Source organism: Amblyomma mixtum, chromosome 3 (assembly GCF_055824585.1).
Source record: "Amblyomma mixtum isolate Tamu chromosome 3, ASM5582458v1, whole genome shotgun sequence".
Lineage (NCBI taxonomy): Eukaryota > Metazoa > Arthropoda > Arachnida > Ixodida > Ixodidae > Amblyomma > Amblyomma mixtum.
In genome coordinates, this window is record NC_143014.1 from 149,614,554 (window position 1) to 149,864,553 (window position 250,000).

The following is a 250,000-nucleotide window of genomic DNA, read 5'->3' on the forward strand; positions in this document are numbered from 1 at the left end:
ACCAGATTTTTGAGGCAGGGAACATGCGAGCACCGGGGTGAAGAAAGAACAATGCCTGGAACAACTCTCGGAGGCGGCGAAGCATCTTCTTGGGTGTGCCTGTTCGTACCACGAACACATTGCTGTGCGACGTGTCAGCGCGCTGCTTGCGACCAGTCGCGAGACGTCCACAGCCCACAAAGCGTGTCTTGGACAAATATGGGCCCGCCCTCAATGAGCGCAGCGGCAGTATAGCCGTCAGCAACGCCAGCCTGGAGTCAGCCGTTGCGGACAACATCAGTCGGCGTCGTACTGGAGAGCCGTCCGCTTATTTTTCGCCCTTGCATGTGGTCGACGCAAAACACCTCGTCGTGGGTTTTTTTTTCACGCGACCTTATTAGTGCCTTCGAGTATTATTGCTTGACTCCTTGACATAAACATATTATTCTATATGAACTTACCGATGACGAAGTCTTTGTCGGCGCCACGGAATGAGGCGTGGCACGCAGGGCCTCACAACGGTCGCCGCGAAAGGCACGCACTCTTTTCAAGCGTGATTTCTGGAAGAAGCAGAACGGGCAGCTACATACATTTTCAGGCAGGCATTCTGCGTTGAAAGGCTTCGTTGCTGCAGTAGCCGCCTCTAAAGCCCGTTTATATTTTTTATTTTTATTTTTTCTGTTCAAGTAATCGCTTGCACTGAACGAACCTAAAGGACGCGTCGCGGACGCGTCATCTTTTCCAAACAAGGCTTAAATCAGAGCGTTGAATAACGCCCAGAACAATGTATACCGCATGTCAGACAAAGCTGCTTTCATCATATTTATTCACCGAAGACGACCCATAACGAGGCTAAAGACAAGTGTTTGGCAACATCAGTGCTCACTTTCAAAGTCTTGTCTTCGTGGCTTCGTAACATATCTATTATTTCTTTTTCTTTTTCATAGTGGCATGAAATGTAACTGTTTCGCGCTTAAGCTGCAGCAGAATTCATCCTCTGCAGGTGCTCTGAGCGTCAGCGTGAATGTAATCTTGTCATGGCGAATAGGATAAGAGACGGCTTGAGATACCTGGAGCGATTCGGCCTGGACTTATTCTCTCCCCTCTTCTTTTCAAAGTGTGCAAGAAATTTAAAACACGACGCTCAAAGGCTTCGGCTGCGACGCAGCATTAAACACTCCTTCGCGCAGCCTTGTTTCGCGTGGCGAACCGTTGCGAAAGACTGTCGCTGCACGCGAAGCTTGGATTATTTCCATGGAAAAGTGACAGGAAGAAAGTGAAACCGCGCTAGAACGGATTTCCGCCGTGGCTCGCTGCGACGAGTTCTGTCTCAGCTAAAGTGTTTTTGTTTTTTTCTTTCCAGCAACTCGTGCCGTCCTTATAGCGTGATCGGAAGCGGAACTGAGCGAATCGTTCCTGAGAACGATTGCACCCTTGCTCAGAAACTCTCATTCGCCAGTGTCAGAAGCTGCTCCTCCGTGGTGCGTCTGTTGCGTTTCCCCTATATGTGGGCAGGATCTATTCGCTTTGGATTCGTTGCTGTCGTCGGCGGCGGCATTATCATCATCATCATCATCATCACTATCATCTAAGTGAAGTTTGCAGCCAGACAAGAGCTTCTCCCAGCTAACGCCAACCATTCATATTTCGCGCTTTCGGCGGCCACGTTATTCAAGCCAATTTTCCTAAGCTTGTCCTTCCTCCTAACTCAACCGCCTTCGATGGCGTTTTCCTTGTCTTGGTGTCCATACCCGCGGTACTTATGTGGAGTGGGGAGTCCTCTCCTACCGGGCTCACCTACTATTTGTCTTGGTGTTCACTCTGACACACTAATAATAGGCCGCCAGCTGTCAGCTACGTGCATTACACACGTCCTGCCCATATCGATTTCTTCTTTTTATTTTGCGCTAAAAAATGATAACCATGCCACATTTGGTCTGTAATTCCCGCTGCCAATCGTTCGTCATATTTATTTATTTATTTATTTATTTATTTATTTATTTATTTATTTATTTATTTATTTATTTATTTATTTATTTATTTATTTATTTATTTATTTATTTATTTATTTATTTATTTATTTATTTATTTATTTATTTATTTGTAAAAATGGTTCACATACAAGTCGGTGCAGCACCTAGCTACAAGGACTTTGTAATTATGACCGATGCGGGAAGGGATGCAAGAAGGTGCAGAAATAAAAGTTCGTGATTTAGCTCGGAATTACTATAATAAGTTTAGTTTATGAGGGTGAAATGTCCCAAAGAGACTCAGGCTATGAGGGACTTTCTGCAGCTCTCGAAAGCCTTCAGTGCATCTAATATTCTCGCCTTAGCGAAGAAAAAACTTGAACTGACACTAATATGATAGCACAATGAGCAATGGAAAGAAAAAGATGTAACATTAAAAAAAACAGCGGCTTTTATTACAGAACTAATGTGCATAAATAATACATTAGCAAAACTAAATTGAGGGTTGGTTTGGTTTATGGGGGTTTAACGTCCCAAAGCGACTCAGGCGATGAGGGATGCCGTAGTGAAGGCCTCCGGAAATTTCGGCCACCTGGGATTCTTTAACATGCACTGACATCACACAGAACATGGGCCTCTAGAATTTCGCCTCCATCGAAATGCCACCGCCGCGGCCGGAATCGAGCCCGCGTCTTTTGGGTCAGCAGCCGAGCGCGATAACCACTGAGCAACCGCTTACAGTAAAATTTTGTATGGAAAAGTAGATCCGTGATATTATGTACATAGTCCTATGTCCGTCAGACGTGAGAAAAAGTTCGCTTTGTCAGCGTTAATGAAAACATATTTCTCAGGTCTGAATGTTCTCACGAACGTACTTACACAAACATTTTTCAGCCGTAGGTCCACCAGCTCTTTCTCTATGGCCTTTCACCACGCTCGGCAGTTCAGGACTCTATGTCTTCAGAAGCATACCACAACGTCATATGACGCATATTCAGCTGAATATACACACTCTCCAAATGCACATTTGAATCAAAATTGAAAATAATCTAATAACTGTTAAGAGACTTGCCAGTTCTTTGAGGTTTGATGTTTATTAGCAATTAAATGCACGTTGCATTGGTAATAAGCAGTACATAAGTCATATTAGAATCAGTCATATCGCCTACTTATCGCCTCTCAAGCCGTATTAATCACCATAAGGACGTCTACTCCCCCACCGCAAGAACTACCGCTCATTCTCGATCTTTTTTCGTCACGTCATCCCGGGACTGGAATGATCTACCGCAGGACGCCGTGCATCACATCAACGCCATCCATTTTAAGAACGCCATCAAGACCATTGTCGTTTAACTGTCATGCCCATCCCTCTTGTAATGCCCCATATCAGGGGCCTTTGAGGTATCAAATAAAAAAAAAATTTAAAAATAAGGAGGTCCCGAAGTTAGACTATCAAAGGGACCACCTGTTACAAAGCAGATAAGAACAAATTTATATGCTAGACAGCATGGTAATAATATAGTTAAAGCACGAAAAAACATAAGTTTACATGAAAAAAAAAAGCAAGGCGATTATACAAATTCAGGCGGAAAAACACATCAAGCGCGTTACAGTCAAAGAGCAAGCATCCTACCAAGAAGATAGTGAGAAAATGAAATAGGGAAAGAAAAAAAAACAACGAAGTTCATGAGGCACGCCGCGTAGCAATAATGTCAATGCAAAAAATTAAGAAGTACTAGAAACAAATAATTGCAGCAAGTAAAGAAAGGAAAGAACACAGAAATCTGATGGGAGCAACCAGCTTGGACTGCTGCTCAGAGCCGCCTTATGGACACACAGCTATTGAAGGTGTGACTATGTCGGAGAACAGCTAGTGCTCTCTGACTTCCAAAGGCCCTTAGGCTGCAGAAGTGATCGGTATTTTAACAATCCCGTAAGACAAATGTGCGCATTATAATGCACGCGGGGTCTGAAGAGGACACGCACACACGCACGCAGACACGCACGCACGCACACGCGCGCCGCGCGCACGCGCACGCGCACGCACAACCTCCTTCAGGTGCCTTCTGCGGCGCATTATTTTCCTTCTTGTTTACTTGGCCTCTCGGAAGCTCACGTCTTTTGAGAATAGCACTGACAACCCGCAAGAAGAGTAGTCTGGTTTCCTTTCAGTTTTGAGATATCGGACGTGCGGAAATGATCGGCATAGCTTTAGACACATACGCACCAGCACCGTGATGGAGGCAAATGCAACCGCTATTACCATACGTGCACGAGTTGCTCAAACAAACCTGTTGAAGTCAAACCACTGAGTGCACTGCAAAACAGGAACTGAGTAAGGGATACTAAATATGCTGCGCACAAAAAAAAGACGTTAAAAGGGCGTACGGCGCAGTGAAACAAAACGAAAACCATAGCGGCTTATTTCCAGGCTATTTTGATGTTTGCGGCATATGCTTCGTGAAATCAGACGACCTTCAGCATTGCCCAGACGCTTGGCTTACCGTCAAAAGGCAATTTTTAGTGTGCTAGGACTACAGATGGGTCACTAGCGAAAAAGCCGTTATGTCCAGGTGAATCTCGGAGTAACTCAGGTAAGCTCGGGGAACCTCGGAGGAGTGTCGCGCCAGCTGCAGCCAAGTGGAGACAGGGTGTGCAGATGAAGAGCGAGAAACGGGGTGGCGTGCATGCCAGAAAGAAGAGGCGAAGGATTATGTCGCTGGAGGAACGTGGAGTACAGCAAACGCTAAATCATGGACGGAGCTGATACTTCTACAGATACCGACGCCGAATGACGTGCACTGCGAGGTGAACATGCAAAAGAAGAGAGCGTGAGTCAACCGATCCAGTGGATATAGCAAGACGGCAAGCCGAAGCAGAGCGGCGAAGACAGTTTAACCTTGCTAAACGGGTTGCGGAAAAAGATGAAGAGCGAGAAAGAAGAGGCGAACGGTGAAGTCGCCGGAGGAGCGTGGAGTAGAGAGGCGCGTACAAGTGGCCTCAGAGACCGCGCAGCAGACGCATCGACGACTCAGATCGCAACGAGCAGCTCAGGCGACTTATCGTAAGCTGCAGGAGCAGTTGGGTTCAAATCGAGTTTTGAAGTTTATAAAAAGCTAAACAAAGATAAACAAAGCACAACAAGGGCCAATGTGCTAGCGCACATAAGTCGCATTTATCTTAACCAGGTAAATCGGAGCCCAGTTTTTTTAGTTGTAAACTTTCCTTGCGCCGCAAATAATGCACTGCTCGCGTGGCTTATACAATACTCATGTGGAAGGGAAGAGAACCGATCATGAAAACATCTCAATTATTGAAATTATAATTTCTCTTTAGAGTCACTTTATAAAAAAAAAGTTTAATTTGAGGCGCGGTAATTGACACTTACGTGGGCTGTTACACTGTTATAATAAACGCTACCAACACACCAAAAAAGTAGTCCAGGGCAGCAGAAAATCGGGTGGAGTAAAGAGGTTAAGAGATTTGTTAGGATATGGCGGGGCCGCCACTTGCTCAGGAGAGGGTCGACCAGAAATCACTGAGGGAGGAAAGCCTGCTTTGCTGTGAGCTCGACTTAGTCGATAACGATGATTATGAAGACGACATATATATTCTGTTGGCATCCAGGAAGTCCTACAGGGTGGCGGGATGCGAGTCATGTGTCCACGGATGGTAAAGTTCGAAGAACGGCTGGGGTGCAAGCACTCGTGAGCCAAATCTTTGAAAAAAAAACGGTTTAAATACGTTTCCAAAAGAAACCCATGGCAACGCCGTATCAGGAACGCATCTTCCAGAGACCGATATTTCATGCCGACTGTTTACGGGTAACATGTCCGCTTCTTTTCGTCTAGCAATGCGTTTATACTGAGAGGACGCGGTCACGGTTTATCTTTAAATCCTGGCGTAGTTAAACTGCTCGCAACTCATGGGAGATAACGCGGTAGCCAGTTCTTGCGCCGGCGGCTGCGTTTGAGGCACCGGCGCCGTCTGGCCTCTCGCCGGCAGCTCCGACATCAAAGCAGCTGGCAGAGAGACCGCCTGCCTAAGGCCAGCAGGGTGCAGGCGTTCTCCTGTATACTAACCTCAACATCCCAAGACGAGAAAAGCACGTTACCGCTGGCCGGCGTGGATCCTGTCGCTCTCTGAAACCCGCGCACGCCTATGAGCGGCAAAAAAAAAAAAAACGAAAAGAGGACCCAGACGGTTTGCTTCCACGCGCCTGCTTTTCCAGCTGTCGGCGTCTCTGTAGTTCGCTGTTTCCTGAAGAAAAAAGGGAAAGGACCGGCAACTTTCACAGGTGGCGCTAAGGCTTCCCTCTTGCGGTTGCCGTGGTGGCAACGCGTGGTTATTAGCGGTGTGCAAGTGGTATTAAGAAGAACAGAAAGCTGGGCGAGTTGGTGGTTATCCATTTTTTAACAGCGCGAAAAGACGACGACGTTTACACACACAACAACACGAGCGCTCGTGTTGTTGTGTGTGCAAACGTCGCCGTCTTTTCGCGCTGTTAAAAAGTGCAAGTGGCAAAAGCGTCGGCGGAAGCATCACAAATATATTCCATAAGAAAAGAACACTTTCAGCTGAAAATAACTATTGTCGGATGCAACTCAAGAACCAAACGGAAAATACCCCTCGAGCCAATAATGTAGACCAGTTCTCATTACGCCATGGTTTATCCTCTTGTAAATGGTAGCGTGACATCTCAGGGCGCTGAAAAGTGCTAGGGGATTAACCATGCATTAACTGCGATGTCCTGACAATCGCTAGGCGCCATTGGCTCGAGGACCTCTCTTGAGGAGCATTTGCCGCTTCGTTGTGGAGTTGTGTACGACTATAATCAATAACTGGAAAGCAAAGCTGATGAGCCTATAGAGGGCTTTTACATAGGTCGGCACAGTCACTCATACTCATTTCCCCTCACTCACGCACTCACATATGTGTTTCTGAGAGCGGACGTGAGTGTGGCTGTGAGTGTAAGTGGACGCTACAGTGTGAGTGAGCGGATGCGAGCGTGAGTGGATGTGAGAGTGAGTGAGTACATGTGAGTGGGGAGCGGATGTGAGTATTGATTGGTCGTGACCTTCTGCAGCCAACGATGACTGCAGCAATTAGAAAATAATGATAACGACGGTAGTTTTTAATCGCAAAAGGGCAGCTTGGCCAAAGAACGTCATGGCACAAGGGGTTTCGTATGTACAAGCATGGGGTCGAATAACCTTTGTTTCCAAGCATTTCGCCCCAGAGGGAACCATTCACCAGGTCAGGGGAAAACTTGTGAGCATAGGGGGCAGATGCTCAGATCACAAGGGCTACCGCTGCTTTCTCGAATACGATGGGGCTTTGTTTAACTTTCCAGCTGCTAAATAGCGCATACATATTCGCAACAACCCGAAATGTTGGAGTCGCTGTGTAGTTATGGCGCTTTCACGTGGGGCTTAGCTAGAACACCTGCTGTCAAACCCTGCGCGCAAGGTATCATTCGACAGAGAAAAAAAGAAGCTTAGCTCTCTGCCGTGGTCGCAGCATATCAACCAAGGCATAGCTTGCTGACAATTCCAGAAGCGTATGTAGTTTAGGAAGCGCGTCTACGGCGCTGAAATGAATGGGAGCTTAAGGCGGGTACAGTGGATTCCAGGTAATGCTGGAAACCATCGTGGTCTGTACCGACGCAATCATCAGCGCGACGGTGATCATCATCCCTCATTGTGTGTGTCCCGGTTCACCGTACACTGCAGAGCGGCTATTGTCACGACATCGGCTCGACTCTGCGTCGCCGCCACTCATTAGACTCCCCAGGATATGGAGGCGCGGTTGGAAATGGAGAGGGGTTGCCACGGGAACCATCCGGAAGGTGGTTACCGTGGCAGGAAAATGGAGAGTATGACGAGAGCGGGGGAATGTGGCACGCCCCGTACGTGGTGACTGCTGCGAAACGCGCTGACCGAGAAGAAGTTCAGCGACGGTGGCGCCGTGGCCCTGGAGCGGCGGACTGGAAAGGAGTGGTAGCGGAAGAACGAGTATGAATGGAAATCTAAAAGCGCTCTACAACTATACATATATGCATGTCACTCTCAAATTCTTCACCTCAGTATATCGCGAAATAAAAATACATCAGTAGATGTTGTATCACGCGTTACACGGTGGTAACCTTCCGGTGAGATTCTAGTTGATTTTAAGAATTTTCCTTTGAACGCATACCCTTAATGGCTTCAGGATCAACGCCAGAGTTACGGGTACATTTGGTTTCTTTGCGCGAAGCAAGTACTGCCTTTCGTACTTCGCATGCGGGTGCGATTGGCTGTGTGGAGGACTCTGGGGTAAATTCCACTTCGGGGCTTTGGACGTGGCATCCCCACACCCGGCGTTTTTCCATTTCGTCTCCATCCATATATCGCCACCCATTCGAAAACACGAACGCGTTCTCAGAGTCCGAACGGCATAACCACCGAGCAAACGTGGTGGACAAGAACATGCGGTACTGATTATTTAAAATTTGGAGGTGCTGTAGAACCATTTAATACACACCGCCTCGGTCAGAAGTACTTACCAAATGATAATGACTGCTGTGTCGTGCAGTGCGGCTGGCATTCCTCCTCCCGCGCTCCGAATCACTGGCGAGTGAGAACAGCTAGCCCTTTCATACGTCCGGAGCATCACAGTTTTTATGGGTGCCCCATTACATGGCTCACGAGCAGGTCCGATGGCCTGGGGACTTAGACGTATATTGCGACCTACAGCGCTCTAGCCTACAGTTTCAGTAATAAATGCTGAGGCGTGTGATGCGCTGCATAAGTCGGGCTAAACTAAGGTTGTAGAGGTTAAGTCATCCCCTGAACGCCGTTAAAAGCTGCTAGGCAACAGCGAAAAGAATAAACACTAAAACAGCGCCACAAAACGGTACGAGGCATAGAACGTACACACAAGGGCGCTGACTAGCAATTGAAGGCACTAATTTCGGCAGCCATTATTATTTTTCTTATAAATGAAATGAAATTTAGGCGCACACGAAAAACGCACACAAGAGGAGGATACACATAGGACAGGCGCTAGTCCTGTGTGTATCCTCCTCTTGTGTGCGTTTTTCGTGTGCGCTTAAATTTCATTTCATTTACAAGCTATGCACCATCTAGCCCAAACAGAAGTTTTGTTAAATTATTTTTCTTTTAAGCTTTTTTTCATTCACAATGAACTGGAGAGTCCGCAATTCTCCCAGCAACGTACATTAATGCAGTTCATTTCTTTTTTTCCCCAAAGGCAAGTCGCTCAGCTGCAGGAGCGTGTGACATACTCACGCATGTCGCTCACTTTCGGGGGCGCCACAAAAGCGCTAACGCTAGCGCTGTGTGTGTGTGTGCGTGTGCGCGTGTGCGCGTGTGTGCGTGTGCGTGTGTGCGTGTGTGCGTGTGCGTGTGCGCGTGTGTGTGTGTGTGTGTGTGTGTGTGTGTGTGTGTGTGTGTGTGTGTGTGTGTGTGTGTGTGTGTGTGTGTGTGTGTGTGTGTGTGTGTGTGTGTGTGTGTGAGCGCGCGCGCGCGCGCGTGCGTGCGTGCGTGCCAGTTCGCCCCCGAAATGGGGCGTTTTCTAACAAGGATTTCCGAGAGGAAATAGGGGGACAGTGGCTTGAACGTGCGGGCAGTCCCGGAGTGTAGGAATGCCATCAGGGTATTCCCCGAATTATTTTCGGCTGGGTTGGCCGGGATTGTGCCAGATAGGGTACATACAGTGGACGGGGAGGAGCGGGTGAGCCTCAGCGCCTCGCCAGTAATCGAGTTGCCCTGGCGCTACAGCGGACTGCGGAAAACCTGTTGTTGTTGAGCCGTCGCTATCTGTCTGAGGATGGCCTTTCTATGAATTTGTGCATTCTAGGGTCATATTCGTGAGCCACTGGAAGGATGGACTCGGTATACTGCTGTTGGTGAAGGCTTGCCCCAATCTATTCCGTTAAACCGTAGATTTACCTGCAGTCCGCTGGACGGTGGCCCTAAGCTGTGGATGAGTTTGTAAATGACGTTTGAGTGTTCCGAGCAGGCAGTAGGGAAGTGAATGGCTCTGCAAGTGTAGCCACATGCTAAACGGTAGTCGTCGTTTTGTCCCAGTCTACAGCTAGAGCGCACTTTGAGTTCGATTAAATCTCGCTGCGCACTCTCTTTGTAACAGCGCTACGGAAGCGAGCGATCTTTGCCGGAACAGTAGGAAATTGCACGCCCGCATCGGCACGGGGGCAGTGGCACCCGATCGCTGCGGGGCGCGGCCGCAGTGCCGCTTATAAGTACTTCGCGGCGCCCTACATTCACAGACCCGTGCAGCGCTCGCTCCACTTTCGTATTCGAAGAGGGAGAGTCTCGCGATCTGCGGACCGCATCGAGCGATCTCCATCGGCCCCCGGCCACGTTGAAGACGATATATATATATATATATATATATATATATATATATATATATATATATATATATAGCCGCCGCGGTGGCTCAGCGGTTATGGTGCTCGGCTGCTGACCCAAAAGACGCGGGTTCGATCCCGGCCGCGGAGGCTAGAATTTCTTTGGAGGAGAAATTCTAGAGGCCCGTGTACTGTGCGATGTCGGTGCACGTTATATATATATATATATATATATATATATATATATATATATATATATATATATATATATAGCCGCCGCGGTGGCTCAGCGGTTATGGTGCTCGGCTGCTGACCCAAAAGACGCGGGTTCGATCCCGGCCGCGGAGGCTAGAATTTCTTTGGAGGAGAAATTCTAGAGGCCCGTGTACTGTGCGATGTCGGTGCACGTTAAAGAACCCCAGGTGGTCGAAATTTCCGGAGCCCTCCACTACGGCGTCTCTCATAGCCTTAGTCGCTTTGGGACGTTAAACCCCATAAACCAAACCAAACCATATATATATATATATATATATATATATATATATATATATATATATATATATATATATATACACGCAAAAAATATATGAAGGCGTTGTAGCTTAGACCACTTTAATGACGTTTCAGCCCCGAGACCGGCCTTCGTCGGAAAAAAAGCGCCAATGCTTAAGAGCGTCATATATATAGGCTGGCGATATCAACATGACATGAAAACAACAAAAACAGAAATATGTAGTCCGAAAAAGGCACGTGACGAAGCAGTAACATGAAACTGCAATGGTGTAATCAAGATGTGATTACATATCGTGATTCCAGGTTAGGCGCGCTTCAAAAAGTGATCAGAGAATGCGAAATGCATGTGGCGAAATGCAAACGTAACGCACTGCTATACAGAGTATGCGGTGGTTATATAAAAGGCAAAAAATGCATTTACGAGAATGATGCACAGTAATGAAAAAAAAATTATTATATTACTGGGAAATTAACCAATAAAATAAAAACAGCGCATATCACAAGTTTCAACGTTTGCGTGGTTTAAATACAGGACACCAGTCACGACCCCAGTGACATTTGCAAGGTCGTCGAACGAGACGAATTACGTCAGGCAGGTTAATTTTAAACGCATTCGTTCATGCCTGACGAGGCAGCTTTAAATTTAAGAATTAGGGACGATTCCCTGACTTCTCGATCGTGGTGTGATCTAAATCCTGATTCCAAAGTTGTAGCCTTTAGTTTATCAAATGAGTGACCCTGAATGCTTACATGCTTGGATAATGGCAAATTAGGAAGACTGGTGCTATGAGCTTTGTGGTTATTAAAACGCAACCGAGATGATGTCGCAGTTTGCCCAATATACTGAAGTCGGCAGATAGAACACTCAAGCAGATAGAGAACATTTTCGGTGTCGCATGTGTAATTGACTTTTATCTTTACCTTGTAATTAGAAGCGGTGCTGACGGCTACTTGTGACGTGGTCATTTGGAAACAAACTTTACACCGGGGTTTTTTGCAAGGTGAACAGCCGTTAAAAACTGGAGTGGTTATTTTGGAAGAACTTAAGAGGTCACGTAAGTTTTTAGCACGTCAGTAGACTGCTCTAAGTGGTTCTTCAATGGTATCGTTCAAACGCTCGCTCTGCTTAAGATATTGTGATGCCTTTTCAGAATGCGCGTTACATTAGGCACTGATGCTGAGTAAGTTAGCACAAGGATAGTTCGCGGTTGTGGCGCAGCTTCTTTAGGTCTGCCAATAAGGGCCCTACGGTCAAGTTCGTCCGCTCGTTGAATGGCATCATTAATCATCTTTGGGGGATATTTTTGTTTGGTTAGCTCTTCTCGAAGTTTTTCACGGTTTCGGTTATAGTCTTAGGGTTCGGAGCATATTCTTTTGAAGCGGGCTGCCTGACTGTAAGGAATGCTCGTCTTGCAATGCTTTTTATGGCTACTATTAAAGTGGAGGTACTGATGGCAGTCCGTAAGCTTCCCATAAAGGCTGGTAATTAGTTCACCGTTACGCACTGACACTGACACATCAAGAAGATTAATATTTGAAGCTGAGTAAGAGTGCGAAAGGGAGATTGATGGATGGTAAAGGTTAAATTCTGCAATTAATGTGCCTAGTTCTGCTTCCCCTTGATCTCAGACAAGAAAGATGTCATCAAAAAATCTTCTATAGAAGAAAGGTTTTAAGCTCTGGCTCTCTAGGAACGCGGTTTCAAGGCAACCCATAAAAAATATTAGCATAATTAGGGCCTATTTTCTTACCCCTAGAAGTTCCACTAACCAGAACATAATGTACATCGTTAAACTCAAAGTTGTTAAACTCAAGTATCAGTCGTAGGAGAGTGCCTAAAGTGGAACTATCAACTGGCCTGTCTGGGCAGTGTTGGTTATACGCTTTCATTACGGACAGGATGCCATGCTTATGTGGTATATTCGTGTAAAGCGAAATTACATCTAGAGTGACAAGCAGGGAATCGGTAGGGATTGTGAGGTCTTTTGTATCGCTGAAGAAGTGAGTGGTATCCTTTACAAATGAAGGAAACATGGCAGGAATATTATTGATGAGCGAGTCGACGTAACTTGAGAGCATTTCCGTAACAGTACCAACACCAGAGACGATGGGTCGGCCAGGGGTGTTTTGTTTATGTATCTTATGCAATAAGTAAAACCTACCAGCGACTGGGCTAAGAGGGACTAGTGATTGGAATATTTTTTCAGTTGTTTCGCCAGCTTTCATGAGGCTGGTCAGAATACTGCTGATTTCGGATTTGTATTCTATTGTCGGATCATAATCGAGACGTCGATAAAATGTTTTGTCTTCAAGCTGCCTGAGGGCCTCGCGTACGTAGTCGGACATATCTAGAATAACTATGGCACCGCCTTTGTCTGCCGGCTTAATTATGATATCTGAAGACGTCGCCAGTTTTTTTATTGCCTCGGATTCTTCATTTGATATGTTACTCCGGAAAGGCACTGGTTTCTTGTAGGCTTCTAAAACATCATGTTGTACCGCTTTGGTATACATATCGAGATACTTGTCGCGCTGGCAAGGCGGCGTCCAGTGTATGAGGAAAGGCAATCTGCTTTCTACGTCAGTGGTGCTGGGGCGACGGTGGAAATACTTTCTGAGCCTAAGGTTACGCGCGAAGTTATCGAGGTCTTTTATCAAAGAAAATTCAACGTATCTGCCAGTGGCAGGACAAAAATTGAGGCCGTGTGAAAGGACGCTTATTTCGGCACTAGAAAGGCTAATGCTGGATAAGTTTACAGTGCTAGTAGATAGTAATGGGCTAGGTTTGGTCCTTGTACAAGCCTTGAATGGAACGTCGTAGCCCACTTGTTTTAGAGCCGCCGGGGGATCAACGCAGTCACGTTCAAATTTTTTCATCTTTAGTTTTGTGATTTCGACTGTCTTTTTGAATTCGTATTTATTTTACATATCTAATTCTTGTTCATTAGGTACGCATGACCAAAATATGGTTGCAGGCGCCTCGACGCCCGTTGCTCGTCCTTCGCAGAATTAGGCTGGCATAGATTCGTTTAATCTCTGGAAGTGCTTTGGCGATGAATTCAATTAGGCTGCGGTATTTCTGGAAAGTTGTGAGACCTGTGCTGAAAGTAAGGTCATTAGTCCCAACGTGCAAAATTAGAGTCTTCGTCGTAGGGGGCACAAAGTTCAGGAGGGCTCGGACATCGCTGATGTGGGCTCCGTACTGGGACACAAAAGCCGATGTATCGATTTCTTGAGGGTTAAAGTACTCATGCAAAAGCTTGGTCTGCGAGTCACCTAGGACAACGGTGGTAGCTGACGCGCTGGGGAATTTAAGGTCGATGTTCCTGACAGACGTCTTTCCGGAGCCGATCGTACCAATATTTTGAGAAAACTTGCTTGGGCTTGGTTAGAAATATACGCAAAAAATATATCAAGACGTTTGTAGCTTAGAGCAATTTAATGACGTTTCGGCCGCGGGACCGCACTTAAGGGCGTCATATATATATATAGGTTGGCGATATCAACATGGCATGAAAACAACAAAAACAGAAATCTGTAGTCCGAAAAAGCCACGTGGCGAGGCAGTAACATGAAACTGCAATGGCGTAAACAAGATGTGATTACATATCGTGATTCCAGGTTAGGGCCGCTTAAAAAAGTAATCACAGAAGGCAAAATGCATGTGGCTATATGCAAACGTAACGCACTGCGGTACAGAGCATGCGGTGGTTATATAAAAGGCACAAAATGCATGTACGATAATGCCTTAGGAAGCATAAGAGAGTTCGCACACAGCTACTACCCTCGCCGTTCGATGACGTTCCACGTCACACCAGCGGTAACTCAGGACGTACTACGTCCGCCGCTTATGAACGTAGGTGGCGATGGTGAATACTCTCAAGGTTAAATCACCTGTAAACATAAATACCCCCGAAAGCAGATCAGACAGCCGTCGCCGTAGCTCAGTTGTAGACCCCCGGAGCGTAATTCGGAGGTCGTGGGTTCGGTTCCCACCGGCGGCATGTGGTTGTTTTTTCTTTTGCTTTTCTAATCAGTTATATTTAAACAATACATATTCTTTAATATTTTCGATTGATCAACACCACAGAGAAGATAAATATAAAAAAATCACCTGTGTTCCCTTGGTTTCTGTGGCTTTTGGCTTCTCTCATATGTACAACGAGCCCCTCATTCCCCTTCCCTTGTCTGCGTATATATATATATATATATATATATATATATATATATATATATACATATATATATATATATATATATATATATATATATATATATATATATATATATATATATATATATATACACACACACAGGGTGTTTCACCTAAGACTTTCTGCAATTTTTAAAAGTAAGCTATTTGAATTAGATGCGCGCTTTTTCTGGCATAGCATTGTCAGTGGTGTAGTACATCATAATGCAGCTAAGCCGTGCTAACTAGCAGGCTTGTTAACCAATATTTAATAGTTAACTTTTAAACTATCACCGTTGGGCTCCTTAATTATTGAGAGGCATGTAGCCCACCGTAAGTGATGTGCATATCCGTTTTTAGAATTTCGAGAACGCGATTATCCTAGGCGCTGTGGCCCAACAAATTTTGGCTATTTCGACGAGTTACGTGCACTGGAGAGGTTGCTTTGCCTGCAAGCTTCTCAAACCACATGTATTTTGGCGCGATGTAGGCGAAATTTGTTGGGCCACAGCGCCGAGGATAATCGCGTTCTCGAAATTCTAAAAACTGATATGGACATTACTTACGGTGGGCTGCATGCCTCTTATTAATTAAGGAGCCTAACGGTAATAGTTTAAAAGTTAACTATTAAATATTGGTTAACAAGCCTGCTAGTTAGCACGTCTTAGGTGCATTATGATGTACTACACCACTGGCAATGCTATGCCAGAAAAAGCGCGCATCTAATTCAAATAGCTTATTTTTAAAAATTGCAGAAAGTCTTAGGTGAAACACCCCGTATATATATATATATATATATATATATATATATATATATATATATATATATATATATATATATATATATAAGCGTGACTATGCATGACTATGCGTTAAATCCAACACAGCGAGGATCGCTCTTCAGAAGCGCATTCTTGCCAGCTTGTTGCAACGCTGAAAGACACCGCGAACTTGCGTACGCGCTCCTGAGAAGACCGTGTAAGGCTATATCTCGACTTTCGGCCAAACTCGCAGCAAAGGAAAGGCGCGCGCACGCACGCACATTATATATATATATATATATATATATATATATATATATATATATATATATATATATATATATATATATATATATAAAGCGATCCTCGCTGTGTTGGATTTAACGCATAGTCACGCTTAAATGCATGGAGCGCTTAAAACCCAGCTAAACTGCGATTCCTCTTACATGCATCCCGAAGTCAGAGTTTTTTGCTACTTGTCTGCGACTATACAGCTGCGTCATAGAGGTTTGGACAGTCTTGCATACAGTAGAAAGAAAGCCAGCCTCTCGTAATACGGTGCGGTCTACAAAACCCTTTGGTTTGGTTTATGGGGTTTAACGTCTCAAAGCGACTAAGGCTATGAGAGACGCCGTAGTGGAGGGCTCCGGAAATTTGGACCACCTGGGGTTCTTTAACGTGCACTGACATCGCACAGTACACGGGCCTCTAGAATTTCTCCTCCAAAGAAATTCTAGCCGCCGCGGCCGGGATCGAACCCGCGTCTTTCGGGACAGCAGCCGAGCACCGTAACCGCTGAGCCACCGCGGCGGCCACAAAACCCTTTCTCTGAGACAAAGCCAAATGCAACTTGGCGCATAAAAGAATTCTTTGAATCTATCGAGTAAAAAACGAGTTGGCTTGGACGAAGCGACCGATTCGGTCATATCAGACCCGCACTGGGTGCAGCTTATTTCATCACCGCCCACGGACGCGAGAACAGTTTCCTTAGTATACCTCCGATAGAGGCCGGATATCGCGTTTGGCAGACACAAGTGAATAGGTGCGGGCTGGTGCCGCTACAACTTCGCAGTTACGTCGGCCCGACGAACTGGTCTACGCTGCCTCCTGAAGGCTCCTTGTTCCGTTGTGCTGTCTGTCTTCTCAAGTAGACTCCCCTCTTCACCTCATTCCTTCCTGCAAGGACAGCACATCCCTGACAGCGGCCAGCCACAGCCGTACAGCCCTATATGGGTCTCCTCTAGACAATTCTCGTCAGCAGATTTGAACTTACTTGTTCGAAAAAAAAAGAAAAAAAAACCCTTCGTCTTAGTATTGAAGAAATTGCAGTGCCGCTCAGATGGAATACAACGATGTAGAGAAGACAGGACAGGTTTGCTATTCATATTGAATAATTAACGAACAGGCCAAGTAACATGTTCCGCCCCTCTCAGCGTCATAGTCTCACAGCCTGTTGAAATAGAAATAACACTACACTTGCGTTCTTTAACAGCGTGGTGAAATTTAGTTTGTCTTAACGGCACAAGATAGACACAAAGTATGGCAGAATCGCGTATACTGTCGAGCCGGAATGCTGGATGTAAACCGGTTGAAGTCTATGACGTTAATCTCTTTTGAGAACGGTTACACTTACCTATAGTCGTGAGCCTACAGTATAACAGATAAGATAAATTCATTCTAATTCCTCTAGAAAGAGAAAAAAAAAGTGAAGTTTTCTCTATGGGTGCACACCAAACGTGAGGACTGCTGCTTCTGGTGGCGCGGACGAAAAGAAAATAAATGCATGGAAGAAATTAAAAATAAGGCGAGCAAGATACATGTCACTAAACCGGATGTGCAGAGAAAAAAAGGATTGGTTCACTAATGACAAAAATAAAAATCAGTCCGAGAAAAAAAACAAAACGCTTATCAAAACGAGCACAGCAGTACGTACAAGGAACAACTATATAAATTTCATCTTTCTTCTTGGGCGGCCACTGCAAGAACAAAAAATTAGCGGGAGCACTTAAGGAACTAGCGTGCGAGAAATGCGAAACCACTCAAATTCTACTCCAATTCTAGAGTAATTTTATTTCAAATCTTATGGTTTGGTTTATGGGGGTTTAACGTCCCAAAGCTACTCAGGCTAAGTGAGCCGTAGTGAAGGGCTCCGGAAATTTCGACCAGTTCGATTTAATGTGCACTGACATCGCACTGTACACGGGCCTCTAGAATTTCGCCTCCACCGAAATTCGACCGCCGCGGCCGGGATCGAACCCGCTACTTTCGGTTCAGCAGCCGAACGCGGTAACCACTGAGCCACCGCGGCGGCTTATTTCAATTCTATTCTTATCCTCTTCATTTGAAGTTGGTGCAGTTGTAAGTACTAGTACACAGTATTACTGGTCAACATTTCGTATTTTCCCTCTATTGGTGACGTCATACCATTTCGACTAACAATCGAGAGTTTTGTAACACAGCCACTTTTTACGCGATAGCGTTAAGGCTCCTGTTGTGCAGAAAATCCGGCGTCTTCGGTGTCGTCGTCGGCGTTGTGAGCCAAAAATCCCGGTGAAGCATCTTAGGTGGGCCACTTAGGTCACGTGACCTTGTGGTGTCATCACAGCCTGCCCATCGGATTGTGAGAAAACTGATCACCATAACAGGCAGCAGCTAAATTAATCATTGGTCGGGAGAGGTTGCTCGAGAAGAGCAACCTGGGTCGCAGAAGCCCCATGTGGCAACACATGCCACTGCAGGGAAGTGGCGCATCGCTTTTACCGCTGCCCCACTGCCCCACTGCGCCACGAGTGGTATGAGGACCCCAGGAATCTATGAATGTAAAGTCGAGAAGTACTTTGGTTTGGGCCAGTTGGTTCTTAGCTAATCTTGATTCTGGAGACAGCGCAAAAGGGTTAAAGACAAGGAAGACACAAGAAAACAGCGGGACAGGTGCCAACTTGCAACTTTTTGATGCCAAGGGACACTTTATGGATGTAAAGAATGACCTGTACATGTTTTTTTTCGTACTTCCGGATTTCTGTTATCATGAGGTCGCTTCACCTTCTGCGCAACATTTCAGAAACAACCAAAATTAATGGGGTCGGGTACTCTGCTTCTTTCAGCTTCTGAATATGGGCGCGAAAACTCACAGCCATCATGTGATACATCATAGAGCGTTCTGAAGGGAACTGGCAATTATCGCTCTTTTGACGAGCTTCGAATGGGCACTGCCAAATGGCAACAATCCTTTGTTAGATCTGCATGGGGTTGTACGCCCAGCATAGACGATCCTCCATGAAAACCAGCTTTAAGTATATGAACAGCAGTACGCTATCAACAGGTACCTCCCATGTAAACATGAGGCCCTGGCTGTGATTGGTGAAAGCGGATGGCGCCCTTGTTACAGCCGCAGCTAAATCAGAGTCTGGAACTTCCTTGTAAATAATCAAAAAATCATCCATATATCTAAAAACGGAAACAACGTGCGGGTCATTTAGCTGACTTTTGATTTCATTCCCAACGGCTGACAGGAAAATGGCCCAAAGTATAGGTACCGCAGAAGAACTATACAAACACCTCTTCTCTGAACAGCTGCCGCAGTGGCTCAGTGGTTATGGCGCTCGGCTGCTGGCCCGAAGGTCGCGGGTTCGATCCCGGCCACAGCGGTCGAATTTCGATGGAGGAGAAATTCTAGAGGCCCGAGTACTGTGCGATGTCAGTGCACTTTAAAGAACCCCAGGTGGTCAAAATTTCCAGACCCCTATACTACGGCGTCCCTCATAGCCGCAGTAGCTTCGGGACGTTAAACCTCCATAAAACAAAACTCACAAACAATCTTGTCTGCACAAAGAAGCTTCGTTCAAAAGAAATGGTGGTCGAGTTCAAGTAGAATTCTAGCAAGGCTACAAAGCGGCCGCTGCTAATTCCAGTTGCGTTTTGAAAGTGAACTGCACCTGTTGTCATGATCTTGTCTCTGACCGCACTAAGGAGTTCGTGGGGAATAGAATAATATAATTCTTCAATTCCGATGAAGAAACCATTGTGTTCCACAGGAGGCAGAGACTCAAGTTGCTGTACGACGTTCGAAGAACTGCGCACGAGGAAGGGATCATCGCTCACCAATGTACCAAGGTGTTTCTGAAGGTAGCAACTGACGACGTGTTGCGATGTTCCTCTTTCCAAAACAATGGTGTGTAGCGGCATTCCAGGCTTGTGGGTTTTAACCGTGAAGAATATTTCAAGGAAGCCTCTCTCTTCATCTTTTGCTCCTTCTTGATGGCATCCAAATGCAAGTTACCCAGGATTGTAAGTACTTCTCGTTTTCTAGTACGTGCGTTAAACTTGACCCGTTTGAAGTTCTTGTTGATGGCCACTGAAGCCTTTTATTTGAACAAACTCCGTCGGCAGGGCAGCAAAACCACCTTCTTTGTCAGCTTGAAGCGCTAGAAGACAATTTTCCTTGAAAGCCTTTGACACTTTTTCAAGAGGTGGGTTTCTCTTGAAGTTAGCCCTTTTCTTTCTTTTTTTTCGCTCTTCTTCTAACAATAACCACCAATTTTTGACGCTTGGCGCGTGGTAGGAAGCTGAATTTTGGTCATTTTTTCCAAAACTTCCTTTGCTTTCTCTGGCAAAACTGCCTCTCCAAAAAGAGGCTGAAAGAAGCAGGGTACCCACCTCTATTGATTTTGGCTGTGACTACTGTGACTGGGGGAGCGCTAGGTTCTAGACAAGGGGACAACACCACAAAGGAACACCACGAGACACGAGCGCAAACTTTCGACTCTAGCGCTCCCCAGTCACAGTATGCACGACCAACTAGCCCCCTACAAAGCTTTATTGATTTTGGCTGTTTCTGAAATGTTACTACAGAAAGTGACGCGACTTAATGATAACAGAAGTCCGGCAGTACAAAAGAAACCTGTTCAGGTCATTCCTTACATCCATAAAGTATCACCACAGAGCGTCAAAAAAGCTACAAGTTGGTGCCTGTCCCGCTGTTTTCTTGTGCCTTCCTTCCCTATTGAAAATACTGAACGTGGATTCTGCGTGCCTATCTTTGCGTGTTTATTGCCACGCACATTGTGACGATTGAGCGAGGTCGCAGAACGCGAGACATATTTCACACAATTTGCGCAAGCCGAGCAAGCTCGCAAATGCGAGACATCTGTCACATAAAGTGCGCAAGCCGCGTAAGGCTCGTACAGCAGGAGACATCCTCGTGTGATATGCGCAAGCCGGGTGGGGCTTCCAGAATGTCCGAGAGCCAAGGGTGAGTCCCAGAATGTTCAAGAGCCTTGTCTGGCTCACAGAGCACTAGACAGTGTCAAATGGAGTTACCATCATGATACCGATAATACCTTGCATGGCTGCAAGGCTCCTACATCACTGCTCAACACGTTACGCCAATGCCCTACCTAAAGGCCTCCTCACCTGTCTGTCACTGCCTCATTCAGCATGCATGTTGTGAGATAACAAGCTTTGCAGCAATGGTGCTTCGTGGGATGGCTCTCATGTGTGTAGCATGCTTGCAAAAGGACATAGATAAGGTCACCTTAACTGGCTTTATTAATGCCACATCCCTCATGACAGGTGCCACACAGTGGCTAAACAATTTCTTCAGCTTCTCCAAGTCCAGCAGGTTGGCGTCTTGATCCAGGTTCTCACTATGCAGCACCTGCAAAAAGGTAGCAGTATATGCAAAAAAATTCAGTTAATTTGTTTTCTGGAAATTCCAGAAAAGGGCACAAGTAGTTCTTCCATTAATGAACTAATGATGATTTCGAAGAGTATCAGGTTTGAAATACAGACATTGGAAAACCCGACTCAAGCACGCAGGCTGCTCAGCATCAAACCTGCACAAAATCTAATAACCGTGTCACACAGGCATTTTGAAGGCTTTCAAATGGCCATCAACTCAGTGGCACTTGAATGCAGCTAAATGGGCATTTCCAATAGCCACAGAGTCCCTAGAACAGTGTGGACATCTATCAAGATTTTGAAGGCTTTTCAGTGGTAGAAATTTGCACTCAGACATGGAGCACTCGCAACTTACACTAAGGAATAAAATCAAAGCAATTTAATCGCTGAAAGAATACTCAACATGAAATGTACAACTTATTTCACTGAAAAAAAAGAAGGCTGGCCACAAAACACTGCAGCAAGCGTATTATCACTGTTGCCAATAGCACAAAAACAATGAATACCACCTTTTCAAAACTGCGTGAGTGCTACAACAGCTTCCCAGCAAAATTATCAACTGTGACAGTGGCTCCACAGCAGTTTGGTGCGAGATGATGAAATATCTCTACGGCGATCAAGTATTCTGTGTAGCAGCGGCATAACTCCCGAGTTGAAGTGCAAATCTCAAAGCTCAATCTCCCACCTTAACTGTTATCTTTAAATACATATATATATATTCATTGCAGCATGCTGCAGAAGTATGTGGTCAGATCATTCGAGAGGATACCTGCAAGCTATCTCAGGAGACGAAAGATCTGATGAAGAAACGCCAAAGCATCAGGACGTCTAACTTCAGAGATAGAATAGGACTAGGAGAGCTATCGAAGTTAATTATAAGTGCAAGGTAGCCAACATAAGAAAGTTTAACATGGAGAAAACCTAGCATGCTCTAAAGCATGGAGGTAGCCTAAAATCAGTGAAGAGAAAACTAATCACTGGTAAAAACCAGATGTATGCGCTAAAAGACAAAGAGGGCAATGTCATAAGCAATATGGATAAGATAGTTAAAGTAGCCGAAGAGTTCTACACAAATCTCTACAGTAGTGAATGTAATCAGAACGTTACAGAGAGAGGCAGTAGAGCACAGCAATGGGACACCCGCCAGTAACGAGGGAGGAAGTAAAGAAAGCCTCAGGAGCAATGCAAAGGGGTAAAGCAGCTGGTGAGGATCAGGTAACAGCAGATTTGTTGAAGGATGGAGGAGAGATTATGCTAGAGAAACTAGCCACCCTGCATACGCTTGCCTCGTGACCACGAGCGTACCAGGAGCTTGAAAGAATGCGAACATTATTTTAATTCATAAGAAAGAAGATGTCAAGGACTTGAAGATTTACAGACCGATCAGCTTACTATCCATTGTCTACAAGGTATTTACTAAGGTAATCACTAATAGACTCAGGACAACCTTCGAATTCAATCAATCAAATGATCAGGCAGGCTTTCATAAAGGATACTCAACAAGAGACCACATTCATGCAATCAATCAGGTGATAGAGAAATGGGCAGAATACAACCAACCCCAATATATAGCCTTCATTGACTACCAGACAGCAATTGACTCGGTGGAACCACAGCTGTCATGCAGGCATTGTGGAATCAGGGTGTAGAAGAGGGAGACACGATTTCACCAATGCTATTCACTGCCTGTTTACAGGAGGTATTCCGGGGCCTGAAATGGGAACAGTTGGGGAGAAGAGTTACTGGAGAATACCTAAGTAATTTGAGATTCCCTGATGGCATTGCCTGGCTAAGCCACTCAGGATATGAACTGCAAAGCATGATGAATGAGTTAGACAGGCAGAGCAGAATTGTGGGGCTAGAAATGAACACGCAGAAAACCAAAGTAATGCTCAACAGCCTAGCAAGGGAACAGCAGTTCACAATTGGTAGCGAGGTGCTAGAAGTAGTAAGAGGATATGTATACTTAGTGCAGGTAGTGACCGCTGATCCGGATCATGAGAGGGAAATAACTAGAAGAATAAGAACGGGGTGGAGCGCATATGGCAGGTTCTCTCAGATCGTGAAAGCCAGTTGCCAATATCCCCCAAGAGAAAAGTCTAACACAGCTGTATCTTACTGGTACTCACCTATGGGGCAGAAATGTGGAGGCTAACAATGAGGGTTCAGCTTAATTCAAGGACAACGCAGCGAGCTATGGAAAGAAAAATGATAGGTGTAACGTTAAGAGACCGGAAGCGGGCGGAGTGGGTGAGGGAAAAAACGCGGGTTAATGAAATCCTATTTGAAATCAAAAGGAAGAAATGGGCTCGGGCAGGGAATGTAAGGCGAAGGCAAGACAACCGCTGGTCCTTGAGGGTAACAGAGTGGATTCCATGAGAAGGTAAATGTAGCAGGGGGCGGCAGAAAATTAGGTGGGCGGATGAGATTAAGAAGTTTGCGGGGATACGGTGGCCACAATTGGCAGAGGACAGGGTTAATTGGAGAGACATGGGAGAGGTTTTGCCCTGCAGTGCGTGTAGTCAGGCTGCTGCTGCTGATGATGACAGCCTGAGCACACCTACAAAGTAAAACTGTGAACTCGACCCAGCAGCACTTTACTGTGTTGAAAGAGAACAGGTACAATTGAATTACTGCATTACTTTGTTATTATCATTAAAAAGTACAGGGCTCTAAGGACTTCCTAATTTACATCGAAACGAATGGTTTACAGTGAACTTTCACGGATTACACTAACAGGCACTGAAAATCCAACACAGCTGCCCAAGAGAATATTAGGCAGCCGCGCTAGCCTTCTTTTGCGCTATGCTACCTGATACCAGATTAAAATTCGAGAGCAATTTACTCATACTCTAGCACTGGGATACGTTATGCCCCAGACTGATGCAGCTGTCTTACTAAAGGCAGAGAAGCTTTCAGTGTGGGTCATGTGTGCTGTGGCGTGAACACATGCACAGGATCGCCTGCTACCATTCAAGTCCTCTGTGTACACAAATGCAGGTGCAATAGAAAACCCACATCACAAATTTGGCTAGTCTGGTCGGCCAAGCATGGGCCAGCTGATAGCACGAAGCAGCAGGTGCGACACATACCATCATCATCAGCCTGACTAGGCCCACTGCAGGGCAAAGGACTCACCCATGTCTCCACATTAACCCTGTCCTTTGCTAGGTGTGGTCACCATATCCCCGTACACTTCTTAACCTCATCTGCCCATCTATGTTTCTGCCGCCCCCTGCTATGCTTGCATTCTTTTGGAATCCACTCCATTACCCTTAAGGACCAGCGGTTATTTTGGCACGTGTTTTTTTCTTTGTAATAAGGCATAAAGTATTATACATGAATTACCACATGGCATCCTCCTATGACAGCTAAATAATTTATAATCAAATTTCTTTCTCCTGCTGTATTTGTTTCGGTTTCGACAGCTGAATGATGGCTGTGACGTCAAAGCGAGGTTATTGGTCACGTGAGGCATGAAAAACTGCAATACAATTGGTACTTCTGGCTCTTAAGGAATGCTGGTGTCAGCGCTGTAGCGAATTAAAATGATGAAGCAGCGATTATAAGTGCAGTTTTTCCACGCCTCACGTGACCTATAACCTCTCTTTGATGTCATAGCCATAGTCAAATTGTTCACCGAAACAGGATGGCAGAAAAAGTTGATTATAAATTATTTAGCGGTCTCACGCGAATACCAGATGGTGATTCATGCATAGTAGTGTCTTCCGCAGCATTATAGAGAAGAAAACATGCCACCAAGATTAGGTGTCTATACTCTTTTAAGCTGAACTCTTTTAATTAGCCTCCACATTTCTGTCCCAAAAGTGAGAAACATGCAGGCTAAAGAAAAGATTTCAGCTTAAGTACCAAAGTGGCTCTAATCACACGATGAAGCGGAAAAACTCTCGACACTTGAACAGAGAACAAATAGGAATTCCAACAAAATTTTAGATTCTTGTAAGGCTATCAAGCATTTCTGAATATTGTAAACTGCACTTTCACACATACAGTACGCATGTATGCCAAGCTCACATTCAGTAGCCCTGTTTGCCGGCTGTAATTATCACGGTCTGAGCTCAGTAACAGATTTAAAACCAGCCAAAAGATGCAACACAGGAAAAGAGAAGAAAACAGGTTGGACTATCAATTGAATTTTTTGTGAAGGAAAAGAAGGCTCGCATGAAGATGCGCCACACATGACCCACACCAGCGAAAGGCAGGACAACAAATAACTGTCACTGATATACAAGCACGTCATCTAAAAGAGAAAATTCTTTCCGTTGAAGATTGACTAATGGCTTCGCTACTCATACAGCCGTTGCCTTGGAGATATGCATCAAATACCTTACAGATTTGTTTACCACTTCTATACACCACTGAAGTGTCACAGAAATCAGGCGTACACACTGATGGGTCATCTTATGATTTACACTCACGACATTGGCACTGTAGTGCCAGATTAGAAGCTGCCTTCCCCCTAACGAGTTAGTGCTCACTCAGGAACACATTAAAGACACCTGCACATATCCCTGAAGTAGTTTCTTGCACAAGCTAGCGGAATGTGATAAACCACTTCCTGCAAGTCCTGAACCTAGTTTTATGGGATACCATACTGCTATCCCGGGTTTTAACAGCAGCGCAAAGGCCATCAACACAATGATTGGCGCAAAAATTACATTTAAAAATTTTCCCGACACTCGATTTGAACTCATGAAGTCTACACAAAGGACTCCATGATAACTGTTCTGAGGTGAATGGCAGTTCAGCCTAGCCTCTGGAATCTGTGCCAAAAAAAAAACGGAGTCAGCGCATCGCAATTTATTTCCGATATCAGCCGGTGCTGATGACAATTGTATGTTTTGCTTTCTCTGGCTTATAAAGCTCCACTTTCAGAAAAAGTGTCGTCTTTGTGGTTAGGATGCGGAACTTCATCATCACAGGTCAACTTCAGCTTGCCATCAGTGTCCCTTTAATGGCTCAAAGTTGAACAATAGCTCCATTCATAGAGGAGGGCTGTGCATAAATTTCGACCACCAAAGATTCTTTAACATGCACTGACATTGCATAACACACGAGCAAATATGCATTTCGCCTTGTCGAAACGAAGCCACCACAATTCAATCCCGCGTCTTTGGGCTCAGTAGCCGAACACCAATGCAGTAGGCCACAGCAGCAGGTGAAAAACAAAACAGAGCCTTTAATAGGCAACCTAACTTGCCAAAATCAACATAACGAGGGGTCACACAAGTAGCAGTGGACTAGGAAAATAAAAGCTACTTGTGTCGGAAGATGTCTTCAGTGCTTACCTCAAAAGCCTGCTTGCTTGCTGGGCATCCTAGCACCAAGTGAAAGGCTGGCACAGCTATACTGGAGAGCTTGGAAGAGGCATTGCTGGTAAAGCTATGTGGAGATTGCTGCAAGGTAAAAAGACACATTTAACAGCAGCACAGTGCAAAAAATGGACTAGAATCAAGCATGTAAGGCAAAATGCAAGGCACAAAAAGGAGCCGGTCGCAGAATGGAACACGACTGTTTAACCACATTTCGAAGTGGGCCAGGCAACAAGAAATTCATAACCACGGCAGTCATTCACAAGCTAGCCTCAGACGAGACATCACTTGCATATCGATATCCAGCATCGTTTCTACAATACATGCCACCATTCAAAAGAACAGACCACAGCAGAACGATATTTTCAGTAGAAGGCTGGTTTGCTTCAAATTCTGCATGCGTCCCTCAATTTGAAATCTGGCATGATTAGCACTGATTTCACATTCTCACAGGTATGATGAATTAATAGTGCCAATTGCAGAAAAACCACACTTTTTCCTTTAACATCAAATAAGGTATTGGAGAGGTACCTCAGCATATTTAAGTCAAAGTCAGATTTATTTGCGCCATTGGTTATAATCATGAAACAATTAAGTTTATTCTTCGTACATATTAAAGGCTCAATTACCCTTAAATTTCACTGCAACTTCGGGATTTAGGCCAAATGGAGCTAGGGCACCTGTGTGCATTTTGCAGTTGTTTGTACCATTTCAGCTCCGAGCCAAAGTATGAAAAAGCGAATGCCAAAATAGAGGCGAAAAACTTCAGAGCAATTTGTTTTTATCTCACCGTTCTGCTATTCAAGGCTCGACTACACTGGCTCGGCTATAAGTACGAACGCAGCTGGATCATACGGAGCTTCGTACCTTAAATACACAATTTATAAAAGTACAAGTGAAATACAAGTGAAAGAGGAGGAAGCTCAATCCTAACGCATACAGCTGAATCGCAGTCTACGTAGTTATACTGCTCGAGCGCTGTTACTTCAATTACAGCGTAACATGCGGCGAGAATGTAAAGCCCGGGCCGAAGATCTATTCGCGGGCACATATTCCATTCTCGGCGAGAGATGAATGGCAGTACGGCGGCAGTACGGCGGCAGTACGGCGCCGATATCGTGCACCCCGCGATCGGATCAGCTGTGCATATTTGCATGGCATACTGACCATGACCGTGTGACCACTGACACTACACGCGCATTCATGCCCGTGTGCCGCCAGCAAACAACCTTTCAGCGCTGCGTGCTGCCGCGATAGGCACTGCGTCTTCGCGTCTCTGTACTAGCTGTGTTGACGTGGCCAGTTGTGCGCAAAGGCTTTGAAATAATGAACAGGTTCGAAGAAAATTAACTTACCCCCAAGATGCGAGATGTCACCCGGGTAGTGGTCTCCCACCAGCTGCTCCGACATGGAGGAAATGAGCCCCGCCGTCAGCATAGCGTTTCCAGTGAAGGCGCGCAAAGGACGACGCGCTATCCGTCGAGCCCGCTGACGCACGCTATAAACACAGGTTTACTCAGCACCTTACCACGTTTTCGTACATCGCACCAGCGAATTTCACTGCTGTCGGCACATCACATATCGGAAGAGTGACAAATGCTCATGCCAGCGATGGTTCACGCCCTCGGCACCACAAAGGAGGACCACGACAAGACGACAAACGTAGCAACGCTGTCCGCCATGCTGTCCCTCCCCAGACGCTGCGTTCGTTGGCTAGCGCTTCGGCCAGTTCCGGCTTCCTTCGGCCCGTTTAGAAAGGCATCGCCTCCAGGCATTCCTCCAGGTCGTCTCTTTCGGGCTCTATGCTTTTGGGCAGTGCGATAGCAAAGGATTAAAACCAAATGAAACTTTCGTTACAAAAATAATTAAGTTCTTGTGCACATATTAGCATTAAAAACTTGAGAAATTTGTGACGCGTGGACGCATGAATATGCGTGTCGGTACATGCGTGCGTGCGTGTGTGCGTGCGTGAGTGGGCGTGGTCTAGCGCGTCAAATCCAAAGCCTATCCGACATGCTGCATGGTTTCTGAGATCACTGCCGTGAGCTTCGCTTGTTTTCTCGTGCTGCTGCTGGGCGGTCTTGTGCGCCGCTGTTACTGTGCTGGAATCGCAAAAGAAGAAGGATTACCGGTGTGTGCTGCCGGTGGGCGCGCTCTCATCCAAGAGTAGTAGCAGCTCCCAATTAAGCGATCCGTCGGGGCATATGTGTTATGGATGTCTGGTCGACAACGATAATGAGGTCAGCAGTGCGGTGCCGTCGTTTGATGAGTCGAACCTTTCGGCCTATTGCTCTGCTAACTTCGTTGCAAAAATGCCTGGCTCATAAGCAGCGACAGTGGCCATTGTTTCTGTGGTGTGTTTCGATTACAAGACGGCGCCCTTCTACAGTGTGGCTTCCTTGGAAACTTAGTCGGCGGTGTGCCTGCAACGCCTGTCGCTGTCAGCTCAAACTGCCCGCCTGCGAGCGCTGCCTTCTTTTGCGATGTGAACGGTGACGGGACACTTACTGCCTGTGGCCGGAGCTTATAGCAAAAGCGAAGAGTGTTTTCTGTGAAGGTTTGACGAAGTGCGTGTGTCAGTCTGGACCCTTAGCAAGTCATACGAGATGCGACATGCAAAAGTGGTCCACCAGTCGCTTCAGCAGAAAGGAGTGCGGATGTTTTTTACGTTACTTCAATCGAGAACTGCCCATGCAAATATTTCAACTCGTCTCTTGCCTAAACAGCATAGTAAAGAAGCTAAAGCAACAAAACTGCTGTTTCCATGCTGTATATTGATTCCGCACTCGTGCTAGAGGTGGGAAATATGTAGCAGTTATTGGCGGAGTTACAGCCTATGAAGCACGTGCAGCTTCATGTAATTGCAGGTTAGGATATGCGCCTTACTTGGTATTGACTTTGTGACCAGACATAGCCATCTGTCAACTAAAAGAAATTTTCTTGCTATAGGATTCTGCAGCATTATGTATGCTTCTGGACACTGAATACCGGGTGCGTCACCTCTCTTGAAAGCACTCAGATTTGTGTACTTATCAGTACGCTTGAGATGAGAAAATTTTACCAGCTTCTTTTCTTTATTTTATAATTAGCTACACAGCATGTTGCAAAAAAAAATGTTTTAAGGAAAAGTATTTCAGTTTAGAGTAGAACAGTTCAACAAAGTTGTTTTGGGCATTCTGGTAACTTCAAGATGGTATCTGATGGTTGCATACAGACGCGCAAGTCAAACCTCAAAGGGCATCAAACTTAACAGTACCGCTGAGCTTATCCTTTCGTGCTCTTTATGTGTGTGTAGATCACCTGGGGAAGTTCAGTATTGGATGTTGGATTTCATAGTTCTGCTACAACTTTTATCTTCCTTTCTACACATGAAACATGACTGAACTTGATTACATTCCCCAAGCAAATACCTGACGCCTTACAAGCGTTCCTAACTGTGCACAGTTGTCCCAGTGCATTATATCCACTCATGTGCAGCACACTGTTGTGTTGCTCTTGGTCTCCAAATGTGACTCTCAGCAATATGATGGAATCATAGTCCATCCAGATGGTCTTTGTGGTAGTGCAAATTTCAAAACAGATTGAAGAAGAATGAAGAGTGTGATACTTCGTCATGCATCATGCAATGCTGGTGCTAATCAGGCAACATGTGTGGTATATATACTTCGCACATTTGAGATTCATTGGATTTGTTCTGGAGCCATACTGGGAATTAATTAATCGATCTGTGATTTGTCACTGAAATTGAGAGAGGGCACTAATTTCTGAACTTTTGACACCAACTGTGAATTCAAAACTGTCTTTTCATGTAGGCTTACATGGCTTTTTTACGTGTATGTAAATTTATGCTAATGACTTTGGAAATTGCTTTGGAAATGGTTTTAGAAATTGCCTCGTAACATTCCTGTTACAGCTCACAATTCGCTTTCTGCACGTCATGTTTGATTGAACCTGATTATATCCCCAAGCTTGTTTGTTGCACCTAACAAACACTGTTGCCCTTTCAGAGTTATTCCATTGATTGACTCCTTTCGAGTGCAAGCAACAAATGGTTGTGCTGCTTCTGATTTCGAAATATGGCTGTCTGCATGACGGGCGACAACATAAATGCTCTGGATGGCTTTCATCATTCATCTATAAGATATCTGTAACTTTCAGAATTGGTTAAAGGAAGAACTGAAGGATGCTGTAAGAGTCATTAGAAGCTTGTTTTTTACATTATTTTACAATGAACTTGCAATGTTGACAAGTTCTTGCTCAGTGTGCATGTTGTCATGTACAGGTCCCTGCAGTATCGAAGGGAACCATTTTGCACTAAAAGATAATTTTTTGGTTATTTGTTTGCTGAAGTTGAAAATGATTAATGGGTACTTACGCCAAGACGAAAATTATAAAACAGCAAAACGTGAGCTTATTGCTCATTATTGAGAAGTAATCATTAACTGAATGCTCGAACTTTGTTTGCTTTCACCCTAAATGGGCCTTTACAGTCTCGACAAGTTGCTACTAAGCAAGCAAACGCACACATGGCCACACGCAGCCTCACTGAGCTTGCTCAGTATGCACATAAGCACGCACAGCTTCGGCAAGCCCCCTCTCAGCACGCAGATGTCCACGCACAGAGAGTTGTCCACGAGAGTCCACGATTTTTTACACACAAAGACTGTGCGTGTACGTCTTTCAGCTCACAGGACGCGATCATGTACACACAGGACGCACAGAATGCGTACAGGTAACGCACAATTTCTGCGCATTCGTGTGCAAAATGAACGTGATCGTACAAAAATCACTGTTCTCGTGCAAACTCACGCAGAGTTTTTTCAATAGGGTTGTCCTTGTCCTTTTTGCGCCGTCTTCAGGATCAACCTTAGCAAAGTCGAAAATGTCCAATTTCGTACACATGGGCGGTAACCTATTACCGCTATCGCGTCATACCCTTAAGGCCGTACTCAAGTGTTTTCGTGTCGATGCACCATCTAATGTTTTCGTATTAATAAAGACGTCCAGGAGGCTGCTAGTAGAAATAGCCTCTGTCTCTCGCAGTATTATTTATTATTTTATTATTTATTGTTTCCTCAAGGGTCCACAGGGGACATTACATGAGGGGTGGGCAAACAAAAGAGTTAATATGAACACAGATGGTCGTCGATGGCGGTTTTGAATGGAACAGGATTGATGATGGCCGCCACTTCGGATGGAAGGTCATTCCAGTCATTGGCTATTCGAAGAAAAAATGACTTTTTATATGTTTCGGTGCGGGCCCGTTCAGGGTAGACGGCGTTAGGGTGACTATTACGAGAAAAGCGATGAGCGTGTGTTATCGGGGCAGTTTCATGATCGGAAGTGTGATAAAATTTATGATGCAGCGAAAGACGGGCGATTTTACGCCGACAGGCCAGTGTTGGGAGATTAAGCTGAGATTTTAGTGCTGTAACGCTAGTATAATGAGAGTAGTCTGAGCAAATGAATCTGGCGGCGCGGTTTTGGACTGCTTCGAGCGTGGTGATTAGGTTAGTATAGTGGGGATCATATGCAGCACATGTGTAATCAAGTTTAGGACGTATGAAAGTTATGTAAGCAGGAAGCTTAATGGAAGGGGGAGCTAAGGATAGGTTACGGCGCAAATACTCTAGAACTTGATTAGCTGAATTGGTGACGTGGTACGTCACCAATGACGTGGTGATACTTGTATGAGTCAACAGACGAAATAGGATTGTTGAGAATTGTATAAGTATTTGCACGGTGGTTGCGCCGGCGATGGAAAGAAATAAGTGACGTTTTACTGCTATTTAGGGACATGAGCCAGGTACTACCATTCTTCGACGTGTGCAAGATCTTCTTGAAGAATGGTGGCGTCGGAGGAATTATGTATTGGGCGGTAGATAACGCAATCATCCGCAGAGTCGGACATTAGATCTGATGTTAAAGGGTAAATCATTTATGTAGATAAGGAAGAGAAGGGGGCCTAAAACGGTCCCCTGAGGGACGCCAGACAAGACAGGGGAGAGGGATGACGAGTGTGAGTTAGCAAGAACAAATTGATAACGATCAGTAAGGAAGGCTCGAATCCAATCCAGAACTAGGGGATGAAGGTTTAGGCGTGACAGTTTAAGAATTAGGCGCGCGTGTGGGACTTTATCAAATGCTTTTTCGAAATCCAGAAATATTGCATCCGTGGGAATGTTACGATCTAGGCATGCGTGTATATCATGAAGAAAAAGAACAAGTTGCGTGTCACAGGAATGGTCTTTACGAAAGCCGTGTTGGTTAGAATGAAAAAAGTTACGAGATGATAAAAACTTGGCAGTATGATAATATATGATATGTTCCATAATTTTACAACAAACACAGGTTAATGAGATTGGCCTATAGTTAAGTGGTGAAGATCTGTTACCTTTCTTGTAGACTGGAATGACCTTCCCAATGCGCCAGTCCCGTGGTAATGAGCATGAAGGAAATGACTGCTGAAAAATCAGAGACAATATGATACTGCAGAGGTCTTTGGTGTTTTTGAGGATTTTGGCATTGATGCCGTCAATACCGGCGGATGAAGAATTTTTTAGTTTATCGATGGCCTTGGCGATGCCGCGCGGTTCAAATGCAATGTTATCCATAGGCGAGTGAAGAAAACTGGGTGCATCAGGGAGGTTATTAAGTGGTTCGTTTGTGAATCTAGAACAAAATGCGTCATTTAGAATATTTGGAACCTCTGATTCGGAAGAGGAAACACCAGAATTATCAGTCAGAGAAATTATACTAGAAGTGGAGGGGCCAATAGTTTTCCACAAACGCTCCGGGTTTTCATGCAGCATGTTAGGCAAGGTGGATGAGTAGAAGTTATTCTTAGTTTTGATGACCTCGGTATCGTAATTAGCAGCGGCAGTGTAATATTTCTCCCAGGCGGTAGCCGTGCCTGTAGTTTTAGCTGCACGAAATAATCGCTTTTTTTTGTTATTTAATCTTTTAAGTGTTTTGTTATACCATGGGGAACCAGGACGTTCTGATACGTTTTTGTTACAGTGGGCATGTCAGCAGCAGACACGGCAACATGCTAAGCAATCCCTTTTGCTTTGCACTTCAGGTCTTTCTCGGAGCCCTGCTAGCGCCGCGTGAGTGGTATCAAGCGACACGTGCGAACCATGTTCAAGGATTCGATGCCGTATCAGCAGTACTGCTTTCCGACGGAGTCATCACTGAACCAGACCAACCTTGGCTATCAGCTTCTACACCTTTGACGACATCGGGGACGTCATGTCACGTACCGCCGGAGCTTTTCTTCGCCAGTGGGCATGTCAGCAGCAGACACGGCAACATGCTAAGCAATCCCTTTTGCTTTGCACTTCAGGTTGGTAATCTCAAATATGAACATTGTTATCGAAGTGACGATCGTTTTTAGTGCTGCTGCCCTGCCCACTGAGCGTTCAGTGCTTTCTGTCTTGTGTTATTACATTATCGAAAGATCTGTTGTCTTGTGGCGATATTGAAGCAAATCCTGGTCCAACTGGAAAAGAGATGCTATTGGAGTTACTAGCAGGCCAGGGTAAGATTACTTCAACAATGGAGGGCCTGCAGGCATCACAGAACAAGATAGAAGACAAGCTTTCCTCTTTAACTGAGCGGATTGACGGTATTGAGAGACAGTTATCCGGCCTAAATGTCTTAGCCACGAAGGTGAAAGATATGGCATCTACCATATCAGAACTTCAGGGGCAGCTTACTTTAGTTAGAAACCAAATGGATGACTTAGAAAACAGAGGTAGAAGAAATAACCGTATCATTTACGGTATAGAGGAGGACAGCATTGAGTCTAACCATGAACTGGAAAAGAAAGTAACAAACGACGTTTTTCAGGAAAAGCTGGGTTTAACGGTAAGTGGCGTCGAAAGATGCAATAGAATGGGTAAAAAGGAAGCAAGCAAGGTGCGACCTGTCATTTTAAAACTCCTCGACTTCCGTGAAAAAATGTCAATATTGCAATCATGTCATAAGCTCAAAGACTCCGGCATATCAATAGCTGAGGATTATTCAAAACGAGTTCGGGAAATACGTAAAAAATTATGGAAAAGCTGTGAAGAAGAGAGAGACGAAGGAGCCAAAGCAAAGTTATTATTCGATAAACTAAGCGTTGATAACGTCCTATTTGGTTGGGACGAAGCGAAAGGTTCTCGCTTCAGGCTTAAAAAGAAATCAAACTGACTTCTCACCAATGAACCTCGGACCCTGAAAATATTAAATGTTAATTGTAGGAGTATTCTAAACAAGACTGCTGAGTTGGAGGCTCTTCTGCTTTTGCACGATCCAGAAATTGCGGTTTTGACTGAGACTTGGCTTAACGACACAGTATTTGACAGTGAGTTTGTACCCACTGGCTACAGTTCATACATAAAAGACCGTGATGGTAGAGGTGGAGGCGTTAGCATACTCTTTAAGTCAACCTTGAGAATTTTTCCAATGTCTGATATACCCAATGTAGAGTGTATTTTTTGTAAAGCATACTATGGAAATGTTAGATATGTTATTGCAGCAATGTACAGGCCCCCTAGTTCTACCGTTTCCCTTCAAGACGATCTCAAACAATATTTGTACACGAATGTCAAACTTCGTGATCGTATTATATTCTCAGGTGATTTTAATTTACCTAATATAGACTGGTCGACGTTCTCACTTGAAAAACATGACGCTTTAGGTGAAGCAATGTTGGACATCGCTTTTTCCTTTGATTTATTGCAAATTGTGGAACAAACAACAAGAATTCAGGGCAGTTCTCAGTCAGTCCTTGGCCTACTTTTTGTCAGCGGATCAATAGGTGCAAATATAAATTACGAAATAGTACCTGGAATTTCGGACCACGAAGCTGCCCTACTCACCATTGCTGATGCCGTCTTGGATAGCAAGCCTAAATATCCATCTTACCCAAACTTTTCTCGCGCCGATGATGTATCAATCATTGACATACTTTCGCTTAACTTCGATGACTTTTCAGATAGCATGGATGATGTGCATTCGCTTTGGTGCAGGTTTAAAAAATTAGTAAAAGAGTGCATTGACCGTTTTGTCCCGCTGATAACTAAAAAGAAAAACGGCAGGAACCCCTGGATCTCCCGTGAGACGTTATGACTCCAAAGGCAATTGAAACGTCTTAAGAAAAGATTAAAAATCCATGCTGCACAGGCGGTCAAAAAAAAGATTGACGAAATTTCCTCCCGCCTTAAAAATCAAGTATATGCCGATAAACAACGCTACTATGGTGAATCACTGACCAGTTTCATAACCATAGCTCCAGGAAAGTTTTGGTGTTCTATTTCTCCGACTTCCAAGGAATGTGATGTATTTCATGTTGATGGTAAAGATGTGTGCGATGGCAAGGAAATAGCAAATGCATTTAATAAACATTTTAAGTCCGTCTTTACTAAAGATAATGGCGTAATGCCGTCTTTCGAATTACCTACGTCACCTATACCCGATGTTAAAATAAGTGAAACAGGAATACTAAACATGCTTTTAAATTTGGACATTAAAAAGTCTTGCGGCCCGGACAACATTCCAAACACATTTTTAAAGCGGTATGCAGAATGGACCTCAGAATACCTGCACGTTCTGTTCACAAGATCATTGTGCGAGGGACAAGTGCCGAGCGACTGGAGGACTGCCAGAGTGAAGCCACTACATAAGGCAGGAAAAAAGCAGTGCATTCAAAATTACCGCCCAATTCCTTTAACATCTACGGTATGTAAACTTTTGGAACACATAATTCATAATCATATCTCAGAATTCTTGGAGAAATATAATATACTTACGAAGCATCAACATGGTTTCCGAAAAGACTACTCTACAAATACCCAATTGGTTCTAACAGTGCATGACTTTGCTAAAGCAATTAACAATGGGAAACAAATAGACGCTGTTTTTATGGATTTTTCAAAGGCTTTCGACAAGGTGTCTCATAAAAAGTTACTTCACAAATTAGGCGCAATACTGAAAAATTCTCAACTAATTAACTGGCTTACAGCTTATCTTGAGAACAGAGAACAATTTGTTGTTTTTAATGACCACCATTCAGAACGACTTTCAGTTGGCTCTGGCGTCCCGCAGGGCTCGGTGCTTGGGCCTCTTTTGTTTCTTTTGTTTATTAATGATGTACTGCATGGTATTCCCGTTAAGGTTAAGCTTTATGCTGACGACTGTGTGTTGTACTCGAAAATAGAGAACGCCGCTGACCAGGAACTGCTGAACAATGCCTTCGGACAAGTTGTTTCCTGGTGCAAAGCTTGGCAAATGTCAATTAATTTTCAAAAAACTGTTTTTATGACCATTACACGCAAGAAGCACAAGCTTAAATATCCCTATGCTACTAACGACATATTTCTCTCCGAAGTAACACACTACAAGTATCTAGGACTCTGGATCACTAATGATCTCACTTGGACTAAGCACCTTGAATACGTAGTAGCTAATGCTAACCGCAAATTATTCTTCTTGAGGAGGGCTTTGAGACTTTCCACCCCTTCTGTCCGTCTGCTCGCATACAAAAGTGTAATTCTGCCGATACCAGACTATGCATGTGTAATTTGGGACCCTTTCACCAAGACTAACGTCACCAAGATGGAAATGGTGCAAAGAAAAGCAGTTCGCTTCATATATAATAGCTTTGGACGTACATCAGTAACCGAACTACTAATGAAAGCAAACCTGCCACCATTAACGCAAAGAAACCGTGTATCACGACTAAAATTCTTCTTTCAACTTATTAACGGTCATTATAAAACCGACCTCACGGGAATAATTAGTTTTTCATCTGGGTATTCTACAAGGCAGAGACACAGTCGCACAATAACCGCCTTTAGCACCCATAATAACTGTTTTAAGTATTCTTTCTTTCCCCGAACAGTAACTGAATGGAATCTTCTAACCAATGATCAAATTTCAAAATCATCACTATCGGCATTTGTTTTAGTTATTGTTTAGAAACGTGTTGTCTTTAACTGTTTATACGTTCCATGGATCTAATTTGTATTATATGCTTTGTCTGTGTTATTGTTTTCATTATGTATTCATTGTATCCCACCCTGCTAAAATCCCCAGAGGGGATTGCAGTATTGATAAATAAATAAATAAATAAATAAATAAATAAATAAATAAATAAATAAATAAATAAATAAATAAATAAATAAATATTGGTCGGAATATGTAAATTTATTAGGTGTTGCATTTCGGACTTGAAGAGTAACCAGTTAGGTTCAAGAGAGCGTAGAGAAAAACCAGACGAAAAGTTATCAAGGAAAGCAGCAAGATCGCGATTAAAGCCAACGTAGTTACCTTTATTAGCGTTTTCTTGATCTTTTTTGCGTCTCGCGTTTCGCGTTTAGCTTGGCCCGTTTGCTTTAGACCCCGCTGGTGGCCAGGGTATGCGCAGCTTCGTGCCTAAGCTGGCACTGTGCACTGCTGTTTGATTAAAAGCGACAGGGTTTTGAGAATGTGCGTAACCAGCCGCAGGCGGCGGTTTTCGCATTACTGAACGACTTCATGGTATAGTTCCGTAATAACACCACTTTTCATCACTGCGCGCGCTTATTGTAATAACACAACGGAAGCTCTCCTACTGTACCCTGCGTATATATAATGAACCATGACGTTAGGAGAGTAGTATTTTCGGAGAGGAGGAAAGCGTCGATGCCATCTTTGCTCCAAAATTGTTGGAGCGCTACCCAGCACTCACTGCATATTTTATTTTTTGTTCCGTTATTAAGCATAAGGAACTGGTGTTGATTGCCTTTTCGACGAGAGGAATACAAGTATAGCGATGAAAGTTTCGGTCCTCAGTTTTGACGAGAAGGGTTCTTCACAGTGCCTAATATCGCTGTTGCTCAAGTATGTTCAGAAGAATTCTGCATTGTAGGTTGACGACTGCGCGTTGCAAAAGCCTTCCACGCACTCCTTTTCTTTATACTACCTCACTTCTTTTCCCTCTTTTCCTTTTAACGATGCGCAAAATGACAGACGGTGTTCAGCGTTACGGCGTTGCTTTCCTTTCGGTTTTCCGATACTTGAAAGAGCGGCAGTGTGGGTTTCTTCGATCTTTAGCCTCCGCCACTGCACCATTTCGACGCACCTGTGTGTCCTTTCAAAACCCTCCCATTTCTGGTTGTTGTTAGAGCAGCTGCGCTTTTATTTCTCAACTGAAGTGCCGGAACAGCCCCGAGCGATGACTCGCACAAGCAACGCGCAAGGCGCCAGAAGGACGAAAGCGCCCCTTCCTGACGTTATTGGATATGTTGCCCCACTTTCGCCGCGAGTCCTGACTTCTGATATTACTTTGGGCGCAGAGTTGAAGACAAGGGCGCTGGAATTGTCGCTGAAGGACGCAGGGGCGAATTCTCACAGTAGCGTGTAATGCGCCAATAAGGCAGTGGCGTGGCGTGGCAAAGTTATTGCAACCTTTGACGCAGTCGGTATACTTTGAAAATGAGCTGATGTGGTTTCGCCGTGCACATAAACAGTCAAGGTTTAATGCAGTCCATTATGTGTGGCTTTCCAAGGCATTGCGAGTTGTTGGATTAACTTTCCTTTATTTTATTAACTTTTTTTATTCTAATGGCAAAGTGTCCATCTTCGTAAGAAACGAAGCTCTTATAAGCTAGAGAAGATCGGAAGATGACTGACAGATGATGCCACCATCGCCTGTTTTCACAAGTAGGCTGCTGTGTCGTGAAGCAATTTTTGTAAACCCAAGAACGAAGCGGCAGATTCCTCTCAAAGGAGGCCCTCCAGCCAATGGCGTCCAGAGATTGTTATGACGTCGGGGTTAATCTGTTGTCAATCCCCTTTCACCTGCCGGCCCCCCGCGATGCCACGCTAGCAAGTGCAAGAGGATTACCCACGACGTCATAGCAACTGGTCTACACAACTCACTGGAGGACCTCCTTAGAGAGGCATTGGCAGCTTCGTTCTTGAGTTGTATCAGACAATAGATCACGTTTATTCACAAAGAAGATGAAAACAAAAACCAAACGCTGAAAATTAAAATATGTAAACTCTCGACACTTCGACGTTAAACCAACGTCACGAATTTGAATCGACAGAGCTGGGGAAAATATCAAACTTTAATTCCTAATTCCTCAACAATGAAAGTGCCTTTTGCTGCCTAACAAACGCCAACTGAGTCATGAGACCCGGTCATCGAATTTTATCCTCGATGTCTTTTGAAAGATCATGTAGTATTTACAGAAAAGGCCACAAGTCACCAGAACAAACTCAGAAGCCATCATCAGGGAACAAAACAGAGTTTTTGCATTGTGTAGACGAACCAGCGAAAGCGTATGGTGGACCAGCTGGGCGTCTACTGCACATACGCAGTGACAGGTTTGCTTTCTCACCTGATTACTGCACATGAGCAGTAAGCACCCAGGTGGTCCGCTGCACGTCGACATTAGAACGTCTCCACTATGCAAAAACTCTCTCTTGAATCCTAAAGAACGACCAATGCACGCCCACTGGTATTCACGATTCCTGAAGGAAGGCTGGCACTAAGAAACCTCTTTTGATTTTTCAGATAGGCAGGACGAACCAGCCGGCGGTGAGCGGCTAGCCTCTTGTAGGACTTATGCGTTCCAAAAAAAGAGACTCACAATTACTCGCTCATACGTACAGAGGGCAAAACTCATGTCTAGAACGACCGAACTGCGAGTTCCGCAGATCCCAAAGCCGCTGCGACCAGGAAAGCAAAAAATGAAGATAAAATCCTATGAGTTTAGCTGCACATGCTTACATCCAGACCCTTGTTAACCAAATGGTATTGATAGATATCGCGTTATCAGACTGAAACACGCCTAGAGCGTGTTCTAGACAAGCGTTCTGCCCTCTTTACGTATAAGAGAAGCACCAGATATTCCCTGGAAAAAGAATTCGGAGCTCCAATACCATGAAAATCCGGACGGGAATCTAAGTCCACGTGTGTGCATTGTTGAAGTAAAATGAGCGAGGTTGTCTGGAAATGCAAATAAAGGAAAGAGAGAGCTATGGGCAATTTCTCAAGATAGCCTCAGATGAAAGATCGCCAAAAACAGGGAATTAGGGTACACAAACACAGCGTGCTTATGAAGTATAGTGTGTAAACTTCGAAATCCGACCGCGGTCCCTGGATCACGTGATAAATTCTGGACGATGTCTAATCCAGATAAGTAATCCAGTGGTGCGGACCGGCCACCCTACAATTTTGCATCAGCACTCAGCGCGACGCATTGCGTGAAGAAACTGAGAAACCAGGTACATTGTCAATGGGCATGTCCGGTGTTCATGTGCTTGTATACAAACGAAGCAGTATTGGTCTTGCCAAGGGCATAAAAATAAGTTTGAAGGGAATTAATACAGAGCCACTTCGGCAAAAACTGAAAAACAAGATTGAAGTATGCTGTCATCGAGAAGATACGATGTGCGCTGCTGACATGCAAAGCCAAACTGCAAGCATGTCATGCGTACTGAGACAGAGAGCTTCAACATCGTCGGAACTCAAGAGAAGGGAAGAGTTAGTAATCCCGAGATTACGAAACTGACAGCCAAAGCGAAAGAACTAACTGCAGAAACTGCAAAGTACTGCGATGCTAATTAATTCAACAGCGACTCGCATCGCTGGGTCAGTACATTGTAATGTGAAAACAAGGTTTTTCTCGCAATCTTTCAGCAACGCCTCATAGGATGGCGACGTAAAAATAAGAAAAAAGTGCGCTCGGTAGACTCAATGCAAATCGCAAGAATTTGTATTTGCTATATATACTGCACTAATTAATAATGAGCTAGCTATATTTGGAGAGCGCGTACCTCCGAGGAGGCTTACTGATCAAATAGCACGACAGGTACTATAATGGCATGTCGATACATAATTTCTGCAACTAATTTGACGGACGGAAGTAGGAAAAAGTCATTACCACGTGTAGGATCGTTCCCTGCACGTGACATTCAGAATGCCCAGAAGAAAAGAGCGCCCTGCTGGCGCATGAAGCACTGGACATGAATCCTTGGCGCTCGCAGGAGCGAGTTGGGGCTCGAACACGGCCTAACTCGTGTTTTTTTTTTTTCGCCTCGAAGTTTGAAAAAAATAATTCAGGGGCCACTTTGGCTCTCTAAAGTGCTGCAAGGCGAAAGCGTTTCCTGGCGCACTGTTTGTTTTTATTTACTTTTTTATTTTTCATATTCTTTTTATTTTTGCTCCTACCTTGTTTTTATTGTTTTTTATTTTTATTTTCATATCTTATTTTATTTTGTTTTTATTTTTGCTTCTTTTCTTATTTTTATTTTCTTTTTCTTGACGTTATTCCTTTCATTTTATTTATGAAACCTATGCATTCACTAGATGCGCCTTTATTCATGCTGGGAACCTTGAGCCTTCGTGGCGGAGTGGTAGCGTCTCCTCTTCAAATGCCAAAGGCCCTGGTTCGATTCCCACCCTCGGCGCAGTTTCTTTTTAAGCAGTGACGCCGAAAGGCGGACAAATCTGCCGATGCGTCTGCCGACATTCCTGCCGACGCGTCCGTCGACACTCCTGCCGACGCGTCGGTCGACACGGCTGCCGACGCGTCTGTCGACATTCCTGCCGACGCGTCTGTCGACATTCCTGCCGACGCGTCCGTCGACACGGCTGCCAACGCGTCTGTCGACACTCCTGCCGACGCGTCTGTCGACACGGCTGCCGACGTGTCTGCTAACGACAGTATGAGGCATTAAAGGGGCTGCGAAATACTGCTTGGGGGGATACCGGCTATACTTCAGGTGGGTTCTTTATGTCACACGGATGCTGACTTAAAAAGAATTACAGGAATCGATTCATAGGAACGGGAGTTATTCAGTGAAGAAATTTCAAAATACAAGCAAACAAAACGCTGCCCTCAACTCGATTTTGGCAGGGCTTCCCACTCCTATTTCGCTCTCCCAATGACGGCACCTGGCGCAACCAATCAAAACAGCCAGCCAGAGCACGTCGCGGAAGTTTGTACTCCATGGATGCCTGCTCTTTGTAACTCGTTCTTGCTGAGACGGGCAGCGTCGTTTCCATGCCAGAGCCACAGAGCGCCCCTGGTAGTGTTTTTTTTATTTTACTTGCTTTGCAGGGCTTTTATCTAAGACAAACAAGTTGTTTTTGTTGATCTAATATAAAACGCAGACAGGTGACAAAATGTGTCTCTATTTATTCACACAATTTGCAGTATATTTACTGTTTGTCGGATAATCAAGCTCGCGCCAGGTGATGTCATATCTGCTGCTAAAAACCCGCCACTGTGTGGCGACACCATCAGAGCCATGAAGTTGTTTTTGGGAGGACATTAAAATATTAAAAAACGGAATATACTCGGCATTACCGACGCTAATAGCACCATTATAACTCACCGTATGCAATCAACAGGCAAAACAGTTAACTAAGATTGTGTTTCTGGGCCCCTTTAAAGGCTTTCGCCTTAAAAACTAGCGGTGGTAGCGCCTGCGTGAGCGAACGGCGGCTGCATGCATGCCCTGTGTGACCCTTGAACATTGCGTCTCTGCTATAGCCGCCATGCGCAAACTGCGGCTCAGCCGTATGCCGCGCCGTCACAGGCGACTGCATGCGTCTGACCCCGAAATGAAAACTCAGATGCCTTTCGCGGCGTCTATAGTGCCTGCTGCATAGTATACCCGTCTAGGCGTCACGATGCGGTGCGCACACCTCGTCGTCCACGCACGCAGCCCGCGTTGCGACAGCTTGAGATGCCGTGGCATGCATGAGCCGGGTCGAAAGTAAACGGAACTTGCTGTTGCCGACCTACCTGCGGTGACTTGTGCCACGAGGAAAATATCTCTTCTTGCAGTATTATAACCGAGAGACATCGGCATTGAAACGCACGTTCACGCGCACACTATCCCTGCCAAATTCCCCGACGCAACGCGACAGGGGAGTTGAATCTCGGGACACTATTTAGTTTATTTTATGTTCTGCGCCTTCGCGTGCGTATATTTTTTCCAGCGGCAGACGTTAGCCTCACGCCGGGCAGAAATCGGCAGCCGGGAACTATCTGGAGTCATTATTTACGGCCCTTGGCCCCCTCCCAGGTATCACCGAAACATTTCACCAAGACATGTGAGATACATGTGGGCACCGTAAAGAAGAAGCTTTCAAAGCCAGGTGCGTCGTCTGGAGTAAGCCGGATATCCAGCGCATCTCCTAATTGCTGTTGCAGAGGGCATACTTAAACAATCGCGAAATGGGCCCACCACAAATGAACGTCGAAGAAAGGCAGCTGTGATACCATGCCTACATGCGGTATCACACAAACTGAAAAGGATAGGAAACAGAGCGGGGGTTGATATTTTCTTCTCGGCCCCGAAGAAACTGCATCAGTTGTGCAAGGGAGTAAATTCTGACACCGAACGTGAGCCCGACTGCGTCACGAGGCACCGTCCACGTCTCGTCGATTGCGAAAAAGATGTGGTATATTCAATTCCCCTGTCGTGCGGCAACATCTATATAGGCCAAACAGGGAGATGCCTGAACACAAGGCTACAAGAGCACAAAAGGAATCTAAGGGACCCAAACTCAGGGGAACTCGCCTTACACTGTAGCCAGTGCGAGGGCTGCACCCCTGCCCTTGAAAGAACAGTTATTCTTCGCAAGTGTCGGAACACCACCACAAGGTTGATAGCAGAAGCTCTGGCGATATCAAAATGCGCAGATAAGTGTGTCAGCAACCCCTCTGTGCGCCTTAGTGAAAAAGAAATGTCATTTCTGAACGCCAGTGATGGGACGAAAGATTGGAGGAACGGGAGACAATTCCGATAATCGTGCCACGAATGCGTGAGGTGATGTGTTGGTTTCTGTTTTGTTATTTTGTACCTAGTTCTTATATAAGCTGGCTCAGAGCAATAAAATACAGTTAGTCAGCGCTTGTGTTTGCGTCCTTCTCGTCTCGTCCTTGTTACTGCTGCGCTGCAATTTTCCTGTATTTCACCAACATTTACTTTTTTTTTTGTTTTGGACGAACTTTAGTATATTATGCCTTTCTTTCGAACATTTAAATAAACCTCGGAATAACCTTGCCCTAGCCTTAAATAAACGTTTCAACAACTAAAACAACGTTGTCTGAAAATGTAATCTTGCAAGAGCATGCAGGTTCTTCAGTTGTGAACAGGTTAACGGTTTACAACGACCAACAACGAAGGCGACACCTCAGTTGTACAATACACCGCAGCCAACACACGCAACTCACTCACCTCCGAACGGATACCATGTAGACAAGCTTACGCAGCCATTATTGAAAGGTATCCCATGAGTGATAGCTGTGAATGGGTTATAAGCAAAGTTTTCTAAGAAAATAGTATGGTTGTGCGTGCAATCTATGGTAGACGCAATCTAAAGCCTTTATTGAGAGAGCTCCTCGTTGAAGAATATCTTTACTGCAGTAAGAGTGGGAAAAGTTCTTAGACAGAGTGCTTGAAAAAATTCACGGGGACTATTGCGATTCAGGTATAGCGTAGTTGGGCCGAAGGAGGGACGAGGAAGCTGGAGAGGAGGTTATGATGAGGAGACGAGAAAACCTTCTGCAAACTATTGACATGATGTTACATGATGGTCAGATTATACGCCAAAATGAGAGGATAGAGATGGGGGAGGCAAGAGAGTCCCGAGAAAAACTCAACAGGAACTGCTTGGCACACACAACGCAGCTCTTTTTAAAGCCTGTCTTATCCCTAGGTCCCTAGATGGGGACAACAGTTTCTTCAAAAACGTTCAATAGGCTGGACGCACGTGATGTCTGGGAGGGGCCGCCCACAGCGGGATGCGACATCGTTGCCCTCTCGGAGTGCTCGCAGCAGTTCCAGTGACGGTAGCCATGTGGGCACCATCATGCAGCACTTCTGGCTGCGATAGAAATTCATTACCACTTCAAGTGGCCCCTTAGGAATCGGACGATTACACGGAGCAGCTACCTGTCTCTGAGGATGCCGTCGTGTTCTGTCTGCAGCGGCGTGTGGGAAAGGATCCCTTCCTCCCCTGCTTCCGCCGGTGCAAGAACAGGGAATACGAAGGCCTTAGCCTTCCCCCCGGCATCGTCTGGCTGGCGCAGTCGACGCGCAATTGTCGAGCTCCGCTGAAGGGGCTTGCCGGGCTTCCCGTAACAAAAAGGGAGTCACCGCCGCAGCCGCTTTCCTGTTATATTTTGCCGTGCTACTAGCGTGTTTCACCAGGCATCGGGTCCAGGGACACCGCCGCTGTGCCGATGGAGGAAGGAACGTGGGCCGGAGACGGGGAGTAGAGGAAACAAAGGAAAACTATATTCACATATTTACGACATAAGTTACAAGCAGAGACAAAGTAAAAGCTGAGAAGAGCCTCAGGAAATCGCTGTTCGATGAACATGTCGGGCGCTTTAAATAGCCCCTCCCGTCGTCTTCCCGCCTTTTTCGTCCAATCACTGGGACTCCGCCTTGGGCACCGCCTTTGGATGAAGCCAACGACGCTCTTTGGCTGGCTTTGCCATTTCGTCGAAATCGGGCACTTATTAATGGCGCTCCCCTCTCCAGCGTCTTCCTCGGCTGAGTCACTACCGAAGGGGTCCTTTCCTCAGGTTACCTCCTCACCCACAATTGGACGCGCAGTTAACCAAACGCAGCCGTCAGCCGATGAGCCTACAGGTAGCCGCCCAGGGTCCCATGCCTTTGTTCAAGGAGACGCCCGAAGGCGAACACTTGCAGCGGCGCCACCCGCGCCGTCGACAAAAGAGCGGTAGCGCCGATGATTGAGAGCCGCGGCAGGCGTTGACTGCTGTCTTCCTGGCGGTGGTGCATACCTGGTCGCAGGGTCATTGCCGCTCCGTGTCGGGCGCCACTGTTCTTTGCAGGTGTCGCATGGGAGCGCCTACTGGGAGAAGCACGACTGCAGCACAACCGCGCACTGCCTCTGGGAATGGCTTAAGTGAAGACGACTGTGGCGGGAACACACAAGGGGGGGTAGAGTCACAACACCTCTGTCTGGAAGTGGCGTCGCGCCGTATCCTTGGTTGGCAGCACTGTTGTCAGCACACGAGTCTCCCGTGTGCTGGCTGGCGTTACTCGGAGGGCGATCCAGGAGCTCTGGCATAACAGGGCACCTGATCTCATTATGGGCCGGTAGGGCGATAGCATTAGCAGCTGTTGATGAAGGAACGTCACTTCCGCTCTGATGACGTCACTTTCTTCCAGCCAATACGTGTGAAGTTCATGACTGATGACACATTTTGGCCCCATGGGGCTTCTAATGCTTTCGCGCTGATATATTTCCATTAATTTTACGGTTATGTTTTCAACATTATAAGATTTCGAACACAATATAGCAATGTTATGTTCGAACATTAAACTAATGTTTATGACACAACATGTAATGTTATTTGATAATTGCTAACATTAAAATTACGTCACAACGTAACATGTAATGTTTCTGTAGCTTATATAACAATTTTATAGAACGATTTTAATCCTCGGTGCTAGCTGAACTTGGCCCAGTTCCTCGTGCGCAAGCAAGCTACACTAACGGCCATGACAGACTGTCTATAGGGTAGCTGTTCCACACAGTAGAGTGACGAAGTAGAGCAAGGCGAACCTTTTCTTGAAGATTTGGGATTCATATCGTGGACTTTTGTCTTTTGTGATTTTTTCTTCCCCAAGTCGGCCAATCCTTTTAGCAGAGAGCAGCTATAATTACATGAGTAGCTTGGCTCATATAGTTACACCTGAGTGCGGGTAAAGATGCCGCGGTTCTAAGGACTGCGAAGTAAAGAAACAACTATTTAAAAAAAGCTTACTTTGGAATATACAGAACCCCTTTGTTTGGATGTTCAGTTAATTTGCGATGGCGACAGCTACGGTGTTGATCATTAGACACGTGCGGGTTAACATGGTTGCACGTTTCCTCCGATTTCAATTTAGTGAACGCGCCGTAGGGAGCTCGTCGTTTCAGGTGGGCGTTGGGAGCTGTTCGTAAACTTTCCCACTTTATCTCATCAAGCTGTTTTGTGCAATACATTAAACATATGGAAAGCGCAAATTCTCACTCTTTCGAAACTGCCCCTACCATAGAAAGCCACGACACGGCGAAGCAAAAATTCCGCCCACAGAGAACGATTTGCAAGCAGACCGGTTTCGCCATCTAGCGAGGGTTAGAGAGAGCACCGGCGCTTGCAGAAGCTACGTATGGCTTCGCGGCACTGTGGCGCACGATAGCGCGGTACTGAAATTTTGGGTAGGAAGTGCAGCATTTGTTTCTTTTATATTATCTACCAAGAGATCGTGTTCGTCCGACCTGTCGCCCTGTCTAGCCATAGCAAATCTCCTCTCCTACATTCCCGGACAAAAATTTTGAAAATTTGAAAAATGTACAATTGTAAAATATTGAAGGTAATTGTCCGTTATTCTGATACGTAGCAAAATCCTTCTTTTAAAGCGTTTCCATCGATCGCATCAAACAGTTAACACTGCCATAGAAAACCTATGGAGGACGCTTTTGACGATAGCAAAAAAGTTGATTAATAAAAAAAATGCAAGACGGCTGTCTAATGATAGGTGGATGTATTGACTGTTATAGCAAAATCTTACATTATATAAGAAATGGCGTTCTTCGACAGTTTTCCGTTCAAAAATGCTTTTGTCCAGAATTGTTGGGTATATGTGCGCTCAATGACAAGGATTTTTTTTTATCAGCCTCTATATAATGGCATGAGCAGTGTACGTATTGTGAAGAGGAGATTAGCCAATGGTCCTTTTGGGTAGCGGAATGAATTCCAAGAAAAGGCACATGTAGCAGTGGGAGACCGACAGGTGAGCGGATGCGATTATGAAGTTTTCGGGGATAACCGAGGTCGCAGCTTTCACTGGATCAGTGTTGATTAGAGGTCGGACTTTGTACTGCAGTAGGTGTAGTTAGGCTGCTGATGATGATCTAATGACAGCTGATAATGAGGCAACGCAGCTCTACCAACCTCCATCTCTTACTCCATCAGTGACGGGGGGATGTCTAGCGGGTTTAGTGTGCTCATTGTTGTGTGCGTAACACAGGCAAACGTACGCAGATCTGCTGTCTACATAGTAGCTGCCTTGGAATGATGCTGGTGTGTACACTATCAAGCATCACTGGGCTGATGCCGGAAAGAAAATGAATGGGGAGCGGTAGAAAACGAGCACACGTTATTTTTCTTTCCTTTCTTTAGTCCCAACATATAATTTTTGTCCCCGGGCGAGTCGGCGCTGGGAAGCGCTTCATGGGAATATGAAACTGAGCTTACGCGGTCCAATATAGGAACTTTGGCGTTTTCGGCAAAGATGAAACCAGAGATAGACAGTAAATCTTTACACAGTTGAGTTGAGTTGAGTTTAATGGCGCATAAGCGACTCAGGCTATCATGCGCCAAGCTCACTTTACACAGTTGAAGATCGGATACCAGGCGCACTATATCTGGAACCGAAAAAAGCTGCAGGAGACACTTAAGCTCCGCCATAAGGGTATGACGCGATAGCGTTAAAGGATTATAGTGTCCACATATGCGGAATGGGTCATTCTCTGCTTTACATTCATAGATATCTGGGAGTCCTCAAACCACTGGCATAGTGGCGCAGCAGTTAAGCGACGCGCCACCGCCCTGCAATGACAGGTTCTGCCCCCGGTGGGGCTTGCGAGACTCATGCTGCGCTTCCCGAGCAACCTCTCGCGACCAATCATTAATTTAAATGCCACCTCCTGCCACGGTGGTCAAAAAATCCGGTGGGCAGGTTGTGATGACGCCACAAGGTCATGTGACCTAGGTGGCCCACCTAGGTTGCCGGAGCGGCCGGTTGCTTCGGCTGAGAATCTTCAAACGGTCCGCCAACGCCGACGACGGACAATTTTTTCTCATAGGGGGGTACTGACACTCTCGCGTTAAATCTGGCAAAATGTAAATACGGAATGTGAGAACAGTAACCGGCTGGCGGCGTAAGCTTATCTCGTATAGCCTGCACGCTACAAACCACAACGGGGATCGAAATAAGAAAAAGTTTTTTACAGACCCGGTGAGATCTACACTAAAGCATTTGGAGCAGCGTCTAACTCGTTCTCGCATGAAAAAGCATGATAAAGATACGCAGGACAGCAGACGCAATGTTATCATGAGCACCTATAGCTGTGAAGCTTCGCAAGTGTCATAGATGTACGAGTGTGCTGAAACATAGTTAAGAGGAATAAATGAAGGAATGAATTGAGAAGGTAGGGTGAAGAAACATGACAGCTGTAGGAACCTTTCGCGGCGTTCCACCGTAACTTGAAGTCGGCGAGTGTTGTATACATGGTCTGTTTTCTCCCTTGTCACTACGTATGTCTCCAAACGTAGACGAAGTCTCGCGTGTCAGCTGCCGTAAACATTCCAAAAGAGAACGGCACAGCTAGGCGCAGCGTCATGGAACGTTGTTTTTAGTAGAAGACAGAAACATGGTTTTCAAGCACGGTTTTTCAACCTGCCTCGCATTCTAAAAACTTACTGTGAGCAAGACGTCACCCGACAGCTGCACTCGTATACGTCTTTCGCGCACAGCATAGTGAAGCACAAGCGCAGACGCTCGCTTATGCTGGCACCTCGACAGTGGCTGCCTCGCTCTCTGTTTATGTTCAGGCCTCACTGTGCTCCCCGGACGAGCCTCTGCGCGTTAGGGATGAAGTGACGTTTCCTGGTTAAGGGGGAAAGACAAAAGAGGAACGCGAAATCTCGGCGCTACTCTGGAGAGGATTTCAGCAAGACACCTCCGCTTTCTCCCCCGTGTTATGTCCGCTGCTCCGCTACGAGCAAGCAAATAAGCCAAGCGCAAGCTCACGAACGGAGCGAGTACATCCTTCGACGATGCACCCATGCATGCGGATGTCCTCCTCTCCATTCGCCCCTAGGAGATGCTCCAGGCGCTTTGAGACGGTGCACTTTTGCTGTGAATAGCATTGTTGAAGCCACCTGTCATTATAATAACGGTATTTTTTCTTTGGCTCGTTCAACTGTTTGTTGAACCGTTTCTCTCTCTCTCTCTCTTTTTCGCCGTTTAAAGTCCAAATTCACGTTTACAATAAGCGGAGTTTCACTGCATGCGAACTCATATGAATGCGGTTCTGCTGTATTCGTTCATTGTGAATGTGCATGCATATATGTGACGGTGCCCGCTGTTGCTCGCCATATCGAGAACTCCCGCACAGATTCGGCTTCTTCAGCACATATAGCTTATAAAGGTGTGGCTAGAAATTTACCTTCATTAACCACGCTTTCATTTTTTTTATTGTATGCTTCATCGTACAGCTAATTTGACTGCAACTACACGTGTGTGGCGCATTTCTCGTCTACGGCTAGAAAAATACTAGAATATTGCGACGTGCTTTCACAAAACTTGACGAAAGCACTTTACCCTGTGGTGTTTAAAAGCAGGTCTGAAGGAGTCAATATTAAAATTAGTTTCCAGAGTGCCGCATTTTCCGGTCAATCCATGCATACTTTTCAGTGACGTCTCATGAGTAAAATAGCTACTATAGTATATAATATGAAATGTGGGATTAGTGATACGGAACGTAAGTTAAATTAGCAGCGAACGTTTAAGCTCCGGCTAGCCGGTGAATAGTTTGCACATGAACAAACATCAAGATGAAGGTTTTAAATGCGCGATGTGGCACCGTTTAGAATCCTTTACTGTGGATGGTGGATGTTTAATATACCTTGCCGTAAAGTAAATAGCTTGTGTAAACGAAAAAGCCTGTTTTCTAGCATGTGGAGCTTAACTGAGGAACAAATAAACGCCCAGAGAACAAAGGTACCAGCGCGTGGTGGCGGCTTCCATATAGGTTCTTGTTCTCATACTCGCGAACCGACCACAGAAGTCTCAAAGCCGTCGCCTCACGCTAGTAACATTCACTGCACTGTCACTGAGTTGTCTGACAGAGGCACGTTGTCTAAGCAAGCCGGAGCAATTAGCAGGAAATGGTTATCTTAAATGTAATCAGGGTCACCAACTTTGCAACGAATGAAGGTAGTAGGAGGAGGGGGGGGGGGGGGGGGTGAAATTCTCAGTTACATATAAAACAAGAAAAACAAAACCTCACTGGGCGATTATGATACGGTAATACGAATTTTAAGTGCAGTTGCTGAGGTATTTCGATTTTGCGATATATTGAGGCAAAGAATTTGAGAGAGACATGAATATACGTACAGTTATAGACCACACTTTTTGTTTTCTACACATATTCGTTCTTCGACTAGCACTCCTCTCCGTCCACCCCTCCAAGCGCGGCGCGTACGCCGCTGAGCATCTCCACGGGCTGCGCGTTTCGAGCAGCCGCCTCAGATGGAGCGTGCCGCATTCATCCACTCTCACCGTATCCTGCTCCTTCACTCCGGGTGGTACCGTGGTAATCACTCTACAGCGCTAGCTCTGCCGGTTACGCCAACAGCCCCGACGCTCAGCCCAAGAAACGGAGCTGTAAAAATAACAGGACGAAAGCACAACAAAGGCATATGGTATGTGGATTGCGGAGCTGCACATGGGCTGTGAGGAGGACAACAAAACGTTTATTTCTCTGGATCCTAAGTTCAGGGCGCTCAGTGGTGGGTTGATGGGGCTGGTGGTGCGGGAACGAGATGAGCCCTGAGGGCTTCTTGTCGTCGTTTGATGCGGTTGATTTGGGCTTCAATACAACAGATGCGTTGTTCAGTGGCGATACATAGGGTGAGAGGGCCACTCCTGCCAGGAAGTGGGGAAGTGAGAGAGGGAAAAAGTACTGCAGATGGTTGAACAGCAGGGCAGGACAAGTACAAATGTAGGAGTGTTTGTCGTAGAGGTAGTCGGGAGATTTGCAGGTTCGTGAAGGGGGTAGAGGGAAGAGTGTGTTTGCGCGCGGAGAAGAGTGGTGACTTGTTCGCAAGCGAGGGAGGTGGGGGACAAGTAAGATGTTCATCTGTCTGTCGAAGGCTACGGAGAATGGACGTGCATGAGGAGTAGGGTTGTAGGGAGGGAGAATTAGCGTATGAGAGCGAGTTCTGCCCGTTCGTTGCCCGTGATCTGATTGTCACCAGGAATCTAACCAAGATGAAAGTATAGATGGGGAAGATAGATATATATTTAAGTATTGTGCGGCCGCGAGTAAAGTGTAACTGTTCTTTGAGATGTCTGGGAAAATGGCTGAAGTTTCGCCTCAAGAAACCTAAGAAACCAGCAGCATTCTTCACAGTGTATTCAACGTGTTTTGACCACCTGCATGAGGTCAGCAGTAGGATAAACGCCTAACTACTTAAAATTTTGCGCTTTCTTCAAGGCCACATGGTTGATAGTACATGTGTAAGACGGGTAAGAGCCCTTCCTCGAAAAGGTGATGCGTACACATTTTTTTTTGCATTTAAATCCCGCCCAATTAACACTAGACAGCTATCTTATATCTAAATCATCTCGAAGGCTTTGCATATCGTGTGTACTGTCTATAATTCTAAATCACACAGTCGACTGCGGACATTCTGAATGAGGAAGTAACGTGAACTTTAACATTAACATAATCTATATAGAGTCAAAAATGGATCGGCCCAAGAACAAAACCCTGATCCCGGGACGCCAAATGTGACAGGACCATAGTTCGAGGACTGACCATCAACAACTACACACTGCTGTCCTATAGGGAGAGGTACTCAAAAATCAAAACGATAACACTATTATTCAAACTGTAAGCGTGTAATTTAGGGTCAAGAAGATCATGAGCAAAAACATAAAATGCCTTCTGAAAGGACGTTTTTAAGAACAGTGGGGCTGAGCTAGTTTGCTTCATAGCCAGCCGTAAATCATTTCATTTCAGAAACCTAAAGTAATCCTGTCCCAACAGAAGCCGTTCACTGACTGACCTTTGTTCATGAGCATGGTTAGCAGAACTGAAACAGAGTGTGCGCAAACATTTCTAATGTAGTCGATCACAGTAACATTCACACCTTGTCGTATGGGTGCAGCGGCCAACCTTGTGCGAGTTTTTGCACCCGTCAGTGTGGTGATTTTTTTACAGTGCATGAAATTCGTTCTGATTTCTGCGGTTAAAACAATATTTCTCTTTCTGCTCAAATTCCCAGGAAAGTGACTTGCAAACTGGTATTTCATGACTTTACTGAACTGGCTAAAGGTCCTCGTAGCCTGAGTAGAGTACTCATTATAGCCACAGTCAGTCATCAGACTCATCACGGCGGATGCAGCCATCCGTGGTGCTCGGGTCTCGTTCGTGCGACAAGCTCGCGCACTGCGTGGCGACTCATAACCTTCTGCGCTTGCAGGTGCGCATTCCTTCGTATTCCCGTGGCGCCATTCTGGGAGAATTGGATCGAGGCTCTCCGGGTGAATCTTCCCATACACGAGAAGTTCCCGATCGGACTTGGTCAGCATGCGGCGCCGGCTGTTGTTCTCCTTGCGCTCTTTCAAGATCGTCGGTCCAGAGTGCCGGTATAATTCCCCGGCTCTCCTGTGGCGCGGGAGCCCCGCGTGACAGCGCTAAGATTTTCGCTAAGCAGACTTTCCAGTTCTGCTTCCCGCGCCTACGTCCGGTCGAAGCACGTCGCCGGCTTGTTGATAAGATGGAGGAACCACTTATCAACACAGCTGCTTGGGTCTCTCCGTTCTATTGCCTACCTGGGGAAAGCGCGCTGCGCTGCATTCAGTCCGGCCGTGCCTGGGGAAGATGTAAGTACCTCGGCGCGTTCGTCATCCGCTCCCCCCAAGAAAATGAGGAATGACGTGTTTTGTGAAAGCAACGCCAAGCCACAGGAGTTATACTCGTATAGATAGCAAAGCTGCTTCACGCTGTGGCAGGCAGGGCGGAAGACGGAGCTGTAGTTCATTGTCCAGAAAATGGAGGCATGAGTTGAATAACCGGCCCGAGTTCTATGAGACGATCGTGAACTTACGCTACACGTCGAAGCCTACCCGCTGCTTCAACCTTCGTTGTGGGCAGCACGGACGGCTTTGTAGGCGCAGGGGTTTCCTGTGATGTCCAACGTTCACTGAAGCCGTTGCCGCTCTTCGTGTCTTTTTGCCAATTTAAACCCGTTTCTAGACCACCGTCTCCCGTGTGGAACCTGCATCAACCCTGGGGGCTCATTTCTATACCCCTTCATCAGGAGGACACTATAGCAGGTTCTATAAGGGAGACAACAGTCTGGATGCGGGTGTAAATTGGCAAAAAGACGCGAAGAGCGGCGACGACTTCAGTCACCGTTGTACGTGGCCTATAGATGTAGGAAGGCAATTGTGAGATGGTGCGGGGGAAGCCGAGTCAGCTATATGCTGTCACGGTCTCAACCGCAATGTATGCAGCGGTGGGATGCTCCCGGGCTATAATAATGGTTGCAGCCGTAGCGCTACATTACGGCAAGCCACATCTGAAGGATTTTGCGTTTGCGCTCTTAGAGGGCTGAATGTGTTTGTTCCTAAGTACAGGGAGGTTGTACCACAGGATGCCCAGAATAATGCGCAGTGTAATTGTAGCATCAACCGGACTTATGCGCCCCACGACTACCCACAGGATGGAAATAATGGGGAAAATCGCGCACAGGCCCTGTTTTTTGCACATGGCGATGAGCTGGCATCACGAATGTCGTTCTTAGCAGAGAATCTATGCTTACTTCGTTCATCGGCTTTAAAAAGTCCTTTGATTGATTTTTACTCAGATTGGAAAAGTGCCCCGAGTGATTGGTATTCCATCACTAGTCAGCTCTCCACAAAAATTGTAAAGCTAGCTTCACTAACACCGAAGATATCAGTGATTAAAAATGATTCTCCTCCTCTTGCTTCTGAATTCAGGCAAGCCGACGCGCCAGAAAAAAATAAAGAAGACGAGTCGTGACTACACCTTGCCGCGCCCCATGCTAATTTTAATTTATTTGTTATTATTTTTTTCTATTTATTTTTATTTTTCTGAATTTCAAAAATTTATTCCATTTTTTTCTTGCTCTTTCAGTCAGTGCAAAACTGAACCGTTACATGCATTGCATTCGAATTTGTACAAAAAGCCATCGCCCCGTCTTCGATCTCCCAGCTCACAGGTCCCCTGTCGTTGCGTCGTCCAATCTGTCAGCCTAAACCCTATTACTACTCCCTTTCCTCTATAAATGCTCCTCTTTCCAGCAGTTCACTGCCTGTGTCTTGGCCACTAAATTAAAATTAAATTGGTTTTTGAGGAAAGGAAATGGCGCAGTATCTGTCTCACATATCTCGGCGGACACCTGAACCGCGCCGCCCCGTAGTGGGCATGTGCCATTTTATTTGAGGCCAGCCAACCAACCATCCCGCCCACGTCACTTGGGCCCGCCCAATCAGAAGTCTTGCCCAGACTACCCACTTTACGTCGCCGGGGTAGCAGCGGCTAAGAACGAGCAGTGAAGTGTTGCCCGAATTAGCTGCAAGCTACCGCGAAGACCCCTTGTTAAAAGCCATTTGTAAATTATAGGGCTCATGCAGATCTTTTAAAAATTGACTCCAATACTAAAAAAAGACCACCTCTACAGATTTGTTGCACAGAACCATCAAAATAATTTCAGGGTCCCTTTAAAAGGTACATGAAATGATATTTACTGGGGTTAGGAAAAGTGCACTAGCGATCGGTATTCTATCACTCGCCACCGCGCCGCAAAAATTTTTAAGCTTGCGTCATTAACAGAGAATATATCTGCGATTAAAATGATGCTCCTCCTCGCCCACCTCTTCCCATACACACCAATGCGCCAGAAAAAAAAAACAAGTCGGGACGGTACTAGACCGCACCCCTCAGCGTCCCATCTAGCCCGGTCCCGCCCACGCCACCAGGGGACGCCCACAGAGAAAGCTCGCCCAGATTGCCCACTGACGTCATCGGGGTAAGGGCGGCTAAAACACGCGGTCAGGTGTCGCCCTAATCGGTTGCGAGCTACTGAGGCAGCAATTAAAAAAAAATTGTAAATGATAGCATGGTGATAATAGGGTCTACGCAGGTCTTTATAAGGGACCACTGACTAAAACATGTCACGAGATTATGGCGTAAATGAAAAGATCGTGCCTCATATTGCAAGAATTGAGCACTGCAATATCAAAGAAACGAAGATTTATAAGTTTAGTTTGGCATTGAAAGTCGCATAAAAGACATCTTGCGGTGAAACCCGCCATTATCCGTGTGGCCCACCACGTGACCACATCTCTGTAAAATATCGCCTATTTGTTTTAAGTGTACAGTGCTTTTTTTTAGAAGTGTTTGTCATGTTTTATTATGGCTTACACTCTCTCCAGAGCGCCATTCGATGAAAACCAGCGCTCCCTTCACATCGTCGACCAAGCGCTTTTAGCTTTGGTAACTAGTTACGCAAAAGGTTTTGAATTTTTTGGATGGAGCGGAAACCACGGTCAACTAAAACCATGACTAAAACAATTTCGTTGACCAGGCGCACATCACTCTGCCGTAACATCTTTGGGTGGGAAACTAAAATGGATGCTACTCTATACTAAAATTATCTTATTATAGTGTACTTGAACTTATTTTACTGTCGGGGCGGGTGGGCTTCATACCAGTTTCTGGTACAGCCCTGATGCTGCACACTGGTGATGTTGGTACAGTTTTTGGTACCGACGTGCAATCGCCATCGCGCTTGCTGATCATGGTATCCAGAACCTGGATACACAAAAATGGGCGCCTGCAGCGATTTAAAAATTCTCGGTGAAAATTTTCTACAGCGTGTCCAACAAAACCGTTGCGGAATCGTGAACCTTACACAGCAAGCTTTCCGTAGTGCCGAAAAAAATTGGGTCCTTAAAATTCAGTGTTGGTCCCTTAAAATTTGAACACTGACAAAAACCACCTCTACTCATTTCAGGGTCCCATAAAGCCGCCGCGGTGGCTCAGTGGTTACGGTGCTCGGCTGCTGACCCGAAAGACGCGGCTTCGATCCTGGCCGCGGCGGTCTCATTTCGATGGAGGCGAAATGCCAGAGGCTCGTGTACTGTGCAATGTCAGTGCACATTCAAGAGGCCAAGGTGGTCGAAATTTCCGGTGCCCTTCACTACGGCGTCCCTCATAGCCTGAGTCGCTTTGGGACGTCAAACTCCATAAACCAGGGTCCCGCGTTCAGCGGCTTAGCTCATCGACAGTACTCTCCGATCGACTCTTCGAAAAACGATCGACTTTCTGGGCTCTCCATCTGGCTGGAAGCGAATTTGTAGCCTCGGATTACGCACAAGATTAGATAAGGCCTAGCCTTTCCCGCACATACTGAGCGCTGTCTCGAGAAGTTGGAAAATGAGATCAGCCCTGGCTTCTCCATTTGCAGAGGCATGGCCGGTTGATAAGCGACACACAGAGGTCACTTTTCATGCGATGGGAAGTGTGCTGCTGTCGGTCGCTTGAACTCGCGCCCTCTTTCTGAGGAGACTCTCTGGGATGCCTCGGCGTGTATCGGTCAAACCAGGATCGTAGCGAAAGCGGTACTCTTTTGAGTGAAAACGGCCCGAATGCACACGTGCGAAGCAGCGAGCAGCGACGATGCGCTAGTCAACATGATGTCAATCCGAATCCAACACTTTCCGTTCTCCGTGGTGGCTGAGCGATCGTAGCGCCACTTTTCCCCCTACGTAATTGCATGAAACTCTATGGTTATTTAGGTCGTCTTTCTATCTATTTCTCTTTCATTGCACTGTCAGCTTTCTGGTTTTGACCAGTTTCAGGTCTGGCTCCTCTGGCGCTGCCGACGCTGCGTGTGGCGCTTTGCAACGGTTGTTCGTTAGCGTGAGGGGCGCAGCTGATCCCGGTGCCGATCCAGTTACGCGATCTGCCGGCTGCATTGCCCAAAATCTACCGTTCACGCAGAGGAGTGCATTCGTGCGCGATGAGTACGGCCGGGACGAAGTGTATCGCCAGCGAGCGTTGGGATTGAACGGCTGCGCGATCGCCCGTTAGGAAGGCATGCAGGACTCATCGTTGCACAGCCAAAATCTTCAGGGCCGTCTTGAAGGATGGCTTTACGTTTGCGGTGCGTATCCAGTGTTCATTAAAATGAGCTGGTATGTCTGTAAACGTCCACGATTCACCTCTTGTCTCAGTTCTCTTGGAAATGTGCGCTCCTGGGGATATCACTCTCAGGCGCTCCCGCGTGCAGTAAGCTTGGTGAAACTTTTCCGCGAGCGCGCGCAGATGTGTTGGGAGGAGGAAAAAAAAAAATGTTTTGAGATGTGAGCCAGCACTGCAGGATTAAAGATCGATACAGTGAGGAGTAGACAACGAAGAATGCTTATATGCAGATCCATTTATTTCTGTGGAGCGTTCATACGTTCCTTGCGGGAGAGAATCTCGAGGTGGAGATGAGATCACCGCGTTTAAATTGGGAAGACCGTTGCTTCTGGAAGCGATTCTTTGCTGCTGTGTTAAAACATTGTGCTTTAATGAGTTTTTTCTCTGTCCTTGTATTTTTTTCGGCTAACCCTTCAACCGCGCCCTGTTTTGAGGATTTCACCACTGAGAATAGCTTCGTTGACGTGCGGTCGTAAATGTTTTGCTTTTACCGATTTAGTGGTGCAAGAGGCAACGCCTTGCCCAAGATAGCTTTGTTCAAGATACCAGCCCTCGGTAATCGCTCCTATCTTCGTTCATTCGACATCTCAAGTGGGAACCTGACCTATGATATTACGAGGGCGAAGTGTTTAACGTTAAGTTGGTCGGCTGAACAAGAACCTGGACATTTCGTACACTCTACAGGCAGAGTTTCGTGACACTTTGTTGTTTCAGTGTTGTTTCAGTGATCACAAAGTTCTTTTTCTCTTATTTCCAGTCATATTTGTCAGTGAAAGTTAGTCCCTTTTCTACGTTTGAGATTTGCAGCAAATGTGCCTCGTTTTGCGGCCGATCACTGCATGAGTACTGTTGATATGTTATGTGCTTCGATATCAAAACTGTTTAATTGCCGCATTATGTAATCGATGGCTACATAGTACAGCATGTTATGACAGATTCCAAATTGCGTTAGCTTTTCTGGAGGCCAGCTTATTTTGTGCTTTATAGCTATGCCGGGGCAGTCAATGGGAGGTCTCTTTTTGGCGGACAGATGGGTTGTAGTTGTGCTGTTTTGGCCAAATGCTTGCATATGAAGAATCCAGCACATTTTGTTCTCTCGTATCAATGTATAGTTTCTTCCTATTTTTGCCTCTGGAGGAGAAGGTTGTGGATTACATTGCTGAGCTAGGAAAAAGATTTGGAAATTATATGCTATGGTTCTGCTGCATGCTGTATGATTGCAGTACCTGGGAAACAGTAATGCTTGATTTTTTCACCGTAATGAGCTAAGATTGTAGGATTAGCCACACCCACATATCTTGTATGTATTTTTTTTCCTTATTCCAGACTTGCTTAACTTGCCAGTGATGTGGCATGCAGCTTCTATTTTCATGGCCATCACTGCTGAACTTTATAGAAAATGTATTGTCTGCTGCTGGGCCCAGCAAAAAGAAAGAAATGTTTGTGATGTCACAGTGATGTAGCATATGCATATGTGTTAGGGTTTTGCAGAGGCTCATATTAAACTCTTTTGATGCATCTACCAAAAACTGTGGAAGCCATTTGTGGAAAAGGGCAGACACTGGGCTGTAATGCTTTGTATAGACACTGGCTATGTGAACCATTGGACGTCACCTTGCTAGTGTATTGTAAACATGGCATGCACTGTCCATGGTTACTCACTTTGTCTTGAAAATGCTGGAAAACTTAAACTTTCTGAATTCGTTCACCCTTTATGAGAGGAGAATGCAGTTTTCACTGTGGCTTATGCACCGTGGTAGCTAAATGGCTGCTAAATATCCTCAGCAAGTTCTTTGTGGTACTGTTTTCCTGTCACATCATTTATATAATGACATATAATAGTACTTTTTTTTGGTGCTGACTTAGGTATTTTTTGCCTAATACACTCAGCACAAAAGCACTGTGCTATAGCAACTCCACGTACTCTGGCATCTGTAGTAACCTGCTTTGATTACTGTGCAGATGAGCTCTTTTTACCCCTCTCTTTCCCTTTCCTCTCACCCACTCATGTTTTTCACACTTACCACTTACTCACTCACACGGACAAGGTGATGTCCCTGTGAGAGACTGTTACTTCACCTCATTTCTTTGTACAAAAAAAAAGGAGAATAAGCCATAATACATTGATGTACAGTTGGAAATTTGTAGCGGTTTGAAACAAACTATATGCCTGCTACTATTGCTAGAGCTGCTATTACTGCAGTTATCTTATGTTTGAACTTTCTTACTATGGTTGTAACCATCCATGTCTTATTATATATCTATTGATGCTTGTATTGATCCATTCTTTCAATTTTTTATAAAATTTTTTGGACGTGAATAGCACTCTGCAGGTAACAGGCAAGAAACAACAAACCAGTGACCTTGAAAATAAATTTAGCTCTTGTTAATGTGTTGCATTTAACCAAGAGCTAAATTTATTTCCAAGGTCACTGATTTGTTGTTTCTTGTTTGTTACCTGCAGAGCGCTATTCACCTCCACAAAATTTTATAAAATGTTGAAAGAATAGATCAATACAAGTATCAATACTACAGCAGTGCACAGTGGACTTGCTAATACTGACTTGTGAACACTGACCATAAATTTCTGTCTGCAGTCACGTGTTTCCTCAGTGCTCACCAAAAGTTAAGATCTCTTAGTATTTGCTATCACATCATTTCTACCTGTCTTTTATTCTAATCGCCTTCTTCTCACTGTTAAGATCACCTTGAATTACGTTACTGTTGTCACATGCCCTAACTATTGGTGACTGTATGAGGCAGAAAAGTTAAGTCTGGGAAAACTTGCTGCTTTGGCTCAGTGACTGTGACATTGTGGTTCTGAGTATGAGAGTGTGGGTTTGGACCCAGCCAGAGTGGCTGCTTTTCGATGGGGTAGTGGTGAAATGAGAAGATGCATGTGTGTCAAGATCTCTTTTTGTGTGTTAAAAAGCTTCAGGGGGTTGAAATTAATCTGGAGCACATCACTACGTCATGTCTCATAGCCCACAGCACAGCTTTGAGACATCAAATTTCATTAATCTCAACCCTGCAATAACATCCATCAAACTGTGGTGAGCTGGGCTCGAGTTGCCACACACCCAATAAGCTTGGAGCCAGCTTATAAGAGCTGTTATGCTGAAATTTTCCATGCCAGCTGCTTCAATTTTTTCCTTAAATGTCTTCATGTCCTGGGTTGCCTCTCATGTCACTAATACTACAGGTGTTTGTCATGGATAAAGGCAAGAGTGGGTTATGCAAATTGATAATTCTCTGTTTTCAAAACTATTTATGTGAAGGAATTACTTGGTTAATTGTAATACTATCAGGACGCTGCATTTTTGTATCCAGGCATGGAGCCTTGATACTTGCGGTGATCCTGAATGACTTTATTGTACAGCTTTTCCTGGTAGAGAATTCTGAATACATGAAGGGTCCTTGGTTAATTGTTTCACTTTTTGTCTTTGTGCTTGCATTAAGTATCAAGTTTGTATCTGCACACACATGTACAAATGTCACAAAAAATTGATTTTTAATATTTACATATGTGGTAGTGCTTACTCCTGAGCCTTATTACTTGCAGACTTCATTGCCTTGTGAAGCATAGAACTAACATCTTTAGCATGGTTTGTATGATTAGTGTAGCTGTACATTTTGTTCATTGTGCAGAAGCTAAATTTCACTTTACAGTTATTCAAGGGAATCAGTATAGCTCATATTAGTTAGTGTGTTTGCTTTGTCCTTAATGTCCTCGTTTGAGTCACGTAGTTTATGTTACATTAGCAAAAATAAAATGCCATTATTGGCAAGTGTTTTTTGCTGAAGAAGGGGAGCACATTGATGAGGCAAGGAAAAAAAAAACAAGCTGTAATGCCTAGCTCATTGATGCATGGTTATTCAATGATTGCATGCATTGCCTGTGCTGTGCAGAGCCTTCCCCTGCAGCTTCCAACATATATAGCAGTGTTGAGAGGAGAGGGAAAGCCTTGGACGCAAAGGAACTGCGCTGTCAACAAATGTTGTTTCAGGGCCTCTTGAAGCATATTAATCTCTTGCCAACACTGTTAGTTTATCTTACCTGGCTTCTGAAGTTGACATTCTGTTCAAGGATGCTATTGCTGATTGCCATGGAATTGCTTTCAAATCTAAAAATTCAGTACACAAAATATTTTAAGGTGGTAGACTCTGTACTATGTAGGACAGAAGCGCTCAAGGCATGCAATCATCAGCTCGAATGCATCGCTTTGTCACCCAGGAGCCTGGGACTCTGTCGTTGCAATTGCACACCATGTGTCCATTTAACCGCTTTGGGATACTAGACTACATACATCTGTTTTGCTTCCTTTGAGCTTGGTGTGAGAAATGGTCTTCACAGTGAGTCAGCAAGCAGGAACTTCTGGCATACCCCTGGCAGCATGTTGCTGCCATGTGCCATGCGAATTGACATGCCATGTGCAGTTTCAGCAGCAGAGTGCCGAGCTGCCAGGGTACACAGCAATATATTTTAGTGGGTGCTCGTATCCTGGGCAGTTTTGTCCCTGATAATACACATAATGTTTGTAGTTACTCCTCGGTTCCCATCCGGTCATACTCGTCAGTGTTAAATACCTATCATGCACTCTTTTTTACATAAAGATAGTTTCTATGGCAGTAAAAGTCTAGATCAGTGGTATAAAAACTATATAATTTGTATCTCTAAGCCAGTTCTGAAGGTTTGAATTATGTATCAATTGCAAAAAGTAATATGCATCAGTGTATTTATGCTGAATATTCGAGTATCAGTGTACTTCTGCTGAATATTCGAGTTAGCCGCTGTGGTGGCTCAGTGGTTATGGTGCTCGGCTGCTGACCCGAAAGACGCAGGTTCCATCCCGGCCGCGGCAACTGAATTTCGTTGGAGACGAAATTTTAGAGGCTCGTGTGCTGTGCGATGTGCCTTATAGCCTGAGTTGTTTTGGGGCGTTAAACCCCTATAAACCTAAACGAATATTCGAGTTAAGTGTTACATTAAAAGGGCTGGGTTATGACCTTTTGATCAAGTGATGAAATTGAATGCATTAAAATAAATGTTTGGACTGCCCTTTTTTCCATGAGCATACCCCTTTCTGGTACGTACCCACCAGCGGATGTGCACTTCCACCACCGATGGCTTAACATTTGCATGGTGTCATAGGACACAGCCCATGAGGTCACAGCCCAGACCTCATGCAATTGGTCTTATGGTTATTTTCCAAAATGAAGGAACACATGAAGGTCGCATGCTTTGCACCCTGCTAAGAGGTCACCTATATAATGCAGCATTGGTGTCAACAACAGCTGCCCTTATTTTACAGCAACTTACAGAGAGTAGTGCACCAGTGGTGGAAGTGAATCACTACTGGTGGGCACAACATGGAAAAGTGGTGTGCTCCTGGGAAAGAGGACATTCCAGATTTTCATTTGAGTAAAACATCTTTCATTTCCGTAACATGATAAAAAACATTACGGCCCAGGAGGCAGAATTTTTCAGGCACCCCTTATGTTGGCTTATTTATCACTTAATATTGAAAATACATGCTGAGGAGGTCAACAGTCACTGAAGTCAAGGAAAGTGTAGCGGAGTGTGAGGTTCTTTATTTTGTTGTTGATTGGAATGGAGATTAGTTGTGTGATCGTTTCGGATAGAAGGTAATTTCATAGAAAATAGACGAAAAGACAGCCATATGCCGCCATTGGGATCCAAACCGAGAACCTCCACTTGTCGTGTGCAGTGGTCATGGCGGTAGCTTTCTCCCTTCTACATTCGAGTGTATTTGAGTTACATGTAGCTGAACCTTGAGTGATTGCCAGTGCTGCCCCTAACTATACCGGCGGTCATGGAACATTGTTGTACCGCAGGAGCCATGTAGAATGTTTGGTTTGGTTAATGGGGTTTAACGTCCCAAAGCGACTAAGGCTATGAGAGACGCCGTAGTGGAGGGCTCCGGAAATTTCGACCACCTGGGGTTCTTTAACGTGCACTGACATCGCACAGTACACGGGCCTCTAGAATTTCTCCTCCAAAGATATTCCAGCCGCCGCGGCCGGGATCGAACCCGCGTCTTTTGGGTCAGCAGCCGAGCACCATAGCCACTGAGCCACCGCGGCGGCCCCATGTAGAATGTGATCGAACGGGAAGGGAGCTGTGCAAGAGCCCTTTTATGCTACCTGTTGCATCAAGACTGCCAGAACTTAGGCCCTTATTACACTAATAAGCAAGCAATATCGAAAAAGCGTTTCGACATTTCAGGCTGTTTTTGTAGGACCTTCCTTTTCCTTAAAAGGAATGAGTGCTTTTTTTTTCTGCTTTTACATTGTACTACCTGGACTGTCATGCGTCTTAAAAGGGCAGTTGACTGTCCATGCTTTGAACTTATTTGTTTATCATTTTCACTCACCTGCATGTATATCTGTGTGCAAAACTGACAAGAATTCAAAAATATTTCTTGTCTGATGTGAAATGGGTGCAGTCTTACCTATGGGCTGTACTTGTATGCCGACTTAAGCACGAGTTTTCATCGGTCATGCAGAGCTGGAAGCAGGGCCAGAACCCAGGGCACCAGCTCTTAAGCGTGCCCGCCACCAGGGGCGCTGTTGGCAGCAGCGGTTTTGTGTGCTGCTTCCCGATAAGAAGACATTGACACATTTCCCAAGTGAAGACATAGCAAGGCGTTGCCTGCACGTAAGTCCTTGACCCGTTGTCAAAGAGCGTACTACACAGGAGTTAAGAATTCTTTATTAGAGGCTTTCACGTGTATAAAAATGCTCATTCTTACAGGAACCTTATCTGTGTTGCTTAGTTTTTAAAGCACCCGTGTAAAAGTAGTTTTTGCTGATGTGAACGTCAGTCCTTCACTTTTTCTGGTTTTCTTAAGAGCACTTTTTGTTTCTTTTTAGTTCTGAGATACACACTAGATGCAGCACTGGACATGCAGCCCTTAGATACCTAGCTATTAGTGTCATTAGTGTCCAAAAGGAGTGATTCACTGGCTTCCAGGGCTTCTGGTAATTAAGTCATTTTTAACTGTTGCTTGTAAATGGTGTGTGAATGCTCTTTAATGTTCTACAGTTATTTGGTTCCTGTTACATTACTTGGACCTTGTGCTTAGTGCTGTTGCTTGTGGAGTGTCCTGAACGGTTTCCAGTTCCTCAGGCTTTTTTTTATATCTGATAATACTGTGTCATGAAGAAGTAGAAGTTCTTCAATTGATAGGTGATGGTGGTGGTACTGATGGTGAAGGCAGTGTATGTCTGCACAGAAAAGTATGTGAAGAATGCTGTTCTTTCGAGGAAGATTTCCAGATGGAAGTTTTTTTTCTGTGGAAACCGTAAGCAGAATATATTTTGGTAGCTTCTACAGTAGGTAGTATTATTGAGTTTTTTATAACTCCATCTGCACCAGTCAAGCAAGAAAGAGGCTTCAAACATTGCAGTTAGAATTGCTTTTACAGACTCTGTTCAAGTATGTTGAGTCATGTTATAATGTGCAAACTAATTGGAAAAGAATGTGCACAATCTCTTTTCAGTCATCTGCATATTCCAAACATCCATTTGTAATTTTGGCTGCAAATTTTTAATAGAAAGCCTAATATCTTTTATCTGTTGCAAATTTCACTTCAGACAAACTTCCTCTGAAGCTTTCTAATAACAGCTCTTTAATAAAGCTAGAGACCAGTAATCAAATGGAAATTTTTCATGCAGAAGGCTCAAATATGTTTTGCCGCAATAGAAATGAATACAGTTTTACAATTGTAAAGTGTGATGGCGTAGTAACAGCTTTGCATAACTGCATAGTTGCTTACAGCTGTGCATTTCTTGTAGCAAAAAACCCACAACATTATCTCAGAGTTGCAATGGAGTGAAGTTTCTTTAATGGAGTCATTTCTACAAGTGTGTTTCATGTATTTTGCACAGGGTTCTGTGAAGTGCTCAAGTATTATAGGAACTAGTAAGAATTCTAGAGGCAAAAGTTGGGCTAGTTTGAGCTTGTTGAATAGCTCCGAAACTGTGGCATGTAAACACAAAGGACGAGGAAAATGGCTTTCACAAGACAATGCTAAACATCAACTGAAGTTTATTGAACACAGAGAAGTAGTGCACCACAACATCCCAGAAACGCTTTCTCTATAAGCTTTTTTTTTTCTCCTCTTTTTTTATACAGCATAGCAAGCAATCACAAAGCCTTGATGCGCATATTTTTGTCAATATATGATATCTCCTTCCTTGTGAGGACTATGGACTGAATGTTTGCACACTTAGCTCCTGATTTTTCAGCACGAAACACCTCAAAAGTCTTCCTGGCAGCTTTCTTGCTGAGCCACTTGAGTACTAGAGTGCTGTCAAAAAGTGTGGTGGACTTTTTTTTATGCAAGTTCACTTGTCCAAGTGGCCAACCAAGAGGCCACCTTCTATCACTGCTTTGACTGCTGCATGATCACACAACTTATAATTTAAGCATTAGCCTGTCTAGCCTATGTGGCACTTGCCACAAGACAGTGAAATTAAATAAAACGCTGTGAAACTGCAGTTGACAAAGTGGTGTGGCATGCCTTTCTCCACAAGCTTCATTTTTCTTTGTGTTGTTGTCCATTCAACACATCTTTGAAAGGTGTTTGTGCGTTGTTGAGAAAACAACACGAATATCACACTTGCCCACTGCCCTTTTAGGGAGACGGATACAAGCAAGGCATGTAAAGTACTGACACTGGACGCACCTGGGGTCCATCATTGCCCCAGCGTGTAGTCTTGTACCCATACCTAACCTTTTTTATGAAGTTCAGAAGGGTTACAGATCATGCTAGTTGGTGCATACATGTCATTTTCAGAAGCGCTGCAATCAACACAGACACAGAGAGAGACAGATAAGGATGAGCACTTTCAGGATGAGGCTTTCAGCAAGACAACTGTAATGCCCGGGAAGCCAGCGCTATGCAGTTGGCAAAGCTGCTGTTCAACAGTCGATGTCACCTTGGGTTAATAAAATTTCTGAAGAGTGGCTTTTATGCAGCTAATAAATATCCCTGTGTTAACTATTTTCAAATGTGCCAAATTAGAACTAAGAATTGGCTTCTTAGATTCAGGGAAATGCATCCAACAAAAAGGGTCAGTCAAGCTAATGTAGAGAAGATATTGCAACCAACCCTCATCTCGGACCTCACAATTAAACTTCAGCCCCTTGGTGCATTCTTGACAAACACTGAAAACGCTCTTTATTAAATTACTTCAAACCTTTCGGCACATAATTTTTTCAATTAGACTTGTTATGCTGGATCAGTGACTTTGGCTGCTAATCCCAGAGTCATGGATTTAATCCCAGCCACGGTGGCAGCATTTCGACAAAGACGAGGTGCAAAATGCCCTTGTGCTCTGGGATGTCAACGGAGCCTTCTACTATGGTGTGTCTCATAGCCCATATGTCGCTGTGGGACCTTAAACCTCGCAATTTACATTTTGCAATCTTTTCAATTAAACAAGAAAATCATCTGCATATCTAAAGATTTTAGTAACAAAACCCTTGTCGGGGTGCGAAGAAATTTCTTAATCAATACGGGATCCCTGTCCCACAGGAGGCTGGCATGTGCCACCTGGATCTATGGTTCTGAAATCCTACTGCACATTGCCAAGGCTATTTACTCGTGCCGCCCATTTTCTAAGCTTTCATCCTGCCTTCCTCTCTCTGGGCGTGCTGAGAGGCCTTTGGTTCTGACTAAAGCAAGGCTTGTAATGGTGGTCCGTTCTGGCTGTTTCATAGGGCCGGCCTTGGGGTGCAGACTGGGACAGAGTCCTGCCCGAAGAAGATGAGGGTCCACTCTCGGAAACAGGCTCTCTACGCGATGACCGTCTGTTAGGCTGCTGTTCTCCGCCAGGTGACCACGCCTTAATTGCACCTTACAAGTGTTTCTGCTTGTGGATTTGATTTTTCTTCATGTAAGCACTAGGTGACAGTGCCAAAGTAAATGTGGCTGTATGATAGCCTGTGAAGAGACTGCCAAGGAAAGATTGAAGTATTAATAACTCACACTTTACATCCCTGTGCATCAGCAAACCTGTTATGACATATGAAACTGCTGCTGATGCAATCTGCTTCAAAATTTACGCTAGTAGTTCAAATATTGCGAGAAGAAAATGTTTAAAAATTTACAGAGAAGTCCTTATTTTTTTCTTTCATTCAAGAGTTGCAAAGCTGTACCATGTATCATGCGCTGGGGACTAACCAGTTGATTTCAGGGGCAGGGGGCTTACTTTGACGCATATATCTGATGTAAAAAACAAGACTGAAGCTACCTTTTTCTCCTGCTATACTCCTGCAATCCTTGAATGAGATATGTGCACGGCACAAGCACTTTCCATTTTGTCAGTCACTTCACTGTTGTCAGTTTACTGTCACTCCCTTGCAGTTTCATAGAAGGAACTGAACTACTCCTTCTATTTGCCTTTTCCTCCAAGGGGAAATTCATTACGTGATGGTATTCTTGTGAAGGTGAGAAAAGGGGGCATCATGACATGACATATGGCATGTCCTGCATATCTGGACAGTGCTGTTGTTTATGATATGTGTGAATCGTTACTATTTTCTTCCTTTGGCTGTAAATCTTTCTTGATTAGGCAATATATGGTTTCATAAAGCTGATGCAGCTTCTTACTTTACATGAGCTACCCTTACTTTGTCTTCATATGCTTCGTTATCCTTTGGTTGAAGTGCTGCAGTTATGCCTTGTGACAGTTTAGGCTAGGCAGGACCCTCTCCTCAACAAAAAGGCACAGAATTCCCTGTTTCACAGCATACAAATGACGTGCAGCAGGTGTGTGGACCCACTAGCATAGTGCACATTCAGTAAGAGTAGGTTTACTTCCTGACTGTTTTAAAGTATGAACAATATATACAAATTCCGTTGTCGTGGCTCATGGGCAAAACCTCTTGGGCAGGCTGCTAAACTGTGCTCAATAATAGATAAGGCTAGTCAGGTGGAACTCATGTGTCCTAGCTAAACATGTTACAAAGGTCTCTGCATCAAACCTTGTTAGAGGAAGTGTAGAAGAAGAGATTTTGATCAAGGGCTATTAGAGGGCTATTAGACCTTCTTTGGCAGTGTTTACTCATGAGGGGCGTCACTGAGGAACAGTGACATTGCAGGATAAGATGATGGCCCCCATGAACCGTGTTGAGCAGCTACTCCTTGCTGCATAAGTCTAGTAGAACTGGGCCTTATAAACCCTATGGACTCATATGAGTTTTTCTTTCTCAGCAGTCAACTGCTGTTCAATTGTGACTTGAAAGAAATTGACAATGTTTATGCTACGCTGCGTAATGCGGTAGCTGCCTGTCTTGCGGCACGTTTTTTCAGGTTCATGTGAGCCATGTTTTTATGCTCTCGATAATCCTCGTGGTGTTGTGCTATGGCTGCATGTGATACGATCCACCTCCATCCATACCAAATGATGACGAGAGCTGGTGCACTCGTGCTTTATTTAACGAATGTGATGTAGCATTCCCTGGCCTCCAATCAATGCACACCTCCTCTGATTGATTTGCTGTGACCCCACTCCTCCACCTTCTTCACCATGATTGTCTGCGTTGGAGATTGCACACTGTGCATGCACCCTCTTCCGTGCCATCCGCAGTGCTTCTTGCTCTGAGTGCATTGCACACTGTTGGTTGCTGTTGCACACTCGCCCTCCTCCTCTTCGTGTAGCTTCAGCAGTGCTTCTCTTCACTGTGGTGCAGACAGAACAGGGCAGCTTTGCAGATACAGCTATTACTGTAATACGACGCCTGTCACCGGTACTTGTATTGTTATATAGATGTAGCCAGCCGACAAACCTACCTCTGGTCCTTTCGTTCCCTTTTAACCCCCGCCTTTCTTTTTCTGTGCCTTGTGGCATACTTCAGAAAGAAAAAAAGTGTCACTTATGAGACTATGGTCTATAAATAAATGAAACCCTTTTTAGCCTTGTTAAAACATAGCCGGAAAAATGATTATAATTGCCTCCTGTATGCCCATTCCATTATTAAGTGTGCCTAAGGCCCCTAACTTTCTGTGGTGGAAAATATTAAATTTTGCGAATTGAGAACAAAGTTTCTGCGAACTTCCACGGGAGGCATCAAATAATACTTGAAAAGCACCTCACTCTATATTCTGAACCAAGGTACGAATGTAGGGCCAATAATTTTCTTTTTCTGAGTTTTTCAAGGTAGCTAAAGCAACCTTTGCCACTGGGCTTTGAAAGCCACCTGGGGAAGCCAGCTTTTTTAATGATCTTGGGGCGAAGCGTGCAGTGAACGAGTGCAAAGGGGAAGGTGGCTGTGGATATGGATATGGACAGAAGTCTTCATGGGTTGTTGAGAAAGAGAGAGCGCTGAAAGAGTTAAGTAGGGAAAGCGATAAAGGGCAAATGGACACAAGTCAAGGCAGCTCGAAACACCTGAGTCGCAGGGGCAGGGCGGTGATGGTGGCTGCTGCTGTGTGGGAGGCTGCGTGCCTTAAAGTATTGCAGACTGGTTCACTCTCTTTTGATGCACGCATCTGAAGCATTGCCTCGTAAATAACATCAATGTATCTGCCGCTTCTGTATCTTATTTTGCTGTTTGCGTTTCTTTGGCGGACACTTGGCGTAAATTGTTTGAGATTGCATTGTAACTGTGATAAAATTTTTCAAAATTCTCCTGAGTTCTCAAACTTCCATCTCGTGTTATATTCATATAAATAAGGTAAAGTAGTCATTTTCCCATCATTCGTATAAATAAGGTAAAATAATTTTTCCATCATACTGCTGTTCCTACTGATGTCCATAACAGCAATAGCATAAAAAAATGAGAATGTAACTGCTAACACACAATTCCGCCAAAAATGCTTAAATCCGCAATTTTTCGCATAATTGCGGGAAACTAGCAGCCTTAAGTATGCCTAAATGTTATGTTATGTGCTGCATTAATAGTGAGTAGCCACACCAGTGATAATTCTTCTGTTGCTTTTAGGCTGTGTGCTGATTGCAGTGGTAAAATTTTGCAAATTCATTCCAAAGATTAGTTGTGTTACTGAAGCACTGCAGCATTTTCAGATGTGAAGCAATGGCTTTAAAGAATGTTAGTTTCATGCCGTGGAAAAACTGTAGGCTGTCTATACGAAATTCAGGTGAGTGGGCACTGACAAATTAAAAACGTTGCATACTATTAGAAAACTGAAGGAGTCACTTATGTTGCTGCAACTTACATTCTCTAGTTTTTAATAGAAATGCCTGCAGAAATGCGAGCTGTTTTGATCGAATAGTGGAAAAGGTTGTCTCTTCTTTGATTCCTAACTGTGGAAAATTCTGTCCTCTCAGAAGCAAGACTAAATACTTCATGTGACGACCATTATCCACTGCACGCATTACATGTTTCAATTTATGATTCAAAACAACGCTGAAGAGGTAGGGTATACATACACAGCACTGCTACTTCTGTTTTGTACAATTTTTTTTACAGAACAGAAGTTTAGTAGAACCCCACTGTCTCATTCCCGGGTGCTATGTGTTTGTGAGCCAGTCCCAATTTAGCTCCCATAGGAACTCATGCAATACAAGCTCAAGCTCTTACATTGCATTTGTGGCAGCGTTCCTGAATGGTGCATTGCGATTGTTACCTTGTGGTAGTGCTTTCCCCATGCTGGCATTTTGATAGCATATGTTTAGCGTGTGCAGAAGAGCAGTGCATGCTAGCCATAGTGGGACTCTACACTTCAACGGCACTTGACTGCCATCGTTTTCGTCAGCTTTTGGTGCATTCCACTGATGCCATGCATGCTTACAGGTGGTGTGAATTTCATTGTGGCTGTTTGTACAGTTGCGTCGCCACTGCGGGCATGAGCACAAACAACCGAAGGTGCAAAAACGAAACTGTGCTGAGGGAGATGGTGCGGGAGCAGCGCTGTACGAGATGCAATGGCACGGGTTCACTCAGAGGCTTTTGTTTCTGCCATCGACTTTTTTCTTGTCACCTGCATCTTAAAAGACGCAATTTCTATTCTCCATTGGATGAGGACTGTGTAGGATGTGTGGCGGATGCAAAAGCAGTGTCTAATCCACCGACAGTCAGGCAGAGAGCCATTGCATGGTGTTTCAGACATTCTACATATGCATCACAAGAGCCATGAAGGCTTGCACATTCCAGAGAAGCATGCTGCGCTTAAAAGAAAATTTTTAAAAAGTGTTGAACAGTGATGTAGAATTTTTTCATGCTTTGTATTCGGCTACTCCATTTGCCCAACTGCTAGCTTTCCTGGCTGGTATGTTTTTTTTCTGCAGTACCATGAAAAAAACACCAGTGGGGCTGTACTGGAGTAGTGCTGTGTATGTAGTATACCCCTCCTCTTCCGCACTGATTTGTCGTGTAAAGAGATGCTCTTGTCCATACTAACTGTCATGCTTTGTGACCACTATACCTGAAACTTGGTGCTTTGTGATAATACTTAACAGTGATAGTTGTTATATGTTGTCTTGACATACATAATGCATCTTGGGGTGCCTCATAGAGAAGCAGCAGGTGCATAGGAGTGAATGGAGACACAGACATCCCGAAGGTGTTGAGCTAAGGCTTTGCAAAGGCTGGCTAACAGGGCTGAAGCTTTTCCTGAAATGCTGAAACCTTATCAACCTCAAATAAACAGGGCAGTCCCCTCCTCATCCAACCCCTCCCCCATGAACCTTTAGCAAATAGCATGTAGTTGTAGCAAATGCCATGTAGGCTGCAGCTCGTGTTAGCTGGAAAGGGGTGTCTGGGAGCCCAATCCGATTTGGTTTCCCTTTCTTATGCTTTTCATACTGCTTTTCATGCAGTGTCACGTGCACAGGGTTTGCACTTTTGCCTTGATGGTGCAGTCGCTGCTGTTACCACTGTTTTATGAAAAACTAACACAACAGATGCATGAGCAAAAGAATAAAATAAAAAGTAAGAACACACTTGACAGGCCCATTCGAATGCATCCTACAGAGACAAGATGTAATGTCTGCATTGTTAGTGCTGCTGTTCTTGCTGCCAGAGGTGCCATCCCTGGTCAGCTTTCGCTCCTGCCTCCTGTCATCACTACTTTGCATCACGTTCTTGTTGCTTCTACCTTTTGACTTTCTCTGTGCTGCTCTCGCATTCCACGGCACTCTGAGCTTCCCGCTGCTGCCGCTGCACTCTGTACTTGGCCACTTGCTCCTGTGTTTCCTGTACCTTTCTGGGCCTCTTACTCCTGTTGCTGCGTTTCAGCTGCTACCTCGGCCTCTTAGTGCCACTTTTCCTTTAACCCCTGTTTTACTCCTTCCTCTCTTCCCTCATTGCACTTTTCAGCACAAATTGTGTCTAGCTGGCAAGCTAGCTGGATGACTTTTTGCTTTTCACAGGTATGTGAGTGGGCTGTTAAACTTGTGCTATCGCATTCAAGAGCATAATTTGGAAGTTTCATTTATACAGTTGAAAATAGGTTGGTTCCAGTTGTGTTTATCTTTGCTTGGACGTACGGTTGAACATACTCTATAAATTGTTGTCTAGACCAGGGGGTGATGCTTGTATGTATGTGCTTCCAGTTGTTTGTAACCACATACAGTGGTTACAAACAGTACGTACAGTACAAACAGTGGTTACATACAGTAAAAGCTCGTTAATTCAACACTGACGGGACCGCGAAAAACTGTCGAATGATCCGAATGTCGAAATATCGAATGAACAACAAAAAACAATGTTTGCCGCAACAGGACATACCTTTATTTGGTTGGCAAAGAAATCTGTTATCGTCGTCTGCTTTTTCGGGCGAATTTGAGTGACTACGATAGCTCTAACAGCTGCCAGGTGCACCGCGGCACACGCACCGTCAGGGATTTATTCACAGAAGTCCTCCCGCACGGACAAGGTTTCTGCAGCTTCTTTCACCGTGCTCTTCGGCATTTGGGGCAACTGCTCACAATCGTCACCTTCTAATGAATCGTCATTGGCAGCGCCTGTCACTTCAATTATTTCATCATCAGTCAGCTGATAGGACACAAAGGCGAGGCACGCAGGCACTGCGCGCTACCCACTCGAGAGCAGCGCATTAAACACGCTGGCAAAGCGCACAATTACCAAGAAAGGCACCGCCTTATGGTTAAATAACCGCGATCGTAGCAGCAAGAACATGCGGAAACGACGACACACGCCAAAACGAGACTTGCTGTCGATAAGGTTAAGCGGACGACACCAACACGGCTGCTGCGACACAACATAGCACAAAGAAAGACGCCAGCTGCTTCGGCCGCCGCTAACCTCGCTTCTCTTGCCCTCTGGATTTGGATTGGATTTAGAGCTGATCCCTTTGTAACGGGCGGACATTGCACAAAAGTCCTAGCCAACTTTGTGACGCTACGGCAGAGTCTGTCCCGCCGTGTCATCTCCACCACCTAACGCTTCAGCCTGCTCCAAGTTTCAAGGCGGAGCTTTGTTGTTTCGACCGCCCTGGCCTTGGAAATGGCTTCGTGTTCATTCATTTCGCTGTCGCTCGCACTGCCCCCTGTCGGTTGACTTGCTTCAAAACCCAGCGCCTGCGGAAGGGTACATCCACTCGGTTGGCAGGGGTGGAGCGATCAACATGACAGCACCACATGTTCGATCGTCTCCTCTTCCTGCCCACACATCGTGCACAAGAAGTCCGAATTGTCCTGGCCGGCAATCCGGGCTTGCCACTTCTTCGTGCGCAGCACCCCCACCCGAGCCTCGAAGAGTAGGGCACTGCCAACGGAGTTGTCATAGAAGCGCTCCTGCGCAATCTCTCGCTTGTGCGCAGTGTACAATCTGAGAGCTGGCTTGGCCTCTGCGTTGGTCTTCCACAGCGCTGTCTCCGTCGCCACCACATGCTGTCGCACCTTCCCTTTTCTCCAGCAGGTGCCTTCGGTGTCAGTGATCGTAGGCAGTGGCACGCCGTATTTGCTCCCCAACGCTCGTACCCTCCTCTTCCAGCGCGTGCACATACCAGAGTACAGCAGACAACGCTGTACTTTATGGGCCCAGCGTTCTTCCCCAAGAGTCCACGAGCGCATCTCAAAATTGAGCTTCGCCGTCGCCTCCTGTGCCTCGAAGGTGGACCATCCCACGTCTCCCTGCACGACCTCGTTTGGGGACGTACGGTAGGCACCCAGAGCCCGCCGTCCCACCTCTCTCTGTCGTCGCTCCAGAAATTCACGGGTCCCCGACGAGACACACAGCACAGCATTCGCATAAGTCAGTCCTGGCACCATCACCGCCTTCCAAACGATGACCATACGGATGGCCTACCAGCCGTACAGTAGCGCCGCTCGTGGCAGTGTTTTTTTCTTTTTGCTCTCGGCGCACCAGCTTGGCGGGCTACGGAGTAAAGTCAAATTAACCGACGCACGGCTAAGTTTGTTCGAATTAACGAGAGTTTCGCCCCATAGACTCCTATGTATAATTGTAGGGACCTTGCGTGCGCGTCAAATTATCCGATTTTCCAAATTAACGGGGGTCGAATTAATGAGCTTTCACTGTAATGGGCTGTGCATGAAATGTGACCACTAAAATGGCAGAAATTTAGTTCTGTAGATCAAATCATTTAGCCAAGATTCTGTTGATACCACCAAATCAGGTTCATTTTCCAAAAAAGCACTTTAAAGGCATTTTATTTATAATATTGCAGTATAATACTGCATCCATTGAATTTGATAATAGCTAAGCTGTCAGAAACAAGCTCCAGCTTCTTACAGCATGCTCTAGTTTATTTGTCATTACACCATCTCCACAGCACTGTGGTAGTACTCTTGGTCATCCATGAAAAAGATATTGTTTACGATCTGTATTTACGCTCCACATAGCTTGTCATTTTCACACTTTCCTACAAGCACTTTTTGCTATGTTATATACGTTTCGAAAAGTTGTTGCTTTTAAAAGTTCTGCTTCCATAAAGCTTGCATAAAGCATATTTGATTCTTTTCCTTACTGTCAAGTACTCAAAACATTACTGGTTAGCTATGCCTTCTTCCAAAATAATGGATCCTTTCCAGCTTGTCTGATGACTTCTGTCACAGAGGAAAGCTTTTTTTTTTAAGTTTCCGGCAAAACATCTTGCATTTTTTATTTTTTCTTCTGGTAGACCTACACAATGATACTGTGGTGTTGGGGGGCTCACTAAATGTCATCCCTGTTCAAAAGGACTATCTTTCTTTTTTAGTCAGTCACAACCTTCTGCATTTTATCAAGTTTTTTTTATTAACTGATCTTCAAATTTCTTGATTGTGTTTCTGCTATTCTGTACTTCTTTTGTTACTTCTTAGTAGTAATAGTGCTAAATATCACACAGTCCTTATACAATCTTTCCATGTTTGAAAGATTTAATGACGTTTTTCTCCAGGGTTGGGGAAGGTCTTTATTCACCTCAGCACTTCCTCCTGTAGCAAGCTTGAGAGAAATACATCAAAGCACTGAATGATTAGTGTAAAAATTTTGTCATTCCTATGCTCAGCTACACACATTGGACAGATTTTCTCTTCAGACTAACCTATAAGGCAGAGTTTTTGCTTTCAAATTGGCCATACCATAGTGCATTCAGTGGCTCAGTGCAAAATTTTTTCTACTAATTGAGTTCAAGATGGCCACACCTAGAAAAAAAAATTAAAGTAGTCTCTTATCACTCTGTTTTCAGTGCTGACATTTGTTTAGGTTATTGCTGCAAGTGCTTTGTTGAGCTGCTGCTTGCCAGAGGTGGGATTCCTGCCTGCTATTGCTGTCTCTTCGTTAAGCGGCCATAGCCACCTTGCCAAGAGGTGTCCGCAGTCAGGGAGTGTCACAGTGCTTTCCTAATGGTCTTTTTGGCCATGTTGAAAGACCTGAGGCAGTTGGAAATTATCTAAGCCCACTGATGGGATGTTGCACCTATCTAACAGTTTTGCTGCGGGATCTAAAGCCTTGCTGGTTACTATTTGGTTTTAAATAAGAAAATATGATACAGTGATATAAGTGTGTTGGCATTGTATTGTCAAGCTAATGAAGCACTACTCAGATGTGACAGTTGACTACAATTCTCACTTTCAAAATAAAATTAAAATGTGTCGTAAAAAGATATGGATTTCAGACCATTATACATTTTGTCATTTCTTGACACCCTCATAGCTGACATGCTGTCGTATTTAATTTTTGTATTTTACATTGTATCTGGCATCATCATTTTTGAAATCTTTAAACTGTAGTTGTAATTACAAAACAGTATACTTGCTACTATGAGCGCTACTTAGGCTTTATTATCAGTTCATTGTGCAACACACCTACGTTAAAGAAATGTAGTGTGTTGAAGCCTCTCTTGCCATGAGACAGTAACTGAGTGATGTGCAGTGATTTATGTTTCATAAATTGTTTATATGGTTTGATTGGTTTCATCAATTTTTCATGAGCCAAAAAAGGCATAAATTTGAATGCTTATCTTTTGCATTATCACACTTTACCATGCATATTTCATTTTATATTATTGGGAAGTCATGATATAATGTCCCTTACTTATAGGATTCATGCAGTGGAGGCCTTTATGGGTCAACTTTCGTCGCATCTACCACTGTTGACGATGCTCATATTTTCAATAAAATAAGCAGTTTAAATAAGAGCAGTCACAGCAGGCAATATAAACCACCATTTAGCCCAAAATTTTTGCCCATCTCCCACTGTCATCTGTTAAGCCTGATGATCTATGCAGGAAAAGGCCTCGAAGCTGGTGCAACTTTTATATGTCTACAGCTGTTCAGACTATACCATCTGAGCATAGCAACCACCTTCAATTACAGAGCTCTGTGCCACTGTGGCACATCTCAAAGGCTTTCGCCACATCATGCGCTGTCAGCGGAGTAAGTTCCTCTATTTATTTTCTGTATGATTATAACTTAGCAGTTGCACGTGTGCACTGGCAGCACCAAAAATACCTGGCTCAAAGGATTTTTTGCTGTTACATGATTTTCAACAACTCTTGATCCCAACTTCACTTGCAGGGCAGCCTTTTGTGTTTAATGTAGAGTGCAGGAAAAACAGTAAAGATTCATGACAGAATCATAATTATTGAATGAAATGGTATAATATAGTGTAATAAGCTGCAGATCTTGTTACATTCACAAACATTCAGTTCAATTCATTTATTTTTCCAAGGTTATGCAAATGCCAGGATTCGGTACCTGGGCCAAAAGCTGCTTATGTGCAGTTTGACTATGCCCAGCTACAGTAACAGCAGCAGTTATAATGTCCCATCAAAAATCGAATAATCTTTGGGCACCAGCTGTTATTAATAGTCAGTAAACAAATACAAACCATCGTATGTAACTTGCAATGCAACTCGATACACGGATTCTTTTTTTCCAGGTGTGAAAATAAGCTGCGCAAAGAACATAACGGGATTACTAAAATCATACTTTGAAAACAAATATGAAGAAAACTTTACAATTTGCAGCATTGGTGACATAGTGTTGGCACTTGCCTGTGACAGATATCTACCCATAGTATTGCAAGCACAGAATTTAATGCGAACTACATTACTGTGAAGGGCAAAGTTTGTTATGCAAGCAAAAGGGAGAAAGCAACTGTAATAAACCCTCATTAACTCTAACTCGCATATCTCAAAGTAATGGTGCAGTCAAAAGTTTTTCAGGTCACATAATAAACTTCTATATGGGCTGTGTTTGTCACCACTTATCTTGATAGGCTTTGGGGCAAAATTTTGGGTGTCTCGAATTCTGGCTTGTGAAAACACGCACTTGGCCGCGGCAAGGGGCACACATTGCCACTCTGTGCTTCACGCAATTCCTGTGCTGGCTGTGCTGGCAAGGTGAAGACGGAGCCCATCTGGTAAGGCAAGGGTGGTCACATGTGGGAAGGAGTGGCGAGATGGTGGTGGCCTTTGTCATGTTATCAGTGTGACCACATGCGTTTCATTGTAATTAGGGCTAAATAAGTTCACAGTATGCATAGTGGAATTGGTATTTCGCAGTAAGAATTCATGGAAAAAGAAAGTGAAGGTAGAGTTTTTAAAATGCCTGATCAGTACACTCAGAATTTTAGTACATACTCTTATCTTGAAGCTCCATTTATCTCAACATTTTCCCCCATTTTTACGGCTTAAGATAACAAGGTTTACCTAGCAGTGAGCCTGGCAATCTACTCCAGGTGACAACCATCAAGTGTGATGCAAAAACACATGCATATAAGTGCAAACATAATTGTGATAAAATAGCAAAACCAAAGCTAGTGTTACAAGTTTACAGAATATTGTTTGAGTTGTCTGCAAGTGTCAGTGATGCGCTAGCTGTTGCTTCATCTCAAAGGAAGGGAATTTGTCTTGAAAAATTGGAGTGTAGGGTGTGGAAATTGTGCTTGCGACCCACTGTGGTACTATTGTGAATGATATTGGGAGTGATACTGGGAACATGAAAGGCATTTTTAGTGTGTGTTCATTATGACATGTTAGTAATGAACTGAGTAATCTTTATTTTTCCGATTAACCCTTCAATTTGCTTTGTACAGTAGTCCACAGACCTGTCTAGAGTGCCGAACTCTGTCCCACCTGCGCCCCGCAGCGCGCAGAGCGACCTCTAGCGGCAGCACCTGGTTCGAGATAGTGCATGTCTGATGCTCAGACCATACTTAGAGATGCGCTATCTCAAACCAGGTGCTGCCGCAATGTACACAGCGGTGTACATTGCAAACTCGTAGTCTTTTCTGTAAGTGTGCTCTAGTTAGCACTAATTCCTTCATTTCTGGCAAAGTTAGTGTCCTTCAGCTTGCAAATAGGGCGGTTTCTTATGCCAGCTAGACAGCGTTAAAAAAACCCCATTTTTTTCACAATACAGTGAGCTTGGTAGCATGTCTTTCGCTATTTTCTTGGGGACAGATTTTATCACCAGTACTAATGTGTTTTTCTTTTTTGTGAATTTCCTGCATCATGCGCAACTTTGAAACACAGAATAATTCCACGATCCCCAGGTTGTTGATTTCAAAAATCCTGGTGTTTCAATATTACAGTTTCCAACTATTTTGAAAATTTGTAAGAAACTGTATGTAAAATACAGTTTTACATACAATTTTGTCTGTGCATGTAAAAAATTTACAATTGCTGTTTTAGATTAGAAAATTCACGACTGGCTTTCTTGAGGCCTGGATGTGCTGTTTAGGCTGAAAAATGTTTACTCTTAATTGAAATGATTAATGGCACCTGAAAGAGTTAAGGAATCTTTTGTTTTTGGTTTCATGACTGCTACCAAGTCTAGCGTACTGTAGTTTATGTGCGATTCAACGCCATTATTATGCATGCACTAGATGAGAACAAGCTCTCTCCGGCTACGGCGACTGTGAAGAAAGTGCGAGGAGGGAAACGCAGGAGGGGGAACGGCGGCAGCGCAAAGAGCAGAGTAGCGCACTGGTCGCTCGACTGAGGCGCGAGGCTCATCGGCGTCGGAACCCTGTGCGCGCTGCCCAAGTCGAAATCCAGAGCCACCTCCGTTTGGCGCTTCGTATTCCGTACGCGGTCACCTACGGTTCGAGTATCACAGCAGCTGCGGAAAAAAATCACATTACCAAGAAGAGTAATCATCGGCAAATTTTTTTATGCTCTAAAAACAGAATGAGCCTGATAGTTTACACAAACATTAGCAGCACTCTCTTGCTGTTATAATTGCTTCACTTGTCATAATTTTTAAACCATTTGATGTCTTGTATCCCAGGAGCTTAAAGGGGCACTGAGGAGAAATTGAAGTTGACTTGCATCGACAGAATACCAGCTCCTGATTACAAAAACGCCACTCATACTGACGACAAAGCTCTTGTAACGTAGAAAAGAGCAAGAACCAAAATACAGGTATCGCCGCCACAGGCCAAACTCGCAAGTACAAGCGTGATGACGTCATAGGACAAGACAGTTTGCTAGAACCAATGGTTCTGGCAACTCTATAACCCGAGAAGTCACAAATCACTGAGGCGCAGCCAATGCATGCGCAAATCTCCTTGACGTCGCCAGATGGCGCCACGTGCCCGGCAGCTGCGCGCGCGCCTGAAGCATCGGGACCAATCAGCGCCTGCTCATCGGCATTAGGCGGGCTCCCGGTATTCCGCTAGCGGTAACAAGGTACACGGTATGCTAAAGGTGTCTATTTGCGAGAACTTCATTGACGACTTCGAGAACGAGATCCATCGTAACGCTGGCAAAACGCCAGTGCAAACGTAAGCGAAGCGAGATGCCTTCAACGTGCGGCCGGCGGTAGCTTTCTTTTCGGCTGCTGCTAGGCCGCACTGCTGGCCGCCAGAAATCACGGAGTCTGCGTCACGTCATGTTCATGTCATGTTTCACGTCACTTAGTCCTGTGTCGTCATAGGAGAATCCCAAGTTTGAATCAGAGCGGCGGGAAAAACTTTTTCAACTTCGAATCCAAATTTCTTAGAAATAAATGCATCTTTCGCTGCCGGCCAAGTGGCAACAAAGCCATGACATGCCGAACTATCGGATTTTGCTATAAAAAAATATAATAGTGCTCTCCTCAATGTCCCTTTAATGTTCCAGATGCAGTTTTCTCAAATGTTTTCCGAAGTATTCATGTGTGGTTGCTGCAGCAGCATTCTAGTGGACACAAAGTAGATTAGTGGTATTGTTTTGAAGTAGTGTGATTTTTAATGCGTTGTACACTATTGCATTGCGAGTGTTGTATCGTACTTAACCATGCATTCAAATTTGTGATCCCTAGTCTGCATATGGCCCCTTGATGTAATGAAGAGTGTGACTGGAGGGTCGAATAGTTATGTACCACTCATTGTGGTGGTGGTGCAGTGCAACTAAACAAACTTTCCGAAGTCAGTTTTGCTGCATATTACGAAAAAATGTGTTGCCAGATTTATTCACAACCGGATACATAAAAAAAAACACATTTTTGTGACTATTGCATTTCTAGGCTCTATGCATCAGCTAGCAGTGATTGCTGGTCATGACAACTGTGGAATAGAGGCAGAGTGCATTGATCAGTTCAAAGTGTTCCCATTGTTTCCGGTGTTTTCAGTGATCAAGTCCACTACAATCCTGACATCATATAGAACAGTGTCCACACATTTCTTTAAAGGAGTACAGACATCAAATTTCGGTCGCATGTTTTCTCTTTTGTAATGATGCGCAAGATATGCTATACATGGATCACCATGCTGCATTTGCCTGTGACCGCTAAATAATTTATAATCGACTTTCTTCTCTCACCTGTTTCAGTTTCGGTTTCAACAGCCAAGCGATGGCAATGATGTTAAAGTTTGGCATAGGTCACTTGAACCTTGAGAAAAATTGCGGCATAATTACTGCTTTGTCTTTAGTTCACTACAACACTAAATCCAACCTGTCTCAAGAGCCAGAACACGAGCGAAGAAGCAGCGATTGCAGTTTTTCTAATGCGTCATGTGTTCTATACGATCCTTTGACATTATAGCCATCACTCCGCTATTGAAACAGAAACAGGTGAAAATTATCAGCGGTCGCAAGCAAATGCCATGTGGTGATCTATGTAGTATCGTCTTATGCATGATTACAAAGAAGGAAACACGCATAGAAAAATTAGGTGTCGACACTCATTTGAAAGTTCTTAAATTTGAAAGCATCATTTTCAATGCTTAGAGGCTTTCAGATTTGTAAGATTACTTGCAAACCCTTGAGCAGCTGCCAGTTTTTGTGATAACTGTTTGTAAAAATAGTACTAGTTTTACTTTGCACGTATTGCAGAGTTTCAGTTCCTGTACTTTTGATGGAATGTTTCACTTTGTCTTTTTGTGAGCTGATTTAGTGTATGGTAGTTAAGTTGGAGGCATTCTAGTTCAAATGCGTCCCCTCTCGCAATTCCCAATTCTCCTTTATTAGTTTTCATTGCTCATTACTGTCAATAGCAGAGTGACTGATGTGACCGCTGTTATTTTCAGTATCATTTTCTGTAGTTATTTACTTATCCTTACCAACCACGTAGCCCTGCTTCCTTCATTGAAAGTACAAGTCCTAATGGCCATGTCTAGGGTTTGATGTTTATCACACACAAAGGTATGGGGTAGCAGGGAGGATCAGAATACTTTTTAATTACATACCGCTAGATTCAGGTTGCTTTGGAGGGTCTTTCTTGAGTGGAGTTCTGTTGACACAGTGCGGTGATTTATGCAATATTTTTTGTCTTAACCCATTTGCTTCTGCAGTCCATTTGTGACGGCACAGCGCGGCCTGGGTTGCTGGCAAGAATTAACAATAACTCGCGCTGAAAAGGTCGCATACGAGAAATTTTTATTTTATTCGGCTCTCATGACAATCACAAATTTCATCATCATCAGCCTGACTACGCCCACTGCAGGGCAAAGGCCTCTCCCATGGCTCTGCAATTAACCCTGTCCTTTGCCAGCTGTGGCCACCGTATCCCCACAAACTTCTTAATCTTATCCACCCATCTAACTTTCTGCCGCCCCCTGCTACGCTTGCCTTCCAAACTTAGGGCAAATAAAATTTGTTTTGTTTGTGAAAAATCTTAAAGCAGTCAAGTGCGTGAAGTGGGAAGTGGCACCTGTCGCACTCCTGATAGCTTTCGCCATTTTCTTCCTCAGCTTTGTACACTAAACATTTGCGCCATGCTTTCTGCTATACCGTCATTTGGAGGTGTTTGGCGATCAAAATGGTGCTATTGAAAAGCCTCTAGACTTACTTAGGATGGAGCTACGGCTGGTTTCCTGTGCTCTTGTATTGATGAAACACAGCCACATGAACAACCATTTCGACGACACAAAATTATCTCACGATGTAGCACATTCTTTTGCAGTCACTTTTGATGGAATATATAGCTGATGTAAACAGCCAAATACATGGCATTGGTAAATGTCTGCTTGCATGCATTTGGATTTCCAAGCCGGGGCTCAAGGTACATCTGAAGTTCCAGGCTCAGAGTCCGAGTAATAATCCTCATCTTGTAGATCAAGTCATACTCACTGCTTTCAAAATCATCTAAAAGTTTAGGGTACATGCAGTCTGCATCCCCCTTACTGCAAAAAAGCAGGGCATGAATTTCAGTGCCCTGGTAACTTCAGTCTTCCTGTGATTCCATGATTGTTCTCAAAAGAAGCGACGAGAAAATAATGTTTTTCTTGCGATGTATTTTCGAAACTAGTGAAGAGTTACCGTCATCTGTCGCGAAAACTCCATCCAAAAATTAATGGCCGAGCATGTGGCGCCGTTTGTTGATGAATATTTAAGCAAATATTTTGAAGCGAGGACAGTGAATCTCCCTCTTTGGAAGCAGTTGGGTTAACTCTTTCCTTACCACGGGAAAAACGACCATTTTTCACATGTCTCAGACAAAATTTTTTTTTAGAAAAGGTGGGATAGATAAAATTATATAAAATGCATAACAATAATTCAGATAGAATGCGCTTTATAATGAAATTTATTTGAACACATATTCTGCTTGAAATGCTGTGAAAAAAAATCAGTAAACACAACAAAAAGTAAAAAAGAAGAGAAGTTTTGTGTTTATATGACAATAACTTTCCAAACACTTGCACTAAAAAAATTCTAGAATATACAAAACAATTTCAATTCTTTCTAAAACATGGCATTAAAGTTTGAAAATTATAACTTGAATAGTTTTCGAGCTAGAATTTTTTTTCTTCATGCCTCTTGAAAAGGCTCGTTTGAGAGTGCCCTTTATATGATTTTTACAGTCCAACAAAAAAAAATTGGAAGTGTAATGTTATGCGCCAAACGAAAGCTTGGTAAGCGTGGTTTAAAAAATACAAATCAAAACTTATTTAATTTACGTCAAAAATTCAAAAAAAAATATAAAACACAATAAGTATAGGTGTGATATTGCGATATATAGTATGCGATAAGTATAGCTGCGGTGTAGCTGCAGAATCGAAATCCGACGTTACAACATCCTCGTCCGAGTCACTGCTGCTCGGAGGATCTTGAAAATCAGCTGCAGAGGCTGGAGAATCACGTGCAGCGGGACTCTTCCGAGCGCGCGAAGCGCCCGACCTCGACGCGACGTCATCCTCACCGCGTATTATGTCGCAATAAGCCTATGCTCCAAGGGCACTTCAAAAATGCATGACTGGCGGGGAAATTACGAACTAGGCCGAAAATGGAACTAACCGTCTGAACAACAAACCAGATGCGCCCGCACAAGCGGACAGGAAAAAGAAAGCGAAACTATCAGGCCAACGTTCCGGGATCGGTTTGCGCAGTTACAGCGTCTGAACCAAAATCCGACAATGCAACATCGTCACCAGAGACTCTGCTACTCGTAGCATAGATAATAATTGCAGTCAACGCAGTAGAATTGCGCGCAGCAAGGTTTTTCCGAGCGCGCGCCGTCTGTGCGCCCGACGCCATGCACGGAGCGTCCGCGCCGTACCCTCCGCTTCAAGGGCGTTTCAAAAATTCGCGCGTCGTGGGAAAATTGCTCTCTACGCAGAACCCGAAACTGTAGTCTCTGGAGAACAACTTAGATGGCGCCACATCACCGTAACGGCTATAATGAGGAGCTTCGGTTCGCACAAACAGACCGGAACGAGGAATCTGAACGCACAGGCGAGCGTTCTGGGCTCTCGTTGCCCAGTTTGGGCTTCGAAACAATACCTGACGATACAGCATCGTCGTCAGGGTCCGTGCTAATCCATACATCAAAAATATGTGGTGCAAACGCAGCGGAATTGAGTGGAACGGGGTTTATTCGAGCGAGCGCCATTCCCGATGATGACGGCTTGTTCGGAGCGCCCGACGCCGCACACCCAACTTCAAGCGCGTCTCAAAAATTGCCGCTTTTTGGCAAAAATATAAACTAAACAGGAAGTTGAAGTTTAATGTGTGAACAACAAACCGAATGACTCAGCAAGTCCGTAGCGGCCCCTGTCGCGCTGCCGTAGCGCTTCGAATTTTTCGATCGCCGGTGATCGAAGCACAGTGGCGTGGTAACGAAAGAGTTAAGGGCTGCCAAGTTAACTAGCAGAAATATGAGCAAAGCTGGCTCGTTTGTTTTTCTGCACAACTGTGACAAATTTTTGTTCGAAGCATTTGTGAGATTTCTGCTTTTCCTTAGCCATTACTGCCTGTTACAGCTTGGCATGCCTTTTGTGATTAGATAGTCGTGTGAAAGTATGTCGTGAAAATGTCATTGTGCCTTGAGCATTTAAAAGCCGTGCATTCATTGAATGTTATTGCAGGATTCTACTTTACGAATGCCTTGTCCAGAGAGACATAGCTTGCAGCAGTGTGTGCTCTGGCATTTAACGGTTGATTTACTGCATTACTGATTTACATCAGCACATGAAACTGAAATGTGTGACACTTTTGTACTACATATTTGCTAGGCTGCATCATATTCCATAGTTTGTGCACACGCACTTGCAGAGGCACATTTTCGAGAAAAATTATGATTAATTTGTTCTGTTAGACCTAGTCTTCACTTTTCGGTTGACTTCCTGTTGTGTCAATAATAAACGCAGCGGCTTTGCGTTGGCATTAGTAATGTTATGTTCCACATGTCACATCTGGGAGTGGCTTATAGGCCTCTTGCGCTGGAGTTTGAGGTAACGTGGCGGCGCCTGGTGGCAGCAAGGAAAAGCTGGCTGGGTAGTACCAGGTTGGGTAGTAGTGAGCGCTGGCTGTGGCGGCGTACCTTTCTAGCCTGCGTTTTGCTTGGATTCGCACGTTTTTCTGCTCTGTTGTGAGTGCGACAAGGCTCGTCACTTGTGACCAACCACGCCGCGGCCCGGCCGTGGCTTAGTTTTTAGAAAACCGACGCTCCGTGTGCCTTAGGACGAAATGCAGGCAGCAGAAGGAATCGGCGACGCCGATCCGCCCGAGAGGCCTCGCTCAGTCTCGAAAAAGCATCACCGTCGTTACTGCTGCGTCGTGGGCTGCCACGAGCAAGAAGGTCTGAATCCCAATATCGAATTCCACCGTTTTCCTTCAAGGACTCACGAAGCGGAGCGCCGGGCGCGCTGGATAGCTACAGTTCGACGCACTGAGTATGCGAACCTTCGCGTTGTGCTGGCTGCTTCGCCTCCCTTCATGTTTGTTTGGTTATCCGCGTTGCTGAAATTCATTCTTTTTGCACATGCAGTCCGGACGGCAAACCGTGGGATGCAGTGCCGAACACCAGCATATGCAAGCCACTTTGTGGGTAACGAGCAAAACAATACCAGTCATCCCTCATATGTACCTACAATCTTCCCCGCGGTCTACAGCCGGCCTCATCCTCCTTGTGTTCGTCTTCTTTTGGCGCTTACCTCTCTCAAAAAATGTATATTTAGCGAGCAGCCGCATATGCAGGCGTAGAATGAGAATTTATGCATTCTACAACACAACTTGTCTAGTACATCCCTATATAGGACCAAGCAAGCAGCAAAGCAGCAAAAAGTGTACCATGACAATCACCAAACAGTAGGGAATGCGCAACAGAGCAAGCAGCAAAAGGTGAGAAACGAACAGCATAATTCAGAGATCATATCAAGGGAATGCACAACACAGCAAAGAGCACAAAAAAAATGCATGGTATAATTATGTCTCAACATCTCACTTCAGATAATCACTATTAAGGCAAATCGGCATATCAGCAGGCATGCTGGTGGTTCACGACTAGAGACCCGCGGCCACTGAGACAATTGACGATTCGACCGGTGCAACGTGGTGAGGTGGCCAGGTGCGTGCAAATGACCACAAATGGGGGGGGGGGGGGGGGGCGAATTCGCTGCGCACTACGAGCAGCCCAGCGTCGAGAGTGAAATGTGCACATTGTCTACCTCAAACCAGCACGTATGTGGCAGCGCGGAATCACTGATAACAGCGAACGTGTTCGAGCGAGGTCGTTTTAAGGATGAAAAGCTACATCAAGAATCTTCAATAAACAGCGCGAACGAAGACGAGCACAAAAGACAAGAAAACGGACGACACAGCGCTTGTCTTTTGTGCTCGTCTTCGTTCGCGCTGTTTATTCAAGATGCTTAACCAACTAGCCCGGCAAAACGTGTTAATACAGCAAGAAAACGACATCAAGCGCGCAGCGCACGAGCTCGCGCTGCAGCGTTATTCGGCTGCGAGCTCATATATGCATTGCATCATGTTAGCATTTGCTGAAGGAACAGAAGGCGGCTACTACAAAACAGGCATGACTACTTGTTTAGCGAGATGCAGTCAGCAAAGACTGCAGGAGGCCCACAGTTTCGTGGCATGCTGAAAGACCGGTGCTGGCGCGGCGTGTACCGTCGTGCGATCGAGCAGTCCCGTATACATGTCTGTTTAGCGCTGCTGCGAATTCATATATTGCAAGTATTTCATCGCGTTGGTGCGCTTGAATGTCGAAGCGTGCAGACCTTACATGAAGGTTCAACTTCGTACGCGACTCTCTTCACTTGCGAATGACACCGCGCTGAAACTTCGCCGCTTATTTCTTGAACAGAGTACACGTACTTGGCGTTGCATAATTTCTTCCCTTTACACAGCGTGCCAGCCCTGAAAAAATCTTCGGCGCCCGATATTCGCTGTAGGCCATGGCAAAGCACAAGCGAAAGTCGCGGGTCCGTACTGCCAACGCGCTTTCCGAAGCAGACGCCTGAGCCCGGTACTACCCAGCCGAGGGCAGAGGGCGCTCTTTAGCACCATTTTCGCAGCGCCCCCTGGGCAATGCAAGAGGTCTATTGGCCTGTTAGCTGCGTCTGAACGAGCCTTGCTAGTGTTGTCATATCAACGTCTGATACCTTCAGATGCCTTCTTACATACTTCAGGTGACGTGCATTTATTGTATCAGACACAACGAAAATTTGTGTCACGTTGGCGTCCGCGCTTCGTCTGTAATCGCCGCAATTCTTTCGTCGTGCACTCGGTGCGAGCCAGAGTGTCGAGACCTCTATTTCTCTTGCGCCGGCACCGTTATCATGCCCTGTATCACGCCTTCTTTCGGGCAACCGATAACGTTGAGAAGTAGAAACGGGCGGCCGCATTCGCACCTGCCGCTAAACTTTGCGTGGAGGAAATAAGAAACCAAGAGAAGCGGACAAAAAGTTGCGAAACAAAAAGTAGGGCAGGCAACCAGCGCACCCCCTTCCCATGCCCCCTTCCTCTCTCCTCTCCCGGCAAAAATGGCGGCGTCTAGCTTTGGAAAGTAGATGGAGGTCGCCCGGACCGTCTCGTCGGCAGCCGCAGCTGGTTTTCGCTCTAGGGCATTGGGAGTGTAAACGGGATCCTCGAATAACCACCCCGTTGATGGCGCTCGACTGCCTCGCCTCTCCTGAACAAGGTGAAAGCATAACCTAGGGCGGTTTTGTCAGAGGCGTAGCCGCTCACTTCCGCTCGTCGTCTGCCAACGCGCTCGCGCTGCATCTGACGGTTCGCCCCCGCACGCGAACAAAAACAACGCTCTCCTCTCTAGTGTTGTGACATCTAGCTAATTGCAAATTAGCGAGCGGGGGAGGGCAGACCTATTGTTGGTGACGTTGTGTTACATGGGCAATCGCCGGATAACACGAGCGACTGTTCGCTGGTGTTTCTGCGTTTTTGCTTTTCCTTTGCGACGATCGCGGGCACGATGAGATTGCGCGACAAAGCCAACGAAGCGCGCTCGCTCGCTCATGACCTCCCTCGACCGACGCGCTCGGTCGGTCGCGCTGCGCCGTTTTCTGTTGCTTCTTTCCTCAAACCGAATATAGACGCCGCCGCCTACTCGGCTGACATCCCGTTTTCCGAGCCAACGCACTGCCGTCGGTTCTTGAAGAGGCTCCAGTGTGATATAGAAAGAAGGCGGGATTGTGTTTTGTGCGTGCGATTGTTGCAGAAAGGTTTTATACTCGCTGTTCAGTTTTAAGAGACCCCGCAAGTCTAGGCTTGCGGCCACTGGATGGTTTCGTCTCTGCTACCCTCTCATCGCTCCGAGTGGTCTTCATCACGCACGTATTTGGGCTTGTCGCTGCAACGTAGCGTTCCTTCTGATGGACGTAGTGAGGTCTTCGCGCCCTAACGGCACTCATCGGATACCTGCCACTGTTCACAACTGTGCTTTGAAGCGGCTGTTGGCACTTTCTGGACCTGTAGCAACTGTAGAAATCATCGCCATCGTCTTGCGCGCTGTAGATGAATGCGTGAGTGCAAGACCAGCTTTTCTCATTCATTGCTTCATCGCATTTACAATAGCATGATGCAGCGGATTAATGTCTTGGACACTAATCGAAGCCTGTTGAGCCACGGCGCAGTTTTTTTTTTTTGTCTCTCAACTTGTGCTTCTTGTATTTTGTTGCCACTCTGTATATTTTTTAATGTTCGCCAGCAAACTTTGATAGACCTCGTAAAGTATGTCATTTGATTTACACGGCCCAGCTGCTTGTTGCTGTTATTGGTAGTAATATTGTTAGACTTCCAAGCTGTTAATGGATCCCATCATGTGAAATGGGGCCTATAAATTATTGGTGTGGGCATTTGCTTTTGTTGAGTTTTATTCGTGAAAAAGTTTCATATTTATGCCTATGTTGCCATAGTACCTGCTTTATTGTTGGGGAAGGAATATCCTTAGGAAGTACTGTTAATAAGATGTTCGAAGCTCTGGATTTCTTGAGGGGCGCAATGTGAAGTGCACTGCATTGTTTTATGTGACAGCGTTCTGAATCGTAGCAGGGTTGCATTACACCTGTTCAAGTGCTGTTGTCGGTTTTTTGTGCAGCTAAAGAATGTCTAGCAGTCAAAGCTAAGTCATATGTGCGTGCTAGACGTTCTTTGGTTGACATGGTGCATTTAGATGTTCTCATGGTTATCAGAATACTACAAAAATGTTTTGGCAAGCTGTTCAGTTTTTAATAGATATGTAATTTAACATGTATAGTTGAGGGTTTGATAAAAGCTCATCCAGCAAGGAGGAAACATTATAGTAATGAAAACGGGCAGTTGCCTCAAGAGCAAAAAGGAAAACAAATCTGACATGGCGGTGATTCAGCAGCCGCAACACAAGAAGTAAGCATCCTTGCTGACATGTGGGCGAGATGCTAAAGTGGATATGTGTGGATTAGCAGTCTTGATTATTTGTGTAGAAGCTCAAGTAGTGGGGGTATCAGTGAGCATTCTTCACATTAGGTGTGGCCTCTCTTTACGTGCTGTTCAGGTAGCAGAATTCATGCTGCATTTTTCTTGGCTATGTTGTACTGATTTTGTCTCATTTGGTTACTGAGATTGCCATATTCACTGATGTAGGCATTGTCAGATTTTTATTTTTTGTGATTGCATGTATAAATTACTGCAAAAGGCAAGTTGTAATAGTTCAGTTTTCAGAGAACTACCTCTGACAGTACTTACTTTGTTTACCATTGTTAATACACTGCTCTGATTACTGCAGAAGACCAGTAGGCAGTCGCAAACCCTGTGGGGTGGTTTAGGAGCATAGTGCAACGGTTGTCTGAAAAAAATCTACAATGTGGCTGCAGCATGCGGTATGCTGTGTTCTTGCAGCTGTAGTGCTATGTTGTGACATAATCTTGACCCACAATTCTTTTCTTCGTCCTTCATTTAGATTGGTGTAAAATGATCAAAATCTGTATCCTGGATGTGCTGATTTTCTTCTTCGCTGTTGCTATTTGTTGGCTTTGCCAGTCGCTCTCTGGTGGGTCACACTGCACCCAAGAAAATTTAAGGGTGGCTCACAGGGATTAGGGCTCCGAAAAATGCTGCTGCAGTGAATATAATAAAATGTTTTTGGTTTGTTTTTGTGCGGTTTGGTTTTTGGGGGTTTAACGTCTGAAAGCGACTCAGGCTATGAGGGACGCCGTAGTGAAGGGCTCTAGAAATTTCAACCACGTGGGGTTCTTTAAAACATGCACTGACATTGCACAGTACACGGGCCTCTAAAACTTCGCCTCCATCAAAATTCGACTGCTGCGGGTTCACCCTCTAAGCTTTCAGTTTACTTATGCCATGATTACAGTTTAAGTACCAGTTCACCTTGGGTTTGTTCATTGTGCAGTCTTTTAAAGCTGACAAGTTATTTTATTGAAGTTATTGAAGTTGTAATGTCTATTAATGAGCAGTTGAAACATGACCTTTTGGGCGAATAGAGAGTAGTGAGGTAAAGCTTGCACACATCTCTTTATGCTTTTCTTGTATAGGGGGCATACTAGTGACAATTTTGGTGCAGCTAGAAAAAAAAAAAAGGTCGCCGTTAGTGGATACTTTCGCCACGTGTGTTGATTTTTTTTTCATTCTTTCTTCAGTAACCATAAAAAGGTTTGGTGGCATTAACTCTTACACACAGGAACATTTAATAGAGTTTCTTTTGTTAAGTGGAATAAAAAGAAATGTAAAATAAATTGTAGCACACAATTTATTGTGTATTTTCTTTTGTTGTTCACAGTCGTGGAGTATTGTGTTCTTGTCGTTTGAATGCCTCCGAACACCCAGGGTACTGCTATAGCAGCTAAGCAACCTGCTGCTGAGTATTTTAATGATTGCAAAATGAGGCATCTCTGCATGCTGAAATTATGTGCTACAAAGCTGTGGAAATGTGTAAACTGTTGCAGTATAGCCATTGTAATGTGTAACCATTCTTTTTTTTTTTTTTTCCAACCTATCAGCTTGGTATTGAAGTCACTTTTGATAAATATAATGGAACCCACGTGCCCCTATTCTAGCATTGTTGCCGGCATGTTGTTCGATTTGCACTCGCTAACAGTTTGATGGTGCTCACTCATTGTGCCTGAATTCCAAGAACACTCTTTATTTCTTTTTGCCTTTCAATTTTTTACAGCTCTATTAAAGAGTGATGATAATAGGCAAGTGGATGCTGCCTTTACTGGATGTAGGCTGAACAGGGCAAAAGACAAGGAGCTAGGGTTCACAGTTATGCAAATAATAAATCAGGATTTGTTAGTGATGGTGGTGATTGATGTCTTGAAGACTGAATTAATTAAATACCGGTGCAGTTTACAGAGCTTTACAAAAGTGCAATTGCTCTTTAGGTAATCATGAATTTATTCTCTTCTTTTTCCCACATGATCCGGGAACTGGGTGGGACGTCTCGCCTGCAGTATAATGTGAGGGACTGACAAGTTGTGACAGCACATGTTTGCAGTTGTGTACCTGCACTATGCCTCGGTCAGCTACGATTGCTGCTGACAGGTGCTCTGTCACTTGTGAAGGTTACCGGCATGTTGTCATCTGCCCTTGTTAGCGTGACAGCTTTATCACTAGGCCAACACACTGGCAGATATAAGTTAGTGAAGTGCACGCTGCCCATATGACAGTGCTGTTAAAGCATCTGTCTGCAATGTAAGCATGAGCTCATCACCCTGATGCGTTACTGTGGGTGGGAGTTCCCGCACTTTCTGAGCACCCATTATCAGAATCAGGTGGTAAAAAGTGAATTGATCTATGAATATCTCAAGATTTATTGCACTTTGGCAAGTTCTGTGAACTGCATTAGTCTCTAATTGGTGCGGTCTTTGAGATTGCTGCTTTAATTTAGAGGATTAGATACCATTACAGGCAAACTTAGTTTAAAAGCAGTGCCTTGCCACAAGATCTGGAGTAAGTTGTCAGGTTCAGTTGTGTTGGATGTCACCAGTTGTATATGCAAGCCCCCCCCACCACCACCTCCCCTGGCCTTCCCCATTTTTTTTTAATGTGGCATCCCCCCCTTCCACTGCTTGCACGAGACTGTAAGCTGTGTGCACTCCCTCTGTAATACTGTGACACATATTCTTTTTCGCTGCTGTCTTGGCTCATGTGTCCATGTGGCTGCTATCGCAGAGGCAGCCCAGGAGCGCGGCAGTGACGAGGTTCGGCAGGGGGGCAGCGCCACCAGCACCCCTGTCCTGGGGGGTCGGGTGCCGGATGCTACTGCCACACCATCACGCATAGTGGTGAGGGGCCCCTTAGTGTTCTCCTGAACTGGCACAAAACTGAGTCTAGACTTGCATTCACTCTATTACTCTCCGCATGTAATTAATCCCAGCTTTTATTTCCTGCGAAACAAAAATTATTGCTGACCAAATGTTTAGGGGAATCCCCCAAGGTGGAGAAGATTTGCAATAAGGGAGTAATTACTCATTGACGTCCACCTGAGCGCAGCCATACGGCTACAAAGGAAAGCTATACAGCTTTCTCGGAAACTTCGTAGTTAAAGAAAAATTCGTCCTGGTCCGGGGTTCGAACCCGGGACCACCGCTTCACCAGAGCAGTCGCTCTACCAATTGAGCTAACCGGGACAGCATTTCAGCATTTCACCCTAGAAGAGCCGAGCACCAGGCCAGGGGAAAACTTGTACCCATTAAAGAAACCGGTGGGTAACCGGCGGCACTGGGGATCGAACCCAGCACCTCCCGAATGCGAGGCGGATGCTCTACCACAAGGCCACGCTTCGGTTATAAAAGCTTGCCGTCCCGGTTAGCTCAATTGGTAGAGCGACTGCTCCGGTGAAGCGGTGGTCCCGGGTTCGAACCCCGGACCAGGACGAATTTTTCTTTAACTACGAAGTTTCTGAGAAAGCTGTATAGCTTTCCTTTGTAGCCGTATGGCTGCGCTCAGGTGGACGTCAATGAATAATTACTCCCTTATTAAAAATTATTGCTCATGTGTCATCCTTAAGTGGCCCATTCAGTAGCAGTCGCCAAAGAAAAAAGTATCTTACGAAGTTACTGTAAGAGTTATGTGCAATTAAAATTAGCCTGGCTGTTGTCATGTTACACTGTTACTGTGAACTTGACCTTCCCATTCAGCATATGTGTGTATGATGTATAGTATAATCAGTAGGGGTTTGTGAATGTAAAAATTTTAATGTACGAATAAAATATGAATACGAAGAAAAATGGCTTCAAATATCGATCTTCAAATAATTTGCCCAGATATTGTGGTTCTGCCACGGTCAAATTTATGAAAGTCGGCATGGTATTCTGTTGCTGGTGAATATTCAGAATTTCTCGAGTATCCATTTCTTGAATTGAATATGAACTGAATATAGAACATATTCGTATTTGAAATTTTGAATATTTGCACACCCCTAATAACCAGCTTAGTTTCTATCAAAATATGTGCTCCATATATTTACCGTATTGAGCAGGTTCATAAAGCATTGAAGGGATTCCAGGTGTATCGAGAATTTCTCCAGGACACATTCTAATAGCATGGAATGAAGCCCTTCACTTCACTGTGGAGGTAACTGGAGTAACTGTCTCTCTCTGGGGCCTCCCATGTTCCAGAGCTTCTTCTCCAAGCGGTCCCTGAAGCAGAACCCTCTGAAGCGCACAAAGAGTGTGAGCAAGCTGGAGCGGGCGCGACGAGCTGAGGCGCCTCAACCGCGGCTTCGTGGTTCGCGCTCGCACGAGTCACTGTTGCAGTCACCTGGTGGCCCCTGGGGCCTGGAGGGGGCCAGGCTGGGTCCTCTGCATCCTAGCCTCCGAAACCACCCCACACAGGGACAGGCTTGGGTAGGCTTTTCTCTCTTGTCTCTTCATGGGGATGCCCTTGGTGTGTTTCAATGAACTGGACCTTTTACTCTTTGTCATACTCAGTGCATAGGTGTCTGTTTTTGTTAGGGTGACAGTTTTGAAACTGTTGACAAACTTTGAAAAAGAGTTGAAATCTCGGTAAGTTGATGTGGGCTTATACTAAAAGGTGGTGTGTCAAGGAGCAAAGCACGGAAAGGAAGGAAGGGCCCTCTTTTCATTCTGTGCTTCATTCCATGGCACACTAGCCTTCATCTTTTGAAATTTTATAGCTATAACTGAACCAAACTACAGTGATTGCTTGCTAAGTGGCAGTGTTTCTATGCTCCATTTAGGCAGAAGTGCCTGAAGTAGAAATGTAGAAATACCACACTACAGAATGTGAAGGGTGGAACAGGCACGTGTTCCTGCGTGTACTACTCTCATCTTTCATAGTACTGTATTTCTGGGCTTCAGAAGAATGACGAAGTAACTAGCCCTGCCACTTATCTTATTGTACCAGAGGTAGTGTGTCTGAAGCACATTCAGTAGTTTATTCACAGAGGAGGTGCAGACCTGCCAAGGTAGTGTTTCTCTGAAGGGCATTCGCTATTTCACTCGTGTAGGAGGTGCAGACCTGCCTCGGTGGCTTAGTGGCTGTGACGTTCAGCTGTTGAGCCCAAGGTCATGGGATTGAATCCTGGCCATGCGGCCACATTTTGATGAAAGCAAAATGCAGAAGCACTTGTGTGCTGTGTGATGCCTGGGCTCGAGTAAAGAGTACCAGGAGCTGAAATTAATCCTAAACGCTAATCTGCGGTGCCTTATGTAACCCATGAGCTGTAGCTTAGGGATGTTAAGGCCCATGATCTATACCACACCATTTATGAGGGTTTTCTTTTTGTGCTGCAATTTTTTTTGTGTTCTCAATTATGCAGGGCCCTGCTCCACGGGGTGCTGGTGAACATTGGTTTGAGTTGGCACCCCGAGATGGCCCCGCCTGTGTGTATGCCTGCCGGTCACGACAGCAGTGCCTGCACTGGTTGGCCCGGTTGCGACAAGCTGCACAGCCGCAGCGGGACGCTGTTCGGCGCACCGAGAATGGTCTCCGCCTTTGGGTTCTTGAGGCCAAAGGCTTGGCACCCAAGAAGCGGTACTACTGTGAACTGCGTTTGGATGGTACGCTCTATGCTCGCACCTCAGCCAAGCTCAAGGCTCAACTCTGCTTCTGGGGGGAGCACTTTGAATTCAGGTGGGTTGTGCCGGCCCATTTACTTTGTGGCGAAGTAGACTGAGAGTTCAGTTTCTGTCGTGTAATCTCACGGATACTAGTTACCTTTTAATTCCATGTCTCTAGTCTAGTTATGAGGCACAACAAAATAAATGTACAAAATTCCAGATTGCAGATAAGGTTTGGCCTGAACCATAGCAGTATTTTATTTTGACAGTTGCTTTCAGTAAAATGGTGTTTCACTTTTCGTGTGTGTCATGTTTGGTACTGGTGTTTATTTGTTCAGTTTGGCAGACTGCTTTGAATGTAAAGAGGCCCAGCCTACTATTTTGGCAGCAAAGCCCAACTAGAAGGCTCAGTCAATTTTCTGCTTATCTATTCATTGTCACTATGAGGGAAAGAAAGTGTGCAGAGCATTATTAGCATTTATTCCACAGAGAATTACGTTAGTCATTTTATCAGCAGAACATTATTTGCATTTATTATCATAACAGTAAAGACTTTCACATCGTACTGGGGCCTTCATTAGAGGCACTTCATTACTTGTTGATTCCATATCTGTCATTGGTCGAAACCTGTATCGGGGGGACAGCATGCAGATTGTTTGTTGTTCACACATGAGCAGGCTCTGCTATCATGAGGCGAGCGCAATGCTATTGTTATATTTTTGCTATCATCAATTGTTGACCGTATTGGTACACACAGAGTATTATGCTGCAAGCTGTTCCTTTTAGTGTGGCTGCCTGCATGCAGTGAACGCTGTCTTAGCTTGGTGGTTGAGCCTGTTTCATGTGTCCCTTTTGCCAGCTGCAGTGGTTGTTGGGCATGTGGATTATGGAGTAAGTGTAAAGCTACTCTGTGATAGTTAGCAGGCACCAATCTTCCTTTGTGCACCTGCCTCGAACTCAACCGCAGTGCCAAGTGGTTGTTTTGGAGAACCCTTGTAAAGCGCACCTTTATGTGAGTGCTTGCTTGTCCAGCGGGAGGGATGAGGAATGTTGTGCATTGTGCCGCAGCCACCTGCCTGCAGTGGGCTCCCTTACGGTGACAGTGTTTCGGGAGGCTGACAGGCGCAAGCGGCGGGACAAGAGCACGGCACTGGGAATGGTGACAGTTCCTCTGGTGCCAGCACGTGCGCACCACGTGACGGAGAAGTGGTACCCTCTGGTGCCTGAGCTGAAGGGGCCACCAACACCAGGGGCCAAAGAGAGCACGCCTCCCTCAGTTCGGCTCAAATGGCGCTATCAGTCACTGGAGGTGCAGCCCTTGGCCTCCTACCAGCCTTTTCTTCAGGTACCATGCTCCTCTTGCCTCTACTGCTGGGGATTCACCAAAGTAACAAAAAAAATTCTGCTGTAGGTTCGTCTGGTTCTCCTTCTGGTTAGAGTTCTTTTGTGCACTTTGTAAGCAGTTTCACTTCTTAGTGTTAGTGCTATGTGCTCAAGTTACGGATGAGAAAATGCATTGCTGTCATTCAACTTGTTTTATTTTTGACATTTTCTTTATGAAAATCTTGCAGTTTATGCTTTGGCTGTTAAACCATTTATATTTTGGTCCAAATGTTGAATCATCATTGTGCCCCCCCCCCCCCCCCCCCCCCCTTTTGTCTTTTTCCCTCTTTATCCTCCTTCAGTTTTTGTGTGAAACTGTATCAAGAGCATAATGGAATGTCTCAGAAAAACATAGTCTTAAGGGGGGAAGCAGCTCTTGAAATCGCAAAAAATCGCCGGAAAGTAGATTCTTCAAAAAAAAAAAAGATTCTCCGTACTAAACATACTTCAGATTATATCTACTGTATATACCATGATGAAATCAATTCCTAAGTAGAGAAAAAAATTAATATTTTGAGAGTCATGCGGCTGAAAAACAAAGCACAAGCTTCGAAATGATGTTCCACTTCACGTGATCAGAATTCCGAAACCACTCCCCAACCACCACCATTTTGCTACTGTTTGAAAGCTTGTAAGGTGGTGACATCGAAACAGCACAGCCCGTGGCTTGATTTTCGCGACTCAATAAGTGCACACAGATTTAAAGTCTCATCGTCTTTGTTTGTAATTTTACAAATACAAAAGAACCCCGCTGTAGTAAACTGGGGGGGGAGGTGCAGTGAATAAAATCAGAAGCCTTTCCGAAAAAACATGGGTCCAAATTTTTAGCCAGGGGCTGTATCTGCTACACTGTCTTGCGACAGTCACCAGCATCATGAGCAAGTTTCCCCACATGCGCAACCTGAGCTGGGAGGGAAGCAGCAGTGAGCTGGATATGCTTGCATCTCTTGGGGGACATGATGCACGAGCTGCACTCATCAGACCGGTAGTGGTGGCAGATGCCCCATTGAAATATGTGTGGCCAGCAATAGTGGTGAAGCAGTGGTTTCACCCACACTGTTGCTTCATTTTGTTGTCTGACAAGGCTTGTGGCACTATGGAAAGTGCATTTTAATTTCAGCGGCCACTCATTTTCATTTCACTGGCATTTGCGTCCACTGTTAAATTGAGAAGTGCAGCTTGCACGTCATATGCAGGGTGTTTCATGTACCTTGAACCAAGGATTTCAAAAAAAAAACAAAAAAACTATGCACTGTAGCTAAGTGAAGCCAACAACATATTGTTTCCCACGATGTGGCGCTCCTTAGATTATTTTTTAAATTCAGCTTAATTGGTTAATTAGCTAAGGCTAGTTATGCAAAAATTTAATATTCGCTCTACAGTCAAGCATAGTTTGTTAAGTAGTGGGAGGGGGGGGGGGGGGGTTAAGAAACAACTGATCTCATCCTTTCTACCATTGTATCTCATACGTGGTTCTTTTTTCCATTTTCCAGCATTTAAAAAGAAAGCCCGCAAAATGTGAAAAAAAAACCCACGTAACTGCACTCTTGCATGAACGCACTGTAGCGTTGCCAAAGTGCTTCAAATGAACGAAGCTTGCGCGCTGACCATCTCGCCGCTGTCAGCATAATCTTGAAAGTGCTTCAGCACATTTTTCCAGAACATGAAAAGTGCGTGCAGTGTTCTGTGATATGCGATTGTAAGGCCACCGACAACCAATTCAGACAGAGCCTTTATTGAGCAATCACACTGACAAAACAAAAAGGAAGGGAAAGCAGTGAAGTGGCGTAGTTCAAAGTAGTCTCCGTTTCTGTGCAGCCCATCGAACAGAGCGGCAGCCACTCACTTGGGCACAGTCAGTGCATACGTTTCGTTCGTTTAAAACGCGGTTGGGGGTGCTGCAACATCGTAGCGTGTGAGCGCAGGGATGTGGAATTTTTTCATATTTCGCCGACTTCCATTTAATGCCGGAAAAGAAGGAACACTCAGTAGGTACGTTAGTAGGAAAAATTGGATCGGTTGTTTTCTACCTCCTCTGTAACATATTGAAACACATTTGGCTCTTAAGTGTATATTAAAAATTTTGCATAATTCATCTTAATTAATTAGCTAATGAAGCGTGATATAAAAAATTATCTGGGGAGTGCCAAATGACCGCCAACAATATGTAGTTGGTTTCACCCAGGTGTGGTTTCCTTCTTTTTTTTATATCCTTGGTCCAAGCTACGTGAAACACCTGTATAGTGCAGAGAAGCACGTATGTCTTGTCGCTACTGCCCAGCTGTAACTATGCTTGTGGGTAATGTTGCCAAGAGCACCAGTGTCTCCCACAACACAGTACTGTAGATATTGTTGACTGTGTGCATGCATCTCTCATAGTTTGGTGCCCTGCACTTGCCAGCCACATGGAAAGAGCACCCAGTATACAAATTTTGTCATTGTTTGCTGCTTATTTCCTTCGAGGCACGTTTTATCTTCATGGAAGTGAAACTCGCTTCACAGGAGCTGTGAAATTTCCTGATGTGCTGTCCAATCAGCAGGTTCTACTTTGACTCTTAATTCGGGCTGGAAAGGGCACCTTCAAGCTGAATGCTCAAGGCATTTTCTGGATGTCATGCAACATGAGCAGGACCTCACCAGAAGCCTTTAGTTCACAGCTGTCTGTGGTAGTGTTTGATGCATTTTGTTTGGACTATGACCCATCTTGTAAACATGCATTCAGACACTATTACAGTGCAGTTGTTAGCAGTGTGCATCATTTGACTTGCAAGTGCAACTTTCATGGCTGCTATTGTATTGTTTTTCATTGCTACACCTTCATTGTTTTTGTTACTACAAGCCAAGTAAACGCACTGTACTTTCAACTTGACTGCATGGATTTCGTAGTGTTTACGTGAGAACACATGAATTGCGAGTGTGAGCATGTCGTGTGGACGCATCCGCAGTGACAGAAGCAGGGCCGTGACAATGCTAAGCCTTTTGCGTAATGTGCAGCAGTGATAGCATTTGTCAATGCTATCATTGCTGCACACATAATGAAGAAACGCAGCAAACTTCTGGCACAGTTGCAAAACTTTTGGTAACAAGCTTGGCATGAAATTCCAGCTCAGGTGAAGTCCACAGTATACTCCGTTTCATACATAGCTGTCAACGCTGCCAAAGGTACGAAAGTAGTCCGCTGCAAAAAACAAGCAAAATGTATCCGTCCGCCTCGCGTCGTGGCTGAGTGGTATGAAGCGCGCGCCTATGAGTTCATTTTACAAGATGCCAAGGTTCGACTCCCGGCTTGGCTGGTTTTTTTTTTCATTTCTTTTTTTATTTTTATTAAAATCATCATTAGGTAGAAAGTCGAAACTGTCAAACTCTAATGCCTACCTTGAAAAACACAGCGCTCTTTACTTGCTTCGAAGGGAAAAGGCAGTGTAGTCTATTGGCGACGGACGTGATTGCGAAGTGCTTTTCTCGGGCAATGAGCGACTTTTTAGCATGCGGCACACAAGGTGATCTTATTCCAGTAGAGATACCTTCTTTCTTGAACCTCGCAACTGTCCGAGGGCTCACCCCGGTCACCTCGCCCACAGTTTCGAGAACTTCACGCGCAGTCTTCTCCGGGAAGCGCTTCCTTACGCTACAGTAAACGTTGACAATCACCTGCTTGCAGTCTCTCGAAATTTTCGGAGGCTTCAGCTTGGAGAATATGCGAGCAGGAGATGTTTTTAAAGCCGCAGTGGGCGAAGAAAACAAGCGAGTAGGAGATAGCGGTGCCATTTTCGCATACTCTGAAACCGAAAGACGAAAGCAGACGACATCGCCGGCCGGCCTAGCTGCGAAAACCTGATACAGGAGGAGCCGAAAAAAAAACCCAGAAAACTAAGGCACTCTGTTTTGAAGAACATTAAAGAAAAAGCAATCTTTTTGCAAAATAAAACACCATTATCATTATACTGCAATATTAACCAACAATAACTTTAATATTGAGTTCATTACTCTTTTCACTTTCGACGCACTACATTACGATGCGGACGAGGAGCGCGAACAGGCGCCGTAGCCTTGGCTGCGTTGACAGCTATGTATAAAACGGAGTATAGGAGTGCGGCAAATATTTCAAAATTTTTTAATATTTGCAGCTATTGAATACCACGTGCAGTTTCATAAATCCGACTTTTATCTTTCTATTATGTGCTACAAACCTACCACCCACACTCATGGCATTTGACTGTCAACTCAAATTCTAACGTGAGCTCTGCCACGTGGTTTTGTTCAGCTATGATATGCGGGAAAACCCGATTGCGGAATTTCGCATGGGGCTTATAGATTGGGGTCGAGTAGGCATGTGCGAATAGTGAAATTTCAGTTTGAAGTGAATATGAAGCGAATAGTTATCTTGTTCGAATAGTTTTGAAGCGAAGCGAGTATTTTGAAGTTCTGAATTCGTCCTTTGGATAATTGTACCTTTAGTCCGAATTAATGAGATTTTACTACCCATCATGTTATCTGTAGCTGCCAGCCATGTGACATTCATGGATTTCATTTTGTTACTCATTTTTCGTGACTGCAGTACAGGTTGCATACTGTTATGCTGTGTAATCAAATACTTAGTATACATTTCTGTGCACTCCATTCTTTTTTTTTTTTTTTTTGATGCTGAGTCAGTCTAGGCCTGTTTATTTTGATTGCAATAATAGGGTACACTATTTTGAAAAAAAAAAAAAAGGACATTTGCCTATTCATCTTTTTTTGAGAATTTTTTTTGTACTGAACAGATATTCGATTCAGTATTTAAGGCTTTTTTTTTTCATATTCGTATATGATTCGTATTCAAAAATTTTAGTATTCGCACATCCCTAGTGCACAGACTTGAGGTAGCCCGTGGCCAGCTGTTCTTTAAAAGGAATGCGCTTCAAAAGAACTGCAGACAATACCAGATATATTGAACCCAGGTGTATCGAATTAGTATTGTTGATATCGAACATTCGGAACATCCTCTTGAAAATATGTGCAGAAGTGTAGCACTGTTGATCATGTTTATCGAACTCACATTCATCAGTACATTGAGTATACAGTAGCCAACTAATTTTTCACACTTCACTAATTCGGACCTGCTCGAAGTCTTCGACTTTATTTAGGAACTGTTGCGCATGTCAGAGGTACATGCACGTATTCACAACCAATGTTTCGGACTCTGTAGAGCCCAAAAGTTAGATTTTTAGACCAAAATAGTTGGCAGCTATTCTGCGGAGATCGTTTTTCGACTAAAAACTTGGTTATTTCGACCTAACATAGACACAAGTGGGCATCGCTGTCACAACCAACTTGCTCTTTGCTGCCGTATTGAAGTTTGTGTGACATGAAACAACGGTTTAGAGATATGCCAGTTTGAGTTAACAGGGTTAACTATAGGTCGTGGGTTCGGATCCCACCGGCGGCATGTGGTTGTTTTTTCTTCTGCTTTTCTAATCAATTAGCTTTAAGCGATGACATATTCTAAATTGATCAACACCACAAAATAAATAAATAAATTAAAAAAAAAAATCCCCTGTGCCCCTTGGTTTCTGTGGCTGTTGGCTTCTGTCATATTTACAACGAGCCCCTCATTCCCCTTCCTTGTTTGCTTAATTGCTTAGCGAGGGCCTCGATTCTGGCAGCCTTGATGCCATAGGAAGCATAAGAGGGATCTCACACAGCTTCCACCCTCTCCGTTCGATGACGTGCTACGTCACACCTGCGGTAACTCAGGACGTTCTACGTCCGCCGCTTATGAACGCGGGTGGCGCTGATGAACACTCTCAAGGTTAGGTTATTTGTAAACATAAATACCCCCGAAAGCAGAAGGTTTGACAGCCATCGCCGTAGCTTAGAGGTAGAGCACCGGACGCGTAATTCGGAGGTCGTGGGTTCGGATCCCACCGGCGGCATGTGGTTGTTTTTTCTTCTGCTTTTCTAATCAATTAGCTTTAAGCGATGACATATTCTAAATTGATCAACACCACAAAATAAATAAATTAATTTAAAAAAAAAAATCCCCTGTGCCCCTTGGTTTCTGTGGCTGTTGGCTTCTGTCATATTTACAACGAGCCCCTCATTCCCCTTCCTTGTTTGCTTAATTGCTTAGCGAGGGCCTCGATTCTGGCAGCCTTGATGCCATAGGAAGCATAAGAGGGATCTCACACAGCTTCCACCCTCTCCGTTCGATGACGTGCTACGTCACACCTGCGGTAACTCAGGACGTTCTACGTCCGCCGCTTATGAACGCGGGTGGCGCTGATGAACACTCTCAAGGTTAGGTTATTTGTAAACATAAATACCCCCGAAAGCAGAAGGTTTGACAGCCGTCGCCGTAGCTCAGAGGTAGAGCACCGGACGCGTAATTCGGAGGTCGTGGGTTCGGATCCCACCGGCGGCATGTGGTTGTTTTTTCTTCTGCTTTTCTAATCAATTAGCTTAAAGCGATGACATATTCTAAATTGATCAACACCACAAAATAAATAAATTAATTTAAAAAAAAAATCCCCTGTGCCCCTTGGTTTCTGTGGCTGTTGGCTTCTGTCATATTTACAACGAGCCCCTCATTCCCCTTCCTTGTTTGCTTAATTGCTTAGCGAGGGCCTCGATTCTGGCAGCCTTGATGCCATAGGAAGCATAAGAGGGATCTCACACAGCTTCCACCCTCTCCGTTCGATGACGTGCTACGTCACACCTGCGGTAACTCAGGACGTTCTACGTCCGCCGCTTATGAACGCGGGTGGCGCTGATGAACACTCTCAAGGTTAGGTTATTTGTAAACATAAATACCCCCGAAAGCAGAAGGTTTGACAGCCGTCGCCGTAGCTCAGAGGTAGAGCACCGGACGCGTAATTCGGAGGTCGTGGGTTCGGATCCCACCGGCGGCATGTGGTTGTTTTTTCTTCTGCTTTTCTAATCAATTAGCTTTAAGCGATGACATATTCTAAATTGATCAACACCACAAAATAAATAAATTAATTTAAAAAAAAAAATCCCCTGTGCCCCTTGGTTTCTGTGGCTGTTGGCTTCTGTCATATTTACAACGAGCCCCTCATTCCCCTTCCTTGTTTGCTTAATTGCTTAGCGAGGGCCTCGATTCTGGCAGCCTTGATGCCATAGGAAGCATAAGAGGGATCTCACACAGCTTCCACCCTCTCCGTTCGATGACGTGCTACGTCACACCTGCGGTAACTCAGGACGTTCTACATCCGCCGCTTATGAACGCGGGTGGCGCTGATGAACACTCTCAAGGTTAGGTTATTTGTAAACATAAATACCCCCGAAAGCAGAAGGTTTGACAGCCGTCGCCGTAGCTCAGAGGTAGAGCACCGGACGCGTAATTCGGAGGTCGTGGGTTCGGATCCCACCGGCGGCATGTGGTTGTTTTTTCTTCTGCTTTTCTAATCAATTAGCTTTAAGCGATGACATATTCTAAATTGATCAACACCACAAAATAAATAAATTAATTTAAAAAAAAAAAATCCCCTGTGCCCCTTGGTTTCTGTGGCTGTTGGCTTCTGTCATATTTACAACGAGCCCCTCATTCCCCTTCCTTGTTTGCTTAATTGCTTAGCGAGGGCCTCGATTCTGGCAGCCTTGATGCCATAGGAAGCATAAGAGGGATCTCACACAGCTTCCACCCTCTCCGTTCGATGACGTGCTACGTCACACCTGCGGTAACTCAGGACGTTCTACGTCCGCCGCTTATGAACGCGGGTGGCGCTGATGAACACTCTCAAGGTTGGGTTATTTGTAAACATAAATACCCCCGAAAGCAGAAGGTTTGACAGCCGTCGCCGTAGCTCAGAGGTAGAGCACCGGACGCGTAATTCGGAGGTCGTGGGTTCGGATCCCACCGGCGGCATGTGGTTGTTTTTTCTTCTGCTTTTCTAATCAATTAGCTTTAAGCGATGACATATTCTAAATTGATCAACACCACAAAATAAATAAATTAATTTAAAAAAAAAAATCCCCTGTGCCCCTTGGTTTCTGTGGCTGTTGGCTTCTGTCATATTTACAACGAGCCCCTCATTCCCCTTCCTTGTTTGCTTAATATTTGGGCCTGTGCAGTTAGACTGGTAGAGCTACAATTTGCCTCATAGCCAAATCTTATTGTACTTGTGTTTTTCTGTGTGTACATTTTCTTTGCTGTGATTCACGCAGTACCTGAAGCGTGATTATGGGCCCTTGTGCCGACTTCTGGAGCCTGTACTGGGAGTACGACTTAAGGTGGGTAGCTTCAGTTCCTCCCCCTGTTTTCGTTAGCGAGTGGCATCTTTGTATAATATGCTGCATGTTTTCCTGCTTCTGTTACAGGAAGAGATAGCAACTGGCCTGGTGAGCATAATGCACCAAGAGGAGATGGCCCAAGAGTTCCTTACTCAACTTGTCATGGCTGATCTTCAAGACATAGGTGAGCCATTTTTGCCTTTCTTTTTTTTAATGATTGTCTAGCCTTGCTGCACAATGGTTCTGAATAGTATAATACCTCAAATTGCAACTGGCTGTCAACACTTTTTATCATGTTTACTGTTAGTGTTTCTTTTTGCCATCACAGTGTGTGTTAATGTTAATGGAAAGGAGTTGTGTTTCTCTAGAGAGCACATACAGATGTAAGTTGTGTGTTATCTTAGGCAGGGTTACTTGACTGCAAGGGCAGACTGACAGCATAATTGGCAGAGGTTTCTTTTTTGTTGTATTCACAGTTGCATGTGATTGTAATAGTGTGGCTGTGCAGCAGTCAGTTTTCTTCCACAACGCTAGCCAAAATTGCATTGTTGTGTGCATTGTGCTCACTGTGTGTCTTGTGCCTTTGCGTAGGAGACCAGCATCTTACGTTTCGGGGCAACTCTTTAGCAACGAAGGCAACAGAAGCATATCTGAAGCTTCTTGGGGATGGGTACCTACAGGAAACCCTTGGACCCTTTATAAGAGATGTTCTGGCATCGAATTTGGACTGTGAGGTAAGAGCGAGTTTCAGGCTCATTTGAGTGGCAAGTGTTTAGGCCAGAGTGAATTCAAGATAGATGAAATTTTTTGATAAATGTGGCTGTGTCTCAGGGGGTGGGACACGCCATCTTATTTACATCCACGCGATTGAGAGCTTGTTCAAATAAGGTTGAGCTGAAATATGAGGGAGTCCTTTTGGAGGTGTAAGTGGGGTGAAGGCTTACTTTTTCATTGCTGAACACAACTGCTGCTTCATGCATGCATAGTTTTTTGTTAGGCATCGTTTCTCATTTGCAGCTGTGTGATGTGGAGGAGTAGTAAAAAGGGTAGGAACACCAAACTTTTGTATTGCAGCATGATTGCTTGCTGGTCTAGTTGGTTCATTGTAACTTGCGTAACGGTGCGAATAAAGAAAGGAAGGGACGACGACAGTGACAAAGTGAATGGAATGCTGACGTCCAGCTTTTTATTCTGCTGAAGATGCACGCATATCTACAAATAGGAAATGTCAGCAGGAAGGGGAAAGAAAGAAAAAGGGGAAAAAAAAAAGAAAAACCAACAGTGTGAATGGTACAGGGTGATAGCACCAAGGTGCTGATTAGCAACCATTTAAAAAACCTTAGCTCTTTCTTGTCTGTTTTTGACGGGTCCCAAACAGAATTTTTTGCCGCAAAATATGTGAGGTGTAAAGAAAAACGCAAAATGCATGAAAATTATGGCAGTAGAATGTGCTTTTGAAAGCATTTATTTCAGCACAAAATGCTTGATGTGAATATATTGCAAAAAAAAAAAAATATTGAGAAGATACGTATGTATCACGTATGTATCACAAATGTATGTACGTATGTATTTCTCGGAGAAAAATATTATAAACATTTTGGAACATACAAAATGTTTCAAATTTGTCATAAACTAGCCACTAAATGTTAGAAATTATATAACTCAAAAACTTTTTGAGCTAGTAAACTTTTTCTGCCACTGTATCAAAAAGTGGCCGTTTTCAGTGTGTCCTTATATAAATATTTCACTCCGAACGCATAATTTTTAAAGTAAAATGTTAGGTATCAAAATATAGCTTGATAAATGGACTTTTCAGCGTTATCAGTTGGAGCTAAGATTGCTTTTGAAGAAGCAAAAAAAAATTCCATGATGGAGTGCTTGACCACATCCATCATGCACCCCATTTTCTGTTTCATGCAATCTTTGTCATCGGGCACGGTCATGAGAAGTCTGTAACACTTCAAAGTGCCTCTCAGACGCTGCATGTTGAGCCATGCTGCGGGTCCAACATACGTATCGTGCACTTGGGACGCCGGCCACAGACGCGCTGCCCGATAACATCCACAAATCTGTGCTCGTACATTTAGTAGAATGGATAGTCCTGCTTGTTCTGAGTGGCTGCTGAAAGTTCAGATTAACTACAGCATGTCTTAGTTCTTTGCCTTAGTTCTTTGTTTTCTGAGCCCCCCCCCCTTGGTTGTTTTTACGTGTGGTATCATGTTCACACTGTAATTTTTTTAGAAAATAACATTATGGCATCATGAAATTAAAGCATTGTTGGCAGTAGTCATTTCAATCATTTAGAGTTTTTTTTTTCCAATAAATGAGGTAAAATATGATTAATATTTCAACTACTGAAGATGCAGTAAAGTTTATCCATCGAGTTTCAGAGCACTTGATGTGAAAATTTCGTGTGTGGCGGCACGTCCTTCTGGCTGTTGTCATCTCACACCCAGGTTCTAGCCAGTGTCTAGCAGAGGCACTGCCATCGAGGCACCCTCCACCCCTAGTAGCGTCATTCTTGCTCAGTGCCCGCGATGGGTTGACTGTGCTCCGTGTGGCCTGCGCTGTTTCAGTTGTGTAATGTGCTGTAGATTTAGCTTACCAGCGTCTCTGATTACTAAGACCCCTAGCTGTGTATGGCGGAAAATTGTAAATTCCGCGAATTGAGAACAAAGAATCTTGATGTTCGGCGGGAAGTATCCTGCGCGCTAAAGCATGCAGCCTTTCGCACAGCAGCGCCCACATGCTTTGCCCCAGTGGTCAGGTTCATCGAGCAGTTGGCTTTTCATAGCACGTCACAAGCCTGGTGAGGGAGCTTGCTATGGGTATTCAAAGAACGGCGAAAGCAGATTTGAGCCATATTCTTAATTTCATTCTGCATGTAACTCGAAGTGCTTTTTGAGGCAGATGATTTGAGGAAAAAACTCTAATTACATTTGTGCAACTACGTCAGTATTTCTTTTGACCAGTACCAGTATCATGGCTCATCCCGTAGAAGAGTATGGGCACGTTGCTATCAAAACTGTAGCTCTTGACGTGCCGGCTTGCTTTAAAAGGTGGGTGAGCAAGCATGTCAGGGCATCTGCACAACTTCGTTCATTACAAGATCCTACATTTCAGGAGAGTTCGGACTAATAAAATAATCAAATTCCCATCACTACATCACATCATCTTAAACATGATATCAAAAATAAAGAGAATGTGGCTGCTAGCACATTCTGGGAAGAATGCTGAAATCTGCTATTTTTCATAAAATCACGCAAGAGAAGCTCTGAGCCTTATTAATGCGAAAGTATTTCTAGGTTATATCGGCGAGGTCATGTCCGCAAAACATGTCTGCAGCAGTTGTGACGTTCTCAGAAGAGGTAGCATCAAATGAATGGTTGTATTCGAAAGAGGATGATGTGAGGATGCTGCGCAAAAAAGAATTATATTGATAGGATTATTAGTTAATTAATTAGAGCCAAAAATGACTCAAAAAACGTTGAAATAGCGTGGACATCGATGTAGTGAATGGATGGGAAAACAGCTGTGAACGGCAAAATAGTGGGAAAATAGGCAATGGAGTGAAAGTGAGGTATGAAATAAATTGAAATGTATTTGATGAGTGATAAATAATTAAAGATTCATTGACATAGATTAATTAGTTAATTATGAGTGGAAACCATTGGATGGTTGAATAGGCTGGACGGGGATATAGTAAGTTGATGGGAAAGCAACCACGGCGGCAAATTTGAAAAACCAAAATAGTTGATTGAGATAAAATAAGGTATAATCAGAGTTAATATATTGATCTTTAATTAAAGCATAAGCTAATTATGCTAATTCAGTAGTTAAATTAGTTGACACACAAAAAGAAAATGATAAAGAGAGGCGACGAGTGCCAAGGAGGCGTCAATGCTTTTGCATTCTCCCACTGCGGGTTGCCGCAGTGGTCTATAATTTTTGGGTACTTTAATTACAAAGTTTCTCCAGTGAATGTAGCGCATTCTCACAACAAAATTTTTTGCCCATGTCCCATTATTTTGTGCAGTCCACGGTTAGTAATTCAGATATTTTTAGCGGTCCCAATGACTTCAGATTAACGATGTTTTAACTGCACTTTTGGTCAGTTTTGATCATGTGTAGCCCAGTTTGCCTCAGGAATCAGACCAAACTTTTATAGTGGCCATCCTTTTGAATTATTTTTCTAGGTTGACCCAGCCAAAGTGAGCGGTGGCAGTGGAGCTTTGCAACGACAACAGAGTTTGCTACGACGGAGGGTCCAGCAGGCTTGGCAGCGCATCACACAGTCTGCGCATTCGTTTCCTAAGTAAGCCATTGTTAGTTTCATAGCTTGCAATTTTATGGTAAACAGAGCGAGTGAAAGCAAACAATACCCGTTTCTTTGTGAAGGGACCTCCGCATGCTATTTCATGGCTACCGGCAACGACTTGGAGGAAACGCTCATGAAGAGGAACTTTGTGACAACCTCATCAGTGGTTCCATCTTCCTGCGGTGCCTCTGTCCGGCTATTCTGTCACCGAGTCTCTTCGGCCTTGCACCAGGTCAGCTGCACAAGATCAGTGCTGTCACCAGCAACCAGAGAACACCCATTTACCATACTTGAGTGTGCATACTATTTTTGCCGAGGGCACTTGGTGGCCAACTTCTTTGGTGCCAACTACGGGCGTGCAAATGTTTGAAATTTTGAACAAGAATAGTGTTTGCTATTGAGTTCATATTGGATCGTGATGTAGTGATGTACCAAGCATATGGATTTAATCATGGTGTAGCACCCAAAACTCCTCGCATGCGGGTTTCCACAATGAAATCATGGGTGACCATACTATACTCCGTTTCATACATAGCAGGCAATGCTGCCAAAGCTAGCATGCCTGTTCGCACTAGCTAAGTCTCCGCTCGAAAAGTAGTTCGCCATGCAACCAAAGTGAACGCAGACATATTTCATTTCAACACGTATCAAGTACCGTGACTGGCAACCTCCTGCGCTTCGTGTCACCTCTTGCCACATTTTCGTCCCGCGACTTATCAAGACTTTGAGAAGTAAGAATGGCATGTAGCAGTATGATACACTGCTGGCAGGGCCTTACAGCAACGACCGTGATTTTAAATGCTCGCTCTTCATTTTATGCCTCTTTTTCTTCGTCCAAACATTCGCCAAGGCTTCGAGAGGATGAATAGTACAAGCCAGAGCAATGTGATGATGATGATAGTGATATTTTATGGCACAAGGGCATCTGCGGCCAGAAAGCACCATGGCACACGGTATTTTCGTTTGCTCAAGGTGGGGTCGAAGACCCATTTCCCAAGCATTTCACCCTGAACAAGCCTAGCACCAGGCCAGGGGAAAGCGTATACCCACTGCATCACCGGTGGGTACCCGGCGGCACTGGCGGAGTAATATGGTTTGGCGAGCACACTACTTCCACAGCCTCCGCTGTGTTGCCTGCTGTGTATGAAACAGAGAATAGTTACATTAAGAGCACAGGGAATCCTGTCTCATTTAGATGCCCCTCTTGTGAAAAAATGCCTTTAAATGCCCATGAAATGCAGAAATCATGGCCTAAAGATCCTGAACTCATGTTGCTGGAAGCAATGTGGTGATATATGAAATCATCTTTTGTGACCTTTTTAACTCTTACATGAGCAAAAGTTTTATATGCTAGGTATCCCAGCTTAATGTAATCAATGTTTTAAGGTGGGACACTGGTCTTGAAAAAAAATTTTTTATTAATGAAGTCACAGTTACGAAATCTTCAGGGCATATGTATTTTTGTGTGCTGATTCTAAATATGTCATTTAATTTCATGTAAAACAATTCCTTGAGCACTTATGCACTTTTTATGCTAGTAATTTGCGGAGAGTTTTGAAGAAAATTTGCTGTGGGAAACTCCCTGAAATGTATGCCATTGGGTTCTCTTGACACCAAGGAATACAATAAGGGTGAAATTGTCTTCCTGCCTATCATAGAACTTATGTTATAGAGTTTTGAAGTTGTCGCTTCAGAAATGAGAAGGAAAATGTGTACTCCCGTGTGTGAAGTTGCAGCTTCAGTACCCTATTACTCAAGTTCTATGAGAGCCAGGATGATAATTTTACCCTTATTGTATTCCTTGGTGTCAAGAGAACCCAATGGCATACATTTCAGCGAGTTTCCTGCAGCAAATTTTCTTCAAAACTCTCCGCAAAATACTTGCATAAAAAGTGCATAAGTGCTCAAGGAATTGTTTTACATGAAATTAAATGACATATCTAGAATCAGCGCACAAAAATACATGTGCCCTGAAAATTTCATAACTGTAACTAAATTAATAAAATTTTCTTTTCAAGACCAGTGTCCCCCCTTAAGAAGATGGAGCCCTATTAAACCAACTTAGGGTTGTTCAGAATTGCGTGGCCTAGTCTGCAGTATTTTTTTCGTTCCTGAAAACTAATTCATTTGTAAGGACTAATTAGCTGACTTTTTTATTATTGGCATCAGAAAAAAAAAAGTGTGAAAACAGAAGTTGTAGATTGTCCTGAAAAACAGCTAGCAGCGCTGTTTCCATTAAGGCATGATTTACGTCGCTTTATTTATTGTCCTTTAAGGAAAACTATCGCGTGATCAGCTGCTGGGTCACATCTCTGCCTCAGTGCACATGCAAAGCCTCATCGGGGAGAGCATTCCAGAAAAAAGCAGATTTTGTTCTCTGAGATGTGTCTCTGGATGTTGAAGTGGCACTGTTGTCACATGGAAGTTTTTTAACGCGATAGCATTTAGGTTGTCATCTTGCAAAGGCCACCAGATTTCTCCCTAACAGAATTTCCTGATTGGTCGAGAGGGTCGTGACGTCATCAGCATCGCCAAATTTGAAAATCCGAGAAGTAAAATGTTTCAGCACCAGAATGTTCCAGCAGAGCGCATACCGCACACCCTTATAGCTCTGTTTGCAGCTGCTAACATTTTAGCTAAAACACCCGATAGCAGTAGCCAGAATGGTCGTATCCAAGTGTTACAATTTCTTTTTTTATCTTGTATGTTACAGAGTATCCAGATGAACGGGCTGCTCGTAGCCTGACGTTGATAGCCAAGACAATCCAGACCCTGGCAAACTTCACGAGGTAAAATTTTTCTTTTGGGGTAGTTTAGAACAGGGGAGAGGCAGGCTAGTGCTCCCAGTTGGGAGAACTTCATAGAACACACATATGTACTAATTGCAGGAGCTAATATTTAAGCTATTTTTCCTTTTTCAAGCTTTTCCACAATTACTCCTGCTTGCTTTGTTCTTTAAGGCTAACGCATAGCATTCTGGGGATGTAGAACAGGTGTGGCTGTCATCGGTGCATATTTCTGTACTCTTAGATATCCTGTTTTTAACTTTCTTGCTTGAGCTCATCATCACACTTGTCAAAAGTTGTTTCACTGAAAAATGACCTATCTCTTTATTTCCCTGGGCATGTTGTGCTCCTTCTTTTTGGCATCACAACCACATGGCAAAAATGTGTGTCATCACCCTGAGCTGAATGCTTGTTCATGGCCTCTGAAGAAGCATGGCTGCTCAGCTGGATTTTACCCTCTTGCCTGTTGCTGAACCTGAACCTTTTGTTCAGGCTGAACCTTTTCTATACTTGCAAGCAAATGCCGCTGGTGCAGTCATCAGTGTCAATGCTAAGATTGCTGCTGCTACGTGCCACAATGAACAGTGTTTTGTCTATGCTGCATACTGTAGAACTTCATCGGCTTGCAGCTTCTGGGGAACATCGAAACACTGTCATACAACCATTTTCATTGCCACTGCTCCAACGCTGTGCTGGTATTGGTGGGACATAGCCATATGACCAATAGCGCTCAGCCACTCTGACATCTAGGCTGATGGTGCTCCAAGACAGAGGAGAGCACTTGGAAAGAACCAGCCAAATGCGTCAGTGGCGCCCTATTTTGACTGGTCGAGTACAGTGCTACTTGCAAGATTGCTTTAAAGCGTTCTCAAATGGCCAGTCAAAGATGCCGTTAATGTTTTTTATCTTGTGTGCTGAAGTTCACCTGGGCTGGGAGGCATGCCGTGGGAAGGGCCTTGAATCAATTCTACCTTTTGAGATCTATTTTTACTGTATCCTCAGTTGGCCGAAGCATCGTAGCAGGGAGTTGGGCTGAAGCAGAGAATGTGCATGCAAGAAAAGTGGGTGTATACAGTAAAGCATTGATAATTCGAACTCAGTTAATTCAAAATCCCGAATAATTTGAAGAATTTCGGGGTCCCGTAATTTCTAATGTAAATATGACTGGATAATTTGAAGCAGCGGTGTGCACCAACCATGTTAATTCGAAGATCTTGGGTGCTATACTAAGATGTTCTATCCCAATTTTGCCGCAAACCGGGGAAGCGACGATGGTCAGTGTATGACGGCAACAGCTCTGTGCTCCATGCACAGTCCTCGCATAAGTGGTCATGAAGTGCAATGGCGTATATGCTGTTGAGGATGTTTTGCAATACCTTTTGTAACACAACTAGCGTGCAAATTAATGTTGATGTGTGTGTGGTGAAATACGTTCTAATGCAGTTCCAAGTAGTTGTTCATCCTGCAGCTGACTACTCTCTTGGGTATTGTGGGGCTTCTTCATTAACTCAGCTCCCTCAGTAACTGCTTTGAGCACTTCTCACCCCATCGCTGTCATCACTTCCTCTGAAAAGCTAGGTGATCTAGCATCAATACCAGTAAAAGCTAAAGTAAAAGCGCTGGGGCAAAAAGTCTGACAAGGCAGACCGAAATTTCTGTGGTAAGTGTCAGACTAAAACACAGAGAACGAAGTGCAGCAAGAATGTGTCTTGTTTTGAATGTAGCTGTTGATGTGTCTGTCATTGGAAGTGTATACTTGTGTCCAAATGGTTTTTTTCTTCTTTGAGTCTTTTACACAGTGGTTGTTTGGCATAGACTTTGGCAAAACAGTGTATTAGCAATTCTGTCAAATACTGCTGAGGTACATGAACTTCACTGTTTATACCTAACTGCAGTCAGATTTGGAGTGATGCTAGTCTCCTTATCCTTTTTTTGCTAGTTTCACTTGTAGATGTCTTTTGAGATGGCAGTTCTGACAATGGTATTACCATGTTCTGCACAGGTTTGGTGGCAAAGAAAGCTTTATGGAGTTTATGAATGACTTTGTGGAGAAAGAATGGAGCACCATGAAGACCTTTCTCAAGGTTATTTCGGTGAGTGTACCGGCTGATAACGCGGGAAAGTTCACTCTTATGCAATAAAGAATTTCAATTGAACCTTGGTGCAGTCTGGTGGTGTCTACATCAGATGTGGTCACAAGACACAGACAGCAACAGTGTCCTGATCTCTGAATTGCTGTTTGCAGAGTCCGGTGAGCCCCGAGACCAATTCATCAGGATCAGAGGCTGGCATTGAGGTTCCCTGTGTTGTGGACCTGGGTCTAGAGCTGGCTCAGCTGCAGATGATGCTCAGGGAGTGCCTACCACAGCTGGAGGGCAAGGTGCTACTCTTAGCCTACCCTTCCATTCTGTCAAGCCTTGCTCTTGTTGGCTTTTTTGGCTGGTAGAGTGCTGAGATTGCCACGTTTATGTATAGTGACGGTCAGTGTAGCACAAGGAGAGCCGCAAGCAATAAATTTTTGTCATTGTCTAAATGGATGCCAAAGGCAACTCTTGAACTGTAAAGCTTTCATAATCTCATGGCATAGCATTGGACCTCTTATTGCTTTCGGTCATTTGACATTGGCATACACTTCACCGGTGGGACACGCTCCCATAAGGGCTCACATGCCTGTTACGGCTCAGGCCCACCTCTGTAATATTCTATTTGGCCATCAGGAAAATGGAGGATTTTTTGATTACAACTTAGCTAAGGCATCTGATTTCTGCTGCTGCTTCGTGCTGCAGATTTCGTGCTGCGACTCAAATTGAGATCAGAGAATTTGCAATAATTCTGTGGAAAGCCTTGTAACACAAGTGGCGTTTCACGCACCAGTGGACACCATGCTGTTGCTTTTTACCTTCGTGCTACACAGCTCTGTGTACTCACGCTCTTCCCTTGCCTACTCCTCGTGGCTCTTACGCTGCCTTCTGTCTCTCAGCGGCCCGTGCAACCTTCTTCCCACGTTTGTAACAGCTTTTTCTCACCAGTGTGTGCCGCGCCCTTTGCGTCTGTGGTGCAAGGTCAGAGCTTGGTTACAAATATAGTGCGAGGTATTCTGAAGCAGATGATTTAAGGAAAACAAGTCTCATTATTTTTGTGCAAATGCAGTATTAGGTACAACCCCTTACAGTAAAGTCGCTCGGATCAGCAAAAATCTTTACTAATGCCTGTATCGTATCAGTTGTTGGTGATGGTGTGGCTCTGAGGATGGATCCTATGTGGTAATTTAGGTACTTACTAAACACTTAGTGTTGATTTAGAAAAGAAACACTCAGAAATACCTTCTGTCCAGCTGTAATCATCCTATTAGGTGCCAATGACTTATTTTTAGTTATGTTGTTTTGTGTTGTCACGGTTTCGATTTTGTCTTAAGTCTTGTGGAAGTATCTTATTTGCACAGAAATAAAGCAGCTCTGAAACTAATATCAGGGGCAGTTTGAGTTTATGTGAAAACGAGAGCTTTGTGTGAACACGGCCTCATCTTCTACTGCCTCTGTGTCATTTAATAAGCAATAGAGTAAAACCTTGTTGGTATGTTCCTGGTTCGTACGCTCGAAATCATGGACATTAAAAATGCCCCATAGAGTTACACTGTATATATCCTGGTTAATACGTTCCTAGATTACATGATTTACTGGCTACTAGGTTTAATATTTTAACAAATTGTTGTTGCATAATATGTTTGTTGACCAACCACTCATGTGCAAACGTACAAGTGGGCCGAACATGAGGGCACGCACTATGACGAGCTGTAGTGCAGCGGCAGTCACTCAGCAAGGTGGCTTCTTATCTGTGAACAATGTATAAAGCATCTATGAACTACAGCAATGCTCTTTCATACGAGTGGGCCAGGTCTGGGGAACAGAGCATGAAAAGAAAGACTGCGACAGTCAGGTGCCATTATGGCTTCCCCATAGTACTTAGTTGCAAAGGGGCGAAGCATCTGAAAATGATGAAGAGATTTTGGTTACTTTCACCATTGCTATCGATAGACCGGATGCGTTGCGAAAGTTCCTTCCGCGCTTAAGGCTGCATAAACACGGACTGCATTCTGCGAGCACTAGAAATGGACCTGTTCAATTCTTGTGCCAAGAAATGCTAATTGACATTTTTATGGAGTGAAATTGTCAATTAATATCTTTGTACTCATACATTTTTGTGGAGTGAAATTGTCAATAAATGTCCTTGTACTTCATTGAACAGTTACATTTTCCTAATTGGGTGGTTTGGATCATACGTTTTCCCGGATAATGCGTTCTTTTCACCAATTTTTTTTAAAACTGATCAGCGAGATTTCACTGTAGTTGAAAAACGCACAAGGCATAATCGAGTGCAGTGATCATTTGCCCTTTTTTTTTCCTTCCCTACATCTCACTAATCTTTTACTACTGCCTGCCCTTTTGCAGCAGCCTGCTGCCTTCATTCCACCTTCATAGCCAGCTTTTTTCTTTTTTTTTTTTCTCGTGAGCACCGTGTGTTTTGTCTCCTCCCCTCTCCCACCAAAGGCCAAAAAGTTGGCTTCTCCTTGCAGCTCCCGAGCGTGGTAGTTAATCTGTCTAAAAAAAAAGCACCGTTTTATCGTCTCAGATATCCATTTACGTCGAACTGTTCACCTTACAATGACACTGTTACTTGTCTACACTCGCATGCAGTAACATCATTATTTCAGGGGAAGTACATCGCCATGGTCCAATGCTCTTTACTATAGCTGTTTGTTTATTAATAATATCTTTACTATGAACCGAAAATGTACAGTCATCTATAAAAGGCGAAGTGGGACCGTAGTTTCACTTTACTATCTCTGAGTTTACTATAGCAGGAGTCGCAGCGCTTGACGCACTAGTTTGCTTAAGTGGATGGGGGGAGCGGGCATGTCGAAACTGTCACGTTGAGCCTGTCAAGGCATCAGCAGGACTTCATTTGTTGCCATACTTCACCATTCAAGAGAATTTGACAATTAAAATCGTCGCATTCCCACCATTCTATCATTCCTACTATGTCCATGCACAAACACAATATCATCAAAAAAAGATGATGTTGCTGCTGAGACACAATTCCACAAAAAAGTTTTAAAATCAGTGATTATTTGCCGAATCACAGAAAACTATTGGCTTTAGACAACACAATGTGCATTATGGCCCTAATTTCCACAGTGCCACTGCAATCAAATTCTACACCATGGCACCGTCATCCTTCAACTGTGGAAAAAAATCTCCTCACATGACTGTTGTTTGTTACTGCTAACTAGTTTTGTAACAAATTTGTCATACAAGACACTTTTGCACACCTAAGAAAATTGCGTTACTGGGATTCTTTATGGTGCGCCGACACCGTGATGTTGGTGCATGTTAAAGAATCCCAGGTGGTCTAAATTAATCTGGTGCCCTCCACTACAGTGTTCCTAATAGCTTGTGTGTCGCTTTGGGATGTAAAACTCCTCAATTCAATTCATTACAATCCTGTTGAACACTATAAAGGGTCGGGTGCAATTCTGGGAGTGCATATACAATCCTGTGTGTAGTCTCAAGTTGGATTGTGTTGTGCCGTGCGGGACGTAAGCTCATACCTTGATCTGCAGGAAGGAGAAGCAGCATTGCGGGCTGCTTTGGATGGTCGGCCACGTAGTCGAGGTCAGGTGCTGTCCTGCCTGGAAGCTAACCCAGCACCCGCACCCCAGCCTCGCTCCTCTACTCTGCCTAGGTGAGTGTGGCACTCTTTGTGATGCAAGTGTAAGCTGATCATTAGATTTGTTTTAAAGGGACACTGAGGAGAAATTGAAGTTGGCTTGTATGGACAGAATACCAGCTCCTGATTACAAAAACGCCACTCATACTGACAACAAAGCTCTTGTAACGTAGAAAAGAGCAAGAACCAAAATACAGGTATCGCCGCCACAGGCCAAACTCGCAAGTACAAGCGTGATGACGGCATAGGTCAAGACAGTGTTCTTAGAACCAATAGTTCTAGAAACACTAGAACACGAGAAGCCACGCAGCACTGAGGCGCAGCCAATGCATGCGCAAATCTCCTTGACGTCGCCAGATGGCGCCACGTATCCGGCAGCTATGCGCGCGCCTGCAGCATCGGGACCAATCAGCGCCTGCTCACCGGCAGTAGGCGGGCTCCCGGTATTCCGCTAGCGGTAACAAGGTACACGGTATGCTCTATTTGCTAGAACTACGTTGACGACTTCGAGAACGGGATCCATCGTAACGCTGGCAAAATGCCGGTGCAAACGTAACCGAAGCGACGGTAGCGACGGCCGCAATAGCCGATAGATGCCTTCAACGTGCTGCCGGCGGTAGCTTTCTTTTCGGCTGCTGCCAGGCCGCACTGCTGGCCATCAGAAATCCCGGAGTCTGCGTTACGTCATGTGCACGTCATGTTTCACTTCACTTAGTCCTGTGTCGTCATAGGAGAATCCCAAGTTTGAATCACAGCGGCGGGAAAAACTTTGTCAACTTCGAATCCAAATTTCTTAGAAATAAATGCTTCTTTAGCTGCCGGCCAAGTGGCAAGAAAGCCATGAAATGCCAAACTGTCGGATTTTGCTGTAAAAAAAATATCGATAGGGCTCTCCTCACTGTCCCTTTAAGTTGCATTGTCAGTTCAAAGTCTCGGTTCCCTTTTATGCAGCTCGGTTCCCTTTTATGCAGCAGCTTTTCAAAATAAAGCTTGCCGCTCTCTTTGTGTATTCGTCACATTTTTTGCTGATCTCTCTTGCTTTGTCAATAGCATGCGGCATGATTATGAAGTCTATCAAAGATATGTCACATTGCACAGAAGAAATGTGAGCCACTGTGGGCCTTGGGTTCATACTATGCTACCACAATAAACTGTGCAGAAAATTAGTAGAACTATATATGAAAATGCAGATAGTGCGGTACCGCTTACAGCATGGATTTTCGCATCCCTTGTGACACACGTTATAAGCGGTTTAAATTGTGGTTTCTCTAGTAATGCAGTAGCTGTTAACCTGCCTAAGCATTGTTTTGAAGTAACTGTTAATCAGCAGCATGGCCACTAATGCAGTGGCAGAAACAGTGTTATGGGACAGCTTACAGTTTTTGTCTTTGTTTTTTTTGCTGTGTTTGTGTGTGTGACCTGTGCTTTACTGCAGGCCAGTCATAACAATTGTTGGTTGAAATGTGTTGCTGCCTTGGTGCAGGAGTGCCCTGGCTCCAAGTGCCAATATGCTGAGAGAAGTTCCTAGAGCCCTTCCTGATTTGCTTACCACCATGCCGTCTAGCCAGGTAAATCATTATACATCAGACATCACTATCTTTTTTTTCTCTTTTGGAGCTTCCGTGTTAGTAGTTAGTCACAGTTTGGGTGTTGTAGAATATGAAAAGCTTTGCGGCTAAGTTGTTGTTGTTTTTTTTTTTTCAGGAGTGAAACGGCATTTTATTAGTTAATTATCAGATAATTCAAAAATTCCTTCCAGTCTCTTGGAGTCCAAATTAATTAGGCTTTACTACCCATCATGTTTTCAGTTGCCATTTGTGTGCCAATTCATTATGTAACTCATTTGGCATGACCATATTACAGGTTACGTACTGTTATAGTGTAGTATACATTTCTGTACACGTCGTGTCTTTTAAGTATGACGATGAGTCGGTCTAGTTTTGTTGATGTCGGTTGTAAAAACCATATACTGTATTGGCAAAAAATAAGTACAACAATGTTTCCATATTTATCTTCTTCAATTTTTTTCATTGAGGGTTTGATCCTGGCTGCGGCGGTCAAATTTCGAAGGAGGCAAAATTCTTGAGGCCCATGTACTGGATGTCAGTGCACGTTAAAGAACCCCAGGTGGTCGAACTTTCTGGAGCCCTTCACTGCAGCATCCCTCATAGCCAATAAACCAATAAACCAATCTTTTTTTTTTTCTTACTGAACAGGTATTGAGTTCAATATTTGAAGGCATTTTTTTCTTTGTATTCATGTTCAGTTTGTGTTTGAAAGTTTAATATTTGCTCACCCCTACAAAAGAGATAATTAGGAGGCAGAGCAGCCAACATACCCATGGCAAGTGCTTCGCCAGCATTCACTTTCATAATTAGTAGGGATGTGCGCATATTTGCAAATTGCAAATACTGAATTAAATATTGTCCTATTCGATTATTCAAACGAATTTAGTAATGTTTGTTCAAAATTATTCGAAACAAAACGATTATGCCCTCAAGTTTTTAAATACTTTTCGAATAATTGGCACGAAGTTTGAATAAGGCCTGGCATAGTTTTCTTCCTCGACTATTCCAAAAACAGGGACCGTACACGCAGTGTACATGCTGCCGGTATGTGTGGGATGTAGGGTGCCTCTATATAGCGCTCCTATCAAAGGAAGCTGTATCAAGGCACCCTAGCGGGAGGGAGGGTTCAGTGCCACGGGGCTGTCCATTCGCGTGACGGTGTTTTAAATCATCATACATGGCCTCGGGCAGGGCCCATGCAGATTCAGCAAAGCGAGCCTTTATGTCTGACCTCGGAGTCCAAGCCTCATACGTAGCTCTCACCCATATCATGCGTGCACTGAGATGTGGCACTAGTTTATCTTCCGTTTGTCAACAGCAAAAGTATACTTGTCTTATGCGCATAGCATGACAGTGATAAAGTTACTACACTGACTTTGTGTTGTGACCCCCAAATGGAGATTAGTGTTGCGTCTTTTAACAGATGCAGCTATAACTGTGAAATCAGCGCTTCGCTGTTTCTCACAATTGCTCATTGTATTCGCACAATAGCGAATATTCATAAAAATATTTGATTCATATTCAATTTGGTTTTTAGCTAAACTCTTCGTATTCGATTTGGTAGCAAAGCTACGCTATTCGTATTCGATTCGGTTTGGAAAAGAGTACTACAGTAGAACCCCGCTGTTACGTTCCTCACTGCTGCGTTTTCCCGGCTGTTACGTCGTTTTCTTCGGGTCCCGGCATAGCTTCCATAGGATCCAATGTATTGGGAACCCCACTGTTACGTCGTAGCCAATGAAACGTTCCCGCATGATACGTCGGAACCGGGCATGCGCGCCGGAAATGCGCGACAACCGCCATTTTGATTTTTTGACTAGTCTTGGCCAGGCTTGGCTACGGAACTGGCTGCAAGAAGCCGCACGCGAGTTGGAGAGGCCACCACTAGATGGCTATCTGCCTCGCACGCGGAACGCCGCGATCTTTATCGTGGGAGGTGGTGACGAGGAGGCGCACGGCTGCGGTCGCTTATCAGTTTTTCTCAGCCAGCGTCCGCTTCGGGGGACGCAGTTGTTGTGACGCGCGTCTTTTCTTTTCTTTCACTCTTTCTTTTTATCTTTTAACTCTCCTCTATCTGCAAGTGACAGCGGTGGTGGCTCGGCTGGAGCCAGTCGGCAGGGCCCGTGCAATTTCCTTTTCATCCTTCTCTCAGTCGCAACAACATCTTTATCGTGCTTTGATGGCGTGATAGCGTTGAGTAAGCGGAAGGGGCTTCCCCTTGACGAAAAGCTAAGCTGGACGTACTAAACGCAGTCGACAGGCAGTCAGGGCGGCTTACGCGGAGCAGCGCGGCGAGCAGCCTACGAACATTTCAGTGCTTGACGCTGTGCACAACGTCGCTTCAGCGTGAACTGCAGTGAGCGCGTGAACTGCAGTGAGTGCGTGAACTGCACAGCACTGCTGCGTGCGGTGTGGCCGCACCGCAAAGCGACGCTGACAGCAATGCGGCCTTGGCTATTGAGAAACGCGTTGTTCTTTCCAGCGAGCGAAAGAAACTGCAATCCACCATTCTCGATTTTTTAAAGTCCTAGGGTCAATTTGCGGGAATGAATTGTTTCAAGTCAAAGCTGCACTGTTTTCATTAATTTTCGGTGCTTTCCTCACTGTTGCGTTTTCCCGGCTGTTACGTTCTTTTTTCCCGGTCCGGTGAAAAACGTATGAACGGGGTTCTACTGTATTTACACACCCCTACTAATTAGGCCTCGGGGTGCTGAACTGAGTGTTGTAACTGGTGGGCCGTTACTGTTTTACTTCGCGACTTGGATAAGATTAGGGGAAGCAGTTAGCATTAGGAATGAAAAAATCAGAGCTATGAAGCAGTTTTTTCCATGTTTGCAGTTTTCACTTTGCATAGCCATGCCATCTTTATCTGTTCACAGTCTTGGCCTAGCCTCCCACTCACTTCACCTGTTCTTTTTTGTGCATTAGGGAGAGATTCTAGACTCGGACAAGTTCCTTGGACCCTAATTACTTCATTTCGGGCAACGCACAATGGGGAGCAATGTATTGAGTGCGCGTTCATGCATGTTACACGATGAATTCACCATGTGCTGATTCATAGGGAATATCAATGTGCCATTTGGGCGGGTCTTTTTTGATTAAGGGGTGTTAAACTTGGTAGGCATCTTTGGATACATGAAAGTGAATTAGTTAGCTGCCTTTTTTTCTTGCAGGGCAAAATGAATTGTTAAAGTTCTTTTGCTTTGTAAAAGCATTGTTGAAGCAGAACCCCACTCAAAAAAGTTCATTGTTAAGGGAGATGATTTGTGTTGTATGGTTTGCTGATGGGGAATCGCAAACACTTTGTTGTCACACAAGTTTTGTTGTAGCAGCATTCATTGTAGTGGGATTTGTCTGTAACAAGTGTCAGCAAGTGAAGGTTACAGATAAACTGCTTTAGGAAAGCAGGAAAGGTCATTGCTGTCTTGGTGTGCTGAAAGGGTTGTTGTGAGCTTGAAAAGTTTCGCTCTCTGCTGCAGCATTGCACCTCTGACAGATTCATGGCTTTGTAAACTGTCAACTCCTTGCTGATGCAATGCAGGGACCAACTGCAGTGGGTCGTGTGCTGCCTCCGCAGCCAGGCGGGTGCCCTCCGCTGGCATTCAGCAACCCGGTGTACCGCTGGGGGGGCCTTCAGGAGCCCCAGCCAGAATCTCTCACTGGTAAGCTGGTGTTGATAGCTGGAGCTCCAAAGCTGCTTGAGGGATTTTGCAGAAACGTATTTAAAGTGGATGGCAGTCAGGGTATGTACATTGGGTGCTTATCAGTAGCGGTGCTGCCAGCACCCCGCAGATTCCGTGCTTACTGTCCGTGCCTTGCTCATCACCTGTAACATGGCGCCCTGCCGCCCAGCATCAGTAGTAGATGTATGTGAATAGGGACATTTCAGCACAAATCAAATTGCATCGAATATTGGCCGATCGTCAGCCACTGTAGGGAAAAGGCCTCTCCTAATCTCCCAATGTTATCTTCCCACCTGATTATCAGTCATTTTTGGCTATGTCTCTGTTCCTAGGTATGCACTATATATTAACTTTGCAAGCAACTGGTTATCTGTTCTCACCATTGTGTGTTCTTCCCAAGTCTTTTCTTAATTTCGCCTAGCATGTTATCAACTCGTCTTCACAGTTCCACACTGCTCTCTGTCCTTCTCTTACTGTTACATTCATCATTTTCTTTTCCATGGCTCATTGCACTGACCTTAGTTTCATATCTAACCATTTTATTCCACCTCATACATGAGCACTGGCAGGATACTTCAGTTGAATTCTTTTCAGGGGCAACGGTAAGCTGCTGCTCATAACTTGGGAGTGCCTGCCAAATGCAATGCAACCCTTCTTTCTCATTGCCCAGATCTGGTGCCATTACTTGGCATATATTAATGTACTGTCACCTTTTCCAGTTTATAAAATCTCTTGTCTCTCACTTCTGGTACTTCACTACTTGGTGTAAACTGTTGTTGCATTGCCAAACCATTGAGCATATCTTTTGTTTGTACTTATTTTAAAGCCTTCCGTTGCATGAGGGGTGTTCAAGTTCTGTTTCCTGGGCATTGATTTGTTTATTCGGTTATGAAATGCAAAGGTGCTGCATTGAATTGAAAGTTAAAGTGTACTTTCGCCTGGGAGGAAATCACTTTTCAACATAGACTCTTATTAATATATGAACTCAGTTAAACTCAATTAAGATGAATTCTCAGATAAGGTGAACAATGTTTCCCATAGACTCAGTATAGAAAAAATTTGCTTAAGACAAACTATTTCACATCTCCCTGTATTAAGACTAGCTTTCTCAGCGATCATGACCCGCAGTGACTTCACACAGGAGTACTAACAAAGCATTCACGCGATACTCTCGGGGCAAGGAAGAGAGGAAAAAAAATTTGAAGAACGATTCCCTGCAAGAAACATTCCCCACACCTTCATGCTTGCTTCCGCGAAGAAACTTCCCCTCGCCTTCACAGATATGGGAAACTTTCTTGCGATGGTGTGCTTTCGTGTGGACAAAGCAAGGCAGGGCACCTTCGTGCCGGTCTGTGAAGAGTGCAGAGATCTGACATGGCCAAGTCTCGATGTCACATGCATGTCACGTGCTGTGCATTGCCTCTGGTGGTTGGAGAGCCACGTAGAGTACACCTTCTCGTTGACTTGGGACTTGCACAGAACATCTGTATTCATAGCACAGAGATCTGACATGGCCAGATATTGGCATCACATATGCATCACATGCATTGTGCATCTGCTTATAGCCTGTTACAGAAGGAGTGGAATAAGAGAGAGAGAGCGTGTACTGCTAAGATACTAATACTGTACTGATAAGAGAGAGAGCCTGTACTGTTAGGGTAGTCAGGCTAGCTGGGTACCTTTGGAGTGCTTGAAGCCAGAAGGAAAGCAAAAAATTGGGAAAAGAAGACAAATAATGGTCTCCACTGATGAGAGAGAGGGGGAAAAATACTGTTAAACCTACAGTTAAACCTGGATGTAACGAACCTCCGTGTAACGAATTCTTCGACATTACGAAGTTTCTCAATTCCCTGACGCCGCCCCCATTGAAGCACGTGTATTTGAGACTGTCATGTAATGAAGGCGTTGAGATGGTTGATCTTGATATAACGCACTCGCTACTCCGACTCTCTGTTAGCTTGTGCTGAGTTAAGAAATTCGGCAGAAAAGTTTCATGATGATAAAGCACGAACTGACACAAGAGGAATGTCTACAATCGCTTATGAGCGACCGCAGTTTACACAACACATCGTGCTCCAGCGCCGTGAGCGCATCTCCGCTGCTTTCACTTTTGTAATGTCATACCACTGGGCACTAAAACAGTTCATGCTCAAAAGCAACGAAAAGTAATACAGTCTAGCCCGGTTATAACGAAGTCGGCGGGAATCGGAAATCACTTCGCTATATCCGCTACTTCGTTATATGTGGACTACGCAAAAAAAATGCAAACATCGGCATACCGATTTATTGCCGCTGAAAGAAGTCGTCCTGCGTCCCCTGAACACGTTTCGCGAGTGCGGACTTCAGGATTGCGGCTTCCATACCATCCAACTGCGAACCAAAGATCTGGTCGAACTCCGCGATAACGCGATAACGATAAAAATGAGCCACGCTTCCAACATGCACAATGCTGCCGCGCTTTCTCCCTGCCTTGCGCACCGCGGCACCGACATAAAACAAAGCGCGCGCTGCCACACCTCCTGCAGTCTGCAGTCCAGCCGTGGCGCCGACTGCCTGGGAGAAATAGAGAACCGAGATTGGCCAAGATGGCCGCTCTCTGCGACGTCATCGAAAAAAAAAAAATCGTCTCTGTTCTTTTTTACATTTTTCCCCTGCGCGGCGTGCTCTACCGCTCTACGCCGTGACGCCGTTCAAGGACGGCGCAACACGAGACCGGCGTGCCATGCGATGCAGTGAAGCAACCTTTCGCTCCGCAGGAGAGCAGACGACAGCACGAAAGGACGCCGTCAGCCGAATTTTGCTCTTATTTTCGAGGAAAAATAGCCTCAAGGACGCTAAAATGTGTTGTTTGGCAGATTATTTTTCGGTTGGTATTAAATCTCTTCGTTATATCCGCTGACGCGCTCTTATTTACTTCGTTAAAACCGGACCCAAAATGTATTGAAAATGCAAAAATGGAAATGGGAAATTGAAATCCCTTCGTTATAACCGCTATTTCGCTATAAGTGGCTTCGTTATAAACGGGCTAGACTGTAGTACATAGCAAAAAAGACACTGCACAAGAAGCGCGCGTTCATTGCCGCCGCGGGGTTGCTTACGTGATTCCGCTGCCAACAGCTCTCACGCGTTGGGAGGCCGCAGTCTTCTGGTCAGTAGGATGTGAATGAAGTGCATGTACGTGTGTTCATGGGAAATTTACTGTAACTGAATTTTTCTTCACTTTCGGAGGGTGAATAATGGAAAATTTGTAGTAGTTGGTTAAGGTGTACTGTCGTATAGTGCGTACTTTTCCCACGTCCCCGCCAACTATACGTATTAGCAGTGCTTTACTGTAGTACTTACTGAGAGCTCCTCATACTTTGCTTGTTTACGTCCCCAGTCATGGCTGCAATTCAAACTTTGGTTTGCTTAAGTTTCATCATCAAATTGGAGGCTGCTGATTCCAATTAACTCTTATGCAATCGCTATGTAACACTTCTCTGAAAAAGCCATGGTGAGCCCACAACATGTCATGTATATGTAGCACAGGAGCTAGCAGCGCCTGTGCAGGGGCATTAATTGAATTGTGTGCCATTGCATTTTTTTTTTTTTTATTTGAGAGCTTGTATAGCTGACCTAAACATTGAAAAGGTTTTCAGAGGTTTCAGTTAGTGCTCATTTTAGATCCACCAAACAAGTTTTGTAAAGTTCTTGCATACCCTGCGTACTTTTTCACAAAACCATGTGACATCCTTGCAGGAGGAGAGAGTGGCAGTAGTGGTCACAGCAGTGCAGCTGAAAGCGAAGCAAGCGGTACTTCAAGTCCATCCTCACCGCACCTCTGGGAAGATAATTTTTTGGGGTATGACATTTTCTGGCTTATTAAGGCTACAGCAGAAATTAACTAGCCATCCCTCTTTACGTCAAGTACTACCTAGGTGTAGTCCAGAATTGACATCAATTCAGACTCCTTGGATGTTTTGATTCGTTTCTAACTGGCTGAAATTTATTTATTTTTTTTTTTTGAGCTAGAATTATGCACAAAAATATAGATGGTGACACATAAGGAGCCTACATTTGGTCGCTTTTTGTCTGTAAGCATTATCTCTTAATGGTGGTATGTTGCTGAAAACCTTGTGACGTATGCTTATTCACTACTGTGTACGTGTTGCTGTGATCACACAAGAATCTCGCAAGACACAAAAGAATCACTAGAGTGGCTCCTTTAGGGGTAGGACCCAACTGTCAGTGACTCTGCCATATTTGCTGACGAAAGTTGTGTAGCATGACCTTCATACATGCATTGAAAATCTGCATTGTGACACTAGAACTGACTGCTTAGAAAATGGCAGTTCTGTTTTTAGACTGCATACCAGACATTGTTGTGCTGGGAGCTTTGAAATAGCACACAGAGCACATCAGTCACCTGTGACCCACGCTCAATGAGTGAAGTGGGAAAAATATTAAAATTAAGGGTGACCTGACACTGTATATAGTACTCGTGTAAGGGCCGCACGTCCAACTTGGAAGTCGGTAATTCGAAAAAAATTTAAGCCACAATAATTTTCATGTATACATAATTTTTCTCACGTGATGTTTTCTGCTGGGGGCCAAAAAAAGAATACTGACTGCAACACTTCGTATGACCATGAAGCGTACGAGGCGTACGCGTAGGCGTGGTACGAGGCATCGGTTTGCAATCGTGTAAATACAGTATTGATCACAGTGCCAAGTTCAGAGCGTTCCTATTATGCGCGGAAATAAAAAATCGTTTTTCATGACCAAACTAGGGGTGCGCCTATTTTGCGAGTAAATACGGTAACCTTGCTACTGGTTTACCATCACACAATAACCTCTCATTAAAATGAACATATAATTGATTTCCATAAGGCCTTCGACATAGAAACACACGGAAAAGCAGGCCAGGTGGAGGCCACCTCGCGCCAATGGCCACAGGTCGCACTCGTGGAGTGCCGCTCTGAACCATCGGCCAAGCTGTCATTACTGTCAGCCGAGCGTTGTCAGATAACTCATGGTCATGGGCCGCCAATGAGTAGGGATCTCTTATTCCAGGCGCTTATTTAGTGCTGGTGGTCGGGCAAACCTCATATCATCCATACTTTCAATGCATTATGTATTTGAAGCCCTTGCATGAGTATATACGGTATTTGAAATCTTCAACACAAATCAAATATGTTTGTTATTCGGTTCATATTTAATTTGAGAAATTGATATTTAAGAATTTCCAAATAGATTCGAAACCTTGTGAATATTCAGTAGTGATATAATGCTGCACCGACTTTCATAAATCCATTCGGGGCGAAACCACAAGATCTGGGCATATTATCCGAAGATTTAGTTCAGAGTATCGGGAAGGCAGTACAAAGGCGTCCTATTCACTTTCTTCTCAGTCGTTTACAGACTAATCACTTTTGGACACTGCTAGGCATTGACCTCATGCGAAATTCCTCAAGTGGGCTTTCCCTAATATCACACGTGATGAGAACAAGATGGTCGACCACTCGCTTCGAACAGTCGCAATGCAAAAACATGTGGTTCTATGGCGATAGTCATTATATACGAAGTCTACCCTTGGCCTTCATGTAGATGAAGTCCATAATACTGGGCAAGCACCCAGAGTGCACCCACTGAAGGATGCTCTGGAGGACAAGCCTTCTGGGCCTAGAGGGTGCCCAGAAGTGGTCTGGTCTGCTAGGGGCGCTGGAGGGTGGAGGTTTCACACACGCGCAACAGGTTCTTTGTCGAAGGGGGTAAACCTTGAACTGCCATCTCGGACAGGGTTCATGCTAGGAAGTCCATGCAGCATTGGGAATATAGGAAGTCTCAACGCTAAGCAGCAGCCGCCTCCACGTGAGATTTGCGACTTCCTTGCATTCTTCACCGGCCTTCACAACTTTGGTTGTTTTCTTACAGCATTCCTGAGGTTACCACATTGTACTCTTTGCATGTTGTCTGGTCTGAGAGGGCTTACTTATAGTGGACAGTGCCTTGTCGAGCATAGAAACTCTTTTGTTGCTCCAACTTTGCCATGCCATTTTTCAGTGTAGGCACCCTGGTAGCTTTCACTGGTTGAGCTGTGCTTTCGTTTATTTTTCGTAGCTGTAGATCGAGGTCTCATCTCCTTTATGATCTTTAGAAAAATTTCTTCAGCCGTTAGCACCGCCCAGCGAGTCCTGTGAAACTTCAGCATGAGCTTTTTTCTGCTTCTTTGTTTTAAACAAAACAAGGAATTGGTCACAGTTAAATCCACAGTCATAATTTCAAAATCAAAAACAGTGGTCTGTGGAACCTCCTTGGCCGTCTTCTAGTTCTCTGGCTGCCATACAGTGGTCTTCGTCGACTGCAGCTCTCACCGACTTCATTTTCAGGCTTTGCTAGCTCTGAAAGGCCTCCCACAGTGCTCATAGCTTTCATTATTACTGCAACCATCCCTGAATCAGAGCTGCCAGAATTATGTCTGTGTTTCACTTATGAGATTATATCCAGAAGATTTACCAATTACTTTGAATACTTGTGAAAATGAACAGCCATGCTAGAAGCAGCACATGATGGAAACACCCTGTTCCAGTCACTGTCATTCAGAACGCAATATTTACACTGTTCTCCTCTGCGTGGACACATCTCTGTTATAATTGAAGGGCCAAAAACAAAAGTGATTAGTCTTGCATGTGTTGGGGTCCTCTCTGGTAGATAATGAGGTGAGGTGTCTGAGTTAGATGTACAGTCGAACCTGCATGCATCATACTCGCAAAAAATACTCCTACGAGTTCGATATAATAAGTAAGTTGGTGCAAATGTAGCAGTAAATTTAACAAATTACAAACACAATGAGAGGGAAAAAACATTTCTATGGCAGCCACTTCCTGTGTGCAGATTATCGAGCGAAATAGTTGTGAATTTTTTCATTCTCTTTGTCTTCATTGCCTCAGAGATAACACATTTTTCAATGTTGTCGATGGACTCCGAACGGCTGAGACTGTAGCCTTCTATCAGCGCACAGTAGCAACAATCCGTGTGAGCATATGAAGCACATGAGCGCGGATTCTTTCCAGTCCTCATTACCCTGGTGTCCTGGCTACCAGCGACATCATCAGTGATGTCTTCGTCTGCAAGCTCCCCTGCGGTCCCAATGTCATGGAGACAGTCTCCTGCGGCTGCCCCATCGCAAATAGCTCCAGGAAATTCGGACAACTGATTCTGCAAATCACCAAGATCCGCGACGGCTTCATTGAGCTCACTTAACCAGGAGTTTGCTCCATCTTCTTCGGAAAAGCAGAGACCAGACTGTTGGAAGAAATTTTGTATGGTTTCGTTTTAGTGCACTAGCACCTAATGTGGCCGTTCCCCGCATTTGGCCATTGTGTGTTTGTTTGTCTGAAGCCTGCTGTGGCAGGCTGCTCACCTGCTCAGGTTGGCCACCATATATAGCAAACTGCCCACCGTGTCTGGTGGCAGCTCAGTTAATCCCGAGAGGCTGCTCGTGAAGAGCAAGCTGGGTCACAACCCAACCCAAGTCCCATCGATGGCAGCACCTGCCATCGCTTGACCGCCACCACTGCGCCAAGAGCATAATGTCGACTCCCAGGGATCTATGAGTGTAAAGGAGAGAATGACCAATATGGACATGAACCCATTATCGCTATCCGAACAACTGCCATCCGTTAACACCGGATGTGAACACCGAAACCAAAGTGAAAACCGAATTGCTAGCATAACCAGCCTTCACCGCGCGGATTAACTCCTGGTCCAAGGGTTGAAGCACTGCCGTAGCGTTCGGCGGCAGGAAAGAAGTTCAGTGTCACTGAAACTGGCACTGCAGCGGTGGGCAGAGCAGTTGTCTGCGCTTTTCCGTTCCACTGCTGCGTGAGCTTCTTGAGGGTGGCGGCCTTGTGGAATGTGAAAGCAAGTGAACTGGTGGTGGGTGGGTAGCACTTCTGGAAGGTAGAGTTGGGTGGATATGGTGCTTCTGGGAATGGAAGTGGGTGGGTGGGGCTTCCCCCTAGCTACAAGGGTGTGGTGGGGAGGTGACTGGTGGGCAGTGCTTCTGGGCGTGGAGGCTTTGGTCACCAAGTCTTCACTCACCAAGAAGCTTCACACAGGTAGCGTTGACATTTTTGCCAAGTGCCACTGTTACTGCAGTTGCAGGGAAAAAAACGATGCGCTATCATATGAGCGGGCTTTTCCCACGGGTATGCAACATGAAGAGGAGAAACGCCAGTGGCTTCTTTGCATTGTCTAAAGGCAAGTGGGGGGAAACATCTCAGAGGTGCAACTATGCTGTTGCATACAAGCATGCCAGGTCTGGGGAACACAGCATGAAGGGCAGAAACATTTTGACGGTCTGCCTCCGTGGCGGTTTCCCTGCAGTACACAGTACTGCAAGGGGGCGAAGCATCTGTGAACAACTAGGAGGAGATCCTGGCTACTTTTACCATTGCTGTCAACTGACCAGATGCGTTGTAAAGTTTCTTCTGCGCTAAGGACAGCGCAGATGTGGACTGAATTTTGGAAGCACTAAAAAGGAACTGTTCAGATCTTGTGTGAAGAAATGCTAAAGGACATTTTTATCTAGTGAAATTGTCAATAAATGCCTTTGTAACTCGTTTGATAGTTGCATTTTTCAAATCTCGGGCAGTTTAGATCATCCATTTTGCTGGATAATACATTTTTGTGTTTTTTTAACATATCAGTGAGATTTTATTGTATATCGTGAAGAGTAAAGAGGAGGTGCTGCATTGACAGTTCTTTTATGGGCTGCATTTGTATGGAACATTCTGTTGAACACTTTACCTGGTACTAGGTTCAAAGTTTTGCAGTACATGCCAGAGTCAACCCTTCTGTGTAAAGCATGGTTGCAAGCAATGGTAGTTTAGATTAGGACATGATTGGCATTCCTGGAGCTCATATTTTGCAATTAGTAGTGTTTCAACAAAGCAGTGCATGTGAAAGAACAAAAGAATGCATATGACATGTAGCAGTACACTCTGTTTCAGGGCTGCCGGCGAATTGGCTGGAAGAAGTCGAGAGGGCGACGAGAGGCTTGCTTGCAGAAGCCTTCGTGAAGTAAGTATCGGTGCAGCTGGGTCTTAGTTGTAGGTGCTGTTTGGTGTGAATCAAGATATGATTGCTAAGGATGGCATTTTTCATTGTATTCTGTCTGTCTGCACCAGTCAGTAGCAAAAACCACATCAGTGAAGCCCTGAAACATATTCTAAATGTCCCAATTATGATTGCTTCTGAGGCTCGTTACGAGCAGTTTGAGGAATGAAATTTACTGTGCAGTTAAGTTTGATAGAATCGATGCTGGGGGCATTAGAAACCAATAACACTGAAAACAATTCAAACCTGACATCTTATATCCATTAATTACCACACGAGGTCCGAAGCTTCGCTTGCCCTTCTAAATGTACTGGTAGACACAAACTAAAAACGAGGTGGGTGAATATCACATTTTTGTTTTTCAAAGCAGATATAGATAATAAAAATTGATTTAAATCAAGTGGAATGTTTTCAAAGGGTTTCTATTTAATAAATCGCAAAAGCAAGGCCATGAAAGGCACTCAGTTACTGTTTTTTCTCCAATGTAGAGCAACCATGATTGTAGCGCATGGGTCGACATTGTAGGCTTGAAACAGATAAAGTACACAAATGTTTAACGGGAGGAGCGTGGCCGAAGTGTACAGAAAGACGGGTATAAGTTTATGAAGTGCCTCAAGAAAACCGCTTTCTTGTGGCTCGACTTCTAGGGAAGGCAAGAGCACTTTCGAGCATTAAAGGTGCACTGAAGAGGATTCTGAACTTGTCTTTTTGCCGCGGGAACTCGATCTACACGTTCCAAGCATTCTTAGAAACGGCAACTGATTGCCCTGTATGGCCGATTTCCCTAATTAAATCGAATTAACGTCCGGCTCCCGCCCTTTTTTTTTAATTCTGCCTCGTACGATGGGCGGAGTCGACCAACGCGTGAAGTTCCTTTCAGCCAGCTCCGTGGAGGCTTTGCTTTCGCTTTATTTTGTTTTTTAGGTTTCCATGAATAAATAGTTTCATTCGCAGATAATATAGCCGCAAAATAACCCCGCAGAAATAAAAATACGCGCGGACTATTTGCTGCTACGGACTACTACGTATTACTCCGCCGATGGCAGAGCGGCTAGCCGCCACGGGACTGGGTGAAAGGCACTCCACGCGTTGGTCGACTCCGCCCACCGTAGGAGGCAGAATTCAAAAAAAAGGGCGGGAGCCGGCCGTTAATTCGATTTAATTTGGGAAATCGGCCATACAGGGCAATAAGTCGCAGTTTCTAAGAATGCTAGGAACGTGTAGATCGAGTTCCCGCGGCAAAAAGACAAGTTCAGATTCCTCTTCAGTGCACCTTTAACAGAGTGTGGCAGTTGCTGCCACAGTTACTATGTGAACGTTTCCTGCACTTCTGTTTCACGAGAGCCATGCAAAAGATTCTCAGGTAAGGCTGGTAGCATGGAGTTCTGCCATGACTTCATCTCTTAGCCATGCCTCCCGAATGTTGGTAGCCATTCTCAGCAACATTTAAACGAGTCGGCATCATACGCACGAAGCCGTTGTAAAATTGCGTGGCAGCACGCCAGCTCGATGTTGCCGAAAAATACGTCATAACAAGGAAAGCAGTGAAGAGCGCCTTTTCACGTGCATTAGCAACACAAAGCTTTCCCTGCACACGAAGCAGATTACTGCTTTACCATGTGGCATCGACGGTGCTAAGCATGTTGAGGTTGTCTGCCAAACTGTAATAGAATGAACGGAAGGTCTTTACATATCACATGTTCTGTCGCGTTTCCCCCGCACAATGTGTTGAAATCACGCTTGGTGTGCAAGTGTGCCATCTCCGGGGACGAGTTTCTCGATGCTCTGCAGCAGCTCCGATATGTGACGCGCCATGCTGGTTACCTTATTTAAATATTTGCAGTTCGTTGGTCGACTAATATGGCATTCTGACTTTTGTTTGTTTGTCTCTTTTCCTGTTTCCCAAAGTTGGGGGCCGACCTGCAGGGCGCATCAACCAATATGCAAGTAAATATGGCTTAGTGTGCCTTTGTCTCCGCATAATATTCGATTATAATTTCAGTGAGGAGGGACTTTTCGCTTATATTTTCAGTGAAAAAAAATCCCGTTACATTTGCGTAAATGCAGTAATTGCGCACAAGTATTTCACTTGTTTTCATTGTTACTTTTATTGCTTATTATACCTTTACTGCAACACAGAAAAAATTGAACATGGCCTAGCCAGATTGAGTACCTCGTTCTAATGAGAAAGGTTGTGCAAACTGAAAATGAAGCTTTTGTAAGCTAGAAAAACAAGCAAAAAAATTTGCTGGTGGTTTAGCTCCGGTTAAACCTAGTGTGTACGCGACAGCTTCATACATGTGGTTACATGTGGTAAAGCTACCACCCTCGGAGGGTAAGGACGCTCTGTTTGTAAAGTGGCCAAGCAGTGACGCGCATCTGTAGCTACTGCGTATGCGCAACGCACACAGCGAGGCTGCGGAGTCACGGGTGGCAGCAGCGCAGCAGAGAAGCCGGCGGCGGCTGTAGCGCACCTGATGCGCAGTGCATGCGCAGTAACGGCTTCGGCTCAGCCCGGTGACCTTGGCTTTACACGGCATAGTGAAGCTATCGCTTCAGAATTAAAAGGTGGATAACCCTGCCACATTCCATTACCATGACTTAACTAGAGTGACATCTGGTGCAATTTTAAGCGGTTCTGTCTGACTGACAGAGCTGCTTATGAGTCCACCTCAGCATCATGAGAGGTGGATCATTCACACTCGGAAATGTTTTCTTCATTTGCCCACGCGCTCGGCCGCGTACTCGCATCCACTCACTGGCACTCACATCTACTCCCAGTGAAGTTTGTTGCGCATGTTGTCATGTGGACAGTGTTGTTTTAGGTTTTGATTACTTTTTTTTGACAGGAGAGGGGATCCGAATTTTATTTACAGCCACAGCTGCCAATGCTAGTGGGTAAAGCAGCCCTTGTTTCGGCTCTCTTCCCCGAGCACAGCCTGGTGCGTGTCCAGACACCTCACAGGTGCAGTTACAAGCAGTTAGGGGTTGTGTTCAGCTCTTCAGCCAATTTTTGTAGTGTTGCTACTCGAAGGAGTGGTTGGGGGGGGGGGTCACTTGTTGCGTGTCATTCACAGTCCGGACCCATAAAAAAAAGTGTGCTCCTACACTTACTGACTGCTGGGACTAAGTGGGTGTTTTTCGATAATAGTGCTAGCTAGGATGCTCAGTTTTACTGTTAACGCTCAAGGCGTTCTGTGTGCGGGGGTATATGTTTCAGTTTCAGTTTCAGTTTATTTCCCACAACAAGTACAGGGCATGTACGAGGTGTGGCGGGGGTGACGGGATAAAAGCTGCGTCAAGGGCAGCTTGACTGGCCCCGTCTCCCCGAACAACATGGCAGCAAGCACGACAGTTCAGAAGGACAAAAAATATATATGATGGGAAGAATAACAAGGAACAAATGCAAAAAAAATATACGAACAAGATAAGTGCAAAAACAGTGAATGAGTGCATTAGTTAAAAAATACAATCAAATCTTACAGTACAGGTTAGTTAATAATGTCGAATAATTTTTTCTTGGTTAGAACCCGCAGCTGCTCTTCCGTTAGCTTATATTTGTGAAGTGTACTAGGCAGCCTGTTTCGAAGCATCTGGAGACCGTAGTTAGTACGTGATCGCGGAACATGCCATTGTTCATGGTGGCGGGTGGAGCGAGATGATATGTTAATCTGCAAGTTTGCAACGGCTCGTAATGTTGTTATATTTTTATGGATTTGTTGTTATATGGTTGTTATATTTTATGGAAAGGTGCCGTTAAATGTGTGCGAGATGGTCTTAAGTGCCCATAATGAGCTTGCCTTAATGATAGCTTGTCCAGGAGTCTGCATGGATACAGTGTACACATATGGCAACTGTAAATATATTAGTCACGGGGGGAAACGAGTTTTTTTTTTGTAAAGATTGAAAATTGAGTGGGATTCCAAAAGTAGTGAAAAGAAATTGTAGTACCATACTGGTTCGGCGGAGATTTTTACGCAGTAGCATTAGAGGACCCGTTCTCAAGAAAAGCCAGCGTCCATCCGTGCATTTGTGTTCATGATAAAACAGATGGCCCACCATGGCACTGCATATCAGCTCATTGGTTGAGGCATAAACATTGTCCTGAAGAGCTGTCTGGGCAAAAATTAGCCTTACTACGGGAGCTCATGAAGAGCAACCTAGGTCTCACAAGCCCCATCGGTCGTTGTGTTCGAAACAGCCACCTGCCAGGGCAGTGGCACATTGCTTAACGGCTGCACCACTATGCCAGTAGTGGTATAAGGACTCCCCGCGATCTATGAACCTATGCAAGGGGAGGAGTACTTGCGGAAGAGGGGTCTCTGTTGCTATCACATTGTACTTTCAGGGGTAGGTTAAGCATCTTTCAAGTTTTTAGTGCGAGAGCACTGTTTCCCCAACCAAGAATCTTATGGTGTCCCTGATCTTGAGGGTGCAGAAATAAATATTGCTGCGACTGGATTTCGAACAAACAGATCAGCTTCGCTGGCCGCTGCACGAGAGCACTATGCTATTGCTGCAGGTGATCACGCCTTGTGTCAAGCTGCAGCACACACTCGCACTGTGCATTGCACATAGTCATCTTCTTTAACTTCCATCTGCAGCGTGAACAGCGTAACCTTGATCAGAGCTTAACCTGAGTCTAATATCGTCGCCAGAGGTGCCAACGACCCAGCAAAGCAACACCATGTGCCACCAGGCTAAATACATGCTTTCGCATGTCTACTCAGTTTAACTAGGTTAAAACCCTACCACTTTTTTTGCTATGATGATTGATTGGCTAAGCTCGAAACCACACGAGATCAAATTGTGGTAATTGGCTGTCGCTGTAGCATGGATGGGAACACTGAGATTTAGTGGGACGGTTTTGGCAGGATTTAGGGCTGATTCTTGCAGGTTTCTACGTGAGTTAGTCGCTTGTTAATAGTTCTATACTTGCAAGTTTTTTTTATCTGTTGTAAATGAAAACTTTTGGCAAAAGTTGAACTTGAGTAATAGGATTTAGCATTAACGAACATGCATGACATGTAGCAACATAGCATAGCAAAAAAAACAGTAGCAGCGCAAAAAAAATATTCGAAGGGGACACAAAAGCTCGGCGTTAAGGGTATGATACGATAGCGTTAATGGGTGAATGCCCATATACAGTAGAACCTTGATTATATGACTTTCAGGGGACCGCACAAAACTGTCGTATAATCCAAGCGTCATATAATCGAAAGTCTCGCACAAGTGATGCATTCACGTAATAAACGTGTCTGCAACTCTAGCTTTAAAGTTCTTTTCCCTGCACGTTATAAAAGCTCCTGTTTTCATTCTGCAAGAATTAGTTCCGAGATTACGCGAAGCCAGGCTTTTTGGCGTTGAAGAGGCGGCTTTAGGCAAGTTGTGCAAGCGCTCTCATCCCTGCGTGTTAAGTAGATGTCACATGCGCCTCGAAAACGATGATTTGGACGACGTGCCTGAAATATCTGCTCTGAACCTTCAAAGACGTTTTGCGGCATACAGTACAACCATGCCAGCGACACGTCTTTCTGGGCAGACTTTCTTTAGAACTGCTGTCACTCCACGGCAGCAGAGTCTGTATGAATTTGCATCATAAAGAAGGAAAAAAATGTGTCTGCCTGCGACGGGAAAGCACCAGCAGTGCGCTTGCTGCAATGATGTGTGGCCGACCAGGTGACAGCGTGCCACTCGCTCCTGGCTCGCTTGGTGTCACTAAGCCTAATGTGCTTCGCACTGAAGCCGCAGCGGAAAGTGCTTTCGAACTAGCTGCAGGTGATCATAGAAATGTCTAATCTTGTTACCTCCTCTACAATAACTTCATGCTGCTATGAACGTACAGTTGATTTCTCTAACGCCTTCATCATCGAAGCGTGCAGTAAAACAGGCCAGGCGAGCCGCCTCGCACCGACGGCCACAGGTCGCACGTGCCGAGTCCAAGCCGTAGGCAGAACTGCCATTACAGGCTATCGTGCGCTCAATGGCATCGTTGCACGTGCGTCTCTGTCTTGATTCTGATTTGGAACCAGCCAGCTTAATTGATGTCACGTCTGCCAATAAAGTGCTCCACCAGCATCTGTCATTCCGCATGGTTCCTGCCAGTTGTCGTACGAAGCAGGGTGCGCATATTTTTCCGTCGTATAATCGAGGCTTTTAATGCATTATCCATGTGGGAGATTCTCTGGGCCTGCACCAATTCGTCGTAAAATGCGGGTCGTCGCATGAACAGGGGACACATAATTGGGGTTCCACTGTATCCGGATTGGTCAGTCTCGACTTTATTCATCGATCCCTGGGAGTCCTTGTAGCACTCCTGGCACAGTGGTGCAGCACTTCAGCAATGCGCCACTGGCCTGCAGTGGCAGGTGCTGCCACTGGTGGGGCTTGTGCGATCCAGGTTGCTCTTCCCTAGCGACCTCTCGCAACCAATCATTAATTCAGCTGCCACCTGCCGCAGTGGTCAGTTTGTTCATGATCCAGTGGGTAGGTTGTGATGACACTGCAAAATCACATGACCTAGGTGGCCCACCTACGTTGCTTCACCGGAGATTTTTTGCTCACAACGTCGACGACAGATTTTCTGCAAAAGGGGGGCCTTGAAGCTGTCATGTTAAAACGAGGGAGGACAAGATGAAGAGGCAGAGCAGCTCTGAAAATAGCGCAGTTGGTTCAGCACTCGTCTGTCCATTTCTTTTTTTTGCTCTGCTGTCGTGTTTTTCTGCAAGTAATCAGCGCATCCTTCCACCAGTCTACCTTCCCTTAACACCATCCAGACGAAAATTCACTTCTCACACTCATATTCTCTCAATTCAGTCACGCTCAAGTCTACTCACACCCACAGTCACTCGCATCCAGTCACTTGCGTTCACAGATGTGAGCGTGAGTACGGTGGAATGAGTGCACCTGCTGACCTGCATATATGAGAGAAAGAAAAGGATTACACACCTGATTATTGAAATCAGTTTTCTTTCACAGCTTCTAGTACAGTTCTATCAGAGAAGAAATACAAAAAGAAAGAAAAACTGATATAGTGTACGTATTGTATATGGGTTTTAACGTCACCAAACAGCACATAGGCTATGAGGGATGCAGAAAAACTGAACATGCAATAAGAAACAAATCAGTCACTTTTGGCGGTGCTGCAAACAGCCAGTTCAGGTTCATTTTTGGCTCTGAAAAGCATTCACGTGCGTTTTGGGCTTGGGTCTATAAATTGGAATATGCAGTTCTAGCAAGGACTTCATTGTCAGCATCACAAAACAGGTTCTGTAGCAACACCAGCTTAATGCGAACTATGTGTTGGTTAGCATGCCTGTGGCCTGCAATGCCCGACTGACGGTAGCTTTCATTTTGGTTGCTGCTCAACCAGACCACTTGCCTTTTCCTGGCTCACGATGACCTCTGACAGCCTCTGTGTCATCAGCAATGTATTGAGTTTGAATCACTATGGCAGGGAGAAAATTGAGCTTTAATTCAGGTTTTTCAGCTCTTGTAACAGAATGGGAATAAAGATTTATATACTTTTAAAATAAAAAAAAAAAACATCTTTCTTTCAAATGAATGTGGGCAGTGGTACAAAGACCAAACTTTAGAGCCCGCATTCTGGATGTGTCCACTGTGGATGTGTTCAAGCAGGACATGTTCAAATGGGTTGAAACTGGGTGTGTTCTCTTTCTCCAAAATGCTGAACGCCGCCATAGTTTCTGATCGCGTCAGTTGCAAGAAGTTTCCACCTATATCAAAAACAGCTGCCTATTTCTGTTTTTGAATAATTGAATATAAATTGTGTGAGTATCCCCCTTTCTATCCCCCTCCCTGAGCATCCCCCTCTCTAAAAGGAGAGAGGGATATGCCCCTTAATCTGCATACACCTGAACCCCCCTTGCCTGCCACTAGCTTTCGAGATCAAGTGTAAGGGCAGTTGTCAAAAGGGTACAGTAGTGTGTTTCCTTCATGAGTACCTGTCTCAACTTGCTCCTTGCATTCGCACCCCTGCTCTGAACACAAAAGGGGGGAGTGCGATTATTTGTGGACAAGCTAGAGAGAGAAGCTAGAGCTGGTGAAGGGATGGCACCATTGCACCCTACAGTCAATGGAAATTTTGGAGTCACTGGAAAGCTTTTTTTTTGTTGACTCCATTGTGTCATTTCAACCACTTACCTCTCATGCAGATTAAGGGGCATTTCTCCCCTTCCTTTTCGAACAAGAATGCTAGAATGCATTCTTTGAACAAGGGTTTTTGGTTTGAAAAGTATATTTCTGTAAGTCAGCTTTCCTGCAATTCTGCAAGTTGTCAGTTCCACCGAATTCTGATCGTATGATACATTTAGTGACCAGCCATAGTTGTGGTAACTTAAGAGTGGGCCAAACCTGGGGGACTCAAAACCAAGAACATAAGTACAGCAGCAATCAGCTGCGAGATTGGCTCCTCCACAGTGCACAAGTGTGATAGGGTGAAACTAATAAAAATTACCACGGTAACAATGAGATTTCTGCTACTTTTGCCCTTGTTGTCGCGAAATTAATATGGTGCAAAGTTTCTTCCATGCTAAGGACAGTGCGAATTTGGTATGAAGTTTACAAGCACCTGAAAAGCTCTTCAGGTCTTGCAGCAGCAAGCGTTGACGGGGATTTATAGGAAATGAAAGAGTCGATACAGTCGTGCCTTGTTGATACGATCCCCATTAAAATAGACAACTCAAATTATGGACACTATATCTGGGCACCAAATTTTTTCAATATATTTACGCCTTGTTAATATGGGACAGGGTGAAAATGCTTTAGAACCATTGGAACCCATGTATTTTTGTCGCGTTAAACATGGACAGCGCTGAGAAGAAAACCTTGACTGCCCCAATCAAATCTTTCCTTTCCTGTTTTTGAGTGCAGGACACCAGTAGAAGTGAGTGCGAAAGGGAAAATGCCTGAGTGGTGGCCTTCTTTTGTGTGGTTTCATGCTATACATCGCCAAGATGCACGGTCTTTATGTTTGGCATATTACATGAATGGCTGTGAAGAAAACTGCTGCTTTAGCTATGTTGACAGCCACAATCAGAAGCTCTCAGCCGGCTGAGTACAGATATATCTATGTACTGGCGGTTTGTGAGAAATGAACAGTCGTAATAGGAAATATGTCACCATACCATGAGAGGCCACCACATGCCTGATGGACCACTAGGCACTTCAAACTGCACTCACAATTTTAAGACAATGGCGACCAGGATAATGCACTTGGAGTTGCCAAGATTTAGTCTGATTTCCACTTCACTGCCCACCACTATGCATAGAAGCAGGTCTTAAATCGCAGTGTGTTTATTTATATATATATTTATACATATATTTTCTTCATGTTTCGTTATTATGGACCACTCGCTTTATGGACAGTTTTTCAGTTTTTCCCGGGAACCAAAGTGTTCATATTGTCAGGTAGGTGAATAGCAATATAACGAGGCACAACTGTATAATCTTTGCACTGTCCACGGAATTCTGGTGACAGTACCAGACCGCTGTGGGTCGCATTTTAGCGACGATGGTTAGCTTTGAACAACGAAAACTAAAGAACTGCTAAGTGCAGCTCTAAAGAAATTTCTTACACTTAACAAAATATGCATGTCCCACAAATCCACCAAATATGCATGTGTTTTGTCGATTCTATTTGAAATCAGTTTTTTATTTTATCCTTTTCGAAGCCAAGTATTTGATACTTGTGCACCATTTTGGAAACATCAGATGCAAAGTAAAAAAAAAAAGGTGGTCACTATTATTAAAGAGCTGGAAGAGAAGAAGTAACAGTCCTTCATAGATCACAGCTTTAAGCTGGACCTTAGTCATCAAAAACTAAGCTGTCTTGAACACAAAGACCAAATCTATTTTCAGTGCAGCGTTTGTAGTCTTATGTAAGTAGTTGTTTGCTGTAATAGTTTATGTATACCATTCATTATCATCGGCCGGACTAGCGTCTTGTGCAACTTCAGTGGTCAAAAAAGTTTGGCTGAAATAGGCAGAGAAAACATGGAAAAGTCAGGGAACTTGAAAGGACTTGCTCTCTAGACACCCTGAACACTAGCTTGCAGCAGTATGAAAGCTGCAGGTCTTTTCGACCAATGATGAGAGCAAGAAGTTCTTAAACATGTCCCAGCATGCTTCGTCATCTGCTGCCATGCTGCCAGTGAAAATGCGATGAAAACGATCTCTACAAACCATAAGGAAGCACTCTGTCACATTTGCGCAACAGTGCCAGTTTTTATCAAGAGCACTGAGCAAGTATGCAGTAGAGATCATAAGCTGTAATCGCAAGGCCAGAAGCACGTACCAACATGACGACGCTATGAAGCAGGGCCCTCGCTTCGCAGTGAATTCATCGTTGTTACTACATTTTTCAGTGTGTCTAGTGGCTGTAAATGGCGCTGAGAACTTTCGCTTCATCCTATTTGTCCTATAATAAAATTGATGGGTGATAAATTTCTGCTTTTTCGTTTCATTTGGCTGTTCATCAGCTTTTAAGCCTAACGAGAGGCATTGATTTGTTGACAAAAGCAGTTAACTTTATAAAAACGAGGTGGCGCAACTGTGACTGGTGTTATTGTTGCGTCTGCATTTGAGTACATGAACGGTCGAAGTAAAGGTGCTAAATGTGACATACAGCATAAAGTCCTGCAAAATGCTAATGTTTAGCGCACGTAAATGTGCATACACTATTCTGAAACTCTTTTGCACGTGAAAGTGTGTGAAGCAGCAGCGGGCACCATTTTTGCAAAAACTGGAGCACCATCCTCTCGCAGTGCTTCACTGTGTGCGAGACATTTAGTGATCATTCTATGTGAAACATTTGCTGAATTTTCTTTTAGTGGTACCTAAACACTACTAAACACTAGGCCGAAATATATATTAGACATTGTGAACATGGATACACAGAAGAAAGTAGAGAACTACAGTGACTACTTTCCTATCTATGCAAGCACCCAACCTCTTAATACTGCAGGGAGCAGAAAAGCTGAGGTGTTTCATGGCAGACATCCGTCGTCTTTTCTCTTTCTTTTGCTGCCTCTGTGCCTTTCTGACATTGCTGTATGCTCAAAAGTGCCCCTTTGTGTTCTGCACATTGTGAGCCACAGTGGTGGTTGTGTGTTTGCCTGTGCAGTATGAGCGAGAGGTCGCCCAGCTGAAGCGGCTCATGGGCCAGCTGCAGCGCAAGCTTAGTCTGGCCGAGACACAGCTGCAGCAGCAGCAGCAGCAACAGCTCCCACTGACAGCTTCACTCGGTGCTGAGAGTACTGAGGAGCAACAGCAACGCCGCCAGGAAAAGGACCTCCAGATGAAGAGCATCATTACTAGGTACACCCAACAACTTGTGCATTTCGTGTGATTCACAGTGATGGTGAGCCATTCTTGCTGATGCAGCTGGGTGTTTGTGTACTATGCTGCAAGCTCTTGTTATGACACACCTGGTAGTTTTTGTTTTGTTTTTTTAAGTTTAAAGCTACGTCCTCGTTTGGCATCAAAGCTGTATTGTTGATTGAAGCTACTATAAAGCTACTATAGGTGAGTTTAGGCTTACAAAACATTGTTTTGACATAACAGGCGTACTGTTTCTATTTTATGCAGTTTGATGTGGCAAGTGAGAATTAAACAAAACAAGGCCACTGTCAGTGTTTTTTGCAGGGTGATCCCAGCTTAATAAGTGTGCTAGACATCGGTTTCCATGCGCCCTGCCAAGATGCACAAACTGTCTTATCTGAGCCATCATGCCTCCCGTCTTTGCAGGTTAATGAAAGTTTGACTTCATGCTCAATAACATGGGTTTAGGCCATGTAGGTGGGAAAGAACAGCCTGCTACTTAACATCTGTACTTATTTCTCGTAAATAGCATACCTTCTGCTGCAAGACCAAGAGCTGAGCATGGCTTTAAAGGGTGCAGTTAATTCTATTGGCAAGTGGCGTTCGCATAACCATTAATTTCTGCAGCATTTGTAGTCATGGAAAGCCTTTAATACAGCAGTAATGAGTGCAGTGAAATTCTTGTGGTGCAGGCTGATCACTGTAGAAGATGAGTTGCGGCGGGAGCAGCGGGAGATGCAGGGCATGATTCGAGCCAAGCAGCAGCTGATCGACGCTCAAGAGCGCAAGATCCAGACATTGGATGCAGCCAACCAGCGGTTGTTGGGAGCCCTTGCCCAGCTGCGCCAGCACTACCAAGACCAGGTTCAGCTGGAGCCACGGCTGCTGGCCAACGGTGCCTCCTCACCACCCCCACCCACATACAGGAGCAGCTCCTGCTGACCAGCTGTGCCCATCACCTCTGCATGCCATCGGAAGAGGCTCATCAGGGTCATGGAGGACAAGTGCCTAACCTGCATAGCCCCCTGGAACACCTTAGGGATGACCACATCCTTGGTGGCTTGTGACTTATGCAATTTTGGATGTAACGAAGCCAGTTAGCAGGCACATTGCAGAGTTGTCATGTGTGCAGTACAGCAGAAGCTTTTTTTTCTAGGAGGACCTTGATATATGGCTGTATGGTAGGAGAGAGGCTGTGGTAGTAGCATCACACCATGTGGCACCAAGCAAAGACCAGAGGTCTGTAGCGTATGTTTGGCACTTTCTCGCACGTGCTCTCCTATAACTTAGCACATTCAGGCAAGGGGTGGGACTTGTTTTGGGGGAATCATGGAGTGTGCAGTTTCACCTTCTCTTTGTACTTTGTGTGATGCTTTGCTCACTGCGGACTTGGAAATTAATGCATTGTTCCCGACACAGAAACTGGGAAAACAGAATTTCACGCAACCATTTCAGGGTTAATCTGCTTGCCTTGATGCAGTGAGTGAGAATTTGCATGTTGCCTCTGTACACTTGTGGCCTGATGTACGGTTACAGAAATGCTACAGTGCCTACCGTTTTAAGGCCATTTAACATTCTTCTTTCGCACCTTCAAAGATATGTGAAAAATAACAATATATGCTTTTAAAGGATTGGGGTCAGTATTTACTGTTCAAGCTATGTTAATGGGTACATACCACCATTTTTTTGTTGCAGACCACATGAAGATGATGGGTTAAGGAAGGTAATTCTCAGTCTCTTGATTTCAGGGCATGAGAAGAGAGGTCTTTTAATGTCTTTTGAGCCAATGCTAGGAAAGGCACAGGTTAAAGATGCCTCCAAATGGGATTTCATGGCATGTTAAGTCAGATTCTTTTTTTCCTGAATATTTTGTGAGGCAGAATGCTAAAAAAGCTTATTAATTTAAAAAAAAAAATGCATGGAGTTTAAATACATTAAAAGTTGTTGTAGTATGCCACTTATGGGCATGTCACATCTTTACTGCTTTAGTGAATTGTGGTAAATTGTCATTCTCTATGCATTGGGTCAGTTAGTCATTCGCAGGTAAAAATCACTTGATATTTGCTATTGCCGCTGTGTATTACTCACGCACAGTTGAAGGCCACACAGATAGTACTATGATGTGATTGTTTGCAATCCTTTCTCAATTTCTAAGCTTAATGGCAACCACTTAGCTTCAAGCCCACACCACAGTTACTCCTGGCTGTAACGTCTCTTACCTATTAGTGTCCAACTGGGAAAACTTAGTTTTATTCAGCAATTGTGAACATCGAATTCTACCATTGGTAACTGGGATCAGTGTTACTAGGTTAGGTGCAACTACAGCTTTATTGGGAAAATGGGTGTCGGAGGCTCAACGAAATTGAACTGCCACTTGTTTAACAAAAGCACGGTGGTTTGGGCCAGTTGCGTCCTATGCGGGGTGTAGAAAAATTTGCTGCACAAATGAAATTGTTCCTGCTCTTGTGTCATTTGTGCTGACATATTTTGTACACCATGTCTAACAAATATCTGTGTATATGTCAGGGCTTCTTTCTTTTTGGTTTGTACATTTTTTGAAGCTGCATGTGTTGCTGTTAAGTACCAGTCTGGTGACCTTATATTCTGACATGCTGCAGCAAGAAGGGAGTGGAAACAGGATAGGCAGGGTGTAACTCTTTTGAGTAGGATTTGAGGCACTAAAAACTGTTCATTTGAAAGAAGTGTGGCGAATTCTGAGCAACTTGGCTTTGAGTATTGCTCATGCACCCGGACAAGACTTCCTCAGAACTATAGAAGGTACTGCTTGACTGGATGCAAAGATATGCTCTGTCATCACTGTACTTGTCAAATTTTTAGGCAAGTCATTTGAATGCAAAACTTTTTGTGAATTTCACTCTAAAAGTCGTAAAAACCAGTGGCCGCAGTATATCATGAAATGCATTTGCAATGCGAGCTATAGAAGCTAGCCCACTATGTATTGCTGGAGGTCCAGTAATGGTAAACTTTGGGAAGAGAACTGCACTACTGATTTGTTGGAGGCCTTTTGTCAAATTTCATTTACCCTAAGTAGTCAAACGTGCTGGCCAGAGTTTTTTTTTGTTTTTTTTTAATATACATTAGCTGACTGATTTTTCGGACTTCAATAATTCGGCTTTGCATGGTATTTCGGATTTCGCTGAGGAATCGTAGCACCCCTCATAGGAACACATACATTTTCACGACCAATATTTTGGGCTTTGTGCAGTCTAAAAGTTTGGTTTTTCAGACAAAAATAGATGCCAGCAGTACTTTTGAGATCATTTTTCTAACAAAAGTTTTTTTCGGCCTAATATATACATGAGAGGGCACTGCAGTCTCATCCAAACCATTCTCCGCCGCCGTGAAAGGTGCCATCTCGAATTTAATTGGAGTCGGAGGGCGCTGACACTATTGACGGAGTGAATCAAATGGACTGGCTTGGATAGGCTTGGCTGTTTGTTTGTCAGCATTCCATTTGAGATAATGGCACACTCTCCGTTGGCATCAAGATGGATTACAAAGAGCACGAGATCGTGTTGAAAGCAGGACAGCTGCAGCATCCACTGTGGCCTGTGGGCGTCACCCGTGGTGCTGGGCAGCAGATGCAGGAGGGGGGATACTCAGTGTTCGCGAGCGCCATTGCCCGTGCAAACTGACTGTCTGGTATCGTGACGTTAGGTGTTTTGGACGGGACGAAAGCATGACTATGGCTCAGGTACAGTCTAATATTATTTTTTGCAAGCGGAACATGGGGAACTGCGAACTTCACGATTTTTAAAGCCGGTTTTTCGCAAAAAAGTCTTCTTTTTGTAAGTTAACGGGTTTTCCGGACTGTTTAATTATTCATACCTTTTGCCGGGTCCCGCAGAGTTCGAAAAATCATTCACCAACTGCACTATGAAACTTCTGGCTGATGAACATTGGAAGCTCGTTGAAAATATTGATAATATCAGCAGGGTACAGAAACACTTAAAATGTTAATAAAAGATGTGTGATATAGGCTGCATGCATTATATAACTGCCTCGTATGCATTCCTACATAACCTGCTTGCGTTGATACAGTTAACCCTGAACAACTCAAACTCACAAATCTTCCAAGTATTTGTTAGGTTGAAAGTTTTTCATGTCATGCAACAAATCCTAATAGGTGTCTTGTTCATTGCTGCTTATGTTGGTAGGTTTTCATAGCAAAATTCAGATATCTAAAATCTGCCCTTTGGAAATTGAAGAAGCGTCATCAGCCAACCACAGGTAACGCCGCAAACCATGCCACAAAGCATCAAGCAAGTCTGTGCTAGCGTGCCACAGCACCCCTTGTCACTGCTCTGTACTTTGCACAACTCCACTGCCAACACATAGCTCCTTTGCTGCCAGCTTAGAAGATTGGAGACTTGAGGGCAGAGTTTGTTTCCCTGGACAGGGACTGCCAGGCAGGCCAAGAGAAGCGATAGGACCAAGGGGAGAGCAGCAGCATAGTTAGTGGCACACAGTTCTTGCACTGCACTCTGTTCGCCATGTTTCTTGCAGTGCCACACTGCTACATGGGACTTGTTTTACTGTAATTAAATAGTCAATTTACATAGTGGAGTTTGTGTTGCACAATAAGGAAACTGAAAATCTTGGTACTTTGCCTGTTTCATTGCGAGTTTCATTTATTTCAAAACTTGTCTCCATCTTGTGACTTCGAGTTAACGAGCGTTTAGTGTACGCTGTTCTAGAAGCTTTGTGACAGGAAGAACTTAAGCAGGTTGTGTGGCCTCTGCTGCTGTGTTTAATTCAATGCTATTTGTTTTTTGTGCGAGGTAATGGAGACTGTATTGTGCAAGTTGGATTTTTAAATGAAGCTCACTTGAATTATCTATAATAATGTATGTTCTTATTTGATGTTTTACTATATAATGGTTCCTTTAAGGAGGATTGTGAAGAGTTTCTGGATAACTTTGATAAGACACCTGAAAATGGCCTATGTACTAGCTGATAGGTTTGAACTGTACAGAGCACACCACGTTTATCTTGCGGAGTGCCTTGTAACATGGAAAGGAGAATCAAACAGCAGCTGCAATGTTTGAGGTATGGTGCTCACGTTTGTGTTGCTTGCATGTCTGTTTGGCTGCTTATCTTGCAGAAGCATCTCTGAACCTCAACCCCAGTGCTCGGGTGTCACTTTGTTTTGCAGTGCACCACTCACATGCTGTATGCAACCGAACAAGCTGTATGCCTTGTAAAATTGCATGGCCACAAGTAGCCTGTTCGTTTCCTCCGATAGTATACCTAACCGAAAATTTTCAGCATGCCTCATATTATGGCAGGGCTTTTAATATGCCTAGGTTAGAATGTGTTTGCCAGTTCCCTCACCCATTATTTCCTTGCATGTAATGGTCTTATATAGGTGCCTAAGAGTTCCAGCTGAAATGCCGTCTTGGGTGAAGCTGGTTGCAAAGCTCACTTTGTCCAAGTCAATCTTTGGCTTTCTGTTCGTGTTTTGCACTGCATATATACACATCTGTTATACAAGTTTTGCATTTAAATTTCATTATTTACTGTTTGCATGAATGAGGCAATGCTTATGCATTATAGCAAAAATATGGCTTGTACATATAAGGCTTTAAGAGAAAAAATAATGGATGTATAGCTTTGCAATTAAAGCTGCAGTAACACCTTGTGTTTTGTACAAATTGCAGCTTTTGCCCAGCTACTGCATTTCAGGGATTGCTAGTGATTAATTCAAGCTGTCTGTTTCATTAGTTGTATAAAGTCTGTATTGTTTTGTTTCGACTTTGACACAAAGTTTGGTTTGCAGCATAAATGTGCCATTGGCATGTTTGGCTACTGCAAATTTTAGCTGATGTTGTACCCATTTATTTTTGTGGTCTGGATGTCATCCTTGGTTTTGGGATGCAAAAACTTGTTACCCTACCCCACGTGACTCCAGTGGCCACTTTGTCACTCCCAGATCCATTACCAAAGAGCACCACTTTTTCTTACATGAAAAAGCTTTTTGTTTGTTGATTTTCATGTGCACCCGGGGACATGTCATTGACAGCGAGAGCACCATGGCTTGTGCAGTGCGATGCTCAGTGCTATCGATGCACGCTTAAACATGTGCATTCTGACATGCAATACTGTCCAGAGGAGCTTATAGAGAACACTATACATGTTAAATACATACAGATATATATGTATATGTATACATATATTATATATATATACATGCATATATGCTATTCATATTTGAAGGGTTGTTGACTGCTTTTTTTGTTTGGTTTGTGACACCTGAACTAAGTGGACCTTTGCAGTCTGTCATTAAAGTGGAAAAATTATTACATCATACCACATGATACTTTATGCAAAATGATTTCATGTCAGTCCATGTGATGTTTACTCCCTTGTTTTGTGCAACTTCGGTGCTTTCTTTTGAATTCACAAATGGTGTAGATACACTCTCTTAAAAAGTGTGCAAAATGTGCATGAAAAGCAGAATGAGGATGTGCTATGCTAGCCTGTGCTTGAAACAGTGTTCTTGCTTTAATATTAGTTTCAGAAATTTTCTGCCAGCATTGAGCTTGAGTGAAGAAAAGGATGTCATGTGTGTTCACTTTCTTACCGGTACTTCTGAATGGAATGTGTTTGTCACAGTGTGATGCTTCTTTTTGAGCATGCAACCAGCGTGTAGGGTCGGCACAACCGAAAGGTTGACATTGGGTGCAACAAAGGCTTTCCCCTCCTCTTCCTTTTTGCATCCTGGATGCAGCATGCAGATTGTTTAGTTCACAGAGGCTGTGCTCGTGTGAAAAAGAAACGTGGCGGTTTGTGAGCAGTAGCAGGTACATGTGAATGGCTGGCAATAACTTTCAGGCCAAACCTACTCATCCTCGGTACTCGGTTCAGCCTTTCTGGTCTTGCACTGCTCATAGCAATGTACTGAGAGGCACTGAAGTGTAACCAATGTGTTCATATTAGTGCTTCCTTTGGGAGTATGATTCGGGATGAAATATTGCAATTCTGGACAGCAAGTGACCTCTGGAATGCAGTGTGCCTTGTGCAGCAGACCTGGAACCTGCACTCAGTGAAAAAAAAAAAAAAAGGAGGGGGGGAAGGCTGTTTACTATAAGCTTGTATTAAGTTTAGTTTCTTTGCCACACGTAACTCATTTTTGTAATAGGTGGCACTTAGCATTGTATCGTACCAATCAAATATATTTATATCTAGTACTGTGCAAAGTTCTTGTAAATAAATTGTCTATATTTTATGTTGTCTGTCACTGAACTGGTTACTGGCATGATTGTTTTAAATTTGTCAGCATGGTTACCATTGAGCTAGAAGAAGCATCTGCCATGGCGGTCGAATTTCAATGGAGGCGAAATTCTAGAGGCCCATGTACTGTGTGATATCAGTGCACGTTAAAGAACCGCAGATGGTAGAAATTTCCAGAGCCCTTCACTACGGCGTCTCTCATAGCCTGAGCCGCTTTGGGACGTTAAACCCCATAAACAACCAAACCAGAAGAAACATCTAGGCTATAAGGATACGCATTTGGACATCTCAGTGTTTAATGCATCTTGAATTTGAACCCAAGAGATGGCAGCTGTGCTTGCATTTGAGATTGACTTCAATTTTTTAGGTGCTGTAACTTGACAACCAGTTAATGCTACATTATTTGAAATAGTTATCACTTCAGTGAGTATATTAGTGCATACAAGGCAGTGGCCATTGTGGGTTGAAGCTTTGACTCAGATGTTGAATATACTTGGGTGTAGTGGCAGGTAATGAAAGGTAAGAGCGAGGGTGAGGTTAACGTATCGGAAACAATTGCTTGCGCCGTTTGCAGCTGGTTCTAACGACTGAATTTCTTCAGTATTAAGCTGTACATATATTTTTTCCTGCTGGTATGTCGTGATCGGAATTAGTTTCAAACAGTCTGTAGTTTCTTAAAAACCACGCATGCATCCAAAACAAGCCTCTTAGAAGCATTCTTTTCCCCAGCCCAAAAATAGCAACAGATAGCGAGCGCCCCGAGGTGATCGTCATCTTGCGCATCCGCGAGATGGCGGCACGTGAGAGCGGAAGCAGCCGCGTGAGAAAGATCTCTCCGATTTTCATACCGACGCTGCCGGTCGACCGAACACGCTGAACCGCTGAACTGCACGCACGGCATCACGCACCCCAACTGCCACCGTTTCGTCCTCGCATTGGTCCGCTACCGTTAGTCTACATCGTAATCAATGTCGGTCACGCAGTTTTCCGTGAACCGAGGCTGAGTTGAAGTTTGCGATGAAATGCATAGTGGTATTAGGCGCTGAAGGAGCGGTTCCTTTAGTTTGTCTAGTATGTGGTAGATGTGCGACCAGTGTTGCGTGCGACTGCATAACATCGTCTGCAACGAACAACGCTGCGTGAGGTCCCCATTAGCAGGTCGGTCTCGAAGCCTAAGTAGAGTTTGTGTGTGACGCGTTCTTTGCTTTCGTTGCCGTGCGGGTGGCGTCGCGTCGGCGGTGACATGGTGTCGGCGGTGCTACGTGCTGGGAAAAGGTATAAGGTGCCCCTGTTATGAATGTCAGCCTTGCGCCTCGACATGTGCTGCGCGGGCTGAAGTTATGAACCCCATCATTGATGGACAGGTAAGCAACAAGTTGCTCTTACAGGCGCCGAAAGCTTAAATGCTACTTTGGCTGTACTTTGGTGGTCTTCCGTGTGGCATGCAGCTGGTGGCTTCGAAGTTTTGTTCTTTTTTTTTTTCGCGAAGAGGTTGATGAACATGACCATTCTTAATGCAGCGCCTTTGCAGTGTCTCAGCGCATAACGACGTACTGTTCGCACACCCTGCTGAAAATTTTGCTGGAAAACTAAACTCCAACAGAGCTGTTTAGATATTCATCATGCTTTTTTGTTATTGAAAATTGTGCTCGTTGCTAAAAAACATTGTTTATTTTTGCTGCATCCCATGTGCAGACGCCTAGATGGTTGACGGGGAGATCATGGGTCTGAACCGCGGGGGTGGTTTCCGCGTCGCCGCCCACCACCTGTTGATGTGTTCTTCGCTGGTACCGGACCGTTAATCGTTGAGCTCCAGGTCTTGTTTACTAAATGCGAATGCATAGAATGCCACATTACTTTCACTCACGCACAACCGCAGCAACTGTAACTGATGTGCCTGAAGTTTGTTCCGGTGCTGCTCACTTCTGATATGGCTATGGCGAACTTTATCAGCTTCGGGTGCATAAGTATGACAAGCACGATGTGCTGCGCACGATCAAGATCAGAGGGCTTGTTTCTTCTTAACGGATGCCGCTTGCTCGTTTCTGTGATTTCTTGCCCGTTTAGTCAAGGAAAAGGAAAAAAGATTGGAATTTTGTAAGTAGCTGTTTGTTGTCGGTTCAGTCTTGTTTAGCTTAAATGAAGCAAAATGCATTCTTTTCGCTCGTCTCCGCCCCCATACTCTGGTGGTGTCAGCTTTCAAGAGTTCGCGTAGGCATGCAGGTAGTAAAACGAGATATAACGCGACACCTAGCCCGTTTTTCATTTATTTAACCTTGGCTAGTAATCTAGCCTGTGCAAGTTTACCCCCAAAAAACATTCATTCGTTAAACAAAATTTTTGAGCACATATGGCCTGTTGAGCACCTCACGATAATATATTTGATATTCGGTAGCTACCTGTGTTAGTATATGCACTCATGACCTCTAAAGCACATGCTTCAGGAGAATGAGACTTCTTGGTTTGTGTGGAATTGCATAGAGAATGTCCATGTGTCCCGGAGTATAAAGTGACAGCTGAAACGGCGCTGTAAAGTTTACTGCTCAATGTGTAGGTGCTGCTGTAGCTAAAACCTACGTTAGTGAACTAGTAGCATACACATTTAGCATACCTGCTCATATGATCTCATGGTTGCATAGGACATGTGCGTAGCCTCATCAGTGCTGTGGGATATGCCGAGCTTGACTGAGCATGTCTCACTTTGATTTCATCATAATGTGTGCTGTTGCTTGATCAGCACTGCCAGATGATGCACATGCCTTCAAGTATTTGAACCGATAACAGAGCCCGAGTTTACTATGGAATATGTATTAATGCTTAGCATTCGTGGGGCCAACCTAGAGCGCTTTATCTTTTGCATAATTTTTCGTAAGATGGGCTTTCTTTCCCTCCTGTTTTCAGAAGTTCACCATTTTCTAGCTGGCCTTCTGCAGTCATACTTTTTCATTTGGTGAATGTGTGAATTTAATTGGGCAGCATAATGTATCCGTCCTCTCAGGTTTTATTTTGCACTCTAAGAGGACCATACATAGAGTCTGAAGTCAGATTGGAAAATTATCCTTGGTTTAGACCAAGAGCAGAAGCCACCATTTGTTTTTAAACCTGAATTTTTTGCTAGTTGTACCGCACAACTGTCTTTACTCCACTGGTTACTGAAATAACACAATTTATGCATTTCTTGAAACTGCTCAATGGCTGAAGACGCTACGTTATGTTCCATTTTGGCAAAATGTGATTGCCAGGCCTGCCTGCTTAACCTTTGACTTGAAAGAGGAGCATAGACACCGAATTTTTGTATAGGAATGGTGGCTCTTTGAAATCGTGCTCAAGACATTAGTATTCCAGAGTTCCTTCATGGAGTTCACCTACGCCTGGTAAATAATTTAATTTCTTCTCTCATGTTTTAGTTTCAACAGCCAAAGAGTGGCTATAAGTTCAATTCAGGGTATGTGAGACATATGAAACCTGTGGTATAATTTGTGCTTTATTGTTTTAATCTGCTGCAACCCTTATTATTCCAGCCTGCTCCAGGAGCCAGAACAAGTGAATAAAGGAGCAGCTATAATACTGCTGTTTTTGTATGCCTCATTGGACCTGAAGTAACGTTTGACATCATAGCCACTGTTCAGCTGTTGAAACAAACTGTAACAAGAGAAAAAAGATTCAGTTGCAAGTTATTTATTGAGCCCAGGGAAATTTCAGGTGCATAATTATAAAGGAAGAACACACTACCAAAATTTGGTGTCTGTACTCCTTTAAGTAGGTAAATGGTTTCTTCAGCACTACCCATGGGGCTGCAGGCCTCCATAGTCTCATCAGTGAAGTTTCTGAGAGGCCATGGTTTGTTCTTTGGAATGGTAATTGAGGGCGTTCGAAAAAAATAAACAAATAAAATAAAAGTACAGGTGTTTGCTGGCGCCCATCACTAGAATGATGGTCATGAGAGTGTGTAGAAAGACATGTTGAAAGCTCAAGAACTTTGTGCAGCTGAAGAGTGCCATCTCGATGCAGCTGGTGCACATCAGAGCAGCAATGGGAATGTGGTGTGTAAAATTCTAAAAACTGACAGAAAATGCTTATGTATGCTTAAACTCCTGTGGTGTAGAAACTGGCAGTCATTACTTTTTACTCTGTGCTGAAAGCCTGAAAGCAGATGAACTTTCTTGAGTCTCTTGAGGGCACTTGTTTTTTATGTGTGCACATGCTCCTTTGGTTTTGTGCTATACCAGAATTGTTGCTCTGTAGTACAATAGTTGTTGGCAATACGTATTTAGATTGTTTTCTTGTACCAGCATAAATTCTGATAAATTAATCATATTAGACTGAGCTCGCTGAAGTTCTTTCTTTCGGTGCTTAGTTCTGTGTAATGGGTGTAGACATACAGCTCGACTGAAGCTCATTAGACAACTTGAACACTTGCACGCCTAGATATTCTTACGTGCCATTTCTCTTCTATCTCACTATCACACGCAAAATGCCTGTTTTGTTTTGGAGTGTTTTTTTTATAGCATCACGCATTTAATTTACCTGCTCTCTTAGCTCATTGCACTTCCACATAAGCAAAGGACACTTTAGCATGCTCCTAAAACTAGTTGAAGGTATATTTTGGCAGTCCGACAAAGTACAAAAAATTTCCCCATGTGGTTTTAGGTAAAACCAAAAACAATCTATCATGCTAATCCTTGTCCATGCACAGAGTATTAGTAACTTAATCAGGTACATGTAGTTAATGAAAACAAAAAAGCCTAATGTCTACTTCGATGCATGGACTGTTATGAAGAGCATGTAGCTCCCCTTAATGGCTCCTTAACTACTTTCCTAAACAGGCCACTATAAGCAGTGGCTTTCAACATACAAAATTGGGAGGGCTCTCTATCAACTGTCATGAACACGTTCCCTGTAGCACAGCTGCCGAGACCATTAAGGCAACATATCATAGCTAGTGCAGTTGCCTTTTCTAGGCATTTGAGCCGCTGGGCCGCAGAGCCGTAGTTTTGGCAAAGGTGTCTCTGAAAGTGTTGCCTTCAGCAGGAACTCTCCTGTCTGTGTGTGAAGACTAGTATGCACTCTTTGCACATAGATTCAGCTGTTAGTTCATGCTAGTTTTTGAATGATGCAAGTTGTTACATATGTGTGTTGGTTAAAAAGTATCTTTCCAAAGGTTTATTCATGTCTGCAAACAATGCAGTTTCATTAACTCTTCCCCAGAAAATGTCGTTAAAGCCATGCATCGTATGCTCCACTCTCAAGGTCTTTTTCTTGTCTGGTCTTTATTTGTTTCATTTTCTTTCTTTTTTTTTAGTGCTGCTTTGTTGTTTGCAAGTATGATCTGTACTGTGGTTTGCACAAATGATTGTGTAAATGTTATTCTGTAAATGATTTTGTTAGAACCTTTAATGAGAAGATAGTTCCTGGACATTAACTATTTCTTCTAAGCAGTAACTATCTGTCCTGGTCAGTACTATCTGGTCATTAAGCAGTTTTTGCTTTTCATATTGCATATTCATATATGTACGCAGTACATTTTGCCTTCCAAATACATTTTAAAAGCAGTGCACAAATGCTAATGATGATGTGCCCAAACAGGTAACTTTGACCAAGCATTACATGTACCTAGGGCTGGCTGTTTGGTTGATTAACCCTCCTGGTTGACCAGTGAAGGTTTAAACTGCAATAAATTTTTAACCAGTCAATTGAAGCTGTGAGGCCCAAATGAGGAAGGCCTTTTAAAGCTCTGGGTGCATGGTTCTGGATGCATTTATACCCATGCATCAATGTATGGATGCATGGTTGTGGGGAAGTATGGGTGATTTTTCTGCATTCATGTAATGTGCAGTCAATATATTAGTTTGCTAGCAGCATGCTTAGGAAATGCAGTGATAAAGACCTGCTGCTGAAGTTATCAAAGAAAGACTAAATGGCTGTTCTATATGTTTAAGTGTGCACGCTTAGCCACCGTCTCTTTTGGCGTTTATAAACTGTGAATACCAAAGTGCCAAGGTCTAAAAGTGTACTTGCTAGAGCCGCATTTTTGCTGGAAGGTAGATCACAATTTGTTGCCGGTGCAGAATGGGCAATTTATCCCTTATCTTGCCTAGCATTATCAGCTTGCTGGGCAGGTCCTTGCTTGAGTGTCAAGTTATCGGGTAAAGAGAACAGGAAGCTGCTTGCACGTTTTCCTATCTCGCATGCCGTGTTACGTCACAATGCCTTACTCACTTCCCATTAACATCACTATGTCCACTGTGCTTCAATTGCATGGGTCAAGTTCATGCCACTGCTACCGAGTGAGCTTTTTCTCTTGAGAGTAAAAGAGAGTTCCATCTTCTCATTCTGCATATTTGCAAGTAATGATGTGAAATATTGGTCCTTTTTAAACATGTACGCATAAATTGTCCAATAAATTAATCACAAGCTGGCGTTTGTCAAGTTTATAGTTTTTCAGTGCACAGCTGCACAAATAGCCAGCTTGGAAGCAGTCTTTTTTTTTTTTTTCAAGATGCATCTGTGATTATATTGAGTTATCAGTTAATTAAGGAGCCTTTTAAGAAGCTGGGCTGCTGTGGCTTAGTGGATGATGTTTTCTGCTGCTCAGCACCAAGTTGCAGGTTCAGTGTCTGGCTGCAGCAGCCACAATTGGTTTGTTGAATGCCATGTGCTCAAAATACTGAATACTCATCATAACGTTCTTCATGGCCAATAAGTGCCAATAAGGTAGCATATTTTAACCCTAAGCTTTTAAGGTGGCAAAATTTGGCATTGAATTGAATTTGTAGTACATTTAAAGAAATGTACTTTACTGCAGTTTGTCAGTTCCTCCATATCCTTTGCTGTGCTAGGTTTGTTATTTTTAGGGTTTCAAAGAAAGTGTAGAAAGGCTGAACGCTCAGCATTGTGCCTACTTGCATATGCGGTCAGTGCAACAGTACTAATGTACTTAATGTATCGCATTGCTTACATGCTTGCCCACCAGCAGTCACCTGAAGGTTTAACCTTGTTTTATCCTTTTACTACAGCTTTAAAATGGTATGGGCTAATTGTGTGCTTTATAAAAGTACTCATTTGTTTGCATCTAACTCTAGTACCTGAATAGCTCATTAACACTGCTTAACTAAGATCATATAAACAGTGCAAAGAGCTTCACTAATGCATTACCAAAACTGTTTGAATTTATTTGAAGGACAGGGTTAATTGGAGAGACATGGGAGAGGCCTTTACCCTGCAGTGGGCATAGTCAGGCTGATGATGATTGTGATTCACTGTGCAAGTTTTGTGCCAGCTTTTTAAAATAATATTCAATAATTCATGTTTTTCTTTCGTAAAATGGTGGCAATTGTTGCTGCACTTGCATATACTAAAGTGAGATAAACATCATGTATTGCCATTGTTAGTGTAAGCATGTACCTCAACCACATTAAGGCTCAGTGTTGGAGTTTGTGAGAAGGCATGCTTGGTCCTGGACTGACAGTTATTCTCCTTAGTCAGATCCATGGTAAGCGCTAGCCTAAGCAAGTAAATAGCAAAATCCGCTTCTGCTGCTAGGATATTTTGGTGTTGGAAATGGGCTGTGGTAGGCAACTTATGAATGCAACCACCACAAATCTACTCTGTACTTTGCAGTTGCTGGTCATTCATCTGCATGGACCTTTACTTTGAGCCTTGTAATAGTTAAACCAGTTGTAAGTTGGATACTTTTGCCTCAGTTTTGCTGGGTCCAACACGTGTTGATGTGAGACAAGTTTTGCACTTCATCTGCTCAAAGCTTATCTTTACAAATGGAGCTCATGCAAGCTATAGAGTGTTTTGGAAGGGCTTTCTGGCATTGTAGTCCGTAGTAAGATCTATCATTTTACAGCAGCTTCTGTATATGGCTTATTTGGTGAAATCATGTGGTAGTTGGTGGCGATGTCCGCACGCTGTCCCTTTCGCCCTCCCCCTTGCTGCACCTCTCATGTCAGTGATAGATGGCCTGTTGTTAGGTAAGGCAGGCATCCAGTGTGGCAGGCAGAATGAGGGAAACAGGCTGGGGTGAGAGGGAGCATTGCACTTAGGGACAGTGCACGTAAGTGGAAGGCCAAAGCCTGCAAATTGGCGGCAGGTGGAATAGAGGATGAACTTTGAACACTAGCTGCAAACGCACTGCAGAGGATGCTATAGACCCCAAAATTCAAATGTGTGGGCCATCAGCATCAAGGCAAAGCAGCTTAGCACTGGTTGGCTCCACATCAGCCTTCGCACCTCATGACTGGTTACCTCATCTAGCTATTCTCCAACACTCTCAGCAAAAGGCATTCACTAAAGCTTAACTGTGGTACCAATGTGAGTGTAACGACATAAATGTAACAGACGTCCTACACCCTTACCCAGACTTACTAAATGCTCTGAATGGCATAAGCATTTCGCACCACCCAGCAGTTGCAGATGCCAGGACTAGACGGGCACAGATGGCAACAGGTGCAAACCTGTGCCTTGTTTCAGCTATATGTCTGATGAGAACATAATTAGAGGCAGCAGAGTAAATAGGAGCTTGTGAGCCCTGTGCATTCAAAATGGAAATTCTTTAAGGTGTTAAGAGAGAACTAGTTGGTTCTGAGCCATGGTTTTTAAAAAACTTTGCAGCGAAGAATTATATGGGTTGGAACTTTAGTGCATAGGGCTGATGTTTGCATCCTCTGCTGCCCCTCATATATTTTCATCTAATATGGTACTGGAGCAAGTTGGAGGTTTTGAGCCTCTTATGTCTGATTTCTCAAGTTGTGTCTGATATAACCCGCAATGCAAGAAAGGAAAATTGTGGCTGGGTTAGAACCAACAAGCCTTTTATAATGCTTAGTAAGATTGTGGAGATTAGTCGTTAGTGACAGTCCATGCAAACACTGATACACATTGTATGTAGAATTGTAATGGTGCCCAAAAGCTTTTGGGACATGAAAATTACAAAAGTTTATTTGCTTGGCACTCTGTACATGCAGCCACAAACTGAACGGTGTTCTGTGCAGTTCTTTGTGTGACCTGCACAGTTCAGCCATCAATGCCTGGCCACGCCTCTGGGCAGTGAGCAAATTGAGCTTTTCGTGAATTTGGTGGCCTGGAAACTTTTTGTGGGCACCTGTACATCTGAGCGTGTCTTGAAATTGGCTGAATTTTGTGCAGTTTCCACCAAGGTGGTACGCTGATATGCACGGTGCGGCTAATGTTCTCTACAGGTTTCTTTCATGCATAACTATTTCTTGCAAATTCATATTCTTTATGTGCTTTGATTTATTTTGCACAGCAACCTTCCTGGCGTCTTTGGGGTGAGGAGAAGAGTGATGGAGCAGTGTACACAGTTTACCTCAAGAAAGTACGGTACCACCCAAGCAGCTCGCTCAGTCGACATGTAAGTGCTTTGGTGTGCTTTCAGTGTGCTTTCAGATTTCATTGGCAGATATGGGGCGTCTGTTTTGCTAGCCTATTTTCTTGTAGTTTCAAGAATGTCTCCTGTCAGCTTGGTAGTGATGTGATTGCTACGCCAAACTGTACCAAAAGGCAAAGCGTGCTACATGCTGCTACATTATGACAAAATAAGAGTATCTGCACCAGGCCTGCACCAAAACTCCGTATTTACTTAAGGACAAAATTCTTGAGCGCCGCATGTTATCCTTCGCAACCGTATATGCATACTGCATATCATGCTAGCCGGGCCCGTTGTCACCCTTTGTAGTGAAAACAGAGAAGCGAAATAGGCCTGCCAGATGCAGTGGTTTACACTGGTGGTCATCCTGTGGTGTGGAGGGCACGCTGGAAGTGCGCATGGCAAAAACATTCACAAACAGTGACGGCCCTAGCTTCCACTTCCTTGCTCGGCTGAAGTAAGGAAACAGCGCACTGCCCTATCAGAAAAAGGTGGATAGTCCTGGATAATTTTTTCACTCAACGTCGAACTGTCTACCTGCTGTGTGGTTCCCATTCTCTAGCGCGTATTCAGCGGCACGCAACTTCAGTTTTGCATTGTAGCTTCATCGCATCGCGCGCAGCATCATGTTGAGTCATGTGTTGAGCAAAAACAATGCACGACACGCGCAAAGCCAATACATATGCGACGCTGAAATCGAAACTTTCGACAATATGACTGGAAACTTTTGACAACATGACTACGCACTTTGAGCCACAACTCTGTCGCATCCTATCCGGTTGTTGCGAGATTGTGTTTCTAGCCGTAGGGTAACATTTTAAAAAGCTTTAGCATGGCACGTCCGTTAACGTTAACCGCATCTGTGGTATTTCATAATTAGAGAACACTTACTTTTTGTGTGCTGATTCTAAATATGTCATTTAATTTAATGCGAATCAAGTCCTTGTGCACTTGTGTAATATGTTATGCAGGTTTTCTGTCTAGAGTTTTTAAGAAATTTTGCTGCAGGGAACTTGCTAAAATGAATGTTATTGACCTCTCTTGACATCAAGGAATGCATTAAGAGCAAAATTACCATCCTGCCTATCATAGAAGTTGAGTTATAAGGTTTTGAAGTTGCCACTTCAGAAATAGGAAGAAAAGTTTGTATTCCTTTTTCTGAGGTGATCCCGGCCACAGTGGTCGAATTTCGATGGAGGTGAAAGTCTAGAGGCCCGTTTACTGCGCAATATCAGTGCACGTTAAAGAACCCCAGGTGGTCGAAATTTCAGGAGCCCTTTACTGCGGCTTCCCTCATAGCCTGAGTCGCTTTGGGACGTTAAACCCCTATTAACCAAACTTATTCTAGAAGCATGCTACGAGCTAGGATTAATGAGTTCTCACTTCGGTGATAAAATTGCTTGAACTAAACCAGGCATGTGGAAAATGAAGTAACTAAATTTCAGTCACTCTTTAATGTTAGCTTGATGGTATGGCATCACTGCTACTTTCCAGTGCGACTGCTACAGAAATGTAGTCAATTTAAAGCAGTGACATTTTCCTTGAACTTTAATAGCAGCTAATACAGAAAGTGAGTGGCTGTATGGAAACAAAATGAAACAGCGAGTACAGGGTATTGTTCATTTAAATGAAGTGATCAGTAATCTTCCCTTGACACTGCTGGCAGTAAATTTTTGGAAGTGCTTGCACCACACCACAGCTTGTCCTTGGTCAGTTTTCGGCCACTGAATGTTTGTTTTCAGAAGTGAATGTAGCTAACAGGTAAATAGTGGCCCCATAAAATAAGGCCATGCACTTAAAAAGGATTTCCTGTTGTTCTCTGAGCAGCTTGTTTCAAGGAAGTATTACATTTCCCACCCAGGACTCTGAGGACTCGGTGTCCCACTTGGAATGGGAGACAGTGCGGGTGCGAGTCATCAAGGCAGGGCCCCTGGAGGCCATCGTGGCCAACCTGGCCGATGATGAGGGGGGCCTGGAGCCAACAAATGTCAATGTGTTCCTGGCCACATACCGGTCATTTGCTAGCCCCCAGCAAGTGCTGGATGCATTCCAAGCCAGGTGCGTCATTATACTTTACTTCCTCTGCTTTGTAGAGCTTTGGGGTCCCCAAAAAAACAGCATGGCTTACTGCTTCTGGGATATCTAACATAGTCGCAAGTAAATTTTTTTTCACTATGTTCAGTGAAGATTTTCCCAGGTGTTTCATGTGCAGGTTTCTGGCCTTAAACCACCGCAGTAACACATGGGAACATGCTTCACTTCGGTATCACCTGCTCAAGTTTAAGTAGTGGCATTGAATCTCACTAGGTCAGTCTTCTCTATGTTGAATGCAGACTTATAGGCCTAAGTATACCTTGATGAAATCCGTTACCTGTAGTATGCATTGATGCCTTGTTTCAAGTACGTCTAATGTTTCCGTTTTTTTAATGGCATCATGGAAAGGTTTGAATGTTCCCAGTTATGAAGGATTATTTGGGCTGTAGCTCAAACTTCATTTTGCAACTTTAGTAGAACATTCTTGCGGGGTAATTGGTTCGTTTTGAGAAAAATTGGAACTTTACGAATAGAATGAGGACAAGAGTCAAAGAAACGAACACGACACCATGGGCACAGACTGCTAGTGGTTTCGTGGTGTCTTATTTTTTTCTTCTTAGCCTTGTCCTCCTGTTCCCGCAATCTTAACTTTCCTCGGTGTACGAAACTGGTTTTATGAATTTGCTGATTGTATGACATGGTTCTGGTTTGCTGAAAGTGTTGTGTTCACACTGAACTCTCAATAATTCATACTCTTAAGGGGACTGCAAATTTGTTTGATATATGCAATTCAAATTTGGGGGAGCCTTTTTAATACAGTTGATGTTGACGAGACCAGAGCGCCAGTCTGGATAAATCAAGCCCAAATTGAGTTCACATTACTGAGAGTCCACTGTTGTCTTTAAAGAACTGGAATTCATTTTCATGAAGCAATCCAGATGAGAAGCAAAAATAAAAAAGCCATATCGTTGACTACATTGAGTGTAACTGCCGCAAGTATACCTTAAACGGAACACAGTCTTCAAAGTTACTGCAATTTGTGACGACTTCTTGTATAGCGTTCCCCCATCCTTTGACCACATACCAATCTCTTGACTTTTCATCTTTCTCAATGGCAAAGAAGTGAGAATGATATCTGTGCCATGCTCCCACCCTTCCCCTTCCTGGAGTGCCCACTCTTGCCTGCCTGGATCATTAACTGCAGTAGAGCAGACAATAGGGCAAGTTGGTGTAGATTCATGATGACAAAAGCAACGCACACTTTGACAGAACACAAAGAACAAGAAGGAAGACACCACCAGAGCTGGTGGTGTTTTCCCTCTTGTTCTTTGTGTTCTGTCAGAGAGTGCACTGCTTTTGTCACCGTGTAACTGCAAGTGATATATACTCGAGATTCCCAATCCATATGCGACTGAGGCCCACTTGGATAGCAGTTTTTGGGGCCAGCGCTATAGCCGGACTTATATCCATCCACAAAATTTTGCCAACAAAAACTTGCACGCAGAATTGCGTAGACATTCATCAGTGCAGACGTTCAAAGCATACCTGCCTTGAAAGCTTTACCGAAATTGATTGGGCTTTACAAAGCTAGCAGTTGTCAACTACATGAGCAAAATGCCTTTGTAGATACATTTACCAAACACGTCAGATGATAGACATCATGAAGCTTGTTGCCATTGCATAATGGGCATCAGAAAATGAAGGTGCGGACACTACAAAAGAATCTGTTCCACTGTCAAATTATTAATTTTGCAGACCTCTTAGGCAGTTTTCTAGACCTAATCATAATCAAGGCCCCTAACTTTTTGCAGTGGAAAATTCTAAATTCTGCGGATACAGAATAAAGTATCTGTGAAATTTCACGAATGCAGAATTAAAAATCGGCGAAATTCCATGGGAACCATAAGACACATGAAAGGAGCATGCAGATTTATTTTTGAGCATACACTTTGCATGCTGCAGAGGTCCATCTTCTAAAAATTGAAGGTGGCTGTTGTAACTCAGCATCAAGTAATGTTTCATGTTATCTTCAAAGAGTGGCACTATCTATAATCTATCTATAATGATCTGTAATGACTGCAATGAAAGAGAGTTCTGGCGTCACTCCTTCCATTCCAGCGCAGAAAAACGGGACATCAAAATTTTCACCCTGTTGTCTTGCTTAGAAAGAAATGGTGCAAGGTATCTGCCACTAGATTTCAGTTCTTGAGCAGTTTTCAGGTACACTTGCTTCTCAGCAGCCAGTGCTGGCAATTTTTGAGCAAGTGTAGGTGTGCTTGCAAGCTTGAGTCTTTTTTCTGGTAGAAACATGAGCAGTAGTGGATCTTCTTGGGGCTATGGTTTGCCTGTATGGTTTGGGATTTCATTTATATTGTAACTTCTAAAATTTTCCTGGGGTCCTAAACTTCTCCTCGTGTTCTATGTGGGCAAATAAGGTAAATTAGTAGTTTTCCCATCATTTTGCCATTCCTACTGATGTCTGTAACAACATTTGTGTCAAGAAATGAGAATGTGGCTGTCAATACAGAATTTCGCGAAAAATACTTAAGTCCACTATTTTTCGTGGAATCACAGTCAACTAGGGGTCATAATTATAATCATCAGCCAAAGTCAAGTCCACTGCAAGATAAAGGTTTCCCTTTGAAGGGCAATCAATCTCCCCAGTTTTGCACCAGCTACAGCCACCCTATCCCCACTAATTTCCTTATCTCGTCCCCTCGCCTGATTACCTGCTGCTTATGGCTATGTTAACTTTCTCTTGATACCCACTGTGCATCTTGCACAAGCCTATTTCCTCATTTTAGTTTTGCTAATGTATAATTTGCGCACATTCGTTCTGTAATAAAAGCTGCTGTTTTTTTTTCTTTTTAAGGTTACATCTTTTTCTATCCATTGCTCATTGTGCTATCATTGGAGTCAGTTCAAGTTTTTTCTTTGCTAAGGAGAGAATATTAGATGCACTGAAGGCTATCTCATGAGCTGCAGAAAGTACACGCCATTCTTGACTGAGCAAAAGCAAAAATTAAAAGAATACTGAAGGTTTTTATTTTTGTTTCTCAGTAGCCAAGTCTCAGATGCTAGTGTGGAAAAATAATTGCTGCTTACTCAAAGTGTGCCTCTGGTTATTTTTGTACAAAATGTTTTTAGTGCTTGGGGACTGTTCAGTACTGTTTCATTATGTTGAATCATGTATTCTTTTTGTTGACATGTTCCGTTTATTGATATTTTGTTTTCACTACACAGGTTGTTCATTTAAACAGGATAAAATCTAACTCAGTTCTTAGTCTCAGGAACTCAATTTTTGCAGGATGCAAAGTGTCGAAACTTGCATGTACTCAGGTGTGTTCAACCACTTCAATGAATCGGAATGTATCCATCATTCTTGTGATACACACCTGTATTGGGATTCTAGGTGTACATTAAGGCTGGTGGACTGGGCTTTCAGTTCAAGTAACAGATTTTTCTAGCGTGGACTAAGCTTACACTATGATCTGCCATGGTGACTCAGTGGTTGATGCGTTTGGCTGCTGGTCATGAGTTTGTGGGTTCAGTTCCGCCCATGGTGGCTACAATTTGGAGGTGAAATGCAAGAACACCTGTGTATTGGTGTTATGGTTCATGTCAAAAACCCCAGGTGATTGAAATTAATCCAGAGCTCTCTACTACAGAAGAATGGCAGGCCGGGCAGCCTAAGTTGTTCATGGTTGTGTAAAAACAGCGCTACCAGACACGAGAAACAGAAGATGAGAGGACATAAACTGTGCAGTGTGTTTCCTAGTTATCTTTGTCTCGTCTCTGGTAGCACTGTTTTTAACTCTTTCGTTCGTTACCTTGGGAAAATTGACTGTTTTTGATAGGCCTCAGACATGATTTTTTCCTGCAAAATATGTGAGGCGTAACAAAATGCAGTTTTCATAAAAATGATAGGAATGGAATGTGCTCTTTGAATACATATATTTGAACACAAATACTTGGTGTAGGTATTGCTCAAAAAAAATTGGCAAACACACACAAAAAAAGTTAAAAATTCGGAAAAAATGGTGACTAGATTTTTCATACAGAAAAAATATTACAAACATCATGGAACGTACAAAATGTGCCAAATTTGTTTTTAAATTAGCCACTAAAAGTTTGAAGCTATGACTATTTTTTTTTACCTACCAATTTTTTTTTCTGACACTACATGAAAAAAGTTTCTTTGTCGAAATCAAAATCGGCCGATGTAATATCATTCAGTCATTGCTGCCTGATTTATCGAAAAAATCTGTTGTATATGCAGTAGAATCGCGTGAAGCACGACTTTTCCTAGTGCGCACCATCCCTGCGGCTGATGTCGTCCCGCGAGCGCACTATGCCAGAACCTCAAATTCAAGGGCATTTCTAAAATTGCCGCTTTGGGGCTAAAATAAAAACTACGCAAGAAATGAAAGTAGCGTCTAAACACCCACTGCTTTTTGCAACAAGTCCTCGGCAGCCCCGGTAGCACTGAAATCGCACTTCGAATCCTTTGATCACCGGTGATCGATGCATAATGGCATGGTAATGAAAGAGTTAAACCACCTCTCTACTATAGCATGCCTTGGCCAAATGTTTAGGTGAATCCCCCAAGGTGGAGTAGATTTGTAAAAAGGGAGTAATTACTCATTGACATCCACCGGAGTGCGGCCATACGGCTACAAACGAAAGCTATACAGCTTTCTCAGGAACTTCGTAGTTAAAGAAAAATTCGTCCTGGTCCAGGGTTCGAACCCAGGACCACCGCTTCACTGGAACAGTCGCTCTACCAACTGAGCTAACCGGGACTGCAAGCTTATGGTAGGGCGAGAGCGAATTGATTAATAACTCGAAGTGGGAACAGTTGTTGGCAAAATTTTTAGCTTGCCATCCCGGTTGGCTCAGTTGGTAGAGCGGCTGCTTCTGTGAAGTGGTGGTATCGGGTTCGAACCCCGGACCAGGACGAATTTTTTTTTAACTACGAAGTTCCTGAGAAAGCTGTATAGCTTTCGTTTGTAGCCGTATGGCTGCACTCGGATGTCAGTGAGTAATTACTCCCTTATTATAGCATGCCTTGTAGCCCACAATGTTGCTTTTTCATGTAAAAGGTAAATTAATTTATCAGTCAAATCATATAGTCATTCAGACGGTAAGTAAATCAAATTTTGTCTTCTGGATCTGAGTCTTCTGTGGGTAATAAAAATCAAAAACTTGCTTTTGTGCAGGTTTCGGGAGCTGAAGAATCGGGATGGTGCAAAGGGCCTCAGCGCAACATCTCAGCGGCATCACCAGTAATTGAACCACATTTGTTTGTTTGATGCAAAGTAGCTTTCACCTGAGTGATGTGGAAGAACTCGGAATCTGTAACAGCAGCTGTTTTTAGCGTGGACAATTTACACAATTTCATGAGGTTGACTTGGCTACAAGGTTGTGTTCTGACCAAAAAGCATTTCACAGCAGCCAGTTTTGTTTTTGTTTTCAAAAGCCAAGTGAAGAATGCTTTCATCCCTGTGAGCTGATGTTCCTGTTCATCCGTGTTGGCTGCGGATGTTGGCCGGTGACCTTCAAGGTCACACGCGGTTGAGAGGTCTTGAAAGGAAACAACTACTTTACCACCATGCCTTCCAGGGCGTGCGCAGGTGCCCCGAAAGTTAACGTTTGCACACATCTGTGGAAAAAATGTGCTGCTTTGCCAGAAGTGACACAGGTCAGCCGGATTGGCACACATGTCCCCACTGTTCTTGACTTAGCTTCACAAGTGAAAAAGAATAAAAGAAAGACAAACTACTTCTGCTGGGCGAAACTCAAAGCAGTAGTTATGAAGATGTACCAGGGCCTTCCTCCCCCTTATACCAGGCAGTGTGGTATATTATTTTTTTTTGTTAATCTCTCCCAGTGTCAATTCCAGTGTCCCTGCCAGTGTCAGTGCTTGCAGAGCAGCAAACTTATAAAATTTTGGAAATTGTGCATTCTTGAGAGGTTGCAATAAATTTAATGTAATTTAGTAAAATTAGAAATTATATATTTGAACCCTTATGAGCAGTCCAGTGGAATTGTGGGCATGCGGGCATGCAGTTAATGCATTGGTTGGGCACTGCTTTTTAACTGATGCATAAGAAAGGACTATTTGTTCAGTCAGTAGTCGTCCTTTATTTGCAATTTTCTTGTTTAGATGTGCTTTACTACACTTGTATTTAGGGGACGCTGTGCTAGTGGCATAGCCTGGAAGACAAGCTTCTGTGCTCATTACCCTTAGTCAATCCTGTTATGCTGTTATACATTGTCCTACCTGTGGTGCAGCCAGTTGCAGCCATGTAAAATTTATGTGAAATTGACAAACAGGGCCCCTTGAGGAGGCATTTATTGGCGCAATGTGCAAAACGAGAGCATAAAGTGAAGTGTTCTCCCTCTGAATGAAATCGGAAGGGAAGCTTACCTTCTCATCATCAGTAGTTGCAAAACTCTTATGACAGCTCTCAAGTTCAGGTAGGACAGGGAGGAACCCTGGTGACCAACCAAGTGAAGTCTGAGGTGTAAAAAAGGGGCACGCCTTCCACTGCAGTGGGCCTTTATTCCCCATCGACCAATCGTAGGGAAGCAATCATTCCCTCCCTTCCTTATACCCAAAGGGTAGGCTGCTTTTGAGTTGTCATGGGCCCCTTGGGCAGTGGGTGGAAAGACAGGTGTATGCCCCTTGTCCTCAAATAACCTGTGTGCAATGCCTTGTGACATTTGCATGCCTGTACCAGCTTGCAGAAGATATGAGGTTCTTAATGTACCACATATATTGCATACTAGTGCTACAAATTGCTGTGTTAGCAGTGTTGCTAGTAAATATTCGACACACCTCACAATATGTAGGGTGTTGCAAATAATTATTTAATTTGTTTTTAGGACAGGAGGATTAGTGTTGTCCCATTTGCTTAGAGTGCTGGCAATCGGAGAACAGTGCACCTACGCACCATATTTTTAAAAGCTGAATACTACCGAACAATCAAACAATTATTCTGCATGCTTCTCTCATTCGTGTATGGCATAGCCTATCAAATCGGCTGCTCCGCTTACCGCAAAGAAAATTCTGTTACGGTCGGCTGCAGTTTTCTGCACACTGCGGACAATCCAGAAAAGTTCTGATGTTAAATTATAGAAAAATATGGACTACCATAAGCTACCTTGAGCTCGGTGGTTGAGCCCAAATAGGCCAGTAGTTTGCGCGGTATAATTTTTTACAGCCCAGACAGATAAACACGCGGTATAGTACAGGCACTGCTGCATGAATGCCAGTGTGTCCGTAGTTCTAGGCGAAGTCTCAGCAGAAGGACACTCCACCGGCATGTTTGTACCATGCTTCGTGAAACGTCTTCAAAGAATCAGAGCAACCGCATTTCTGCAATGTCGTCTAAAGCATAGATTTCATAGTGCATATAAACGCGCAGTGACGGGAACGCAAGCTGCCTAGTCCACACTGAAATGCCTCCGGGCAGTGCTGGCTTAGTACGGATTCTCGCAGGATGAAAGCAGGAGCGCTTTTATAACGTGTGTAGAAAAAAGAAGTTTTGATAGCTAATGTAGCAGGTGCGTTTATTAGGTTAATACATCCATTATCGAGATTTGCGGATTTCTAAACTGCAAAATACCAAAGCTCACAGATTTTTAAAATAAACGTTCATGAACTATCCAGTCCATTCTGCCAATGTTCTGGCCTGATTTCACGACAACGAAGCTTCCAGTTCAGCGAAGTTTTTCACGAGCCTCGTGAATTTTATTGTAGTGGGACTCGACTATGTCTCAAATACCAAGGAAAGAGTTTTTCATTTGCATTTGATGCTTCATGTGGTTGCAGCTTACGGTGGTAGTGATGATAGTTATATAAACCTCCATGCTGATTTTTGGTGCGAAAGCACTTCTAGCCGCACTCCCTGGGTTTCAGCGATGTGCGTCTGTGTGGAGCCTCTGAGTAGCAAGTGTAACTGGCTCCCTAGGTCAGTGGACGTCTTATACCCCTGTCACACGGGCAAGTTTAGTGACACTTTCACGAAGTGCACTTCTCCAGAACGAGTGACACTTTCGGGGCGTGCTGCTACACGGAAAAATAAAGTGTCATTCGGAATTGATGGTGGTGACGATGGCTTTTCAAGTAACGCACAAGAAATTTTACTTTTCGCGCTTCAAAGCTTTAATGTACAGTTAATGTACAGTAGATTCCAAACTGCAAGCAATTTTTTATGATTATCAAGGAGCTTTGTGCAATATTGGCGATTACAAAAAAGGCTTCGCAAGACGAGACAAGCCAGGAGCAGTACTTCATGGCGACCCACGGCGATAACGTTTCTGCGCAGCTGACACAATCTGATTGGCAAAAAGTGGTGGTGACATACATGTGCATTCCAGCGCAGCGTCTTTCCGAAGACCGAGTACTGCAGTTAGCCATCGACGAGCAAGCGATCAGAATAAGCGAAACGGTTGCAGATGGTTGCTACGGTCGCCATGCTAGCCGCCATAGCCATACCGCTGCGGCTGCCTAAAAAATTATTGCAGCTGAAAACAAGAATGTCGGAATGTGTGCAGTATATATATTTAATGGCAACGCAAATAAGTTTACATGAACAATAGGGCAAAAAAAATTAGCTGCGTTCAATAAAACTCCATTTTTATTGCCGACGTTGTATTCTAATTTGGAAACGCTGCTACCGAGGCTATACACTTCGCCCCTCGGGAAAAGTGAAGTGAGTTCCCCAAACTCACTTCTTGCCGAGTGCGTTCAGCAGCGAGTGTCATTAAAGTTCATCGTGTGACACGATGCGAATGACACTACAGGCGAGTGTCACTCGTTGAAAATGACACTAAACTTGCTCGTCTGACAGGGGTATTAGTCGCTCTGCGAGTAGGTGGTGGCGCCCACCTGCAAACTGAAGCAGTTATGTGCCTTTCGTTTTCTCAAAATCAGTGGAATGATTAGACTCCGCTGATTTTAAGGAAAGGAAAGGTGCATAACTGGCTCCTTGGGTCAGTGGACTCACAAGCCACGCTTTGAGGTACATGGCGGTGGTGTCCACCTGCAAAAAACCATGCTTTCGCACATTTCATGCTTAGGAATGCTAAACTGCCAGCCATTGTTTTTTCTCCTTCATTTGACACATGCCTACAAACTAATCTCAGTGTCTGGGATCACTGGGTGAGTCAGTCAGGTGCAAACATATGTTACATAGATCTGTTCTTGTGTGCGCTCATTCAGAGCACAAGCCCTTGTTAGCTCGTTTCGTGGCGATGGCGGCGCCATCCTCTGCACGCACTGTAAAGAAGACAATTAAGACAAAGCGCCAGCCACGCTTCACCATCACTGATCTCCCGCACATGAGTGTCTTGCTTGAGCTATCCACACCCATTGGTAGAAAATCTCTTAAAATAGTATGTTTTTAGAGCCTTCGCTCATCTTAACTCTTAGCTCTTACTGCAGCAGTGGCCTAGTGGTTTGAGCATCCACTTTGTGTTCAGAAGGTATGGGGTTTAACCCCCAGTGTCACCAGGCACCCGCCAGTTTCTATTGGCACAGACCAGTTTCCATTGGCACCTTTTCATTTCCCCTCGGCTCGTTGCTCCACTTCTCTAGGGGGCAGTGCTCAGAAGAAGTCTTTGACCCAACTTTGTGTAGACAAAAAAGAGCTTGTGCTGTGGTGCTCTTTGGCCGAAGATGCCCTTACGCCACTAAATCGTCTTGGCTCGATCCTCAATTTCCCGCCATCAGTGTCAGTGCAGTCTGCAGCGCAGACCTTTGCATCACTCCAAGATGCTCCATGCCAGTAATCGCATGGCATGTTTGTTCTGATGGGAGTGCCAGGGGCAGCAGCTTACTCGGCGAGCTTGACAGTACGTTAAGATGCTGCTACGCCTGTGTACGTTTGATAAAAATGTCTGCGAGACTATGCAGAACGGGCATGGTGCACAAGGTAACACATGTCGGAGTGCATGTATCGAGCATTGGAGAAGAGCCTAGCAGTTTGCACCACAACACTACCTACAAAAATTCTTTACTCTCACACGACAGTTAACTCTCAAACGCATGTTGCATGCTCGTAACTGTCCTGGGAAGGTTTTTTTTTTTTTTCATTCATAATGCTCTGTATGCTATTTCAATCTCAAATGACAAGAGTGTGTTGTTGTGTGTTAATTTTTTTTTTTCATTACATTGCACAAGTATTCAACCCTTTGTAATCGGGAGTCTGCTTTCACTGAGTAACTGGTGTTTTCAGTCGGATGCTAGGACTTTTTAAAGAAGTCCTTTTGTTCTTGGTTGAACCAGCCCTCTGTATTTTTATTTCCTTGTAAAACATATTTCAGGGAGCCCAAGTGCACAGGTACAGTGCAGACACCTGCAGACACCCTCGGGTCCTCTTGGCCCCTCCCCTTGAATACATGCCTGAATCTCCTCACAGATCATCATCCTCCATTAAAGTGGAATATCTGTTCTCCAGCAAGATCCTGTATTCCTCTACTTTCCCTCTTACCACTTACTCATTGATATGCTTCTTCCTTACTAGTTTCCTTTGTTTCCTCTTCAAGTCTGTGCTGATTCAATATCTCCACCTTGCCAAACACCTCCATATCCTTCACTATGCTTGGATGCGTGCACAATATGTAGTCTATTTGATTTTTAGTCTCACCTTTCAGGCTCTCCAAAGTCTACTTCTGGTTCTTCCGTGAACAAATGATTTTTTTTTTTTCAGAATACTGTCAATCCCGATTGGCATCATTACAGGAGTAGGCACTTGGCACAGGCGCTTACAATATTCCATAACATGATGATTCATTAGCTGGCATATTGGCTTTCGTCCTGGCACAATGGCATGTGAAGAGAGAAAAATTCATTTCCCACGCCAAATGCAGCATTCAAGTCATGCGTACCGCTGCAGTGGCTCAGGGGTTATGGCGCTCGGCTGCTGACCCAAAAGACGCAGGTTCATTCCCGGCCACAGTGGTCGAATTTTAAGGGAGGTGAAATTCTAGAGGTCCGTGTACTGTGCGATGTCAATGCACGTTAAAGAACCACAGGCAGTCGAAATTTCCGGAGCCCTTCACTACGGCGTTCTTCATAGCCTCAGTCACTTTGGGACGTTAAACCCTCATAAATGAAACGAAACATTCAAGCCATGCTTTTACCACTCCTCTCCTTGCGCATCTGGGATGGGCTTGGTTAGAAGTGGCATCAAGAGTATTTGAAGATGCTATTGGTAGGGTGAGCCAGCTCTCCTGAGAGGGAAGGTGCAATTTTCGGGAAGGCAGCGCAACATGTTAGACATGAGTGGTCTTGTGTAGGGCACTCTTAACGTGTGTGCACTGGATGCTCAGTGCCAGTTAAGATGTGGTAGTGTAAGCATTTACCAGATGTCAATGTCATTGCTAATGTGACGTTACTGTCCTCAAGTTGATGGACGGGCCCCCACTGACCGCGGTGAGAGTGGAATTACAGCTGACTTTCATCAAAGTGAATTTATATTTGAATAATCATTATTCAGGTATTCTAAATAAAACATGCTTATTCAGAAAGCAATGATAAGTAAAGGTGTGGATGAATACAGAGAGGAGGGACTGTCAGTACCTGTTTCTATTCAGGGCACTGGTTCAGACCCTGGTGGTGTGGTTGGACATGTATCCGGAGGATCTGTACGAGCCGCCCCAGTTCTCGGTGCTGCACCAACTTCTTGACCTGACTCAGGCTCAACTGGAACCTGGTTCCAGTCTGGAGCTGCGAGCTAGGCAGCGGCTGCAGCAGTTTCTTGCAAGGGACCCTGAGAAAGGTGACTGTGGAGCTTTGATATGAAGCTTAATAAGGTGTGGATTTGGGCTCGTTGGTAATCCATTCTTGACACAAAGCACGCAGAAAATGATAGACGAAGATGAGAAAAGATAGACAAGCATTAACTTCCAACCAAATTCACTTGGAAGTTAGCACTAGTCTGAGTTTATCATAATTAAGAGCTATTGTAAGGATGGTGAGGGGACTGGACTTTGGTTTGGCCACGTCTGTTGGGGGGGGGGGGGGGGGGGGGGGGGGGTGTAAGAGGATGAATTTTGGAGGGATGGGGGCAAAATGATCGTAGAGAATATTGTTGATTCAATCTGTTGAGGTATAAGGGGAGGTGATTGGATGAATTGATCTGCAGCCCCCCCCCCCCCCCCCCCCCCCCCCCCCCCCCACTAAACATGCATGAACTGTTTGACCTTGTACTCCATCGGTGCACCTAACTTGGCAGTTATGTGCAGTTTCTACAGTTATCTGCTAAGCAGTCGGACTGTTCTCGGAGATCGGTCTCTCAGTTTGTCGTCACACCTTCCATCACGCACACATATGAGAATTCTGAACGACTAAAACATAAAAGCATAAAATATTCTTGGAAGCTCTGTTATGCCCTTTGAGTGGCCTCATGCTTTGTTTGAAATATTTGAATGCTGGTGTTCTGTGAAGAGAACAGCTCTAAAATGGTTATTTCAATGCTTACAGTTTAATTGGTCCAGCATGATGGATATCAGAACCGGCTCATCTGTTGACTGCAGTGAGTTAAATGCCGTAGCTGAGAGCATGCTCCTTTCTTGCATTTGCCAGAGGGACCATTCTTCAAGCCACAACCATGGAGTGTGGTGTTTGGGAACAGTTGGCCGGGAGCCCAGGCTCGAGCTCAGATGGCAGGAGGCCCCCTTTGGCTGCAGGATCTGGCAGAAGAGAATATTGCCCGCCAGCTGACCTGGATGGATGCAGTAAGCTCATTTCATGTTTCCCTCCGTATTTTTGTTTGCAAAATCTCTGTTACGGTTTCCATATCTGCAGCTAGATGGCTTCTGTAGTGTGGCTGAGGCCTTCTCTCGTTGCAGGACCTCTTTCGGCGCCTGGTACCACACCACTGCCTGTCCGCCATGTGGCGCAAGCGGGGTCCGCGGGACTGGGCGGGCACTGTGCACAATACAGCCACAGCTACCGTGCAGCAGTTTAATGCGGTCTCGCGCCGTGTCACCTCAACGCTGCTCTGGGAACGCTGGGACGAGGGCAACCGTGTCCGCCTGCTCGCCAAGTGGATTGGTGTGGCCCAGGAGCTGCGGCTGCTCAAAAACTTTTCCTCTCTCAAGGCTGTCATTGCAGCACTGCAGAGCAACGACATCTACCGCTTGTCAAGTGTGTGGGCACGAGTGCCCCCTGACCGGTTGCAGACTTTCTTGGAGTTGGCACGCATATTTTCCAGTGAAGATCACAGACTTTCTTGTCGCGAGCTCATGCTCAAGGTGGGCTGTGCATAGAGCTCTTATTGTAGATTTACCCAAGTACAGCCATAGAGATGGGTCTGATGTGCTGTACAGTTGGACTGTTGGATAGGAATGCTGTTTTACTGCTAGTGGCTGCCAGAGGGCAACATGTGTAACTCCGCTTTGCTTTTGCAGCGTGGTTAAATTGGCACAGTAATGCTTAATCAAGTTTCTTGCAACAAGGCTATCAGATGCAATGCATGCTTGCTTGCAGTCTTATACAGTGGACTCGTTTCAGAATGAACTCTCAAGATGAATTCTGATATGCTGAGCACTTCAGGGGTATTGTTTAGTTCATGAGCACACCAAAAAAAAATGTGGTTAAAAACAGAAAACTTGTGTGCGTTGTTCTAGCAGTACTGCAAGAGCCTTACTAAACTAGTTTTATGCAAGCAGAAATTCTCTCGGGCAAAAAATAAGGCAGCTAAGTGTTTTACTACAGGTGCTGTGCAAAATTTCTGAACATGTTTGTTTTTCTGTCTTGTGAAGGGGCAAGTTTCTTTTGAAGTTGTCTGTATTCTTGTGCTTGTCTAATAATTAGTTTAATACAGTCAGACCTCGTTATAAAGCAAACAGGAAAAAAACTAAAATAGTTCAATGTAGCCGAAATTCAAAATAAAAAATTTCGCCAATAACATGTGCAAGAGAAGCGCAATTTATTCTGTAAAAGGACGGCAACTTTAGCACAGTTTCCATGCTGTTTGAAGCGATTCTGGAGGCTGCAAAGAACTAGTCACCAAGCGTCTGCTAGATTGGCTTCCCTGCACAGCACTGGTAGAACATGGCGGTGGCAGTTCAGATGTCAGCTTTGGTGGGTTCCCCATATTACAGCCGTGTCACATGAAAAACCGGACGCCAGAATGAAAGTTTTCGCAGTTTTCACTACCTCTGCGGCAGTCTACACGAATACAGGATGGCTGCTAGAAGGCTACAACAGGCTGTTGCTGGTTCTGGGGGCGCAATCGATGGGTGCAAGATGCGCTGATGGGTGCAGACCGCCTGGCTAGCAACTGTTCACCCTGCTGTGTCTTCCATGGGGTTGTTGGCACGAGCGAGATACAGCGTGAATTTTGGCACACATACTTGCCACATCACCACCAGTCACATTTATTGAGGCAAAGCTTGGCCTGCCATCAGTGTGTGCATAGCTTGGCGCTCGGCAGTTCAATATATCCGTTTTATGGACAACTGCGTTCGGTGTATAAAGTTAGAATTGCATGTGTTTGTCTAATATTTCGGAATAGTTTGATATAGCCAATTATTAGGGATGTGCGAATATTGAAATTTTCTAACATGAATCGATTAGGAATACGAAGAAAAAAATGGCTTCAAAAATTGGATTGAATATCGAAAATCTGTTCAGTAAGGAAACCATATTACAGAAAAAGATAAGCAGGCAAATATTATGGCTTGCTTTTTTTTTTTCAAAATAGTGTATGGTCTTTGCAGCTGAAATAAACAAAACTAGACTGACTCAGCACCATATAAAAAAACATGTGCACAGAAATGTGTTCTACTTGATTAGACAGCACAACAGTATGCAACCTGTCATGTGGCCTTGCAAAATGAAATCTATGAATTGACAAGACTGGCAACTAAAAATAACATGATAGTGAGTAAAACCTTATTGATTAAAGGTCGAAGATGCCAAAAATGGGGTGAAGCCTTATGAGGAGGCTTCATTGCACAAACACTCAAGAATTTGTGATAAGCACGGAGTTCTGACAGGCTGGAAAAACAACGCTGACATAAATGAGGGAAACGCACATTGGTGTCAGAATAGTGAGACTGCTTTTAAAAAGGAAAAAGAAATGACCAGCAAAGCGACAGTCACCAGCGAATTAGGGCTGACAGCTGCCGTCGCCGCGGGCTAGCAAAAAAAACTAGAAACCGAAACTACGCGGCCAGGCCATGTTTTGGCTTAGAAACGGGGACCTTTTGATCATTCTCACGTCTTCTGTTATGCACACTTAAGATGTGCGTGGTTACAATGCACCATGCAATTGGTGGAATTTTTACATGATCACTTGCCCTGCTCAGACACCTCGGCTACCCCCTTCGGGAACCCCATGCAAAAATTTTGCAAGTGGGCTGTCCCGCATATCATAGTTGACCAAAACGAGATGGCGGAGCTCACTCTAGGAGAGTTATGAAGGCAACAGGACAAATGCCACAGGTGTGGCCATTAGGTATGTGGCACATTATGGAAAGATCAAAGAGAAAACTGCATACTTTTTCATGATTGTGCTAAGCGGATTGTCAACCATCTTGTTCACATTGGGTTCCATATATGGGAAAGCCCACTTGTGGAATTATGCATGAAGTCAAGCTTAGCAGCGTCGGAATGCGATCACGCAATAAATGCCAGAAAAGAAAGTGAAAAGGACTCATTCGTATTGTTTTCCTGGCACTTTAAACTCGTTCTTTCGATAATTTGCCCAGATATTGTGGTTTTGCCATGGATTAATATTATGAAAGCCAGTGCAGTATACGATCAGTGCTGAATATTTGGAAATTCTCTAATATCAATTTCTCGTATGCGAATATGAACTGAATATCAAGCATATTTGATTTGTATTCCAAGTTTCGAATATTCGCACACTTCTGCCAATAATTCTTAATATCCATGTTCATTATATCGAGGCTTGACTGTAGTTAGGCTCTGTGTTCTCACACAACCTGATGTTAGGCACTTGTGTAAAGCTGAGCTTCTGTGAAGTCTTAACAAGATTACAAGGTTCTGTCAAGTTTTTCAGAGTCCACTGTATATTTTTATAGTGCATCATGCTGCAATAAATACTAGATGCTGCACAATCGGTAGGAGCATGAACACATATCAGCATAAAATTTCAATTGCTTATTCAGTAGCTTTTCATTCTTGACCTGCACACAAGTGGGTCATTTAATCAACCGTTTATGTTGGCACGTCAGTTAGTGTTGTGCATGTGTAATTGTGCTTTCCTGATCATGACCAAAGGGTATGACATAGCCAGAGTGCTGTCCAGGGGGCTGTCCTTTGCCTTTGCTGTTGTCTATTTTCAAAGCAGGGCATGCATAAAACAACTTCCCTGTTTGGTCAGCATAGACTTTTCCACTCGTCAGTGGAATCTTGTGAATTATTTTCTAATTAGCTAAAATTGATGGTGTGATACAATACACCAATGCTAGTTAATAGGGTTGTTGTGGTTGTCTCCAGTGCGTTGACTGTACAGTAGAACCCCACTCTTATAATTTTAATGTAAAAAAAAAATTGCAACAGCCAGGAAACCTAGTGGCTGAATACAGTGCTTGAAAAAATTGGACATCATTGTCTGCTGCTTTCTTTAATATTGTTTGTAACAGCCGCAACATGCTTCTCTAAAGTTTGCAGGGCTTTGGGGCTTGCGTGACCATTCTGCACACACAGAATGTCTGAAACATCCTGCGATGGTACTTCTTGGGCAGCTGTTGGTGGAACGGAGGCAGCAATTAGAAAGGAGTGCGATGAGCAGGCAAAGTAGCAGCACTTGTGTGCTTCTGCATTGTTTCTGCAGCAACCACTTTAATCCTACACAGTCCTCATCAATTGGAATCTAGCTGCGGCATTTTTTAAGCTGCAGGTGACACGAAAATGTCCATGACAGAAACAAAAGCCTCTGCACTGACCCATGCAACCGCACCCCGTACAGCACTGCCCACCCACTACCTGCTGCAGTGTAGCTTTGTTTTTTCACCATCAGTCATCTGCGTTCGTGTTACAGCTGTGATGGAACTGCACCAACAGCCTCAACTTAAAGGTGCACTGAACAGGAATCTGAAGTCGTCTTTTTGCCGCGGGAACTCTATCTACACATTCCGAGCATTCTTAGGAACTTCGACTTATTGCCCTGTGTGGCCGATTTCCCTAATTAAATCGAATTAACGTCCGGCTCCCGCCTTTATTTTTTTAATTCTGCCCGTACGGTGGGCGGAGTCGACCAGCGCGTGGAGTGCCTTTCAGCCAGCTCCGTGGAGGCTTTGCTTTCGCTTTATTTTGTTTTTTAGGTTTCCGTGAATAAATAGTTTCATTCGCAGATAATATAGCTACAAAATAAGCCTGTAGAGATAAAAATACGCACAGACTATTTGCTTCTATGGATTACTACATATTACTCCACCGATGGCAAAGCAGCAAGCCGCCACGGGACTGGGTGAAAGGCACTCCACGCGTTGGTCAACTCGGCCCACCGTACGGGGTAGAATTTAAGAAAAAGACGGGAGCCGGACGGGAGACGGGAGCCACACAAGGCAATAAATCGAAGTTTCTAAGAATGCTCGGAACGTGTAGATTGAGTTCCCGCGGCAAAAAGACGAGTTCAGATTCCCCTTCACTGCACCTTTAAGTCACGCCGCCCATAAGTGTGTAGGGTGTCAGCGTCGGCACAGTGCACTGGGGGCCAGCAGGTACAATGCCAGTCAAGTACCAATGGAGTGTGGAGTCCTGCCTTGCCTGATGTGCAGTCTTTATTCCACTCATTCCTGAATGTAAACTGTCAGTACTGGCTGTGTTTAAAGCACCGTTGTGAGGTGACATTCACGACGTGCCATGCGGGAACGCTGCCACCATTGCAGTGTGTCAGCAGAGTTTGTATTTCTTGGCCTTCTTTGGGAACTGGAGTGGGACTGGCTCGCAAAATCTCAGTAGCCAGAAAATCGCAGCACCCGGCAATGTAACAGTGGGGTTCTACTGTATTTTGCATAGCCCTTTTAGCTGCTTATACTTGGTTTCATATACAGCCTGCAATGCTGCCAAATCTCGCACGCCTATTCATGCTGGCTACTTCTGTGCCCAAAATTTTTTTTTTTTTCTTATGGGGGTTTAACGTCCCAAAGCGACTCAGGCTCTGAGGGACGCTGTGCCCAAAAACTAGCTCATCGTACGTCCTAAGTACAGACAAGCATCTTTTGTTGTGAAGAAGTAGTTTGAGTGCCACAGCTGGCAATCTCCTGTAGTTCGTTTTACCTCTTATGACATTTCTGTCCTGCCCTTCAGAGACCTCAAGGAAGATTGATGTGCAGTGGAGTGATATGTGGCTAGCACGCCTATTTCCTCTTAACTCCATCAGCTCCCAAAAAGTACTTTACCATCAGTGCAGATTTTAATCAGAAGGCTCAGTAACAGTGCCAGATTGCCTTGTCCATGATTTTCAATGCTAAGCATGTTGTTTTATACTTCTCCATGTCTCCATGGTAACCTTTACCAAGGTTTCGAGAAGGCTTTTGCTGGTGCTGTAGTCGTGTAGCCTCCTAAGCATTGCATGCTAAGTGTGAAACAGAAGTATAGGGACATAGAACACCCTTGATGCATTGACTTTTCATCAGTTTTCTTTGCTTCGTGCTGCTTGGTGCAATGCATTTCGTACATTCAGTAACATCATCAATCTGGGCGTTGTCGGTTGATTGTCGTCAGCAACAAGAAGTCAGTAGTAGAACAAGCTTCACGTTACTTCCAAGATGGCACCTGATTTGTGAATAGTGATAAGCGACCTCTTGATTAAATTGGCTGTGCGTCTGAAAACAGCGCAACAGTACTGAGGCTATCATTACCACTTGCCACTTAGAGGGAGGGTAAGCGAAGTTTTCTTGCAGTGTGTTTCTTTAAAAAAACACAGGAAACCTGAAAAGGTTAGTGTTAGACATGAAATAGTAGAACTTTGGTACTAATCACATGTTATGGCAGGTTATTGGAATGGAGAAGCCTGGCAGTGTATTGAAAATCTCCTCAGAATTTTCGCTGACTTTTTGTGTGACAGAGCTTTGGACAAGTGTTCAGCACTGCAAGGAAAGCAACAAGTGCTGCAGTCTGTCATGCATGTTATTTGTTGTTGTGACATTGTGTGTTTTCATTCAAGTCCTTGGAAATCCGCAACCTCTTGTATTGGATTTTCCTTTGTTGCTGTTTGTTCATGCCGTTTTTGTGTGTCCGTTGTTCACTCTTGGCAGGAGGGAACGGCAAAGTTTGCAGACACAGTAGGTGACGATGATCGGCAGCTTCAGAAAGCAATGCAGCGGCAACTGGCAGCCGGCTCGGTGAGCAGAAGCATAAATGCCGTGGCAATGTTGACGTCCTTGAAGTAGAAGGGAAGCGTTCAGAGTTTGTCAGAAGGTTGCCCTTGGGTACATTAGGAGACTTCGTTTTAATTGAAGCTGCAAGAAAGTCTGACAGGTATAATGTTGCCAAGCTCTGTTTTCAAGCTCTTCTTTGACAGTGCAAATTCTGAAGGCAGGCTTCATGAAATTGATTGCCATTGTTGTAGCTATGCTATATGCAGTAGTCAATGCGAAAAACTGTAAGCAAGTAGAACTTTGAATTGGAGGTAATCAGAAATTTATGCTGCATTAATGAGTTGGATATTCTGTTAACCTGCACAGCAGAAACTCGAAAATCCTGAGAGCATGAATAGCCACTAATGACTAAGTACCGGTCGATGGTATGGGAAATGGGGCTATGCGTTTCCACTTACGAAAGAATCCTAATTAATGTTTGCTTGTTTAATTTACAGTTAATTTTGTTGTTTCTTGGGATCCCATGACATAGGTATCAGAAATTCAAGACGGCAAACTTTGTCTTTGTTCTAGCTCCAGGGATTTTTTCTAATATTTTGAGTTAATAATTGCATCACATTCCTTGGAGTCCCCTGTCTCCAGCATAAGAAAGTGTTTCAAAATACCAAAGAGAACCACTTTAAAACAGCGAAAACAGCAAACCAGAACCAAAAGTTTATTCGTGGCCAGGGACCATCATCCTGTTGACAGAGCACTGAAATCACAGACGCTACTTGAAAAACACTTGTTCGTGCATTGAGTGGCTGAAGTAGTGATGAGAAATGACGATTCATTTCACAAAATGCATAAGACAACCTAATACAAGCCCCTGAATTTGTTCTTCGCGCAAGGAGCAAGCAATAACGTGCGATTAATGTTCATCGCGTCACAAACGCAATGTTGCCCGAAAAACCACCTGAACTGAGGCCACGGAAACTGTACACTTTAAAATCGATTTGCGCAGGCATAGGTTACTGCATGACTATAAAACATGGTGGACGTGATCAGGACTAGAAGGAAAACCTACAGTAGAAGTTTTGTTAAACTACGTGATCTCAAAATACTTCTGGAGTAGCCCTTCAACTGGAAAAGTTGTGCTATAAATTACAACTTTGCTAGCATTTTCTTTGTCGCATTTTTCTTTTCAGTGGTGCATTCTTCTGTGTCGTCTTCCTTGTGCGATACCAATAGTTTTTGACGAGCAGATTCCCACTCTGGCAAATGATTTCTGGTTCCCCCTTATTATTCTAAGATGCATGTTTCCTAACAAAGTAAAGCAGAGACCAAAAACTTCAGCAGCAGTTGCAATAATAGTAATTGAACAGTTGCATTTCTGCTAGTGGGCTTGGTTTTTTCAGGTACTGCTTGGTGAATATAGTATTCTGTCCATATTGTGATGTCACTATTGTTCGCTTCTTGTGGTAAAAATTTTCAACGGTATAGTTATCGCTAAAAGCAAGTGACAAGTTTGCAACATGAGCATATTCAAGTTTTTAAGTTGAGTTTTGGTGTAGTGTTGCGCCGGTCTTTCATCGGAAGACCGAAGAATCGCAGTATTTTGTCAGTCTTTTGTATGCTCAGATGGCAGGCTCAGGTTGTTTTTTGCTGTAGCTGTTATGGCAGCACATCTTTTTTCTTCATTGCGCACACTGCCACACCAGTTGATATAGTACTGAGGGAAAAAAAAGCTGGAGAAGTGAGCGAATACAACTATAACATACTTGTGTTTCTGAACATACTCTACTACTTTATGATTTGCACTAGGAAATTGTGTAATTAGCCTTTACTAGTTGGCTTATTAGGCGTATTACCAAAGTAATCACTTGTGGAAGACAACTGCCAAAAAAGTCCTCTTATCATCCATATACACATTACCACTTTTAAAGTTTGGTTGAAGTTGCATAAGCGCTTGGCACCACTAGTGCACTATCTTCACAAGGGCTTCGTTCTAACCTTCCATTATGAAACTTCTGTTATTAAGTTTTTGCTTGGTTACGCAGTCTGTTAGATCTTGTGCTACATGTGGAGCTGTGTAAATTTAATGAAGTCATGTGCTAAGATGGAAAACTTGTGTGTTAATACAAAGCTTTGTACCTTTGATGTCACTACAGACTGTTCCACAATTAAACACTCACTGTAGAATGCTTCTCTCACCTAAACTAGTGAATTGTTCCAAGCTCAAATATTGCACAGAAATGGCATTTAGTTAGCAGATTTGTTTTATACGACATTTGTTTGTTACCTGAATCGATCAAATGAAGTCGGATATTCGCAGCGTCTGCGGCGACAACAAAACAAAAAAGGCTGCTTTCTCAGCGATTGCACCGGTGGTGCCATCTCGTTTGTCGGCCGTACAGATTCGGCAAAGGAGTTAGGGGGTTGCGGGAGGTTCGTACTCTTTTTTTTTGACTGCTATATCAGTGATCACAAAAAACTTGGTTTACCAAAACTGCATTAAATATGAAAACTTTCCTGAAAAAGCTTCTCTAAACCTCCTGCAACTCCTCCCCTCCTTTGCCGTATCTCCACGGCCAACAAACGATGACGCCACTGGTAGAATCTCTGAGACCGGCTAGTTTTGTCGTCACCGCAGGCGCGGCAAATATCCTTAATGTAATCAATTCAAGGCATGTGCCGTTAACAAATGCAGTATAAAACAATTTTACTGACTAAATGCCATTTCTGTGCGAAATTTGAGCTCGAATAATTTGCCGGTTTCACCAAGAAACTCTGCGACGCACATTTAATTATGGAACACGCTGTATGTTATAACTTGTCATGCTGTATGTCCAACTTTGTGTGTGTGAATCTGTGTTTCTCAGATGCAGCAAAGTAATATGTAAATAAGCTTTTGCATTTTGGGGCAGTTAGTCTGCGCTTTATAGCTGCAGGTCTTGAGGAAATGAGCTGCATAATGGCTGTTTTTTTTTATTGTGTTTAGCCTGACTTCAGTTCGTTGCTGTGGTGCATTTTAAATGTTTGGCGTGTTTGTGTCATTCATGTTCTTTCCTAGGTTATTTATTGCAGGGCTAATTGATTAAAGCGCACTACAGTGCATTGGAGCAATTTGGGAAAATTTATTTTCGGTATTTGGGTTCGTGTTAAAAGACTCGTGCAGTTCCGCTTTTCCCAGGGTTTCTTCATTGTTGCTTTTTGTTTCATAGTTGGTGGTGCAGGTCAGGATTTATTTTTTTCTCATCTCGGGCCTTGATTAAGTGAAGTCTTCGCTAAACTCATTATTGAGGTTAAGGTGGCTGAAGGAAACATAGCAAGCATAAGTCACTGAGGCACTCCTGGCACAGTAGTAACGTGTGGGATGTTGGGGCTTCTTGCCATGTCTGTGTTTTTTCAGTTAGAGAAAATTTTCACATTGTTGTCGCTCTGACTTCTAATCTTTGGGCATATTTCTTTGCAGCCAGGCACAATGCAGGGCACAGTGCCTTACTTGGGCATCTTTCTGACAGACTTGACGATGTTGGATGCGGCTCTACCTGACGAGCTGCCTGGAGGTCTGCTAAATTTTGACAAGAGGCGCCGCGAGTTTAGGGTACTTGCACAGATAAAGCTTCTCCAGAGTGCTGCTAACTGCTACAGCCTCCAGCCGGATCCTGCCTTTGTGGCTTGGTTCGACACACTGCCCATGCTTTCAGATGAACAGAGGTGAGTGCATTCTGGCATCCCTCAGGAGCAATGTGCAATGCATCAAGAAGCATTGTCAAGCATACAACATTCTTTGGAGTACATGCTCTTTGTTGGATACTTAGTGAGGAAAGAGTAAATGTTCTGGGTCACCATGCATGAGGTAAATGTTGAATGGCCAGTGCCTTGTGGCGGTGTTTTAAAGAGCTGTAATTACAACTGTGATTATAATGCACAGGACTGCAGAGCACAAAGACTAATCGTTTCCCTGATGGCTAATTACCTTGAAGAAGTAACAAGTGACACTGAAATCGAAACTGCCATATCTAAACTTACGGGAAACATGGCTGGACCGGATGTGGCATTTGCCATATTTAGTATAGCCTTGGCATGATTATGCAATCCTACTCATAAGATAACATTTTAAAAATGGGTATTTTTTCTCTGTTTTGCACATTGATTTTATCTTCAAACGTGGATACTGGGCAAAGCCAAAAATGATATGCAGTGGGACGTTACTTTTGGCTGTATATAAGTCTCACCGTTATATAAGACGCAATGCTGAAAATTGCAGGGAAAAAAGCAACTCATACACCAAAAATTACAGCACTTGGATACTACTGCACATTGATGCAGCCTCTGCATTCTGCTGTCTCGGGAATTGTTAATCCTTCCTTAGCAAAAGGCACAGAACAAAGAAATTTCCTGATATGATTGGTATCTACAATAAAACATCGGTAATTTGAACTCCATAAACTTTAAATCCTGAATAATTTGAAGAATTTCTGCAGTCCCGTAATATCTAATGCAAATTTTACATAATTCAAACCGGCGGCCTGCACCACCCCACTTATTCGAAAATGTGGTGTGCTATGTGGTAATGTGTTGTCCAGATTTCATCACAAACCCGGTGAAGTGACAGCCCTTTTGAGCTGTGAGACCGGGTGGCAGGATGATGCCGATGGTTGATAGGCAAAGCACCGCAGCCCTAGTACTCCCAGCACAAAAACAATCCTGCCATGTGGCTCATGGACTTCCGGAGCATGCGCCTGCATGGCAGAAGGAGCACTTGACTGCAACGGACGAGAGGATACAGATTTCAATGACCACACACCACACACATACCTAGAAGTTGCAGTGTATGTCCCATGACATGTTGACTGTGTGTCACACTGGTTGGCTCTGTTTCTGTGTGGTGAGCTGTGGTTATGGTTAGGTTAGCAGCATATCTTATTATGTAAAGTAATCGCAAATTTTGTCCAATAAAGGTAGTGCATTGCCACAACAAAATTTTTTGCCTGGGTCGATTTTTTTGCTGCGCTTAGTTTGGAGACCCATTAGTGAATATTTTTGCTGTCCCAGTAGTTTATAATTAATGAGGTTTTACTCTACTTTATGTAGTAAACCTGTGATTTTCTCGCACTGTGCCCAGTGGTCGCTTGTTAGAGCAGCTTGATGTTTGATGTCATGACTTTTGTGGAGGAGGCCATTGTGCTGGCTATTCATTGTACGGCTGTGCTCTTCTGTGCAGTTACCGACTGTCTTGCAAGGTGGAGCCAGCCAGCAGCCCCAAGAGAAGCCCATTGAGGCAAGTAATGAACTGTTGGGCCATTTAAAGGCTCTGGCCTGATTTTATGCACATTAAAAACTAATGGGTCTTTGTGCTCAAGCTACAGAGTTCTGAGGCATACTTTGTTGGAGGGCTTCACATTAAGTTTGGCCTCCTTGAGTTTTTTTTTATACGCAAGATATCTGTGTATGAGCCTTTCAGATTGACCTCGATAAAAATGCAGCCGCCTTGAAGGGGCACCGAGGACAAATTGAAGTTGGCCTGTGCACAGTGTACCGCATTCTAATCACAGAGACTACTGTCGCCATAACCAGGGTTTTTATAAGCTAAAAGACAAAAACCAAATACAGATGTATTCAATGGCCAATTTCACAAGTAAACAGTGTGCATCGACACAGATTTTTGGTGTGGTTCCCAGAGGCTAGGCTACACAGCCGTTAACTTGAAGATAGCAGCAGCAGCCAGCCCTTTTCAGTGTGGAGGTCACGAGTTTGAATCAAATGGTGGGAAAATTTTTTAATTCAATTTTCTCGGCCACAGGTGTGTATTTTGCAGCCAGAAAAATGTCAGCATACACAGAGAGAGCTGGAGAATCAATTTTTTACTGAAAACAATAATCGGATAGAGTTCTTCTTGATGTCTCTTTAACTGGGCTCAAACCTGTATTTTTGGGCTCAATAGCAGGACACAATCTTCTGAGCCACTGTGGTGGGTGCCGTTTACAAGAAACTAGTAATCGGATGCTGAAGCTGTTATTACTATTCTTTTTCCAATTTTTTTTCTATAAATAGTTTCTAGCTAGCTTTCACTGAGCTTATTTTTTTCTGCCAGTTTTGAAGTTGTGAGGCTTATGCTTGCCGCTTCACTGTGCAGTTCAGGCAGTGTCATCGATGGAGACACGGCATCCCTTACCAGCACCAGCAGCCAGCCCCAGAGTGGTGGTTCTCAGGAAAGCTTGCGTCGAAATGGGGTGAGCACTTAAGTTTCTTGTAGATCCAGCTGTGGAACTATGGAGCTAGGCAATCCTGAGGAAGGCTTAATTGCCCCATGACATGGGTGCACAGCTTGGTATTGAGAGGTGCACTAGTGTGCGCCACACCTTTTGGTTCCAGGACATATACCAGGTGTTCCAGGGAAGCCCACCACTAATTTTTAAAAACGGGGTTTTTGAGGCAAAGAAGGTTTTTGCGACATAGTAATACTAGTTTTGGCGGACATCAAAAAACAGGCAAATCATGTTAACTAGTAAAGTGGTTAACTAAATTCTGTTAACTTTTTACTTTTATCAATAGGTGCCTCAGTGCAATTAGATTCATAATCATTCGTTAGTAAAGCTATAGCTGTTTTTAGAATTTCGAAAATGCAATTACCTTCACCGCTGTGGCTCAACAGATTTTGGTAAGGTCTTGCTCCTTTGAAAACCGCACACTTGTGGGGAGCGCAACGTAACGTCCATCAAAACGCAATATTCTGTGATGCAGGTACTAACATGAGAGCACCGCAGTGCAGGCAGGGTAGCAATTGTCGCATGAGAAGTCACCGCGGAGTGTCGAGATTTGATGGGCACCACTTTGCACACGCCTCCCCCCGCAGGCATGCAGCTATGGCATGAGAAATGGCCCGAATTATTTGAGCCACAGGGGTGAGGGTAATCGTGTTTTCGAAATTCTAAAAACTGATATGGCTATTACCATAGCCCTTCAATGCTTTTATGGTCATGAAACTTCTCCGTAACGCTATGGGAGAGCTTCATATCTTGACTGCGTCTTTCACGAAGCGGCACTAAAAGTCCTGTGGTGGGGCAACGACGTGAGCAAGTGAGCATCTACATGGCCGCAAGACAACAGGCAGAATGGGACACCGGCGGTGTGGCAGCAAATATTTTCTCTTCTGATTTGCCTTCATTCGCAAATAAGTACAGTGCATGTGAAGCGCAAGCCTGATATGCCGAATACTTGCTGCTAGACGGATTGCCGCTCTGGCTATGGAGGTATGCAGGAAAAGGCCTCGCTGTTCTGTCTGCCGAGCGACGCAGAGCTGCATAAAATATGGAAGTGAGCAATATCCCGACAGAAAAGCGGTGAGCTTCTGTTTCAAGCACGTCCATGTCTGTGAGAGGCATTTGGCCCCACGGATTTAATTCGGTCTGGCGAGTTTGTGGTCAACGGAGAAGCAGTGTCGCTGCAACGTAAGAAGCTGAAACTCAGGCCCAGCGCCGTCCCATGGATATTTGAAGGCCTACCAGCCTACTTGAACAAGAATCTGTGACAATGTTGCATTTTAGACAGCTGTACTCTTCAATGTGCTTATGGCTTTTAGCATGAAAGCATTATTTCATGGACCCCGCAGGGGCATCTGCTTCATGCAAATGTTGGTGAGTTGCGACACCATGGGTTCCTGAGCATCCGCAGGAACATCCCCACAGAGGGATGATGGTGAGCAGTGCACTACCACGGACCCGAGCACCCGCGCTTAGCCATGCGTGGCATCGCCGAGTCCGGGGGAAAGGGATCCTGGTGGTTGAGCTAATGCCGAGTGTTTGGACCTTTAAGGCCCCTCAGCAGAGGCAACACACCACTTTGGCACCTGCTTCCTGTAGACGGCACCTCCGGCCTAACCCGACTGGGGGAAATCGGCAGTCGCCTTTTCCTATCCTCCCCTCTGTCTTTTACTTTCCTATCTTCTTTCTTACAACTCTCCTGTCTCCTCCTCACTTCTTGGTTTTTTCCTTTTTTCCTGGCGGCGAGGGTTAACCTTGTGTGGTGAACTACCCTGCGTTACGTCATATTGGGTGGCACACCAGATCACAGCAGCGGGTGCCACTGGCCACGTCAGGGACCATACACATCCGACTACGTTCGTGTAAAGGCTGGTTCACATGCATGCAAGAGACTCAAAATTGAGCAGCGCAGCGCAGCGAAAAATTTTTAACTTGTTGGAACATCGCCGCTCTGGCTGCTGGAGCCACCGCGATGGCTCTAAAAAGCTTTTGCGCCGCAGCAACAAAGCGTGTGAAACAGGCTTTACTCGAGCGCGCGGTGGTGTTGTGCATGCCTCCGTCAGTTATAGTGCAAAAACAACGAAAAACTGGTACTGTCTTCCCAGTTTGAGAGAGAGAGAGGAAAAAAGCTCTCCGAGCAAATGAAATTTCCCTAGACTATACAAAAAATCTCTTTTCCGCTAAATGACGCTCCCCTCTTTCTTTTCACTTCTACACTCTACCTGCTATCCTTTATTTCCGCTGCCCCAGCTCAGGTGCTTCCAGCAGCGATAGCAGATGCCGGGGTAGAAAAAATTTTTACCTTCCATATTCAATGCAAAAAAAAAAACCACTACAACAACAAATGACATCCAAATTCCCTAGATCAAGGGAAAAATCTCTAGGGTTGGCAGCACTGGCACTCTGCAGCACGCTCCAGAGCATTGCAAGTCATACTGCGCGCAATAGTGCACTTCTGGTGCCACGAACACTGGGCCTCTTCTCTTAGCCGTAACGTAAGTCGTGTTCTTTAAAATGGCAGTCACATGCTTCTTGTGTTGTACTCTGCAACGACTGCAGATTTCTTCTCACCTCATTCAGCTCGTTTGATTATCACCAGTTTCACGAGGAAGGGGTGGTTCTCCCACGTCATGGCAGCCATTGCACATACACAGTTGTGACAAAACCATACAAAATGATGCCAGTAGCTTCACCACACACCGCATGTGCTAACTGCATGGCCCCCTTACCCAATTTGCTAAAGCCCCAAAAAAACTCTTACACTAGTTGGCTGCTAGGCACATACATCATGAGACATCTATATATCATCATTGGTTGCCGCGTGCTATGCAGCACTTGCTGCGCCATGCAGGAAAGGTCACCTTAAGATGTATGCTGAGGGGAAGTCAGCTTAGCCAACCTCCTGAATTGACCAGCACTCTCTGAAGTTTGATCTATTAGATGTGACTGCCAATCTTTGCAGTGTTTTGGTGTGCATTCACTTTGTAGCTTTACAATGGTCACAAATTGTTCTGCAACAAAATATGATCTAAACGAGTTCAGTATAATCAGGTTCGACTGTATTACAGTATTCCACTCATTTGTATGAAGCCCTCAAACGGTATGCATTCGTAGCAGTTAGCACTACTTCCTGGGCTTGATACAGCTCTTTCAGGCACATGGAGTCAACCATGATCCATACAAAAGCGCATGCCCAACACGATACTGTCCCAAGCCCTGGGCCACTCAAGAATGACACCAGCACACACTGCAGTGTACCCTACAAGCATTCTAGATGGGAGCGTGGAGCACTCTGCTCCTAGTTTTCAACTACTTTGGATGCATTTCAAGCTTTACCCACTCCTTGTGGCAACATGCTCTGTTCCATTGTTGCAAGAAACACGCAACATGCATACTTTGGGTCGAAAGCCTTAGCTTAGTTCTCTGCAGGGTCCAAGGCAAACCCTTTTGCACTGTGTAATTGCAGTGGACCCAGCAGCGCCCGTGGCAAAGCACTGGAAACCTGCAAAGCATGATGAGTGCTTGCCCCCCACCTACACCACCACATGACCCTGACCTCAAAGTCATCAGGGTCAGCCTGGATCCAACACTGGCAGCATGTCAGGGCAGCCCTACTGGCGTGAATCAAGGCACCACTCTTTACAAGAGCATATTGGTATGTAGTGGTTTACTATATTAGTGCGACGATCAGATTGCACATTCTAAACATTTCAGTTTTCCAACCTTGTCCCTTTGTTGTGCTTTTTACACTGGACACAGCTGAGCAATGGGGACCACACACCAGCAGTGGTGCGCAATGCCCTGGAGAAGCATGGCCTAGAAGGCGATCCTGATGAGTATGTGCTGTCGCAGCAGCTGCCAGACTCCGGTAAGCATGTCATGGTGTGCCTGTGTTGCACTATACTGGACTATGTTTGTTGAACCAATGTCTGTCACACATGCTAGAGGCAATTCGCTCACGAGACATTGGTACCCTTTGGCTGTGTACTGCCAGTTGTAGCTTAGTGGCATGAGGACACTCTTCACAAGAGTGAAGAATCGTCTCAGCATACAGCCCTTATATGACAACATTCATGTGTGCCCTGTTCCGAGCATCACTTACTGCAAATATGGGTTTGCAAAGGGGTGCTCCCTTGTACAAAAATGTTGGAGCTAAATGTTGAGCTAGTTTCCATCATCATGTTGACACTTTTGAACTCCTGTATTCAGGTACTTAGACAACACAGATTTTTATGGGGACAGGGCAGGCCCTGTACCTCCCATGTATTTTAGACTATGTTCGAGGCCATTTTTCTCGGGGTCTACTAGCATTAGAGCAGTCACATTGGTATCATTGTAATTAGCTTTTTGTGCTCTCTTTACTGAACCGTAATATTTGTTTAAATAGCTGTTTAGTATTTTTTTTTTACTGTACCCTACCAATTTTTTTAACCGAAGTCTGTAATAAGCCTCTTTTGAAACAAAATTCCGGTCATTAATTTCTATAATTCTAATGCAGTAAACTTGCGCTTGTCTTTGGTGTTTACAGTCTTTGGGACGACAGTTTCAGTCGCTTTGGGACGTTAAACCCCCATAAACCAAACCATATTTAAAAAGTTGATGAATTAATGTCAACCAGTTATTAAAGTAGGAGTAATGATAAATATACTGGCCAGGACTTTACATGACTTCAACAGCATTTACTTGGCTTCAGTTCAGAAGAATGCATTGGTTTTATTTTTAATCTTGACCCATTTTAGTTTGGACAACCTTTGTATGCATATACTGGCTGTCCCAGCTAAATGTAACCAAGGCGGGTGGTTTTTGAATTTCATTAGATAATGCCAAATTGGCATTGGGTCTGAATGATTATGCATTTAAAAACCAAGCCTATTGCTAATTGCATTTTGGTGTGCGAGTGGTGTTTTTAATTTTACATACATAATTTACATAATTTGACATACATGGCATTGTATGTCAACCCTGCTGCAGGCTACCCCATCAGCACTAGTATCTGGATGTATAGCGAGGTTAGTTTTATGTTAACTTTCCCTAAGGTCATCTGTACTCATGCTGTGCAAAATAGCCCATCCTAGATTGTTACTGTCCACAATTTTGTTTAATCTGTCCAGAGCAGCCCACTGTAAGTGCATGCCTTAAAAATAATAATTAAAAAGTTAACCCCTTCGGTCACCATGTGCTTACATAACTTGTTTTGTGTCAGTTTCGGTTACTGTTGGGGTATCAATATGCTGGGATGACTGGAGCTTACATTTTGAACTCTTCGCAACAAGTTACGTTAGAATCATCTCAAGCTAGGCATGCAAAATGAGTGGTGAAAACTGCTTTTCACCCTTTCGAACACACGTTATGTTCTGTGATCAAGAAAAGTCTGTAAATTTGAGTGTGTATATTTTCAACCCCTATCTCGTGAAAAGAACATGAATGGCTTAAAAACATTAGGAATTCATGCACAGCGCACACTTCCATGCTCATGGAATTTCACCTTGATTTCTAAAAAAAAAATATATATATATATATTCCCAAATAATTATTTTCTTTATCATTCCAAGCAGCTTCTACAACAAAATATCAGGTACATTGTCTTTTAGCAAAACATTCCACCGTGCGAGAGAAAAAAGTTACAGCACCAGGCAGCACTTCCTAGACACATCCTTGCAGCTTTGCGACATCCTTCATTTCTCGTTTTTGAAAAGTGATACTTTTTTACTAGGCACGAAATGGCCCTGCCAATCTCTCAAGCAGGATCTAAAATGTTGTATCACTGACTTCGTGAAAACAGCTCTAGACACTTCGAAAAAAAGTTTGAAAAGTTGTGTGCACAATCGTAGGCGCCGCGCCGCAGATGTGTGCCTCCGCTTTTTATGTAAGCGCCAGTATGGCTTCGGAGAGTGCTTGTATTCGTTTGCTTGTTTGGATGCATTGCATCAGCACTTTTGAAGGTCAAAGATAATTTTAATTGTTCACACAATGACTTCTGACAGTAATGAGCCAAAAGTTTAACCAAGACCGTTAAAGCAGTGTAGAGTCACAATGACGACTTATCAAGACCAGATAGAAACCGCGTAATTAACTATCACAAAGGGTGGAATTCTTTTCTCTGCAATCTTGGTATTCCTCACAACTTTTTGAAAATTTGAACATTTTCCTCCCACTGGATAATTGGTGACTGAAGGAGTTAGGTAATGCGCTTTTAGGCAATTAGTGCTATCATCGTGAAAATTATTCCTGCAGTTATAATTTGTACCCAGTCAAGTAGACATCTGCAGAAGTTGGTTGCCTTTGTCAAAGTGAATCTGTGTTGTACTGAAGAACTTCCCAGTATAGTGTGGAAGTCTTAGTGTATTAACGCAGTGTAAACACCGGATAATGCTTCAGTGACTGCTTTAAACATCTTGCAGTTAAATGTTAACACCTGCAATTTCTTTTGTATTGCAGAAATAGTTTTTCCGTCTTCAGCCAATGTCTTCTATGCACTCAGTACAGCTCATGCCCTGAACTTCATCCTTCGCCCAAAGAAGAGTGAGCCATCCTCTCCTGTGAGCACCAAAAAATCCCGCAAGCCCTTTCAGCTCAAGTTGAAGTTACCAAGTGGCACTTGAGTTAGTGCTGTCGTTTGGAGGGGGCTGCTTGCATTGGTTCATGTGGTGGCTTGGCTGCTTATTGTGGACTAAAGCAATACAAAGCAGTGTATGAGTCACTGCATTGTAGAGCATTCAGTCCCTGAAACCCTTTTTGAGGTGAAATCAAATGTGCAATCATATAGTTATGCTTGGGAATGTACTAAACTGATGCACTGCACCCATTAGCCTGCCAAAGGACTTGGGGGAAACCTTTTACAGCTGCAGTCTTCAGTAATTTTTTATATCTGAAATAGAACCCTCCTGAAGTAGGGGCATTCTTAAAAAGATGTGAGAAGTGTTTAATGTTTTTGTTAGTTGTAATGTTCTAAAACATCGAAGCAGTGGCATTGTGGAGCAATGTGTTTGTCACTTCACCATGTTTAGGTGAACACCTGACAACATTATATGCTTTGAGAATGTGTTGAAAATGGCATGTGCCAACAAGTATTGTATTTTTATAAAACACAGAAATGCTTGGATTTGAGCTGTGGTGCCTGACTGCACTTGAAAGCGTTCTACACTTGCAGGTGTGCTTGAAATGTGGCCACACACCAAGAGAACTTTTTGTAGAAATAAGAGCAGGCAATAATGTCTTGAGAGATGGCTGATCTTTTTATTTCTTTTGGTGTCCTAAATGAAGGCCTCTCTCTACTGTTTGCCATATAAATTAACGGCCCAAACCTACTTTCAATGATAGCATGTTGTGGTCCCCTCTTGAATATTTTTTGTTGCATATGTTCAGGGTCAGCGGCTTGTAGCAAAGCAGCGGGGAACCATTGTAAGCTGCAGCCAGCAGACTTTGTCACCCCACTTTTTTTTTTTTCATTCAGTAACATATTACATGAGTTCTTACATTTCAGAGTCTATTATGTGTTGCACTGTCTTGAAGTGCATCGATCTTACTGTAAGCAAGTCGTGCAACTATGCCCTTCCCCCCAATTTTGTGAAATCTTTTGTACATAGCATTTTTTTTTCCTCTTAATTGTTGTCATTGTTTTAGCAAGTTTTTCTTGCTCTTAATTTTGGCCTGGTCCCAGACCAGAGCATCACAATCAATGCTCACTGCACACAGTGATACTCGACTGTGTGGGATAATGGTAACATCGAACAACTGCGGGACTTGAGGCATTCCAAAACTCCGCTCTGCCATCACCTGCCTCAGTGCTTCGGCATATCAGAGTGAACTAGAGCTTCCTCTCTGCTTGTAACTGTTCATTGTATTACAATGTCGTGTGTGGTGCGGTCGGCTTCGAGGGAAGTTTAAATCTGGTAGCGCATTCAGAAGGCAGGGTCTTTCATGACACATCGAGTGCCTCTTATGCCGTTTGTTGGGCACAGCATATTTTACACTGATGCCTTTTGGTGGTAGCTCCAACTCTTTTTATTATACTCCTCGCAGTCCTGCTCACTTGCAGGTATGCTGTAAGCAGATTTCTTGGCTTGGTGAGGAATTTTTGAGAACACAGTTTTTTGAAAGCTTATTTTGTCTTCAAGTTATTGCTGTGATATATGGTGTATAAATACTTGCTGCTTATTTTCAAAAATGCCATTCTTTGCTTCTGTTTCTGTAGTTTTTGTATGCATGTGTTGGGCTTTCCAACTTCATTTCTACTTTAGTGTTTTTGTTTTGATCACTTTCAGCTGTTTCTGTGAATTGTTTATCAGTAGTTAGCCACTTACTAGAGATGAACTGCGCCTTATCGTAGGGCAAGCACGTTTCTCTTTATTGCACTAAATGGCTGCTCCTTTATTTGTAGTTGTGTAAATAATGTGCATATACATCTTAGGTTCTTTCCTTTTTTTACTTTTTTTTTTCACTATTGAATTAACATTATTTGTGTTGTGGACTTTTTTTTGTTTTGCTATACATGCTCTTCTATCTTGCAGTACTTTGGGACAAGAGGCAACAGCTTTAAGTTGCTATTTTTCTGTTCTAGCCTCTTCACTTCTGAGGCTATTCTTGAATATAGTTTAGGATTTCAGTGTGCTCTCAAATGCAGGTAAACCTGAATGTGGATGAATAATGTTGTATAAATTGCTCTGGTGCGATAAAGATTTTTAGTGTATCTTTGTTCATTGTTATATAATTGGATGCTGTGTGGTTCAAGCACATCAGAAAATGCATGCAGTTAACTGAAGGCATAAAGTAAGCTTGTGTATTATTTGGGAGGTCACTAATGGTTGTAGAGTCATAATATATTTGGTCAACCCTTTTCATGTGTGCCCAATTTTCTCAGAGCATTCACATTTGCATGCAGGTATTTAGTTCTCTTCCTCCTTACCATTCATAGGCCAGAGAATCACTGTCAGCACATCTTTCTTCATGACTGTCATCCATGCTCACATACTTGCAGCTCACCCCTCTACAAGGGCAGGGCAGCACACAGCAAGCTGCTCATGTGGCTTTAATCTTTCATTAGTGGTTACTGTTTTGCTTCCTTTGGTTTTCTTAACCAAAGCCATGCAAGGTCACAGGTCAATCTGCACTTATGCAGTGTACATATAGTCTCCACCCCCCCCTTCCCCCCCACCCCAGCACATCACTGATCTTGTAAATGGCTGCTGTGAGACCGAACAAGCAGCATTTCGCAGCCATTTTGCACTGGGGTGTCATGTACATGTGAATAAGGTGTGTGTACCTACTGTGGAAGCAGTATTAGTAACTGAGCCAATAGTCAGGCACAACTGTTTTGTCTTCTGGGCATGTGTGACCTGGCTCTTGTCTCATCCACAGATGTACACTTGTGTGCACTTCCCTCTGTGCCTTCCTTGCTTTGTGATAATTATGCGGGCATCCTGTTGTGCATGACAGAATAAACTTCGTCAGCAATCACTGGAGCTTTTTATTTTTTGTAGTGATAGCTACACTACTGTAGCTACGCCAGCCACTTCGCCTCTTCAGCATGGTCGTAGTACTTTTGCCGTGGTTGCACCTCGGCCGTGGTCGCACAGACCTTGAGCTGTTGCCTAGCAACCGCCGCGGTGGACACCGGAACCAAACCGTACAAGAAGGGAGAAAGTGGGAGTGGAAGAAGAAAGAGGGGCCGTAATGAAGAAAATGAACATTGTATTTGAGGAAAGGAAATTACGCAGTAAATGTCTTGCACATCTTGGTGGATACCAGACATCCGTTTGACGACGTCTGAGATTACTCATCAGTAGCATTACATCGCTTAGCCACAGCGAAGCCTAAGCCTGTAGCTTGCTAATTAATGACTCTGTAATTCTCTGTCATCTCGGTGGACACCCGCACCGTACAGGAAGGGAGGAAGTGTGAGTGAAAAAAGAAGCAAAGAGCGGCCGTAATGGAGAAAATTAATTTGAGGAAAATGAATTGAGAATGGCTTCCCTTGCTTTGTGTCATGAGTCATGAATATGTGAAACAGGCGCAACGACCGAACCATGCTGTGCGGGGCCGCCGCGACGGCTCAGTGGTTATGGCGCTCGGCTGGTGACCCGAAAGACGCGGATTCGATCCCGGCCGCGACGGTCGGATTGTGATTGAGGCGAAATTCTAGAGGCCCGTGTACTGTGCGATGTCAGTGCACGTTAAAGGGACACTGAGGAGAGCACTATTAATATTTTTTTATAGTAAAATCCGATAGTTCGGCATGTCATGGCTTTGTTGCCACTTGGCCGGCAGCGAAAGATGCATTTATTTCTAAGAAATTTGGATTCGAAGTTTAAAAAGTTTTTCCCGCCGCTCTGATTCAAACTTGGGATTCGTCTATGACGACAGAGGACTAAGAGACGTGAAACATGACGTGCACATGACGTAACGCAGACTCCGTGATTTCTGGCTGCCAGCAGTGCGGCCTAGCAGCAGCCGAAAAGAAAGCTACCGCCGGCCGCACGTTGAAGGCATCTATCGGCTATTGCGGCCGTCGCTACAGTCGCTTCGATTACGTTTGCACTGGCGTTTTGCCAGCGTTACGATGGATCTCGTTCTCGAAGTCGTCAACGAAGTTCCCGCAAATAGACACCTTTAGCATACCGTGTAGTACCTTGTTACCGCTAGCGGAATACCGGGAGCCCGCCTACCGCCGGAAAACAGGCGCTGATTTGTCCCGATGCTTCAGGAGCGCGCGTAGCAGCCGGGGGCACGTGGCGCCATCTGGCGACGTCAAGGAGATTTGCGCATGCATTGGCTGCGCCTCAGTGATGCATGGTTTCTCGGTTCCTGGTGTTGCTATTCGTTCTAGCAACACTGTTTTGTTCTATGATCTCATCACGCTTGTACTTGCGAGTTTGGCCTGTGGCGGCGATACCTGTATTTTGGTTCTTGCTCTTTTCTACGTTACAAGAGCTTTGTTGTCAGTATGAGTGGCGTTTTTGTAATCAGGAGCTGGTATTCTGTCGATACAAGCCAACTTCAATTTCTCCTCAGTGTCCCTTTAAAGAACCCCACGTGGTCGAAATTTCCGGAGCCCTTCACTAGGGCGTCCCTCATAGCCGGAGTCGCTTTGGGACGTTAAACCTCCTAAACCAAAAACCAAACCAACCATGCTGTGCAACATTCACCTTCGGAGGTACTCGTTCTCTCAGGCAGCAGGTACGAAATAAGACCCCTCACGATGGCTAAGTGGCCGTGGAGCTCGGCTGCTGATTCCAAGGTGGCTCGCACGTTCGATCCCGGGTGCGGGGGCAGCATTTCGATGGCGGCGAAATGCGAAAATGCACGTGTGCTGTGCGATGTGAGCGAACTTTGAGAAACCCCAGCTGGCCTACGTTAATCTAGAGTCCTCCATTATACAGCATCCCTGATAGCCGCCGTGTTGCTTTGACACGTTGAACATAATCTCTTTAGCGTTTGTTCATTCTTCAAAGCTGACGGCAAACCGCTTTATCACTTTGTGATGCAAGAAGCGACCAGATTTATCTCGATTGATCGCATCCAGGCGGAGTCGCTTCTAAATTGTTGCAGAATGTTCTAGTGACTTTGAATGCTTCATGTGAAAAGTTCGCTATCAGCTTTAAATTCAGCACGGCCGAGAGCGGCGGGCATTCTGTTCGACGACCGCCGAGCATATATGCTTGTTGCTACGCCGCCGCCGAGTCATTCAGTTCTTTGTGGGGGCAAGTCAGCCCAAATAAAGTTTCGTTTGGAAGCCATGCATTCGCGCTGTTTCCCTGCTCGCCGGACTGCAGCCACCACTCGCTGTCGAACTTCGGGATGGTGATTTTGGTTGCGTTTAAAGGGTCACTGAGGAGAAATTGAAGTTGGCTTGTATCGACAGAATGCCAGCTCCTGATTACAAAAACGCCACTCATACTGACAACAAAGCTCTTGTAACGTAGAAAAGAGCAAGAACCAAAATACAGGTATCGCCGCCACAGGCCAAACTCGCAAGTACAAGCGTGATGACATCGTAGGACAAAAGTGTTGCTAGAACCAATGCTTCTAGTAACACCGGGACACGAGAAGACACGAATCACTGAGGCGCAGCCAATGCATGCGCAAATCTCCTTGACGTCGCCTGATGGCGACACGTACCCGGCAGCTACGCGCGCGCCTGCAGCATCACCAATCAGCGCCTGCTCACCGGCAGTAGGCTGGCTCCCGGAATTCCGCTAACGGTAACAAGGTACACGGTATGCTAAAGGTGTCTATTTGAGAGAACTTCGTTGACGACTTCGAGAACGGGATCCATCGTAACGCTGGCAAAATGCCGGTGCAAACGTAAACGAAGCGACGGTAGCGACGGCCGCAATAGCCGATAGACGCCTTCAACGTGCGGCCGGCGATCGCTTTCTTTTCGGCTGCTGCTAGGCAGCTCTGCTGGCCGTCAGAAATCACGGAGTCTGCGTTACGTCATGGCCCGTCATGTTTCACGTCACTTAGTCCTTTGTCGTCATAAGAGAATCCCAAGTTTGAATCAGTGCGGCGGGAAAAACTTTTCAACTTTGAATCCAAATTTCTTAGTAATAAATGCATCTTTCGCTGCCGGCCAAGTGGCAGCAAAACCATGAAATGCCGAACTATCGGATTTTGCTATAAAAAAAATATTGATAGAGCTCTCCTCACTGTCCCTTTAAGGGTTAACGGTACAAAGCGACTCGGGCTACGAGAGACGCCGTAGAGGCGGGCTCTGGATAATTTCGACCACCTGGGGTTCTTTAGCATGCACTGACATCGCACAGTACACGGGCCTCAATCTTGTCGCCTCCATAGAAATGCGACCGCCGCAACCGGGATCGAACCTGTGTCTTTCGGGACAGCAGCCAAGCATCATAACCACTCAGCCACCGCGGCGGCCAAGTTGTTGGTCTCCGAGACGAGAGGCTACGAAGTAAGTAAGCTTGAAGTAACGAAGTAAGCTTGTTGGCGTTCTTTCGAGAACACTTTGGCAACGGCATACGTGGAGCAGTCAGCTTCGGTTATATCAGCTGCAGGTGGTGAGGGACGATGAAGGTGGTTGTAGATGAATTTTAACCGGTCAGTACGCAGATCGGCGCCCACCGGAGTGTGCATCAAGGGTGGAGGCTGCACACACGCGCACGCACGCAGGCACATACACACACACACAGAAGCCGCGAACTGACCAGCTTCGGCAGCCACTTGCCTTTTTGTTTTCTTTATTCCCGGGCTTCGACAAACCACAACCAAACAGCAAGCAATAAAGAACACAACAAAGATGTACCTTGTTACACGGGCAGAGTTAACCGCGGTTAGCGTAACCGCGGTTACCGAACTTAACTGTGGTTATCTCAAACCGCGATTCGCCGCGGTTATCTCAAACCGCGGTTGTCACACGGCTCGCTACCGTTCTCGGTTTCGGCATCCACCGGCCGGGTGCAACGAACGAAGTGACGCAATTATCGGCAGAGCGAAGCAGCATTTGCAAATACCTTACAACGCAGTGTTGTGAGTGCCGTCCGACGGCGCCGTCCGGTGGCAGCACTGCCTCCACTGCCGTAGTACATACATCGGCGCACCTCCTGTAAGCCGTCCGCGCCAAGGCAACGCCTTTGCGACGCGGAGCCCTGGCGCCAGCATCTGAAAATCGTGCTAAGCTTTCATGCTGTCGTAAATAATAAGCCGTGGGATAAGTGAATGTCAAAAATGATTCCTCTTAGAGGATCGCTGATCTGTACCGAGTTGACGGTAGGAGTAATAACTGCGATACAAGCTAGGGCGTAGCAGCTGCCGCGGCTCACCCGATCTCTTGCACGCTAGCTCCGCTGTTGAGCCGTCGCTGAAATCGATCATATATTTTCTTTTAGCATGAGACAATGGGGCGGTCAGTAAGGCAATGCAATGAGTAGACCATTTACTGTAGCGTTGGTCAATTCAAAAGCGCAGCCCACTGTGGGTTCGATGGGAAACAAGTTAGGCCTAGAGACGACTAGGGAGTAGCACACTGTCAGAGCGCCGTCGTCCGCCGCGCTGGCAGGCGACACCACCGCAGTCAGCTCGCGAAATTCGGAGCAGCGAGCGTTGCGCTTTTTCGATATTACAGCGCTAGAATGTGCACCTCGAGCATCGCGGGGCGGTGCTGCGCAGTACGTTGTTGCTGCGCCGTAGGACGGCACTCTACGCACTGCCTATTTTAATGTGCTGCTCTTGAAATGTGATTTCGCGCAAAAAAAGTACGTTGCTGAAGTGCACCAGTTCGTACGCGTTTCGAAACTCGGACGCCTACGGGCACTTCATTGTGCATCGTTTTCTTCAACTAATAATACTATCGAACTAATATTGTCGCCAGACGTGCCGACGACCCAGCAAAGCAAAACAATGATCCTCACAGACTGAGACACCGACATAGCTTCGCTAATATTTCGCATTAAAAATAATCGTAACCGTCTTAGTATTTTTTTTGTTGTCTCATGGAATATTAATCTCCCTGACCTTCCTCGTGCCTTATACTTGACCGGGCCGCATTCAGCGATCTCGGCATACAGCTCTGTTCTGAAAGTAGTAGGACTCATTTTTTAAAATAAAATTTATTCAAGAGAATAGTACAAACGGTTATAATTTTTCAAAGTAGCACCCTTCCGTACCTACACGCTGCTGTCAATGAGTTTTCCAGTTTTCGTACGCCTCCAGGAACGCCTGGATCGGAATGATGTTTAGCTCCCTCGTCAAGGCCTGTTGAACCGCCTCTACCGATCCGTGATGTTTCCCCTTGAGCGTCGATTTTATTCTTGAGAACAGAAAAAAGTCTGGCGGGGCCAAGTATGGGCTGCAGGGGGCCTGAGACAGCGTTGCCGACTTGTACTGGGCCAAAAATCGGGGCCCTCATTCTCATGATGAAGAAGATACTGGCAGATCGCTTTCCGGTTGGCCTTTTGCTCCTCTGAGAACAATCCCAGAACCAGCTTCGCGCACACTTTTCTCATGGCTAAGTTTTCTTTCACGATCTCAAAAACTTGGGTTTGAGGAATGCTCAAGTCATCAGCAATCATTCTGATACTCGTCCTACAATCACTGTTCAGTAAATGTTTCACTTGCTACACATTTTCGTTGGTCTTGCTGGTCGAAGGACATCCGGAGCGGTCGTGGTCTTTCACTTTTTCCTGACCTTCTCGAAACAGCTTGTGTCACTCAAAAAGCACATGATCTATCCATAGCAGCGTCACCGTAGGCCTCCTTAATCATGTCGTGAGTCTCTTTGCCCGTTTTATCACGATTTACACAAAATTTGATCGCGTATCGCTGATGGTTTAACGTATCGCTAAAACGACTAAATAACAAGAAAAAACGCTTATTTCGAAAGGCTAAGCTCACTAACTCTCCCCTAGCATGGACGAAGTATTACAGCGCCGAAAAACACTACAACACTCAAACAGCGCAAGCAAAACGTACCTTCTTCTCCAACACTTTACCATCAATGCTACAAAATAACCCCAAGCGATTTTGGAAAACCATTATGCCTCATGAATCTTCTGTCATTACGCTCTGTGATAATTCCGGATTTCCGATTAATGATTCTGATGTGGCGAGTGTCCTTAACTCTGCGTTTTCTTCTGTGTTCACCAATGAGCCTGCCGATAACCTTCCCGATATCCCATTTTTGGATCATCCAGTCATGGAAAGCATATCATTTGAACCTCAAGGCATTGCAAAAATTATTGACTCGCTAACCAATACTTCGTCCTCAGGTATCGACGCCATAAATTCAAAAGTTCTGAAGAATACTAAAGATATTAGCAGTGTGATCTTGTCGCTCATTTTTCAGCAATCGCTATCATCAGGATCTTTACCACGTGACTGGCGTATCGGCAAAATCATTCCAGTGTTCAAAAAAGGTAACCGTTCATCCCCGTTAAATTATCGCCCGATTTCACTCACCTGCGTTTGCTGCAAAATCATGGAGCATATTTTGTACTCGCATGTTGCTGCCTTTTTAACTTCTGTAAATTTCTTCCATCCTAATCAACATGGATTCCTTAAAGGTCGCTCATGTGAGACACAGCTTGCCCTTTTCCTACACAATTTACACTCGTACTTAGACCGTAATATTCATTGTGACGCTGTGTTCCTTGATTTCGAAAAGGCGTTCGATAAAGTTTCTCATGGTCGCTTAATACACAAACTCTCCCGTCTGAATCTGCACCCCTTCATCGTTAATTGGATTCGTGCCTTTTTAACTGACCGTCATCAGTTCGTATATGCTAATAGTCACTCATCATCTCTTTCACCTGTGAAGTCTGGCGTCCCACAGGGAAGTGTACTAGGTCCCCTTCTTTTCCTAATATATATTAATGATCTTCCACTTAGTCTTTCTTCCAACGTCCGACTGTTTGCTGATGATTGTGTCATATATCGCCCCATAACAAATTCTTCAGATATCGTCACTCTTCAAGAAGACCTTTCAAAAGTGCAACATTGGTGTAACACGTGGCTCATGTCTCTTAATATTTCAAAGACCTCACTGATTTCTTTTCACCGTCGCCTCAACTTCATCGCGCCAGTGTACACTATTAATAACTGCCCAATTTCTTCCGTCAGTCATTACAAATACTTAGGCGTCCATATCTCTCGTGATCTAACTTGGACTCTCCATATCACCAACATAACTAACTCCGCAAACAGTGTCCTTGGGTATCTTCGGCGCAACCTTGCTCTAGCACCAAGTTCTCTCAAATCGCTCGCTTACAAGACTTTCGTCAGACCTAAACTTGAATATGCTAACTCTGTCTGGGATCCCCATCAGACTAACCTAATTAATACCATTGAGTCTGTTCAGAATCGTGCCGCGAGGTTCATCTCATCTGACTACTCCTATCATACCAGCATCTCAGGTCTGAAATCACGATTGCAATTGCCTACACTAGTCACCCGTCGGAACACAGCACGTCTCTGCTTATTTCATAAATTCTTCCACAACTTTACAGAAGCCAACCAATTAATTCCACGTGTCCATCGCATTTCCCGCCATAACCACCCGAACGCTGTTTACCCTGAACGTGCCCATACCACCACATTCCAGCAATCATTTTTCTTAAAGACTGCCCGTGACTGGAATAACCTCCCTGCTGAAGTGGCCACCATCATGATTCACCGACTTTTCAAGACCACCATCGAGGAACCCCATTCATCAATGTAATATTTGTCCATTTCTTATTAATGTATAATATCTTTGTTTTGCCGTGTTATCCCCACCCCTCATGTAATGTCCCGAAAGGGACCTTTGAGGAATAATAAATAAATAAATAAATAAAAAAATCAAGTAAACGCTCTGATTCTGCGTGACGAGACGTGTCGACAGGGGTTCACAGTACAAGCCACCTGCTCTCTTCAATGGCCGAGAGCCGACTGCCGATTTTCCCCAGCATTCCCAATATCCCCCTTCAACGATCCAGCACGCCCAGATTGCCTCTCGTCCGCCCGTTCGCCCAGGAAAAAACCAGTCCTACTACTTTCAGAACAGACCCTGTACGTCCTCACGCCGCCATCCCTCCGTTACTCCGCACGCACATCAAAATTCCGGAAAGCGCACACGTCAAGAAAGGGCAACCAGTCAGGAGGTTGAACTTGAGTAGCGTATACCTCTAGCACTAAAATGCACGGTTCTCGTAACAGTGACCTCGTTGAACGTGAAGGTTGGCATGTTTATCCATAAAGCGGCTGTTCTACACACCAAGCAGACCTATTAACATGAAAAGTTCACACGGAATTCCGGAGTCTTTCATCACGAGCAGGATTCCTTAGCGAAAGGCGTGATCTCCATGTTCTTTTTTTTTTTTAAGGATATGCTGAAGTATGTCACAGACGAACATAGCATCACAACACAAATAATTTCATTGTTCATTAGTTTCTCGTTCCTCGCAAGGGCAGCAATTTACTGACCACGGCACAAACGTCCCCTCGGCGCTGTTATGTTTTGCCCTGCTAGAAGCTTGTTTCACCAGGCATCTGGTCCAGGAACACCGCCGCTGTGCCGATGGAGGAAGGAACGTGGGCCGGAGACGGGGAGTGAGAGGAGCAAGGGAAAACTATATTCACATAGTTACAACATAAGTCACAAGCAATGACAAACAGTAAAAGCTGAGAAGTCTCAAGGAATCGCTGCTCGATGAACGTGTCGAGCGCTTTAAATAGCCTCTCCCGTTTTCTTCCCGCCTTTTTCGTCCAATCGTAGGGATGCCTTTGAATGAAGCCAACGACGCTGATTGGCTGGCTTTGCCATCTTGTCGAAATCGGGTACTCATTAACGGCGCCGTCAGCTGATGACCCTTCAGGAAACCGGCCATGGGGTCCCATGCCTTTTTTCAAGGAGACTCCCGAAGGCGAACACTTGCAGCGGCGCCACCCGCGCCGTCGACAAAAGGGCGAAGCGCGGATGATTGACAGCCGCTACCTCCGTGCGTGGCGGCAGGCGTTGAGTGATGTCTCCCTGGCGACATACATGGTCGCAGGGTCATTACTGCTGCGTTGGGTGCTAGTGACGCCGCAGTGGAAGAAAGGAGTCGTCTAGACTCAAAGTCTCCGTCCGTCGTGTCGGGCGCCACTGTTCTTTGCAGGTGTCGCATGGGAGCGCGTATTCGGAGAAGCACCACTGTAGCACAACCCCGCACTGCCTCTGGGAATGGCTTAAGACTGTGCCAGGAACACACAAAGAAGGGGTAGTAGAGTCACAACAGCGCGAAGGCACGTCCTCACGCGTAGGGTTCTCGTTTGACGTGTAAAAAGGTTTTTGTGGCCTATTACCGGTGTCAAGAAAGGCTAGGTAAGGCTGCACGTATATGGGTAATGGAAGTAATGACTGATCACAACATTTGTCATCTGCCTTCTGGAGAGGCCGTGCAGGTGTTCTAAGGAAAGTGAAGAGTCATGAATCCGAATGTATCAGCACAAAATTTTCTTACGACCATGTCCAGAATAGACCGATGAGCACTTTGTTGCCTACTAAGCACAGCTGCCAGGAGGGAGTAGCTTGTGGTTTTTAAAGTTAAAAACCTTGAAACAAGTTGGTCGAAAAAAGTGCGCGACCTATTCATCAGACTCTATAAAGGAAGCATAAAAATTATGTCGACGCGTAGGTTCCCTTTGACAGCGCCCGAGAAAAATAACAAAAAATGTAGGTTGATCATTTGCGTCACAGAAGTGACATAAATACGTTGCGCAAAAGTGCCACAACGCAACGTCGCAACGAAGATATTGCGAATTTGTGTCCTTGCAGATAAGAAGTGCTCCGAACCTCCCCAAGCCTGCTTTTTTTATCATACTCTTTTTAAGAGAACAAAAAAATTGTGACGACATCGGCACAGGAAAAAGTCTCATTTTTACACTGTACCAGCGAGAAGCCACGATTAGCTGCGTTTTTGAAGATACTGAGCTACAGGGGGGTCGAGATATATAACGCGAGCTACAAAGGCGATATTGAACAGGTGGCTTAATAAAATAAAAATGGACAGACGATTACGATAGTCGGTAATGCGAAATTTGAGTGCAACTCTTTACACGCCACCTGCCAGCGGTGTCGCACAGCTAGCCAGCCTGGGGGATGTTCCCGTGGCAGCAGCCTTCCATGTGGCGTTTCGCTCTTCTACTTGGACAACAATAACCGGTTACGCCGACTACGCCGAAAACAACGACGCGGAACGCAGGAACAGGCGCCTAAGAGCAGGGCTCTGAAATATGTTTCGTAAGCTGTTGGTTGTTAGGAAGAGATAATGTTCCCTGGAGGTTACCATAACGTTGGTTACCATGTGGTAGATGGGGTAAGGGGAGGTGACTGGCAATTAATTCGGCTTTGGGGCGACATAAAAGTGTCTTATCTGTAGATACCTTTTGATACAGGACCTGCAGCTTCCTCTCTCAATAGCGTGCGGTAACGTAGAGGGCGCATGCAGCGGTCCTGACAGCGCCCGCGTAAGTACTCTGCACATAGGAGAAATTCCCGCCTGACACGAGGTTCATGGGTGACCTATTACTCGCGCAACGGAGTCTACGAAACTGCTGAAGCTGAAGTTTCCAGGCCACACGGTCTGTTTTAGAGCGCTATAGTTGGGCAGTTACGGCACCCTGAAAGCCCAGAATCTCTATAGAAGATAGGATAAATATCATTCTCACCTCTGAGAACCTTGATATCCTTGTTGCTATCATAAGTAGCAGGATATGCCGCTGAAAAGCAGACCCTGTGGCCTGGGAACTTTTGACCAACCCTGTACCTCATCAAATGGATTTTAACGTATACACAGCTAATTTACATTTATTTTCAGTTTATTTGATTGTGCGGCTGTTCCAGTAAATTGCTCTCTTTTTTCTGCGGACAGTAAATTACAATGGGGAAAGTGAAAACATTTCGCATTGAACGAATTTTGCATTTTTTGTTATCAGATGCCACAGAGAAAAGCAAACAGCAAAATAAGATTGGTGGAAACCCATCTACGTTAAGATTTTTTTTTTTCCTCTGAATCTTTTTGAACCCGTTTAAACCGGTTCGGTGCGGTCCGAACCGGTTCGAACCGGAACGGAATGTCGCTCCGGAGCCGAACCCGGAATTGAACCCGAAAGGCGTGAACCCGAACCCGAACCGAACCCCAAAAAATTCCGGTTCGACACCCTGAGTTCAGGTTCTCGAAGCTATACCCTTGGTTACAATGTCTTTTATACCCTAGTCGTCACCTTTCGCGGCGTGTAACTTGGCGGCGCTCATCGAAGAAAGAGCCCTTCGTTTCGCGAGTTAGCACGAAGCACAACGAGCGAACCAGGGCAAATAAATGATTGGTGCATCAGGCTTTCACTGTGTGTCACTTCGTACTTATGCCGCGAGGTGTATTGTGCCGCGATGTGCATCATCACGTCGTCCTCTCCACTCTGCACGGTCCAGCCTGCCAAGGGGCTGAAGAAAGACCTCTAACTCACCGAGGACTATAGACGTAGGTCAGAATGAACACGTTTCCGAACAGTCAGGCTGGTGCGCCGAGCATTCCTTGTGTCGGCGGCAGGCACTTACCGGAAGTCCAGGAGACAACATGACACCATACACTTGAGCGTCCCGTTTCACTTGACTTCACATTACCATGACGGCAGTACTTGGCGTCTAATTAGGCTTCGTATCAAGGGAAAATCTGGACACAGTCTTTAAAGCAAAACCATTTCATTGAGAAAACTTCGCGGTGCGGTCGGAATGAGGCACAGTGAAAGCTTGCCGCACTGTTCGTTATTATTTATTCGAACTAATCACCGCGAAGAGCTCTTCACTTGACGGACGCCGCTGCGTTTCTCGCCGCGAAAGTACCCGTTCGAAAACTTTACTCGCAGAGCGCATTTAGTCTAAGAAGTAAACTGTGCAACCGGCCCTTTGAGCCCCCGCGCAGTCGCGAAGCCTGATACGCCGACTGCGACACATCGAGACCACTTACTTCGCTCGCGCAGCGAGTCTCTGTTGGCGGCGCATTGCGACGACGCATTTGGATGTGTGCGCTACTTAGCATGAAATATACGGCATGTTCGAATGGCCTCAGCCAAAGCCTCAGCGCACGGTTATTCCTTCCAAGAAAGCTCCGCTCTCGCTGGATTCCATGGCGGTGACGTCAGGTTGATGGTAATCGGTGCTTTCACGCACGCCCTAAAGACTGTGCGTGGTATATATACTATTGGCCAGAAGTATTATGGCCAGAGGGTTGACTTTGCAGCAGTGTGCAGCGGGACATTTACGTCGCTCGCGACGGTTGAAAAGTTCTGGTAGGTGAGGGCATACTCCATCTCCTGAGGATTGGGACTTCGCCTTAGAACCAAACCCTTTGGCCTGAAGACTTTTCACCAAGGCTGTATCTGCACACTTTCTCTTCCTTCTGTCACTCCATCCTTTGTTCCTTTGCTCACTGCAAAGCTGAGCTAATTGTCCTCCCAGAGTACGACAGCTAGCACACATTCCTTTTTTTTTTCACAACCTAATCTGTCCACAATCATGTATAAAGCGCCGCAACAGCATCTACAAAACGTTCTAAGCTTTTATTTAGCTCAGACTGTAGCTAACGTTGACTGTCAACTGATTAATATTTTGTGCGGGAAATATCCAGGGAAAGCGTTCGGATGGTGCTCGGGGCCACCGTCAGCAGCGCGACCACAGGAGGTATACGGTCATGGACAAAAATTTGTGGGATGCGTGTTCGCGGAAAAAAACTTTATTTTTTTGCGCGAATCAGCGTGCCGCAAACTTTTGTCCATAACTGTACAGTCTGAGTTACCTTTGTGTAGAGTGCTCTAGAAGCGTACTGCCCTCCAAACAAAGCGACACCTGGCCGCAGCTGCGAGGCTCTTAAGGCAAACGTTGCGCAGAAGTAGAGTAAACCTATAAGCCATGTGGGCGCGATAAATTTAAAGCAGTTTAATTTGTTTTTGTTGTCAGGTGCGCACTGCTCGGCCGCTTTACACAAGGGTGACGCGGACTGTATTTCGCGGCATCCCATCTAATCTCGCCAGAAAGGAATGAAAAGGGTTAGCCCTTCGGAGTAACTGCTTTCTCACAAACAATCAGTCACTCAAAGAGTGACCATTACTCCCTAAACGACTAACTTCAAGGAGTAATCAGTTAGTCTCCTGACATACTAACCTTTCGCCGCACGTAGTGAGTGCTGCAATTAGTCCCATTTTATCTTATTTCGACTTAGTGTACACACAGCACGCCGAGAAGCAGATCGCGACACTATACACGTCGTCGCCCCCGATACTTCCCGTTCGTACGCCGCGGTAGGTGTGTGAAATTTGTCCTCAGACCAACAACGTCAACAACGAAAGCTTCATTGAAGAACACTGGGTTTTAATATGCTCATGACACATTAAAACAAACGTTTGCACGTGAGCAGCCAAATAATTTACCTCCCTCTAGAGTGTATGATATCGGTGGTCAAGCGACAGGTATCACCCGTATTTTTAATAAAATGAGCACATGCGATTTCCTTGGCGCACTTATTTTTCTGCTTAGAAAGCACTCTAATGCCCGGGAATGAACTGCCAAGAGAAACAGAGAAACAGGTGTTAGAGAAACAGGTGCATGGCATTCAGGAGAAAAGGAAAAAAAAGTATTTTGAACGCTTAATTTCGTGTAAATGCGCTGGAAGAAGCCATAAGCGCGTTCGAATGGTGGCAAAAGAGATAGTTGCGAAAACGGTGGGTGTTTGAACGCAAGCATACACAGGCGGACACACAAAAGTTTCAGAAACCATCAAGTGAGCATTAGTTTAATTTATGGGGTTTAACGTCCCAAAGGGGCCCAGGCTATGAGGGAGGCTGTAGTAGAGGACTACGGAAACTTCGACCACCTGGGGTTCTTTAACGTGCACTGACACCGCACAGCACACGGGACTCTAGCATTTCGCCTCCATCGAAGTGCGACCGCCGCGGCAGGGATCGAACCCGCGTCTTTCGGGTCAGCAGCCGAGCACCGTAACCACTGAGCCACCGCAGCGGCTGAGGAGTTCTGCTGCATTCGAACCCCAGGCTCCTTGGAACGCCAAATTATGATCACGTATAATTCCGAGAGTTTAACTAACTGCCCAATCAGCCAACTGCCCAACCAGGGTTATTTTCAATCGAAGCCGGGCTGCCTAGGGTGCCCATTTTTTTTTCTTCATTGCTCAGAATGTCGAATTTGAAGGCTGCATCTCATTGCAATGTATGTGGAGTCCTTCGGACGCATCAACGAGGTCTAAATATTTCCGACTAGTACTCCGGCCGGTTTCCTCTGGGGAACGAACGTTAGTGCCCTCAAATTCTACGCTGAGATCTAATGACACGTAAACAGCTTCAAATGCACTCACGAGGGCATTTTAAAAGCGAGTTTTGCAGAACGCCCGACCGCTCTGTATACTATAAGCGAACACTGTTACGCGCCGTGATACTGCTCAACTACGGTTGTTTAGCGGAGTTTCACAAGGTGACAAAGGTGACACGAACACAAACTAGACGGTGCACACCGCTGTACTGACTATGCTGGCACTACCGTTTGAAAACGAAGGAAATGCGAATGGCGCCTGTGGTCCCCCAAGTTATGTGTGCCCGTCGAAAAATGTGCGCGTCCTCAAGCGATTTTCGAGCGCACAAAGTCCGAGTCGGCACGCAACTTCAGTTTCCAGGTTTTAATAGACAAGTCCCAGATGTAATACGTGAACGACAGCACCACAAATGCTCACATCTCGTTCGTCGTCGCTCGACGCTCGGATTGCGCAAACGAAGTTTTTCTTCTCAACATACCGCGGAGCCAAAGGCAGGCAAATTTACGCCCAAGTACCATTTCTCCTTCCGTGCATTCATCATTTATGCGCTGAAGGAGACCAGTGTAAATCGCATTGAATCTGTTCGCTTGTAAGGCTCAAAAAAATAAAATGAAACGCAATACTGTTCAGGTTCTCGTGCGTGCGAATGGAAGACAATGCAGAGAAATCACTGACTCTCTCTCTCACGAATGGTGAGGATATAAATGCAACGTGACAGGTTTCCACCGCGGCAGTCTTCAGAGCACATCACGTCCCCGAAGAAACGGTGGCGACACCGCGGTGTTGTCAATTACATACGAGTCTGCTCCGACAAAGGCGCGCACGACGCAGCGAAAATGCATGGGCTGGTGTCCTCGGGCGGAGGGGGCTTCGCGGTTTCCTCTTGCGACGCCAGCACCTCGAGTACTTGCTCTTTCTTCGGCTTCTCCTTTCTGCAAACGACAAAGGAAATACGATGCATTTTCAATCAAATTTCGTTTATTGTAACTCGCATAACTCGAACTTCAGGTGTATTCGAACGGACTCTCATGGCCTCGTCAACACCACGTGTACGGCATCCCAGTAGGGTTCCCCTCAAATCGAACTCCCATAATTTGAACAAATTTTCGGTCGGCTGCTAATTCACAGAATCGAGATTTGACTGCATAACGAAAGCCTTCTGTCTACAAGTGATTATCTTGGATAACACCAGCATGGCGGTGGAGGCGCATTTACACCGATGCGCCAAACCACCATTTAGTCTGGCGAGCGGCAATAACTGCTACAATGTATAACTAAACTGTGCAAAAAAACTGTGACCGCAAGTATTTTATCGAGTTATTTTTGGCATATTAATATATTGCCTATGACGTTAAGTGTACTAAGCCCTCAGCTCATGGTGCGTCTTTCCCCTGCATACACTAAACACGTGAACACCTATATGGGAGTAAAAAGGGAGCAAGCTGTCCTCTAGCTGTCCTCTAGCTGTCATTTACTCGCTGTGTAAATGGGAGCGCGCTAGACGACAGCTTCCCCCCCCCCCCCCCCCCCCACACACACACAAACACACTTTAAAAGAACACGCTCCCTTTAAAAAGAAGTGTGCTAGAAGACAGCTTACTCCCTTTTACTCCTTTCTGCTCAGAGAGTAGTTATTAAGGGAGTAATACGGAATGCAGTTATTAAGGAAAGCCTAAAAAAAACAATGTAATTACGGCAAAGCAGGATTACGTACAGATACAGACATTATACCCGCTGTGCCCATACGCGGGTTTCACACCTATCTTAGGGTGGCATGTGAGATGGAACGTCCCGAAAGGACAAAATGCCTACGAGGGACGCTGCAGTGGCACGCTCTAGATTGATATCGACCACCTGGGGCTCTTTAAAGTGTGCCGACATCGCGCAACACATAGGAGCTTTCGTATTTCGCCTTCATCGATCCCGCCGCGGCCGGGATCGAACCCGCGACCCTGCGATCAGCAGCCAAAAGCCAAGGCCATTGAAGGAACGCGGCAGGTACACCTATCTTAGGAATAAGCAACAAACTACTGAGCAATATCGGCGCCCAGCGCCGATATTGCTCAGTAGTTTCCGATATTGATTTGGATAGTGATTTCTCATTTGCAAAGTTGTAAACCGTACAAGAAAAGAGATGTTTTCTGAGCTGTAAATGCGTGACTAAAACGATCTTCAGCAGTAATGTTCAACCTAAACATTATGCACATGGCCGGGAATTTTATTGGCCCTTGTCATATTGCCCGTGTGAGCGAAGCCCGGGACGCTTCAAGTGCGCGTAAGCAGCCGGTCCTATCTCCGCGGCCTTGCCTGTGCTGTGGGGAACCCCGCCGCGATAACGGAATATTTTTGCCAGCGGCAGCACATGCGTTTATTTTGGCGTTCTCTACGCGTTGAAACCACATGAAATGATTTCACTATGATTCATCCGCTGGTTCGTTAATTCACGCAGAGATACTGTTGAGAGCACGACAGCATCATGAAGCAAAAAGTATACTGTTAAAAGCATGACAGCATTACGAGGCGAAGTGTTTCCTATAGCAATCTAGTTTTTCTAATGGTTGGCCTAGTGCACGACAGACGCTCTCCGTTCAAAATTCGAGCTCTTTGCGCAGCCGGAGTAAATAATCCGCTCACCACTTGCAAAATCACCTACGCCAGGACAGGGCTGCGTGTAGGGATAGGGCAACCACTACTGCAAATATACACCAAGCTTGAGACACTGTTCAGACTCAGGAAATCGGCTTTGCGCAACGCTTGCTCGGGTAACCCTGTCCACTGCACGAGCTCGGGCCGGGCCGGTAAATGCGCTACTTCGCCGGGACGGGCCTGGGCCGGGCCTGGGCCTGGGTCTGGCCCGGGCTCGGGCCCGAGTACGGCTTTTGATTCATTATTGGAGCGTGAAGTACACTTAAAGCGCTCTCGTAGCGACACGTGTGAAACAGGTGCATGGTGCTGACCGAGAAAAAAAATTAGTTGAGATGATGTAAGCTACAGGTGGGGTTAGCCTTGCGGTTTCTGCCGGCTATTGCTCCACCGTAGCGACGCCTACAATAACTAAATCACATAATCCGGCACCGAAATCACAAGCACAAATAATAGTCACTCATGCTGTCACTATGTGGAGACTATAGGGTCCGTGCCCAGTAAATACTTTAAAAGAAGACGTGACGCCTCCTTTCTACAGAATTGGTTGCCGGAAAACAATATCCTCAAGGGAGCTGTGAGGGAGTCCTGCCTTCTTGAGAGAAACGAATAACACGCACCTTTCCGCGTTGTAAAGAGTCCAGCACATTAAGTAATGTCCTATATCACCGCATACACCACACGTTGAACATGATGGAGACGACGCCAGGCCCGTCTTATACATCCACACAGGAGTACTAGCAGAGCCCGTGCGTATGCGGTACAGTAAAGTTGCTTGGGATCTTTGGAGGCCCTTGGTCACACGTGGCTTGTTGGGTGAGCCCCGCAAAGAAGTGAAGTGACTCAACACTGACTCTCTGAAGATTCTCTTGTCATCTTGAGGAACTTTTCTCAAAGGGTTCCCGGACAACACTCTATGGGCGAGGCTGTCCGCCATCGGGAGCCGAGGTGTATCCTCACAGCCGCTACCTCAATATTGTTAGTGCAAAGATCAGTGACGTTCAAAGCCACACGAGGAATCTCTCGGCGTATGTAAAGAGCAGCACTTCCTGCAGTAAAAGACTTGATGCTACGATTTTTAAGGACGACGTATCCAGTCAAAGATCTCCCACTTGGCATGCTAGCCTCCGATGGCGCCAAAATGGGAACACATGTGTCTTTCAAAAATAATTTGAATCAGCTCTGCTAAACGACCTATAATCCCAGCGCAGTTCCATTGCATAATAAACGGCACTTTTTGGTGGTTGTAAGTAGCACGAGGATGAAGACTAGCCATATTAGAGGGTAAAGTTCGCTGCAAAGGCGATAATCATGGGCTCAAAGGAAAGCGCCAATTGGAGAAAGTTCTTCAGGGTGCCAGGCTGCATCGCTGGGACATGTGACCGCAGGGCTTGAAACAAAACACGCAGAATGTCGGACAGACCCCGACTTTTGAGCTCCTTATTTCGCGCGACGCACTGACTCACAACTACAACAAAAGATGCGGACTGAGACGCACTCTTGGCCACTGTAGCTGTTTTCCTCGTCTCTTTTGAGGCAAGAGAATGACCTCCAAGTCGTAGAGTCTGGCTGTGATCTGATCGCCGACTAACATGGACACTTTTTTGCTGGAGCAGGTCGAATAACCGACTCACACGCAGAGGTTTGTGCTGTCTTGCTCAGGTTAGGGCACTCAGTGACATTGCTTGTCACCACACCAGGAACTTCCGGCTCCAACGCAGGGAACTCGTCACTTCCAGGTACCGGCTTCTGATTAGGTTGTAGTTGGGGGCCACTAATGAAGGACACTTTACGGTGTAAGGCGCCGACACAGAGGGGGCAGCCACTGAAACTCGCTGGGTGGTCGCCTCCACAATTGGGGCAAGCAAAATATGCTTTGCAAGCTTTGAAATCGTGGGCGCCATCACACCTCTTGCAACGTTGGTCCTGGACGCAAACTTTGTCTATATGCCCAAAGCGTTGGCACTTAAAGCGTCGGGGAGGAGTTTCAGTGAACTCGTTGGCGCATGTTTGGTGAATCCCACGTCAATTTTTTCCGGACGCTCGGTGTTGGGAGCAAATGCTATAACGATAGATTTTGTAGGTTTCACTGCCCATTCTTTTGTTGGAGTCTCCACCCGACGCATCAGTCGTCTCACGTGCAGAACACCTTGTGGTTTAAAGTATCCAAGAAGTGCGCGCTCTGAATACCACACTGGTACCTCCCTAATAATGCATGTGTTAGTCATGTAGGAGTGCGGCAACCCAGGCTTTAACTCTTATGCCACCAATCTCAGAGCACCGCAGAAGAATGTCTACTTATGCTTCTGTTGAGACATCTGGATGAAGAGCCCCTTTGCATGGTGAATCGGCTGCGAATCGGAGCATATCCCAGCAGTGATTTACTGGCTTCGAAGAGCGAGATAGAGTTCCGCTTTCTCAAATCAACCCCTTCCTCTGTTAGCATTACTACCACCGGGATTCCGACCGTTCTTTTCTTCCTATGACTCGAAGGTATTGGTGAGTGCAATCGAAATACGGAAAAGGGACGAACACACAGGACGAAGCGCTTTCTAACAACTGTTTAATCTCTGAAAAAACATGACTAAATACACATATTGACGTCATATCATACACAGAAGAGGGAGGAGCGCACGGCGCTGACAAGAATGAAGGAAAAAGAAAAAAGGAACAAAGGAAAAGGGGGGGGGGCAGGAAAAAGAAACAGGAAAAACGATCAACACGTGCACTTACAACAGCTGAAGATTACTATTCTTGAGGTAGGTTAATTCAGTTCCCCCTAAAATCACCGAAGGCGAGCTGACGCATTGCTTATCTGGAGCAACGTGCATTGCGAAAGCTTCGATAATTTCTCGTTCCCGTCTGTGTCTAGCCCGACCTATTACCTTGGTGTTTTTTAGCAGTGGTGTGCATTTACAGTGCGCAAAATGAGGTGCCAGTTTCCCGGATTTTGCAAGTTGTTCACATGATCTTTCGTGAACTTACGTAGGTTCGTTGACAGCTGAGCGGAAGGCTGTAAATGACGTTTTCGTCACGCTTTACATAGGTGATTTCGTGTTTGATGTTGCACCCAGGTTTCTTTTTGCGGTCTTCATTCTCGTTGACCTTTTTACACATTCCAATGAGATTATTGGGAGCTGAAAAAACCACCTTGAATCCGTACTTGTTAGCTGTCCTCCTTATTCTGTGGGAGATATTATGAATATACGGAATCACAACAGGACGTCTCTCGTAGCTCGTTTTCTTAGTTTTGTGGGACCCAGTAACTTCTCTTGGTAAGCTTTCAGCAATGCTACAAAGTAACTGCTCCGGATAACCGCTCGCCCTCAATCGGGAGATCTGTTGATCTACGCTGTGAATTATCGAGTGGGGGCAAGATTTTTTATAGCTAGTTTCAGGTAAGACGTTGCTACAGCTCGCTTTACAATTCTAGAATGACCGGAGCCAAACCGAAACAGCGGTTTTTCTGCCCTGGGCTTGTAAGCCCAGCAAGTGCGGTTGTCGCTGCAAGTCACCAGCAGGTGTAGGAATCTAATCTGACAGTCATTTGGGGTTTCAGAAGTGAACTGAAGGCCAGGAAAAGCTATCTTCCATTTATTAAGAATACCTTCCAAGTTTATGGAATCAGTTGGGCTGTTGGGAAGGAAAAGCAAGTAATCATTAACGTACCTAAAGCAAGTTAAGATATTATGCGTATTCAGGGTGCTTTATATCCTCCGATTACCCTGTGCCAAACAAATGTCGGACAACACAGGCGCCAAACAAGATCCAATACTTATGCCTCCTTTTTGTGTTCGTGTGTTCGTCCCTTCCCGTATTTTGATAGCGCTCACCAATATCTTCAAGAATGTATTTCCAACTAGCTTCAGTAGTAGCTCTTTTTCCTATGACTCATCATCTTGAAGCCGTCATTGGCCACTTATCGGCCACTTCCTCATCGAAGTCAATGACAGTAGAGTCGTCCCAACTAAGCGATGAGGACGCCCTGGACTGGCGGTCGTCTTCGAAGTGGGGCAGCTGGACGCCTTGCAAAACCATGGCCGCCTCCGCCACGCTGGCCTCCTTCGGTTGGCGCTGTCCTTTTAGAGGCACCGGAGCAGCCGTACCCTTCCCATATGGGCAGGACTCCCGAAAAGCATGTGAACATTACTTGGCAGGGGAGATCTCCCCCTTAGCTGCTTGTATTCTACGACGGACTGCCACTGATCCAACACCCAAACGAATCATTTGGGCTCCTGGCCACCAGGGCTTACGAGGTAATGAGGCCGCTGACGCGGCTGCCCGAGCGCTTACTCACCGGGCTCCTCATCCCAGCTTTTCTGGCTCGGAGACTAACCAGCCATTGCTGCGATTCAGGGAAATATTAACACATTATAGCGACAACCACCGCCTTTTCCCGGCCCCTGCAAAAGGGCTGAGTAAGACGGAGGAGCGAACTTTAAGGCGCCTGCAGACAGGTACTCTACTCTGTCCTGCAATAATAAAACATTACGATCCTAACACGGATGGGCGATGCCCACACTGTGGGGAGACCTGTGATATCTTCCACATGGTGTGGGCATGTACTCAAAATTCCCCCCTCCCCCCTTCCCCTACCCCTTCCAGAGAGGCATGGGAGACTGCCCTCCTCAAGTGCTCCTCGCTTGAGTCCCAAAGGGCTCTGGTGAAACGGGCGAGAGACGGGGCCTCGTCATGCGGTGTCCCGGACTATAGGGACGCCGACCATGTAGCGGGGCCACTCTGTGGCTCCCAAACTCTTTTTCACAAAATAAAAGTTTTCACCACCACCACCGCCGGGAAGATGCAGCCGTCTTCCAAGGATGTGAAAAACTTTACGGAAATAGACAAGACCTAGTCAAATAACGGAGCTGAGGAGACAACAGATCAAGCAGCGTCTTCTTCCTCTTCTTCCGCAGAAAAAGAAAAACGTTACTCAACGCGTATTTAAATATTTTTTTTTGTGTGTCTAGTTGCATTTTCCTCACGGGAGAAAGATTACAAACAATTTTGTTTTTTGTTATTATTATTCTGGACTGCTGCCCGGAACGTCTCGGAAATAAAGCAATCCCTTTGCTAAAATCTTTCCTGTGGTTTATTTATAAACCACTAGTACTATTTTTTTATTCACGCGGAATGAGAGAAAGCTTGTCTGTAGACCGAGTTTATTCAGCGTCACTCAAAGTGATATGCGTAAAAAATTTCGGAGACGCACGCCCGGCCGCGTTGAACGATATACAAGAGAAGTTAAGAAGACGCGTAAAATCCCGCAGTGGGCTGCACTACAGCGGCATTCTTTTAGTGGTGCGTTGTAACGCCCGACAGTTTCAGCTATCTGCGAGCACAGACCATCGGATATATCAGAAAGCGCTCCGGATTTGCTCGGTTTTGTGCTACCTCTCAAGACTGGACATTTGAAGTCTCATAAGAACCGCTGGAGAAGAACCTTCGTTCGACTGATCGACGGGCAGCTGATTGTTACGAGGCAATTTTTGGATTGTCTGCCTTCCCCTCTCGAAAACACATTTCTACGCTACTATAGAAACGCCATTGGAGAAGAACATATTGGTTTAGAAAACGCAATAAGCAGCGCTTCTGCTCTTCATCTCCACTGAAAAGTGCGTTCATGAATTCAACCCCGGGCAGTCGTGCTCATTAAAAAAAAAAAAAAACATAGTCATTGCTACGGCTTCGAGGACATTTTAATATTTAGACATCGTGGGCCGTAAAAAATGGCTCATTAAAAATCTAGAGGCAACGCAAAGTTTATTTCGCGTGTATGCAACACTTTTCATTTTTACCTTGGAACTTTGGGATCTTTTGGATCTTGGGGCTATTTATCAGTGTTGTAGGCGTTACCGAAAAAAAGTAACTAAATACGTTACTCGTTACACTAAAAAAAAAGAACGCGTTACCGCCCTACGTCACCTACAAAAAAAGGTAACGCGTTACCGTTACCGTTACTGAAAAAAAGTATCGCACGTTACTTTGCCGTTACTCTACAGCCATAAATTTAAATCAGTGCGTCTTTGCTGTAAGAACTCAAGATAACAATTTTATCAAGCTCATAATTCATATAATTCCAACTTCACTAAGAAAACATAGCTGAACTCAACAAATTTACAGTAATTCTGGTGTTCTTCTGCTTACGAAATTACGCGGAATTTGTGTAGCAATAAAGAAATGCTTAAATGTCATAGTTCCGGAAAAAATATATTTGCGCACGTAAACAATTTTTTTTTTACTTGAACCTGCATAATTATCGCAAAAATGCGAGCGTTTACGTCAAAGTGTTCAAGGTCAGCTTCGCTCGCTTAGGAACTCAATAACTAGAAACGTAGCCGCAGTTGCAGATAGAAAAAGCCGGTTGACTGCAATCCCCTTTCCTATGCTGTACCATTGTACTCTTTCGACGGCTCTCTTGGGGCCATCTTGAAGTAAAGTGGCGACATTCCTGGGTTTACTCAGAAGAGGGAACTGCCTCCACCAAGAATGGGAGAGTGCGGCCTGGGAACGAGACCTTTTGGTTGGAAAACAAGCTTACGCAGAAACTGACTTATAGATTTCTGCAAATGGTCCATTGGTGGCTCGGCGTGTATCCACTCTTTAGAGACTTGTGTGTGTGTGAGTGGTTTCGGGGTGAAGACAAGTGTGTGACTGCGTGTTCGTGCTTTTTTTTTAGCTGAGTGCGTTGTCAAGGGCAGGTGTTTTTTTCGCATGCATGCGAGCCGCAACAAGGGTCGTCGAGAGCACCGGTAGATTTAGTTTATTTGCAATATGATTTTCGGCGTTTATTTTTTTGAAAAAGAGGCGGAGGGGGCAATTGAAATAAAAAGTAACTAGTAACGTGACACCTCACGTTACCGAAAAATGTTAACGCAAGTACGTTACCCGTTACAGTTCCGAAATGGTAACGAGTACGTTACTAAGTTACCGAAAAAAGTAACGCGTTACCGGTAACGCCGTTACTTGTAACGCGTTACCGACAACACTGCTATTTATAGACAAAATCAGTGTTAAAAAACCACAGCGGGCGAATCTGCCTTGTCTTCCTTATGTGTTCACCAAAGCCATTTTTTCAAGTGTTGTTGCGATTTCAGCGACTTTTCCGGCCACTTCTTTAGCTATGTATCAGGATACTGCATGCACATGGTGAGCAATTTACCTCTTGAGCTGCTGCCGGGCCCGGGCCGGGCCTCACGTCGAGTATGGCGTGGCAGGCCCGAACGTAGTAAAGTTATAATGTAGCGGGTAGGAGCTTGGCCCAGGTTTTAAGTTTCGGGCTCGGGCCGGGCTCGGGCTCGGGCTCGGGCCCAGTAATACGGCCCGTGTAGTGCTCGGCTGCTGCTGTGCTGCCAACGGCGTGGCAAGTGTTTATGAGCAAGCACAAGAAAACACGTGCTGTGCTTACTTGGAACAGGACTCAGCTTCTTCTATGGTGTCGGGAAGCCTTCTGTGGAGAGTCTCTGGGACAAGCAGAAGAGATAACACAGCCAGAAGTTGAAGAAAGCACAGGATGCCTTCATTGACTCCGGCTGGAGCGCCTTCCTGCAAGCGTGTCGTTGAGCCCCATGAGAACTCCGTCACAGGCAATTTACACACGATCGCCGTAGTCGCTTATGCGCCATAAAATACAACACAACAACTTTAAGGTGCCACCAAGATGTACTACGGGTTTTTTTCTGTAGAAACACCGCGTTGCTGTAGTTCATGGGTCCTCTTCTCTTTTAGAATTTTTTTTACCACGGATGAGAGTGCAAGGGAGGCTGGTGAGCTCACAGGAGGCAGTTGTCGATGGTGTTCACAGCCATTCACAGCCTTGGCCGCACAAAGCAGCGGCATCAGGGCGTTCGTCGCGAAAGCGTATACAGAACACGGAAGGCAGTGCCACGAGTTGTAGCATATATCACGTATATCGCTGCCGCCAGACGCCAACAGCTCATGCGCTGTTGGCGGTACACGATATACTAAAACTCTATGACAAGCCGGTCCTTTAGTAACAACGACACAATAATTTTCAGAAAAAGAAGGCAGTCACATTATGTGGCGCTCTTAAGTTCCATTGCAGAGAGAGAGAAAGGTGATAAGAAAAGACTGCAATGAAGCTCTGTAGTGCACCCTGAGTGTGCGTGTTCGCATGCGTTCCGACTTAGTGAAACATTCCCGAGATTATTTCGTCACTCCATCTCAGCATGGCTTTCGTCCGTTTAGTCCTACGTAGTGCAGCCATCACATTACAGTTATACTAATGTACTATCAGCGTCAAATGAAATGCGAACAAATCACCTGAAACGCGAGCACGAAAAATCAAGCATATTAGAGGCTGGAGGTGAAATACAGGCGTGGGCTATTAACATTTCAGAAGAGCGGTCTTCCTGGTTTCGATGGGAAAATCAACTGCTCATGTATTTTGCCTCCCTAGTATAATATCTGCGATTTGTGCTGTTCGCGTTTCAATTGGCTTGTTCGCGTTTCAATTGACGCTGACAGTACTAAGTCCTAAACATGCTGTCCACATAGACGCAACCTGCCTTGATTAAAAAAATAAATAGGAAATGTGTTTCGTGTCGTTTCACATAAGCGTGACTTCTCGCCAATCTGTCACGCTTGTGCCTCACCAGCAACCTTCTTGAATACGGCTTGACGAATATTTGACTACCGGCTAACAAAAAGTGATTATGAGCTGGTCTTCATGGTCGCCTATTGGGAGTGGGCTACAGGATGTCCCGGACCTCCGTTGGGCCGTTGCGTTTCTCGATATTTATGAATGATTTGCCTGTTGGTCGTCCCTCTGCTGTTAGACTGCACGCATATAATTGCCTGTTCTACCACCTGGTCGCATGCAATAACGACATCAGTGCGTTGCAGCCTCGGCCGGGCAGAGTCTGCAACCGGTATGTTCAGTGGCAGGCTTCATTAAACGTATCGAAGTGCAGTCGTATTCAAACTGGAAAAAGAAACATGATAAAGAGCTCTTACTCAGTAAACAATCCTGTAGCACGAAATATAGATAAAGTAAATAGCCAGGACGTAATTCTCACTCCTGCCCTGGAGTTGACCGATCATGTTGATAATATACTGCGAAAGCCATCCTACCCTTCACACCCATGGGAATGACTATACAGACCTCAGCGTTATTCGACAGTTGAAAGCATGTCGTGCCACTCTCTATTCACATCCACTCAAGACAGCCGCTAGCAGCGACGGCCGACCGCCCTAGTGTCTGATTTTAAACTAACCACGACTATTTTTAAGACAGAGCATGAAGCCAGTGTTCGAGAACAGAACTCTGAGTCATAGAGGGGACATCTGCATGGTTAGTCCTGAACACGACTCCAGTCTAGAGTTTAATGGCAGAGGGTGACGAGAGTGACCACTTCGTCTTTCTCATCCTTGTAATAGTGTCTTTCTGAATGACCAGCCTGAGATGACCACGGCAATGGGCTGCAGGCCCATCATTAGTAATTTTCTCGCCATTACGAGTTCTGATCGTAGCAGCCAATGGTAAGACTGTGCGGTAGGACTTTCGCGGTGCTTGCACCAGGCTCGCTGCGGCTTGAGCAAGCCGGTGCTGAGGTCTCGTGCGGGTGGTCTAGCGGAAGAAAGCCACCATGGGAGAGGAAAGAGTGAAGGGCTTCTGGGTGCAAGCATCATGGCAGGAGCGTGCATGGGCTTTCCGTATGCTTGGGGGAAGGTGCGCGGCGGCGGCGTACGCACCACGACCATGAGCGGGGCGACGGTGGCCCCCATGCAGGCAGCCATGTACGAGGCGCCCATGCCCACGGTGCGCAGGCAGGTGGGGAACACCTCGGCGGCGAACACGCTCAGCAGGTCCGCCGCGCCCGATATGGACAGCATGCTCACTGCGTTCAGCCCCACGCGAGCCCATGGGGACTCTGAAAAGAGAGCGGGGCGACACTCTTGACTCTGCATCCGCGATCTCCTGCCCCGCATCCCAAGCCGATCAGCGGGCAACCAGCGGCGTGCCTGCCGCGGGTCTCCGTTCTTGCCTCGTTCACGAGCTGCAGGTTCGTTGTTGTTGTTGCCTCTGAAGGAATGGCACACACCCACGGTGGGGGACTGACCACAGTTTGGTGCAGACTCAAGCAGAAGAAAAATTCACCCAGACTTAGCTCAAACGGTTCATAAATATAGTCTGATGAATCAGAGGAGGTGACTAATGGATTTTGAAAGATTTTGTGTTACATCTCCACGTTCACTTCGACTTTCAGTCTCAATTTCTCATTTTTTGTCTCTTTAACAACGAAGCGGAAAGCACTGACAAAGTGATGAAAAGTTAGTCGCAAAGTTTCTTTTTAAAGGGCAACTCCGGCGATTTTTCAGCCATTTTAAGTTAATGGCTGTTTTGTGTTCCTGGGAACCTCCTGTAATGTGTACGATACAAGGTTTTCAAAAGCAACCGTAACATAATTTTTAAACAGCAAAAAACGCAAAACTCGAAACCGAAACCGCAAAACCGAAACCGGGAGGTGCCTTCGTGCGGTATTGACTGTGACGTCACGAGCGGGTTCGCCGCGCTGTGAAGCCCCCGAAGATATCACAACTACCCTGAGCCGCGCTGTCGACATGACTGAAAGCGCGGAGGACAGCTTTTCCGAGACCAGCGAGTCTTTATAAGACGACTGATTCGACGATTTTGGACTGGACGAGTCACCTTTTAGGTATGATCCACCGCCGAGCGAGCCAGCCGAGTCACACCACAGGCCGCGTCACCTGCAGCACGGAGACGGTCTGAACTCGGAGAAGTGACTACTTGAGTCATTTCTCGTGCATGCATTTGTGACAGAGTCGTCAGAACGAAAGTTAATGAGATGCACCCGCCGACAGCTGTTCGTGTGGCCAGTGCCGGCCGACCCAGCCTGATGAAAGAATCTGCTGCCGGAACGTTGCCGCGGTGCACAACGTCCTTACAGGGGCATGCATCACCAGCAGTCCTCTCTGCGAAGCTTTATCTCGACGGCGAGCTTTTCGAAGTGAGTTCACGCCAGCTACAGTTCTACGATCCAACATACCGCTTCTTGACGGCCGCGCTTCGTTCAGCTGGCCGCTGCGATAGACGGTTGTACTAGAATAACGTTGGCACAGAATATGCCTTCAAGCGCCAGTTGAACGAAGCCTTAGCGAGTCCAAAGCTCTCTTTGAAGTACACGCTGTCTTCATAGCAATCTAGCGCTAGCACAAGCGGGTATGCTTCCTCGGAGAGCAGTTTACACAGAGGACAGCTCTCACCAACTTATCGCGAAGGTTCTTATCGCTAGGAAACCTACGCTAGATCACGCCCGTTGTCACAGATCAAGAATTTGTGCACCCCACAGCACAACAGAAGTTGCCGTGACCCATGACTCTGGCGTACACATCACATCCGGCACGTTGAGATGGCGCGAAATTGCACAGGTGGTCGAAATAATTCCGGAGAGCTCCACTACGGACCTCTTTCTTCCTTTCTTCTTTCACTCCTCCCTTACGTCGCGGTTCGCGTGTCCATTACTGCGTCATTTACATTCCTCAAAACCAATTTTCAATTTTCCCCTGCACTTCCAGCGCCAGCGCGCGCCCAACCAGCCTGACACGCCGCCCCGCCAGTGACGTCACAGAACAGGGTGGCCTGTAGAAGTTGCTCGATCAGTGGGTGCCGCTCGCGTCGAGGAGCGCTTGTCTTCAAAATTCGCTTGCGGAAAAACTACGCCGGTTTCAGGTGCTAAATTTTACATGAGGCATCAGACTATCATAAAGAATACAGACTTAAAATTTCATTTCAATCGATGCACATCGAAAAATCGCCGGAGTTGCCCTTTAAGTATTTAGAAAAAAGTATATTTAAAGTCAGCTTTGGTCGCTCCGCACTATATGTAAATTAATTACTCATTCTACACAAACACTTATTAAGCAGTAATTACAACCACATTTAAATTAGCTATTAAATGTAGCCATTGATAAATAAATTCTAAAAACTTTGAAAGCATAATCATCGCATTACTGATACATTTCTGCACTTCAATACAGCAGTTAGGTGTACTGATCACACTCAGTTTCATTAGTTTCACTGCCACAACATTAGGAGAGTTCCTCTTTGAAATATTAAACCCCTGCTATTCAAAGTTGGTCAATACACTTGGAACACGACTTGCGGCAAGCAAGCTGATGCCGCACGCCGGTGATGCTACCATACTTCTCATATTCCATACTCTAAACTTATTACAAATAAAATGATGATTAATGAATTTTTGGGCTCAAAGGCACGCCTTAGTGCAGGGCTAGATACCCGGTATCAATTTCGGCTGCCTGCGGCTCCTTGACATGCACCAAAATATCAGTACAAGGATGTCTTCGACGTTTTCGCGTTTAGCGTCTACCGAAAGGCGACCGCCGCCCGCGAACCCCTGCTCAGCAGCAGAACGCCGCAGTCACTGAGCCACGGCGGCCGGTTTTCAGATGAGAACTCCATAAGATAAGCACCTGGCCCAAGTAAAACCACCCAACGGTCATAGGTGGGAAGCCTCATTATCTTTCGACCCCACGAGGTTAACCTCAACCTCACGATATTTTTTTATTCAAGACAACAATACAAAACTATTGTCTTGGGGGACGTGACAAAAGGCGGAAAAGTGCCTGACGAGGTCACGCCACCCTGTGGCAAGCAGCGGTTTGACACTCATGCAGAGTTTACAACAGCGTTAGATCTTTGCAGAGAACTAAGATGAAACTCTATTCCCCCACCCCCTTATTATTTTTACAGTGCAAGAATATGTACAGGAACGGAATACAAGAATAAGTGCACAACTTCTACTAGCAATGCATATTTACAAAACACTTCCAAACATAAAATACATGTACTCTATCGAACTTGACACACATGAAGATAAATTGAAAACAAGAAGAAAAACATGAAAACATGGAACACTAGTCTTCCTTTAAGAACAATTCCTTCAGTGTTTTCTTAAACCTGTTTAGTGAAAGATTTTTGGCTAATAGGTCTTGAATGACTAGATAGCTGTTTATTAAATCCGCTATCTGACAGCTTAATCTTTGATGTCCATAGTTGGTTCGAGCTCGGGGCTTGACTATGATGTTCTTCCTTAAATCGTACACACTTCTTTTTTCCTTGTATTTTGGTTCATTTGTTTCGTTTTGTTTCATTTCATATTTTGTATTGCTGTTAAGGTGTGGTCGGCGACTCAGTAAGTATCACGACTGAGGTCAGCGATTTCGTCACCATACTCCGGTTCAGCTCGGGCGGCAGGGATGAGGTCGAAGCCCTTCGTTACTGCATGACTTACCTGCGCGTATGCCGCATGTCGCAACAATAGTTTGAGAAAAACAGGAAGCGAGGAAAACTTGCGGTGTGCGAATATTCGAATTTTTCGAATAGCCAATCGAATATCCTTCTATTCGTTCAGCGCGGATCTATTAGCGCATGTTCAAAATTATTCGAAACGATTCGAATCTGTTCTCAAGTTTTCGAATAGACTTCGAATAATTGGCACAAACTTCGAATAGGGCAACCCGTATTTCGTTTCGACGGCGTTTCAAAAACGGGGCTCACTGCAATGCCGCAGAACATGATGCCGTGATCGGTCTTGCGCGGTGGAAAGAGTCAGCGCCACGGCACGGTCCATTCGCACGGCGGATGCTCATACACATGGCCTTCAAGATTGGAAAACGCGACAGAGTTTAACGATGTTTAATAAACCCTGCCTTCGTGCACGATATCGTAGGCGATGACTCAAAGTATCCCCCCTCTCATCAGCTGAGATTTGGAGCCCGTTTATTCGCTGCCGTCACCAGAAGCGAAAGGTAGTTTTCCTGTGCATATGACATGGTCGCAGGGGTAATATACTGATTTCGCGTGGCGTGTCCCCTGCGGAAGATCAGTGTTGAGTCTTTCGAAAGCTACAGCTCTAATTCCATGACTTACAGCACCGCTGCTATAGCTTCACTGTTTCGTATGAACATTTGCTTTGTACGGATATTGTGGGCGAGTTGGTAGCGATCTATTATGCTGAAGCACCACAAGGATGAAACACGCAGAAACATAAAGAATGCTTCGCCCTATCCATTCTTTTCCTTTGTGTTTCATCGTTGTAAGTCGCAAATAATCACAAATATTCGACTTGTATTCGATTCGTATTAGATTCAGTTGTTTGACTACGCTGTTCATATTCAATCTGATAGCAAAGCCAGCCTATTCGTATTCGATTCGGTTTCAAAAAAATACTACTCGCATGCACCTGGAAGAATGCTGAGAGAGCTGTCCTCAAACGTCCCAGAAGTGGTTTGTTTACATACACGCGGAGCAGTGCGAATGAAGGCGGTCGCGCAGATCTCGGAAGAGGTGCAGTGACTATACCAAAGGGTCACTTATCGACAGGTTGCTTAGTAATCTCCATCGGCCGGGCAATATGGAACGGTTCCACACGTGTTTGCCTGTCGCCACTCGGGGTCCAAGAGGGACACTTCGCGGATTATTTCTGTAACGAGGAGAGAAGGGGGGAAGGGGCCCCAGTCCCTCTATGTGCTGTTGTATGATAATGGGTTTCTTGACTGCGGCTTGGAAATACCCTCTCGTGCGCGGACATACCGCTCAAGTGACACACTTCACGCTTGCATACGGGCCAAGTGAGCCAGTCTATATCTCCTGTTCATGTCTGCAGCTGCCGTAGATTCGCTTGCAGCTTCATCTCCGAGCCCTCCAATCATAAGCGATGTAGTTGCCAACGATTGCTTTGCTACTGCGCTCGCAGTTGTCATGTCGCAAAAACCTGGCGTGTGGGGTGTTCCAGTGAAGCCTGGAAGCAAGTGGAGAGGAGGAGGGAGAGTGGAGAGGAGGACAACGGCCCCGCCGCCAGCTCAGTGGGTCCGTGGGTTACTTGGAGAGGCACAGGATGAAAGACGCTTTCATCCGGTGCCTCTCCGAAACGTGGATGGATCCAAGCGAACCGCTCGAGATTGGGTGCTTCGAGTTCTGCTGTAGAGACAAGCGTGAAGGCAGCCGAGGTGCTTGGGTAGCCATCTACCTCCGTCAGGGACTCACCGCAACACCGGTATAATAGCTCAGGGGGCACGTTCATAACCTTGAAGTGTGTGGCGTCCGTCTACCATCCGGTGTGACTGTCGTCGCAGTCCACAAATCTCACAGGAGGCGACAATGTAACAAGCTGCTAAAAACGGCGATCTTCGAGCTCCCCTAACCGCGTCAGCAAACAGTCTCCAGTCTTGGTGGGAGACGTTAACCCAACTAAGCCGGTCCTTCGTGGACAAAATGAGAGACACATTGGGCTTCCGCCTAGACACTCCACAAGGTTCTGTCTACAACCAAAGAAACACTTATGTATCTATCCTGCCTTTCGCAACCAATCGCAATCGTACTGATAGCGCAGACGCCGCCTCATCGATCGGAATAATCGCCCGTAAAATTGTTCCTTCTGTTTTTATTTTACGTCGGCCGCTCTTCGCGAGTAAATTCTTGGATCCATTCCACTTATGGTTAGGCGCCATTTAATGATTCATGATGGTGGTTGCCACCGTTTGACCCAGAGGAGAAAAAAAACAGTAAATAAAAAATAACGCGAGGCAGGAAAAGCGAGGTGAAGGCGCACTCGCCGTGGGTCAGGGCCAAGGAACCGAGCAGCGCCGCTGCCGCCACGATGAAGCAACCGGCCAGCGTCGGCCGGCGCCAGAGGAACCTGACGGCCAGCGCCCCGAGCAGTAGTTTTCCGGGTAGCTCCATGACGTGGACGATGGCGTAGTTGACGAAGAGGTCTCCGCTGAGCAGGGCACTCGAGTACGTGAGATGAAAGTAGCGCAGGCGATGAGCGAATCTGCGATTGATGAATAAGAAACATTTTATTGCATTAAAAAACTGTACACCTCCCCAGCTCTGGGTTATAACGGTCGACAGATGGGAGGTCTGGGGTCATGGGTGAAGGTGAGTTGGGTAGGGCACGGCGGAAGGGGGGTTGCTATAGAGGTGAAGGGCCAGGACACGTGTCTTGCTTCTATCCGAGCACAGCACACTACGGCAGCGCAGTGAAAATGCTTTCTGAGAAAGGGGACCAGTAATAGGAGTACCATAATCGGTAAGCTGTCACAAGTTAGCCCAATTATTTATGACGTTACGGTAAAGAACGCAACGCGATGTTTTCACGCATTAAGAAATCAAGCTTATTTGAACTCTTTATACGAGATGACTTCACTGCATATGCTAACAAACAACTGCTCAGCTTTTGGGTGCGAGCGTGTGTTTTGCTTTTAATGGCACAACGGCTAGTACCAATGCCATCTTGCGCTAAACCGAGCTTATTTAAGCAACGCTGTTACTTACGAAATCTTTAACGTTTTGTAGCTCGCGGCAGCGGCTTCGCTCAGTCTTCACAAAAATACAACTCCAACACAGGCGGAATTTGCCATGTACGGCATTATAATGATGCAGATGCACACGGGAAACGCCGGGTGCAACTGCTGCAGAAATGCATGCCCACCGGTTGTCCATATAGAAGCCCGTGTAGTATTCTGTGCAAGGTCCATGTTATTAGTCTGCTAATTCATGCCCTTCTTCATCTTCCTATCCTTCCAAGGTCATTCGGGTAAAACTACCCTTCTACCTACGGCAATGTAGCGAGGTGAATTCTTCAGAGTAGACGCAGACGTTTTACAGCGAATTGCGGACATGACTTCGCATTCTAAGCCCCCCAGCACGGTTGTGTGCTCCTCGCGCGAACCTTGCTGCGGACGAGCCTCTTTAGGGACGCGATAGAGCAATTGAGGAGTTCACGCCAACTGGTGGTAGGTCGGCATCCTTGTCTTCGATCCTCGACAAATTTGTAAGGATGCAGCCAAGCGACCGCAGCGCATGTGCGCGGATGGCGTGTATGTACCGCAGTGCATTGGTCTCCAAATAAAGCGACACCTCGCCGAAGTTAGTATAGGTTCTTGAAGCAACGTTTGCGCTGAGGTAGAGCCGCATAAAGCTACAAACCAGAGCGTTCCCCGAAAGTCATCAGCTACTTGCTGATTTCAGTTTTCATTGAGAAATGCGTGCATTATATGCTTGATCGCTCTACACAAGGGTCATGCAGACTGGCTGCCGTATGCGCGCTGCCTTCACGCCGCAGCAGCGCAGAAGGCGGAGATCCGACTGGGTAAGCGACGTACGCCACATGACCGGATGGGCCAGTAGACGTATTTTGCGTGCACGTATCCAAACTTCTCGTATTCCTTCCATTGGTTGATCACCGGCCGTGTGCAGTATAGTTCCGCTTTCAATGATGCCTCCTCTCGCTTTTCACGCTTCTGCTCCCACTTTAATATGTCCAACCGGCACACACGCACGCACCGAATGATTTTGTAGCCTGTCTGGGCGCGCTTGACCGTCGGTTAACTACAATTCAAATACCGCCTTTTTTTTACGGTTTTTGGGGTGTCGGCGGTGTCTTTGGGGCAGATCACGGGAGCTGGGAGTCGCTCTTCGGTCAGCGCGCTGGAGGGAAGCGCGCTTCCCTCCAGCGCGCGTTTATCGACTTCGGGGGCCAGTTTATGACGCATCCTCGTTCGTTAATTGTGACCGAGTGGTGCGGCCGTGGTTCGTTTTATCTCAGAAGCAGTGCCAGAGCCATAATACTTATTTTAAAGGTACCTCGTTCGTAATAAGCGAGCGTTCGTTATAACTGCGGCCGTTGTAAGTGGGCTCGACTGTAGTCAGTAAATGTTTGCCCTTCCTGCATCTTTAATACCTATAGTCTCTGATGAGTACCTGGTTAGTAACCGTCCCATTGCCCATAAAAAAAAATCGCACAAGATAACTGACACAGAGTGTTGGTTGTGTGAATGAAATAGTTTTGTAATTAAACATTTCTGCTGCGCAGTGCGGTTAGGTCGACTAACCTGTTTCTACAATCGGAATTTAATAATTAAGGCTGGTATCTTAGCTCAACGGATATGAGACCCTAGCCAGTAACTGAGAGTCAAATTTAGAGTATACAAGACAGAGAATTTATCCATGCAAGCGCACAGCGCATGTCGCGCTTGTGTGAACCTTACTGATTTGTGCTATTCTTGCATCCTGAAACTTTGTGTCCGCCCGGTGGAGTTTTTGATGTCATCGCCTCGCATGGTTTATGCACGTAATGTCCAATATAACTAAGCCAAAGTGTGTGATTTACGGCCAGCACACCAGCTCTCCCACCAGCTCCCGACACCAGCGAGAGCTGGTGTCGGCAATTGATGAAACTGAACATATAGCTTTTTTTTTATTTTCCCATTATACACCAGTTTAACAAGCCTCGACAACACATCACACTAAGAACCTAGAAGCATATCCGAAAACAGTTTCTACCCATTTTCTCAGTAAATACTCCTATCTTTTTGTTTGTGGCTGTAATGCTCTTCACTAGCTTCTTGAGGTAGTAAATTTCTTTATTTCTACTCTTACTACATCCAGTTATTAAGAAGGTAGTAGTGGTTTGGGGGACAAGTATCTGGTTAGGAGTAACAGAGTGAATTTTTTTTACCTTTTTATCAAGATAGCCTGCGCTGTCACTGCATGTTTGGAGCTCCGCACTACAGCCCATACCATTGCTGCGCACAGCTGAATGATAACTACCAGCCTGTTGCAGGTCGTGCTGAGCGCGACTGTGAGTCACAGCGATATTAGAGACACGTTTAATCCAACGCAAGTTTTACGCCCCAAGTCTGCATGCGATACCGGAACGCTCCTTTATAGGAATCTCAAAAAAAAAAAGAAAGAAATAACTGCTTTACAGTAGTATTGGTACAGCTGTTGATGGGAGTCAGCGTAAGGCATTCATGGTTCAGGAAGAGTGCCTTTTTGCCTGCGTGGAAAAGAACTATTCCTTTCTCTATCCAGACTTCCTGTACTTCGCACAAGCAATGGCTCCGGCCACTAGTCGATGAAGTTACAGCGCTCAAAAGAGCCTTGGGCCTTTAGTCTCTTTTGGGGGCGGCAACTTCACTAGGCAGAGAAAAAAGAGAGTGAGGAATTTCTTGTGTGGATTCGATGTCCCGATGTGCCCTCAATCTTGTTGAGCGCTCAACTGTTACACCATATGCTATGAATTCATAAAATAGCGTCATACAAATAGTCAGTGATGTGCGAACTACAAAATAATAGAAGAAATGATCATTAACTTACGATGTGATGAAGAACACCATGGTGAACAGCCTTAGCTTTGGCCTCTTCAGCAGGTTCACGAAATTAAATCCGTTCTCCGTGGACTCCTAATGAAAAAAAAAGTACCTTTAATATCTTTGTGGCAATGTCGAAAGATGTTTAAAAAAGGAGCTTCGCAATGGCACAGCTTTATTAAAGGGGCTCTGAAATACCTTCCGAGGACAGCAGATCAATTTGCTCAATCACCTGCACTGTGCTGTCATAACAACCTGAGCCAAATAATACACTTCTACACGCAGCAGAGAACCCACAATCACGCGCGAAAGTTGGCGAGCCCTTTTCGGCGACTTTTTTATGCTTGCACCCACCTCCGTCGCTCGCACCTGCGTATACGAGTTGAGAGATGGCTAATGGTTAGATCATTTCAGACGTCAGGCAGCTACCATGACCGCGTCCAATAAGCCGCGTAGCTCAGGGTGTTCAGGAAGCTCAGTCCCCTGAGGTGGAGCCGGCGGAGGAGCGCCGACCTTCCAGCGTGCAAAAAGTGAGGAGAGGAGAGGAAAAGGCGTGCAGACGCTGAAATTCAAATTTTGACTGCAGATAACTCAGCTTCAACAAAGCTCATTAAAAAAATCTTCCTGGACAATATTCGTGAAGCGGCGTGCTTTAATATCCCAGGCATACCGCAACTTTATTAGAGCTTCTTTCAGAGACCCTTTAAAAAGACGTTGCAAAGCCGCTTTTTAACACACAATCATTCCTGGCTCATGGCGTCCGATGCTTACGGTGGCTTCACGCAAAGAACATATGCATGGCACTTCAAGGCAGCCAGTAAGCGAAGCGTGACACGCAAATAAGGTCGACCAACGTAATTTTTTCTTCCTCCTCTGCATCTGCCCTTACAGGCCTCGCTTGTGCCTTCACATTTTGACCTGATTCGATTTAAATTTAATGCAAGCGACCCGTCTTAACCAAGAGACCATGCTTTAAAAGAGTGTTTGTGCTCATGTGATTCTTGACCCATTAACGCCCAAATTATTGAGAACTCGAAGAAGATCATCACTTCCACAAACGCGACACTTCTCCAGTGGAATGAGCTTTAATATATTTTATATGGCAGACAGAAAATGGCACAACTGTCTAATGTCGCGAAGTCACGACAAAACAGAAATCAACACATTATTCGCCAGAAAGGAGCGTTTCAAACATTGGTTTCGATAAAGGCGATCTTTAAGGGCCCGGGGAGTGTAAACCATTCATTATCCAACACGTTTCTCCCTATTCTTCCTGTAACAGTTCTCACAAAATGAGAGACGCCGAGTCTTTTAACGCTGAATGGAAGTCGCACATTCGCGATCCCTGTTTATTTACACAGTTTCCTCGCAGTGGCGCCAAACATTTTCAATCAGAAGGCGTTGTCTTCTTGGAACATATTGACATCAATATTTGTATGCAAGCTCCGCATCTAAAAGAGTAAACGGCATGCGATCGACATGTAGCGAATTTGCTACGCTACCTACAAATATGCAATGACCTACAAAAAATCTGAAGAAGTAAGCTAAGCTCTAAGTTTTTTAGCAGTCATTTACGTAAATAATCTACAAAGAAATGCAGTCCTGCAAGCAAGTGTAGAGACGCCTGGTTCTATAAACTACAGTCACTCTTCTCTCGCACTGGCGCATTTACGCGCATGATTTTCTTTCGGCTCCACCCTATATGTGTGGCGCAAGGTGTTTGGCTTTTAATTAGCACTGAACTCTGACGAAGTTGCGTGCAATATTTTCTTTCTTCATTTATATTTTTAACCCCTGAGCAAAGACGGGTCTTATACGAGCTCGCCGGTGACTGCGCAGAAAAAATAAGTGGCTCAAGCTGCTGTCTTGACTGCCATTTGTCAGCTTATAGCCTACATACAGTTAGCCTCCCTAGAAACGCTACCTCCTCCTGCTTTGGTTTCCTCAGATAACGTTTTTCTGAGGGACCAATAACTCCCGCCATCTTGAACAAGAGGATGTCAGAGGCGGAGCGTCGGGAACGCTTCCATACAAAGCGTAAATTAATTTTCAACTGAAATCGCGAGTACAATCTAGCGAGAACATTTTCAAACACCGGAACCTTTGAACAGAAGTCTGCAGCGCTATTTCCTGCGCCGTGTTAAATCTGCGCAAGGAACAATAGAGGCTGCTTATTTTATTAGAGCGTAGCGCTGGAGACGGCGGTTTCAGCGAGCTGTTGTAAAATGGCCTGTGCAGTAAGTGCGACAGAAGAGGAGAAGGGCACAGTACCGGTGCTCTGCAGGACTATGCTGCGTTTTGTTTAAATAACGAAAGGCACGTACAGGTACTCCGCCCAAGCTGCAGGAAGCATAATTCGGGGCTGCCTTACCGCAGATCCGTATACTTTAGCTTACCGTTGCGCCGGTGGCGGTCCTGGTGGCGGGCGGCGCGGCGAGCTCCCCGTTTCCTATTTTCCCGTTGAGCGCGGCCGCCCGCCGCAGCTCCTTGCTGGCCTCGGCGGTGCGGCCCTGAGACAGCAGCCACCGCGGCGACTCCGGCAGGAACCTGCGCACGCCCCATCCACCCCCTTGAACACCCTTTGGAGGTTGGCTGCGGAGGGGGCATCCTTCGAATATCGAATTGCAGTGAAAGTGTCGAAAATGCAGTTCCTGTATGCGGCATAAAGTAGAACTATACTTAAATGGTAGAAGTAGCTAGCGCTGCGGGCAGAAAATTTCCAGAATGCAGAATTCGTTCGTTTCTTTTTCTTTTTTTTTAATGTTTTCCAAGCATCGTCTCTTCTACAAAAACGATCCGCTTAAAGACTGTTGTAAGTTGACTGCTTCTTTCGAAACGAGTAATAGCGGTTGACGCAATATGTGTAAACCGCATGGCGAGTGTAAAAACCAAGCCTGGACGCACAAACTACACTATAGTGCGACGCCGCCAGGGAAAGTGGCCAATAACTACAATAAAGCGGCAACTGCATATGTTGTTGTGTCCACTTTATTTGCTGCTTCACTAAGAATTGCGAAAAGAACATTGCACAGCGAGGTCCTATTGCACAGAAATTGACACCGGCAGATATTTATTGGAAGTGTAGACTCATGAAAGAGGTCAAGTAGATGTGGACATGCTGCTTATAGTGGTTGCCATTTAGAGACTCCACAATTGCTTTTGTATTATGCTGCCTTCCGAGCCAAATTCATGCACAGAAAAGTGGCTTAGTAATGCACTGCTTGTTTTCATCGCATAGTGTCCGTTGCCATAAAAGGTAACCATGATTTCACGATCTTGCAGAGCGGTGAGGAGAAGCATGTAAAGATAAACGCTTTAAATCATTCATCACCCAGCCTGTTCTATTTTTTTTTCCGCCAGACATAATTCCCAGTTTTTTTTTCTACAGCCTTATATTACGTAATTAAATTCATGTTACTTTCCATTTATTTTGGACTTCCATGTCAGGTCTGTCTTGCACTTTCACATACCCCTGATTTCAAAAAGTAATCGTTGCACGGATACCCTGGGATGCCGAAATGTGCACGTGACACAGACTTTTTTCTGGCCGCCTGGTATCGGCACCATTGCATTCTAAAGCCTTGCGTTTAGATTGTTCGAGGCCTTTTGAAAGGTGTATAAAAGCTCCTTAGGAGTACACAGTGTTTAACACCAGTAACTGAAATGTGGTCGTTTATTAAGTTCAAGTCTCTTCAGTGCTCTGGTTTTGTGAATTATGTTAGCCCAAAATTCTTGGAATTCAGTTTTTATTTTCAGGTATAAACAAAAATGGCTTGAAAGAATTTGTTGACGAATTGTGATGTAATGCCATCGATGTCTAGCAAAGGTTAAGTACAAAAATAAACAAATAAAACGCTGCTGCTGGATTTCCCTCAGCGTCGACCACTCACCACCAGTTGAGGACCAACGGCAGGCTGAGCAGCGACACGGTCAGCTGCAGCGTGAACCAGCGGCGCACGAACCACGCCACAGCCACCAGGCCTAGCTGGCCACAGATCCAGCCCGCGCCGTACGTGGCGCCAAACAGCAGCCGGTAGCGCGAGGGCACCGTCTCCACGACTGCACGCGCCGCAAACGGACACCGTGCTGAGGCGCGCTTCTTCGGCCCAGCACCGCAGAAGGTCGGGCGATACGAGAGGCAAGCCAGGAGCACTGCCTTCACTGGCCCACTGTGCGTCGCTCACTGCTACTGGACACATGCAGTGCACATGCAGTTCGGCAAGGGTGTACAGCTGGGCCTTTTTTTTTCTTTTAGCTGATTGACACTTATGGACAATACCCCTCTTATTTGTATCAGTGGCTGTCTTCGATAGTCGTCAATCGATAGGCTATACAGTGTACATCGGCGCCACTTCAAGGCCCCGAGTCTCAGAAACGTGTCTGCGTTTGGGCTTGATATGGGACTACCATTAGAAGCGTTGCCACGCGAAAGTGTTGGGCGGATTAAGGGTTTCTAAATGCTGATCTGAAGCACCAATTCCACTCCTAGCAACACCTCGGTGCTGGGTCTTTGGGCTGCTGAATAATAATAAAAAGAGAATTCTGCCTTCCGCAAGTCTAGCGCAGAGGAGCGTATAACCACGAATCTGAACCGCAATGGCAGCTTTCCCGCCACCCTGAACGGTGAGGGCTGGGTATCGGATTATGTGCTCTATACTCAAAGTTTGTTGGCATTGAAGTGAAAGTTGCGTGTGGAGTCAGCAGATCAGGGGCCGAATTCATAAAACGTTTCACTTGTATAAGAAACGTATAAGCCTCGCTCTCGTGAGTTCAGAAATCGCGAAAGCCCGGCGTACAATGCCAAAAGTGGCGGTCAGTTTAGCGTCGTTCTAACGCTGGAATAGCTTAGAACATCCACTATTTGATTTTGTGTCGCCAGATGAAGCGTTCACTTCGGTGTCAGCACACTGCCACGCAAAAGCGCAGGCGCCCAACCGCCGGCTGGTTAGAGAAGTGAGGGACAGTGCTGGCTTCCGAAGCATCGCGCCCGATACTTTCGTGCGTCTTCATCGGAAAAGGAGCAAAGCGGTCGACGCCAGCGTCACCAACACAGCGAGACTCCCAGTGTGCGCACTCCTCATTTGGTTAGTCTGAGGAGCCGCATTTCACGGGATTCGAAGGGACAGCGACGCTGAGAGTGACTCAGCGTGCATGTGTTTTCGAGAGCGACTGCTTTCATGGAAGTTAGTTCAGAATCTTCAGATCAACAGCGGCCAGCACTCTGATGACGTCCAAGACAAGATGCTCTAGCTGGTCAGCTGCCGCAGGTTCCTTACTAAAACTTGCACTTCCACGAGGCCTTTCTTTGCATGCTGCTGTGCTTCTGTTAAGCCTTCGCCAGCGCAGTGAGTATAGGATAAGGGGTAAAACGTTTTAGCAGACTGAGTACAGCCTCACTACTGAGCTCGCGGTCGTCGCTATAGGTGCTTTAATAAGCATCACTGGGGAGGTGAGGTATCTCGGTATGAATTATGGTTATACCGGAATAATGTTATACGTGCTTTAACTGATCAGAGCATGCGCGTGTGAAATGAGTGACAGATTTCGCTTTTGCAATAACTGCTATGAACTTGTGAGCTATCGCGAGTTTTTTTTTTATTACGCTGCTAGACACTGAGAGAAGTAGTTTTTATTTACGAAAAGTGCCTAGGCGGCACATACGTTTATAATCCGGAGCTCGGTATTTTCCAAATCAAGTTTCATGCGTACAAGGAACTCGACCTGCACTAGGATTCTCTTTCCAGCAGCAGAAGCGCAGGGGAAGCGAAAAAATTACCTCGTGTTCGAATTTACGAAATCGAGAGAACTGGACTTAACAAAATGCTTATTATGAGCGCCACGAGACTACTACTAAAACATACCTGCGCTAAAATAAATCTTAGTTTATGGGGTTTAACGCCCAAAGCGACTTCGTCTATGAGGGACGCCGTAGTGGAGGGTTCGGGATAATTTCGTCCACACGGGGTTTTTTAACGTGCACTGACATCGCACAGTACACGGGCCTCTAGTGTTTCGCCTCCATTGAAATGCGGCCACCGCGGCCGGGATCGAACCCACGTCTTTCGGGTCAGCAGCCGAGTACCAACTGTGTCACCACGGCGGCCGAATAATGTAAAGCCTAAAGGTGCTCAAAGTATGTGCTCATACGTGACAGCGCGGGGAGTAATTTAGCATGGATCGTGTTGGCGGCCTCAGCAAATTCCACGCCAGATTGCCCGCATGACACTTCCGTCTGGTGGTTTATTGGAAATTTAATTCATTATCATCATCAGCCTAACTACGTCCACTGCAGGACAAAGGCCCCTCTCATATCCCTCCATTAACGTTGTCCTTGAAATACATATAACTAAGTGCATAATAATACATCTATACATAAATACATTGAAAAGGAAGACTTGTAGCTGAATGAAAAACTGTGGTCTTAGTACTGTCTACAATTGTAATCAATGATTGTTCATTTTCTTCATCTGCTAATGCGTCTAATTTCCCCGCACGCTACTGAGTAATCAAAGTGCCTCAAGAAACGTCCGATGTTCTCAGTCGGTTCCGATTCAAGGTACGGCGGACGTCGCTGTAGACCCGTGGCTAAAGTCACGTCCAACGTTTGCCGCTCATGCTGCTTGCTACGCGTACATGGAGCTCTTCCTTCGCGACTTACGAGGAGCTCCAAAGAGAAGGTCGCCCATTCTTACATTCTTACATCTCCACACTCCCACAAATGACACATATCGCCGCCTTTATACGCCAGGTTGCGCGCAGCGAGCACAGCAAACAGAGCAAATAGGATGTCCATCACTTAATTTTTTTTTAGGTTCTATCTCACAGCCATGGGAAAAGGCATATCGTGTTTATTTGAGGCCTACGCTGAGGCAAAGGTGAGCTTTACCGCACTTGAATGGTAACAAAAAGACAATAGGGTGGTCTATAATCCAATCATGGGTGACTTTAGCGTAGTTTTTTTTTTTTTTTGCCATTCAGGGACAAGCGCGATGAAAAGAAATTTGAAAAGCGGAGCATGTAGGCGCTGCGCTGTTTACATTTATTTTTACGGAGATTGTACGTTTGCCGTATCCGGCAGCTCGTCGACTCATCGCGACTAAAACCACTGACGTGCACGAAGGAGCCGCGATAAGAAATGCACACGATTATGTTATGGCGTAATGTAACAATCGCAGCGCTTCGCACATGGTAGAAAAGCACATGTACTGGCACGGAAATAGCAGGATTACCGCTACGGACTTGCTGAGTCATTCGGTTTTTTGTTCACACATTGAACTTAAATTTCCTGCTGAGTTTATATTGTTGCCAAAAAGCGGCAATTTTTGAGACGCGCTTGAAGTTGGGGGTGCGGCGTCGGGCGCTCCGAACAAGCCGTCAACATCGGGAATGGCGCTCGCACAGCTATATCGTAGCTATACTTATCGCATACTATATATCGCTATATCGCAGTTATACTTTGTTGTGCTTTTATACTTTTTTCAATTTTTTTCGCATATTAAATAAGTTCCAATTTGTATTTTTTTAAAACCACGCTTACCAAGCTTTCGTTTAGCACATGACATTAAACTTCCATTTTTTTTTTGTTGAACTGCAAAAATCATATCAAGGACACTCTCAAATGAGCCTTTTCAAAAGGCATAAATAAAAAATTTCTATCTAGAAAACTATTGACGTTATAATTTTAATATTTTAATGCCATGTTTTAGAAAGAATTTCAATTGTATTTTAATTTCTAGAATTTTTTTTTTCAAAAGTGTTTTGAAAGTTATTGTCATATATAAACACAAACATTTTTTTATTTTTTGTTGTGTTTATTGATTTTTCACAACATTTCAAACCAGAATTTGCGTTCAAATAAATTTCATTAGAAAGCGCATTCTATCTCAATCATTTTTATGCATTTTGTATACTTTTATCTACCACACTTTTCCTAGAAAAAAATGTTTGTCTGAGACATATAAAAGACGGTCCTTTTTCCCGTGGTAACCAAAGAGATAACTATCCTTGTAGATCATAAAACCAAAGGAGCGCAACGAGAACAAAATCGAGCAGACCGCCGAATGAGCATCAAATGGTCGGACATTGTAAAACACGTTGGTCAGATCCGCCAGACGTACTCGGCAAAAAAAAAAAAAGGAACTGGGTTCGTCCGACGTACCTTTAGCCACAGCTTGAGTAATTACAAAATCAATACTAACCAAATTAAGCTAAACTTGATCTACGACCTTTACGTACCGTAACACCGGGTGTATTTCATTTTAGTTTTTCACAGTTAGATTTGCCGCATCCATGAACTTTCAAGAAATTATCTAGTCCAAATAATGAGAAATAACGCTTGAAAACAGATCGTTTCAGTGTTAGCTGCATTAGCATTTTCCTGGTGAAACGCCTGTACGACTACACGGGTTCTTTGTTTTATTATTGTAATGTGGGACTGCAATGAGATGGCACAAAAGATTCTATTTGGCTAACTTTGCCGAAGAAAATTTATTCCCTCTCTACGAATATTACCAAAACTTAAAAAGAATTAAATCATCATCACCTGCGAAACTAAAGCACATGGCGTAGCACAACAGCTGCCACAGAGTTTACAGACCGCGCGTACCGTTACCGTTTCCCGCCGCGGTTGCTCAAGCGTGCATGCGCACATTGTACAGCGTCGCCGCGTGGGAGTGCCGGAGCTGGCGCTAGTGGTTACGCAGTAACCATGCTCCGAAATATCGCACTGGATACGCCTAAAGGACACTAAAGACAACTTCATGCATTGCCCATTTGATTAAAAAAAACGAATTCGAAGTCTCTACACCAATGCATTTTTCGTTCCATGCTTTTATAGACAGTGAAGACGTTTGGTTTTTGGTTTTTGTGGGGTTTAACGTCCCAAAGCGACTAAGGCTATGAGAGACGCCGTAGTGGAGGGCTCCGGAAATTTCGACCACCTGGGGTTCTTTAACGTGCACTGACATCGCACAGTACACGGGCCTCTAGAATTTCTCCTCCAAAGAAATTCTAGCCGCCGCGGCCGGGATCGAACCCGCGTCTTTCGGGTCAGCAGCCGAGCACCATAGCCACTGGGCCACCGCGGCGGCCGTGAAGACGTTTGCATTTACTAAGAGTTCGACCTGACAGAAGGCGTCATAAATGACGCCATGATAAAAGGTACTTCAGTAAAACTTGATGCTGGGCTCGTTGGTAGGACACACTTTAAAAGTAAAATCATCATAATAAGGCTAAAAGAATTTCAGGGGTAGAAACCCTTTGACTTCGACAGCGCTAATACAGCGAAGGCATTGGTTGGGCTATGCTACTTTTAAAGAATGTCCGGTGTCACATTTAGGCTCTAAAGCTAGTTCTGATACATTACTACGCGAGGAAGGTAACTCGCGTCGAGCAGGCTGCTCTACAAGCTCATCATTGCTGACTTCAAGGTCTTCGTGATGCAATCATGCAGCGTGAGAGCCCTCCCCTGTGGACGTTTCACCGATTTTGCAGTAAAAGGTGCTATTCCGGGACCAGCGCTAACTGGTTACAGGCTAGCGTTCACTTTACGGGGTCCCTTTATGGCGCTACGCTATCTGCTGCTCGGCAGGCCGAGATGTGGACGGACACGTTACATGCTCAAGTTTTCGCTTCGCAGTGGACAAGCTATCCGCCTTTCTTCACCAACCCCTCTTGCTTATTCTCTGTCTCCTTCCTTAGGCGATAGCTGCGAAACACGAATACAAAAATATTAATTGAAAACGGAAGAAGTGGCTGCATTCATGTACCGTCATTATGCACCTCTTCACAGCGCAGCGCCCGTGCATACACAGAAACGTGGTCTTTCACCACCCTCAAAAAAAAAAAAATGTATTTTTTATTAACACTCCCGGCAGTGAAACAGTGGTGGCTGAGTGTAAGTTGTGAGAACGGTGATGTAATTTACTGAGAAAGCGGTCACACCAACGCTTACAACAGAGCCCTTAATAATGTCCAACGCGATGTTTGTTTGGTTCATGCGCAAACGTCCACTGATGCCTACACTTTCGCTCGTGTGGCATAAATAGGACGGGGCCAAGGCAAGTGCCGTTCAATATACAACCCCTTCTGAGGAAAAGAAGGGCACAAACTCACACAGCGTGGCCGTCGTGCTCTGGATGCCTCCGACACCCAGTGATGCGACGAATCGAGTAATGTTGAACACTGTCAGTGACCAGCTGAAGGCCGTGATCACGCCGAAAATGAGCATCAGGAGACTGGTGATCAAGACCGTTATCCTTCGGCCGTACCTGCAAAGAGCAAAGGCGCGGCGTCAGATTCGCCATGTGCTTGAACAAAACCTGCGGTCAGGGTTATTAGCAAAGCTAAAGAAAAGCGGAACCAAAACACAATAAATCGAATTACAGTCATGGCTGCGTTGCGGACTAAATTGCATAAGTCAGCTTTAAACCTTTCGTCCGTTCTCCCAGACCTTAAACTCCTGCGCCGCAGCAACGACACTGCAGGAAGAGTCAGCGCGAAGCAGGCGCCGCCGCCGCTTGAGATCTGCGGCCAATGACCGCTGCCGCCAAAACGTTTTAATTAAGCCATAGCCTAGTTTAGGCAATTTTATTTTTTGCGTTTCGCCGCCGCTGCGGCCGGAATTCGATCCCTCGTGCCTAGAGCTCAACAGCCGAACGCTGTAACCACTCAGCCACCGCGGCGTGCGAGGCATTCGAGTACACACCCGTGTTTTGGCTGTAGGAGAGACTTGGGAAAGGAAAAAAAATGAAAGCTCGCAGTGAGGGTCAAAGATAAAGGGCACTTCACGGTGTTGCAGACAACGCCGGATAAGAAGACCCATTCAAGGTTTCCCCCGATAGCGCTTTTTGGCGGAAACGCTAGTCCCCGTGGACAGGAAAAGCACTCGAAGCAGCAGCTTCATGACCACTCCTTTTCACTGTTTTGCTTCGTTCATGATCACGCGCATCTAATCATTTCCCCTCCTCCTACCTTCGCTTGTATTTCTTTCAGCTCTCCTACCTGCACGTGGCAGTGATAGCAGCCTCCTTAACACTGATCAACAGGCCCCATGTTCTTCCTTCAGCCACTTGCAAGAAAACAGAGGATGGAAGACGCACGTAGGCGCAGATCACAGCCCAGCATTTCGCAGATGCGCATTAGAACCCTCAGTTTTATTCCATCGAGCATACTCTGTTGACAGAGGTTTCTACAAGAACTACTAGAAGGAAATTCTGCACCGCAACCATCCATCCGCAATGGGGACGAAAGCGAGTACGCCTACCGTAACTGACTTGGCTGCGAAAATTCTCTTGTTCCAAGGCTCGTTGTCGTCTCCCAGCCTCGCAGTATTCGCGCGTGCGCCTCGCGTCAGCAACACCACATTTCGAACAAGGCTTTTTAACTCCTTTGCAGGCAAGAGGACGCTCATGCATGAACAGAGGGTGCGCCTGTTGCGAGTACTGCTGAGGCATTCGTGGTCTCAGTGAAGCATTCGTCGTCTCAGAGAAGCATTCGTCATCTCAGTGAAGCATTCGTCGTCTCAATGAAGTATTCGTCGTCTCAATGAAGCATATTAGTCGTCTCAGGACAGCTCACACACTCGAGCTGTCACAGAAGGAAAACGAAGAGACCGTTCCAGCTTCGGAATGCTTTGGAATCTCTCGGCTGCATGTTCACGGCAGATTTGAGCAGATCGAACAAAATATGAGGACACGCCTAATGAAAATCTTCGTCAGTGATGAAGGAATGCTACGGACGATAACATTATAGCACGAACACTAAATGTAGTTAGCCTGCATATTAATTTTTCTCAAAGAACAAAGTATTTGGTATAACAAGCCAGCAGAACTTGCCACGCGGGTTTTAGTGTTCCTATCATGTGTAGTTATACTTGGCCAGCATTCTGACACGAGTAACCATGCGTGTCGCGTTTCGAAATTAGTCGAACAGTGCTATGCAAAAAAAAAAACGATATGAAAAAATCATTGCATTATAAATTATAATGCAGTAATCACGGTAGATTAACTAGAAAGATTTTAGTAAGCATCCGGCTAATTACAAGTAAACCAACCTTTTAATGTCCAGTATCTCGAATTCTCGGCATACCATTTGCGCGTCATGTACTCGTTACCGCAGAGCTCATTATTATCTAGAGGAAAAGCTGGTGCCTCCTTCTATGCGACTTTATTAAAGAGCCTTTCACCAGGGCGGGAATGTCGGGAAGACGAGCTATCTTAATTGGCTTGGCTAGTGTTGGGCTGAAAACGTGGATTCTGCCTCGAGATCGGCAGCTGCGCCGCGGTGCCCACCTCTGAGTTGAAATTATTTCAATGGTGCGTTTTTCACATCTTCAATCAATTTAGCATAGATTTAAGGTGGTATGGAAACTTTGACAGAATTTCTTCGAGGTTTTCCGGGAGAAGAGTCGGTACGTTATGACTGAATCCACGTTTCATGCACAACAATCGCCAAGCCAAATACGAAACCTCATCTCCCCGGCACTCCTGCGCCTCTCCGTGGTGAAGTGCAGCGCCCTCTGCTTTCCCTCTAGGTAATACTGAAAGCATGGAGCTTGCATTCAAGTTTGATGTCAACACGGTCTCAGTTGCCAGCGCTTTCCAATCAAAGTGTTTGGCGTCACTGTGACGCAGTTGTGCTATAGCCACCGTAGTTGTGCGAAGAAAATGAAGGCGCGAATAAGCGACTTGGTTTGGTTTATTGGGGTTTAACGTCCCAAAGCGACTCAGGATATGAGGGACGCCGTAGTGAAGGCCAACGGAAATTTCGACCACCAGGGGTTCTTTAACGTGCACTGACATCGCACAGTACATGGGCCTCTAGAACTTCGCCTCCATCGAAATTCAGCCGCCGCGGCCGGGATCGAACCCGCGTTTTTCGGGCCAGCAGCCGAGCGCCGTAACCACTGAGCCACCGCGGCGGGTTGAATAAGTGACTTCCAGCCATTGATGACCAAATCCTCATGTCTCATTTTCTGTGAACTTTTGCGGGGGAAAAAAAAAAGACACTTGTTCGATAAGAACATTTACGAAGCAGAGCATGCTGTCCCTGGGGATTTGAGTTGTTTCGAGGCCTACAAGTTTTCCTCTCACACTACTCAAATTTGTTGCGAAAAATGGAATAAGTGCAAATTGTTGCTAATTAGTGGCATGCCGACTTATCAGTTTTAGCGGCGCTAACAAATTTTCTATATTGCCTTTCAAAAAATGATGGCGCATTATGTAACAAAATATGGAGATAAAGATTTTTTAATTTCATTCCTTCATAATTCGAGCATTAAAAGGGCTAATATAAACGCACTTTGCGACATTCCCGCATGTAGTTACTGTATAAACTGACCTACCATTTTTTAAACGCCCGCGCGCATTGTAACGGTCCAGTTCACTTTAATACTTTTACATGCAGCTTTGAATGAATTATGGGGCCAGCCACCGCATGGAGCGATACATTGCTGCACCTGCCCCTATGAATAGCACATGCTCTCATGTCACCCAGCTATGTACACTTAGAACGGCTATGGTAGATGTATTAAGCCAGCACTGGATGGGAGTTTTGTTTACCAATTCATACGGAGGAGGCTTGCTTTTTGGGAAATTTCACGCCCCTAATGAGATTTAAGAACCTCCGATTAATGAAGCACATTACTTTCACTGAAAACATGCAGTGAATAGCTTTATGCCAAAATTCAAAGAAAATAGGCGCTGTGCGCTCAAGAATCAGTGCACACGATGAAATGAAGCACGCATACGAAAACTAAACGCATGAGCAACGCTTAGGTCTCTTGCAGGTATGTCCACACTTATTCGCCTGAAACTGAGCATTCTACGCCTCGCTTGTATACCGCTTCTTAGAATCAGCTCAAAATTGGCGTCCGCATTACTTGAAGTAAACAGGTCGGACAAACACTCCGAGGAATAGCGCTGCCGCTGCCGTTTACTGGCACAACGCCAAGATGTCAAGGAGATGGCATTACTACCCTCGCACTCCTTGCAAACTCAGTCGGCCTCAGTATATCGGGCGCGCTCTTCCAGGAAAGACTCCGCGTTTGCTTTGGCGGAGAGATAAGCGCTGACGGCTGCTTGTGAATCGCTAAATGAGAGCTGGCGGCCTTGTTGTGTACGCGAGAGCCAACAAAAAGGAAAGCAAAACGACCCACGAGGCCAACAGAAAGGCAAAGCCCTGTTTGGGAAAGAGTTCCAGAAATAAAACATTGCTTCAGTGCACCTGAGACCACGGCGACCGCGGCGCAGGGACACGCAGACTCGTGGCATGTTTTAATTATTGCAGGCTTTTATTGACACTGCATTTTAGGTGCCATAGCTGGACTCTGGGGTGTGGGTAACGTCGTACTGGAGGGATCCGAATTGATTTTGACTTGTTTTACGGCGCATCGACATCGCACAGCACACGGACGCTTTTGCGTTGCGCCCCCACTGAAATGTGGTCCACGTAGCCGGGGTTCAGTCCCACGATATCGTGCTCAGATGTCGAACATCATAGCCACTGGGCCGCCGCGGTCGGTCGAACAAGACAAAGAATAGAAAAAAACTAATAGGGGTATTCCACAGAGCTCACCTCGTCTCGGGC

The 250,000-nt window shown here is 45.0% G+C and overlaps 3 protein-coding genes, 1 long non-coding RNA gene, 1 other non-coding gene and 1 pseudogene across 12 annotated transcripts in view; 3 read left to right on the plus strand and 3 right to left on the minus strand.

Moving 5' to 3' along the window:
* Positions 1-21,318: 21,318 nt before the first annotated feature.
* LOC149352346 (uncharacterized) lies at positions 21,319-28,736 on the minus strand. The gene is made up of 3 exons (XR_016290774.1): positions 28,157-28,736; positions 26,778-26,885; positions 21,319-21,445 (listed from the first exon to the last, which is right to left on the minus strand). It is a non-coding gene; the product is annotated as an uncharacterized LOC149352346 (long non-coding RNA).
* On the plus strand, positions 28,001-34,997 carry LOC149352347 (uncharacterized; annotated as a pseudogene). The gene is made up of 2 exons (XR_016290772.1): positions 28,001-28,584; positions 33,883-34,997. The product of XR_016290772.1 is annotated as an uncharacterized LOC149352347 (transcript).
* A 23,405-nt stretch (positions 34,998-58,402) lies between these two features.
* On the plus strand, positions 58,403-152,829 carry raskol (Ras GTPase-activating protein raskol). 5 transcript variants are annotated; one of them, XM_089581507.1, is made up of 24 exons: positions 58,403-58,807; positions 65,373-65,524; positions 68,594-68,708; positions 78,619-78,678; positions 94,593-94,705; positions 96,041-96,268; positions 97,204-97,517; positions 98,513-98,789; positions 106,994-107,059; positions 107,147-107,243; positions 107,651-107,793; positions 111,256-111,374; positions 111,458-111,609; positions 114,091-114,166; positions 116,166-116,256; positions 116,409-116,543; positions 119,784-119,905; positions 121,374-121,458; positions 125,000-125,120; positions 128,880-128,982; positions 134,120-134,204; positions 136,149-136,187; positions 145,384-145,577; positions 146,273-152,829. In XM_089581507.1, the coding sequence occupies exons 1-24, from the start codon at positions 58,741-58,743 to the stop codon at positions 146,520-146,522; spliced, it is 3,204 nt and encodes a 1,067-aa protein (XP_089437633.1). In that variant the 5' UTR covers positions 58,403-58,740; the 3' UTR covers positions 146,523-152,829. The 5 variants fall into 5 exon arrangements, with proteins under 5 accessions (XP_089437633.1, XP_089437634.1, XP_089437635.1 ...); XM_089581508.1 differs by having other exon boundaries at positions 58,404-58,807; positions 134,135-134,204; XM_089581509.1 differs by lacking the exons at positions 78,619-78,678; positions 136,149-136,187 and having other exon boundaries at positions 58,404-58,807; positions 134,135-134,204.
* TRNAT-GGU (transfer RNA threonine (anticodon GGU)) lies at positions 94,977-95,050 on the minus strand. The gene has a single exon. It is a non-coding gene; the product is annotated as a tRNA-Thr (tRNA).
* Positions 152,830-153,633: 804 nt separating the features above from the next.
* Positions 153,634-199,277, plus strand: Rgl (Ral guanine nucleotide dissociation stimulator-like). Of its 2 annotated transcripts, XM_089581512.1 has the most exons (14): positions 153,634-154,198; positions 162,109-162,213; positions 164,090-164,286; positions 169,482-169,547; positions 175,867-176,051; positions 176,858-177,009; positions 177,124-177,528; positions 183,511-183,597; positions 187,028-187,272; positions 188,783-188,839; positions 189,695-189,791; positions 193,288-193,476; positions 193,581-193,689; positions 196,260-199,277. In XM_089581512.1, exons 1-14 carry the CDS (start codon positions 154,175-154,177, stop codon positions 196,421-196,423), a joined length of 2,082 nt encoding a protein of 693 aa, XP_089437638.1. In that variant the 5' UTR covers positions 153,634-154,174; the 3' UTR covers positions 196,424-199,277. The 2 variants fall into 2 exon arrangements, with proteins under 2 accessions (XP_089437638.1, XP_089437639.1); XM_089581513.1 differs by lacking the exon at positions 183,511-183,597.
* Positions 199,278-212,637: 13,360 nt separating this feature from the next.
* LOC149352351 (organic cation transporter protein-like) overlaps positions 212,638-250,000 on the minus strand; it is a 78,917-nt gene continuing 41,554 nt past the window's right edge. For both annotated transcript variants that reach the window (XM_089581514.1, XM_089581515.1), the window contains exons 4-11: positions 245,528-245,682; positions 239,305-239,473; positions 237,811-237,961; positions 235,422-235,507; positions 231,875-232,092; positions 225,971-226,149; positions 223,665-223,801; positions 212,638-214,545 (exon numbers count right to left, since the gene is read on the minus strand). In XM_089581514.1, coding sequence (XP_089437640.1) covers positions 214,404-214,545; positions 223,665-223,801; positions 225,971-226,149; positions 231,875-232,092; positions 235,422-235,507; positions 237,811-237,961; positions 239,305-239,473; positions 245,528-245,682 — 1,237 coding nt within the window. In that variant the 3' untranslated portion in view covers positions 212,638-214,403. The remainder of the gene's footprint in view (positions 214,546-223,664; positions 223,802-225,970; positions 226,150-231,874; positions 232,093-235,421; positions 235,508-237,810; positions 237,962-239,304; positions 239,474-245,527; positions 245,683-250,000) is intronic.

What these genes read in the sequence shown, in the direction of transcription:
- raskol (XM_089581507.1), top strand. Translation starts at nt 58,741, where the DNA reads ATGCAGGACTCATCGTTGCACAGCCAAAATCTTCAGGGCCGTCTTGAA. An exon ending in CATCATGCGCTGTCAGCGGA is followed by an intron (nt 78,679 to 94,592) that starts GTAAGTTCCTCT and finishes CTGCTATCGCAG; the next exon opens with AGGCAGCCCAGGAGCGCGGC. An exon ending in ACCCTGGCAAACTTCACGAG is followed by an intron (nt 114,167 to 116,165) that starts GTAAAATTTTTC and finishes TGTTCTGCACAG; the next exon opens with GTTTGGTGGCAAAGAAAGCT.
- Rgl (XM_089581512.1), top strand. Translation starts at nt 154,175, where the DNA reads ATGAACCCCATCATTGATGGACAG. An exon ending in CTGGATGCATTCCAAGCCAG is followed by an intron (nt 164,287 to 169,481) that starts GTGCGTCATTAT and finishes GCTTTTGTGCAG; the next exon opens with GTTTCGGGAGCTGAAGAATC. An exon ending in GTCGCGAGCTCATGCTCAAG is followed by an intron (nt 177,529 to 183,510) that starts GTGGGCTGTGCA and finishes CACTCTTGGCAG; the next exon opens with GAGGGAACGGCAAAGTTTGC.